Source organism: Mus musculus, chromosome 3 (genome assembly GCF_000001635.26).
Source record: "Mus musculus strain C57BL/6J chromosome 3, GRCm38.p6 C57BL/6J".
Lineage (NCBI taxonomy): Eukaryota > Metazoa > Chordata > Mammalia > Rodentia > Muridae > Mus > Mus musculus.
The window spans coordinates 84081206-84348386 of NC_000069.6; the positions used below are offsets into that span (position 1 = coordinate 84081206).

Consider the following 267181-nt stretch of genomic DNA (forward strand, 5'->3'; position numbering starts at 1 on the left):
TAGAAATAAACTTCTCGTAGATGGTTTTTCTGTGGAGATGCTCAGGGCCCTGAAGCCTTGCCCTTTTTCTTCTCTATAAACCTCAGCTCTGCCTTGCCTGTCTCTCGCTTCTTTTAGAAGATGAATTCTTCATGAATAGGAACTTTTTTTGGTCAAGGAATTCATTCTCAGAACTCCCACAAATGTGCCAAGAGATATGTTTAGAAATGTTCTTTCAATATAGTCTGAAATAAGATGAAAACCAAATGTCCACCAATCTTGGCTCAACAAACTTACATTACATCTTCATGAGACACAGTAGAGAGCAAGTGAGTGAATTAAACTGTGGCCTCATCTGTAACGGTATCTACATTTTAAGTGGAAGACAATGATACACATGGAGTGACCTAATTTTGTTTTTGTTATTTCAGATTTATAGTTGAATACCGCAGGGACAAAATGTTCCCAATATTGCATAAACTGTTCAGGAACACATGAAATGATAAAATGTCCAAATATCTTTTAGGAAGCAAATATAACATGGGTACTAAATTTATAAAAAATATTTTATAATATTGTAAATATACTCTGCATCATATGAAGAAAACAACTCTCTGCAATCAAGAGAATTATGTGAGAGAGAATATGGATGGTTATACAGTAAGAAACACAGCAACACCATTTTACCTCAGTAGACTTAGGAAGATCATAACATTTTCCAGATAGAGAGGAAGAAAACCCTTTGACAAACTCAACAGGCATTCTGTCTAAAAATACTCAAAACATAAATAAACAAAATGTTCTTCTACAGTTATAAGCATGAAGAAACCAACTCGGTACTGACCAGGAAGCTTCCTCCTTGATGGCTAGCCTTCATAGTACTAGAAGGTGCGATGCAGGCTGCTTAGAGGAAAAAAAGCCATTATCAGTCTTACCCAGCTGTGAACCCTGTGAGTTGACTAAGCTGGCAGGCTATGCCCAAAGGTGCAATAATGGTACAGATGTTATGGGAGTAACCCACTACTTTGTTTGGATTTAATGCCCATTCCACAGGCAGAAATCCCTGGCACTATAAAACTGGCCAAGAACCCATGCTTGCAAGCATCACATTCTGCGCAAGCCGGCACCTGAACTCATACTTCTATAGGCAGCAAGGTCTCACCTTGGAGCTGGGCATAGTGGTGCATGCCTTAAATCCCAGTACTTGGGTGGTGAAGGGAGGTAGATCTCTGTATATTCAAGGCCAGCTTGGTTGAAATAGTGAGTTCCAGGACAGTCAAAGCTACACAGTGAGACTGTCTGAAACCAAAACCAAAACTAAAACAAAATAAAACAAAACAAGAAAAAAACTCAAATGAAGAAAAAGGAGGGAGGAAAAGAGGGAGAGAAAGAGAGAAACAGAGAGAAAGAGGCAGAGAATACCTCAGCAACACCAAGCAGATGCTGGCACTGTGCCTCTTTCCGAGACTCTAGTACCATGAACTAAGTAAACCTTCTTTCTTTCTTTTTTTTTCTTATGAGGACAGGAGTCCATTTTTTTAAAAAGATTTATTTATTTATTTTATTATATGTAAGTACACTGTAGCTGTCTTCAGACACCCCAAAAGAGAGTCAGATCTCATGATGAATGGTTGTGAGCCACCATGTGGTTGCCGGGATTTGAACTTGGGACCTCTGGAAGAGCAGGCAGTACTCTTATCCACTGAGCCATCTCTCCAGCCCCCAGGAGTTTTGTTTTGTTTTGTTTTGTTTTGCTAAACCTTCTTTCTAAATTGCCCAGAGGGCTGAGGTCGGATACACAGATAACAGACTAGGGCAGCAAGCACAAGCTTACACCCAGACACCTGAGCGGGAGCTTATAAGTGCCAGCATTTGAACTCTCCCCAGTGTATCCTTCCCACCACAAAATTTAATAAAATTAGATTAATATGCAAAACCAATCACCTTTAAATATGTTAAATAATGCCAGATAAAAGATAAAATGCAAGAGGAAATTCCTTGTAGATGGAAACAAAAAAATAAACACCCCCAATACACTTAAGAACCATAAAACACAAGGGAAAATGATAAAATGACTGTTACTGAAAGAACACTGAAGAATACCTGATTACAAAAACATCCTTTTTTCTTAGATGAGTTGCTCTGAGTTAATCTGCAAATGTAATGCAAAATGTCAAGAAGCTTTCTGGACTTGAAACTAATGTTCAATTTCAAGCCAGTCTGTGATCAGGAGAGGGGGCGGCATGGTGGTGCTCCTACAGGGGATAAACTTTCTACCTTAGAATCTTAGAGTCACTTCCATCCTCCTCCCTGATTTGTTGCCACTAGTATTATTAAACCTTCCAGTTTCCAAAAGGAGCTGAAAAGTCTCAATTTTAATGAGACACCATGCAGCCAGAGTATTATCAATGACTGATTTAAGCTTAAAATGGTGGCTGACGATGTGGATCCGTGTTAGAGTACTTGCTCTGCATGTATGAGGACCTAAGTTCAGATCCACAGCATGCATTTGCAACCTCGGCACTGTGAGGCAGAGACAGGAGGATAGGGCTGGGGCAGGGCGGGGGCGTCACTGGCCAGCCAACAGCTGAGCAGTAAGCTCCAAGTTCAGTGAAGAAACCCTGTCTTTAAAAAACAGGGCATACAGTGGGGAGAGGAAACTTGTAGAGTCTACCTCCAGGAGAAAGACAGGCCATCAAGTGGAGGGATGGGGTTGCCATCCCACAGTCAAAAACTCTGACCGAGAACTGTTCCTGTCTAAAAGAACTGTAGGGATGGAAATGGAGAAGAGCCTGAGGGAAAGGAGGTCCAGTGACAGGCCCAAAGTGCGATCCAGCTCAAGGTAGGCTCCAAGGCCTGACACTATTACTGATGCTATGGTGTGCTTACAGACAGGAGCCTAGCATGGCTGCCCTCCAAGACATCCAACAAGCAGCTGACTGAGACAGTACTCCCAACCAATGGAAGAGCCAGGGACCCCTGTGGTTGAATTAGGGAAAAACTGGAAGAAGCTGAGGAGGAGGGCAACCCCATAGGAAGATCAGTGGTCTCACCTCACCTGGATCCCTGAAACCTCTCAGACAGTGAGCCACCAACCAGGCAGCATACACCAGCTGATAGGAGGCCCCCAACACATATACAGCAGAGGACTGCCGGGTCTGGACTCAGTCGGAGAAGATGCACCTAACCCTCAAGAGACTGGAGGCTCCAGGGAGTGGGAAAGTCTGGTGGGATTGGGGTGGGGGGTGGGGGCATCCTCCTGGAGGGGGTGAGGAGGAGGTATGGGATGAGGAACAGTCAGAGGACAGATAGGGAGATAGGAAAAGAGAAAGATACTTGATATTAACTTCTCTTCTGTATACACACACACACACACACACACACACACACACACACACAATGGTTGGATAAATTAAACCCATTTTTGTAGATCACATCTAGTCCACATGCTGCCAAGGTTTGGCTTTTTTGGAAATAAGCAAACTTTTTCTGTGCAGGGTCAAAGAGCAAATATTTTTGGCTTTCTAATCTACTCATAATCTCCATTTCACATTCTTATTTATAACTCAAGAATACAAAAGACAGTAAAATAAGGTATATGTGTTAACTTTGAATTTACCTTTCACAGAGATAGTTTACCAATTTACAGTCACCCTGAAATTCAACCTCCAGTATCCCAGAAGGGTCCAGCACCCGACCTGACCTCTTGTCACATCTTCCTCATTTTCTTAGAAGCCAGTCTTGGGTAAGCATATTATGCACAATCCACTAAGAGGGTCAGCTCCTCCTGGCATAGAAACGTCTAGGAAGCTACCCTCTGAATTGAGCACCTGCATCAATGGGACAAGGTTCTACCATTTGTTATATTTCGACAGTGCCAGCTCAGTTAGACACCGGGCTCAGCCGCGGCTCCCACCACTGTGCTAAGCAGCACCTGTGCCTCTGCTGGGCCTGCCAGCTGTATTAATTTCCTAGTTTCCTAAAGATATATATGATACAGTTAAAGGTAGCAGCATCCACCTCAGGCAGACCAAGAACTTCTATGCCAGCAGTGATGTAACAAACATCCGAGGGAAACTCATATACACTTCATTTTAGCAAGAGTCCTTGGCCCTGCCCAACCTCAGAAAGTCATTTCAGTGATGTGATCTGACCTGGGACAATAAACAGACTTGTCAGGATAATGTATAATTATTTTCCTTTTAGAATCTCTTAAAATTGGAGCTGATATCATTTGAGAGATAGACAAGATAACATATGAAGAAAGCTGGGTAGGTGACTATCAGCTCCCCAGTACCTTAGAGCGTCAGGACTTGTTTGGAGATCCCAAGATTCCCAAGCGCTGCACGATTTACTACTCAGTCGAGCTAGGTCCTAGCTCGCATGTAATGTGATCCCAGGCCAACTCAAGCTGTACCTCGTCCTCTTCAGCTTGACAAGCCTAAAAGTATCAAATTACCTCGTGTGCTCCTGAACCAGTGGCCTAGTCTCCAGTTCTACACAACAGCGAACCCTAAAGTACTCTTCACAGCTACACAGACTAGTCAGGTGCTCTCACGGAGTTCTGGCTTTTAAACAGCCACCATGAAGATCAGGTATACAATCTATAATGGACTTTACTGAATTTATGAAAGGGTGATAAAACTAAAAATTGGTTATTTCCTAGTTATTTTCCTACATTTTGTTACTACTACTGCTCTTTAGATTATTTGTACGATTGCATATGAACGGTGGAAACATTGCCATCACATGAGCCAGGAATGAGGCACATGCCTTTAATCTCAACATTTATGAGGTTGAAGCAAGAGGACCAAGAGTTTAAGGTCACCCTCAGCTACATGAATTGGGGCCAGCTGGGCTATGGAAGAACCTGTCTCAAAGATATATCCTCCAAAATGGCTGGTGGGAAGGCTTCGCAGGTATAAGCACTTGGTAAATATGCCTGAGTTCAATCCCCAGAATTCACATTTAAAAAACAAAACAAACAGGACAAACAAAAGCCAAAACCAAACCACAAAAGCCGGCCACAGTGGTGTGTGGCTCCAACCTTGGGGCAAGATGGGAAACAGACATAGTGGAGGCACCTGGAGGCTCTTGGGTAGCAGGAAATACAAGGAGGGAAAGAAACAACAAGAGAAACGGACCCAACAAGGCAAATAGGTGAGAAGCGATCCTCTGAGCTGCCCCTGATCTTTCAATGCATACCTGTGGCCTACCCTGCCTGCCCCTATGAATAAAGGGTTTTTAAAACCTCTGGAAATGACAAGAACACTACCCGAGAGCATGCCACTCCTAGGTAGGACCTTCTTCCTGTCTACACTATCATCATGGTATGAGCCTCGCCAGGTGTGTTTCTAACACATGAACTCTGTATCAGCGGCCCACCCTCCTTCCAGAGTCTCTATTAACCATTTACCAGCGCGTCAGTGGCTGAGGGTGTGCCATAATCTCATTAGTTCATGAATGCTCCCCACCTCGCTAACTCCCCACCATCCTCCTGAGGATCCAAATCATGAGTTACCTGCTTTCAGAACAGCACCAATTGACTCTGAGGAAAATAGAAACACGAATGAGAATAGCAACACTTTAAACAGGGCAGCAATAAATTAGTAAGTTAGTTCTGAATTTCCATGTTTAGTACTGTATTTTTTTTTTCTTTTTCCTTTTCTTCTGCAGCCTAGGCTGGTCTCAAACTCACAGCAATCCTTCTGCCTCAGTATCCCAAGTGCCATGAGGGACCATGCTAAACTCTGTGCTTCTATTTCATACATCAAATTCTTCACCCAGTGAGAAGATCTGTTGCCCTGGCAACATAAACTGACCCCAAGAACAAACAAAGGTGGACCCATTTGCACTGCCCACAACCAGGAAGGGATTAAGTAGGCCCAGAGCAACTCCTGAAAATACAAAGGCCCGATTCACTAGCAAATGGCCTGGATGCCATTTGGGTCATTTCAGACATATGGAGCACTGCTCAAGTAACTTAAAGAGGACCAAAGTTGAACAGTGTGAAGATATTAAGGCATGTGTAGTATTAAGCCCCGCCATGCTGGCTTTTGTCTTTAATGTGTAGTGTCTGCAAATACTTCAAATGACTAAGCTGCACTTTTCCTTTTCTTTTCTATTTAAATAGGTTGGCAGAGGGTTGGGGGAGAATCACACTGTTTTATGTGCTCTAAGGAACACAGACATTTCATCTTCTGAAAAGGCACAAATGAAGACAGTGGGCCATAGGCTTGTTCTTTCCAGTATTAGAACCGAGCACTAGAACAAAGCAGTCTCCATGTCTGAGGAATTATAGTATAATTCTAAATTGGAGGTACAATAATTTGCTACACTTTTTCATTTGCAATTTGCAAAGATGTAGCAGCAGACTGAATGTCAATTATAAACGGTTCCACCAAGTACTGAGATAAAGTAAAACAACCTTTTGGGTTTAAAGGTTCTCTCTCTCTGTCTGTCTATCTCTGTGTCTCTGTCCTGTGTCTCTCTCTCGTGTGTGTGTGTGTGTGTGTGTGTGTGTGTGTGTGTGTGTGTGTGTGTGTCTGTCTGTCTGTCTGTCCTTGTGACAGGGCATTCAAATGTATCCAGTATTTAGTATCTGAATGAGACTGGAAACTCTATCATGTTGTCTTTGCTCTTGAAGAATCCCATGTACTCCTGACCTGACAGGATGGGGGGCTCTGTTTGCTCCACTCTGCTTTAATGAGTACTGTGGGATACACTTACCAAAAAGAGGAGAAGGACATCCTTATTGTATACTTTATTTAAAGCTTCAAAACGGTAAACAATTAGCAGATAGATGATAACTGGGTAACATTAGTTAGCTGTTTAAACCTTGACATATTCACAAGCTCCCAGATCCTTGTTTAGCACCAACATTTTAGTCTATGTAGTCAAAGTCTTCTGGAATTCCAAAGTTTTTATCAATTTTACTTTCTTCAAACCCAAATTTTCTTTTGGCCCAGGATTTTATTGCAAATATGTTATCTAAAAAAGAAAAATTGAAAAAAAAATTGAGAATTAAACACACAATCATACAACATCGTACTCTAATTATCCATGCTGACTCTCAGATATATTAAAATAAGAAGTGTTTTGCTCCTTAAGAGTGCTGAGGAAGAAGACTACAGACAGGGCAGCTTCCTGAGGCCGGGCTCGTTCCCTCAGCAATTTCAGCTGCTCTTGCTCTCAAAGGGAGAACTTTCTCTCCAGACCTCTGTCCTTCCAGTCGGAGTAATGGCTTCCAGACAAGCAGCCAGCCTGAGGGACCAGGCGAGAGGGGTGTAAAGGGTACTCCTCTTAAAATACCATAGAAAAAGTTGTGTCCTCAGCATCCTTACAGGCAATTTGTATTGTACTACTAAAAAGAGGGTTGCACCTAGTTAAAGGAATTTACCCCAACGGGGAAACCCCAAATTGTATAAAAAAATTTTGAGACAAGCATCTTCACCCCAGTGCAGTAACAAAAGGGGGGGGGGTCAATGCCTATGCCTCAAGCATCAGTGCTCGGCAGCAAGGGATGCAGGGCATTACCGATGTGCAAAGGCAGCTGCCCCACAGAGCAAGAATGACAGTCTTCCCCCAACCCCTCAATTCTATAGATTTCTCATATATTTCGTAATGTTTAGTTAAAATGCTTTCCACAAACATAAGAACAATGGCGCAGGTCTTCCAAGTCTGTCAGAGCATAGTGCATTAGTAGTAAAAATAAATAAAAGATTAAAGCAAGACCTTCCTAAGCGCTGTGGCCATGTCTTGTCATCCCTCCTTCTAGCCACCAACCACCTAGCATACAATGTTCTAGAGGCAGAATCTTTGAAAAAAGATGGTTGAATTAAAATGAAATCAATAAGGTAGACCCTAGCAAAATCTGATTGGTGTCTATAGTTAAGACACAAAGAGAGAGAGAGAGAGAGAGAGAGAGAGAGAGAGAGAGAGAGAGAGAGAGAGAGAGATCATAGGTTGGCAAAGGAAAGAAGATGGGAAGACTTAGGAGGAGGCAGCCATGTGCAAGGCAGAGTGGTCTCAAAGGACACAGGACCTCAGCCTTCAGATTGGTGAGAGTAGTCATTTCTGTTGTTAATCTGTAGTATCTAATCTGCAACCCTGAAAGTCAATACATGGAATTGAAGCTTTCTCTAATAAACTATTTCCATGGACTTGTTTCTGTGTATTAAATAAATATAAATTTGGAATTCAATTTTCTTTCTAGAGTAAATATTACTACCTCAAGTGGAACAAACAGTGCTGTATCCTAACTGGATAGAAAGGCACTGAACTGTATAGTCTTTGAGTCTGGTTAATAGTATGTATACACACACACACACACACACGTATATATGTGCATATATATATATTTCCTTAAAGAATCAATAGTGCTAACAAAATACCACTGTTTTTATAAGAATGCATTATAGAAAGCTAACAAGATTTTTGCAGTGAACTCCATCCACTTCATGCACTAAGATGCCTTTTGATTCCTAGCACAGAACAAAGAATCTACCACCTGAGTTTATTATGATGTAATTTGTTAAATAAGATGTAAAGTGTAGCAAAACTTTAGCAAGATAACAGCTCATCTATATTTAAAAGCTTGGGCAATCACTCATTCTATAAACTAAAATATTAAATTCTTAGACAATATTTTTTTAAAAAACATTACATATTTTGATTTCTGGTTGTGTTTTATGAGATTTCTGTGTGTGCAAATGTGTCTCTATGACTATGTGTTTGAAATTTTTCTTTGGCTTTTTCTTCTGTTTGTTTTGTCTTCTTCTGGTTTGTTTTTATTTTATCATTATTTTCTTAGATGTCTCTATGTGTCCTAATGAGAGAGAAAAAGAAAGGGTGTGGATTTTGGTGGGTGGGGAAGTAGGAAAGATTCTGGAAGGAGTTGGGAGGGAACCATAATCAGAATATATTGTATTCTTAAAAACCTATCGGTGGTCCACACCTTTAGTCTCAGCACTGGGAGGACAGAGGAAGGCGGATCTCTAAGTTCAAGGCTAGCCTGGTCTACAGAGTACAGACAGGACTACACAGAGAAACTAAAAAAACAAAATAAAACAATGTGTATTCATTATATTGTGGTGGTTTAAATAGGTATGGTCCCCACAGACTCGTGTGTTTGAATGCTTGGCCCATAGGGAATAGCACTTTTAGAAGGGGAAGCGTTGTTGGTGTGGGTGTGGCCTTACTGGAAGAAGTGTGTCACCGTGGGGGTAGGCTTTGAGGCCTCTTATATACTCAGGCTATGCCCAGTGTGGCACACAGTCTCCTTCTGTTGCCTGCAGATCGAGATGTAGAATTCTCAGCTCCTCCAGCACTATGTGTGCCCATGCTTCCCGCTGTGATGATAGTGGTCTAAACCTCTGAAACTGTAAGCCAGCCCCAAAGAAATGTTTTCCTTTATAAGAGTTGCCTTGGTCATGATATCTCTTCCCAGCAATGACACCCAAACTAAGATGGAAGTATGTGTGTGTGAATGTGCTTGCATGAGTTTATTTATACCACGTGCATGCAGGAGCCTTTGGGGGCCAGGGCAGTGTGTTGGATACTTTAGAACTGGTGGTGAACGCGGGTTTACGAATTTCCATGTGGGTGCTGGGAACTGAAATTGGGTCCTCAGCAGGAGAAATGAGTGCTCTTAACAACTGAGCCATCTTCTCTAGTCTGGAGGTTCTAGATATATTTCAAGGACACTGCTGTAAAAAGAAACCAGGCTTTAACTGATACCTAATATAATTTTTGCTATAAATACCACTTCGAAATCAGGGAGGTTTTTCTTTAGTATAATTCACTTTATCTTTTATCTTCATCTTTTCCTAACACATGTTTATGTGAAATGAGTAAGCTGCTACCTTCAATGGGAATGAAACAGTCACTAGCTCAAGCTAGCATGGGAAAGTCCATACAGTGTGAGATGACACTGACTTCTGCCCTTCCTTCCTCTGCCTCCAGAGGGCTGAGCTTGGAGGTACTCTTTACCCTGCGGTCTTATTTGGAACTGAGATCTATGCTGAGCAGCCTGCCAACTAGGCCACGTCCAGAGCATGGGAAAGACAGTTCTCAACAACTAATTCTGTTAGCACAGGATCACCCCTTCCAGTCCTCAGGAGACAGAGGAAGGCAGATCTCTGAGTTCAAAGCCAGTCTGGTCTACAAAGTTAAATCCAGGACAGCCAGATCTGCAAACAGAGAAGCCCTATCTCAAAATCAATAAAACCCAAAAACAATTTTTCTACCATCTTTCAAACTCTCAGGATGGTGTTGTTTTGTTGTTTTTGTTTTGTTTTATTTGCAGCTAACCATAAAGGAAAGAAGTTCTTCCCACAGTTTTTCTAATGATAATTTTGGAAGTTTATGATGAGTTGGAAAACTTACGGTTGCTTACTTAACAACTGGAACTTACACTGCATTGGGGAACGAGAGAGAGGGAAGCTCATTCTGAAATCCCATCTGAAGAGAGGAGCCGACAGGCTCTTACTCAGTCCCCCAAAGTGAGAGGCAGGCACTATTCACAGAGACCAGACAGGGCACAAGTTCAGAAAAGCTCAAAGGGTCAGGGAGCAAACGAGGCGTTGCGAGCGGCTACCCTCTGCCACACACACGCGCTGTCCTTCCCACCACTTGTGTGCTGCTCCTCACAAACTACTGGAGGAAAGTCATACACTTTCATTTACGTTATGTGTGGTAGGGGCAAAGTGAGCATGTGTGTGTGTGAGATGGTGCATGAGTGGAGGTCAGACTCAGCTCTCACCTTCTGTCATATGGGTCTAACTTAGATCCTGACCCATCTCAGCCCCCCCTCCCCCACCATCGTTTGTTTAATCCATGAGGCCCCTTGCTTCATTAGCACACTCAAAATTTAACATTTATCAGATTTATATACCATATTTGTTATCACTATTATTTTTCTTAGCTATTTGGGAAAGGTCTTATGTAGCCAGACTATCCTTGAACTCACTACATAGCCAAGACTGGTTTCCTTGCTCCAATTACTGAGTGCTGGGATTACAGACATGTGTCACCATACCTAATGACATATTTCTCACTTACACTTCACCTGATACAATGCTCTTTTTCTCTTCTCTTTTCTTCACTAAAGCACTATTTTGTTTAGGAAACAACTCATAATAAAATAAATATAAATAAAATAAACATGATAGGTGATAGACAGACAGACAGACTGATAATTAGAAGGCCAAAGGGTTATTAATATTTCCTACTTATTTTATTATAAAATGGATTATGGGAAATGAGGTCTAAGCATTCTGTGAAACACAGCCTGAACCAGCAGCAGGAAACTGGCACACATGCTTGCTCTCCGAGGCTAACCTGAGACTCAACAGCCTGTAAGTTCTTCCGTCTCTGCTCCAGCCCTAGACATACCCTGCCGTGGGAGCACAGTGATAGGACTAATACATGGGCAGCGTTAGATTGTCCCCAGGTGGAAACACTCAGTCACCATCATTTTATTATCAAATATTGGGAAACATCAGGGGTACTTTCTGGCAGGTTTAATCTTGTTAATCATACTTGTGTATAAACCATAACTATCATTATTTTCTCCTAAATAATGTCTTCTTTAGGATACACAGAATGCATTGTTGGGAGAAAAGACTTGACACAGGATGGAATCTCACTATCTAGTCCAGGCTGACCTTAAATTCAGGGTCTTCCTGCCTCAGCCTCCCAACCACTAAGCTGTGGGCAGGTGCCACCACACCTGGTGCCACAGTGCCCTATTAACTCCTACTTCTTAAATGTACACCAGAAAAAGCAAGCAGGCTTCCAGTGAAGACTCAGAAAGCTAGTCTAGTTCCTGTTGCCCAACACACTGTGGCTGTGCACTCCTTGGACCTTGACTGTTTCTTCACACTGAGGTGCAATGATCACACCTGCCTTGAGGATTACCACAGAGATAAGATGAGCGTACACCACAGACACTCATAACAGTAAAGCAGCAAAGAGCCCTTACAACACATTAGCACTTCTTACTTGCAGGCGACAAACCTTCAGGATTCCATGATACTCCCAAATGGATTCTAAATTCAAACCCATGAAGCTGTAGGCTGCAGATATAATCAACGGGAGGGTGTTTGCCTGCCACGTATGAAGTCTCACATTCAGTCCCCAGCACCAAAGAAAAGCAAAGCCACATGGAACTTCAGTTTCACCTCATTAGAGATGAAAGGGCAGTGATCAGGAGCTTAGCTTAGGCAAAGCCACACAGAAGTTGGACCTGGAGCTGCTGCTGGCCTCACAGAACAGAAATATACTTTTATAAAGGTGAATCATAATTCGTGTGAAGACACTGGCTTGTATGCCACGGCGGAGCCTTTGCTGTAGTCACTGTCCCACTTACCAGTCCATCGATTGGCGGCTTCTTTAGCTACTTTATTTGCTTCACCTGAAATAAAAAAGGATAAAATAATATGCATTTATTTATACAAATAAGACTATCTCCAACCCTCTACAGATATGAACCAATGTATTATAAATTTCACATGCATTAGAAATTACCATGAAAAAGATCAAATGGTACTCTAACACTGTCTTAAAAACCTCCTCAAATGCTCAAGAAAAGTTTGGGTTATTCAGCTACACTCAGTAAAGAACAGGAAGACAATGTGAACAGCCTCCCTGTTCTGAATCTCACCCCCACTGTACTGACTTCTTTAAAGCCCAGGCTTATTCGATACACTTTATTTGTCTGTTTGCTTGTTTACTGGGGGTAGCACAGCAGAGGTGTGGAAAGGTCGCCTTGGAGAGGCTGTGAGACCTGGTGGCAAACATTTTCATCCTCTAAGTCACCCTGCCAGCCTCTAAAGTACAGGTTTAAATGAGATGCTTCTGAGACAACGTACCTCATCAAATGACAAAAACAACTTAGTGGTAAGAGTTTTATGTATATATTCCTACACTATGATAAATCTAACTTTAAACATTTTTAGAGACAAGCGAGGCATGGTGTTTCACATAGAAAACAGAAACAAGGGGATCTCTTAAAGGTCACAACCAGACTGGTCTACATAGTGAGTCCTAAGAGACTTTGTCTACACAACAAATCAAAATAAACATTTTAGAGGCAAGAAAATAATCCCATAGGAGAAAACGTTTCATTTACTTTATACAGTAAATATCTAACCTTAGCTAGGCACATGGTTGTTACTTCATGCTGGAGGCTGAGACAGGAGGATCTCAGGTCTGAGACCAGCATGGACTACATGTAAGAATTTGTCCCAAAACAAAACCAAAAAATTTAGAGCAATGACTACGTGATTTGCTACTAAATGTATTTGTGCAAATATCTTCCAAGTCACCTTAGATAGAACCTAACAATGACATGACCAACTAGGCATAAATACTACTCACAATGATGACTTTTTTGTTTATTGCTTGGTTGGTTGGTTGCTTTTTTGAGACAGGATTTCTCAGTGTAACAGCCCTTGATATTCTGGGATTCACTTTCAAACAAAGATTTGCCTGCCTCTGCCTCCTGAGTACTGGGATTACAGGTATGCACCACCATGTCCCGCTGACATTTACTTTTTTAAAAAATTTATTTATTTTTATTTTATGTGTTGGTGTTTTGCCTACATGTATATCTGCGTAATGGTGACAGAGCTCCTGCAACTGGAGTTACAGACAGTTGTGAGCTGCTATGTGAGTGCTGGGAATTGAACCTAGGTCTCCTGGAAGAACTTAACTCTGAGTCATCTCTCTAGTTCTGATGTTTTTTTTTTTTTATTGAAAATAACATAAGAGTTATATATGACAGATTTCACCCTATCAAATCAGTGGATTGTATAATCATTACCACTATCTTAATTATAGAACATCTTACCAACAATAGGGCACTAGGTATACAAAGCAGACAACATCCCCCCTTTTCTGGCCCCCATCAACCACCCATTTGCTTTCCATCTTATGGCTTTACTCTGTGGAGATACTTAGTGTGAAGGAAACATGTATTCTCTTGAATTTGGCTTCTCTCCGTACACCTGTGTTTTCAGGGGTCATCAATACCCATCATTTTTTTATAGTAAAATGCATTTCACAATTCGCTTACCTATTTGCTGACAGACATTGGGCCATTTCCACTAATCCTAACGATACTGCATTGAACATACTTTTAATTCTCTTGGGTGTAAGAAATAGAATTGCTGACTTGCATAGTCTGTATTATTTTGAGGAAGGGATAATCTGAGATGGAGTCTTTCTTTGTTTCTTTGATACAGGGTCTTACCTTAAGTTCCTGGCTCATCTGGAACCTCACTATATAGGTCAGGCTGGCCTTAAACCTGACAATCTTCCTGCCTCTGCTCCCAAGTGATAGGATTCTAAGTGTGTGCCATCATACCAGACCTTTACTTTTTAAAGTAACTGTACCACTTTGTAATCCTACCAGCTACACAAGAGTTCCAATTTCTCCACATCCTTGCCAACACTTGTGATCTTAAAAACAAACCAAAACCAAAACCAAAACTGTAGCCATCTGGGGCTGGAAAGATGGCACAGTGGTTAAGAGCATTGGCTGCTCTCTCAGAAGACCTGGGTTCGTGGAAGCTCATAACCAATTATAACCGTAGTCTCAGGGAATCTGATACCCTCTTCTGGCCTTCTGGGTACTTCACTTACATGGGGCATAGGCATATACACAGGCAGAGCACCCAAACACATAAAATTAAAAATGGGTGGGGGTGGGGGGGAATTCCATCCTAAGGAATGTGAACAGACATCTCACTGTGGTTCTGATCTGCTACTGACAAATGCTGTGTTTTATTGGCCATTTGTTTATTTCCATGGAAGAACATTTGTTTAATCTGTTGACCACTTAAGCTGGCATTTTGATAATTTTACTATGGAATTATGAGTTCTTTATATATTTTGGATATTACCTATTTGTCAAATAGAACATTCTTCTCATTATTTATCTTTCTAAAATCTTGCTATTTGGAAAAGTTTTCAGTTTTGATAAAACTCAAGTATGCTTTCTTTTGTTACTGTCATACTGGCTAATCCAAGGAGGTAAAAATACATGCCTAAGCTTCCTTTTGAGAGATTTGTAGCTTGAGCCCTTACATTTAAGTCTTTGGAGCATTCAGGTTTTTGCTATGGTAAGCAGTAAGGTCAGGGTTAATTTATTGCACTTGTAGATCTAACTGTGCCCATCAGCATTAAAAGATTTCTTTTTCAGTTGAGTGATCTGAGAATCCATAATCCTGATTTTAATCAACCATGTTGACTTCTGGACTTGCAGTTCCACTACACTAATCGATGTCTCTCATGACTCAACACCACACCACCTCAACTGCTGGACACTGTATTAAATTTAGAATTAAGAAAATTAGTCTTCAATATTTAAATAATATATTCTTTTTTATTTGGGTCGCTTCTACTTTTATATGAACCTAAGCATTACTCTATCAACTTCTGAGAAAGAAGCAGGTAGAACTCTGATGGGTTCTTCACTGATCATGGAGAAGGACATCTGAGTATGCTCGCCTTAACAATATTAAGCCTTTCACTCCACAAACCTGGCATGTCTTTCTATTGTCTGGCATCTTTCTTTTGTTTCAACAGTGTTCATGGTTTTTAGACACATCTTACCCTTCTGATAGCTTTAGTCATAGGTTATCTGCTCTGTTTTGACACAATGCAAAACCACAGATTTTCCTTTCATAACTTCAGCTTCTATTTGTCCGTTGTTAGCATACAAAGATACAAATGAACTTGAGCATGGTAATGAAATCCCAGCATCTGAATTGGCTGAGGCAGGAGGATCAAAAATTCAAGGTCAGCCTGGACACAGCAAAACCCAAACAATCAAACAAAGAAAACACATATGGTGGGGCTGGAGAGATGGCTCAGTGGTTAAGAGCACTGACTGTTCTTCCGAAGGTCCTGAGTTCAAATCCCAGCAACCACATGGTGGCTCACAACCATCCGAAATAAGGTCTGATGCCCTCTTCTGGTGTGTCTGAAGACAGCTACAGTGTACTTACATATAATAATAAATAAATCTTTAAAAATCCCCACACATATGGTTTTTAAAGTATTGACATTTTGGTAATGTAAACCTCTGGCACTATTAGTCATAATAGTTTTAGGGATGTTTACTTCTGTGTATATAAATACTATTGAAAATTTATTGTGGGGGCATTTGTTTCCACATATATAAATATGCTGAAGATTGTCTATATAGCTACAAAAATATATAATCTAAAAGCAACTGCCTTTAGTTCTTCCTCTTCAAACTGAGTATTCTGAGGTTTTTTTTGTTTGTTTGTTTTTTCTTGACTGGCTGCCCTAGCTAGAACATCTAGTCCAGGCGGAACTCGTGATGAGGGAGGATTCTATCAGGAGCACGGCCTCTGCATAGACTGAGGAACTTCATGTTCAGCCCCAGTTTACTGAATACTGTTAATTACATATGACTATTAAATTAAAAAGAATGTCTTTTAGCTGGGTGTGGTGGTAGCCACCTTTAATCCAACACCCAAGGAGCAGAGACAGGGGTCAGGGGGAATAACTTTCAATTAATAGGCTAGCCTGGTCTACATAATGAATTCTAGACCAGCCAAAGTGATACAGTGAGGCCTTGCCTCACACAAAAACAAAAACAAAAACAAAACAAAAGCAGAACAATTATTTTTCATTTATTTAGACAAAGATGTGGTTGTCCTCCTCCCACTAAGTTTTATTTTATAGTATCTTGCATTTTTGTAGGTTAGCTATGTTGTTTCTCAGGCACAACAAACCCTGCGTGCTCAAGACAAGTGACACTTTGCCAGGTGAGTAATCCTTCTCCTGGGCTGCTGCACTGAGCCGACGAGTATTTGGTTGAGATTTTCACTATGAACTTAGTTTTCCTTTCTTGTTACCTCTTTGTCTTGCTGTGACAGCAGAACGATGCTGGCACCGAGTGTTAGCAGACACAGTTCTCTACTCTCAGCTTCAAAGAGTCACTTAAACATTCCATCACTGAACACTGTCTGGATCCGTAGTTCAGTGGTAAATCTGCATCCTTATGTTCTAGTTCATCTGATTTTAGCAAAGGGATACCCAGGATTTAACCCAGAGCCGGACCACCTGCATGAGGAGCATGTGAGTCTATCTGTCCCTTTACTTCTTTAGGCTTTTGCCCCATGGATTTTATAATTCATGTTTTATCTGCATATATTAATTGCTTTTCTGTTGCTATGATAAACACCACGACCAAAGGCACCCTATGATGAAAAAATATATATCTGGCTTAAAGAGTTCCATTATGGTCAGGAATCATGGCAGCAAGCAGCAGGCATCAGGGAGGCATGGAGGTAGCAACAGAGAGCTTCAAATACAAACAGGAGGCAAAGATCAAAGGGAATGGGTAAAAAGCTTCAAACTCTCAAAGCCTGCCTCCTGGGCAAACTCCCTCAGCTAGGCTGCAGCTCCTAACTCTCCCCAAACAGTGGCATCAGCTGGGAACCAGCATGCAGGGGAGGGTACTTTCTCAAACCATCCTATGTACACACATGACCTGTATGTTCTATGTTCTGATCCGTCATCATCATCATAACTGCACTTGCCACACTGGCAGTAACTCACCTCACAGGCTATTTTCTTTGCTCTTAGTGTAGTTGCTATGACCCCTTTCAATTACTGTTTGTAAGTCTTCCTCCAGCCTTTTACTTTCAACATATTTTTGTCTTTAAATAGGAGTCTTTTCTAGGTGGCATATAATTAGTTGACTTATTTCCTTCCCTCTTGGCCTCCCCAGCCTTTTCACTGGGAAACAAGCCATATTCACTTAGTATAATTAGATACTATTTACATGACATTCTGTCATTCCCCATGTATGATGGTTTAAATGAGAAATATCCCTCATATTCTCTCAGATTTGAACATCCCCCTCACCCCCCACCCCCTGGTTGGTGGCACTGTTTGGGGAGATCACAGAACCTTTAGAAGACAGAGCCTTGCTGGAGGAAGCACACCACTAGGGTGGGCTCTGGAGTTTAGATACCGATGGCTTCTGTCTGATGCTTTGTTTTGTGTGTGTAGTTCAAATGTGCTTGGCCAGCTCTTTGCTCCATGCCTCACCACTGTGGACTCCAGAACCACAAGCCAAAGGAAACCCTCTCATCCACAGGTTATGTTTGGTCGGTGTTTATCATAGCAACAGAAAGAAACGGGCGCACTTGGTCAGATAGATGTCCCTTTTATCCTTCAATTTTTCCATAACTAATGTTTGTATTAAGTGGAATTATTTAAAGTTTTTCTATCTCTCTCCCTTTCTCCCTCAAATTTCTGCACTCTAAAATAATGTAAAACACACACACACACAAAACTGAAAAAAAAAAAAAAACAAAACAAAACTCAGGGTAGCTGAGTGGTGGCACACACCTTAAATCCCAGCACTCCAGAGCAGAGGCAGAGGCAGGCAAATTTGAGTTCAAGACCAGCTCGGTCTACAGAGTGAGTTCCAGACAGCCAGGGCTACACAGGAAAACCCTGTCTTAGAAAAGAAAGAAAGAAAAAGAAAAGAACACCCATGGAAGGAGTTACAGAGACAAAATTTGGAAGTGTGACGAAAGGATGGACCATCTAGTGATTGCCATATCCAGAGATCCATCCCATGATCAGCTTCCAAACGCTGACACCACTGCATACACTAGCAAGATTTTGCTGAAAGGACCCAGATATAGCTGTCTCTTGTGAGACTATGCCAGGGCCTAGCAAACACAGAAGTGGATGCTCACAGTCAGCTATTGAATGGACCACAGGGCCCCCAATGGAGGAACTAGAGAAAGCACCCAAGGAACTAAAGGGAACTGCAACCCTATAGGTGGAACAACAATATGAACTAACCAGTACCCCGGAGCTCTTGTCTCTAGTTGCATATGTATCAAAAGATGGCCTAGTCAGCCATCACTGCAAAGAGAGGCCCATTGGACTTGCAAACTTTATATGCCCCAGTACAGGGGAACGCCAGGGCCAAAAAGGGGGAGTGGGTGGGTAGGGGAGTGGGGGTGGGTGGGTATGGGGGACTTTTGGTATAGCACTGGAAATGTAAATGAGCTAAATACCTAATAAAAAATGGGGAAAAAAAGAAAAGAAAAGAAAAGAAACTCCCAGATTTTGCTTGCCAGAAAATACTCTACAAAAGAAATTTAACGCTGGCTTCCCCTGCTGGTTTTTGTACCATGGGCTTTGGGGGTGGTGTTGTCATCTTTTGGTATTTTTGGTACTATCCTAAGGATTCTCAGATTTATCTGTTGGTGACTATCCTCAGGATTGGCACTAATGTCTGACTCTTTAGCATTCTAGTTCAGATAAGTCTCAACGTTATTTCCATCCCCATCTTTCCTGCTGGATGACACCACTTTCATCAGGTATGCAGTTGTGGCAGTGGACTGTACTTTATACACCACGTGGTATATCAACAGGACTGCTTTACACAGATGCCTCCTAAATCAGATTAAAAGGTAAATATATGCGGTATATGTAAATTGTCTACTTAACCTCACTAGTGATTTTCTTCTGCATATTGAGCAACTTCGGTGCCAATGTTACTTTCCCTCCATCTGAAGAGCTCCCTTCAGAGTTCTGAGGGGTTCCTCTGCTACAAGCTAGTAGTCGTTCACTAAGATATCTTACTTTGCCCATTATCTCTGGAGGGCCTGTTTCTGGAAATACAATCCCTGACTGACAGCTTTCCTTCAGTATTCAGAATGCATCCTCCCCGAGGCCCCTCCCTGCCCCAAATGCTTTTGGCCTCGGGATTTCTGAGTAGAAATAAGTGGCTAATCTCAGTGACGATCCCTGATTAGGACGACTTGGTTCTTTCTTGCTACTTTCAAAATGGCCCTTAATTACAACAATTTGATGGTGATGCCACAGGTGTCAGATCTGAAAAGGTTTCCTCATTATTGGTTCTTCCTCCTCCTAAGGTCAGACCATCGCTATGGTGCCATCTTTCACTCTGCTGACTCTTTCCGCGTCAGCTCAATCCGTACTGTGTGCAGTCTGACCTCAGTTCGGCTGCTGCAGTTCTAAACTCCAGAGTTTATTCTCAGTCCTTCTAGTACGGTTTCTATTTCTTTACTAATACTATGTGCTCTGTGAGTTGCTTAGGCCTTCCTTTATCTTTATAGGCAGCTCTCCTTTGGTGAATATGCTTAGAGCAGCTCGATGAACTTGTCTGCTGAGCTTAACACTGCTTGCTCGGAGCAGCCTCTATATTGTAGCTTGTGAAGTACATTCTCTTCTTTCTTTGCAAGTCCTATAATAACACAGAACTGATCATTTACATATAGACAGTGGCAGCCAGGCAGCAGTGGCGCACGCCCATATACCATGGCAGCCAGGTGGAGGCAGCACACACCCAGCGCACAGGAAACAAAGCAGGTTTAAGCTGCCCAGGCTGGCTTCAAACTTCTGACCTTTATGCCTCATCTTCCCAGACAGCTGGGCCTGTAGGTGTGTGCCACCACAGCTGGCTGACTTTCAAGTACTTTTGTGAAAATTTAGTTTCTACATCTAGTTTTACTTAATCTTGTTCAAATAATGACTATGGTAGCTAAAATAGTATTCTTTTTTAAAAATAAAACTGTTTCTCTGACTTTTCGCTTTCCTGGTTACTCACAACTAAACTTGTGAATAGCATCAATTATCCCACCGGAAGGATGAACTGCAAATATTTCCTGCAGACATTATTTAAAAAGAACTTACGATTAGCCACGTCTCTATGGACTATTATCAGGAAATCTTGCCCCACAAGAATGGAGGACATTGGGTAAGCCTGATTGTTGTAATGTGGGTGTACGAGCCGTGCTGTCAAGAGCTAAATCCTATTACAATCAATTTCTAAACCACATAATCCTAAATTAATCCAATTATTTCTGACTAACTTGATAGCTGAAATCCTATGAAAATCTTCATTATAATAAAGGACATTAACATTTGGGGTTAGAAGTTAGAGCCTAGTAAAGTTATTTAAATTTAATGATGATATTTCTGACATCTGCTACTAACAATTTTAAGTTTTTTGGATCTGTGGAAATCGTAGTTTTCACTGAAAAACTTCATGAATAATTTACTACATATGGTATAGGAGGCTGGGCAATAGCCGGTGCACAATCTGCTTCATTAAAATTTAAAACAATTGTTTATTTTTATACATATTTCCCTGGTCTAGCAGGCAGTACACACCTTTCTGAGTCCAGTTACACATATGTGAAGCTACGATGTCCTCAGCTCATGGTCGCCAGTTTAATATCTAACTTTACTCTCCCGTCTTCAAATACACTAATCTGATCCTTGGCAAAAAGCAATCAGCTATTAATCCAATCAGTGTAATTGTCATGTCAGCGATAGTTTTCCTGTCAGGAAATGTGACCATTGTGATGTTCTGCCCCGCTGGTTCTGCCTCTGGTTCATTTCTCTGTTCTGACTGACACTGTATTCTGTTCAGTTTGCATCACGCTTTCCTAGGCTGCACAACTGGAGATATTAGTCTGCATTCCAAGCAAGCCTGTTTTGCTAGGTGATTTTGGATCTTTGTAAGTACTCCTGAGCTTGTTTTGGGCATGCTAAGATACCTGGCAATAGTTAGCTGTTTTCAATCTTGAGTCTCATGGTGCATAAGTGATGTTTAGAAGGGATGTTGGCCAGGGTCACCTGCCCAAGGAACCACCTGGTGCAGTACCATGAGAATCTCGAAGTGGCAAATCTGAAATCCTCACTAAGGAGAGCGAACACTTACAGCTCCTAAACAGAGAGAGGCGTGGGACACGAAGAAAGGAAGCGCTGCTTCCGACAAGCAGCGACAACCACCGCACGCAGCTGGACAGTGCTGCTCTTTTAGATGTTTTATTTTGGTTTGTTTTTTGGTTTTTCAAGGCAGGGTTTATTTGTGTAGCCCTGGTTATCCTGGCACTATCTCTGTAGACCAGGCTGGCATCAAATTCAGAGATCTGCCTGCCTCTGCCTCCTAAGAGACAAAGATCTTCATAGAGATGGGAGTAGAACTCTTTGAGACAGCCATTCTTAACAAATTCTGTGTTTGGAGAGACATCTCTTCTCACAGGTTCTTTTTCATCGTTCAGAAGAACAAAGTGCTTAGCTAAAATCAGGCTCTATAAAATTAGCTATTTCAATTGAAAGTTGTAAAATCAGAGGATCTTCAGTGAACATAGATGCTCACAGCAGCAGGAAACCAAAGAGAAGGTGGCAACCAGGAAGCTAGGTTCACTAATCTTCCACTCTCAAAAGGTCACCTGCTCAAGATGCAGCTGTGTGGTGTGCCTAAGGTGCTGAAGAGCTTCCCAGATCTGTTTCTTCCCCCAGCTCAACACCCTCAGGTGACTTGCTTTCAAGATCAGCATGGCTGTATCTTCCAGAAGTTCCTGAATTCACCTGCCCTGACTCAGCCTAATCCCTCTGTGATCAATTCAAATTCTCATGTTTTTCCAGGAAGCAAATCTGGTCCTCAGACCCTCTGACTGGTCTGCTCCTTTCTCCCTGCGGTGTCAAGTGGCCCTTGCCACTGTTTCTTTAGGGCAGTGCTTGCTTGCTTGCTTAGCTGGCCAGTTTCCTTTTGTTTACGCTCTACACTTCTTGGCCACAGTCAAGGAAGATCTTTTGTTCTATGGTCTCCACAGTATGGTCACAGGTGTTTCCTTAGGCAGGTGGCCCTGACTATGCTGTAATTCCAGCATTCTGGAGCCTGAGGCAAGGGAATTGCTAGCTTGCTAGCTTGAAGCCAACTTGGGCTACATAGAAAGAACTTGTTCTCAAAAGACAGCATCTCTCTCTCTCTCTCTCTCTCTCTCTCTCTCTCTCTCTCTCTCTCTCTCTCTCTCTCTCTCTCTCTCTCTCCAGCTAGGCCACTTTAATTATAATTCAACTCTGCTCTGGCTACTTCTAATGTACCAAGTACTTGCAGTTTTCTCAAAGTCTTAGTCATATACTATGTCCGAGTTTTAAAAAGATACACTTGGTAAAGTTTGCCCTAAACAAAAGTAAGTTAAATAGAAAAATATGGGAAAAGTTATATATTTTTTCCTAAACAGTTTAATGTTATATTTTTATTATGTTTTTTAAAATTCTATAAGTATTATAATTTTATATTGTATAAATACATAAATAATGCCAAGCTTTGAGGGTTTTATTTTAAAACTGAAATAAGGCAGGTAAGATAGCTCAGTGGTCAAAGGTGCTTGCTACCAAGCTTGATGACCTGAGTCAGACTCCTGAGACCCAGATGGTGAGAAGAGAGAACCAACTGTTGTAAGTTGTCCTCCGCGCTCCACAGTTAGAAAGAAAGTCACTGGTATATCCATCCATAAGGCAACCTTACAACTTGGCAAGCTCTTGTATTTATATACCCTTTTCTTAGAAGGTAACAGTGGATTTCCTCAGTAGACTGGAGGTGCCTAAGAGCACCCTGCTCCTGCTCTGACCTCTCAGTTTCCTGACTGTCTCTCGCCTCTACTGTCCTTACCCCACTCACCTTCCTTACTCCTAAAATGATTTCAGTGGCCAAGCTGTGACCACTCAGGGCTGGACCGAGTCTCTTTAGTAGACATCATGCGGAAGGCAGTGTCTTTCTGTTAGATAGCTGCTCACGCAGCACTGAAGTGGCTTAGGAGGAAGACGGTCTTCTCATAAACAAGGAAAGGATGGTTCCGGGAAAGTAGAGATGCAAAGTCTCCAGTTACCAAATTAAAGATGCTCAAGTTATGATGCAAACTTACGTATCTCTTCCACAACCTGTGGGTCACATTCTCGATATTTTTCCACTTCTGCCTTAAGTTGTTGCCTTTGGTCTCGAAATGAAGAAAGTTCTTTTGCAAGCATGGCTCGTTCTTCCTGGATTTAAAGGATTTCATGTACAGTTAGGCCAAATCTTATGTGTAATGAAGTAATAAATTTCAAAAATACATGTTTTGACATGCTATATTTATCTACTCAGTTCTCAGTGTCCATGGGTTCTGCATCTGAAGATCCAATTATCCACTATCAAAACTACTTAAAAAACACAACAAAACAAGGCAACCCCCACCACCTGTACTAAACATGTACAGAAGTTTCTCTCAATGCACTCACCCTCTGAATGATACAACATAACAAATGTTTACAGAGCATTTCTGTTGTAGTAGGAATTATAAGTAATCTAGATATTACTTAAAAGATTATTATAAAAACTATAAGCAGCTATTATGCCATCTTGTAGACATGTATTACATTTATATCTAAATATGCATTTTGCATAAATGTATTATACAAAGACATATAATTGGCATTTTAATTTATTTATTATTTGTGTGATATCAGAGAACTTGCAAGAGCCAGGTCTCCTTCCATCCCGAGGGTCCTAGGGATTGAATTTAGGCTGTCAGGCTTGGAAAGCCTTTACCTGGGGAGCCTCACTTGCCCATTTTTTTTTTTTAAAATAACGAACTTGAACATCCAGATTTTAGTATCTCACAAGGTCTAGGAGCCACTCCCGCTGTGGAAACTGAGGTGTGCTTGTCCTCACACATGTGAACAGTATAATAAGCCTAGTTCTCATCCTTTGCTGAAATCTCAAGTGCTTTTCATAGATACTGAATAATTAAATAAAATAAATATGTTGAGTGTAATAATTGTAAGCAGACAGGAACAGATGGTTAACATGGATGAACTCAAAGGTGATGATGCTACCATACATCAGGGGAAAACTCGCACTACTTTTTGGGTAGTTTCATGGCTTGTGCTAACTCATGTAAGTCACAGTTTCTGTCAACATCAGTCATTAAGCAATTATCCTTTAAAGAGTGTTTGAAAAAAAGTTCTAGAGCTCTTTTCAATTTTAAATGATTAACCTTTATAAATATTTAAAGGGATCAGAAATGGCCTCCTGCCATTTTTCTTTCAAGGGGAACAGCATAAGGCTTTTAAATAGCATGAGCCAACAGACAGGTACCCTGTGACATTTCAGGCAGAGGCTTCACCAACTCAGAGATGCCATGGTGCTACAACTGTGTGACTAACGTTTGTGAAATCTGAAAAATAATTTCACACAAAGCTGGCAAAGATTCTCAGATAAATTTAAGGCAAAAGTCAAAGTTCAAATGGCCTGCCTGGAACTGGCCCAAGGCTCCCTGCCTGCCACCCTGCACTTTCTCCTTGTTCTCTAGCTTTGGCTTTGCTGCTGCTGTTGCTGTCTAGACGGTAAGATGCTCTAGAACAGCCCAGCCCATAGAGCCCTGCATGGTGGGGACATCCTAGCTCTACACTCTCCACTACAGGGTCATTAGACACATGTGTGCCATGATGGTAGCTATGACTGAGAAACTGAACTATGCATGACTTAAATATAAATGGGTAAATATAATTAGTAAATGCCACATTGACACAGCTCAGAGAAATAAATTTAAGGCTAAGTAGGATGTAACGGAATGGTCTTTCCTTGCTATCTAAGCCCAGATGATCCATTCTTTGACAGAAGAAAGAGGAAAAGGGAAGGCTAGTGAAGAGAAGAGAAGCAGAGGGAGAACACCCATGTGAGTGCAATGACAGCTCTGCAGGCACTGGATGTGAAGACAGCCTAGACGGCACCAGTGCAGGAACCTCCGCCAAGGTATTCAATGCCTTCGTGCTTCTAGTTCCTCAAATACAGAACTAGTGATAGGAATGGCAGTCACCTCTTAAACTGTTGGCAAACAAACTGCACTTGGAAAGTACCTGACAATGTACCCGGTGTAGCTACTTCTTCAGCAGCATTGCTGTGACTGATCTCTAACAGACAGGGTGAGTACTGTTATAGAAATTATTTAAACCCAGCCCCGCCTTTGCTTATTGAGTTCCCAGATTAAAAAAAAAAAAAACATAAACAGCCTTTATATTTTTAATAAGGCTTAAGCAGCACAAAAGCTGAGCAACTACCAAGCCTCCATGTTATCAGAATCTACTTTCCTACTCATAACCCTGAATTATTACTTACTATTGCTATATTTGATCTGAGCTGCTCTTACCTCCAATTGGCTAGCCTACAGAACCATGTTTTTTTTTTTTATGGCTCATCTAACTCAGGTGGCTTCTCTATCTCCCTCCTGCACCTTCATGGTCAGATTAGACTAATTCTAATTTAGTTACATACAATAAAATGTTTTCAAGGTTATTCACATAGTAAATAGCTAAAAATAATCAATGTTTAACAATTCAGTTATGCTACATATGGATAGATGGTCTTTAAATGTGTCACAGATCCACAGAATATAGCATTTAAAACCATTTCATTATTAAAAGATCTTTTGATTACAAAACAGATCTGCTTCTGACAGTACCCCATTCCACTTCAAAGAAGATGTTAAGCACAAATACTTCCATGAAGTGTTGCTTCATTTGTGACAGCTAGTCACTGGCCAAAAAAAAAAAAAAAAAAAAAAAAAAGCCCTAATTTCATCTACAGATAGAATGCTGTCCAAAAAGGACAAACAGGTGCAGGATAGTCGACTGCTAAGCTCTGCTAAGGCAGGGTAAGCTAGTCATTCATAATTCCTGCTTCAGATGTTCTGGGCCAGAAAGCTGAAGATAGATGTTCGAACACTGTAAGGAACATTGGGGACTGTCCAGGAAGTCATCTGTCTCTGCCAACTGTTTAAATTTTGGAAGCTATGCTCCTGCATACTGCATACCTGCAATATATATTTGAATATATATTCCTTTTTAAATCTCTGACGGGGTTGAAGACTAGTTATAGTCTCATAATTGAATTTATGTTGTTTAGCATTAAAGAAGTTCTAGATTTAAAAGGATGGCTTTCAGATGGTAATATAAGTTAAAAATCAAACATGATTGAGGTACAGAATTATAAACCCTTTAACTTAGGATAGACGATAAAACACTTCATCTAAATTGCCAAATATGATGAACCAGATGTTACAAGTATATATCCTACCTAATAATTTGCATACTTGTCATAGTCGCTGAGAGAACTGAGTCCTTTATTGGACTAAAAGTGGGAATGTTGAGGTTTTGTCTTTTATTGTCTATTGTAATGCTAAGTGCAGCCCCCAAGACCTGCCAACAGCCAATAGCTGGGCAGAAGAGACATAGGTGAGGTTTCAGTTTCCAGGGCTTGAGGTCAGATGAGGAAGAGGAAGAAGAGGAACAAGGTGAAGGTACAGGAGAGAGAAGGAGAAGCTGCCATGGGTTAGATGAGTCATAAAGAGGTAGCCCTGTGGGCTAGCCAAATGGAGTTAAGAGCAGTCAGATGAAATATAGTAAGCAATAATTTGGGGTTCAATAGGAAAGTAGATTCTGATAATATGGAGACTAGGTATCCGCCCAACTTTTGGCTGTTGGCATCTTTATTCACCAATCAGAAATAACGTGGGACAGGGTCACAGGGGCTACATGCAGACTTCAGACTCTTGGGGGCCCACACTTAGTATTACAATAGACAATAAAAGACAAAACCTCAATAGAGTACTTCCTGTCTTAAGACATTCTTAGGAGCCTTTTTGAATTACTATACTCTTCTGCTGGCTGAAAGCTCTGCTGTGGCTTGACAGAAGGCCTCCCTACTCCCAGTTCTACCGTCTACATGGATTGACTCATACTCGGTAGCCTGGCTGACAATTTGCAGACATGCCAATGCCACTACTCATTGTAGGTGCTTCTCTCAGCTACTGCCAGTGTTAAGGAAAAAAAGAAATGGAACAAAGAAGCAGCAACTACTACTATCAACTGCAGAAATAGCAGGTCTGGGTGATGCCAAGAGTTGACCTTCCCTTAAACAGTATACAGAAAATTACTGTCCTCCAATTTCTATCTCTGACTGCTGAAAACTAACATGAAAGAATAAATCTGAAGTAAATGTGGAAGCACATACTCCCTATAAACTGTGACACAGTCCTTTCTGTAGTGCAGAACATTTCCAGATTGCTCCCTTTCACAATCAAGCAACAGGAACAGAGGCTAAGGTGCAGTGTTTAGTAGTCTGTGCTGATATTTAATGTTAAAATATAGAGAATTTATTCAATATTTGTCTTTCTTCTCTTCCCTCCCTTTGTTTCTTTCAGTTACCGTTGTTTTGAACTAGAGTCTCCTTATGCCAGACTTGAACTTCCTATGAGGCTGAGAATGACCTTGAACTTTGGACCTCCTGAGTATTGGGCTTACAGGCAAGCACTACCCCTGGTTTATGCAGTACTGGGGCTTAGCCCATGGTTTTGTACACGCTAAGCAAAAGTTCTACCAACTTAGCTATATTCCCTGTCATTTGTATGTTTGTTTTGAGTCACGTTTCACACCATATTCCAGGCTGGCCTGGAACTCATTATGTCGTCCAGACTCAGCCTTCTAAGTGCTAGGATTATGGGCATGAACCACCACACTTGACTTAAAACATTTTTATAACTCCATTGTTAAAATAAAGAGGAAGCTAGAAAGTACCTGATTCTAAAATACAAAATCTCTGGTAGCACATTAAAGCACATATTGCACTTTTAATAGTGAAACAGGTTGGGCTAGGGACATGTGTAGCCCAGTGGTAGAGTACAAGTACAAAGTTCTAGGTTCCTCTCTGCCCCCATATCCATCTGATCAAGCAGATCTCCTACAGCCTCCACTACCCATACCCCTACCCCCATCCCATCCATATCCCTTTGTCTCAGCCTTCTGCAGGCACTTCCTGGGAACCTGCCTGCCATGTCTGCCAGGAAAGCAGGTAGGCCTTCACTGTCTTTCCTCTCTTCTAAACCCAATAGCCCAGTCTCATGCTCACCTCTGTATGAGACCACCCGCTGTAGCCTCCTCTTCCTCCCTGCCCCCAATTCTAGCAGAACCCACAGATCTTCTCCCTCCCTCACTACTCCCTCCCCACATCCTTTCATTCAAGCCTCCAATCCAGCATGTATTCTCTGGGAACCCAATAAACTGCCAATTCCAGCCTCTCCTCCTTCCCTGCACCTGTTCGGGGCAGGGTGGCTAAGCATATACCAAAGGCACACTCTGCATTCTTCCCTCTGTGAACCCCTATCTGTACCTCCCCACTTCTAGCCCAGCTCCATCTCATGTATCAGCTTCCACTAAGAATACATTCTAACTGGAGCCCCCAGTGGCCATACCTGTCAGGATCTCAGAAGTACTCTCCACCAGGCAACTCACAGCCACCATATTGTTCTCCTAAGAACCAGAGAGGGCAACAGAAACCAAGGAGCAAAACACCCACTCAACAAAGACAAGACCAAACATCAGCACCTAAAATTACAATCTTCCCAATCCCAGATGACAAGCCACCTCTATAAAAATACAACCATGAACAGCCAGGACAACATGTCTCCACTAGAGCCCAGCAACCCTACCACAATAAGCCCTGAAAATGCAGTGTAGCTGAAGCATAAGACAAGGACTTTACAATAGACTTTAAGACTATGTTAGAGGGCCTTAAAGAGGAAATAATCCATTAAAGACATCCATGAAATGAAGAAAACTGTTCAAGAACTATAGATGGAAATAGAATCGGTAAAGAAAACCTAAACTGAGGGAAAGCTAAAAATGAAAAATATAAAAACTCAAACAAGAAACTCAGAGGCAAGTCTCACCAACAGAATACAAGAGATGGAAGAAAAAATCTCAGTCGTTGGAAGACAAAAATGGAAGGAATGGGTAACTTAGTCAAAGAAAATGTTACATCTAAAAATATCAGGCACAAAGTATCCAGGAAATCAGGGTCACTATAAAAGGGACAATTCTATGAATGATAGAATAGAGGAAAAGGAAGAAACCCAAACCAAAGGCACAGCAAATATCTTCAACAAAATCAGAGAGGAAAAGTTCCCCAACCTAAAGAAGGTAATATCTATCAAAGTATAAGAAGCATACAGAACTCCAGACTCTGGACTAGAAAAGAAACTCCCCACATCACATAATATTAAAACATCAAACATACAGAACAAAGAAAGCTTATTAAAAGCGGCAAGGGAATAAATAACATTTAAAGAGAGACCTACTATAATAACACCTCACTTCTCAATAGAGACTCTAAAAACTGGAAGGGCCTGTAGAGACTCTAGAAGACTCTACTATACCATCCCAAAGTATATACCCAGCAAAACTTTTTATCACAATAGACGGAGAAAAATATTTTATAATAAAATCAAATTTAAGCTCTATTTATCTATAAACTCAGCCCTAGAGAAGACACTAGAGCAATGATTCTCAGCCTTCCTAATGCTGCTATCCTTATGCTATGGTGAATTCCCACCATAACATTATTTTCATTCCTACTTTATAACTGTAATTTTGCTATTGTTATGAATTGTTATGTAACAATATGTTTTCTGATGGTCTTAGGAACCCCCGTGAAAGGGTCATTGACTCCTAAAGGTTGAGAACCACTGCACTAGAGAGAAAATTTCAACCTGAAAAAGCTAATAACACCCAAGACAACACAGAAAATAAATAATATCAGACCAGAGATCAAAAACAAAAACAAAAAGCAAAACAAAAAAAAAAAAAAAACCCACCTCAACCACAGTAAACAGGAATCAACAAACACACATTGTTCATCAATAGCTCTCATCATTAATGGTCTCGATTTCCCAATAAAACAGCACAGTTTAAGACAGTGGATTCATTCATAACAGGCTTCATCCTTTAGCTGCATCCAAGAAACACATTACCGTGAACAATAGAATTCACCTCAGGGAAAAATGATGCAAAAAGATATTCCAAGCAGATGGACCTCAGAAGCAAGCTGGCAGAGCCACTTTACTATGGGACCTAAACTAGTCAGAGAGTTAGGGAAAGACACTGCATACTCCAAGGAAAAATCCACAGAAAGGATACTGCAATCTTAACATCTATACAGCGAATACAAGGGTACTCAAGTTCATAAAAGAAACTCTATTACAGCTTAAATCACATATTGACCCTCACACAGTGATAAGATACACGGTCCTTTAGATTTTAGTTAATACCAGATACAGTCAAGTTCACAATCAAAAACAACCATCACAAGTCCACCCCTTGTCAGGTTAACACACACAATCATATATCCTTAAGTCATGCTTAATTTCTAAATAAAAACAATAACCAGGTCATGATTACATCTCACATGATAAAACTCTCCCACATATAATATATACATACAATGTAAGTATATTATATATTTAATCAGGTCATAATTTTGCCTAACATTATATAACCATACCTCATACAACTGCAAGCTTATTATAAATTTAGAATAGGTGGCAATGTCCCTTAAAGGACATTTTTTCAGTATCTCAGACTTAAACGTGATAACCAATGATATTCTCTTAATTGATGTTAGATTATATGATAAAGAAATGGAGGAAAGAAAACACAAATATCTGTACGAACACAGTCTTAACAAAATATGAGGGAAATATTCATGTCAATTATAGTCCCAGTTTCTGCAACTGGTCACACGGCCTTAGCTGGTATTTTTAACTACCTTTCTCTACGGCCCATTCAAGATTTCCTCCACCCCAGCAGGTACTTCAGCAGGTCTTGGTCTCTCCTTGGAAGAGTGACCCAGATCTTTACCCCTGAGCAGTATGGACCCTTTGTCATCCTGCTTGGATTAGGTTGTTATAGTTTCCTACGACTCTAGTCACCCGATACGGTAACACCAAGAGACACTCAAAAGGATCTCCTACACTCAAGACCTAATCTTTCTTACCTCCATTGTGAGAAGCAATCCAATTTTCCCTGGTAAACTTGATCAGTTACCCCTCCTAATACTGTTATTCCTTTCTTAGCCTGTAAATAATACTGCTATTCCTTTCAGAAGCCCAAAGTGTCCAGGAGGAAGTCTGAGCTTCCAGTTCAGTGGAATGTTTGTTGTGCTCCTTTCAAAAGCACTGCCCACTCTGGAACCAAAACTTCTGGGCCAGCAGAACTTAAGGTCATGGGAACAGGAAGTGAAAATTTTCCTAGTGGGTCACTAGGGATGATAGTAAGTGGAACTACTGCCTTTTCCATCCCTTGATTCCTGGATCCATGGATCCTGGCTATGGGAGAAGTGTGTTCTGGAAAACTCCGGCCCTCCAGGGTGCTGTCACCTAATTGGCACTGTTTATGACATCAAAAGACCATCCCATCTTCCTATCAGGGCAGCTGCTTCAGGATGTTGGGAAACTTGGAAAGACCAGTACATTGCATGATTGTGAGACCACTGTCACACCTCTCTGGCTGTGAAGGGAGTTCTTTGGTCAGAAGCAGTACTGTATAGAATACCATGATGGTGGATAGGGCATTCTGTAAGTTCACAGATGGTGATTTTGGCAGAAGCACTATATGAGGGAGAGGCAAATTCATAGATAAATTATCTACTCTCTGAAGGACAAAGTGTTGTCCATTCCACAGAGAAAGGATCTGTGGCTCAGTGTTGGTCTCTGCTGTTGGTAGATCTGGCAGTCACACCACATCTGGTACAGCAGCGACAACTGAAGTCATGACTTGAGTTTCAGAAGTCAACAGTCATTCTTCATGGTACATCTATCTTTCCCACTGGCCAGAAAGGAGGGATAAGGGAAGTGATGGGAGTCATCACCCCCAAACCTTTCAAGTCCTTGATGGTGGCACTAACTTCTGCAGTTCCTCCTGAGATGCAATATTGTCTTTTGCTCACTAGTTCCCTTGGCAACGGCAACTCTGAAGGTTTCCCACCTGGTCCTTTCAACCATGACAGCCCTCACTCCACAGGTCAGGGAACCTATATGGGAATTCTGGTAACTTCTAAGCATATCAGCCTGATTCACTTTTTTTCCTCCCATCATTAAAATCCATTCCCACTCATACTCCCCAAATGATTGCTTGAATAAACTAGCAAAATCATTAGGCTGTTTAGCAGTGTGGCACACATCCTCGTGGACTATATATGCTTTCTATCTCCCTTCTAGAAAGCTGCTTAGTCTTTACTCGGTTGTAGGTCTAGAGGCAACTATCGGTGGCTCTGGGGAATATCAGTGTTATCTTACCTAGCATCTCCTTAAAGGGAAAACCACTGCTGGATTATTGGACAATGAAGAATTAATTTCCTCAATCAATGGTGGAAAAAGGCAGTATTTCAAGGGATGTGAGTGGAAGTGCGTTTTCTGCTGAGAGTGGAGAGACTATTTCCTCAAGTAAGATAAACCCTGGAGAATCTGAGGGTTCAAAGTTCTTAACCTCAGTAGGGACCTCCCATATAGCTCCACCCCAAGTTAGAGGATCCCATTCTTTACCAGTTACTGTCCTCACTTTAACATCCTTAGAGGCTTCAGTTTGACTTTCTGAAACTAAAGCTCTGTAGCTTCTGGAGAGAAACGACTCTTCCAGGGCCCACTTAGAAACCTTTAGATTGTTACTTAGAAACCTTTAGATTGTTACTTAGAAACCTTTAGATTGTTACTTAGAAACCTTTAGATTGTTACTTAGAAACCTTTAGATTGTTACTTAGAAACCTTTAGATTGTTACTTAGAAACCTTTAGATTGTTACTTAGAAACCTTTAGATTGTTACTTAGAAACCTTTAGATTGTTACTTAGAAACCTTTAGATTGTTACTTAGAAACCTTTAGATTGTTACTTAGAAACCTTTAGATTGTTACTTAGAAACCTTTAGATTGTTACTTAGAAACCTTTAGATTGTTACTTAGAAACCTTTAGATTGTTACTTAGAAACCTTTAGATTGTTACTTAGAAACCTTTAGATTGTTACTTAGAAACCTTTAGATTGTTACTTAGAAACCTTTAGATTGTTACTTAGAAACCTTTAGATTGTTACTTAGAAACCTTTAGATTGTTACTTAGAAACCTTTAGATTGTTACTTAGAAACCTTTAGATTGTTACTTAGAAACCTTTAGATTGTTACTTAGAAACCTTTAGATTGTTACTTAGAAACCTTTAGATTGTTTCTCTGCACCTGGGGCTGGTCAGTCTTATCACCGAGTGCACTGCTGTCCTTCACTGTGTTCTGAGATGCTACAAGTTTCTTAGTTATATCACAGAGCACAGGTTTTTTTTCCCTTTGTCAAATTATCCAGAGATGCCCTGAGCAACAAACCAGCATTATAATTTTCCTTATTTTTCCTTCAAACTGTCAAACATTTTATATATGGAGTCACCAAATCTGTTGTCTCTCACAGCTGGTAAATAATCAAATACATTTATCTATAAAATAGTTCATACCATGGGGTTTTAATACTGTTTAAGTGTCTAGGAGAGGCTTCAATAACTGTAGGTGTTGGTAATTTGAAAACCTATTCTGGATGCTTTTAATTTCATTCTTATACTTCTGTTGCTCTGGAATCACTTGTGGTACCAAATATGTATTAGTCAGGATTCTCTAGAGAAACAACTGACAGGATGAATAAACACACACACACACACACACACACACACACACACACACACACACACATACATATTGAAAGAGAGAGGAAGCAATGGAGGAAAGGAGGCATGGAGAGAGATATAGACACAGAGGCAGGGGATTTGTAAAAGTGCCTTACAAACTATGATCTACCTAGCTGAACAGTGGCTTTCTATCAACAGAAAGTTCAAGAACCCAGTAGCTGTTCAGTCCATGAGGCTGGTTATCTCAGCTGGTCTTCAGTATACACTGGAATCCTGAAGAAGGAGGGTTTAATGCCAGGGAAGGAATGAACTTGCCAATTAGAAGGAGGGCAAGCAGGAAAAAAAGAGCAAGCTTCCTTCTTCCATGTCTTTTATATAGGCTGCTACCAGAAGGTGTGGCTCTGATTAAAAGTGGATCTTCCCACCTCAAAAGATCTGCATTATAAGTGGGTCTTCCCACTTCAAATGATTTAATTAAAGGAAAAAAAAAAGTCCCTCACAAGTGTACCCAATCACTTGGTTTTAGTTAATTCCAGATGTAGTCAAGTTGATGACCAAAAACAGCCATCACAAGAATATTATGTTGATCATTTTCCATTTATGTGCCAAAAGATTTTACAACACTTAAAAAATGTACATAAGTATTTAATAGGGCTTTCTATGTACCAGATGTCCCTTTGAGCTTTGCAAATATTAACTAGCTAAATCCACACAATAACCCAATGAAACGTATTTTATTATTCCCCATGTAACAACTGAGAAAATTAACAACAGAATTTAGGAGATTTCCAACCTCAGGCAGCCTGACTCCAATATTTACATTTCTATTCTGTCTAATAGACACACATGCACACATTTATATTATTATGTAACTTATAGAACACAAACATACCGTCTCTTGCCGGCCAACTCTTGCTTTCTCAATGCTCTTCTGTAAGTCTGCATGCTTCTGGCTTCCCTCTGACAGCTAGAGAATCAAACATTAAGTAAGTTGCTGAGAAGCTGCCTAGAAGATCCCTTTAGAAGACAAAATGAAACAGACTGTTGGCTTAGCTTGTGTTAGAAAAAAATATTAAAGGCTACACTGAAAAATTTTTCTAATTTAAAAAAATTATGAATCATTAGAGTAGAATTAAAGAAAGGTGTCGTAGTTAGGGTTCCCACTGCTATGATGAAACGCCATGACCAAGAGGAATTTGTGGCCAGAAGGTTTTATTTGACTTATGCTTCCACCTCCATATCCATCACTGGAGGAAGTCAGGACAAGAACTCAGACAGAGCAGAATTCTGGGGCAGGAACTGATGCAGAGGCCATGAAAGGGTTCCTCATGGCATGTTCTGCCTGCTTTCTTATAAAGTCCATTACTAACAGCCGAGGGTGCCACCATCCAAATGGGCTGGGCCCTCCCTACTTACTAATTAATTAGTAATTAATCCCCATCAATTAAAAAATGCTCTACAGAAGTGGTTCTCAACCTTCCTAATGTTTTGACCCTTTAGTACACTTCCTCATCTTGTGGTGACCCCCAATCATAAAATTATTTTCATTACTACTTCATAACTCTAATTTGCTACTGTTTTGAATTTTAGTTTAAACATCTGTGTTTCCAATGGTCTTAGGTGACCCCTGTCAAAGGGTCGTCTGAGATCCACAGGTTGAGAACTGCTTCAGATCTTATGGTGGCATTTTCTCATTTGGGGGTTCCCTCCTCTCAGATGACTAGCCTGTGTCAAGCTAACATAAAATTAGCCTGCACAAAAACTAAGTGTTTTCTTATTTCATCCAAAAAAAAAATACCTTTAATTTTTAAAAAAAAATTTGTTGTTTCTGAGACAAGGTCTCACTATGTAGACCTCACTACATAGTGGGACTCAAGAGAAGACCCTGTTTCTGTTTCCCGGGTGTTGGGACTAAAGACCACACTACACCCAACCCTGAGCAATATGTCTTCAACACTTTTATATACTCTTTAGCTCTTTCCATCTCTATCCACAAATAACCTCTACCTCAAATTACTTCAGTTAGAAATTGGGTTTGAAAATTCAGAAATATCTCCTTTAAAAATCTCTATTTAAATTTCATTTCATTTTGACTAATAGGGTCACTCCAAACTACCATAGGTTGTTCATGGAGACCTGTACGGTGCACTTCAATAGGTCTGTATCTCACTTGTTCCCAAGAAGGGATCTGAGAGGAGCTGCACTCCACACATTAATCTCTCAGAGGACAAAGACTCTGTTTCCTGCTGCCAATTCTAGACATATTTAATTGGTTAATTAATTAATGTAATCATCTTATTCGGCTTAAAAGGCAGATAAATTCCATGCGGAAGCCAATCCAGACAGTGAGTATGGAAAATCCACAAGCACATCCCTAGAAAGGACTGACAAACCTCAGAGCACTCCTGACCCCTCAAAGCTGTGACTCTCACCTGAGTCTCTGAGTAATAAACAATCGCAGCAAAGCCGCAACATCCAGCGTCTACCACATCTTTTACTATAAGCTAAGAAATTCCAGACTCTGGAGAGAAGCCTCTGTCACTCTGGAATCACAGACATCTGGGAAGTAACTGAGGGCTGCATTCATTTAATTTATTAGCTGAAAAGAAACTGACTTCTCACAATATAAATCTAGCTATATAGAGGGAGATGAGTATTTAAATACCAGTCTTGCTTAAAATTCAGAAACATCATCTTTAGGAAGCGGGTAGCTCTACTGTCGGGATGCCTCTACTTTTGAAAGTGCGAGCAGGAAGCACCATCAACCTCCTTTCACTGCTTCTCCAGGCTCCGACTCTGACAGCACACGTCTACAGGCCACACAGACATCGGCAGCCGAACAGTTGTGCCTCTTCTAGAGACACTATCTTAAGTTAGAACAAAACACATGTGGCAGCTTTCTAAGCCAAAACAAGCATCAAGGCTTGAAATTTAGCAACAAGATCCAGTTCTTCAATGAAGAGCCCAATTGATTTTTTTTTTAAACCTCCAAGTTTAAAAAGTTAATATTCTACATCCTGTAGGATCTACCTGAAATAATCTTTAAGTGTATACATCACTTCAATTCAAGAACAGGGGAATTCTCCAATTAAAATAATACACGTACATATTTAAAAACATGGAAGTTATTTATAAAATAAATCAGACACCTTAGCCTTAAAGATAATAATTATGTAAAACAAACACGCTAACATACATTTTATATTTTTTTGAATGAAACACTCAGGTACAAGTCTACTGATAATCATGAAGTAGCATGAAGTAAACATGAAGCAGGACATTCATGAGTTGTCATGTTAAGTAGTTTGGTAACACAGGGCACAATCTCCATGACAGGCCGAAGGCTGCGGGTCCTTGTTAGTTTGCATACACTGACCCCAAGCCCACGGGAGCCGCAGCTCTTGGCAGGCTGCCTCGGCCATCAGGCTTGGGACTCTGTTTTGGTTTTAGGTTTGGTCTTGTTTTGATCTGTAAGAAGTCATATGCCATACTTCCTAATGGGCCCTGTGGAACTAAATCAGACCAGGGCTCTGAGGGGAATGAACTGTGCTGGTCGCCACTGAAGATGGGTCAGTGAGCCAGTAGTTCTTCAGCAGGCTGCTGTCCCACTTCCTGAGCTTCCGACGAGAACAGTGGTGGGGTTCTACCCACAGCTCGCTGAGCACTCGGCAAACACTGCCACTGAGCCACAGTCCCAAGAATTTGCACTTATAAATGTCCTAGGTGATGATGATCCGGCTGATTATGGGTCCACAGTTGTGCGAAGTACTGATCTAAATAAAATTTCCTTTTCTCTGAGTAGCAAAACCAACTGAAATACATAAGATATTAATAATACAAAAATATAATATAGCTTCTAAGAAAAAGAAAATTACTGCTATACATTGTAGTTTGAACTAAAAATATCTCCATATCTCTCTGTATTTAGAAATTGAAAGTTCACACTTACAAAAAAACCTTAAAAAGATATTATCTTATATTTTCAAAAGGTGCTCATCACAAGATTCCTTTAAAGACCAAATTATCCTGGTATATTTTTACAAAATAAAACCAGAATCAACTACATATTATACTACATCTATCCCCATATGTCACTAAGGCTAATGATAATCATCTTTACAGCCTAGTATACCAGAACAAATAGCATCAACTAGAATAGTAAACTGCCCGGGCCTAGAAAAAAAGAGGTTTCATCTTTCGATTCAAGGCTCTAACGCAATACTCTTCTATGAGCACACTGCAGGCTGCCCTGTCCCTAGACATGAAAATACACACAGAAAATACAACAGTCCCACTGCATCCCTTCCTAATAAGCGCACAGTATGGTTTTACATTCACACAGACCAACAAAGGTAACATTTCAAAACGTAAACCAGATGGACCTCTGCACAATGCTTCATAATCCACTATGTTCAGATAAATTTCAAATGTGTGTAAATATAAATATATACAAACTTAGAGATGCACCTGCCTCTGACTGCTGGGTTTAAGGGCATGCACCACCAAGTCTAATGTGTCTATGTTATTTTAAAAACAGCTTTGTTTTTCAGAGTAGTTTTAGGTTCACAGTGAGTTTTCTCACACATTCTAAGCCTACATATCCACAGCCTCCTCACTACCAAAATCTTACGTGAAACGGTGCATTTCTCACAATTTATGAGCCTACACTGACATGACTATCACTGAAGTCCAGGGCACATTAGGATCCAACACTGCTGTTGTGCACTCTGGGGGTTTTAGGAAACACACCCACCATTCCAGTCTCACATAGAATAGTTTCACTGGTCAAAATTCTCCTTGCTCTATTTAGTCATTCCTCCTTCTTCCCCCTAGCCTGGCTTCTTTTACTTAGCAATATGCACTGAAATCCCTCTGAATTCCAAACTGTCCTATGGTTTATGACAACTAATTTCTTTTCATCAGTGAATAATATTCTTTTTTCTTAATTTTTTTATTATTTAAGTGCATGTTATACATCAAACATATTAATCATATTGAGTATTTTGAGAATCAAATAATACATAAAAATTTGTTCAACCTTTATATTCATATCCTTTCACACCCTAAAAATATCATTAGTGAATATTTAATATTATCCATAACTGAGGCTCCTATATCTAATGTTGAATACTAAGTTGTTTCAAAACATACAAAATATTCTTTGGGAATTAAACATAGTAAAAGAACATAAAATATTAAAAATGAATCATTAAGAAATATATTCAAGCCGGGCAGTGGTGGTACACATCTTTAATCCCAGCACTTGGGAGGCAGAGACAGGTGGATTTCTGAGTTCGAGGCCAGCCTGGTCTACAGAGTGAGTTCCAGGACAGCCAGGGCTACATAGAGAAACCCTGTCTCAAAAAAATAAAAAAATTTTAAAAAAATTAAAAAAAAGAAATATATTCAAAAGCCCTTATATGATACCACCTGACATAGTAAGAGTATTTAAAATGCATTATATATCTGTGTACATTGTCTAACAATAAATTTACTTTAAAAAGATTACCAGTGTTTCTAAGAGAGAAATTATTTTATCAGTAAGTATATTTTAAAAATTTCAAAATAGCAAAAACTCTTTGAAGTTAAACATTAAGAAAATTTCAAAATAGCAAAAACTCTTTGAAGTTAAACATTAAGAAAATTTCAAGCACAGTGAGAAAAAATTACCAATAATATTTCCATGATGTTTGCAGAACATGATTTTAATATTTTCAGCTATAAATATCTAACAAATAGATTACTTATTTTAAGATATATATCATTGTTATGTGTCCCTTTTCTTTTCTGATTTCGTTAATTTGGATACTGCCTCTGTGCCTTCTTGTTAGTCTGGCTAAGGGTTTATCTATCTTACTGATTTTCTCAAAGAACCAGCTCCTGGTTTGGTTGATTCTTTGTATAGTTCTTTTTGTTTCCACTTGGTTGATTTCAGCTCTGAGTATGATTATTTTCTGCCTTCTACTCCTCTAGGGTGAATTTGCTTCTTTTTGTTCTAGAGCTTTCAGGTGTGCTGTCAAGTTGTTAGTGTAAGCTCTCTTCAGTTTCTTTTTGGAGGCACTTAGAGCGATGAGTTTTCCTCTTACCACTGCTTTGTGTCCTATAAGTTTGGGTATGATGTGTCTTCATTTTCATTAAATTCTAAAAAGCCTTTAATTTCTTTCTTTACTTCTTCCTTGACCAAGTTATTATTGAGCAGAGGGATTTTCAGCTTCCATGTGTATGTGTGCTTTCCGTTGTTTTTGTTGGTATTTAAGACCAGCCTTAGCCCATGGTGATCTGACAGGGTGCATGGGATTATTTCAATCTTCTTGTATCTGTTGAGGCCTGTTTTATGACCAATTATATGGTCAATTTTGGAGAACGTACCATGAGGTTCTGAGAAGAAGGTATATTCTTTTGCTTTAGGAGGAAATGTTCTATAAACATCTGTTAGATCCATTTGTTCAAAACTTCTGTTAGTTTCACGGTGTCTCTGTTTAGTTTCTGTTTCTGTTAGGCCCTGGTGTGACCAAGCTCCTGGGATCCTAGGAACCTGTGATCCTGTGGTCCTGGGTGTGTTAGAGCCCCTGGGAGTGGAGCTTCTTCTGGGTGTTCTGGGACTGACTGTGTGAGTTAGCGCCCAAGTTCTGCTCAGGGCATCTCTGATCCTATGACCCTGGGTATGTTAGAGAGTCTGGGAGTGGCTTATTTTACTTAGAATGTCTCAAGGATCATCTATGCTGTAGCACTTACCACCTTCCACCTGGAGACAGGGCCTCTTTGTTTACTTCTGCATCTGCTGGGCAGATGTCCAGGAGCTTCCAGGGACAGCCTCTGCCTATCAGTGCTGTGGGTATTTGGGGATCACAGTTATGTGCTATCTCATCCAGTTTTTCATGTGTTCTGGAGATTTGAACTCAGGTCCTTATGAATAGATGGCAAGTGCCTTATACCCTGAGCCACCCAACCCCTTGGACTGATTTCAGTTATTGATATTTAATAAATCTTCACATTTTTATGAATCAAGTTTTTTCCTTGTAGTGCTGAGAATTGAACCTAGACCCTTAAGTATGCTAAATATGCAATCTAAAGCTAGCTATACCCTCAACCCATACGTGTTTTTCATTGTTAAATACTTATGTATTATGTATTGCTCATGCTGTCTGTGAGTGGTCATGCACATCGCAGGTGTGTACAGAGATCTGCTGATAATTCTGTGGAGACAGTGTTCACATCCAACCCTCACATGCGTTCCATTTAGGCTTCTCCACACAGCCTTACTCTCTTGTCTATTCCTAGCAACACCAATGTTCAACTACAGCAACATTGTATTTGTTCAGTTTTCTGACAGGCACAAATCTTACTTACTAAGAAAGAAAAGCTTAGTGATGATACTGCAAGCAGCGACAGGCCACTGTCAATTGCTGGTATCTCCACTCAACTATATTTTTAGTCCTTTATTGGTTTCCTTATTACATGAACTAAAAATTATTGATAAAAATCAAGCGGCTATTGGTCATCATCAATTAGCTAGACAGACACAAACTGACGTTTTTACAATGGGCATCCTCAAAGTGTATGCTGCCCCATTGTCCTAGGAAGTGTGTTGTACTTTTCTTCATTTGTTTGTTAAGATTTAAATTTGGTTTGGGTGCTACTAGATGACAGGCAATGATGCCAGTGAGACTACCACTGAAGTATCTTGAAGTGTTAAAGGTTAGTCAACATGTAAATGTATAGCCTTGAAAATATGAAAATCAGCAAATTTCAAAGTTGAGACTGTTTTATATCTAGTCTAAAATTAAGTTGGTTAGAAAAAAATTATAATGTAGGCAAGTCATGGTTATAAATCAATATAAATACTAGGGAACTGATAGACTCTGTATCTGAATGTGATCAAGTGAAATCATTAAGTCTGAACCATGCATGCCCTGAGTCAAAAGCTCACTTTAAACACAAATGCAGCTGACAGGGTTAATTTTTATGAAATGGCTATAAAATACAGAGCAGCTGGAGTTGCTACTAGAATGTAAATACTAAAATTTATAAAATACTGATGGCCTTTTGGGGCAAATATTGCAAACAAACTGAAATGAGGGTTTTTAATGGCATGCATGGTTTTTGACACTCTGCCACCACCTGGTGGCAGGGCATTAAGGTCTGGCTATTGTGGACTGGGTCTTTTCCAGACTGGTTGATTTATATTTGTCTAGAATGATGCTCACAAGCCTGTATCTCCTGGGAAACACAGAATAGTGTTTGGAGCAGGGACTATGGAATTCGATAACTAGTACAGGGTCACCCTTTTCAACCACACCATGAAGCTCCGACGGCAAAGAAGAGTAATTTCTAGGGAAGTCTGGAAGCCTAGCCTGAAGAGCAAAGCACACAAGAGCAAAGCAAATGGTAAACTTTTTTTTCTAAATCTCTGACAACTTAAAACTAGCATCAAATGCATGCATTTCAACAGCTTTAACCATTGACTGTTTTTCAATTATTTCAAATTGTTTATCAATAAAATACATGCATATTTCCTTCTCCCATCTCTAATATTCCAGTCACCCTATCTCTGCAAACAGTATTTAACTCTTTGGTATCTGACACAACAAGAGATAGAAATAATATTCAACTTAAAAGCACATCTTCATTTGAGGTGGAGGGACAGAGGCTTGCTGCATTGTCCAGGGTGGCCTCTAAATACCCTCCTACCTCAGCCTTCCGAGCAGCTAGGATGCCCGGCTTAAAAGGCTTTAAATACATATGGATGTTATTTGGCAGAATCTCTTAGTTGCTCCTACAAAGCCTTTCACTATTAACAGAGCTCCAATTTCTGTTCAGTCTAGAGTGGTAATGTGCTCTGAAAGAACAGGATGCTCCCAGAACAATCTTTCAGTATAAGCCTGTCAACTCAGACTCTGCCAATGAGACCGAAACAGACGCCTGCCTGGGCAAAGGGGCATGCTGACATTTTCCTCTTATATAAAAGATTCGGGGGGGGGGGGGTGGAGTGGGGATGAACAGGGAGGAAGAGGAAGAGAGGGAGAGACAGAGACAAAGAGAGGGGTGGGGTGGGAGGGGATGGGAAGTCTATTTTCTGGGCACTGTTGAGAGAGGACTTAGGAGTCTCAGTAAGTACTTAGAACCAAACAGGGAAAGTCAAATGTCAAAGGCAGTCTAGATAAAGTGTAGTGCAATTAGCCACCCTTGAGAAGGCTACCTCTAGATTCTTACCTCTGATAATGAATCCCTATTATGGAAGCCAATTTGAATTCCTTTTCTCCCATTTGTTTACTCATACATAAGAATGTCAGCAATAGAGCAAGAGAGGAGAGGGAGACATCTCAGACATTAAGATGCTGTACTGCTCTTCCTCAAGACCCAAGCTGCCTATAACTCCAGCTCCAGGAGACCTGACCCAATCACACCCATATACAAAGAATTAAAAGTAAAAATGCTATATGCTTTAAGAATGTTAATAGTATTTGGTTTTAAGTGAGTTATATACAAATTTATTTTGGAAAAATGCCAATGTGACTATTTTTAAAATATCAGGGCAATGTGAACTTCTGTAGCTTGGAAAATTCTTGCTTGCCAATGTCTCTCAGAGACAGATCTGAAGTAAGCTAACTGGGTAGAAAAAAATAGATGCATAACCTGTAAGACAGACACTACAAATATACTAACCAAGTTGTCTGTTTCTAAGTGCCTGGTGAGAGGGTTCTTAAGGCTAAGGAATGTCAGCTGGGCTCTTCAGAGACTCCATGCAGGTGTATTTAACCAGGAAAAAAGAACCTGTTGACACCAGCAGAGGTCTACACAAGCTGCAATGCAATTTGCAAGCTGAGATTATCTCAGGCAACCAGAATGAATTCAAACTTGAGAGGGCACTCTGTGGCAGTGCATACAGTCTTAATTTGCTGAAGTGACACCATAAACTTGGACAGAATTTACTAAAGTGTGTTTCATGGAACACTAATAGCTCAAGGAAACTGGATAAGGAAGACTTGCATATTTAAAGGCTCCAAGAATTCAAACTAGCTACTTGTGTGAACCCAGGGTTCCAAATTCTTTTGATTACAGAACCTCCTTTTCAGTAACACATTGCATCTGTTACTCAGAATCCTGTCAAGTATAATTCAGGCAAAATGGTAGAAAAATGAAATGATGAAGTTAAAAATACACACTTAATTGTTCCCACATAACATTCATTCCCAAAGCTAAGTTTTTTTTTTTTTTTTTTTTTAAAGTCAATATTACACCAGTGTTCCAATAATCCTGACTGTTTGGTGGAAATCATTTTCACTGCCATATGTTATCAGGCAGAAGGAAAGGGACTGTAGGGCAGGGCAAGACTCTTAGGCCAAGTGCTCAGCACTTAGGACTGAGCCCAGGCTCTGCTGAAGTCAGGCAGGGGCGCAGTGATTAATGTGTTTGTTCAGCACTTCGCAGATCTCTCTGCAGCTCAGTCACTGTGGTACATGCTACCAACAAAAGATGAGCAAGCTATAGTCCCTCCCCTGAAAGACTGCTTGCTGTGGTGGTTCTAACTCCACAAAGGCTTCTTCGTGCTACAGAGGAAGTGTGAATACAGTCTCTGTGGTGGTGACTGCTGTTGACTGTTGACCACAGGAAGAACGACTGTAAACCCTTTCCCCCTCAAGTTACTTATTTCAGGTGTTTTGTTAGATGGACATAAGTAACATCCTCAGTCACTCTTCATGACTGTGTGGACCACGCCACGTCACAGTGATGACATCAGTCATAATGCTTGCCACAGCAAACATTCACCAAACATTCATCAAACGAATTAACGGAGGTAGTGCCTGTCTTTATTTTTTTTTTTTTAAATTCTAGTTATCTACATAGTCCCAAAGTAGACTTACTCTTTGAAGACTCGATTTTAGCTGTAAAAATCTCTACATGCCTGTTTCTAAATACTGGCAGCGGCAGAGACTCCAAACTGAGAACATCTCTCACTGTCTCCAAAAGTAACAACGAAATCCAGCTTCATGTTCTTTACTTGTCAGAATGCAATGCTTCCTATACACCAACTCCTAGAAAGGCTGGCCTGGCCTAGCCTCCAAACAAGATTCCGAATAAGGAACTATAAAAGTTCTGGGGGAGCGACTTCCTAGGTCTTACCTGTCTCAGAAGCCATTGAATACTGCTATACAGCTGCTGCCATGCTAATTAAATTCTTATCTTTAAGAAGTCACATGTTTTAATTGCAAATTTAAAATATTGCTTTGACTTATAAAATGTAAATAAAGTGCATACAACATTTCCTACCCTTAATTTCTAAGAGTGCGACTCAGTACTGCCAGGCGCAGTCAGGTTGTTGTGACCTGTAATCTCCAGAACTGCTCATCTGTTCAACAAGACCTCCCTCCCCACCCCAGACCTCAGCAACGCCAGTTCCACTTTCTGTTTTGAGACTGGCTACACTTCATGTCCAATACAAGGGGAATTACCATAGAACATCCCCTGAAAGATAAATATACACACTGTACACATGGCATAGGAGCAAAATCCTGCCACACTCCTCACTTGGGCATAGACCCTCTCAGACTAAGTGGGGGATGGAGACAAGGTGAGAACCTCCTGAAGGTCTTGCTGCCCAAGCAGAGCCTCCTCCATGTGATGTGTCAGAGCCGCCATCCTTTATAAGGCTGAATGAAACCAGGATGATTGCTTTAAGAATTAACTTCAAGGCCATTCTAGACATTTAACAATTATTTTATTTTTAATTATATTAGGGGGAGGCTATTTGCTCTTGAGCCCAGGTGCCCTTGGAGGTCAGAGGTGTTGGATCCCCCTGGAGCTAAAGTTACAGGTGGTGCTAAGGTATGGGTGCTAAAACATAACTCAGGTGTTTGTAAGAACAGAATGAGTTCCTAACTGCTGAGCCATCCCTCTCCAGCCCCCTAACAATTTCTTTACAACTTTTAGGATACAGAGAAATGTCACTTCACTTGGGAGTTTCTTCAGATTACACACAGAGTCACCACAACAAGGACTTGTGACAGGGATCTAGTTATTTCTAACTGTCACATGAGCTAAAATAGCTGCTTCTGGTATCAAATTCCGAAACATGAATTTCAAAAGGAATGAGACAGCATGTGCCTTGCTATTTGCAGCATCTCTAGAGGAAGCTCTTCCTGCCTCCGGAGCACTTTAATTTATGAGACTACAAGTGCATCACAGCTACTTAGAGGGGCCAGTTTCAAACCATTTCTTCAGTCCAACCTAGATCTTTATTTTAGCTTTGTAGAAAAAAAAATACTATACTGTGAGTTACTTTCAGCAAAATCAGTAATATCTTAAGCACATTAATCAAAGGGAGGGAAAATAACAACACTGTCTTCTAACATTTATAATCTAATTGTTTTAACCATGTTAGAAAAAAATATAAATTTATTCTGGCAGGAAATTTTGCATTTCCTCTGCTTGGTGTACATAACAAAACCAGCCACTAAGACATCCCATAATAGTATGGCCTCAATGTGACTTCCAGCTTTATGCTTCCATGACCACAAAACAAACAAGTCTTTGCACATTCTTCCTAAGCTAGATGTCAGCTATGCACTGAATGTAATTGTTTGTTTTCTCTTAACAGCATGGGCCACACTGTCAAAACACATAGATGCAAATCTTCCTTTATCATCTCCTAATAGTGTCTCCATGAGCAAGTTTTCTGATATGTAAAACACAGTTAATACCAACACTGATGCCTCATACAGGTATAAGAACCGTAGGATACAGCACTCACTAAACCTTCCTAAGCAGACACCAACAGTGCCTCTTCAGACATCTCAACTTCCATTTAAACCAGTGGTTCTAAATCTGTGGGTCGTGGCCCCGCTAAGAGTTTTATATAAGACATTCTGTATATCAGATATTTACATTATAATTTGTAACAGTAGCAAAATTACAGTTATGAAGTAGCAACAAAATAACTTATGGTTGGGGTTTACTACAGGGGGAAACGTCCTGCAGGATCACAACATTAGGAAGATTAAGAAACACTGCTCTAAGCCTATCCCACCTTTCAGTTCAAAACAACATTTCTAAGAACTCCTTGTTAACTATACATATTTCTATCCTTGTCTTTGGGTGTGAGATTTCTCAGTTCGGTGAAGGCACTTGCCACCAAGCCTGATCACCTTCCACATGGTGAAAGGAGAGACTTCACCCCTGTGGGTTGTTTTCTGATTTTTACCCATGTGCTATGGCACATACATACAGCCCTATACATACAAATGAATGAGCAAACAAATAAATAAATGCCATTTAAAACATTTTAAGAGCCTTGTCTTTGTCCTAAACTGTATAACAGAATACACAGCAAAGCTTAGCATTTGCCACTACCATATTAAAAATTATACAGGTACATTTTTTTTTAGTTTCTTGTTAATTATTTCCAAGTAAGTTAGATAACTGTGCCTTATCAAGGAAACTTCGAATTCTCTAGGCACAAGATCGCCTATTCTTTCTACTCAGAGAATTTACCAGCACATGGCAAGTCTCTAGGAGGTTAACACATGACATGGACAGCTCACAGTTGGCTTGCCATCTTAGAAAATGGTGAACTTAAAACAAATTACAACTGTGAGTCCTTCAGACTGTCTTCAATGATGACCAACATATACAATCAAAGCATGAAGGAGAAAAAAATATATTTCCTGATTTAATTTTCAAATTTCCTATAAGAATGTCTATCCTCAAGAGACAAGCACATTCCAGCACATAATTGGAGTCAGTGGCAGAACAGGAAGGACATTAAAAGGAAGGAAATGAAGAGCTGCCCCACCCCCACCCCAGGCCAATCTGGAAATAATTAACAAGAAAACTCAAAGGAAGTCAACATTATACTTTGGCAATCTGCAGAGGAGCGGATCCTTCAGTGCAGCCGTGAGTGTGGCCAATCAGCAGTGACTCGTCTTCATGTGAGTCACACAGCAAAGCAGCATCCTTCAGGCCCTGGCCACCATTGTCACTCACTTTGCTCTCCTGTATAAAAATCACCCGGCTCACAGTGGTTTCCTACGAAGCATGAACACTGGCTTCTCCTTTTTGAATGGCCTTCCATAAAATGCACGCCCTCAGTTACTTGCTCTGATTGAGCAAATAAGTTTCCCGTCTACACTCCCGGGTGAGCCATAATTTACCTCAATGTGTGGCCCCATATGCAGAAACCCTAAGGTAGCAGGAACCTTACACTTCACCCGCACCACAGCCCATAAAAGCAGACTGGCCTCTCTCACAAATGGGGAAAGCAAGCCTCTGGAAAGTTGAAGAAAAGCTTGCAAGTTTTTCCATCTGCTTGAGAAAAACAAAACCAAAGCCCTGTTGTGGGTTAGAACAGAGCTCAGAACAGGAGGCAGAGGACCCAGGCCTACCTGTTGGCATGCCCCGGCTTCTGACTTACAGAGGTGGGTATGTCAGGTTAAGCTGCTACCTCGGCTTCTAAGAGAAGATGACAGAGGGGTGGACCCTAAACTACATGGGATGCCAAATCTCAGACCAGTAGGACAGGAGTATATTGACAGCAGCTACTATATGATGGCTTGGCAAATCTGGCTTATGTTAACCTCTTACACTGTGGTCCAAGAAAACCAGAGCAATGGGAACAGAAACAGCCTGGTCTTTAATCACTCGGTATAAACATCAACTGCTATCAACTTTGAAATAGTTAGACTCACAGTACTACCAAGACATGCTTGCTTGCTTCTATAAGGATTACCCAAGTACCCAGTATAGTTAGTTACTATGAACTATGGTAAGTCTAGAATTAAAGCATGAGAAACCATATTTGGCCTTTTTCATTTAAGGTTAAACATCTCTGCCTTATTCCATTGGACAAGAAATGTATAATAAGCATCCGAGTACCCAATGTAAGACAGAACTGACCATCTAGAAGGCTCAAACATTCAGTAAGTTATTTGTTGAATAAAGAAAACACAATCTTTATTCTCAAGCAACAAAAATCAACTATGACAGCAAATTCAATCACACTGATCCTAACACTAAATATAAATGGTCTAACACTAAAAGACAGAAATTGTCAGCTTATATAAAAATGCAAAACCCAATTATATATCCTTAGAAGCAGCACACTGCAAACAGAAAACAAAAATAAATATGGAATGTACTAAGCAAAATTTAACCAAAAGAAAGACTGTTTGTTGTTGTTGTTGTTGTTGTTGTTGTTGTTGTTGTTGTTGTAATTGCCCTTTGTACCCAGGGGCTCCACAAACACTGATTCAATCACCTAAGAATAAAAAAGCTCTCAGGGGGAAAATGCATCTGTACTAGACTTTCACATTTTTGTCATTGTTCTATAAGCATAACTGTTTACATAGAATTGACATTTATTAGGTAACAGTCTAGGCATGACTGCAGGAAATAAACTGCACTCTGGAAAGACCCACAGTGAGAACGGAGGGAAACCTTGGTCTACAGAGCCAAAGTGTCTTAACTGAAGGGCTGTGCTGGGAAGCCCGTGCTCCCCCAGGACGACACTCAGCTGAGAATGCAGCCTCCATCCAACAAGACCGAGAGCCAGAGGGACTCACTGAAACCACGCTGAGTTTTCAGACACACAGAAATGGAGGGTGGTATCAGGGTTTGTTTCTTGAAGTTACAGTGTCTGAATACACTGTTTTTTCACCCAGTAAAAAATAACTAACAGAAGACCTAACCCAGATTTATAAAAAGACTGCAAGGCAACATACTTATTCAGAATATGACCACAAGTAGTGAAATAATCAACAATAACAGAGCTGCATAAAGGCTTAACTGCCAAGGAGACCAGAGGTAAAGAGGTCAAGTGGCTTCCAAGTCCCAAGACCTTTCACTTAGGCTCTGCCCCTATTTGAACAAGTCTTCAGCCTCACGCTTCTTCATATGTGTATACTTATCTTTAAAGTATAGATTACACATGATCACAGAAGCACCTCCCACTGTCTGTTTCTTTCTCTCATCTGGTCACTTAGAAGTATGGTACCAGCTGTCTTCCTGTTGCTAGCTGCCTCACCCTATGTCCATCCAAGTACTCACCACAGTTGCTCTCCCTTCCACAAATATACAAGCCTCCCTTTGACACAGGCTACATTAGTAAACACATGTCATGTTTACTACAGGACACCAGTGGTGCACGTCAAAACCACTTACTATATTTGTGGTGAGCTCTTAATACAAGGGTAAAGAACAAATGTCAGCGGGTCTGAGAAAGTGTCAGAAGTGTGAGAATCTGGCTAAGAACAGATGAAGGAAAACTGAATTCACAAAAGTGATAAAAGCAAAAATCAAGACAGAAAAATGCAATACGGTTTAAAGAAATAGCCACGTGCCATAGTTTACAACCTTGCCATGTTAAAGGTTTGACTCAAAGTGGGAATACAGGGAGGTGGTAGAACCATCAGTAGGTGGGACCTAATGGAAGGAAATGAGGTCACTATAGGTGTGTTCTCCAAAGGCATTGTGGGCACAGGCCTTTTTAATTCCTATTTGCTCCCTGTCTTATGATGCACTTTGGCCATGAGACATGTGGGGTCATATACTATGGCCTGTTTTATAGTTGGCTTATTTCCCTAGCATATCTTCAGGGACCATCACATTGTACTGTGTATCAGAATTTATTCCTTTCTACAATGAAAAAGACTCAATTTTCATTTTCCCTCGGCAGATATTTGGGTAGCTACCATCTTTACAAAATAAAAATAAGAATTCTGCCCTGACCATGGATTCCAAAATCTCTTCAGTATTATATTTTCAAGTCGTTGGATACAAGGGGTTTATACATCAACACTGAAGAAACCAATGAAAAGTCAGCAAAAGATTAAAATAAAACTCTATCTTCTCCCATACAGATGGCACTCACGTATAAATTGGAGCCCCACACCACAGCATCGGAGAGCTGCAAACAGAAACAATGAAATACCACCACAGGCTGGTTATGTTGTTAAGACAAACACATATCATCTACTGACCATGGCGCTGTGCAATGACAGGAAAACTCAGTCTCCACAGATGAAAATGTACAACAGTGCATCTACACTGGACGGCACACAAAACACACTAACCACATAATCCAGAAATGAGGGCCCTCGGTACCCAAATAAGTTGAAAGCATACACTAGACAAAAGCATGGACACAAAGGTCTAATAGCAGATCTTTTTTATAACCTGGAAGCATCCAAGATGTCCAAAAGCTCAATGCATGTATTGAGATATATTGAATGTGATAAAATGTATTCACTGATAAGAAAAATGAGCTATCAAACCTCTGAAGACACAGTGGAACCTCAAATGCATCTTGTTAAGCACAAGAAGCCAATCTGAAGGCTGCAGCACGGATGGTTTCATTTGCCACGTGCAAGTCTGGAAAAGTAAAACTCTAAAGACATAAAAGGCCAGCTGCCTCCTGAGGCAGGACTGCCGTGTGAGGGGCCTGGGTTACAGAGAGGTCCTGTCTTAAACAGAGCAAGAGCAGTGGGCTAGAGCTGAAGGACCAGAAGGAAGAACAAGCAAAGTAAGGAGGTGTCTCACACAGTGACACTGCTGGGGAAGACACTGTACTTATAGACACAGGAAATCATGCATTTCCCAAAATCTGTAGGTTGGTAGCACACACTTATAATCCTAACACTTGGGAGGTGAAGGCAGAATAATCATGGGTCAAAAATCTCCTCAAATGCAAAGCAAGATTATGGCTGGCCTAAGCCACAAGACATTGTCTCAAAAAAATAAAAAATACACCAGAAAGCAAAAGAACAACAATAACAAAAATCTCACAGTAAAGCAAAACACAAGAACCTCATTCAATCCCCAGATCATGTAAAATGCCAAACACAGTGATGTATGCTTGTAAACCTGGCACTGTGAAGGTGGGGACAGGAGGATGCCTGGGACTTCCGTGGCCAGCCAGTCTAGCTAATTGTTAAGTTCTAGTCAATAAAAACCCTGTCTCAGTAGGAGGTAACAGCATTCTGGAAGACACCAAAGGTTGTTCTCCAGCTCACCCCCTTTTCTCTCTCTCTCTCTACACACACACACACACACACACACACACACACACACACACATAAGTGCATGCACATACCCCCTACACTCTCCTTTTCCATCATTTCCTATAAACCAAATCTAAAGCTGTCCCTCCCAGAGTCTACTGATTTTTTTAAAAAAAGAACTAAAATACTAGAAAATATAACATAGGAAAATAAAAGGTGAAGCCCTCTAAGGTCATTTTATGGTTTTGTGTTGTTATGCTTAGTGTTTGGGAGGGAAACCCAGGGCTTGTGCAAGCTATGGAAGCAGCCTGCCACTGAGCTACACCCTTAGCTACACCCTTTTATGAGAAAGAGATGCTAATTTCCTTTAGGCGTTGAGCCCAAATAAGAATGTATGATTGAAGTTTAAGGGAAGCCACTGACTGAGAAAAGCATTAAGGGAAACACTTCTGTCCTACAAAGCACATCTCTTCATAAGGCGGTGACTTACCTGAGAGTTCAGAGCCTCCAACTTGCGCTTCCTGGCATGAAGAGCCTTGCTCGGAAAAGCCCAATAGTAATTGGACGTCCCGATCCTCTCGCAGTCAACCATACCGTCATCCACTAGGCTCTGAAGGACTTCCTTCACTGACATGGCGGCTGGGGAGAAAACGTTCACAGACGCTAAGTTAAGCAGCATCCTATGTACAATTCAAAAGCAAATAACTAGAGAAACATTGCAGAGAACATTACAAGTAAGAGCTAGGCATCTAGGTGTGACACAAAAGTGAGGTGTCCTGGGCTCATGAGGCAAACATTGCAGGTCCTCTTCCACACAGACCTTAGGAGCTTATGTGGGAGTGAAATGTGGACAGAGGCCATGAAACTGGAAAAAGGCATGAGAGAAGAAAGGTTCACAAAGGTGGCAGCTGAACACTGGTGGTGGAACAACCCTGGGACTTATTACAGGGTACCCGTGAGACGGGGGCACCAAGGGGGACTAACCAAAACAGAGTAGATATCACAGCACCATGAGAAAACCTAGACTTTGTGTGGTGATTTAAAAACCAATAAACTTGTCCTATACACAGTGATGGTAAATATATTTTAGCTACCTGCACTGTATTTATTTTTGTAGTGGTAGAGTTTAAAGCCAGGTTTGAACATGTAGCTAAGTGCTCTATCACTAAGCCCCACTCCTAGCCTTTTCAACCCACTCTGAAGACACACTAGAACAAACAGTATGGCCCCCCACAACCAAATTACAAATGGAAAGATAAAAGAAAGGATTCAAGGAGACCAGTATTATCAACCTGAGTGGAAAATATTGCAGTGTACCTAAAACTACATGCATGCCTTTCCTTCTTGAAGAAATTTCACTTGTATGATCTCAGCCACAAAACACAAAGATGGACATACCTGTTTGTCAAAGCATTTTTTTAGTATCTAAAGAAATTGGAAAGTAGCCCAATAACTGGATTTCTAAAACCACAATGCAATGTTATGCCAATTTTAATGCCATGGATAAATAAATGCTGCCCTGTGTAGCATATGAGGAGGGGACGACAGTATGTAGTAATGTGACAGGAGTTTGCATGGCAAGCAGATCAAATGTGAGTTTTACTTTCTTCTTTTTCTTTATTTCCCAGAAATAGACATGTATTACCTTCAGCTAAGAAAACTAAAAGTTGTGAAAGATTAAGCAATACAGAAACAAAATAGTTCCAATATTTAGGACTAAGATTTAAAATCAGAATCTACTAATTATGCTTACTTCCTATGTACCAAAAGCTATAACCCTATTTTAATATCTATTTAAAATTTTCCTAAAGCAGATCTCTAGCTATAAAACTTATTTAAAATTTAAAGATCTAATATGTAAAATTGACACCAAATGTGTCAATGTGCAAAACTTTCACCCCTACTCATACAGTCTACACTGAAAGTCAAAGGACTCTGAAATGAGAGGAGCCAGTGGGGAGGCTCCGGGGCACAGGGGAGGAGCCAGCAGGGAGGCTCCCGGGCACAGGGGAGGAGCCAGTGGGGAGGCTCCGGGGCACAGGGGAGGAGCCAGAGGAGCCAGCAGGGAGGCTCCGGGGCACAGGGGAGGAGCCTCTCCGTGGCACAGTGCTCCCCTAGCGTGGACAGGACCTGGACACAACGCCCAGGACTGAAAAGAAAAAGAATAGCCAGTGAGCACAACTTGGTCAAACCTTTCCCGAAGGCAACTTAAGAATACACAGTCAAACTCTTGAGAGCTACGCAGCCTTTATTTTCAATTTTTCTCCTGCAGACAGAGAGCCTAATGAAGTAATGAGAGGTGGACAAACACTTGCGGACAAAGGTTTGGCTTGCTTGGATTCCCACAGACAGGCCCTTACGCAGCAGTTAAGGCACCACCAGAGAGCACTGGCTTCAGGGTAAGGCCCTGTGCCCAGTCCCCATTCCCAAAGTTCTGGCAACCAGGACAAGACAGGCCCGGCAGTGACTGGTGAGGAAGCTGTGTTTGTTTTACAGGCAGCCTGCGTTGTCATTCCGGGTGGCCTTTCCTCAGGAGACATGTACAAAGACCTCTCTCTTCCTGTTCTTATAATTAGAGTTCCACTCTTAACACCTCACATAATCGTGTATTTCTCCATTTGACTGTGACACTCTCTCACCATGGAGATCAAACTAACTCAACTCATGATTTCTCAAGTACTGAGACTGCAAAACTCCCTCGTGAAGGTCCGATTTCCAGAGGGTTGGAGATTCAACATATGAATTATGAAAGAGTACAGTTCAGTCCAGAGCACAGAGCATGTTAATTACATAATATTTTTAGCAGCAGTATTTGTACACAATCTAGATTAGCGGTTCTCAATCTTCTAACTTTCAGGCCCTTTAATACAGTTCCTCATGTGTGCTGACTCCCAACCATAAAATAATTTTCACTGCTACTTTCTAACTGTAATTTAGCTACTGTTATGAATAGTAATGCGTTTTCCAGTGATCTTCTGTGACCCCTGCGAAAGGTTCGTTCAACCCCCAAAGGGAACATGACCCACAGGATAAGAAGCACTGATCTATTTAGTCAACCATAGATGACCAACTAAGCAAGTTTGATAAGTAGTCATAGGATAGAATTCACTTCCAAAGCAAGTTATCTACACATGCAGACGAGGTGTTATATAAAACAGATGCATGGCAAAGCGCAGCTCAGTGGTAGAGTACTAGGCTGAGGGTGAGGCCCTGGGTAAGCCCCAGCACTCACTGCCCCACCACACACACATAATCACACACACAAAACTGCATAAGCTGTATGATCCCCTCGCAGAATGTCAGATCTTTACAGATACACACTGACAAATAAAACTTCAAAACGTTTACAGTCGTGATCTTAGAACAGAAGAATTACAACATTTTTTTCTCCTTAGCTCAGTGATGAGAGCTGCTATTCTACCTGTCTCTCCTGAAAACCTCTGAAACTGAGCAAAACTAACTTCTCCTTTGAAGCTGTTCCATCAGGCATTCTGTCATAGCAATGCAAAGTCTGACCAGCAGGTAAGTGTAATTAAAAAATAAGGATCTCCAGATGAAATCACCTTGGGTGCAGAATCAGCCCTATGGTTAATGACTGTCACAGAGAAAGGGAACAGACAACAAAGACAGGAAGAAGGACACTGGCAGATGGCACCAAGAGTAGGAATCAGGCACACACTGCTGGCAGCCTGCGGATCCTAGGACAGAAGGAAAGCATTCTTCCTCAGGATCCCAGGGAGCCAGCGCTGTAGCTGGTCTTTGCTACTTTGTGGGTTCTTCTTTTTCCCGCCCTTTATCCACCCAGTTTCACCTCCTAACACTAGATGGGAGAGAAACACAGATGGGGGGGGGGCGGTAATAGGGGGGAAGGAGGGAGAAAGGGAGAGAGAGAGGGAGAGGGAGAGGGAGAGAGAAAGAAAGAGATATCTAAATCTAACTTTTTCTTAGTTCTTGGAGCACAACTACTAACAAACTCCAACCAAACCCCCCTGAACAACCAGCAACCACCCACCCAATTTATTGGGGCACTGGCATTTATATACCCTCTAAAAATTCCCAGAATTCCATACGAAAACAGAAACTAACTGCAACTGGCAAAACCACGCCTCTGCTGGAGCACGAAGCAAATCATAGTCAGCTGCTGGGACCCCACACCTGGGGTTAAAATGAAAACATATTCTTATAATAGTTCTGTATTTTTTAAAGAAACAAAAATTCCAGAACTATTACTACACAACCATGCCTACACCGTCATGTCAATCTTTTGCCTCTAGAGCTCAGAGGCACAGAAAATCAGCCATTTTCTTTAAGCTATCAAATTTATAATAAATAGTAATACAGCCTCAGGAAACTCATGCACTATGTAAAGATACCAAATCATATTTGACAAACACTATAATCTATATTTCCGTTGAAATAAACAATAACAGTATATATGCAGTATATATATATATATATATATATATATGCAGAGTGTCCAAACACAGAGACTGCTTCGATTCCTAAGGAGTATCACATGGGGCTTTTACAAATATATTTATTTCTAGATGTCGGTATTGTCCATAAAAGGAAAGAAGAGTGCAGAAAAGCCTGAGTCCTGGGCCCCCGAGTCCCCACCTCTGTCGGTCTCCTAGTACTTACTTATGCCTTTCTCTTTGGGAGCAAGCTTCTCCAGGTCTTTCAGCTGGAATACATCTTTCTGGTGGAAAGAGTTTAAGAAGATAAGAAATACGTAATTACTTTTTACTACTTATTTACATTTACTACAGCTGTGTTCAGAAAACATAACATCAAAAAGCTATGTCTACAAATGAACAATGTACTAGAAATGAGCATTTCAGAACTAGAAGAAACCATCTCATTCAATGCCATCCATGGAACTTAAGGGAGACTTACTCTACATGAGCACAGTTGCCTGTTCACGACTGGAACAACCTCACACCTTCTCATCGAAGCAGGAAAACTAGCTGGGGGGGGGGGGGCAGCTACGCCATCAGATAATGTGCTGCTCTGACACTCTGAGGTTTAGAAAGCCAAAAAACAGGAGGCTGGAGAGATGACTCTGGAGTCAAAAGCACTCGCTGCTCTTACAAAGGCCCCTAATTTGGTTTCCAATATCCTCATGGTGGTTCAGGGCATCTGGTGACCCCTTCTGGCATCTGTGGGAACCAGGCATGCACATGATTCACATACAGACATGCAGGCTAACCCTTATGCACATAAAAAATTTAAATAATAAATCTAAAAAAAAAAACCCAACAACCCAAAACCAAATAAACAAGCAAACACCCCCGCCCCCCGCAAAAAAAAAAAAAAAGACTCAGTGATGGGAGGATTTTGCCTAGGCCCCAAATTTTGAAGCCAGTCTAAGCAATATAATAAGGCCATATATCAAAAAGGAAGGCGGGGGGGGGGGGGGGGAGGGGATGAGGGCGGGAACAAGAGTCAAAGAAAAAAGAAAGAGGGAAAAGTGCTGGACTTAGTATGGATCATGCTTCAGACGCAGCTGTGGTAACTAACTGTGGTAACAGCTGTCCAAGCTGGTTTTCATTTAAGGTTTTATGAAGCAGTTAACTCTATGTGATAGAAAAGCTGTCTAGCTCATGCAATCACTGATCCACTTATTGACCCATACACTGATGCATTTAATATACATAGAGCGAAATACACTCATGGAGTATTTAATCTAGTGGCCAGGGGACCCTCTTGCTGACCACTGCGGGGTGGAAAAGCATTTGGTCAGGGAAAGTGAAATGGCTGGAAAGACTAACACACTTAATAATTAGAAAGAAGCCCTAAGACTAGGATGGGATAGGGACCCACTGCTTTCTAAATAAACTGGAAAGGCAAGTTCAAGAGAACAGAAACTAAACCTTAATAAAGGCCAATACCACTGCTCACCCAAACAGACATGTTAAGAAACTGAGAGGACAGATAACTACCTAAAAGAAAACATTTGCAAAATGTTTATTGACAAAGCAGCCAGGAATCTAGACATACACAAAGTGTCTCCAAAACAAAAGGAAAAGAAAGTGGATGGCGTTGAGGACTGCAACTGTGGACTCCTCATGAACTGTCGTTACTACAACTGTTCTTGAAAACATTCCCAAAACATTGTTGGTGAACCATTCATGATTAGAAGCAGCAGGGTACAGTGCTTAGCCAGCATCCGTGATTAGACAGTATGGTGCACAGTGCTTAGCCAGCATCCGTGATTAGAGGCAGCATGGTACATGTACTTGATTAGAAGCGGTAAGGTACGTGGTGCCTAGCCAGCATCTGTGATTAGAGGCAGCATGGTTCAAGGTGCTTGACTAGTTACGTTTTCTAATTAATTCAGAAGGTATTACACTTTCATCAGAGTGACCAAGAAAACAGACTATAAACATAACCCTAGCATTAACGTGTATAATCATACTGCAATATTTGTTTAGAGTCTATATTTTGTACTTAACACCACATAATGAGCATTTAGTCATGACACTGTCATAGAGAAGGGCCACATCTAATATCAAATTTTATAACTGATAGTATAGTAACCATATTTGAGTTTGTTGGAATTTTACGTGTCAAGAATGGAACTAGAATCCAAATTCCATAAACTGAATTCCAGAATTCTACTTTACCTTGGACCATAATATTGATTTGTTATGAATCCTGAGGGGCTGATGTCTAATAATTACCAACATTTGGCATCAGTGGATCCCAGATATACTATGTCTCATTCAGGAGAAAACAGATACAATGTTTTTCATTACATTTCCAAAATTCACTGTACACTTCCATCCCCCAAATTGACGGGTTCAATAAGCAGCAACATATTACATCATAATGTGAAGATAAAATAGGAAGACATGAAGAGAATGGAACTAACAAAACTGATAACTCTGCAGAAAAACTCAGTACTGAACATCTTTAAGTGGCTAGTCTTCAGTGTTAGTCTTTAGTGTCAAAATGCCATTGAAGGGTGAAGGTGAACGTTTTTAACCCAGAACTGGCCAACTTTGTTATTTGAGAATATTAATCCTGAAAGGATAAAATCATTTCACTGACTGATTTCCTTGGGTTTCTACTGCCTGGGAGAAATTAAATCTGTTTTTGCTCTCAGGCAACAGGAAAAAAATTTCAACTCAGCCAAAGAAAAAAACTAAAACACAAACTTCATCTTCAGAACAGCAGTTTTGTACTGGCTCTACAACCACAAAGGTGAGACCCAGGCTTTCTAAAGTCCTGGGAACATCTTACCTCTTTACTGAGAATCTGCATTATCAAATGAAAAGGAATTTTGACAATGTAATATTTTATTTTACCATTTCCTCCCATCTGCATAAGATGAAAATAGCCAGAGGACCAAAGGTCCTCCTGAGCCACAAGGACAGTTTGGGGAGATGGGGGACACGGGGGGGGGGGGCACAAGGCCTGTTTGCACTTGTTTTTTCATGAAAGAAAGGCCCATGCATGGGAACATATAAAGAAAGTAGGCTCTAGAGCCTGGGTCTGAACTCTGACTCTGTCACTTAGTGAAGCTGAAACTTTATTTCCTCTTAGTGCCTGGCAGACATCTGGAATAAATTAAGGAGTCCTGGGTATCATCATAAACGTTGCGCGCTGTAGACAGACACAAAGAAGCAAGGTCTTTGCGTTCCCTATAAAGCCAGGTGACCCTCCTTGTTTAAAGCCGGCTAATATCCACTCTTGCTCTCTGAGCTCCTAGGTCGGCTGTTCAGACACTCTGTCTCCAGAGTGCTCAGCTGTAAAGCAAAGTGGATGACCTTACAGGACTGTGCACTGGTGAATTCAGAAAACCTGCACTACACGCCTGGGCTGGGTCTGCACTCAGGCAGCACTCGGTGAACTATTCAACTACTTCAGATAGAAAGAGGTCCCCATCAAATACAGGACTCAGAAAGACAGTTCTGGTACCAGTCTACAGGACAGTCCAGATAAAATACTATGAATAAGAGATACAGCCCTTTCCTAGTCCTCAGCTCAGAAGAGCCAAAAAACGTTTGCACAATGTTATGTAGCCTCAGAGAACCAAGTCAGTGTGGGTCTCTAACAAAACAGACCATTGACATTGACTTACACAACAGAAAAATACACAACATACTCTGAAGATATATTTAATGTGAAAGTCACACAAAATACTAACATTAGGAGAAATAACTTACTGTCTCAAAAAATATCTCCATCATCCGGGTTCTCTTTTCCTCCCCACTCAGTCCTCTTTTCTTTGACTAAAGCATAAAACAACAAAAACAAAAAGCAGCAGTTTAAAACAAAACAAAACAAAACAGCATTTCACAACAATTTGGCATTGAACATTACCTTAAAATGTATTTGGCCGGGCGTGGTGGTGCACGCCTTTAATCCCAGCACTCAGGAGGCAGAGGCAGGCAGATTTCTGAGTTCGAGGCCAGGCTGGTCGACAAAGTGAGTTCCAGGACAGCCGGGGCTATACACAGAAACCCTGTCTGGAAAAAAAAAATGTATTTGATTTTATCTAATATCAACAGGCTTGTCACTCTCAAACCTGACCCTTAAGACTCACCTTAATGACTATATACCAACTCTTGAAGTAGGGACTGCCAATTTTCTATACAGCGATTGAGAAAACATTTTGTGGAAATGTATTTTTATTTTATTTTTTGGTTTTTCAAGACAGGGTTTCTCTATGTAGCCCTGGAACTCCTCTGTAGACCAGGCTGGCCTTGAACTTAAAGAGCCACCTGCCTCAGTCAGTGTGCACCACCACGCCCTTTGTAGAAACTTAGTATCTATAAAATGAACCAATGGCAAGTCACTGTATTAACTTTCAGAAGGCTTGCCTTTTGAAAGATCACAGATAGTCACTTGTTATTAGACGCGTTCTCACGACCGGCCAGGAAGAACACCACAGACCAGAATCTTCTGCGGCAAAAGCTTTATTTCTTACATCTTCAGGAGCCAGGGTGCAGGAAGCAAGAGAGCAAGAAGCAAGAGAGCAAGAAGCAAGAGAGCAAGAAGCAAGAGAGCAAGAAGCAAGAGAGCAAGAAGCAAGAGAGGGAGAAAACGAAACCCCGTCCCTCTTAAGGAGCATTCTCCTTCGCCTCGGACGTGTCACTCCCTGATTGGCTGCAGCCCATCGGCCGAGTTGACGTCACGGGGAAAGCAGAGTACAAGTAGTCATAAGATACCCTTGGCACATGCGCAGATTATTTGTTTACCACTTAGAACACAGGATGTCAGCGCCATCTTGTAACGGCGAATGTGGGGGCGGCTCCCAACATCTCCCCCTATCCTTTTAATAAGAGCAAATAGGCCACCCATATTAATGAGAGTGGAGATAGAGGTCAAATCCCCAGTGTGTAGGTAAAGGAGCCATGTACAGGATTAGCTCTTAGGCTTACAGGCTTTTACCCAGAGCAACCCTGACCTGCTCCCGTGTCGTTTTGCCTGGGGGAAGGGAACTAGGACACTGAACCTTCTTGAAAGATGACATGTCTCCCTAGAATAGGCTCATATATGCCGCAGAGCCTTTCCATTGCAGTGCTTAGCCTTGCAACTCTCTCGGGCTGCTGAAGCACACTCACTCTATCCCGTGCAATGAGTCTAGCCTCATGGGATATAAGAGCTGAGTGGCCAGCGACCTATTGCCTAAGCATAGATAACCATATATCAGGGGGAGCTCCATGTTCTAGTCCTGCAAGCGCCTGGGCAATAACCACCTTGTCTCTCCTAGTTTAGGCCTTAAGCTTACAGACCAATCAAAGAAGCAACACTAATCCACAGCAAAGTGTATCTCCAAATAATATTAATCCCACCCATTTTTTAAAGAAAGAAAATGCTGAGGAGATCCAATTGGGTAATCCTTTGGTCAGGGACAGGTCCAAGCGCGTGGAGTTGACCTGAAGTCTCAATTCCCGAAGGATCTGTTCAAATTCAGCCATCCAATTCTGTAACATATACTGAAAAAGACTTTTTGACAAATTAGCTGCCCTAGTAAATTTAACATACTGAATGGAAATAACACACAATCCCGGAAACTTTTGTTTACATCCCTGCTGAGTTATTTGTCATAATACATCTAGTTGTATCTGGACAAGATCTATGAGTTGATTAACCAGCATGAGACCTCTCTGTATCTTGACATTAGCTGAGGCCTGTTCATCTATGACTGTAGTCACTGAGGCTGACAAAGTGTTAATAGTGTCAGTCGTCTGGACCTGTCCAGACAGAGCCAAGGCTGTCTGAATTAAGGCCAAACCCAGTTCCTAGTTAGTGGTAAAAAAGCAGGAGAATACTTGAGCATTATACATCACCGTCATTGGGAGTGGAAATGTCGACATTATCCCCCAACGCTGCTCTCTCTTTATTATTGACGCCCTGGACATCACCAAGACGAGGGACATTAGTATTCCCTTGGTCAGTCTGGATTTTTCGGGTGAGTCTTTCTGGTACCCAAAATGGGTTGTCTTCATTCTGTGGGAAAACACAGATAGCTCCCCTGGATCTTATCAAGATAGGATCCGGGCCATACCATTTATTATCAAGGACATTTTTCCATTTAACCATCTCATTGGGCCTATCTGGCTCTGAACAATGACGTTCAGCCGCAGTATGGCCATGAACATCAATATTTAAAAAATTGAGTGTAAAGAGTGCCAAAGACACAGACACTCTTGGTGCTCGGGGTACAGTCTCCTCAAAAGTTCCCCTCTTCTGTTTTATAAGATAGGCTTTGAGGGTGCGATGCGCACGCTCAACAATACCCTGTCCTTGAGGGTTGTACGGAAGTCCAGTCAGGTGGGTTACGTCCATCTGACGGCAGAACTGTTGGAATTTTTGAGACGTATAAGCTGGTCCATTATCAGTCTTAAGGAGTCTGGGTTTCCCCCAAGCACTCCATGCCTCAAGACAATGTTGAATCACATGTGAGGCTTTTTCTCCGGTTAACGGAGAGGCAAACATGATGCCAGAACATGTGTCAATGGACACATGGAGATATTGAAGTTTTCCAAAGGAAGAAACATGTGTAACATCCATTTGCCAGACCTGTAGAGGTCGAATACCGCGTGGGTTAATTCCCACATGAGGAACTGGCAAGAACTCACAGCAGCTTTGACATTGAGTAACAATGTCACGGGCTTCTTTTCTTGTCAAGGAGAAACGACTGCGTAATGTTTCAGCCGTCACATGAAAATTGTTATGAAAATTTCTTGCAGCCTCTACCGGGGATGATAGGGCAGCAGCCACCACTTTAGTGGCCTTATCTGCCAAATCATTTCCCAGAGCCATGGGGCCAGGTAGGCCTGAATGGGCTCTAACATGAGTAATATAAACAGGAGATCTTCTAGATAACAAAACTAATTGTATCTGCTGAAAAATATTGGCAACTCTACTGGAAGGCTTAATCACTCCAGCCACTTCTAAAAGATTTACTGCATTTACCACATAACAGGAATCTGACACAATATTAAGGGGTTCTAAAAAGGTTTTTAAAACTTCTAAGACCACTAAACATTCTACCACTTGAGGTGAATTTTCATTATATTGTTTGGATACCACTTTACCATTAGCCACATAGGCACCTATGCCAGTTTTTGATCCATCAGTATATACCACAATCCCATTTTTAAGTGGGTTTCTTACTGTTATTTGTGGAAACACAACAGATTGATTTTGGGCAAACTGTAAGATTGGATGTTTTGGATAATGGTTATCTATTTTTCCTGAAAAGGAGGTAACTAAAACTGCCCAATCATTAGATGTGGCTGCCAAGGTTTGAACCTGTGCAGCGGTATAAGGTACAATTAAAAGATATGGACTTTGCCCAAAGTGGGTGATTGCTGCTTTTAGGCCTTTAAGGGCAAGCTGTGCAATTGCATCAGGATACCAATCTATTATTTTAGCTGGGGATACGTTTGGATGGATCCACAACAATGGCCCATTCTGCCACAAAACTGCAGTTGGCAATTGTGCTGTCTTAAAGACACACAAACTGAAAGGCTGCGAATCCTCAATACGTTGTAATTGTGCATTCTGTAAGGCCTTTTCCACTTTTTGTAAGGCCTGGTTAGCAGCTAGAGTAAGAGTCCTAGGGGAGGAGATATGAGGATCTCCTTCTAAAATACTAAACAAAGGCCTTAACTCAGCGGAAGGAATCTTTAAAAAAGGTCTAAGCCAATTAATATCTCCCAACAGCTTCTGAAAATCATTTAAGGTATGGAGGTGATCTCTTCTTATCTCTACCTTTTGGGGCACAATCTTATCTGGGGACACCACAGAGCCCAAGAATTGTCCTGTATCAGAAATTTGGACCTTTTCTGTGGCTATCTGTAAACCCCACTGACTTAAAGTTTTAAGTAGAAAAGGATATGCCTTTTGTAGCATGGTAAGGTCTTTATGGCACAGGAGGATGTCATCCATGTAAAGGAGCAAAATTAAAGAGGGGAATTGTTCCCTCACTGGCAAAAGAGCTTCTTGTACATAAAGTTGACACATAGTAGGACTATTGGACATTCCCTGTGGTAAGACCTTCCATTGATACCTCTTATCAGGTTCCATGTGATTAATAGAGGGGATGGTAAAGGCAAATCTGGGCCTATCCCTTGGACACAAAGGTATAGAAAAGAAACAATCTTTAATATCTATAATAATTAAATTCCAGCCACGTGGTAAGGCGGAAAGTACAGGGAGACCCCTCTGTACTGGGCCAAATAAGTTCATTTGCTCATTAATGGCTCTGAGGTCATGGAGCAGTCTCCACTTTCCTGACTTTTTCTTAATTACAAAAATTGGAGTATTCCAAGGTGAGGTAGAGGGTTCAATATGGCCTAGTTTTAATTGTTCCTCTACCAGTTGAATCACAGCTTCTAGTTTTTCAGAGGATAGGTGCCATTGAGGAACCCACACTGGGTCCCCTGTTTTCCATGGTATGGGTCGTGCTGCCCCAATGGCCGCTAAGGAAAACCCAGACCCTGTCTGTCTTGGTTTCCATTAGGTGAGATGGGCTCTATCCTTCCCTGTTCTTGATGTCCTAACCCTTTTCCTTCTTTATAACCCATCTTTGCCATGATATTTTTTGCTTTAGCTGAATACCCTCCTGATGGGGCGTTTTCATTGGACAAAATAAGGCCCAAATGCTGCATAATATCCCTTCCCCAGAGGTTAACCGGGAGTGGGAGCACATAAGGTATGAATTTCCCTTGCTGCCCTTCAGAGGATTCCCACGTCAAGGCAACGGAGCTTATAGTGGGACATGATTGATAACCTAGGCCCTGTAATGAATGAGATGACTCTGTGGTGGGCCATGCTTTGGGCCACCAATGTGTAGAAATTATACTTTTATCTGCTCCGGTATCAAGGATGCCTTCAAACTCTTTTCCATTAATCTTAAGGCGGAGCTTAGGTCTATCATTTAAAGATACAACCAAATAGGCAGAATCATTTCCTGAGGAGCCCATTTTCTTTATCTCAGGTCCTGCAGATTTCTCCCTGGTATTATCAGGGAGGAGCAGCAGCTGAGCTATCCTATCTCCTTTACTAATAGAAAAAACGCCTTTAGGGCTTGAGCACAGGACCTGTATTTCAGGGGAATGTTGACAATCCATAACTCCAGGGTGGACTACTAAGCCCTGTAAGGTGAGTGAACCTCGGCCGAGAATAAGGCCCATGGTTCCCGGGGGCAAGGATGGTATAGGCTCCACCGGCACCGGCTGAATACTCATTTGAGGCATTAATAGGAAGTCGGAGGCGGCACGCAGGTCCACCCTTGTGGGTCTTCCTGGGTCGCCTCTCTGACTGCTTCCTGGGTCCTGACAAACCGGTTCCCATATCTTTGAGGGCCCTGGGACCGAGGGCCCGATGACCCGTTTTTTGGCACATCAGTTGATTGACTATCAGGTGGGGGAAGGACTCTGCCCTTTATATCCCTCACAGAGCGACACTGGTCAGCTCTATGATAACCCTTGCCACACTTAGAGCAAAGAGTGAGAGTCCCTCCCTGTTTATCTGGAGCTCTGCAATTTTTCTTAAAATGCCCAGGCTTTCCGCAATTAAAACATGTCCTCTGATCATTTCTGCCCATGGAGCGGTTCTGAGATTGAAGGATGGCAGCCGCTAAACCTGCATTGCTGAGAGGTCCCCCAAGCTCTCGACAGACCCTGAGCCAGTCTTGTAAGCCTTTGTTCTTTCTTGGGGCTATGGCCGCTCGGCACTCCTTTGTGGCTTGCTCATAGATTAGCTGTTCTATCAGAGGCGCAGCTTGCTCTGACTCTCCAAAAATACGCTCTGCTGCCTCTGTCATTCTGGCCACAAAATCTGAGAAGGATTCCTGAGGTCCCTGGATTATCTTTGTTAACTGACCAGTGGTTTCACCTGCTCGAGAGAGCGCCTTCCAGGCCCTAATAGCCGTGGAAGAAATCTGGGCATAAGCTCCCCAATGGTAGTTTGTCTGATCAGCAGAATAAGCTCCCTGACCCGTTAACAAGTCAAAAGTCCAATCTCTCTGCTCTGGAGTCAAAGCAGCTGCGTTTGCTCGGGCCTGCGCTTGTGCAGCTTCGTGCCAAAGCGCTCTCCATTCCATATATTTGCCCATACTAGGGAGAGCGGCTTTTACAACCGTTTGCCAGTCGGCAGGAGTTAGTGCCATGCCAGCGAGCCTGTCTAACTGCACCAAGGTAAAATTAGCATTGGTTCCGTATTTACGAACCGACTCGGCAATTTCCTTAATTTGTAAGTATTCTACCGGAGCGTGGACACGCCCACCCTCGGCTCCTTCAAAGACCGGAAATGCCTGTTGTATTTTCCTTTGTTCCTCTCTGGGAATGAATGAGTCTGCGCACTGCCTCTCTGCGCACTGCCTCTCTGCGCATCTCTCTGCGCATTGCTGACGCACTACGCAGGGCGGGGACTCCGCATAGGGCGGACCTTGAAGCCGACTGCCCTGAGGCCAATCAGCAAACTGGCCTTCGCCAGCCGCTTTTGGCTTTTTTCTTGACCAATTAGCTGGCTGGTAATGGGCTGCTTCTTCCTCCCAGTCTGTTTCCTCAGAGGAGGATTCTTCACCTGCTTCAGAGCTACTAAGAGCTGGCTCCCCGAGCCCATCCAGCGATGAGCACAGGCTCCTTTTCCTAGAGACCTCCGCTAATTGATCTTTCTTCTTTTCCCTTTTTCCTCTTTTTCTTCTAATCTCTCTCCAGGTATTCCTACCTAACCTTAACTTTTCCTCGGGTTCAAGACCCTTGGAAAGGCCTGTATACTTATTTTGTGTACCATATTTCCTCTTTGTTCCTACTCTCTCTCCCCGCTTTACTTCTGATAGCTTGTCCTGAATTTCCTCTAGAATTTTCAGCCCTATCTTAATCACTTGATAACATGTGAAAAGGAACAAAAGGGCTCCTAACACCAGAAAAAATTCAAGGCCAAACATATTCCACTTTACTTCTGATAGACTGTCTTGAATTTCGTTAGAAAGTTCAAGATCGGACTTACCTCGTAAAGCTGTACTCACTGGTACTCTCGTTCCCCAGCTGAAAAGTTCTGAATTCATACAGTTGAATCCTTCTTAACAGTCTGCTTTACGGGAACCTTTATTACCGCGACCCGCAGTTCTGGTTCTGGAATGAGGGATCTTCCTTGCGCCAGTCCCGAGTTTTTTCTCGTCCCGGAATTCGGCACCAATTGTTATTAGACGCGTTCTCACGACCGGCCAGGAAGAACACCACAGACCAGAATCTTCTGCGGCAAAAGCTTTATTTCTTACATCTTCAGGAGCCAGGGTGCAGGAAGCAAGAGAGCAAGAAGCAAGAGAGCAAGAAGCAAGAGAGCAAGAAGCAAGAGAGCAAGAAGCAAGAGAGCAAGAAGCAAGAGAGGGAGAAAACGAAACCCCGTCCCTCTTAAGGAGCATTCTCCTTCGCCTCGGACGTGTCACTCCCTGATTGGCTGCAGCCCATCGGCCGAGTTGACGTCACGGGGAAAGCAGAGTACAAGTAGTCATAAGATACCCTTGGCACATGCGCAGATTATTTGTTTACCACTTAGAACACAGGATGTCAGCGCCATCTTGTAACGGCGAATGTGGGGGCGGCTCCCAACAGTCACTAGTAACTAATTAATAGCTACTCTACGAGCACAAATTGTTGCATAAATACCCAGGGCAGAGTTAATTAATCCCACCTGGGAAGAGGGAACGTCTGAATCTAGAAGGCTAGAGATGAAAAGGACTTGGCCAGGCCGGGAAGTAGGGAGGGGTGCCCTGTGCAGACCCCGCGCACAAGCACAGCGTTGTGGACATCCAAGGCAAGCATAGAGATGGTTACTGGATGGATTGTGCAGAGGGAGCAAATGGCAAAAACTTCTGGGAAGCACATGGATCTTACCACGACAGCGAAGAAGTGCTGAGAAGTTTCTAAAGCTGAGGAGTGACAAGATTAGAGTCAAATTCAAGTGTATGAATGGTAGCAGCAGGGGCTGGCAAAATGGCCCAGAGGTTAGACCACTGGCTGGGCTTCCAGAGGACAGAGTTTGTTTCCCAGCACCTGCATGGTGGCTCGGTCTGTGATTTCAGTCCCAGGACATCTATCCCCCTCTTCTGGACATCCTGGGCACCAGGCATACACATGGTGTACAACAATACATTCAGGCAAAACATCCAGATACATAAAATTTTTAAAATATTTTAATTAAAAAGAAACAAATAATGTGTAGGCTCAAGAAAGAAAAAAACAGGGAGAGTGGGGGGCGGGAGGTACGGGGGACTTTTGGGATAGCACTGGAGATGTGAATGAAGAAAGTACCTAATTAAAAAAATAATAAAATTTAAAAAAAAAAAGAAAAAAAGAAAAAAACCTATCCAGATAGAAAATGGAAGTCTGTAATAACTGTGAATCATTATCAAATTTGAAAATAAGATAAGCAATATGTAACTAAAGTACAGAATAATTCTTACTATAATATTACATATATTACATATATATAATATATATAACATATCAACTTACATTCAAATTAAAAAGAGGAGCCAAGTTTTTTAAGGCAAAGATTCCAATGAAAATAAAGACAACATAAGAAACACACTAGTCTGGGATTTAGGGTTCCACACTAATGTTTGTTAGTCGTTTATTGGGGGCTGCTATGGAAGATATGACAAGGGTCGAGGAAAACCTTCTAAAGTTGGTTTTCTCCTTCTGCTCTGTGGGTTCCAAGGCTTGAACTCAGACAGCCAGGCTTAGCAGTAAGCATTGTTACCTAAAGAGCCATCTCACCAGCCCCAATATTTAAGTGTTCTGAATCCTTTTCTCAAAAACTGCACAGGATCATGTTGTGTGACACTGCGTCCTTGGGAAGCAGGAAAAAGTGTCTATTTCCAGCAGATAGATAACTGATGACGGGCCAAAGCACATATACTATCAAAGTTCAATTTGGTGAATTCATGAGTTTTGTTGGGTTACTTACTGGAATACGGGGAAGGACTTACAGGAGCAGAAATGACAAAGACAGCTGCATCACCAAAGCCTACCCTAGCATACATGGCCGCTCAAAAGGCTGCAAATCTGGAGCACAACGTACACCTTGCAGCACCTCAGCAGTGTCCTTTCCCAGCTCAGTCAGTGTGAGCCTCTCTCTCCCAGGCTGCTCGGCTGGCCTTTGGTTCTTCAGGCTGCTCCACTGGTCTTGCTCTTTCAGGCTCATCACAGAGTGACTCTCAGCAGTCTCTACTGCTTATATACTCTATGGGAGGGCCGTGCCTCGCTCAGTTTCAGGGACTTCCTAAAGCTCTTTTGGGTAGTTTACTTCCTGTCTCAATTCAATGAGCTTTCTCTCAGTATTGAGTGTTCCATGGCTCATTAGACCAGCGTTTGTCAAATGGCCCTTTCATCACAGGGGTTACCTAAGACCATCAGAAAGCATATCTTTACATGACTCGTAACAATAGCAAAATTACATTTATGAAGTAGCTATGAAAATCACTTGGTTAGGGGTCGCCACAATATGAGGAACTATATTAAAGGGTCACAGCATTGACTGGCAAGGCTGAGAGCCACTGCCTCAGACCATCTCCCACACTCTTCTGTTTCAAGTCCCTTTCCATATCCTATATCTTAAAGAGTTTTTCCAAGATGCAAAGTTTTAATCGTGGAGGAAACTGCTACTCAACAAATCACAAAAAAATAAACTGTTTATTAAGATGTAAGATAAAAGAAGATAAAGACTGATTCTGTCCAACCAAAAACTCGGTAAGAAAGCATCAGTCTCCAAAATGGCCCTTTCTTCTGGCAACACTAGAAGCTAACTCATCCCACAGCACCAAGATGGTTCTTGATGAGCGCGTGCATAAGGAGGCAGCCTCCACGCTCACATCTCCCACCCTCCCCTATCTGTCCCCCTGGGACACAGCCACTACTCAGCCCTTCCTCTCCTCAAATCTCTTCTTTGATCTCATCTTCTTTAGTTTTAATTAACACTTGCGATGAGCCCACAGATCTTTATATCTGGCCCTAAATATGCTCCTGAACTCCCATCTCATGTAGCTACCTGCCTGCTGGACAGACTTCAAACTCAACAGATCCAAACTGAATTCTTTCTCTCCTACACACACTCCAAACCTGCTATTCGACATCTCAGGTCTCAGATACGCTCTTTACTTATGCCAAAGACCTGGCAGCCATCCTAGGTGCCTTCATCTTTTTCCCAATTACCAAGTTCTGTCAACACTGGTTCCTAACTATTCTCTAATATGTCCTGCCTGGCCAACTCCATTACCTCTGCCTGGATTCAAGCCCTCATTGGCTATCACCTGCGACTGTCCTCAGCTGCCTAAACACACTTTTGTCTCATCCTCTAACAGAAGTGGACTGTGCAGCTCCTTAAAACCTCTGATGGTTCCAATCCTCATATCAAGCATCCTAATAGGATGTAGAAGGCCCTCTATCACCTGACCCCAACCTACTATTTAAAGTAGATCCCACCCCCAAATTTACCATAACAAGGTGAAAAACTATGTAATTTGGGTGATGGTGGTGATGATGATGATAAAATTATTCCTCTACCTAAAAAAATTTCTCCTCTGCACACTCAATACTCTGAAAGTTCCCCTGAAGCATAATTTGTGCATTCTCTCCACCAGCTTCCCTCTGCTGAGCTCACAGGCTGAGTGTGTGTTCCCAAGACACATTTGCATTGTATCATTTACTGCACTCTCTCAGCAGACTGAGAAAATTCAGAATATCCACTTTCCTTTGCCTTCTTAGGACTTAGCAAGCTGGTTAGATAGAGTTGACATAGAAGCCAGCCCTCAACTTCAGGACCACAACCAGTAAAACTGCCAACTCTAAGCTGCTCAAGCTTCAAAGCCCACAACACTCCTAATTATACAACCCAGGGTGAGTTAAGTAGCAGGAAAGCCCACGGCCATCATCTTGCTTGCAGAGAGAAAGCAAAATGCTCTCTCCAAGAGGGTACCCAGGCTCCAGGAAGCTCCGAAGAACTGCGGTCTAAACCTCAGGTTCAGAGCTAGAATCCACGAGGGTTCTATAAGCCTTCCCACACTGCTCTCTTACAGTAGCTGAGCCAATCATGAAGATCACACCCAGCAAGACTCCTCAGCTAAGCCTCCCTCACCAGTGAGAGCAAGCTACCATATATATACTCACCTAAGAATTTCAGAAAGGCTACTGCCTCGGGCACCCTGTGTAAACTACACTGCAGTGCTAGTGACGGACCTGGGTGTGTACATTTAAAAAGTATCCTCCACTGTTTAACTTGCTTTTCTCACTAGATTACCAAGGACATCAGGGGTTCTGTGAAAGAAATGGAAATCTCTTTAGGGTACAGTGCCTTTGCCCTAAATGGTTCCAGGGACTTGGGCCTGACAGGAGCAGTGAGGGAATGAAGGAAAAGCAGAGCAGAAAGCTGGGATTGGGTGGTCTGGGCTCTTGGATGGAAAACCTGCAGCACTGCAGCTCAGTACGTGCATTGTAAAGTTGAACAGAGAGGCAGGGTACTTCTTACAGTGGGGCCTTACATACAGATAAACATGGAGGCAGGGTTATTACATACATCTGAACACAGAGGCAGGTTTAACTAATCTTGGTAACCAAGGAGCAGTCTCTCTAGGGGAGTGAGTGGTCTTCAGGCCATAAACGTGCGCAAGGGAGCAAAGCTAGTGAACATTTTCCACACAGACTGTCAAAACTCGCACTCCTCTTCTGGGGGAAACATAGCCACCTCTCTAAGCCTGGAGCTGGGGGGGGGGGGGTGTCTCTGATGAGGCCATGCATGTCAACAACACAGGTTCACTGGGGTCTTCACTCATTCAAGGCTTGCTCAGCTCCCTACATTAGGACTTAATCATGTGGCTAAATCAGGAGAAAACAGAGCCCACATCTGGGGTGACAAATCCTAATATTTTGGTATTATAAACAGTTTCTGGAAAGTTCTTTACAATCCCCCAGAGGCAAGCAACAAGGAGACTCTAATGTCCCGGGGAGCTCAGTTTCGGAACGCTCTTACTACCACAATATAAACATCATATAAACGCAGCTGAATTGGAGCATGACTTCCAGCATGATTTATCCCTGTGCCTTTTAGGAGTTCTTACTAATCACAGTTGGAAACATCCAAGGTCAGATTTAAAACAACTAATGTAAAATGGACATCATACTGACATTAGAGACTTCAGCAAGAAAGAAAAAGAACGCCAGGCGGTGGTGGCACACGCCTTTAATCCCAGCACTAGGGAGGCAGAGGCAGGCGGATCTGAGTTCAAAGCCAGCCTGGTCTACAGAGTGAGTTCCAGGACAGCCAGAGCTATACAGAGAAACCCTGTCTCGAAAAAACCAAAAAAAAAAAAAAAAAAAAAAAAAGAAAAGAAAAAGAAAAGAAAAAGAAAAGAAAGTCCTCAAAACTGGGGAGGGGTATTTCCTTGTGGTAAAACACAGATGCCTTCAGATTATGAAGGAGACGCAAAGCCATCTGGGGATTACAGGCCTACGTTTGTAATTGTTTACCTGCCAAAGCAAGCCAAATCGAAATAGTAATTCACATTCGGAAAGAGGTCAAAAGTTTAACTTTGACCAGACTAACAGTGAACTTTTTCCTGCTCATATATAAAACTAATAGCAATACCTGCGTGAAGAGTTAAGAGCCATTAAATCCCTTTGGCAGTAGGCAACTGCCCTATAAAGAGGGTTAAATAAGAGGGTGAGGCCGGCACATCAATAATTCCTAGTTCCTTTTAGTCGGGTACTTAAATTCTACAAAGAGAAACATGATAACACCAAACACTGGTAACACTGTTGTTTTGAATCTGGTCCTGGGCTCCTTGGGCCATTGCATGCCCAGGTGGCCCGTCTGTTAGTTTAACCACAAAGAAGCCGTTATCAGTTATAATTACAGCTGGGCAATTTTTTTTTTTTCAAATAAATGCCCAACGACCTGATCCTTGTCCACCCTGTGTGACGACCAAAATTAACTAAATTAAGATATTAAAATCTGGGGTCACTCTAGCGACTCGTTGATACTCTGTCGCCAAAAGTGGAAAGAATGACACAAAACTTTGAAGGTAGTTGAAAAAAAAAAACGATCCAAAGGGCAGAGAGTCATTAAGTCCGAATAGACAACGGCGATTGGTAGTAAACCAGGATTGGCCCGCAGAGAGCAGGGTGGGGTGGGGGGTGGGGGAGGCTGGGGTGGGGGGTGGGGCGTCCTACCCTGCCCTTAAAGGCGGGGGTGCGGGGTGGGGTGGGGGTGTCACTGCCATGATCTAAAGGCGGAGTGATCTGGGCGGCTCCTGTTAGCATACTAAGTACAGTGGTGGGGTGCAGCTGAAAAAGGGGAGCGCCGTGCCAAGCAAGTAAAAGGCCCCGGGTTCTAATTCCAGGAGAACCGAAGGGCACTGAACACTTCAGTGGCCAACTCCGCAGCGCGTGCGCCCTGGGGTTCTCGGTCGGGAGCCGCGGATCGGTCCAACTTGCGGGGCTTCTGGATTCGGTTCTAGAACGCTCCGGTTCGGAACCAGGGCGGCGCAGGCCGCCATCAGGGCTCGGGCGCAGCAGTGGGCGCGGGGCCAACCTCACAAGGCCTGGCCAGGCACAACCCCTGCTGCCGCGGCCCCGAAGCCCAGAGGTGCGCGCGTCGGAGCCTCGCTCTTACCATGCTGCGCGAGGCGGCCTCCCTGTTTGAGTCTGGCGCCAACAACCGCGTGGGGTGGGAAGGACCGGAGGAAGTGCAGGGGAGATGCAACGACCCCTGGCGGCCCTGGTAGGACTGCGGGACCCGAGGGAGGAGCCGAGCCTGGGCGGGGCTTGAGAAGATGGGCAGGGCGGTGAGGGGCGCGGCCTGAAATAATGGGCAGGTCCAGTAGGGGAGGAGCCTGAGATGGGCAGGGCCGGACTGAGACCAGATGGACCAGTCTGGGTTGGGCAGCCTGTAGGCAGAAAGGAAAAGTTGGGGCCTGGCGTGGGAGCTGGAGCAGGGAAGGCTTCTGTTCCCTTCCCGTGCCTCTGGGGTTGCAGAGTTGCTTACTACTTAAGTGTTCAATGTAGCTTTTAGTTTTCTTTTTAAAAGGCAACTTTTGAGTCTTCGCTTTTAAGTGTGTTCTTTTAGCTTAAAAAAAAAAATATGGGGCTTTGGCTGCAAGAAACGAGTACATTTAGAAAAGAAATTCTTTTTCTATTTTATTTTATTTTTGTCTTATTTAATTTTATTATTTGGCTTTTTTGGGACAAGGTTTCTCCGTGTAGCCTTGGCTGCCCTGGAGCTCTCTCTGTAAACCAAGCTGGCCTCGAACTCAGTGATTTGCTTGCTGCTGCTCCCTAAATGCTGGGATTAAAGGCGAGCACCAACCTCTAGCCTTAAAAAGTCCTCTGATACAGAGCGGTGAGAGTGTACAGAGTAGTGCAGGTGTTCTGCATTACAAATGAAACGTAAATATTCTAGTGCTGCTGACTGTCAGACCTTAATAAAGAGTATGTGGGAGCTTTCTAAATTATTTCTTGCAACTACTAGTGAATCTGTCTCTCAAAGTTTCACTAAAACCTTTATTTTATAAGATAGGATAAACGTGATTAGCAAAAATCATCCAAAGCATTTACAAAGGAGAGCAATAGTCGGGGATGGGGGTGAGTATGTATCCAAACCTGCTTGCCATGCTCATACCCTGACAACAGGCATATAGCAGAGATGTTCCTGTCAATTATGTGACACAGAGTTTTCATCACATCCACTTTATTAACGCTTTTCTAGAGTTCTTAATTTGCTCTTTATCACAGTTACTTTTTTAAGTTTTTTTTTCAATCCTAGGTTTTCAGGACAGGGCTTCCTGACAGCAAGTCTCTCTCTCTCTCTCTCTCTCTCTCTCTCTCTCTCTCTCTCTCTCTCTCTCTCTCTCCCTTCCCCCTCCTCCTCTTCCTATGTTATTATTATTATTACAATAAAAATAAGTTTATCCAATCAAGTAACAACTATACAAATGCAAGCAATTTTAGTCATTTTCTTTTTGGTCAACCTATATTAGACCTGAAATCTTTACTGAAAGTTCCCAGGTGATGGTGAAGTGTGGTTGGTTGCTCATCTATGCACATAATTTATGTGTTTTAAAGACTGAGGTCAAAGCACAGAGTCAGTCAAATACTTGAGCAAAAAGTCAACCAATTAGAGCTTCTGTTGTACGGTGAACAGACCAGCTGAGAAGTAAAATGAGCTGTGTCAGTCCCTAGAGGCGTGTGGGCTTATGGAAAGAAACAATCTGAGTGCTGTGTGCTCAGCAGGGTGGGTTAGCCGGGGAACCTTGTCTCTAGAAGGCAAGCAGTTTGCTTTATAATCATCTCGCAAATACCTTTTAAATCCATGCTTTAAAGGAACTGGAATCATTCCTAGCTACTTAAAATACAAACTCTTATGAATGAGCCACAAACATCTTTCCCCAACCTTTCAGACTGTGAGCTCTGAGTCTTGTATGCCGTGGGAGGGAATAGCTGAACAGTTAACTACTTTAAAAGCAAGAGTTTCATCTGCAGAAGATGAGAGGTATCATCTTGTCAAAGATGGGGAACCTTCAGAGCTAACTAGCAGGCTACAATCTGGCAGTCTGTCATATTTCAGCCAAACAGGCCCCAGCCAGTTCTCAGACGGAGTGATGTTTCCTTTCTCTTCTCAGTGGTGTTCTTGTCCCCTATGTGGGTGGGTCTGATTTTGTTCCCGATCATTCTGACAGCTAGCATGCCCACACACTTACTCTTGTTTACCTGGTGTCCCCAATCCCCAGGATGTCACCTGTCAATGATGGCTTCCAACCACTCAGCAGCTGGTGGTGCTGGAAGAATGTTGCCATGCTAGTGGAACAGTGGCTGGGGGGACTGGGACCCCAGTGACTCCAGAGTCTACTAGGCTTCTCCCACTCTAGCTTCTAGCACCCCTAGTAGTCTAGAATCTCCTGGAAGCAAGATCCAGGGTCTCTTTGACTCTACTTCCCCAGGGCTGCGGTCACAAACACACCACCATGTCCAACACTTCATATACATTTTCGGGATGGAATTCAGGTCTTCACACCAACAAAGCAAGCCCTTTACTGAGCTGTAAGTGGTGGAGTGAATAGGTATGGCTCCCATCAACCCTGTGACTGAATGCTTGGCCCATAGGGAGTTGCACTATTTTGTGGATGTGGTCTTGTTGGAGGAAGTGTGTCACTATGGAGGTGGGCTTTGAAGTCTCATACATGTTCAAGCTACATCTAGTGTGACACATAGTCTTTTCCTGCTGCCTCCAGCTCAAGATGTAGAACTCTCAGCTTCTTCTCCAGCACTATGTCTGCCATGATGAGAGTGTACTATAAACCTCTGAAACTGTAAGCCAGACCCAGTTAAATATTTTCCTTCACAAGAATTGCCACTGAGCAGTGGTGGTACATGACTTTAATCCCAGTACTTGGGAGGTAGAGGCAGGTGGATTTCTGAGTTCGAGGCCAGCCTGGTCTATAGAGTGAGTTCCAGGACAGCCAGAGCTACACAGAGAAACCCTGTCTTGAAAAAAAACCCAAAAACTAAAAACAATACAAGAATTGCTGTGGTGGTGTTGTTACAATAGCAACCCTATTTAAGACACTGTTTCTCCAGGCCCCTTTCTACGAAAAAGGGGCCCAGTGTTTTCAATTCACACCAGACCCCATAGATCACGTAGCTGACGTTGTATTCATTTATCTCAAGCCCATAGAATAGGGAGTCGATGTTATTGTTGTTGGTTTAAGTGCTGGAATGAACTTAGGGCTTTTGCTATCCTCTAGCAAGTAGAATAATATCTGGGCATTCTTCTGGTCATGGTACATAATTGATTTCTCCAACAACAAAAATAACCAATTAAAGCTGAATCAGAAGTATAAAGGCAGGTAGGTTTATTGAGAGGCAGCTCTTGGGTAAGTTCACTGATCTCACAGGTGGAGATCAGGGAAGTCATGAGCCCAGCCTAAAGCCAGGGGATTTTTATGGATTTTTGAGTGTGGGGTGATGACATATGAGCTAGGGGCTGGGATTGTGGCCAGATAAGGTAAAGAAGTAGCCAGACCTTCAGAGATGGAGAGATGACATGTTGCCGGGAATTTTCTCTTTGTGGGAAGGATTGGGGAAAGAAGAGCAAATGAGGTTTCTCAGCTTGTCCAGGGGATGAGCAGGGGTTCAACCAAGCAGTATACTTGCAAGTGTTTAAGTGTAACAGCACTCATAACACTGCTTAGTACAAGTTTATTTCATCCATTGGACCGTAAGCTCCTGGGTGATACAGGTTTCATTGTTCATCATCGAAGCCCTTCCACTTAGCAGAAATTCTAGCCTGCTGTGCATGCTTACACTACAGGATGCGTGTGTGGTAGAGTGGTCCAAAACTCAATGTCTCTCTGCCTGCCCTGCCTGTCTCCTCACTTCTGCAAGGACAAACTGAATCCTGCTCCTCTGGATAGAGATGCCGCTGGCTTCACGAGAGATGTAATCCGAGTGAACATCTGAGGTATCAGATGATGGGAGCCGCTCCTCTCTAAATCTTATAGACTCTAGAGAGCCCATGATGGCAATGGTTCATACCTGGAGAAGAGGAAAAGTGAAAGGTGGGAAGCAGGAGGCCCAGTGCAAGCTCGGGGCCAGCCTGAGCTACATAAGAAACAACAATAATTTTAAAAAAGTGAAAAACAAAGATGGGAATTGATAAAAATAAATATTATTACAGTCAGTAGCCAGAAATGTCAATTTGGGTCTTTATTCTCATTTCTGTTGTTTTATCTCTCTGTGTAAGGCTAACTCTAACCCTCTCTTTCAGAGTTCCAGTCTGTTCTGAAGTAGAAAACATGACATGAGCATGACAGCTCAGATATGGCACAGGGAGACACTGTTTGAGAGGTGTTTTCTTGAATTTGAGGACTGTGGTAACAAGTTTCTTTAAGAAGAATAGACACACACACTTACCATCAAGCTACCAGACACTGAACTCCCAGAGGACCGTTTGACCTATTCTCTAGATGGTTCTGTGGCTTGAAGTACATATCTGGCCATTTGATATAATACAGAATAATACAGAATTCTTTACCATGATGAACTCTGTGTCACTATATTCTTGATCCAAGAAGTACTAGTTGTAGTGAGGTCCCTCTTGGGTCCCTGCCCCTAGTAGTGTCTGCCATGGCCAGCAGAAGGCCATCTGATCTTGAAATCCATTGAGGATTACAAGTAAGCACACTGCCCATTGTGTCAAGGTTTCCCCAACTCCTGTTTCAGACACATCTAACAACTAGCAAGTGGTGAGCAGCACAACCCACAGAAATGGCACTCAGGTTCTCTTCTCCACTCCAAACAGTTGCGTCAAGGCATTGCAATCTTCCATATGTTCTAGCGCGATAGTTCCCACTCCCCTTCACACAGGGGGCAATCTGTTGAATAAACACTCAGTCTGCAGGTGGAGAGAACAAGCTTTATTATAATGATCTGAGACTTTTGTGCATGGTAACGATATACACTCGAGTCTTGTTTCTCCTGTGTTTCAAGACAGAATTAATTTAAAGTTTTATAGACTAAAGCATCCAAAATACTGTGGTACGGATGTAGCTACGAACATACAAACACACTGATGCACGGCGTCCGTTCTTCTATTTAAACAGGCAGTCAGCATTTCAATTCATAAAAGAACATATGAGGAGGCTATATCATTATCAATGGCAGAAAACACAAGACCAGTGGTCTGTACACAAAATGTATGAGACAGATGTGTCAAGGTGGAATGTACAAAATCTTCAAAGAAACGAAAAGGGAACAAACAACCCCCATTCTCGTAGGCAGCCTCCGATGGCTGCAGTCAGGAATGGTGAGAAAGAACGTTAGCAGAGGGTACTGTGTTGATAGCACAACGTCCCACGTTATAAAGCAAAAGCATGAGGTTAAGGCTGTGTTGCTTTCAAAAGTTAATGGAAGTGCTGTACATTCATTGGAACAACATAGCTGATTATTAATCTCTTCTAGAATACTAATGAATCGCATCCATACATTCTCCACAAACAGACCACACAATCAACTACCACACAGTTCATTAGAAAGTGTTTTTGAAGATTAGCGTCATGATTTGTAGCTTACTGTCATTTGAAACAAAACCAAAAAAAAAAGTATTTATTTATACCAAACAAATATTTAATGGGCACTTAGTTTCCTTTATGGCAATACTAGATTCCTAGTTATCAAAAATATTAAAATAATTGTAAAATTTTAAACACCCTGCAACATTTACATAAAGTAACAGTATTAGGACTTTTGATTTTAAGGGAAATTAGAAAGGTTTGCATCAGGCAGCTTCAATGCTATCCTACTTGGAAAAAGGTCTTGTTTTAAAAGCATTCACCAAAAACAGAAATTCCTCTTCCCTGTTCAGAAGCTGGTGAACAGAGAGGGTGATCTACAGTTCAAATGCATAGAGAGACTTTTCCCATTTGATGTGACCTACAGATGGCCTGATGTTGATCTGATCTCTCCAATTTCCTCCGTAGGTATTACCAAAGCATTTATGCTAACCCTTTAGAGCGAGGCTCCATATACCTGGTTACGTCCCGCTATTCCAGTTCATTCCCCGTGAGGACATACATACCCTGTACATGTAGTGGGAGCAGATGTGCAACAGCTGCATGGACCAGGGGTGCTTATTGCCTCAAATTTTGTCAAGTTTAGGAAACTCGGGGGCTTATTTGGTTACAGAGACTAAAGTTTCATCAAAATCTTACACATCATTTAAACACCAGCAAACAGTCATAACAACTTTCTAATTGTGTGTTTCTGGATAGTCAAAGTGACTCCCTACCACCCTGTGTCCAGCAAGGGAGGTTTATGGCGGGAGAAGACACACTATCGTTAACCTATAAAACCTAACTGCTTGTCCTTAGTGCCCAAGGGAAAGCTGAACGCTTACTTTCTCAGTGCTACGTATCATGAATGTGTGACGGGTTCTATACACTCAACGAAGATCAATTGGACAGTAACAGTAGCCTAGAACAAAAAAAGCCACTTATTGTAATAATCCTTCTCAGTTTACCAGAAACCATTCTGACCAAATGAGACAAAATTCCATTTAGACCTTGTCTATTTATATCTTAGTAGCAGCACTCCACCCCCAACCCCCAATTCGCTTACCACAAAGAAATACAGTGAACACACACAGGTACCCAGGTGTAGAATGTAGTGTTTCTTGCAGTGCCCACAGCAGGTGCTTTAGTAGCCAATGGTGGAACAGGTCTAAATTAAATTACCCTTTCATTCCAGTTCATACCAATATTTGTGTGTTAAGAAAAAAAAATTTGTGTTATTTCTTATTGAGCTATCAAGCCTGACATGATATTTTATATGTGCAGCTGATTCATTTACGAATTAATTTCTCAGTTCACAAATATCTCAACATTGTACAAAATGAGAACTCATTTGGTAAATTCATTTTCAAAATAAGAGTTGCAACGTGGAGGTGTGGCTCAGTTGCAGAGCCCTGATTCCATCTCCAGCACCACAAAACAAAGAACCAACCAACCAACCAAAAACAGCCCATGGCAGCCTCTTTAAAAAATGTTTTCTGGCCGGGCAGTGGTGGCACACGCCATTAATCCCAGCACTTGGGAGTCAGAGGCAGGTGGATTTCTGCATTCGAGGCCAACCTGGTCTACAGAGTGAGTTCCAAGACAGCCAGGGCTACATTGAGAAACCCCGTCTTGGAAAACAAAAAACAAAAACAAAATTTCTACTTTTACATTTTTAATTTCTACAATTAATTTACTCATTTTTTTTTAAAAAAAGCTTTCTTTTAAGTAGCCCAGAAACAGAAACAGTCCTGCAGGCAGACTATTAAAGCACAACGATGTCTCCTTTCCAGAGTATAAGCTGTACAAGGGCAGAGATGCCTTTCTCTTCTAAGCATCCCTCTGGTCCCAGTGCCTAGATGCATTCCTGGCCCCTGGTCGGAAGCCTGGAGGGAGAAACACTGACATTCATACTGAGGGTTGGGCTGCAGGCTCTGCCCGACTGTAGGGCTCTTGCTGAATATCTCTGAGGCCGTGAGTACCATCCCCAGCACCAAGAAAAAAAAATTACAACCAAAATATCAAAGACTTATTTCATGATATTCAGAAGCAGTCTTACCTTATCGTTCTAAAATTGGTATTAAATTTTATGTCTAGTAAAGACAGGCTTGTGTATTTTAAAACCCCACAGAACTAAAATAATAATAAGCTAAATACCAATGTAAATCTTCTGAAAATAAAGTTTTTCCACCCAGATGTTGATTTGGGCATAATGAATTAAATAGACCACTGGAAGTAGCCAGATTTCCCTTCTAAATTTTTTTAAAAAATTTATGTCAAGAACATTTGAATTTTAAGATAATAAGCCATAAACATCATCATTTGTATCTAAGGGAAGATGTCTTTTACAGTAGATATCTAAGGTGCTTTCGGTGAATGACATCACAGCGTCATCATCAAACATGCAAAGCACAACATTCCTATTTGGTAGAACTGAGTAGAAAATCAGTGGAAAGAGAACACATCTTAGTTTACAGTATCCATGACAGGTAATGTTTCTCAAATGCATTTATACCTAAATGAAAGGTAACTCAAACTCAATGTTATAAAGACTTCTTTCTTTCTTTCTCTCTTTCTCTTTCTTTCTTTCTTTCTTTCTTTCTTTCTTTCTTTCTTTCTTTCTTTCTTTCTTCCTCCCCTTCTTCCTTTTTTTCTTCCTTTCTTTCTTTTTTTTCTTGAACACAAAGAAGGTAATTTGACTGGAAGCCAGACATCACCATCATGCCAGGAAATGGCAGCACAGAAAGCTGCTGTGGGGCTCACTCTCCAGGGACGGCTTCAGACTGCAACAGGCAGGGAATGTACTGAAGGATGGCTGGACAATGCTTCTGTCTTTCAGAGTGCTGCCTATTCCCGCACACCAAGGACTCAGCTATATATTTATATATATATATATATGTATAATACATTCTATCTTACCCTAACCATGTATACTTGCCCCCTTAATGCCTCTACTACTCATTAGACAATGATAAATAACCACAACATGCCCTTACCTGTAATGCTCAACAGAACTTTGGTAACACTTGCTCTCTAAGGGGAAATCATGAATCAATCACATGCCTTTGGTTGACACCATCCATCCTCCAAAGGGCTGCTTATGGCTCTCTGTCCTAGGACACTGGCGTCTGACTACATGTGCTGACGTTTTGCAGGAGGTAAAGCTTTCGCTTTCGTGATGTGGAAGAGGAAAGACACATGAACGCATGGCACATGAATGTGACTTCTCTTGATTCCATTCCAGTGTGTTGATCTGAAGCTAGTAACCAAAGAGTCCCCTTGCTTTTGCTACGTGCCTTCCAAAGCATCGGGAATTTCAGGTTTTCCTGAAAATATATTTCATTTTCTGATGCAAGGTGAGCAGAAATGAGAAGGTGAAGAGAACACATGGAAACGATCTTTGATCAAACCCAGGAAATTTGGGGAATTTGCATTGATTCTGATGGGCTCAACTCAGGGCCTGAGTTGAACTGAAAGGATCTTGCAAGACAGCCTTGGATTTTTCTAAGGTAATTTATATGTGGTTGTTGATAAGCAAAAACATGTCACCAGAATAATAACACCTACTGTAAAAGTGAGGTTAGAAGGTCCCTTGGGTCTTGTGATCGAAGTTAAATAAAATAGGCAACTACAAGTTTTGTTCTTGGAAGCTCTATGCAAAGGCTATCATTCATTCACCAGTCAACAGATACGCTAATTCTTTTTAACGTCTGATTTGCAAAATTAGTTTAACTACAGAAATCCCTGTCCTATGAGCCATAGTTCATGGGTGTAAAACTTCGCAGTTTGTATAGATTCAGTAGAAGAAGATTCTTTTTAAATCCTAAAAGTGAATTACGGAAATTGGATAGACAGTTTTTAAAGAAATGGTTACATTCAGAAATAACCTTGGGAAGTTCACCGAAGATTCTTCCTAGTATGAAAAGTCCTATCGTAGTCTGGTCCCACCTTGAGAACTCCATTCCAGTTTCTAGTGCAAGACCTCAGTACAGAGCTGTCCACTGTTACTGTAAGTACCGGTAGACCTTGAAACAGTGGTTTCCGGAGTCTGCAACCACAACATGGCCATCTGAAGTGAGAGCCAGGCCCTGGGGGCCATAGAGCGGGTCAGCAGATGTGTTGATATAGGACAAAAATGATCCACTCCCATCAAAAACCTGCATAGACATAAGACCAGAGCATCAGGGAAGTTACATATGCAGAAGGACATGCATTTAAAATAAGGAACGCATGTCAGGATCCTTCTGAGCTTGCTCAGGCTGCTGCTGTGCACACAGAGTATTGATGGTTAACCTTGGTTGTTGATCTAGTTGGTTCTAGAAACAATGATGAGATGGGTTCTAGAAACATCCATAAGTATGTCTCCTAAAAACATGACCTGGAGGGGAAAGAGGTGACTCTCCCTCGGTGTGGGCAGAACCTCCTTGTTGTGGCCCAGGCCTAAGGAGATCTGGGAGAGAAGTTGCTGCTTTTGGCCTACTGCTTTCTGTCCCGGCTGGTGGGTGCATCTGCCTTGTTGGTGCATCTGCCACCACTGCTATCCTCATTTGCTGACACTGGAACCCAGCTTCTGTAACCTTCCAGGACAGGCTGAAGACCTGAGGTTCTCTCGAAATCCTCTAGGGCAGTGATTCTCAACCCCTTTGGCAAACCCCTATCTTCAAAAGTATATTACAAGCAGTTACAATAGCAAAGCTACAGTTGTGAAATGGCAACAATAATAATTTTATAGCTGGGGTCACTGCAACATGAGGAACCGTCTTAAAGGGTCCCAGCATTAGGAAGGTTGAGAACTACTGCTCAGGGCCTAGAGTCTAGCCCTTAAACTGCCATGTGGGGACTGCTGAGGCAGAGGCATGGTGGGCTGAGAAGCTCCCAGTGTCTCGGCCTTTTCAGCATACAGAGGACGATGGTTGGACTCACCAGCCTGAGTCATGGAAGCCAATCTAATAGCTGTTTTGTGACATGCATTCAGTCTGTTCTGTCCCAGTGAGGACCCTAGCACAGCACCCTTGTCTCCATTTCCACCTGTTTTGTTTCCTCTCCTGCTCTCTCCATGACTAGATCACTGACGTAGAACTTGTTGGCTGCCGTGTCTTATCTTACTATGGCTGTGCCAAGACAAAACAGATTTCATTTTTCCTTGTCGAAGTCTATAGTTCAATGTGCCCATCTGGATAGGCAACTGCTTCTTTTATGGTCCATGTGATTCTGCTGTGATGAAATTCAGAGACACAAACCCTGACTCATAACACTTTCTCCTTTACAAGTTCCCAGGCTGGGTTCCTTCTAACCATTTTGTTTAGCCCACGTGGGGTTTGAGAAATAATGTAAGTAGGTGGATGCCATGAGGCCACACAATATAAACAGCATCCACGGGCCTTTGGAGCTCGCCTGCCTCCTGCCTTCTAAAGTACCCTCCTACCGACTACAGTGAGACTATGGGTAGAGATCTTTTGAGACAGGGTCTCACATAGTCAGGCTAGCCCCAAACTTGTTATGTAGTCAACCCTAAATGGCTGTTGATCTTTCTGTCTCTACTTCCCAAGTGCTGGGATCACATGTCTGTGCAACCATGCCCAGCTTACACGGTACTGGGGATTGAACTCAGAACCTTATACATACTAGAGGAGCAGTATACCAACTGAGCTACTACACGTATCTTCATCCCAGAACGTCTCTATGAATACAGAAGTCAGAGTAATTAAGATATATAGTATATACTTATATTATATATAATTGTATAGCATATAATATAGATGATAGATCTTATATACATGGGAAATATATACATAAGAGAAATATATATGTGGAAAGTAAAATCATTACACTGATAGTCTCAATTATTTTCTTGATTATACAGGGAGTTCATAGTCAACTTGGGCTATATAGACTATGTCTTAAAGAAATGAAAAAATACACAAAATTAAATATGTGTAGTATAACCATCTATAAGGCTTGAAGTCAGTCAAGCTGGACTTGAACTTTCTACATAGATGAAGACAACCTGAATTACTTATCTTTCTTTTTCTACTTCCCCATGTACTGGGGGTATGGGCAAGTGTCACCATATCAGGTTTTGGATGTTTGCTAACTGGCACATGAAATGAAAAGATGTCATGGTCACAATGAACATAAACAACAGTGTGGAGTGTCTGGGACAACTGTAATGAGACACGAGTGTGCGTGTCTCTCTCTCTCTGTGTGTGTGTGTGTGTGTGTGTGTGTGTGTGTGTGTGTGTGGTTTTTCTTAGTGACAATCATAATTTGCCCGTACTCACAATTAAGAAAACTTGATTCTTCACTTTGAGATGAGTAAAACACCCACGTAGTACCTTTTTGTTCAACGGCTACGTTGAATCCCAGCCATGGGCCCTTTAGGGGTCTGAAGAGAACAATATTCAAACCAAAAAAGGTACCTTTCCTGTTTGGGTGTTTGGTCCTTCATGTGAGGTTATCTACGGTTTAATGACTTAACCAGAAGGAGAAGCATCCTGGGTTCTAGGATGGGCACCTTCAATCCCCCCTGCTGACACGCTCCTGAGAAGAGCTGGTGTACCTGGATCCTGCTGTTCCCCCAGTCAGCCACAATGATGTTCCCATTTGAGTCCACGGCCACACCTGTTGGTGCATTAAACTGCCCATTTCCTTCTCCATTGGAGCCAAACTTCAACATGAATTCTCCTTCCTGATTAAATACCTGTATGAAATATTGAAAAACTTTTATTTAAAAATAGCTGACCCAGCTACATTGCTTTTTTCTTAAATAGCTGTCAAAGCAAGTTATTTATAATGAGACCTGTGACTTGAGAAAAGACTGAGGAAAGTCGTCTATATACTAGCCTCCTGTAGCTTGTGGTTCCCAAAGCCTATGCAATCTCATTTATTATTTATTAAATTACTCTTCTTTTTCTGCCATTTACAACTGGTTACTACATACTTGGGGTTTTTTTTTTATAAATTACAAAATACAATATGCTATAAGATATTCTGAATAAAACTTAAACTATTTATTTTAAAACACTAAATATTATCTTCAAATAAGTAGCTTTATTTACTAAATAAATAAAAATTCAAAAATGGGCACTATGTCTCTAGCAGATGGGTTGTCATTCAGTTTGGATTAGGTTTTTGTTAGACCAAATATTCAGGGTTTATTACCATTTTTACTATATCAACATAACAAGAACAAGAAGACTCATACTTAGGATTATAGGCATTATGTGTGTCAACAAGGGCGTGAACAAACCATGTTCATGGGTGAAGAATAGCAGGGGCTGTTTTATTTCCCTCAGAGGGTGCTATAGCTAAATAGTGAGTTTATAACCCCAAAGGCTTTCACTACTAGAACCAACTGAGGCTGTTCCAAGTGAGGGATGAACAGAGCTCTTAAGGAGATGGTCTCTCATGCCTGGCATGACTGATCGATCAGTTACTGTGGTTTACTAAATATTTGTATAATTGTGATACACGATACAAATATAGGTTACAGGTTTTGGAATGAAAATTTTAATGACAATGTTAAATTCATTCAATGTATCTAATGAGGCTATAGGGAACAATTGTATCTTGATGCTTCAGATGATACTTAATAGCTCTGAAATGTTCTTGGGATGTTATTTTACATATCCATTATGACGCTGCTTAAATGTATGGAAGTACTAACTAACAAATCAAGAAGTGTTGCAGTCAGGGCAGCCTTTAGAGTAAAGGTTGCTCATGTGTGGACCTCAGAGAGGTCACAGCTTTGAGCACCGATCTGATTTGAGGATGGCCTCAGGTCCTTTGAGTCCTTTCTGGCACCTTAGAAAGAAGCACAGGCAGTTCTCACTAATACATTAGGTTATGAATGCCTTGATGCAGGCTGGGAAGGCAGCGGGCACACTTTGCCTAGCCTGTATGAAACCTTGAGTTTCATCGTCAGCAATAAGAAAAAAGAGGGAAGGGAAAGGAAAAGGGAAGAGAGGGGAAGGAATGAGGGAGAGAGAAGGGGAAGGAAAAAGAGGAAGAATTTGAAAGGCTTCCTGAATTCTAGTCACATAGCCACTTATACGCAACAATGTAACTTCAGAGACCAGCGAGCATGTGTGGGGCTGGTAAGGACGCTGTTACCCTGAGCTCCTTCTGTAGTAATTCCTGCACATGATCCTTTTGGTGGTCCTTGCTTACTTGTTCACCCAGTGTAATTTACTCGGCTTAAGTACATCTCCTTCACATTGGAATTAAAACACAGACTTTGCTTTATTTTTGTTGTTCATGGGAGAGGGTCTTGATGTAGCCTAGGCTGCTTCCAGTTCCTGATCCTCCTGCCCCCTGCCAGCACCTCTGCTTTTTGCCTTGCAAGTGCTGGGAATCACAGGCATGCCCCCCAGTACCCCCTCGCTTAGTCAACTTGTGGTGAAAGCAAAAGGAAAGCCGTTCCTCTGCCCAGCTGCAGCTTTACTCAGTTTCCTGCAACTGCGGCAGGAAAGGAGTGGAAAGTTCCAGAAGTCACAGTTTCAGATCACAGCTACAGCAGGATGCCACCGTTATACTTGTTCTGATGTATAATTAGTCATCACTGTTCATTGCTGCTGTGGTTTGGATCTGAAATGTCTTCATAGGTTCATGTGCTGAAGGTTCAGTCCCAAATGCTGGGATATTCAGAGGTGAGCTTTCTAGGAAGCGAGTGGATCCTAAGGCTCTGACCTCATCAATGGATCTAATGCACTGATGGGGTCATCACTGAATGGACCAGTAGGAGGCAGCAGAAGCTGAAGGCGATCTAGCCTATCTAGAGGTGGTAGGTCACAGACGGGAGGACTCAGAGGGTATAACTTAGCCCTAGCTGTGCCTCACTTTCTTTTAGTCTCTGCAAGTCATTAGGACTGAAGCTCTGAGACCATGAACCAAAATAAACGTTTGCTCCTTGACGTTGTTATTCTCTGGTATCGGATCACAGCAGCAGAAAGCTGACACAATGGTTCCCTTTATCATATTTATGAATTAAACTGTATCATAAGTGTGCATACACAGGAAAGTAAAACCCAGAGTATCTGTAGAATCCCAGACTAATAAATGCCCCCCCCAAAACACTGCTAAAACAATAAAACCATTTTTTAAAAAACCTATAGTAGACTACTTACTAACTCTGACTTATAGATATCATATTTATTAAGCAAGAAATCACTTGAATTTAGAGTTACTGCTAACTGCTGTGTCATGGGGAAAAAAAAACTCATGCATACCATACAACAGCTGTCACAGAGGAAAAAAACAAAGCAAATGCTATCATTTCTTTAAGATGAAAAGTGAGCTTAAAGAGTTGAAATAATCTCTAGATTCTGAAACCATCACTTCTAGAACTTTGATAATCACAAACATTTTATATTTTCTGCATCTCACCTAATGCTATTGACTTAAACAGTTCTCAGATGAAGACAATCTAAGAGCTGAAATCGTTTTTATAGCTTTGCTTTTTATACTTGTATGGAGTTGTTTAATAATGTTGGTGCAACAGATCGAGCCTGGCCCCTGGTACATGCTAAGCCCATACTGTATTATTGTGGTGGTGTGAAGATGTTTGGCCCGTGGGAAGTGGCACCATTAGGAAGTGTAGCCTTGTTAGAGGAAGTGTGTCGCTGTGGGGGTGGATTCGAGGCTCCTAAGTACAGGAAGGACAGTCTTCTTCAGGCTGCCTTTGGATCAGCTCATAGAACTCTCAGCTCCTCCTGCACCATGCCTGCCTGGATGCTGCCATGCTCCTACCTTGATTATAATGGACTCAACCTCTGAACCTGTAAGCCAGCCCCAATTAAATGTTCTCTTTTATAAGAGTTGCCTTGGTTATGATGTCTGTTCACAGCAGTAAAATCCTAACTAAGACTATCATTGAGTTGCAGCCCCCAGCCCTCAGGAAATCCTCCTCCTTCTAGAAACATACACACTTCTGTCACTTCTGTCTCTATGTCCAAGCAACTGTTTTACAAATCTTTAAATCATTCTCATCATCTCAGTTTCCAATTAAGAAACTGATGTCCATCATATTTTATCTCCAAGTATGTAAGTCCATATTAAAACCTTCATGTTTGCCAGGCGTGGTGGCGCACACCTTTAATCCCAGCACTTGGGAGGCAGAGGCAGGTGAATTTCTGTGTTCGAGGCCAGCCTGGTCTACAGAGTGAGTTCCAGGACAGCCAGGGCTACACAGAGAAACCCTGTCTCGAAAAACCAAAAAAAAAAAGTTCATGTTTAAGCTGAAGCCAGATCCCCATAGGTTTACTCCATTCCGTTCCGAGTGTCTGTACAGTGCTGTACATTATTTACAACTAGACAATTTCTCCGTACAAGGAGTGCAGAGTTAACAACAGTCCGAGTACTAACAGTACCTTGACAGAGTGATTATGGAAATCTGTAATGATGATCTCATTATTGCTATTCACAGCTGCAAAGTGGGGACCTGCAATAAAATGGAGGAGAAACACGTGAGGGCTCCGACAGCAAACACGATGACAAGCACAGCAGTTGCTGCAGCACAAGACAAGGCTAACACACCGACCTAATTAAGGAAGGACAGAGAACCCGAGCCCCAGTCCATGAACCATCACTTGGCCAGACTTCTAGCTCCTGATAAACTGGATCCAGCACGTTTCTCAGCTGTCTGCTCTGACCTCGCCCCACCAAGCCTTAGAAGTGGCAGTCCTAAGAAAATAGGATGAGCAGGAAGCGCCAGCAACTCTTCTCGCTCTGCCCCTCCGTAAGCCATACCCACCACCCCTGACCGCAGCACGCTTTTGCTACGTATGGAAGTAAAGCAGTGCTCTAATAATCAAAAGAAAACTATTGGCATTCTCTGCTCTGGGAAAGAGCTTCTAAAATATAACTTTTCTTCTGGGAAAAAAACCTGCATTTTATAATATTGAGTGACTATTCAGAATCTGGGCCAGACAAAGAAGGAGAGAATGAACACAAAGAAAAATGATGCCAGCTAAACTTGAAATAGTGCCAAGCATCCTTTGGAAAGAAAAATCAATGGACTGTGCTCAGCCTTTTCTTGCAGATGTGCACAACCAACAAAAGCTTGTGATTGCAAAGTTGCAAGATGCAAAGTTAAAAAAAAAAAAAGAAAGAAAGAAAGAAAGAGAGAAAGAAGACTGTCTTTGCTGCTCTTAGCAAATACTTACACTCCTGCCCTCTTACAGTAACCTACAAAGGTAAAACAGCCCCCATCCAGAGGCTTGTGAAAGAAAACTGCAGCCATGGAAAAACTGCAGCTCACTGATCTTCAAACACTTGTGGGTTGTTTGTTTGTTTGTTTGTTTTTGGTAAATATTTTATTTTAAGATGTATTATTTCACTGAATACAAATATTTAAAAATCCATTGTCTGCAGTGTGAGCAGCCATCGGTAGAAACCATTTAAAGGCCGCACTTTCAACTGAACCTTCTCAGGACAACTGAGAAGTGTCTTCATTGCTTGCTTCATTGCCGCTTCTGCTCTGGCTCCACCCCCAGCACGCCTACTGCTCTGGCTCCACCCCTGGCACGCCCCCTGCTCTGGCCCCACCCCTCGTACGCCCCCTAAAGATGGCACGCACACTGGGGGACTGGGCACCTTCAACATGCTCAGACATCATGCAAATGTGAGCAGAAGAAGCACAAAGAAGGGAGTTCACATATTACCATCGAGTGTACCTGCAAACTGCCTGTCCCCGTTTCCTCGGCTACCAAACCTGGTGACTATTTTCCCGTTGGGCTGGAAGATAAACACACAGCACGCCTTGTTGTCCACCACAATAATGTGCCCATTGCGGTCCACAGAAACTCCTTTGGGCCCCATCAGTTTTCCTGATCCAATTTTTGTCTGTTAGAAGCAAGTACAGAAATATACATCAAAGTTCAAAGCATTCCAGAAACCAACCTGAAGCTAGTTAGTTGTCTTAGGAAAACATTGGCTGAAATGTTATCTCTGTCCCAGAAAAATGGCTCTACCATATTCAGCATCTGCTACAGACATTTATATAAAAGCTTTATTTTTAAGGCATTTGCCACCAAATTTGGACCACAGTGCCCTTCTAAACAGACACTTGATGAAAGAGTACAAGGTCTAGAGAGAGATCTTGCTCCTGCCTGTCACTTGCTTTGAGCACACCGGAAACTACATTTCATACTCAGCACTAAAATCCTGGGCAAACTGGAGTTCCGGGAAGAAACGCTAGACACCAGACTCTGTAGCCTAGGAAGTGGAGCGTCAGTGGTGGCAAAAGGAATGTTTACCTTTTATTTTATACTTTTCACGTATTTTTAAAGCCTATTTGTATGAGCTTTTAAATTAAAAACTAATCCCCACTAATTACGTTTCATACATTCTGCTATGAAGCCCTCTCCTACCATATTAGCACTGGCAGATAGAAATCTGTGAGCTACAGATATACATTTTAATTTTTTAGAGTTATTTATATTACTTTATGTGCATGAGTATTTTGCCTATGTGTATGTCTGGGTATCATGTGTGTGCTTGGTGAACTTAGAGGTCGGAAGAAGACATCGAATCCCCTGGAACTGGAATTACAGATGGTTGTGAGCTACAAACGTGGGTGCTGGCTTCTCTACAAAATCAACAAAAGCTTCATCCACTGGACAATCTCTCCAACCTCCCACATATGTACTCTTCATTTCCTAATGCAGATGGAGTTTCTCCAAGTAGAACTTCTTGTGTGACTCTTTATTCTTTTAAGTCTACAAATGACGGAGATTCAGGTGTGATTGCCTTCAAGCAGAGAGACACAATTACATAGAAAGGGAAACATCTTGTCTTAGGCCAGGGAATCTCTTGTGCAAGTTTGATTCTGATGCTGCAATGAAGCCCACGGATCAAAGAGGCTCTAACATAATGGCATGTAAGGAAATCGCTAACCTCTTTCAAGTCTAAAAGGAAGGTATCACGAGAGATCAAAAGGAGAGCTGGCGCTCCGCTCATTAACCGCCTAATACACTACTACTTAACGTTACAAACATCAGTAGTTACTCAGAATGACTCAACCATATGATACCAAGTGGATAATTATCTAGAATGAAAACAGAAGCCAAAGGATTATCTTAGTTCTACTACAGGATGCCCGGATGCCGGCTAGGGCAGATCTACAAGCACAACTTAAAGCTGAAAAACAATGTTGCTTTCTCCCTCCACTATTGTGTCCACTTCAGAAGCACTGAATTCTACAAAGTGAAATAAGAAGCCACACATTTGGCCTCACCGTGTTACCCCCACTATCTTAGACTAGTAAGAAACATATTTCAGATATGTTGGAGACAGTTAAACAAGAGCATTTAACTCAACAAACAGCTTTCATGCTGAAGAGGGAAACGTTGAGACATTTTAGAATAGTAGCCATAAAGGTCGCCATGTTTGTGTTTCATATGTATATGGTTTTTTTTTTTAATTTTAATGTTTTTCTGATTACAAAAGGTTCCCAGCTGGTCTGGAAGATATAAGCCATGAGGGAAGATGAAAGGGAAGACATAAAAGGAGGCAGGGGAGGATGACTACTCGACTACACACCAGATGTCTATAAAAAACGGTAGTAAAGATGCTACACATCTGAGATGGTCAGGAGCAAGTATAAAGACCATGTTGGATCTCCTATAAACTTCCATTGCTGCTCTAGCATCTCTCTTTCCAAGCTGATAGTGCTCCTGCGAACATGGTGAACGTGCCTAAGACCCGCCAGACATTCTGCAAGAAATGTGGGAAGCACCAATCCCACAAGGTGACACAGTATAAGAAGGGCAAGGACTCTTTGTATGCCCAGGGAAAGCGGCGCTATGACAGGAAACAGAGTGGCTATGGTGGGCAGACTAAGCCTATTTTCCGCAAAAAGGCTAAAACTACAAAGAAAATTGTGCTGAGACTAGAGAGCGTAGAGCCCAACTGCAGATCTAAGAGGATGCTGGCTAGGAAGAGATGCGAGCATTTTGAATTGGGAGGCGACAAGAAGAGAAAGGGCCAAGTGATCCAGTTCTAAGCCGATTTTGTTATGAAGACAATAAAATCTTGACCATTCAACCCCTTTGATTACAATTGTTCTTTTGGGAGGGAATAAATTAAAAGCTTTCAGAAATTATATATATATATAAAAAAAGACCATGTTGGGGTAAAAGAGAAGTCAGCTGCACTGTTGCGTTCACTGTCTCATTAAAAGAGCAAAGCAGCAATCTTCTGATACTCAATTGTAGCCTGCACACCTGGGTGAACTTTTTACAGTACTCGAGTGCTCTCATATGCTCTTTTTACCTTAATGGGGTCTAACCAACATCTATCCTAACGAGGTTCTTGCTGCAACAGGCAATATCCTTCTCCATCCTCTGGGGGGCAGGAGTGCTCCAAGGTCTTTGCACTCCACAGTGTCTACAGCACTTGTGACCAACAGAGCCCAACTTTAGGATTTCAGTTCTTCCAAGTATTTATTATGTGTATGGAACTATCAAGTCATGAGTGTAAAATATGTCATTCAGGGAGCCATTCTCTCTCTCAGCTAGCAAACTCTTGCTCAATATGCAAAAGCTGCTTGCTGTTGTATTTGCTCCCAAAGGTACAGATGGCTAATTTTTTTTTTTTTTTTTTTTTTTTGGCCAAAGTCTAAGACAAGCATAAGCAGGTTGTCTCCAAACTAGAGTTCTTCTAGAGGACAGCAAACAGTTTTTCTCCGTGTTCCTACCAGAGTTGTCACGGTTGGGTGTTGGAAGATACAGAACATGAGAGCTTCCTGTACCTGTGGCCGTTATATGGAGCTGTCAGGTTCTAGCGGAACAAAAAGATGCACTATCACACTGTTAAAGGAGACAGCCCTTTATTTTCTTAGATTGAAAAGGTACTGCCTCACATAAAGCAAGGGCTCTAATCTGAGAGTAAAAAAAAAAAAAAATGTAAAACCCATCTCATCTCATAAATGCCATCTTGTAAATACCATGAGGTAACCATGACAACCTAAAGCCTTCCAGTGCCTTCGATCAATGAGAAAGGTTCCAGAATGAATTAGGAAAACACACCCCAAACCCTCAGAGAAGGAAGTAATGTGGTGGCAACTAAACACCTTCATTCAGCCATGAAGCCCAAGTCTCAGCTGCTCACACAAACTTTATGTTATGCAAATGATCACAAGAGGCATGGAGAAAAACATTTCTTAGATGAGGCCCATGTAAAAATTCAGAAATAAATTTCATTTAATTTGTACTCAAATCCTGTGAGATAGATGTTTTTAAACACCGAATTTTAAATACTCAGAGAAATGATGGGATTTTCCCAAAGACCAAAAGTTAGTAAAGCCCAGAAGTAGGATTCCAGGAGTCGATCTGAGTTAACATTCATGTTGTCGAATAAATCAGAAGCCTTCGGTAGGCTGGGCGAAGAACAGCATGATCATAGTGCATGTGGTCTTCCAAAAGACCTTTGACCCAGTCAGTGCCTCATAGGCCTGTGAGTAACGGTGACTCTTTGGTAAGACCTGACAGGAGAATCCCCTGGGCTCCTCTCGTCCCTGATAACTTGGGAAGAAGCAGAAGCTGTCACGGTTGGATCTTGAATCTACACAAAGTCCCGGATGCCAAAGGCCTAGTCCTCACTGCCACTGGGAGGCCGTAGGGTCCCGCGGAAGAAAGGGAGGTCACAGGGGCACAGCCCTAAAGGAGGCTGTGGGACTCTCTTCACTTCCTGCTTGCTCTGCTTTCCTAAGCCATGGGCTCAGTGGTTCCCTCTACCCTGTGCTTCCCTTTGCCACAGAACCAAAGCACAAGGGCCAAGTGGCTGTGGACTGAAGCCTTCAACGTTGTCTCCTGACAGAATCCCGGAGTATAGGTGAACTGGCTTTGTCCCTATCTAACCGGCCTCCATTTTCTTTTCCTTCTTAGTTCTATGTGACATTCATTAATGTTGCCTTTCCAAGTTATAGCAAATAATTTACAACCAATTTAAAAGCTCTTGTGCCTCAGGCCTTTCCCTCAGTATGCCTGTGTATGCTTTAAATGTAGGAAATGTGCACTATAATGCTGTTTCTCCCAGGCTTTCCACCCCATCACAGGCTGAGCAAGTAACAAAACCTTGTGACAGTCTGCAAATTAACTTGGGAATAACAAATTGCCTCTTTATAACCCTTTGCAAGAGTTTTTTTTTTTTTTTTTTTTTTTTTTTTTTTTTTTTTTACTCAAATTAAGGCAATCAATATCGTTTCCTGATAAGCGAGATTTTTGAAGCAAACAAGCTTTATGAAATAAATGACACTTATATATGCATGTATGTGCATGCATGTATGTGTATATGTATATACATGTATGTGTGCATATGCATAGGTATGTTTACACATGTATATGTACCTATATGTGTCCATATGTGTATGAGAGAGAGAACAAGTTTATAAAATTATCACAGTTTAATAAAACTGAAATTGATGACCCTATATGAAGAATTATAAAATAATGGCTTAGATTTAAACCAAGAAAAATATAATTTAATGTCATATTTCTTGCTTTTTCTACTACTTGGTGGCCAAATTGTAGTCACTCTTACCTTAAACTTCCCATCATTGGAGAAAATGCTAACCCACTTGTTGTCATAATCTGCAATGATGATGTCCCCACTGGGGTGCACCGCTACCCCCGTGGGCCGCTGGAGCTGTCCGGGTGATCGTCCTCGGATGCCGAAACGACTTTTGAACTGTCCATCATTGGAAAAGATCTGTACAACAAATGTACATCCATTAGAACCTGAACTAACACAGAAATCACGGGGGGAGGAGAGGCATTTGTGAAATGCACTACAGATCAGAATCTGGCAATGCTGCTTAAGAAGTCTCCCCCAACACACACACAACCACACACACACACACACACACGACAGGAGTCTACATACTTATCTTGTTCCTTCCCCATACTATTTATCTTGAGTCTAAAGTAAAGAAACACACCCTATCTCCAGTCAATACAGTCAAAGGGACACATGTAGGGCTATACCTGCACACACTGGTTGTTACTATCTGCAATTAATATCTTTCCACTTGTAGATGCAGCCACACCCTGCAGGTTTGTAAATTCTCCTTTGTTTCTTCCTTTGGTACCTAAGAGTAAATGAGAAAAGCATAGAAATTAGGTTATAGAGAATAAGATTAGCAAAAGCATTATCCAAGCTTCTGTAAGTAGCATGAAAAAACACTGTCTTTTCTCTTTTCCATGGTAGGGATGGACGCATAGCTGTGTATATGCGCAGTAGGTGTTTACTGAGATACAGCAGTGCAGCCTCTGCATTGAGATGTATATGGGGGGGTTAGGGATATAGTGGCTTCCCTTATGACTTAATCCATGAACTACTGGCCTTCTCTTTCAGGCCAATAAAGTCTTTGCAAAAATCATTCTTAGGCAAATGTTATTTTTTTTCCCTAATCAATCTGTAGCTGCATATTAACACAGTTAAAATATATTCAGCTTTCACAAAGAAATAATTAAAATATTCCAACTTTTGAGCTACAAGAGAGGGGTGTGTTTAAAAGTTTTGGCAAAATCTCACTCTTACTCTGTAGCTCTCAAAGGAAGTCTGGGCATCCGACTTTCAGAGCACACAAGGCACCCTGATGTCATGAACCAAAGACATGGTTCTCCCATGCTGGATCCATGTCTGCATGCTTTTCTAAGGCTCTGGACTTCTATATTTCTGATATCTCACGTGTGTGTGTGTGTGTGTGTGTGTGTGTGTGTATGTGTGCGCTGTGTGTGTGTGTGTGTATGTGTGCGCTGTGTGTGTGTGTGTGTGTGTGTGTGTGTGTGTATGTGTGCGCGCGTGCGCGCTCGTGTGTTAACAGAGTCTTACTATGTGTGGTCTGACTGGCCTTGAGCTCTTGCCTGAGTCTCCCTAGCGCTGTACTTAAGGTCAAACTTAACACTGCACTCTGCACTCTGATTACAAGGAAAAGGGAGAGAGAGGGGGAACAGAGAAGTAAAAGCGTGGCACCTGCATGGTAACAGCTACATCTTTATTTTTAAACAATTGGATAACTTATTTCAATAGGACTCTGAGTATTAATGGACGGAAACAGGCAAACTGTCTAAGCATGACCTAGAAAGAAGCTTAAAATGTATTTCCTAAAGAGAAAAATAAATTATAATTTAATTTATGCTAAAAGAGCAACGTAATAGTTTTTAGCAGTCTCCAGATGTCAGCTGAAGGGAACAAATCAACAACAGAACTGCTGCGCTGGGCGGGTCCATTTTGGATTCGCTGCTCTCCACCAGATCATTGACCATCATTGTTCCAAAGTCAGGGCCCTCTCAGGTTTACTTGTTCTTCTGTGTCGAATGTCTCCAAGCACGAGAGAGAAAAACCTCAGATCCCCAAAGAGACAGTCCTGCATCTTGAAGGAAACTCCTGTCTCATTAAATGTATCACTTGGTCCACAGGATCATGGCAAGAGGCATGAATGCAAAATGAGTGTGTGGAAGCAAGGCATTGTGGTACCCAAATGGAGCCCAGGGAAGCTGCTTGAGCCCAAGGGTTCAAAGCTAGCCTGGACAACAATTGTGAGAGCCAGGCTCACAACAAATAAAAAGACAAGTAAAATAAATAAAAAGATAAAGAAGATGAGTTGATATCTGGTCATAGAGATGAGAAAGGTGCGGCTGGCCCTTTAAAGAGGCATACACTAGTGTGGTTTGTTTGGGGTCTCTACTGCTGATGTCTGAATAACTGGACACAGGAAGAGCAAAACTGAGGACCAGGAAAAGAAAGGATTCTACATTGTTCATTTTACAAACATCTTTTTTACAGGTGGTAAGGCCAGAGCTTCTAAGAAAATAAAAAAACCAAAACCCCTGGCTTTTCAAAAATACACCTGTAATCCAATCACACCAGAGAGGGGGGTGAAGAAGGGGAATGGCTTGGGACAAATAGTCCCTGTCTGAAAATAAATAAATAAAACTTAAAAATGATAAACAAAAGTATGACATTATCAGAAGGAGGTAGCAGGACCAACTTGAAAGCAAGAGTCTTAGGGCCCATGGCTGAGATGTCTCAGCAGAACATCAGGTCAATCCCACCAGCCTGGCAACTGTGATTCAACCCCTGCGAGCACATAAAGGTGAAAGAGAGAATGCATGCACGCATGCACACACGCATGTACGCACTCACATGCGTGTTTTCCTACACACACACAATAGCATGTGTCACCACACACACTAATAATAAATACATTTTTTTTAAAAGAGCAAGAACCTTATAAAAACTGGGGTTGGAACAGAAACCAAAGAAATGACCTTAAAGAAACCCCAGTGATGTAGATCTTGTTGTGTTTCAGACCCCAGGACAAAAGCTAAGGTGCATATTTAGCGTACCAATGTGGACCTGGCCTCCAGGTTCCCCCAGCATCCCTCAGTCTCTGTTACAGTGCATACCCCGCCCTCTACCCTGAATTTTCCAGCCAAGAGGCTGGGCTGCCCCACCCCCAGAAGCTCCTCCCTATATAATCCAGACATTTAGGTCTCTCTTCTCTCTTCTGTCTCTCATAGAGTGCTCTCTCTCTTTCTCTTCCCCTTCCCCTGTGTCTCCCTCCTCATGGCAATTTTCCTGGCCTCCTTCTTGGGACCAGTGAATGTGCCTGTGAGTGGGCTTCCCAATAAACCTGCCTTTAGATACTTTAATCAGGTTTGGATTGGCTCATTTCACTGGCAAAGAAATAACTTATCAGATCCTTGCATCTGTGAAACTGGCACTGTCCCGATAGTCATAGGGTGGCTGCTGACAAACAGCAGAGGAAAGGCAGCTGGGAGACACCTGAGGAGAGCAAAGGAACACTGATCTGCTGTCCTTGAGGGACAGGCAGGGACAGACATTGCCTGTGGTTCTTCTTCATTTAACCTTTGGCTAAGGACAAAGGCCATTGTGTCTCTAGAAAACTCAGTGTGAAACAGGATATAGAAAAAGAAATGGTATTAGCAAAAAGATTCCATTTGCTTTCTAGAATATACAGCTGGTGCTGGAAGAAAGAAAATAGAGGCGCCCAAAACACCAACATGTTTTTGTACCATACAGAAATAAGGCCACGAGTCTGAGCATCAGCAGAAATGGCAAAGAACCGCACTGGGGCAGGAAGACATTCAGTCAAACTCTACGTTAATCCGATCAGAATCCAGGGCAGGAAGTTCTTTGCTTTTGCAATGAATGAGGGCGTTCTTGGAAGCTGCCAACATTGGGTCACCAGAGCAGTGGGACAAAGCTCACTGCTGAAAGAGGTTCTGCTGTGCATCTGGCCATCGAGGTGCCATCAGCCTCTATCTGTTGGCCCATTTGTAAATAAGACCTCAGGATGGGAGGGACATCAGTCAGCCACACTGCCCGGTTTTAAAACAGGCTAGATAAAACAGGCATAGCTCAGCAAGGCCACTCAGCAGGTAAAAAAACAAAAAAACAAAAAACCTTTACCATTCAAGTACTTGCAAGCTTGAGTTCCTGTCCCAAATCCCCCATAGAGGAAAGAGAACTGTCTCCCAAAGTTGTCCCTGACATTCACATGAACGCCTGCACTCACACAGACACAAATAACACACACGCGCGCACACACACACACACACACACACACCACAGACACACACCACCAAAGACAACAAACTGCCAATTAGTAGTGAAATCTCCTTCGCCACCTACCTCCTCCTCCTCTCCCAACCCTCTCTCTCTTTTCAAGAGCTAAAGACCACACCTCCCCTTGTGCATGCCTGCACTGGACCAGGCCCTCATTCCTAGGAGCACCTTTTGTCTTGTCAGAGATTCCCACTGTTTCTTTCTCCTGAACCCTGTTTGCATCCGTTTATCTTGAAAGACAATTGATGCTAATGACTTTTTCCTGGCAATTGAAATAGATGCTGCTTAACACCGCAAGACAATGTGGATAGAGACAATGTGGATAGACCGTTCAAGTGTTTGTAAGGCAGCTTATCATGAAAATGAAGTAGGGATCCTAGAAGTTGGAAGTTATTTGGGCCCAAGCTTTACCTTCCCAGCTCCTTAGGAAATCTATTTGGTCTACAGACAAGTCTCTCCTGTCTCTACAGTATTCTAAGTGAGTGGTGAGGCTGGAGATGTGTCTTGGCCTTAGAGCACTTTCCTAGCTTGTCCAAGACCTCGGGTTCAATCCTTAGCTACACAGCTTGTATACACACACGTGCAAGCATATATATGTACACAGAATATTGAAAAGTTGTAATGAAGATAAAGTCTTACATAACACTTATGTAAAACAATACATATATTAACAGTACTTATCAAATCACTTCCTATTTTCATCTAAAAGATCCATTTCACAATTACTTGTGTTGGCTACTAACTGATTGACAGAATTTAAGGGAGCTATAAGTATTAGTAATAATTTCTAATGGTAATTAAACTATTAGAATGGTAGTGGAGGTGCACTCATTTAATCCCAGCACTCAGAAGACCCAGGCAGGCAAATCTCTGAGTTGGAGGCCAGCCTGGTCTACAGAGGGAGTTCCAGGATAGCCAGGGTTACAGAGTAGTAACTCTTGTCTTGAAAAGAAAAAAAAGAAAAAAAAAAGAAAAGAAAAGAAAAACAGAAAAAGACAGAAAGGAAGAGAGAGAGAGAGAGAGAGAGAGAGAAGGGAGGGGAGAGGGGAGGGGAGAGAGGAGGGGAGGGAGAGAGGAGGGGAGGGGAGGAAGGGAAAAGGGAAGGGAAGGGAAAGAAGAAAGGAAAGGAAAGAAAAGGAAAGGAAAGGAAAGGAAAGGAAAGGAAAGGAAAGGAAAGGAAAGGAAAGGAAAGGAAAGGAAAGGAAAGGAAAGATAATTACACCATTTTTTTCTCAGATGGTAAACTAGCCTATGAATCACAAGAGGAATTTTCAAACCCACAGCTTCTGAACCCTACTCCCCATGACAACTTCCAAATGTCCAGGAGGTGAACCCCAAAGCTGAATCCAGAAGACCAACAATGTGTATCTCCTCTGACTGCCCTCCCCAACTTAGTATACAAGGAGCTTTGAGTGAAAGAATCTACCCAGATATGACTGAGGCGAGCACATCTCTAGTGCAGGATGATGATCCAGGCAGGTGCTTAATGAGCACTCGGTAAGCGAGTGCACGGGTGAGTCAGTAAGGACTGGCGGAAAATTCTAACTCGCGTTGCATGTTGCATCGTGAGAAAGTGAAATGTTCAGCAATATGCGCAGCACTTATAAATTCTCTCTCACGAGCCATCAGGATGAATATCATGTCCATTGTGCAGTTGAGGAGACTGAAGCTGATCACATTAGAGACAGGAGAAAGAACAAAGCACTAGTCATATTAGAGACAGGAGAAAGAACAAAATTGCATTTTTTCAATATATACACACCTTTTTTCTTTTCTTTTCTTTTTTTCCAGTTCCAGTGTTATACTCCTTAATCACATCACTCAAGAGGCAGACACATGTGTCGCATCTTTGAGTTCCAGGCCAAACTGGTCTACAGTAAGTTTAAGGACTGTCAGGGCAGGCTGGAGAGATTACTCAGTGGTTAAGAGCACTGACTGCTCTTCCAGAGGTCCTAAGTTCAGTTCCCAGCAACCACATGGTGGCTCACAACCATCTGTAATGGGATCCAATGCCTTCATCTGGTGTGTCTTAAAATAGCTACAGTGTACTCATATACATAAAATAAATATTTTTTTTTTAAAAAAAAGGACCTTCAGGACTACACAATGAGGCCCCTGTCTAAAAATAATAGTCATCATCTTTGTCATCATTATTGTCATCATCATCATCTTTATAGCCTTCAATCACCCTAAGTAGAGTCGCCCTTCCAACTGACAAGCAGTCTCAGTGTGGTCATTCACCATACATACTCACAGGGCTCCCAAGTTCCCTGTTCCCACTGCCCTCGTGGACCAAATAGGCCGATGATCCACAAGAGCGGGGAGACCCACACAAGAGTGCAAGTGCCACGGAGGCCAAAAGAGGTCCCTGAAGCCGGAATTACAAGCAGTTCTGAGCCATGAGTACTGGGAACATAACTCCAGTCCTCTGCAACAGCTGCCATCTCTCCAGCTCCATTATGTTTTAGACTTTAACTTGGCAGCTTTCTTTGGGCTCACTTGGATCACACTGCCTCTTAAAATCCTTAAAGTCCACTCCTGTCAATCACACTAACTTTAACTGTTTAACTGTATCCCTACCTACACCATAAGCTCCCTGCATGAGTAACGTTTGTAACATCTGTAACATCTGCCCTGTTCCCTTGCCACACTTTATGGCACAGAGCTCAAGTTGGGAGGTAGAATGTCACCCAAAGGCCCTTGTATTGAAGGCTTGGTCCTCAGCCTACAGCACTTCTGGGGGTGTTTGTACCTTTAAGATGTTGGGTGTTGTACTGGCTGGTTTTGTGTGTCAACTTGACACACGCTGGAGTTACCACAGAGAAAGGAGCCTCCCTTGAGGAAATGCCTCCATGAGATTCAGCTGTAAGACATTTTCTCAATTAGTGATCAAAGGTGGGAGGACCCATTGTGGGTTTTGTCATCCCTGGGCTGGTAGTCCTGGGTTCTATGATAAAGCAGGCTGGGCAATCCAGGGGAAGCAAGCCAGTAAGCAGCACCCCTCCATGGCCTCTGCATCATGTTCCTGCCCTGTGTGAGTTCCTGTCCTGACCTCCTTTGGTGATGAACAGCAATGTGGAAGTGTAAGCTGAATAAATCCTTTCCTCCCCAACTTGCTTCTTGGTCATGATACTTTGTGCAGGAATACAAACCTTCACCTCACTAAGAAAGGTATCGTGGAAGGAAGTTAATTCATTAGTGGCACATCTTGACAAAGATATGGGGACTTCAGCCCTACTCTTCCTGACTTTGCTCCCTAAGTCACCATGAAGTGAGACAGTCACTTCATGTCCTCCACAACACAGGGTGCTGCCATACCGCAGGCCCCAAAGCAATGGAACCAACCAGCCGTTTACTAGAGTCTCCAAAACAGTGAGCCAAAATAAATCTTTTCTCTGTTTTAGTTAATATCTCAAAGGTTTGTTTAAAAAAAATAGGAAGAGAAACCTGATTAGCACACACAGTCAGTGCCTAGTGCTTAATACCACAGCGACTATAAACTGTATCTACTTCCACTTGAAGTGCAGGGAGAGTTCCCAAGGATAGGATTCTCAAGGACTTATTCAACATGACCTCCCTCATCTCAGAATTTAAGGAAAAAGGTAATTTACAGAGGTGAGGCAGTTTGTTTCTATGAACTTTGGAGCACATGCAACATGAAGTCTATTGTATTGTATTGTATTGTATTGTATTGTATTGTATTGTATTGTATTGTATTGTATTGTATTGTATTGTATTGTATTGTATTATATTGTATTGATTCTATTCTAGTCTATCCTATCCTATCCTATCCTATCCTATCCTATCCTATCCTATCCTATCCTATACACATTTTCTCTTCTACGTGCTGGTGAATTAATCCCAGTGTCTGAAGAGTATTCTGGGTTAGACTGCCTCTCCAGCCCCACACAACCATTTAAAATGACATTTTCTAGAGTACAGATGAGTACTTCATCCAATTTCCTACTAACTCATTTAGGTATGGGGAATAGATTACGTATTTTGAAACAATTCAACTGTGATCCTTTCCCTCCCTCCCACGTCTTCTATTTCCCCTTTGTTCAGTGATGCTCTCCATTGATGACTAAACCAGCTCACAACTCCTAGTCAGCAAACCCAGAAAGGAATTTCTGCATGGCCAGGAACTGTCACCAGCAAGAGCTCTGAGTTGCTTCTCTCAACCCATTCAGAATGATTGTCCAATGCAATCTTTGAGAGACACTGTAATTCACTTGCAGTGGGCATTCAATTAAATTGTCAGGCATGGGAGATACCACACCATCAACTTTGGAAAACCACAGAAGTTAAGGGGTGATTAAAAGTTGTAGCGTTCAGTTCTTTAAGTCTATATTCCTTCCGTGGTAAGGATAATTGCACGTTGCCATGATGGTATGTCATTAGGAGTAGGGCTGGGGGGTTTGGGAGAGGGAGCTCTGATCTGTGGTATTTACTTACTTCCAAAGTTTAAATAATTCTTACTGATTTCAAGTTAATATCATGGTGCCATTGAATAAGCTAGCAGTAGCTGTCTCCAGCACACCTAACATTATATATAGCAACAGGTATATTATCAGCAGAATAATCAGAACTGTATTATATCCACTACAGATCTTCAGTAAGATGACACACAGCACAGTGGCTATCTCAGAAAATGTCTACACCCTTCCCCTGATTCCAATCGTCATCTAGAATTCCTTTAATTTGTGTGTGTTTGGTTGGTTCTTTTATGGGGGGTAGGTGCAGGGTTCAGGACATTTTCTCACCATGTAGCCCTGGCTGTCCTGAAACTCACTATGTAGACCAGGCTGGCTTTGAACTCCGAGATCTCTGCCTGCCTTTGCCTCCAGAGTTCTGGAATTAAAGGCGTGTGCCGCCACACCCAGCTTTAACTTTTAGCATGCACCTTTAAATGTTATCATTTTAATTGTTTGCACGTTTAAATTTTAACATTTCCTTAAGGTTCATGATTAAAGTTATGTTCCAGGGATTAAACACAGGCCATCAGAAAGGGGGAATACATGCCTTTACCCACTGAGCCACCTCACTGGCCCAAAAGAGGATACTTAAATTCTGTAGCTCATGACTTGATGCTGCACCATCTGAGTATGGCTGGGGATGACAAATGGTACCATGGCATTGACATCACTCTTGACCTGAAGGAATTTACAGTCTTACTGGGTGGTGAGACCTCAGCATAAATAACAATAGTAATCGCTGTGGATTCAGGCTTCGGGGTGGTCAAGTGTGAGGATGCAGAGGGTGTTTGAGCAGCAGTGGGCTCCCACCCGATGTGTCCAATCACATCACTTTTTATTCTTCAGACCTTTACTCAGTCAGCACGACATGTGCATGACATGAGGCCATCCAGTCATCTCTCTTCACCTGTCCTTTGCTTTCAGATCTCTCTGCCTGCTAATTGCATCTGTTGACTTGAGGAAGTCCTATTAAGTTCTGGCTTAACGTCCTTATTATTGTGGCTTTTCATCACTCTCCCTCAGTAGTTGACCAAGTTGCTCATCTATCTGCCATACAAGCCTATAAGCTCTTCTAGGAAGGAGATCATACCTCTGTCATCTCTATAATATATCCATTATCTAGCACATGCCTGTTGGGGTCAGGTGCTCAAAAAACATTTTTTGAGCTTCGTTATTGTATCATGAATGCTGACTTTTACTAGAGTCTGGATTAGGACATGAAGTTAAAGAATTAAGACAACAACAACAAAAGTCTTAGGGATATTTTAAGCCAATAGTTTAAAAGATCTGAATAATGAACACCATGAAACATTTATGAAATGAACTTAAGGAGCCATTAATAAGTGGAAAATAGTCTGTGTTCACGGATTGGAAGAGTACATAGTAGAAAGATGTCCATACTACTTAAAGTAATCTACAAATTCAATGCAATGCTCACCAAAATCCCAATGACATTTTTTTTCAAAGAAGTAGAAAAAGCAATGCTAAAATTCATGTCTAACCACAGAAACCTCCAAAAAAGCTAAAGCAATTCTGAGGGAAAAGAGCAAAGCTAGAGACATTATATTCTCTGATTTCAACATCTGCTTCAAAGCTATTCCTGACAAAAACAGCATAAAAAGGACACACATTAGTGGAATACAAGACCCGGAGATCATGATGGCACCTGTAATTCCAGCATTTGGCAGTCCAAGGCAGGGAATATAGAATTTAAGGGGAGTCTGGGCTACAAAGTGTGCATAGTGAGATTGTCTCAGAAACAGACAAAAACTCAACAGACCACAAAGAGAATAAGAATACCCAGAAATAAAGCCACACGTTTATGGTTAATTGATCTGTGACAAAGAGGAGGGAGACAATGGGGACAGGAGAGTCTCTACAATAAATGGTGTTGGGAAATCCAGATGTTGACATGAAGATTACTAGAGGCTGACCTCATATCAAAGACAAAGGGCAATCCACACTGGATTAAAGCCTGGAAGCCTAGGACCTGAAGCTGCAAACCCTGCAGGAGGAAGCACGGGAGAGGAACTCATTACACTGGTGTGAGCAATGGCTTTTAGGTCTGAGCCTAACAGCACCCTTGACAAAGCCAAACAGAAGGGAAGAAAATCCACGCCAGCCATGCAGCTACTAAAGCATTGATATCCAAGATGCATAAGGAGCTAAAATAATTTCATAAACTTTTTTTTGTTGTTTTTTTATTAGTCTCTTCACTCGTGTGATAGTTTTGTTTATTAAACAGAAATTTCTTAGCTTAATGTTTTTGCTTTTGTTGCCAAGTTGTGGTACTCATAAAAAGAAATTAAGAAGAATCATTGCTTTTGTAACCTTGAGCCTGAGCTCCTTCTGCCTCAGATCTCAAATGCTGGAATTATATTGGTACAGCAGTGCGGCTGGGCTCAGGCTCCAACCAATCAATGGTGAGAAGACAACCTGGGGCCAATGAGGTGCACAGCAGGTAAAGACTGATTTAGTGGTCTGTTTGGTGGTCAGAGCTCTTAGAGAGGAAGGAGAGAGCCAACCCTGAAGTTGTCCTCCGACCCCCACATACATGCTGAGGCACTTGTACCCCAATAATAGTAATAATAATAATAAATTTAAATGTGATTTAAACATGGGCAAATGATCTAAATAGACATTTCTTAAAAGACATACAGGTGGCCAATAATAATAAAAGAGGTCAACATTACTAACAACCAGGAGAATGCCAATTCAAACCAACCAACCATCAAAAAGACAAGATAAATGTTGACAGGGATGTGAATAAAGGGAGCCTCATCATTGCTGAGGTGAAGGTACACTTGTAGCCATTATGTAAACAGTAGGAAGGCTCCTCACATAATTAAAAATGGTACTAACATATAGTTCATGACTACTACTAGGATTCCCCCCAAAATGAAATTGATTCTCGGGACCCTATCATTGTGACAACATGGAAGAATCTAAAGGACAACTTTGCATTTTATGGACATGGAAGCTGAGGCTGAAGGAAGCAGAACGCTAGGCCCAAGGCTCAAATGGAAGACCTGGAGCAGCAGGATCCGTCCTGCGTCTGTCTGAACTTGTCCCCTGGAACCATTCTACACAGGTGACCAGCAGGATCCAGTCCTGCGTCTGTCCTAGCTTGTCCCCTGGAATCATTCTACACAGGTGACCAAGAAAGTCATGCTCCGAATGGACAAGTTAACGTGTCATTCCACAGTCTTTACCGGGATTCAGCCTTGAGAACTAACAGGGCAACTCGGCTCACAATGTTCCAAGGAGCCAAGGAGCCGGAGTTGCCCCAGGCAGTCTGAGGAGAATAGATGGTGAGAAAAGATGGCCAGCATGGTCTCCTACTCCTTCCCTCCCCGAGCGCACATGCAGTTCTGCAGATTCCTAGTTTCTGAAGTTCTGTGGTAGAAAAGTCTATTTCCTTTCTAGGTGTGTCAGTTAACAAACTGTGCAGTAGCACTCTCAGGCCCAGTGATGTAGACACAGGAGGGAGTAGGGGAGGCAGGCTGCGGGTAAAGACAGAACGAGGAGAACGAGGCAGGCTGCAGGTCCTTTCTGAAACAAAATGCAAGCTTTGCTTTTCCTTAAGAATGTCTGAATGCCCTTTTTTTTTTTTTTTTTTTTTTTTTTTTTTTTTTTTTTTTTGGTTTACTTTTAGGTCGCTTCCTCTTGGGAAGCCAAGCAGTGAAAACAAACATAGGTAAAAAGCGCCAGGTAATAAATCAGAGGGAGGGGCAACCACATTCCGGTCTCTGAGCCCAGGCTACACCTCTGGGCTTCATCCCCAGCCCCGCCCAAACCCATTTCCTTCTCCACCCAGAGGTCTTAGGCACTGTTTTCCAGCTCTGCACAGCTGGCTGACCACACAGCTTGCCCTGTGGACTGACCCCCACAGATCTCCCACTCCTTGCAGGAGTGGAGGCAGAGAGGTATCTGAATTCCGTTTGTGGGACTGCCACCGCCCAAGCCCCACAGATTTCACAGAAATACAAGAATTTGCCAGACGCAAGGCTCTTTGCATTTGGGTTAGACAGGAGTCCTCCAAAGACACACCCACCAAAGTGAGAATCTTTTTTAAAAAATTGTCGTTGTACTGTTGGTTTTTCTCCCGCCCCTGCCCCCCCCCCTTCTTGTTTCAGCTTCTCACTGGCTGCATTTATCAGGAAAAGGGGGGAGGGGAGGAGGAAAGAAAGGAGGAAACGGAAGAAGAAACATTTGGGAAGAGCCTACAGAAACTAGCCCAACAAAATAACCAGAAGCTCCCCACCTGCTCGTAAATGCAGGATTCCGATTGGCAGGAGCGCTTGCCAGGTAGCCCCTTAGCCACCGAGTCAGGGGACAGCGCCCACTCCTTACCGACTCGGAAGATCAGGTCGTCCTCGATGGGGTTCTCTTTTCGCTTGCCGGTGCTGTACATGCTGGCAGGTCTCTTCACAGCCTTCTGCTTGACGTGCCCGCTCCCCGGGGACTTGACTCGTCGCTTCACGCCCTCGGTGGTGGGGGACACGTCGGCAGAGCGGATGACCTTGAGCTTAAACGGGCTGCCTCGGATATGCTGGTCGTAGAGCCTGAGGGACAGGGTGAAGTCCCCCTCCTTCTGCACAGTATACAAGAACTCGTAGGTGCCGTTCTTGTTGTCCAGGATCTCTCCGTCGGCCACGCTGCCGTCCGGGGTGCTGAGCTCAGCGGTGAGGTATGCGTTGCCTGTCTTGCACAGCTCTCCGTCTTTGTCCTTGGTGGTTATAGTAACGGACATGGGCTGCCCGATGATGGTCTGCCGCAGCCCCTCCCCCGTGGCCACCGTCTCAGAGGCGACCGCGTTAGTGGTGAGGATGGTCCCCAGGTTGTGGATAGACTTCTTCAGTCCCTCCGTTTCCACGATAAAATCCAGCTGGTCGTTCTCGCGCGGGTGCAGTGGGAAGTCCTGGTCCGCCAGTTCGTTCAGCTTCTCGCTCATCTGCTTCTTCACCAGCAGCACCTCCGTCTCCGTGCCATGGTTGAGGGCCTGAGCCGTGAAGTTGCTGCAGCTCTTAATGCTTTCCTGGCCTTGGAGCAGGGTATCCAGCTGCGACTGCAGCACCTGCCGGGGACACAGAGGCAACGAGCGCTTCCTACAGGACACCGTGCAGCCTGCAGGACACTTGGCTAGGAGCTGGGGCAGAGCCCTCCTCCCAAAAGAACCAACCTCTACGCCCGCCCACTCAGGTGGCTCGGAACCATCTGCATTCCATTTAACCCAGTGAACCCATGCAGAACGCTAAGTTGCATTTCCAGTATCATCTGGAGATTTCCCTTCCGCCTCACCCTGCCTCTCACCCACACGTGCATTTCTTAGGTCATCTGTTTACCTGGGGCTAAGAGAAGAAAGGACGCTACCAACAGCAAACAAATTGTCTGCTTGATGCGAATTAGTCATTACCCAGTGGCCTTTCCCTAGCGTTTAGAGCTGCCAGTCACGACCTCAGGGAACAAAACCCAACCATTTGAGAAGTCTCTACACCTGAATACCCGAAGCTCTCCACCCTGGCTTGGTGAACAGACTTGCAGAGCCAAACAAAGGCGGCAGTCAGGTTCGCTTTGAAGTTGAGGAACAGGTTGGTGTGGGTGAGAGAGAGAGCAGTGAAGAGGCTCCTCCACCCTATAATTAAGGAAGGAAAACATTCCAGGCGACCTTAAGCCCTGAAAGCATTTCTATATGCAACCTCTCCTTAGGGAGAACTATAAGTTGCGACAGAAAGTTCACGGAATCCGAGTTTGGTTGAATATCTACTAAATGTAAAGGGCACTGTTGGTCCCCAGGAAGTACAGTGGTGTAGGTCCATTCCTGCTACCGCCACTGTTAGAACGCAGTAAGCAGGCGCTGGGAGTGCAGTCACCCCCACTCCCCCCCCCCCCAAGAAGCCTGCAGGACTGCAGAGCCTTACTTTGTGTTTGAGACCATAGTTGACCTCCAACTCCATGAGCAGCACGCTCTTGCGAACATTTAAAGTCTTCTGCAGCTCATCAAAGGTGGAGTGGATGTCATCCACAATGCTGGCCTTTTGGTTGGTTAACTGATGGATGATTTCTGAGATGAACTGAAGAGCAGAATCTATTTCTGGGAGTCTGAGAGACAGGAGAGTTGTTAGTGGTCATTATTTAACTTCTACCTAGGAATACTCCAAAGCCTGCCTATACCTTCAGTCTCTAAATGCAAGCGCTTTTTACTATGCTGCTTGCATCACCTTTAAAAGGAAACATGAAGGAACAAGTGAGTCCTTCAGGGTCACCTCTATTTAAATCTCCCTTCAACCATCTGGGTTAACTATTGATGGTGCAAAGGTCTTGGCGGAACGGTTATGGCCAGATAGTCCTTGTAGCAGAGGATGCCCTGTGCATATAGGATGCTTAACAGAGTTCCCTCCTCTACTCCACATCTATAGCATATTCCTACACTGTTGCTAAGACACCTAAAATGGGTTTAGGTATCACCAAATGTGTGTGTGTGTGTACAGAATTGCCCATGGTAGAGAACCGCTATATTCTAAGTGTCTAGCTATATCTTTTTTTTTTTCTTCCAACAACATAAACTTTGAAGAATTCAGAGTACCTGGAGAACTCTTGTAAGTTTTCAAGTTCCTTCAGGTAACATTGAACAACTATGCTTTTCTCCCTAGGACTGTTGACAGTAGGACTATTGGCTATTTTGTTTTACAGCAGGTTGTTAACCTCCTTTTTAGTTTCTCTCATATAGGACATGACTACTATATTCATTTGTGTCCATACCAAAAGGGGAAAAAACAAAAACCAACCCTCAAGACAAACAGAGGAGGAAATTTGAGCAACCGCTGCTCAGCACCATTGTGCAGGGCTCAGGCTGAGAGTAGCTGTCCCAGCTACCACCACAGGCAGAGAAGTATGTCAGCAGCTCTGATTTCAGGCAGGAATTTCTGGGATCACATGATCAAGAAGAACATAGGATTTAGTTATGCATACAGGCTAGCATGACCGTAGCTACCATCTCAGAGACGCTGGATGTCAGGCCAGGCCTCCCATGGGATGGGGAGTCTGGAGGGGCACGGTACCTTTTGTTGACTGCGTCCAGCTGGACCTGGAGCGAGGCCTTGTGCTGCTCCACCACATCCTTCAGCGGGACTGTGGGGTGCTCCGCGTGCTCCCCCTCCGTGCACTCCCGACACATGGCGGTCTCACAGGACTGGCAGTAAAATTCCATCACCTGTGGGTAACACAGAGAGCTTACCCTGCAGGAAGCACATATGCATTCTCCCATCACACCCGGTCACTAAAGCTGCTGTGGTTACAGTGCCCAAATGTTGATATGGCAGGCCTCAAACAGGTGCATGCGACACCAAAAGCCACTGCTATGGCTCTCAAGCACTTTGGTCTCTGAACCTCTCTAAGCTCTTTTAAAAAGTGCTGAGAACTTCAAAAGGGCTCTCTGAGCCAGGCATGGTGGGGGAAGTCGTTAGTCCCAGGAGGCAAAGGAAGATGGAGTTTAGTAAGTGCCTGGCCGACCCGGTCTACATAGCAAGTTTCAAGGCAGTCACAGCTACACAGTGAGACCCTGTCTCAAAAAAAAGTACTTTTGCATATGTGGATGCTTTCTATAGATATTTGTCATATTAAAAATGAAACAAAACATTATTAATGTAATGTAATGAAAAAGTAATTGTGAAGCCACTTAAATACGAGTGGTGAGTAATGTGATTTGTTACTTAAGATGAAAATGTTGGAACTTGGCATTGCTCTCCATCTCAATGCATCTCTGCAGTGTTCCACTGGACAGAAGGCAGCTGGATTCTCCTCGCTGCTTCTGCATTCATCCTGTCATGATAGAATGTATCAGACAGACCCTGGAATGCTCCACTGCATACACTTGGGAGAGTGGAAACAAACGCTGCCTTTCTATTGTTGTGCTAAGACTGCAGTATTCACCTTGTGGATCTCCACCCCACCCCCGCCCCAGGTCTGTGGACAAGGGGGTGGGGGTGGGGGTGGGGCTCTCCTGAACTTCATTTAAAACTGCCACTGCTTGAACAAAGATGCACTCCGCTGTTCTCATCCTGGCTCCATCTCACATTTACCTGAATGGCCATAGGCAAATGACCTAACTCTACTGAGTCTCAACTTCCACCTCTGTCAAGCAGAGAAGGATGGTAGTATCCATGACAGTAACAGGCTCCACTGGGCTGCTGTGCAGACTGAATTAATACACACAAGAACTTGAGGATGCTCGGTACCAGCTCAGAATAGTTCCCAGTTAGTAGCTGCTGTGGTGATGACAATGACATCATCTGGTTGTCCTTAATGTGAAATTAAGCCACTTATCCTACTAAGGATGGACACTTAGTAACAATGTAACACAAAGCCTGTTTTGAATTCTCATAAGACTTTTGAGGGAGAGCTTTATGTGGCGTTTTCAGTCATGCACATACCAAAAAGGGCGTGCATCCTGACCCAGCTTGACCAATGATGGGTTTTTCACAGTGCCACTGAAACCAACAAGGTCCTGACAAGTACTCAACACTTCGGGGTCTGGGGTTGTGGAATCACAGGATGTCCTTACTTATGGTTCTAGAGTTTCGTGTCATGACAACCCAAAGGACTCCTTCCTTATTCCTCTCACTGTTTGCGATAGTATTTTCTGGAGCTGGTTGTATTTTGGAAACAATCTTTCTGAGTGACCCAGGTTCAGATAAAAGTCCTTCAAAACATTTCCACAATAATCTCAGACTTCATGCACCATTGTACTTTGATGCAGAACCATAGTAAATTACAGGAATGTGTATTTCATTTTAATTTTTTGTCATATAAAATGACCTTTGAGGACCGACTACACCTGGGCCATAAATTGGAAATGCCACCCTTGTTTTTTGGAGATCGGGATCAATTCATTTTTAAAAGCTTTGTCACATAGGAAGATCTGTTAGGCTTGGACCATAAATTGGAAATTTCCTTTCTTTCTCTCCCACCCCCCTTTTTTAGGAGCAGGGATGGGGCTCGAACCCAGGGCTTTGTGTATGGTAGGCAGATGTTGAACCACTGAGTATCATTGTAGCCCAAAGTTTTCTCCGTCCATCTCCTGTTCAAAATATCTCCTCGAGCTCTACTAAATTGTATGTTAATAGCAAACTCAAAAGGAAATTTGAACCTTCCAAGGGAAGACTGAATGTTTGCTTTTTATTTAAAATACATGTGATTCAGTCCAGTTCACCACGCAGAAACTACTAGATAAGGTGTGAGCTAAGGGGTCCTCTCAGTCGATCTTCCTTTCTCTGGTTGGAGCTGCACTTCAGATTGTTTATAGTTCTTTAACATATTCTTTGCTTCCACCAGTCAGGAAACAGGAGGACCTAAAACTAATGCAATGTTCTGCTAAATTTTCTACCGTAAAGTTTCTAGAAATTACTTTTGGAAATGCAAATATTAGGTGACAATATATGAGCCGTGTATCACAAATGTTTTATTTATTTAAAAAAATCAGTAATTTAAAAGGACTCTTGCCTTTCAAAGAGCTGGTGAAAGGAATTATTTTTAAAAAATTCCAATAAATTCTGTAAACTTTTTTTTTAAAAAAATGTCTTCCCCAGAATCCATGGAGAACGATTTTGGAAGGGCTGAAGATCCTCCCAGTGGTCCTTGGGGCACTACCCTGTGAGGGCTGAGGCTCTTTTCACTTCTTGCCTTCAGCAGGTGGTTCATGGTACCAGAACTTTTCATTTATGGATCATACATAACAAATATTTCACCTTCATAATAAATACTCAGGAAATCCCACCAGTGCAGGAAATCACCGTGTGGAGGAGTCAGGAATGGAATGTGAAGGCTTCCTCCCTCAGGTTCTGCAGGGTGTGGGGACTAATGCGAGTATCTGGGCTGGAGAGTGTGACACACTAACAGTGCTCAGCCAACCCACTGGCACATTTCCACTGTCAACCGAGGCTGCCTCCGTGTAGAATGGGTTAGGCAAGGCAACGCTTAGTTAGAAGTTTGAGTCTGTGCTGTCGTCAGAGATCTCAAACACGGTGCCATCTTACTGGTACTTGCTGGCCTGAGTTCGATTGCCCTTGGCAGTCTGAGGCGTGAGCTGATGTGGGGAGAAAGTTTTATGAAGAGAAAAGCCTGAAGTAAGACATGGACACTGACAATCTGAAATCTCATCAAGAGCAGAGCCCATCACTCTTGGGTTGCCAGCCCTCTTAACCTGTTCATTTCGCTTTATGTGTGTGAGCATTTTGCCAGGGCCTTGCAGAAGAGGATGCCACATCCTCTGGAACTAGATTTGCAGATGATTCAAAGCTGTCATTTGCATGCCTGAACCCGGATCCTTGGCAAAAGCAACCAGTGCTCCAACCATTGAGCCATCTGTCTCTCCAGCCCCTCTTCTTAATTTATGTTTTCAACAGTTGGTGGCAGGAAAATGGATTTACTGAATAAGAAGATCTCTGTCGTATCACTAGCTGATGACTAAGCTAACCTAATGGAACATAGTTTCAGTGGTCACACGTGACAAAAATTACAGCCTTTACAAAATTGGCCCAGAAAAGTCACTAAGTAAAAAGAAAAAGCCAGAGAGAGAGAGAAAGAGAGAATGAATAATGGAGAGAAACTATGAGTTGCAACAAAATTACCTTTCTCTCATTTACTTTTCTTTTTAAACATAGAATTTCACTATGTAGCACAGGCTCTCCTCAAACCATCTCCCTGAGATAGCCTCTCACATAGTTGTAATTGAAGGTATATGCCATCATGTCCAACCTTCAGCACAATATTTTAAATGCCTTGATTTCCAGTGGGGAAAAAAGTTATATATATAAAAAAAATAGAAGCTGGGGCTGGAGATGTTCAGTGTTATAAGAGCTGCCTGTCCTTCCAGAGGACACAGGTTCAATTCTCAGTATTCACATGGCATAGCACAACCGTCTACGTGGTGGTTTGAATAGGAATGACCCCATAGACTCATGTATTTGAATGCTTGTCCATATGGAGTAGTACATTAGGAGTTGTGGCCTTGCTAGAGTAGGTGTGGCGTTTTACAGGAAGTGTGTCACTGTGGGGGCAAGTTTTGAAGTCATATATGTTCAAGCTCTGCCCAGTGTGGGACACAGTTTCCTTCAGGTGCCTGCAGATGTAGGTATAGAACTCTCAGCTTTTTCTCCAGCACCATGTCTGCCTACAGGCTGCCATGCTTCCCACCATGATAATTATGAATTGTACCTCTGAAACTGTAAGCCAGCCCTAATTAAATGTTTTTGTTTATAAGAGTCACTGTGGTCATGGTGTCTCTTCACAGCAATGAAACCCTAACTAAGACAAACTTCAGTCTCGGGGTATCCAAAAACCTCTTCCAATATCCGTGGGCTCTGTATACAAATGATATACTGACATATACTCATACACAACCCCATAGGCAAAATACCCACACACACCAAAGAAAAATAATAAAATCCCAGTTTTTTAAAAGAGAAGATGGTCTACTCCAAAATAAATTAATAATAACTGTTTCTTAGTGAATACAGATTAGACTTACTAGAGCTTAAGTTAACTCCTACATATGGTCCCAGAACTAAAAGAAACTGTATACATACTTTCAAAACTAAACAAGTAGAGCAATCAAGAGATGATCCCTCATCAAATAGACAGTATTAAAGACACAGAAATTTTAAGGAAGAACCAAAGGGAAGAACTCCAGCATTGGGAAGGATGACAACCAAACTGTAAAATCCACCAGAGGAGCCTCACAGACAAAAGAACAAAGACAAAGGAACACAGCCTAGCGCCAAATATGTAATAGAAAGAGGTAATGTCTGAGGGCCAGCACGACAGCTTAGTGCACAAGACGGCCCGTGCCCTGAGTTTCTTCCCTAGGCCTTACACAGTAAAAGCAGAGAGCCAACTCTGCAGCGTTGTCCTCTGACCTCCACTCCCAAGCTCTGATGCACACACACACACACACACACACACACACACACACACACACACACACAATATTAAGTATTTTTTAAAAATGTTTGAAGAAATTAGAGCTGAAAACTCAAATTTTGTTGAAAAAGACGAATCAACATAGCCGAAAAACTGCATAAACCCTAAGTAGCCAACTCAAACAGAACTGAGCCAAGGTACCTTATAACCAATGTATTACACAAACAAGAGAACCCTGAAAGCAGCAAGAAATGGACACAAAATGAGCAGGAAATGGTTAGTAAGATTCCTCTCCCAGAACATTCCAAGGCCTCCTAGCATGATGTCATCAGCCTATAGTCCCAGTACTTGGGAGGTGAAGGTGGGGAATTGTAAGTTCAAGGACAATCTTGGCTAACTAGGAAGACTCGTCCTCAAACTAACCAAAGTCTCAGGGCTGGAGAGCTGGCTCACTGTTAAGAGCATGTATTGCTCTTAAAGGGTACCTGAGTTCAGTTCCTAGCGCCCACGTCAGGCTGTGCACAACTGACTGAAACTCTAGCTCAAAAGAATCGGCGGTCTCTGTTCTCACAAGGTACTTCACATATCCACACCCAGACACACAAACACACACAGACACACAATCATGCACATATAACTAAAATGATAAAGATAAATCTTTAAAAAACAAAAATAACAACAAAAAGGTTTGGAGACATAGCTCAGTGACAGAGTACGTATCCAAAATGCACAAGGCAATGGATCTGACCCCCACACCAATAGATAAATAAAAGTCCAAAGGAACAAGTTGAATGTTGAACATAAAGGAGTAGAAAAAGAGATTTAAATTATAAGCAAAAAGGATCTGGGTAGCTAATTTAGCATCAGACATAACAGACTGAGGCAAATGTTGCTGTCACAGAGAAAAGTATGTAACTGACAGGACATAATATAAGCTGAAGGGAGAAAAAAGAAAAGAAAAACTTTGTTTAGATTGGCCAAGAAAAGGGGAAAGCCTGGAATTACTAAATTCAGGAGGGAAGTGGGTAGATTCCTACTGACATCTTGGAAATATAGGGAACTACAGTGACATTATGGATGTTGTATGGCAGCAGGCTAAGCAGCATCAATGGCATGGACAAATTCCTAGAAACACCCAAACTACCAGAACAGATGCAAAGACGAAATGCGATTCTGAATAGACACATAGTCAGAAAACCGCCAGCAAGGGCAGTCTCTGACCAGAAGCTTCAATGGTAGGAGTGAGCGAGCTTTTAGATAAGGCATTATCCCAATCTTTAGGCTCTGTTGTGAGTGTGAGGCTCTGTGTTAACAGTACGTTAACACATACTGTCTATATAGAAAGTAGTAACAGGCAAGGTAACATAGTAAGATTCTGTCTCCAGACAATCAATCAATCAGTAAATAAATAAATAAATAAATAAATAAATAAATAAATAAATAAATAAATAAATAAATGAAAAATGAATAAAAAAGTAAGTAAATAAAATATGTGTGTGTACTTGTGTGTGTGGGTGCGCTCGCGCGCCATTTCCTAATTCTCTAGGCTACAGGGCATTGCGAGACAATGGCAGGCTGACCTCCCTTGTAAATTCGGGATTGCACAATAAACTAATGAAACTGACCCAGCCACATATCAGAAGAATCCCAGGATTGCGGGGAGAGTCACACATGAAAATCACAACCAGGACACGTCATATCACCAGGGCGAGATGGCTGTTTATAGGTATGAGGCTCCTTTTGTGGGGTGTTGAATTATGCCAGTGAATTAGGAAATGAGACACACACACACACACACACACACACACATTTTCTTTCTTTCTCTCCCTTTCCTTTCTTTCTTTCCTTCTCTCTTTCTTTCTTTCTTCCTTTCTTTCTTTCTTTCTTTTTTCTCTTTCTTTCTTTCTTTCTCTCTCTCTCTTTTCTTTCTTTCTTTCTTTCTTTCTCTCTCTCCTTCCTTTCTTTCTTCCTTCCTTTCTTTCTTTCTTTCTTTCTCTCTCTCTCTCCTTCCTTTCTTTCTTTCTTTCTTTCTTTCTTTCTTTCTTTCTTTCTTTCTCTCTCTCTTCTTCCTTCCTTCCTTCCTTTCTTTCTTTTTTTCTTTCTTTCTTTCTTTCTTTCTTTCTTTCTTTCTTTCTCTCTCTCCTTCCTTCCTTTCTTTCTTTCTTTCTTTCTTTCTTTCTTTCTTTCTGTACTTGCATAATTTTATTAATATAAATCCCACTAACTGTACACTTTCAGGTATTGGAAATACTGAGATGGGTGTTATATAATTTTTATCTAAAAAATAAAGAAAAAAAAAGAAAAAGAAAAATGAACCCCTATGCAGCTTTGAGTTGACAGCAGGAAGTGTTCATTTTCTGTGGTTCAAATAACCCAAGTGCATCCTGGAAGAAAGAACTCGGGAATCATTTTGAAGTGCTGAAAGCACTTGGTTCTTAAATGCTCGTTCTCGGCGTTAGCAGATGAGGCTTGTTGAGTTCAGCACTAATTGTGGGGTGGCTGTGTGCCCCTCAGCTGAGCTCATCCATTTCTGGAGAGATGATGCCACTGTCCCCAGGGGTGGGAGGGCAGCCAGGGGCCAGGGTGAGCTTATTGCTGTTGACAGGTGGTCACCGTCTGTGTCCATCAGCAGAGGAGCTGGCAGGACCACATGCATTCCTAGGGGGAAAAGGATGCTCCAGGCCTGGGGCCAATCTGGAGGCCTTTGTGGAGATCCTGATGGTTGATGGGGGAGGGGAGGATCCTGAACATCCCCTTCCTGTCAACATCCTTGTTAGTCAGGAGCCTCGCTGAGCACTGACAGGGTTCCATGGTCATTTGTGTACCTAGGATCACAAGGCATAAGCTCAAGTGTTGGCTTTAAGAGCAAAGAGCTTCTTAGATCACTGGCAGCCATTCTGTTTTCTTTAGAACTTGGCAGTGCTGTCCCTGCAATTTAATGAGCAGAGCATAGAGCATTTCAGCACCGGATGGACGGGCTTTCATCCACGGGTGCTAGTCAGCATGGCAGGGCCCTACATCGCTGTTAATCACCCGAGTTTATTAACCTTCGTATGCTTGACTTGTTTTTAAAGATTTACCCATGGCAATTAACTGCATGCAATTTATCTGGGATACTGCGTTTGGCTTGCATATGCAATGAGCATCCCCATTTCAAACCAACACAGCCATGAGCTCCTACAGTCTATGATCAGACAACGGAGTGCTGTAAGATGTATGCTACTGATTCCCCAGGACCTTTCACTGGCTTATACATCATTTTATGATCCCGAAGAATCAGTGATTCTACGTGCTCAGTACATACTTTAAACTGCTATGCTCATCTCAAGGAGGGTCGGAGCCTTTAGATAGACTTAATTTCTGATGGGGCTGGGGGAGATGTGTTTGGTAGAAAGGAGGGCATGGGGCTGTTTTAACAAGAAGGATCTAACAGTTCTGGGAGTGCCGGAATTAGCAGGGCATCTGGCATCCGAGGGTCTCTGGTGCTAACATGAGCTCAGGTAAGCATCTTTAGGAGAGTCTTTCTTTTCTTTTGAGTCAGGGTCTCACTATGTAGACCAGATTGGCTTCAGACTTAGGCTCACAGAGACCCTCCCACGTGCTGTGACTGAAGACACGTGAGACCAACCTAGGAATTCTTTTCTAATTTGTCCTCCAGACCGTAGCCAGAGATCCCACCTTCCTTGGTTCTTCCTCAGAGAGGCAGTGCCATTTTACAGAAACTCGGTTTGTTCACTTTTTATTATGTTTCTGAGGTTGTGGAGAGGGAACCCGAGGCCTTGCTGATGTTCTACCACAAGTCACATCCTAAGTCCTGTAGTTTTAGCTTTATTCATTTCTTTTTCCGTGCTGGAGTTTGAGTCCAAGGCCGTATGAGTGTGAGACATGCTCTACCCTTCACCCATTTATTGTGAGATGGGAATCTTGCTTCATAGTCTAAGTTGGCTTTGAACTTGTGGACTTGTGATCGTCCTACCTGAACCTCCAGAGTGCTATAATTAGAGGCAGTGCTACCACTCCTGGTGCATAGTCATTTTAGAGTTAACCACCCCAGTGGAGAGCACCACTGCATCCTTGGCCCTAAAGTTCGACCTGTAGTCACCTGACATCACTTCAGTCTGGTGTCAATCAACTCCTTGAGTCTTGTTCTTCCACCTCATTCTTGCTGGCCTGGATCAGAGCCACCTGGTGGGTTACTCCAGCAGGCTCCCAGGGCTGCCGTATATCTAAGTCTCCTCTGTTTCAAATCCACCCTCTCACATCTCCAGCTAGTTTGAGATGAGCTCAGTGCAAATCTCACATAGGTGTGCCAGTGCTTAACGCTCCTCAACAGAGCCTCAGACCAAGGTCGGGCTCAGGTATCCAATAACTGCATCTGGCATCCTTCCTCCAGATCCTGACCTTTTAACCTCTCTGGCCATCATGATTTCTTGGTTCCTGAGGGCCCTGGGCTGACGACACAGTGAGGCACAGCAGGCTTTTGGATGCTTCCATTCTCTCTGAGACTCTGTCCCTTCTAAGCAACATGCCATTCATTACTATAGTGTGTACACCATAGACAGTATACATTGTAGTCACATGGAGCAAAACCAGAACTATAAGCACAAATATATGCATATACATATACACCATATACATACATACATTCACATATACTAACTTTCATGTCATTTATTTCAAAATTATCTATTTGAAGCTGTGAGTGAGGCTCAGTGGTAAGGCATGTTCTCAACCCTAGGCTGAAAATTCTTAGCATCAATCAGTCAGTCGATCAATCAATCAATCAGTTTTAATAGCTATAATAGCTACCTAGCAATCTGTTATAGGGCCTATAATAACCTCAGTAAGTGTCTAATATTGTAGACTTCTATTTCTAATTTTTACTATAATATAGAAATGACAACACACACAGTAAACCATCATCTTATCTAGTAATTTCCTTAGAAATAATTCTCTTTGTGGAATTGCTGAATTAAGAGATGAAAGTCGTCTGTCTAAAACACTTGTTATGTTTCGGCCCAACTGACATCACTTTTCTGAAAGCAATTTACTCTTTTCCCCATAAAACCTAAGATGAGACCTAAAGGACAGAGGGTGACTCTGAGTTGTTTTCTCAGGTCATACGCCTGTGTGGCAAGCACCTTTACCTGATGAAAAATCTTGCCAGCCCCTGGTTATTGCCTTCTAAAATAACTAAACAAAGGTAAGTATTTGTGAAGCCTAACCTCTGTGATGTGATTTTTAGCCATTTATACCCTTCCTGTGGGTTTTCTACCTTCTTTTCTCAGCATCTTTTGAGATAATCATAGTTTGCTTGTCAGTGCTCTTTATATATAATGAACCCTTTGAGGCACTTTAATTAAGAATTTTATAGTTAGTATTATAAGTTAAATTATAAATAGATTTCATTTTTCCCTTCTTTCCTAGATTTTGGTAGCAGGAACATATTTCTCTTTCTTTCTTTCTCTCTTTCTCTCTTTCTTTCTTTCTTTCTTTCTTTCTTTCTTTCTTTCTTTTTTTCTTCCTTCCTTCCTTCCTTCCTTCCTTCCTTCCTTCCTCCCTCCCTCCCTCCCTCCCTCCCTCCCTCCCTCCCTCCCTCCCTCCCTCCCTCTCTCTCTCTCTCTCTCTCTCTCTCTCCCTTCCTTCCTTCCTTCCTTCCTTCCTTCCTTCCTTCCTTCCTTCCTTCCTCCCTCCCTCCCTCCCTCCCTCCCTCCCTCTCTCTCTCTCTCTTTCTTTCTTTCTTTCTCTTTCTTTCGTTTCTCTCTCTCTCTCTCCCTCCCTCCCTCCCTCCCTCCCTCCCTCCCTCCCTCCCTTCTTTCTTTCATTTGTTTTTGTTGTCTTCTTGGTTGTTTTGGTTGGTTGGTTGGTTGGTTGGTTGGTTGGTTTTTTGAGACAGTGTTTCTCTGTGTAGCCCTGGCTTTATTGATCAGGCTGGCTGAGTACTGGGATTAAAGTCACATGCGGCAACCGCCTGGTCATCTGTACCGTTTTTCCATCTCTCACTATTCGGAGTGTACTGAGAACCACAGACATGATTTTCTTTCACATTTCACAGTCTATTTTGCTGTTCTTTCCTTAGATTGTTGAGCTTTGTATGTGTTTGTTTGTTTGTCTGTCTGTTTGTTTTTGAGATAGGATATCATGATGTAGTCAGACTGGGTTTGAACTCACACCGTCTCTGAGGAGGTTTGCACTCTTGCCTAAGCCTGTGCTATATACTCTGCTTCTAACTTCCTGAGTTGTACTCTTTTCAAATAAAGGAAACAACTTTATTTAACCTCTAAAAAGTCTCCTTTAAAAAAACAATGGGGTTATTTACCCTATACATTCTACAGTAAAATATTCATTTCTGGGTTTTATACAGTCCTGTTTGCCCTTTCTTTATGTACTAAATGGTTGTGAATTCCAAATGACACTTTTTGGGCTTTTTTCTGTGAACAATTGACAATTTAATTTTAGTACACTGTGCAGGAGGGAAATACACTGACCTATTTAAAAAATAATTTATTTATTTTTATTTTACATATATTGTTTTTTCTGCTTGCATTGATGTCTATGTGAGGTTGTCCAGTTCCTTAGAACTGAAGTTACAGATAGTTGTGAGCCACCATGAGACTGCTGGGAATTGTATCTGGGGCCTATGGAAGAGCAGTCAGTGCTCACAACTGCTGAGCCGTCTCTCCAGCACGCCCCCGCCCCTTGTGACCTAATTATATAGTCAATTTCAGTGGGCTCAAGTTCTCCCAATCTTAGCTTAGCTTCACATACTGTCTTCTTAAAGCACGTGGGTTTTTATGTGTGGGATGCAGATTCTCTCAAGAACATACTCTTTCTTCTGCTCTGGTTCCACTGGTCCTGTCTAGCCCAGCCTCTTCTCCACTTCAGTTGAACATCTCAGTAAATGCAAACCTGCCCGGCCAGCCTCAGTCTCACTGCTCCATCCACCATTCAGACAGTGAGCTATCCACCTCTGCCTTTGAAGGTTTAATGTTCCACGTTGCTCTTGGGATTGAGGTCAAACACTTTCTTGATGATATCACAGTGTGTCACAATCTCTCCCAATCTACTTTCTGGTTCCTCCCTACAAGTCTCCTGCCCACCCGTGTTCTTGCCCCACCTTCAGACTTCATGTTCCAGGTGCCCCAGGTACCTACTGTCCCTGAACACCACCACACCCTCACAATGATTATCATGTTACTTTCCAACTGTCAATTTACTTATTATTTATTTATTTACATTGTATACAACCACCTGTCCAATATTAGGCTGGTACCTACGGCGGGACTCCTGTTTGTTTCTAAGACTTCCTTCCCTGTCAATCAGGGTCTGCAGGGAGCCCTATGATTGAGCTAAATTGTAAGGGAACTCGTATCTGATAAAAAATGCTGTCCTAGACGTAGTACTTAGGATGGGAGCCCAGGCAGAGAGCCTCAGTATTTACTCTGAGCCAGTAAGAAAAGGGATAAGAAAACCAACATTCAACCTGCTTTGGGGTGAACCCTTTAAGCTTGTTTTGTGAAATCTACACTACAGTGTCCCTTGAATTATCATCTGTATGTTACACCTTGTTCTTACTAGCTCAGGATACGTCCAATTAAATAGTTACAGATGTGCAAGTGATGATGTCATCTTGTGTTTGAAGCTGTGAAGCTCAGGATGCTATTTCTTCTAGCCTTAGCTTCGTTGATGTGTCAGTCAAACTGGTGCTTAGCCTGTCCCAGCCTGAGATTCTCCATCGAGGGTAACTCACACCTGCTTTGTAGACTGTTGAGAAGCCAAGTGTGGGTGTCTAGCAAATCTGTTCTACAATCTGCTGAAGACGCAGTACTCGGTGCTAAAGACTGCCTACTTGTATTCATTCTAGAGGGAAATCTAGAAGACCAAACAGCCCACAGATGACATGTCATGGAACAGGATGGCAAGTGACACGAGGGAGGTAAACACTATGAAGAAGTGACCTGGCTGGACATAATGGCAGGTGATCTTATTTTTAGTATGCAGAAGGAGGAAACAGGCTTACCTCCTCAAGTTCAAGGCCAACTTGGTCTAGCCTGAGAGGTCTAGACTAGTAAGGGTTACTATATAGTGAGACCCAGTCACAAAAAAAGAGGTGGCTTGTCTTACTCAGAGAGCATAGCTAGAGAAAGCTGCTCTGGGAAGGAAATGGAAATGAAAGAGAAGGATAAACACAGAAGAGAAAGTATAGAAGAAATGGCTCAGCCAGCCTGAAGGCAGGAAGCCCGCTGAGGACTTTAAGGAGGCCAAGCAGGCTGCAAGGGGGCAGGCACAGTGTAGCACGAGGCACAGTCAATGGCTAATAAAGGATGCTCGGCTCCAGCAACCACTTGTTTTTGTTGGTGGTTTATAATAGGTGGGACTTCTATTACAAGTAGTTTCAAATACTTTTTAATTGGCTAATATAAGGGGGAAAATGAATAAAGTCATCATTTAGAACTAATATAATGTCATGGTTTGATATATAGCTCAGTGAGAGGGCATGAGCATTCATGAGGCCCTGGGCTTGATTTCTAACACCAGATCATCATCATCATCATCGTCGTCGTCATCATCATCAACATCCAATTCAGGGAGCAGTGGCAGAAACTGAATGCAGAGACTTTCATATGCAAGGTGTGGTGGTTTGAATGAGAATGGCTCCTGATAGAGTCACATATTTGAATGCTTGGTCCCCAGTTAATGGAACTATTTGGGAACAATTAAGAAGTTTGTCCTTGTTGGAGGAGGTATGTCACTGGAGGCAGGGTTTGAGATTTCAAAAGACTCCTACCATTCCCAGTCTCTCTCTGCCTTGTGGTTGTGGTCATGTCTCAAGATATAAGTTCTTGGCTCCTGCTCCAGCGCCGTGCCTGCCTGCCTGCCTGCTCACGTGCTCCCTGACAGCTCCAGCGCCATGCTTGCCTGCCTGCCTGCCTGCCTGCCTGCCTGCCTGCCTGCCTGCTCACGTGCTCTCTGACATGATGCTCACAGACTCACCCTCCAAAACCTAAACCCCAAATGAAACACTTTCGTTTTCAAGTTGCCTTGGTCACGATGCTTTATCACAGCAAGGGAAAATCAGCTAAGGCACTAGGCATGCATTCTACCACTAAGCTACACTAAGAAATGTGTGTATATATTGAGAGAGAGTCTCTCTGTACTGCCAAGGTGGTCTCAAACTCATCATCCTTCTCCCTCAGCTTCCTGGGTGCTAGGATTATAGGTTCGAGCCCCTCCTGGACCAAGAAATAACCATAATAGCTAATCTTTCCTGAGAGCTTACTGTGCACTTTATATCATTTAAACATTTCAATTCCCAATTTCTAATAATCCTGTTGGGTAAATTCTGTTATGACTTCGTTTACACAGGAAAGGAAGTGAGCATTCAATAAGCTCACTAGAGCTGAGGAGGGAATCAGTTAAAGGCAGGGTTTGAAGCAGCTGATTCACAGCCAGTGCTTCCAGCCAGGCCATTATCCTGTCCCTTCCAGGCACAGAGCTAGCGTGAGTCATGGATTGGATGAGTGCTACAGATCCATTTGCATTTATAACAGTTATTGAGCTTGCTAGAAGCAGGAGGTGTTTTTGCAACTTGCAATCTGAAGTCTTTATCAGGGATTCACAGAGCTTCAGGTCTACAGTCCTACAGAATAGAATCTAAAACATGAGAAAAACTTTTCTCCAGTAATACAAATAATAATAACAATAATAGTAATTTCATTTATTACATTATGAAACTTTAATTAGCATTTTAGCAATCACTCTAAACCTGTAGCTCTTATCAGCTATTAAATCTTTATCCATGACTTTTTGACTCACGTTATGTCAGAGTATGCTTGCAAGCAGCAACTGACTCTCTTTTCTGAGGATAGCAACAGTATATTCTAAGTAGAGGTGATAAAGATGGATTTTACAATTTAAATAATACTGGTTAGAGGCAGTGAGCAGGCAAAATAGTCTAATGGCTGCTTTTTCTTTTTAAATTAGTCATTTCTCAGAAGCAGTTTTGCTTTAATGAAGAATCTCTGAGGTATCCAAAGCCCTCCCAGGGCCTCAGCTGCCATCTTCCCCAGGCAGCCTGCTGTCGGCTTCACTTACATTTCCATCATGGTTTGGGCACGAAAGAGGCTTTCCTGCAGCCACAGCGGTGACCGTCTCCAGGATGGAAGAGTCCTCGCCGTTGCTGCCTGGCGTCCGCTGCAGCACATCCATGAGGTTCGTGATAAAGAAGTTGTTCTGAAGTGCGGCCACCCCTTTCTCGGGCAGGATGGATGTCTGGCGACACACCGGGCAGGAGAGGGTTAAACTGTGGGCTGGGATGTAGTTCTGCAGGCACCTGTGGCAGGGCACACATGGGGACAGTCAGCAGAGCACCACCCCTTCCTGAGGTGTTCTCATCAGTGATGTGCTGACAACGGGCCACTTTGCAGAAACCCACTTTGTGGTGTCCTGGACCAGGGAGCTGATGCCTCAGAGACCAGGAGCTAATCTGTCCTCACATGGGCTCTATCTGCTGGTCAGACAATGACTGCGCTTAAGGAAAGGAAAATGCCATAGACTTGTACAGTGTCTAGAGCGCTGACACCCACAGTGTGGTTGGCTCAAGGACAAGCAGCCTTGACCTTCCAAGGAACCTCGTAGACCGACCAGATCAGATGTCCATGTGACTCACACCTATGTAAAGGTTGAAAACCCTTGTTCTGTAAGCATTGAGCTCAGAAGCGTGTGGGCTTTAGCAATTGGGGGCGGGGAGGGATGTCAAATCTGTTGTTAATGTTGAAATTCATTTGACACACAAAAAACCATAATCAATTTTTTTTTTTAAAAAAGCATCGAAATGGAACTATTTGGTTGAAGCAAGCGCAGAATCCCCATGCTTAGTCATACCATCTCTTGCTTCTCTAGAGGCACCGTTTAACAGTTACTCAAAGAAAGAAATGTACTAACAATAATGATCACCATATGCACTGCAAACTACCTTTGACATACTCCCAAGAACCAATGGAGGAGGCACCATTATGATCCCTTTGGACAATGAAGAATCGCAGGCACAGAGAGGGGCTAAATACCTTGCCTAGCATTCTTTACTAGGCCAGGGTTAGTGTGGGAATCCAAACCCGGGCAGTTTGACATCATAATCTAACCTCAAATAGTTAGAGCTGGAGCTGCAACTCAGTGGTTAAGTGCTGACCCATCATACATGGCTTTCATCCAAGCACTGCAGAAACAGACCCTAAATTACACCGTATACTGTTTTCCGATTGCTCAGCCAGAGTCTGAGAAGCACCAATGTAGCCTCTTACTTTTGCAGATGGAGAAATCAGCACCGAGGAGGGCTGGCTGCTTAGTGTCTCAGGGGTAACTAGGGCTGAATCCCTACCAGAAAGGAAGCAGATATGCTAAAATCAGAAATGGCATGTAAGCCCTAGAGGCATTCTGCTAGACAACCGGCATTCATCCAGTTTCAGCCTGCCTCTACTCCCTCTTTTGGTGGATCATCTTCCTTTGTCTTTATGGCATCCGGTCCTCCTGGCTGCTCTATCTTTTCTGAGTTAATAAAGCTTGGTGTTCCTCATGGCTCCAAATTAAGAGCTCTTCTTCCTCTAGGATCTTATAGCATTACAAGCATAGCAGATAATACATATCCTCCTACAGATACTCCCTCTGAGGCCTATGTCTCCTACCTCTTGACACTTCTTAGATGTCTCAAGGGTCAGAAAACCCATCAGGCAGCAAACTGAAGCAATGTTCTTCCTCAAACTGTGTTCTATCCCAATGAATAGCATCTCCAGCCATTCATCTCAGCAAAACAGAGAGTAGGAGTCATTCGTCCGATAGTAGCTGCCCTCCTGTCCTTCATGTCTTTCTTTCACCGAGCCTGGGTGACTCTCAACAGTGAGCTAGTCTGTTCCTGGAGGCTTTCTCGGTCTTATAATTGTTTGAAATGAAGTAAGTCTCTGGTAAAACCTGATTGGGTTCCTAGATGTCTGTTAGAAGCACAGGTAGGGCATTGTCTCCCTTGGGTAGCAGCAGAGTCCTGGGAAAGAGCCTGTGCACGTGGCCGAAGGTGGGTGAGGCAGCACAGAAAGAGCCTTACCTCTCGCAGAAAGTGTGCAGACAGGGCAGGACCTTGGGGTTCTTGTACCGTTCCAGGCATATACTGCAGATCAGAAACTGCTTGTCAATCTGGCGCACCACGGGACTTGGGATGCTGGCGCCCTCACTGGCCATCCTAGACCACTGACATGGGGGGCCGGCTGTCCTCGACCCTGCACGCTGCTGTGGTCGGAGAGAAAAGCCAAAAGAAAACCAAAATGATCATCCTGTGTGTGTAAACCAATCCCCGGCGCTTCCCTTTTAAATACAGGTAGAGGTCAATATGTACAGTGACCTCAGAATAATCAGCTCTCAGTGGCAGGGTTAGCGAGCTTGTCTGTGCTCTAAATAACAATAAAATAGTGGTGTCTTCCCCTCGTAGACAACCAAGCAGGAGAAGGTGAGTTTTACCAAGATGTTTGCTGGGTTTAAAAGTGAGTGGTGCCCAAGAGGAAAAATAGTTACACATGGATCCAGTGACTGAACTCAGGCCCTCAGGATAGGCTCCAAGCCCCTTTACCCACTGAACCACCCATCTCTTTGGTCCTGATGCCAGTATTCTTAATTATACATGTTCTGAAATTTCAAAGAAAAGAGGTACAAACCCAAGGGTGGTGATCAGACTTGGGCATTTTAACAACGGAAAGCACAAAGGAGCTGACTCTCCCTTTGTCTAAAATGGACGTAAATTCTCCTTTTGTAGAGGACATTTGCAGCTCCACACTCTGAAGTGGGGGGGAAGGCTCTCAGTCACTGACTGCAGGGAGATGGGTCTTCCTAGCAAACTGTGCATGAGAAAGCACCTAGATGCAGGCTTCCCACAGCACTGCCCCAGAGCCCAACCCCTTTGCCTTTGTCAGTTCTTCACGATGATGATGATCGGGGGCTATAAAAATCTATTACCTAGTAGCAGCGTGGAGATAAAGCAATAAAGTCCCTGCAATCTTAAAGGAATATCCCCTCACTTCTGTACATTTGAGGGGAAAAAGAAATCAATGCAGAAGAAGCTTCAAATTGTGAAGTGTATGAGGAAGACCAGCTGAGAAAGCAGAGCCCACTGGGCAAAAAGTTACAACCAACACAGCTCCGGCCAACCCCCTCAAAGCTTCTGGCTCCTATCTCAAACAGTTAGTGTGGCTTGAACTGAAATTCATTTATCAATTTCCTAAGTACTTGGTAAGGAGCCTATGGCCTTCTTTTCTCCAGGGAAATACTCTTTCAAAAAAGGAAGGAAGAGGGGAAGGAGGGAAGGAGGGAGAGAGAGGAGGAAGGAAGGAAGGATGAAAGCCTAGTTAATCTTCAACGTAACAGGGGTGATTATTTTATTCTCATTAAACACATGCGCACATGCACAGAGTACACACCCTACAGGGTCAGTAGTATATGTACCTCTGAAACTTAAAGTCCCTTCACCTCATAAGCTGCCCCATCCCTCTGACCTGGTGTTTCGATAAGGCTGTGCTCTGGAAGCACAGTTTACATTTGGCACTAGAACTTGGTCTGTGGCCTGTGCCCGAAGCAGGAAAATACAGCATGCTTACAACATCAACAGGCCTGTGCTTTCTGTGGGAATCACTCTTTTTCCAACATGAATAAGAGCTCTTACACCTCGCCGAATAATCAATGTTTTTAGATGTACTTCAGCTCTTTATTTGAACTTATTTTTTAATTCTGTGTATGCGAGTGTCTTTCTGCACACATGTATGTGCACTGCAAGCATGTCTGGTGTCAGAAGAAGCTAGAAGTGGGTGTCACATCCCTAGGACTGGAGTCACAGATCATTGTGAACAATGACGTGCTGGGGACCAAATCCCAGTCCTCCAGAAGAAAGCCAGTGGTCATAACTGCTGACCCACTCTCCTGTCCCAAGCATTCAACTCTTATTAAGAAAACTCTAGCTCTTATAATCAATCCAAGAAGTCAGTCCTAAAAACACGCACATACAGGCAACGCTAATGGGCCGAGCAGGTTGTAATTATATATTTATTCATTTTAAATGTATTATCTGCATATGTGATGATAATTTTATATACTTATTAAAATGTGCAAATAAAATAAGTACCACACACCCAAATTAATGAGCTCTAAAGTCTACATATCTCAATAAACTTCTACTTATTTAGAACAGGCACTCTGGAGATATGGCGCTTTATATGGGTTTTACGCTGTCACTATTGAGTACATTTTTATGTACCTATAATCATAATAATTGGAGAAAAAGAGATCACACATCTGAGAGGAGGGTCATGGGAAAGGCAGAAAAGAGTAGAAGGAGTGGAAGAAATGGTATAATTACATTTTAATTTAAAATAAAATTTAAAACCTAAAGCCCTGTCAGGATCCATTTTAGCAGAGTCGCACACACAGGGAGCTTTCTAAGGGTTATGACTAATAGATGGCACCTTGTGAAGTACCTGTTAGGATGCTTCGGTCAGGACTCCCTGGATGGTGAGGCAGTGTAGGAAGGAATAGCTAATCGGCCATCACTGTTGGCTAGATTTTCCATGGAGTGTTCCCCAAAGACTAGAGAAAGCTGTTCATGGATCAAATGAAGGGCAGGTCATCTCTCAGGAGCCCGACCGCATCCTATGACATCAGACTAGTGAAGGAAAGCACTGTCTGTCTTAGAGAAAAGGAAACCAAAGCTGAGGATTTAAATGACCTGCCCAAGGTCATCCAGGAAAATTGACGAAGCAGCAAGCTCAGAATTCAGGCTCTCTCTCTCTCTGCCTCCTCTGATAGGTCCATGATAGCTACTCTTAAACAAGGGCAAGACTTGTGAGTGCCTCCTAAACATGGCATCATGCTCTCTTCTGTGGTGATAAAATGTGCACGGCTGTGAGAAAAAAATCACTAAGTGTATTATTATTATTATCATTATTACAGTGATGGCTGGAGATGTGGCTTAGTGATGGAGCACATACTCAGTAATTCCCCTACTTCCCTACGTTCTCTTAAACTTTTCGTTAAAATTAACTAAATAAGGACTGGAGAGAGGGCTCAACAGTTATGAACCCTTGCTGGTCTTACAGAGGACCTGGGTTCAGATCCCAGAACCCACAGGATGGGCCATAACTGTGACTTCGCTTCCAGGTGATCTGACACCCTCTCTAGCATCCAGGGCATCCATATGGAACATTCATACATATAAAAAAATAAATCAATCAGTCAGATGTGATGGCCTATGCCTTTAGTCGCAGCACTCGGGAGATAGAGGCAGGGAGATCTCTGAGTTTGAGGCCAGCCTGGTCTGCAGAGTGAGTTCTGGGACAGCCGGGGCTACACAGAGAAACCCTGTCTCAGAAAACCAAAAGTAAAAATTTTAAAAAACAAATGAACCAACAAACTAACAAAATAACATTTGGAAAAGCCAGCTAAATTTCATTTTGAGTAGCTTTAAAAGTTTAAAGCTGCATTTATTTATCCATTTGTGTTGAGGGGTATAGGACGGGTTCTATGCCACAGCCAACATATGGAAGGTCAGAGGCTAAGGGCTCTCCCACTAAGTGGGTCCCACGGTTTGAACTGAGTTCTACAGTTTGGCAGCAACACATCTCGCCTGTCCTTGGCTACGTTTGATGCTTCTCATGAGACCTTTATGTGCTCAGCAACGTTGGATAACAACAGCAAAAAGAAAGGACAAAGAGGAAAAGAACCCATTGGGTTTAAGGTACTTTTTTTTAAAGCCTAGTGTTTATCAAATGGTATGTATTAACCAAATGAAATTTCTTAAGCCAACACTTTTAAGCTCTAAAGCTTAAAAAAAAACCCATTTGATTCTAATTCTGTGGTAATTGTGGTGATAACTACTCTTTGTTAGTATTGTTCATTTACACGGTAAATTAATTATGCCTACTCATTAACCCTAATTTAAAATCATGACAATGTTGCAGATCTGTCACAAGTGACCTGTTGAAGGCATCTTGCTTTTTAGAACTCCCACAATCAACACAAAAGATCTCCTATCCCCAAAGACACCCCAGCTTTGCCAGGATAAGGACGCTTCTGGGAATTCTGCTGGATGTGAACCACCACCGGAAAGCACTTCATTGCTCCGAAAGGGACAATGTGCTCAGAAGAACTGAGGCACAACAGGAGCCCGTGGCTCAGTGGACCACTTCTAGGCAGTATCTTTTTTTTTTTTTTCTGGAGACAAGGTTTTTCTGTGTAGCCCTGGCTGTCCTATCCTGGAACTCACTCCAGGCTGGACTCAGAGATCCACCCACCTCTACCTTTCAAGTGTTGGACTTAAAGGCTAGGCAGCAGTTTTCAAAGGCCTTGAGCACTCTAACAACGAATACCTGGTTACTTTCCCCTGGGGCTCCCTCCCTATGTGGGCTCCAAACTGTCATCGACCTTCCTACCCATAGATGACGTGGCAGAAATCAGTGCAAGAGAGTGAAGATCAGAAACAGAATTGCTCTCTGCTGGCAACCAGCAGAACTATGTGGGAGAAACCAGCCGTGGAGCCCAACAGAGCTGATGGCACACCCACTGGCGAAAGGCCAACGGAGGTAAGGCAGAAGACTCTTTCTGCTTGAAATCGGGTCTTGTTATGCAACCAGATTCTCAAAGTCCTCCTATCCCAACCTTCCAAGTGCTGGGGTGGCAGGCCAATGGTCACCATGTCTGGTCAAAAGTCATTTTTATAGGACACAGTCCACATTAGACAGATAATGACACTCACCAGCTAGAAGAACTTTTAAATGAGATCAAGCTGAAGTTCACTGTAGCGCCAGAGGTTGGCTCATCCCTGCCCTGGCTCCCACCTCTCCCCCTGACCCCATCCAACTGCTTTGTTAGGGTCCCCTCTCAACCTGATCACACAGTATAAACCCCCACACTGTCCCCACTTTCCCAGCACATGCTATCTCTTGTCTTTGCTGTCTTTAGCTCCAAAAGCACATGTTTTCTCTGACGGACCCCATGATTGCACAGTACCCCCACCACTCATTTGTTGAAGCCCCGTCCCTTAATGTACTTGGAGACTGGGATCATTTGTGGGGGAGCATCAGGTCGTGAGGATGGAGCCCTAATGACTAGATCTGAGCAGGAGAGCAGTTGTATTTTTCCATCCCTATTATCCTGCACAGATTTCTGCTGTTCATGGGGTAGGCAGGGTCTCAACACTTCAGAGACCCAGTTGGGAAAGGAAGCCAGTAAAGAATCCAAGTGCGGATCGCTTTTCTAATCAAGAAGAGCAGGAAGGAACTGCTCACCCGAGCACACTGGTCAAAGGCTGCCCGCTCTGTGCGTATTCCTCAGCTGATTCCGGCTGATGGCATGCTTCCCACTGTGCTTGCTGGCACGAGTGAAGCATGCTGCTCTCTCCCCCGGCCCTCTCTCTCCACATGAGGATACAATAAGAGGTGAGGCCATCTGTCTGCATAGCCAGAGGGCAGCCCTCACCAGAACCCCCCTGTCTTGGTACCCTGATTTAGGACTTCCAACCTCCAGAACTGGAAGAAACCGTTGTTGAAAGCCACCTCGTCTATGATAGTTTTTGTGACAGTAAAGAACTGAATAGAACCTCTCGGATACAATATGCAATTTATTCAATATAGCTCACATTATCTTCCCACCCCTGTATGGCCACCTCATCCTGCCGTATAAGATTTGTGGTGACAGGGATATGTGTGTCCACACAACTGCAATCATCCCAGAAGCTACAACTGTATGTGCCTGGTACTTCATTGTCACCAATTTCTGAATAAACAGAGTATACTGCGAGGAGGGGGAGGGACTAAAGCTTGACAGTGGGGAAGAGACACTGTGACAAAGCATGCTTGTTGTGAATGCTGTTACCATCAGCATTGCCTGCTTCCGGGTGTGACAGTCTAAACCTCAGCAGCACATGTTATCATCCGGAGGGTAGTTATTAGCAACATATTTTAACATGTTCACAAATTCCGAGGAAGAACCGGAAAGCTGCCGAGGACACACATGCATGGCAGTAAACAGCCTAAGAGTTGGCACAGACGGCCCTCATTACGGGCGGCTTTGCTAGCCAAACATTGCATGTTGTGGGAAAAGCAACTCGGCAAACAGGAAACACAGTCCTTGCACAGAAAAACCCTGTCCCAGCCTTTCTTCCCTCGCACCAACTCTCATGTTTTTCCCTGGCTCGCTTGCTCCAGTCTCTTCCAGTGCAATGGGAATCACCACCGAACGTGGGGGAAACCTGATAGGAGCTGAAACGAGGAGGAGAGAAGGCTGCATCTGCAATCCTGAGATTCAGACCACAGTTCTCACCCCAAATTATACCACTCAGAGGAGAAGGGTAGCCAGCTTTGTTGCTGACACCAGCATGAGGAAGAGTGGGGAGGGAGAAGAGAAGGGAAAAGCCAGAAAGGGAAGGAGCAAGCAAGGACTGGCCAGGCCGGTCCTGGGAAGATGGCTGCAAAGTAAAATCGAGGCATATGCTTTGTAAGACATGGTATACACTATCACAGAGGTACAAGGTTCCATTTCTTTTGTTTCTAGACAGGGTCTCACTATGTAGCCCAGGTTAGCCTCAAACTCATTACCTTCCAGCCTCAGCCTCCTGAGAGCAGATGCTACAGGTGTGCATTGTCATGCCGGGCTTCACTTCTGTCCCCACAGACCAGCTTTGTGGCACTCGTGGGTCAGTATTAGTCTTGGGCCTCTCTGGTGAGTTTATTTAATAATATACTTACATTAAAAAAAAATTCTTTAGCTAATGATGAGGAGGACAGGCCAAAAGAAAACAAACAAACAATACCCCCCAGCTTTTCTAACAGATCTAAACTTTCCAATACACTTATAGAAAGGAAGTAGTGGTCTAATCAATCATAATATGCCACCAGGACAGGTGACACTTAGGCAGGAGCTCAAGGCATGGGTGAAGCACAATGTAAAGAATAAGTGTTTTGGGAGGCGGGGTAGAGGTGCTTTCGTCAGTAAAGTATTTGCCACATAAGCGTAAAGACCCAAGTTCCAATCCCTCGAAAAAGCCACGTGTCAAGTATGGCTGCAGTTTGTAATCCCAGCTCTGGTGGGCAGAGACAAGCAGTGCCCTGACTCACTGACAGGCCAGTGTAGCCAAGTTGGTGACCCTGTCTCCAAAAAATAAGGGGGAAAGGAATCATATAAGACATTGACCTTTGGCCTCTCCACACACAAGTACACGTCTGCGTGCATGGCTGTACCTCCCCCAGCCAGTGTTTTGGGTTGTTATGAGCCCATCGCCATCCTTCTGTGCTTGCATTTGCACTGTTACTGGTGATTCAGCTAGAAGAAAGAGGGCAGTCTTCAGCGGGATGAAAACAGGGTGACCCACTTTCAGTTAAATCAAGTCTGAACTCCAGGGAGTCACTTTGTAAATTAGAATCCAAGATCTTTTCTTTCGGGGTGTGTGTGTGTGTGTGTGTGTGTGTGTGTGTGTGTCTGTCTGTCTGTCTGTCTGTCTGTCTCTCTCTCTCTCTCTCTCTCTCTCTGTGTGTGTGTGTGTGTGTGTGTGTGTGTGTGTGTGTGTGTGTGTGTGTGTGTTTGAAGGACTGAGAACCTCTCCTTTAATTTCAGTCAGTCTCCAGGCGAAAGTGTGCCCGAGCTGCCCAGAGCTCTGCTTCTCCTGCCAGGGATGGCTGTGTGACAGCTCCCTTGATGTGTTGGCTTCTCCACATGAAGCTGATTTCTAAGTGGGACTCAAGTCCTCACTCTCTTAAGCCTTGCTCTGGACTTTCAAGGTTCCAAAGGGCTGAGTCTGTGCGAGGAGTAAGGAGCGTTAAGTGGCTAAGCTAATCCGACATTTACCTTTGCCATGCCCTGGGACAATCAAGATGAGTGGGGTCTCTTCTCCCTAATCCATCACTGTGCCATGGCTCCCCCAGACTCCCTCTGGGGACTACACAAAAGCAGCTGAGAATTCTGCAACCACTGAAAAGCAGGGAGCAGCCATGTTGCTAAGGGGTAAGGATCTCTTCTGGGAGCTGAGAGAGGCTGACAAAAAGGGAGAGAGTATTTTAGCTCAGAACTCCCAAAGACACAAACCTGTGTGACAGACACCCTCTTGCTCTTGCCTCTGGTGCACAGGAAGCGTGTTCCTTCTGTTGTTAGTTAGCATACATGCTTCCTTCAGGAATAAGTTTGCAGAAAAAGAATAAAGAGCGCTTCACCGAGCAATGAAGGCAGAACCCGGTGGAGAGGTGGCTAGAAAGACTGGCATACAAAAAACAGCTACACGTGGCTCCTTCAAGTGAGGCGATTTGAATACTTGGCTCCCCAACCCCACCCCACCCCACTCTGTTCTAATCTAAGGCTCCAAGTTTTAGGCAGAAACCCGATCTCCTGAATTCAGACAACCTGTAGAACAGAAATACTCAGAAAACCCTAATAGCCGATGTTGGTGAAGCTCTGGGCTCTGACCTGCAGCCCTCCTGTAGTAAGGGACAGATGGCAACAGAGGATTTTTTTTTCTTTTTAAAGCCAAGACAGATGTGCTCAAGTTAACACCCTGATACAGTTTAGAAGTAATACATTCAAAAATTTGCAGGAATAAAATATGATCCAGTTGGAGGTGTTCCAAACAGCACTGGTCTGGCAAACACATGGGTCTTCAACTGCAGCATTTTTCTAAACCTAAAATATTTCTTTCTCTTTTATATGTTTTAGAACAGGAGAACATTTGGCTAGAGAATTAGTCTCCACCAGAGAAATAATTAGAGGTGCGAGGGTTCTTAAAATGTAAGTTTTGGTAATTTTAAGAAATGTCTTCATACTTAGGGTGTGTATGTAAAGCAGGCAGATAAGTGTGTTGAATTAGGAGAAATCAATGCCCAAGGCTATCCCAATGGTGAGCAAAAGGCTATCCCAATGATGGGCAGTTTCATTTTAGAGACAATGAATACGGGCTTTTACTTTGTTTCATAACTCATAGCGTCCATTACTCTTTTGTTGTCCTAATCATTTAAAAACTATCTTAGGATCGTGACATTCACAGGAGTAGAAACCTGTCCAGACCTGGCTGTCTTTTTAAAAACTATGTGGGTTAAATATCATCAGTCTCCAAACAGCCTTTCTCAGAAGTCAAGAGAATTTTTTACATTGCCTTGCAATCTTTGCAATGCAAATTGCTTGTCTTTTTAGGAGAACTCTTTAGAGGGCCAGGAAGCCCTGCTAAGGATGTCTGAGGGCTAGTCACCAGAGGAGTTTCCCCTGCCACACCACACAGGAAACTTCTCATTGTGTCCTGGTGGGCTGGCCCTCCAGTGGCCGGCATTATTTAACACTACACTGGGTCAGAACAGGGCCAATAAAGCACCTGCCTAAAAATAAGGGAAGTACTCTGAAAAATCAATTCATACTACGCAAAGAAAAATGCAACTTAGGGAGGGATCAAATGGCCCTCTTTATCACACTGTTTTAAAATCCCCAGCAATTTACTCAAGGAGAATAAAACTGCTGTAACATGAGATGAAGAACAGATAGTTTTGTAAATGCCTCATTTGAAGTCTAGATCTTGGAAGCTATGACACAGAACCTATCTTTTTTTTTTTCAGATGAAAATATTGTCTTTTGGCTCCAGAGTTCATTTATTCACCATTTGATTTTTAGTTGGAAATAAATGGCCTTCCTACTGGCTTTCCTATTGCCGTACAATGAGGATTAATGTCAGGGTGGGGCATTCTTGCAGGAGGAGGAGGGAGTGGAAAAAAAAAAAACTGACACAAAAATTACCCGTGATTCAAGGAAGCAGAACTAAGGGCCAACCCAAGGATTTCTCTCTGACTATGTAGTTCTTTCATTGAGCTCCACCCAGATTTGACTGTACGTCCAAGGCAAGAAAAATTGCCAGAAAGAAATATTTGATGCTTGTACGTTTGCAGCTCTCAATGGCATCTAGAATCCAGGGGGTCGTGTCATGCATTATGAATGAATGGGTTTCCAATGGTAACTGGGAGGCAGAGAGCGTTTCAACCCAAGGCAGAGAGCCGGGTGGGGGAAGGGTAGAATCGCACACCCTCCACCTAGGAGTAGCCAGGAAGGAACCCTGAAAATTTAATACTTTATCTCACTAAAAAGATACAGGAAAAGTAATTCTTGAAATAAGTCAAGACAACATTACAATAACGACTGAAATGGATTAAAAAAACAACAACAACCTAATCTGTTCACAACAGCTTTCTCCCCACGTTTGTTAATTTGATGCTTTTGTTTAGGCAAAGAGTGGGTCTTCCCCTATTTTGTAGTCAAAGAACATGCAGCATCACCAAGAAAGGAAAGCGAGAGACGCAGGAGCAGTTATCCACCAGATAGAAAAGCAAGCACCCAGGACCTACCCATTTCTCCCGATCAACAGACTAGTCAGCGAGGTAAAGAAAGACACCCCCTCGAGGCTGTCGCTGCAGCTCCGCGGCCATCCAAAAGAACAATGCACATTTCTGCTACCTTCTCAAGTTTGGAAGCACCATGCAAAGAGACTGGTTAAAATTCCCTACCATGCAATGCAGCCATCATCAGAAGCCCAGCATATCTTCTGCTCTAAGTAGTGATGCGCCAGCTCATGAACAGGACAGAGGAAGAGAAAAATGGAGGAAATGAGAGAAGGCTCAGGAAAGTCGGCAGGAATGTTTCTGGGTCATTAACAAGTAGGAGACCCCCTTCCGAATTCAGACCAATCAATCTTTATCTCACAGGACATCTTTTTCTCAGTGTCTGTTGAAAGGACTGCAGCAAGCCACACTGCAGCAAGGGATTGTGGGATAGGGATGCAGCAGCGAGCTGCAAAGAGATTCGCGGGTGGCTGGCTTTCCCCTCTGAGTCAGCAGTCAGCTGTTCGCATGCTCCGGTGCAAGGCTGCCGCCAGGCTCCATCCCTAAATCCCCGACTGCAGGATTAACCCCAGGAGGCATAAGGAGCAAGCATCGCTGGCGGTGCAGACAAAACTGGTACCCACCCAAGGGTGTTGCAAATCAGAAAGCAGCTTTGCTGGTCAAATAAGCCAGTGCAGAAGCAGGAAGAACAGATTCGAGAATCGATGAAAAGTTCACATTTAGAGGCGTGTTTTGGGTGGGTGTGACACCATGGATTCTCAACAGTTAATTAAACTCAAATCTGTGTCTTTGGGTGTAGCAAATAGCTTGAAACAATGCAGATTGCTTGAAATGTAAAATCAGATCCACCACAGGGCTTCTTCTACCCTCCCCACCCAATGTATCTCCCAAGTAAAGGTCTGTGTAACACAGTTCCACAATGCAAAGGACATTTCTCTGATCTTTATTGTTCTAATCATTTGGGAGGAAAAAAGTTGATGGTACGTACTCTGATTAGGGGAAACCAGATTCTGTTCTGTTTCTGGTTTCAGTTAAGGATCGAGAAACCTGACAAACTTTGCATTTGCCCATAACTTGATTTCCTCCCAAGTCATCGATTGGACCCACTTAAAATATTTAGAGCACAAAATGGCCAACAAGTGCCTCTCTAACAGTGCTTAGGTCTTTATATTGTAACCAATATTTCAGGATCAAAGGCATACATGGTAGAATGGAACTCACAGCTTTCACAGTGGAGGCAGGCAATACTATTCAGTACTTAAGTTTACCACCTTCATTAGTTTAAGAGTGACCACTAACAATTCTTTATTCAAATATATGAAATTGCATAATTGATGATACTCATTCTTTCCCCACAGTGAAGCACTGAATTGAGGCCTTAAAGGAGCCCTGACTCCAGAGATCAGGGAAGGTTATCTTGGTGGGATGTCGAGCTGAGAGTTCAGTGATGTCAACTGGTCTTGAAAATGTAGGGACATGTGACTCGGGTGTGACATTTTAGGACCACTAAGCTCTCAGAGATAACACTCTCAAGATTGACACTGTAGACTTTTCTGGAATTGGTAGGTTTGATTGACTGTTTGTTTGTTTGTTTGTTTGTTTTAAAGACAGGGTCTCACACTATAGACTAGGCTACCCTCAAACTCAGAGAGACTCACCTGCCTCTGCCTTCGGAGTGCTGGAACTAAAGGCATGCCATGCTACATATATTCCGCTGATTTCTTTTCTTTCTTTCCTTTCTTTCTTTCTTTTTTTTTTTTTTTTTGGTTTTTTTTTTTTTGTTTGTTTGTTTGTTTGTTTTGTTTTTTTTTGTTTTGTTTTTCGAGACAGGGCTTCTGTATAGCCCTGGCTGTCCTGGAACTCACTTTGTAGACCAGGCTGGCCTCGAACTCAGAAATCCGCCTGCCTCTGCCTCCCAAGTGCTGGGATTAAAGGTGTGTGCCACCACCACCTGACTCTCTTTTCTTTTTTTATTGGTTTATTGAACTATAATCCATATACTACACAATTATCTCAAAGTGTTCTTCAGTCAGGCAAGGTGACTCTCATCTGGAATCCTACCACCCAAAGGGCTGAGGCAGGAGCATTGTCATGAATTCAAAGCCAACCTTGGTTTTCATACTGAGTTCCAGATTAACTTAGACTACAGAGGGAAAACTTTCTCAAAATAGCCCAAGTGCTACTACTCCTGACAATAATAAAACACCGTATTCACAGATATGGACAACAATCACCACACTCAATGGTGTAAGGTTTTCACTCCCACAAAACCAAATGAAACCCTGCAGGTTTTGGCTGTCACCACCTCTCTTTCCATCCGCTATAATCCTAAACAGTGTCTAATCTACTTTCTGGCTATGTAGTCTTCTACTTGTAGGGAGCCCTCACATACAAATAGATTTCTCTGTTCTAGTCTCAGGACAATGAAAAAATTGTCATACACAATAGCATATATCAGTATTACATACCTTTATTAACAATATCTAATTGTATAGATATAGAACATTGCAATTACCTATGCTTCTATTTATTTATTTATTTATTTATTTATTTATTTATTTATTTTGTGACAGGGTTTCTCTGTGTGGCCCTGGCTGTCCTGGAACTCACTCTGTAGACCAGGCTGGCTCCAAACTCAGAGATCTGCCTGCCTCTGCTGGGATCAAAGGTGTGTGCCACCACCACTGACTGGCTGTAATTATCCATTCTTACAGTTGGTGGACACCAGGTCTATTTCTGACTTGGGGTGACTATGGATAACAATAAATAATAAATTTATGTACAGAGTTTTATGTGGGCATATGGTATATTCTGCCTCAAAAGTTTACACTGCGTTATTATTAGGACCAATACTTAAAACCATAACCAGGTCCCCCCTACACCAGTTTACAACATCTTCTGAAGACAGGTCATTACAAAGGTGTCTGATTTGATACAGTGGGAAACGATGGTAAGAAATGAGGCAGCAGGTAGGGAGTGGTCCTTAGTCATATTGCTGGGCTTATAGTTAAAGAAGGCTCACACATTCAGTCCTTCATTTCAATGAACACTCACTCACTGTCTAGTGTTCCAGGCATTGAGCAGATACTGAGGACTCAGAGAAGAGTTTAACAGGCTCTGAGCACTTATGTCACAATCAAATACAGAAGAAGATGGACTTTAGCATGCAGGCATAAGTTAGAGAGTAAAAGAGTAGGTGCCTGACAGAAGAGGAATGGGGTGCTCTTGGGCACCCACAGGAGGGATGTGAATTCATCCATGCACTGAACATGCAAAGGCTGGGGGGTCAGCTGGATTACAGCATTGGGAGCCTGGATCAGAACTGCGGGAGCCTGGAGTGAGAGCGGGACTATGGGAGTTATTCCATTGTAATGTGTCTCCAAAATACTCATGTGTTAAAGGCTTGGTTCCCAATGTCCCAGGGTTTTGAAAAAGTGATTGAATTGTGTCTTGACTTTATCAAGGGTTTAACCCATTGACAGCTTCATCATTTGATGGCATTATTCAGGGGTGATGGAATTAGGAGGTGGGCCTACTTAGAGAGAGTATATTGCAGGCATGACTTAGATAATCTTGTCCTGACCTGTGTTCCCACTTTCTGGCCAACCTGCTCCATTCTCCCCTTCCCCATGTTGCTGATTGGGTTGGTCTGGTGCTGCTATGTATTCAAATGCTAATTACTGGACCCCAAGATCTGATTGCCCCCAATGAGGAGATCCTCATGGACACGAAATGATGCTATGTAACCTTGTTCCTCAAGTTAACTGATCAATAAAAGCTTGTGATTGGGTTGTAGATAGAGGTAGGTGGATTTTCAATTACCTGCCTCGGGGTGACAAGTAGAGACAGAAGAGGAGAGAGGAGATGGAGAAAAGAGGATGGCTTCATGAGGAAGAAGGACCCTGAGCACATGGCCAGGAGAGACGGTAAGTACAGCAAGTAGCAAGGGACATACGCTGAGATGTAAGTTAGAATAGCTCCAAAATCTGCCCAATTTGGCTTACAGCTTGTAAATGAAATACCTGGATTGTTTGTCTTCTATACGGGCTAGCTAGAGTATTTCATTCTTTTTACATGTTGCTTTGTCTCGCTCACAGTGTTGGGGCCAAGCAACCATGGTTTGAAACTTCCAAAACAAACCTTCCCACATTGGAAGTTTCTCTGAGGTATTTATTTGCCAGTGAGAACAGACTGACCAATACAAGGCTCGTAGTTTATTTCCAACCTTTTACTTGGACAGGAACACATATTCTGTGGATATAGCATTACATAGGCTAGCCCTATTCCAAATATTCTTGTCATCATGGCTTTACTATTGTCTGGGTAAGATGGGTGTTGGGAGCTCAGCTGGAACCTAATGAGTATATTTAAGGTTGCCATAGGAAAATGCACCTTTGTTTTTAGGGCGTGTCTGAGCATTGAGCATAGTTATTTGGAAGCTGGGGATTGGATTGTTGGAGGATGTTTTAGCTGGCCACAGCATCTTCTTCTTGACACTCCCAGGCAACAGGTACAGGGTGGTGGTAGTGGCTGTTGGTATGTTTCTTCTTTCCTATGCTCAGATGTGGGGACCTGGAGCAGAGTGGGTATTATTATTGTTTAGTAGAGACTGAAGTTTAGAAAGTCAAGTGCCTAGCTGAAGGAGTAGCTGCTGTATAGTCGAGGTAAACTGTGCCATGGTGCCCCTAGTGGATAAACGAGAGCAGAGAGAGTAAACAGGCAACTCCAGAGTAGAACAAAGCCAGCTGATCAGAGAGGTATGTGTGTCAGTGACATAATAGATACAACCAACAAAAAATGGGCAACCAGAAACCAGAAAGCTTAGCAACTGCCTGGGGTAATCATTACTCCATTTTTCTTGCCTTTGTCTTTCAAAGAACTCTTGTGGAGAATTATTGCCCAACTCTCATGAAGGACAAAGGTAAGGAACAATTGATTCAAACCAAGAGTTGATATCAGAACTGACCTGGTGTCTTAATATTTCTATTGCCGTAAAGAGACACCATGACCAAGGCAACTCTTATAAGGACAACATTTAACTGCGGCTGGTCTACAGGTTCAGAGGTTCGGTCCATTATCATCAAGTCGGGAGCATGGCAGTGGCCAGGCAGGCATGGTGTTGGAAGAGCTGAGAGTTCTGCATCTTCATCCATAGGAAGCCAAGAACAGCCTGAATCTCTTCCCCACTTGGGTGCATCTTGAGCTTAGGAGCCTCAAAGCCCACTCCCACAGAGACACACATCCTCTATCAAGGCTAAAACTTCTCCAGTAAGGCCATACCTCCTAACAGTGCCACTTCCCATGGGCACAGCGTGTTCAAACCACCACACCTGGTGTTGGTATTCCCACTAACTATGTGTCCAGTTCACAAATGACTATGTGCCATCTGGTATGTTAGGCACAGAAAAGTAAACAATAGAAGACCTTCTAGAAATCACCCCTCCGGGCAGGGTGACTTTAGTGCTCATAGTCACGTGGGTCAGATGCAAAGATAAGGACAGCTCTTTCCAGCCAGCAATAATGGCAATAATGGGGACCCAGACAGAGCACCCCAACTGAAGACATGTTTTGGTGGAGTCTGCCCAGCACAGAGTGCAACAGAACATTGCTTTTCTTCCCCCAAACCTTGCATTTCTGTCAGGAGTGACCTTTGAGTTCATGATACCTTTCCCACGGTGACTCATGTTGAGCAGACAACAAAAACTTGAGTCCAACATCCTACACAGAAAGGCGTTTCTGTTGGTCTGAACGATGGAACTGAGGCTGCTTTCTTTCATGGGTGCTTCTGAGCTGTCCGCTCTCATCACCCAGCATTAGCCTGGTAGCCAGCTCCTCTATAATTTGTGGATTTCATCATCTTATTTTCATAACTGAAAAGTGTGTCTTCCTACCTGAGTCTTTAGGGATCTTTCTATTTTCCTAAATTGGGGGCTTGTGGTTTGACTGTCTTAGCTATGCATCATCTCAGGATCCTGGAGTGTAATTTGTGGAAGCTAGGACACAGGTTCATTTAGATCACGTGAGTTTGCCCTTATACTATTTTTACTTACAACAGTCAGTCCCTGAGACTGCAGTGTCAAAGCCCCACAGAGAAAATAAACAAGAGAAATATACTCATTCATAGTGCCAGAGGCCAGACATCTGAAACCAAGGTGCTGACAAGGTCAGGTTCCCAGGGAAGCCATCAGAGGAGCGTCCTTCCAGTTCTGGTACCCATTCATGTCCTCCTGCTTATAGAGGCAACACTCCAGTCATGCTACACGTTCTTACATAACTACCGTATGTCTCTGTCTCCACATGGCATTTTCTCCATGCCTCTTTGTTCAGCGGAGAAACCAGTCACATCGCATTAGGAACTGCTCTGAGTACGGCCTCATCGTAAATGGTTTATGCATGCGAAGATTCCATTTCCAAATGAGGTATCAAGGGTTAGGGCCTCAATGCATTTTGAGGGGAGGGGACACAATTCGATCTGTAATATCTGCATTGGGTAAAGGGATAACATGGAGCAAAAGTTGACGAAGGCTAGTCTGAGTGTCACCTGAGTCTGTCTCCCCCCCCCCACACACACACATCCTTCCCTTACAATTCTAGAGTTTAAGTTCAACGGGAAGCGCTGTGTTTGCCTTGTTTGTGTTGAGCAGTGGTGGACATGTGAGTTTGTAACACAACTAAGAAGACAGGTGACTGGGCTGGAGAGATGGCTCAGCAGTTAAGAACACTGGCTACTCTTTCAGAGGTCCTGAGTTCCTTTCCCAAAAAACCCTAAAAAACTTTAGGGCTGGTGAGATGGCCCACTGGTTAAAAGCACTAGCTGTTCTTCCAGTGATGCTGAGTTCAATTCCCAGCACTTATCACAATCTGTAAAGGGGTCTGATGGTATGCAGGTGTACATGGAGACAGAAGAAAAAAAGAAGAAAAGAGACAGATGATTGGTGGGAAATGGGCTCTGAGTTTCTGTGCACCTTGGCTCTCTTTGCATACGGCAGAGTAAGCAAACATACAATTGATATCAAAGTGCTCTTTGGTTTTGTCATTGTTGGCTGTGTATAATTCTAAGCTGAATGTCTCCTTCCCACACTTGGAATGGGATCTCCTGGTATTAAGTGATAACTCTGGATCCCTGGCTATATCCTGGCTGGGCCACAGCTCCACGGGTAAAGGGCTTCCCTAGCAAGCATGAGGCCTGACTTTGGTCCCTCAAAAAACATGTTTAAAAAAACCCAAAAACACCAGTCATGACAGCTTGTATTTGTTATTCCACTGCTGAAGAAGTCAAGAGGGCCTGAGTTTTGCTGCCAGCCAGCCTAGCCTCCTTGGCTGGGTTTCAGGCCAACAAGAAGATTCTGTCTCAAAAAAACCAAGGTGGTGGCATCTGAAGGACAGCTGAGGTTGTCCTCTAGCTCGCACAGGCACGGGCACATGTGCGTTTGGAAACAAGTACGGAAGGTTTATCCTTGGCAACATTAACGTTAACATCAGAGGCTATCAAACTTCTCATTTTAAACGTCAAATTCGACGTAGTACAAGTCCCTGAAGCAGTGCAGGGTTGAAGCCTGAAGCCCTTTTTTTTTCTTTTTCCTTTCCTTTCCTTTCTTTTTTCTTTCCTTTCTTTTCTTTTTTCCTCTCCTTTCCTTTCCTTTTTCCCTCCCCTCCCCTCCCCTCCCCTCCCCTCCCCTCCCCTCCCCTCCCCTCCCCTCCTCTCCTTTCCTTTCCTTTCCTTCTCATTAGACATTTTCTTTATTTACATTTCAAATGTTATCCCCTTTCCTGGTTTCCCCTCCGAAAACCCCCTATCAAGCAAGGGCTCTAATGCTGGCCTGGTGGTCCTACCTAGCAACCACGTGGGGGCAACTGACCTCACCCAGAGGTGCAGCCAAGCCCAGAGTGCCCGCTGGAGGGGGTAGGTGGGTGACTGGGTGCATGGCTACTCGTGCCTGGCTGTGCGCCCTTCTTTCTCTTAAGGAAATTCTTTTCATGCGGTCCACACAATAAAGTACATTTACACCAGAGTGGAGATCTGGTCCGTGGAGATCAGAAAGAAGCTGGCACGCATTCCTCCGTACTAAGCAACCAATCCCTAAAAAAAACAAAACAAAACCCCAAAACACAAACAAAACAAAAAAACAAGAAAAAGCCCAAATCAAATCAAAACCAAACCAAACCAAACCAAACCAAACCAAACCAAAAACGCCATCAGAACAATCTCAGCTTGCAGCCGCCCCAGGAACTTCCTGGTTCTGCATAGCCACGCCTCCCGTTACTATGGTAATGGGTCCCTCCCCCCTCCCCTCCGAAAGCCAACCTTGCTTCAGCTAAAACGTGTAGGCAAGCGTTCTCCTCCTTGATACTGATGGCTTTGCTTATAGAATTTCTTCCTTTCCCTCCCTCGGTAGGTCTCGTTGGCTAACCTTATTCCTCACGGTATTAAAACCTTTTTGTTGTTGTTGTTTTGTTTGTTTGTATTTTTGTTTTTGTTCTGTAGTTTTGTTTCGTTTTGGTAGTTTCATTAAAAAAAGCTTTTCAGAAAAAAAAAAAATTTAGATGTGCATTGGCCGGGAATCGAACCCGGGCCTCCCGCGTGGCAGGCGAGAATTCTACCACTGAACCACCAATGCCACTTAGTTGCTGGTGCCTTTTTATAAAACTACTGGAAGTGGCAGTGATGGGCGTTCCCGGTTCTGATGACAGCATTCTAAATTATAAGTGACTGGATTGACATCCCACAACGCATGTGCTTTGTCAGCTGACGCCCTTTCCCAGTCTTCTAGGACTCAAGCTCGGCTGCCTCCTGCCCATCCGGGTTCCAGAGTCTCAGCGGATGCTCCCGATCTTAAGGTGCTTTTCTGCAGGAAACAGGCTTGAGTTTACTGAGCACCCAATAACTCAGAGCTTTAAGCCGAAGAGGGTGATAAAATAGGCACCTTGTCTAAGGGGAATTAATTGAGAACTGGGTCTTAGTCCTCACTACTTGCCTCTTCCAGTGTGTCGTTAGAGGACAGTATCTTTCTAAGCAGTCGATGGGGTTTCAGACCCATGGAGTCTTACTGTAAATGTTTGCATGTGACTCTGATTAAGGTATGGATCAGATTCTCTCTACAGCAGGTCCCCTAATTTGGGGGATGAGTTCCTAGGTTCCTATGGATGTCTGGAACTGGACTGTAGTAAACCCTAGATGTGTTACATATTCCCGTAAATCCATGCATACCTGTGATAACTTTTACTTTGGTGATACATTTTACTTAGAAATTAGGAGCGGTAGAAGTTGACAACTGATTAAAATAGAAAACAAAAACAATAGACTGTAATCAGGATATGTGCATGTGTTGTTCTTAAAATCACTTTCTACCCTTTTACTTAACAGGAAGCGCTTCACAGTTAGTTTCTCTCGTGTGTCTAAAATAACAGCGGTGCAACTTCTGCACTTCAGGACTTTATTAAGTTAAATGAAGTGTACTTGGACACAGGCACTGAGGCACCTACTTACCAAGAGGCTGACAACTAACAGGTGGGTACCCTCAACAACAGGAATACACTAAACAAAGGGACCATTCTGAGCAGGTCAGAGCAGACAGCATGACAGTTCATCATGCCTGTCAGAACGGCACGCAGCCGTACTCCTCTGAGCCTCCATTTTCCAATTAATATAATAAGAGGATGGCGACTAATCTTGGTTGACAACTTGAAATGCCTGGGAAGAGGGACCGACACTTGGGAAATGGTCCCCATCAGATTGGCCCACGAGCATGTCTGCTGGGCGTGGTTCATGACTGCTAGTTGATGCAAGAGAGCCCAGTTGACTGTGGGCAATGCCATCCCCAGGCTGATGGGTCTAGGCTGTCTAAGAAAGACAGCTGAGCAAGCTAGAGGGAGCAAAGCAAGATGCACATAAATAAGCGCATAAGCACATAAGCTAGTGTTATTATCGAAGCCCTTAGTAGATTTATGAGTTTATTCAGGAACCTGTACTTCTGGAGCTGGGTTTATATAAGACTCAATAAACTTTTGATTATTGGAGGTAAGACTAGATTAAAGCTGGGTATGTAGCAAGCACCTCTAATCCCGGCACTCAGGAGGCTGTGGCAGAGGGATCGAGAGTACCAGTGAGCAGAGTGAGCTCTACACCGGCCTGGCCTGGGATGTGTAGGGAGATCTTGTCAAACGACAGGGTAAACAACGACAACCCTAAGAATTACATGTAACTTCTTGTTCTCATTTTAATTTCACTGAAAGCAACATATGAGAGTGGACAGGCTCATACAGAAGAGGCCTCGCTGCATACTTGACAGGACCAGGCTGGCCTCAGCCTCCACGGCTCCTTCCCACATGCTCAGCTATCTCCTCCTGACCTTGGAGGCTCCTCACATAGATTCTCAGTGCCAGACCAGCCTCAAGAAGGGAGAGAGTTTCTGTTCCCACCGCTGTTTCCTTTTTCTTTTTTAGAGAAAGCCTGGCACCAGCATCTCTCTCTCTTCCAGCCAGCAGACTTCCTGGAAAGACTGGAGGAGACCAGTTTCCCTTTGGTCTTCTTCCAGAGTCAAAGCTATGCCTTTTGATGTCCACCATAGTTTTTGCACAGGGAGCCCTCAGGACTTGTTTCCATGCCCTCTTCTGAGAGGACACACTGCAGCAAAGGCTGACTTACCTAGTGCCCTCTAAGATTAGAGTGTGTCTGGGCCTCGGGCCAAGAGGTCACAGTACCACGGGAGGGGAGGGCACGGGAGCTGGCAAACAAACAGCTGGGGCACAGCAGAAGGAGAGAATGTAAGGGTTTGCTTGGACCTATCAGGAGGTGTCCTGCTGGGTCTGTGAGTCTCAGGGTCATGCCACTGGGACCTCATGGCCAATACAGAGGTACCTCAATCTTTCCTTGATGTCTTTCTCCCTCTGTTCTCTGTTCTTTGTTCTCCTGTTTTGTTTGTTTTGTGTGTGACCTCCTGCCCTCTTCCCCACTCTTTACCAACTTCATCCAACAAATCTTATTCAGTGTCTGTAATGTGGAGGGCACCGTGCTGGGACACGCGATGGTCACTACCGCTAAGGGATTCAAGTATTTTAATGAGAGATCAGCACAAACATCCTCATTAAACAAGGAAAGTAATAAAAATAAATCTAATCTCAAATACTTTTTATGGGCATTCTCTACCTCTGACCTGTAGGGATAAATGGATACGGCTCTAGCTGACAGGATGGTTTCTCTGGTGGGGAAGAATTTGGGTTACAGAATCAGATGGATACAGATATGCACCTCAGCTCTGACATTGACAAGCTGTGGGGGGGGGAGGGGGGGTCAAATTGTTTAATCTCTCTGGCCTTTGTCTCTAAAATGGTAGGCTCAGGTAGAGAGAGTACTTTCTAGCAGAGACAGAGGGCAAACATACAGAGAGACACTGAGAGATTGCGAGCCGTGAGAACCAGGTGAAATGTTGCCTAAATGATGTCAGCCCAGTGCCTGGTATACAAGACTCAAAAATACCACATATCATTGCTGCTTTACCTATGCAAGCCTAGGAGTCGGGCACGCATTGTCTCTAAAGAGCCAGATAGTAAACGCTCCAGCCTCTGGACCAACACAGCATCAGAGCAGCTACCCACCTAACTCTCTACAGAAGCCATAGGCATGGGCAAGCAAGTGATCCCACTTGTGTGCCAACAAAACTGGGGTTTTTTTAGACATGGAAAGCTGAAATTTTATCTAACTTTCACATTGCAGAATGCTTTTTGTTTTGGCTTTTTCCAAATCATTTTGACTATCAACATAAAAGCCAACCCCATTGCACAGACTGTGGAAAGAGGTCAGGAGCCAAGCATTGGCCTGCTGGCTAGTTTGCCCACCGTGAGTAAGCTGGGTGAAATGGAGGACACTCCACTTTTCATGGATTTCACTTCACAGGGATATCTAACTGGGGGCCTTTCATCCCTCCCTGCATCAGTGTCTAGATGCAAGCTGACTGACTAACACAGTTATAACTCAACCCAAAGACTGCATAAACCTCACACGTGAAAGTAATGCCTCCACTTGACTTGTGCATGAGCCAAGATAACAATACTTCCCATTCGCTAGTCAGCAAGATAAGCCGTGGAGAAGATAATCCGGGCTTTGCAGGTGCAGGCGTGCTGCTCCTGACAGGTGCAGGGCTTTGCCTGTGTGGTGGGCACTTTGCTTCTTGGTGCGGTGAGCTGAGACACACTGGACTGAGGGTCACAGGCTAACTAGGTTTTATAAGCATGGCCAGAAGGCACAGAAAGCTTAGTGACGAGACCTGGGGAGTGCAAAGGAGAGAGAAAGAACCTACTAGAAAGAGCCAGTCCCGAACAACATGGAAGTCAGATCATAAATGAGTCTGCTGTGAAACATTCGGGTATCCCATGCAATGCACATTCCCTCTCTTTCTCTCTCTCTTTTTTTCCAGACAGGGTTTCTCTGTATAGCTTTGGCTGTCCTGGAACTCACTCTGTAGACCAGGCTGGCCTCGAACTCAGAAATCTGCCTGCCTCTGCCTCCCAAGTGCTGGGATTAAAAGCGTGCACCACCACTGCCTGGCTACACATTCCCTCTTCTCCTGACTTCCCATGCTCCTCTTAAATGACTGTAGATAGAAATAGAACACTTTGCCTTTCCTTTCTTCTGAAATCTGAGAAGACTTTCAGTTTCAAGTTTATATCAACATCCTTGCAGGCCACAAATTTCTTCTCCAATAACATAAAGTAACTGTGAAATCCAGAGGTATTGCAATTTATTAATAATAAATTTAAATAATAATAATCATTAAAGTTGCTTCTCATGAGCCAGAGGAAATGTAAGGCCTTTTTCATAAAGCCATCCAAGAATCCAGTTTGCTCTTGCACATAGAGTCAGCTATTATCCTTAGAGAAAGGATGACTTGCTTATACAGCCAAACAGACCCCTCTAACAACCTTCAGTGCTGGATGCCGTGCCAATACCTACTGACTCGTTGGAGCCTTTGCTCCAGGAAAACCACAATTATCTTAGTCACTATTCTATTGCTGTGAAGAGACACCATGACCAAGGAAACTCATTTGAAATAAAGCATTTAAATGAGAGCTGGCTTCCAGTTTCAGAGGGTGAGTCCATTATCATGACAGGGAGCATGGTAGCAGGTAGCACACATAGCCCTAGAGCAGTAGCTGAAAGTTCTACATCCTGACCCCCAGGTGGAGGAATAGAGAGACACTGGAACCGCTGTGGGCTTTTGAAACCTCCGAGCCCATCCTCACTAACTCAATTTCTCCAACAAGGCCACACCTCCTAATCCTTCTAATCCTTTCAAAGAGTTCCACTCCTTGGTGACTAAGCATTCAAATATATGAGCCTATGGGGGCCACTCGTATTCAGCCCACTACAACAAGCATAGTCATTTCCATCTGGACACTTTGAGTCACAGGGAACCAGCTGCCAACTTGCTTTTGTGTTTTATCTGGTATATGATGAAGGGAGAAAGTGAGATGTAATCTTGGGCATCATTAGAAAGGAAAAAGGAATGGAACTAGGTCACAGTGTACCTGAGAGCACACCCAATGCCTCTTCTTCTATACCCACTGAGAACTGTGTGGGCATGGACTGTCACACAGTGATGTGGGAGTGAGGAGGAAGAGGAAGGGAGGAAAAAATCAACAGAAAATGTTGTACATACTACTTTGTATTAATATTCTATTTATTTTTACTTTATGTAAATGGGTGCTCTGCCTACATGTTCATTTGGTAGACACATGCATGCAGTGCCCACGGAGGCCAGATGGAGCTCACATCCTTCAGAACTGCAACTATAGACAGTTGTTAGCTGCCATGAGGACCTGGGGACCAAAATCCTATCCTCTGAAAGAGCAGCGAGTACTCTGAATGCCTAAATAATCTCTCAGGTCAATCAATCAATCAATCAATCAATCAATTTATTTATTTTAAAAAGCACAAGCCTGAGGTCACAGGACCTGACAGTGTCTTTCCTCTTTGGCTTCCTATAAAGAGTGGCATTCATACCTTCTAAAGGGAGGAGGAACTTCCCTGTGACATGAAGATCTTAAAGCTGCAGACCAAAAAGCCTGGATCAACGTCATAGACTCCATCTGCTTCAGTGTGGATGTATTCTTTGAAGGTCTGGGGGATAAAGCCTTGGTCCACAGTCTGCAATACTACAGAGATCTGGGGAGCCTTTAAGAGGCATGTGCTATTGGGAAGTCTTCTGGTCACAGGGGTGTGCTCTCCAAGGGAACTGTGGCACCCCAAACCTATCCTGTTCCTCTCTTTCATGTCCCAGAACAAGATAAGCAAGTCCGTGCTACCGTGCACTCCCGGGCCCACTGGGCTTATGCTGATAGGGCACTCAGGGGTTCCACCCCAATTCCCAGCTCTTGCCAAGAACTGGAACAAAGTAAAACTCAAAAGTCAAGCTTCATAGACTCAGAGTGGAAGGGATCTGAGAGATGGCTTCACCCGGTCATCTGAATGCCACAGATACCTTCTCCAAACAACATGGCTGCAGCTCAGCAACATTACAAGACTCTGGTTCTATCCCGGCACAGAGATGGGGCAGCAAAAACCAGCTGCTCCATCACAAGTTTTACTCACCGCTATCTCCCCCGCCCCCATGTTTCTTCAGAACAGCGGGATAGCTGGGCATAATGGCATTTTGAGAACCAGTATACAGACAAAGAAACAGGTCTGAGGGGACACTGTGACTCTCTCATGCTATACAACTAAGTAGGAAAGCCCTCCAAGAGACTGGCAAGACTTGTAAGCATAAGCCCAGTGGACCCGGGAGCACAGGGTAGCACGGACTTGCTTATCTTGTTCTGGGACATGAGAGAGAGGAACAGGATTGGTTTAGGGTGCCACAGTTCCCTCGGAGAGCACACCCCTGTGACCAGAAGACTTCCTTGGAGACCTTTGTGGTCCTGCTTGGCTTTCATAATAACTAGCTTCATAGAGAACGTTCCATAACAGAGATGATTAGCAATATGAGAAACAAGAGGTGCTGCTAAGTGAGACTGAAAAACTACGTTGAAGAGTAGAAAAAGGCTCTCACTGCACAGCCGGCCTCTAGAGGAATTACTGGCTCAGGGTTTGTGAATATATACTCCCCAGTCAAACAGCGGGAGTTCCCAAGATAGCAGAGAAACCGGAACCCTGCACAAAGGACTGTAGTCCACAAAGGTCAACCACTCGGCCAGCCATTTGGGCAAAGGGCAGGGAAGAAATAAACCATGACATCCTGTTAGAAGGGGATTCACAGAAAAGGCAAACTCCTGGGAATAGTAAAGAAGCAAAAAGACACAGACACTGTAGTGAAGAAGCCAAGTCCTCAAAATGGCCTTGGCGGCAAAAAGCCAGCACTGACCCAAACACAGAAGAGAGAGAGTGTGTGTGATGTGTTTGTGTGTGGTTTGTGTGTGTGGTGTGTGCATGTGTGTGGGGTATAGTGTATGTGCATGTGTGGTATGTGTATGTGTGTATGGTATGTAGGTGTCTGTGTGAGTGGGGTGTGTGTATGTGTGTGTATGTATAGTGTGTATGTGTGGGGGGGGCATAACTCAAGTGCTGAAGCCTTTCTTTGAATGCAGGGTAAACAGATTGAAGTGATAAGAACACAGAAATGGCGGTTGGCATGGTTTTGTCGGGCATCTGGCTCTCCCTTTCTCATTCTGATCAGGCTGCAGCATTTGGGCAGGGGTGGGATGGTAGGGTGCCAGTGCTCAGATTCAGGCCTTGGTATGCGCTTTACCCTAAGTTACAACTCAGTCATCCATTCTACTTGTTCGCTTTTAAACTTTCTCTTTAAAAAATTATTTGGCTGGGTGGTGGTGGCACATGCCTTTAATCCCAGCACTTGGGAGGCAGAGGCAGACAGAATTCTGAATCCAAGGCCAGCCTGGTCTACAAATTGAGTTCCAGGACAGCCAGGGCTACACAGAGAAAGCCTGTCTTCAAAAAAACAAAAAAAAAATTGTATGTGTTCATGTTCATATGTGTCAGTGTATATGTGTAGTGGCTAAAGGCTAATGTCTTGTCACCCTCTGTCATGTGTTTTGATTTATTTTATGTGCATGAGTATCCTGCCTGAATGACAGTTACAGATGGTTGTGAGCCATCATGTGGGTGCTAGAAACCAAATCTACAAGAGCACAAAGTGCTCTTAACTGCTGAGCCATCTCTCCAGTCCTTTTGAGACAAGGTTTCACTACGGAGCTCTGGCAGACCTGGGACTTAGTGTGTAGTTACAGAGGTTCATGTGCCTCTGCCTCAAGTGCTGGGATCAAAGGCGTGTGTCTCCATGCCTGGCCTCCACCTTCGTTTTTGAAACAGGGTCCGCTGAACCTAGAGATCAGTGTGTTGTCTAGAAGAGTTGGCCAGTGACCTCTGGGAATCCTCCCATCTCTGCTTTCACAGCATTAGAATACAGCACAGCACAGCATGCCACAGCATACACTGTCTTTTTACCTGGGTGCTGGAAATCAGAACTTAGGTCACTGTACTGGTTGGCAAGTGCTTGACTAAGTTATTTCCTAAGCCCCACTTTTGTTTTTTTGTTAAAATGCTATTAATATATGCTTATTTGCATGCAGAAACAGGAGAACCAAGCCTTCATTTCAATTTTTTCACAAAACTTACTCATTAAGTGGAGAGTCTAGTTCAACTTGCTATTTCGTGGCCAGCATTTTGCCAGCAACAGCCTAGAGTCTTAAGCCAGCCGTCATGCAGCCTCCAGATTCTAAGTTTCCCTTTCACACACTCTCACAACTGTGTCTGGCTTTTTAGGAACAAACAGACCCACAACCTTGACACCAACCTCTGAGATTTTAGGTCTACAACAGGATGCTACCATTCTTCGGTTCACAGCAAAATTAAAGGGTCTGTAAGAGGCTGAACAGCTCCTGTTGTAAACTCCCCATCTTTTGCATGATGCCTCCTTTCTGAGGCCACACTGACCATCCAATCCTAAGTGTCATCTATGTATGCCACACCATCCCAGTTGAACCCTTAATGACAGTTGTCATAGTTTGTAGTGACTAATTTGCACGGGTAGAGCAAGCCCCTTGTCAACCTCTAACTCCATGGGATCACCCTCCATGGCTGGCACAGCATTCATGCAACTCAGCACATATTGTCGTGCCAAACACTGCATCCTGAAGAATGGCTGAGTATCCTGCTTGTCTGGACATGACCTGGGGTAACGTCACCATCACTGCCCAGAAGAATATAGTCCCAGTGACCAGATTCTTAGATGAGACACTTCAGAAACAGTGGAATGGTCCAGTGTCTGCCTGCTAAAGATCCCTCTGAGTTGTCTTTGTAGATGGGTTCTGTTGGGAAAGTGGCATTTGCAAGCTAAAAGGACAGCCGCAATTCCTTAAGAGTGTGACACAGTGGGGACAGTCTCCACACTGCTCATCTGTGTGACAGCTGATGTTCATTGTCAACTTGACTGGATTCAGGATCACCGTGGAAACACATTTTGGATGGGTCTATTAGAGTGTTTCCAGAAGAGTTTAAACTGAAGAGCGAAGACGTACTGTGAATGTGGGTAGTGTGATCCCATAAGTTGGGTCCCGGTCTGAGTAAAACAGACAAAAAGAGTTGAGCCCCAGCCTTCATCTCTCTGCTTCCGGCCTGCAGATGCAATGTGACCAGTCAGCTCCTGCTGCTGGGCTATCCCCACCATGAAGGAATCTTAAACCATGAGCCAAAAGTAAACCCTTCGTTCCTTAAGATGCTATGGTCAAATACTTTTGTCATAGCAACAAGAAGAATAGTTAATCCACACAGGCACTAAAGTGTACTTTATAATACAGCTACACGTCTGTGACTACTGGATACAAATAAACACCACAAGTAATGAGGACTAAGCATCATTTGGACATTTTCCAGTCCCCCTCCCCTTTTCTTCACTGCTGGAGAGAGAACACAGGGATCGTGTTAGGCCAGGCTTTCTCTCAGCCACATCCTGAGTCCTGCACTTCACTCCTGCTTTTCCGTGTTCTGAACTTTGAGCTCCAGTAAGCCACCAAATCCTGGAAGAATTCATGGTGACTGACTGATGACCGGGAAGAGAAAGGACACCATGCCATCCCAGAGACCTCTCACAGCACTTAGCTTACCAAAGGGGTCTACAGGCTGCGGTATAGCTCAGTGGTAGAATGCTTGCCAGCCTAATATGAGGGAGGTGCTAAGTGAGTTCCATCCCTAGTGCCATAAAAACAAGCAAGAGGAAACCACTTGAAATTTATTTTTGAAGAAAGAAATGACTACTGTTTATGCAAAGATGTAGTTTTTACCCTCCTGCAAAACTCTTATCTATAAAACTGTACCAAGTTAAAGCCAAAATCAATATCGAAAGCAAAATATTACCAAATTAGATGTATCTTTGTTATTTGTACTGCCTGCCCACATTTAAGTATTTCCAGCATTACCAAAGGAAAATATTTTCAAAAATAGCCCAACTGTTTTTTTGCAAACAGTTCAGTTGCAGTGACCTTTTGTATATAACCCAAACACGATACCATAGGCAAGATTTTCTGCTTTTATTTAGGAACCCAAAGTGCTGGAGAGATGGCTCAGCAGTTAAGAGCACTGACTGCTCATCCAAAGGTCCTGAGTTCAATTCCCAGCAACCACATGGTGGTTCACAACCATCTGTAATGGGCATCTGATGCCCTCTTCTGGTGTGTCTAAAGACACTGACAGTGTACTTATATAAATAAAATAAATAAATAAATCTTTAAAAAAAAAGATGTATTTAGGGACCTAGACATAGTCATGTTATGTTGCTCTAAATTAAAAAAAATATTACTTTATTTTTTCTTTTTATTGAATTTTTTCTCACATATGTATCCTAATTATAGTTTCCCCTCCCTCTACTCTTCCCAGTTCCTCCCCACATCCCCTCCCCTCCATCCAGATCCATCCCCCTTTGTGTCTCTCGTTAGAAACCAAACAGGCTTCTAAGGGATAATAATAAAATACGACAAAGTAAAACACAAGAAGATAAAACAAAACCCATCATATTGGAGTTGGACAAGACAGACAAACAGAAGGAAAAGAGCCCAAGAGAAGCACAAGAAATAAGTACCCACTTGTTGACACACTCAGGAATCTCATAAAGCCACCAATATATACACAGAGGACCTGGTGCAGCTCGCTGGGGGCCCTGTGCTTGCTGCTTCAGTTTCTATGTTCATATGAGCTCTGCTCAGAAAACACTGCCTTATGATTGCGTGTGTCTGTGTGTACGCCACAGCACACATGTGAGGTCAGAGGACAAGTTGCTTCTCTCCTTTCATCTGTCGACCCTGAGGCTTGAACTCAGATCATCAGACTTGGCAGCACGTGCCTCAACTTGCCAAGCCATCTCATTGGCCCTACAATTTTGCTTCTAATGACGATGGGGATCAATGAAAGAGAAGTGACCTAATAAAAGTCGTGCTATGTGTTAAAGAGAAAAAAGGAAGGAGAAGCTAAGACAGAAGGAGAGAGGATGAGAAGGAATTGTGACGCGGGTCTCTTGTTTCTGGCCGTTACTTGCTTTTGCATTCATCCATTCATGGACTTATTCCAGTTCTTGGAACAGTGCACGGTGCTCACCTGGCACAGGACATGTGAAAGTGAAGTGAAAGCAGCATTTTAGCTGGGCAGTGGTGGCACACACCTTATCCCAGCTTTTGGGAGGCAGAGGCAAGCAGATCTCTCCATTTGAGGCCAGCCTGCTCTATAGAGCGAGTTTTAGCTACACAGAGAAGCCCTGTCTTTTTTTTAAAGAAGGTTTTATCATTTCTTTTTTTTAAATTATTTTTATGCTTTTTATTTATTAATTATTTTATTTATTTATATCCCAAATGTTTTCCTTTTATTAGATATTTTCTTTGTTTTTATTTACTACGTATTTTTCTCAATGACATTTCCAATGCTATCCCAAAAGTCCCCCATACCCTCCCCCCCACTTCCCTACCCACCCATTCTCATTTTTTTGGCCCTGGCGTTCCCCTGTACTGGGGCATATAAAGTTTGTGTGTCCGATGGGCCTCTCTTTCCAGTGATGGACGGGTTTTATCATTTCTTTCTGTGAATATATATGCGTGTGTGCCTGCATGAGTGTGTGCACCACGTGCATGCAGGTTTCTGCAGAGGTGAGAAGTCAGTGTCAGATCCCCTGCGACTGAAGCCACAGGTGGTTGTGAGCCACCGTCATAGGTGCTGAGAACCAAGTCACAGTCTTGGGCAGGAGCACTAAGCACTCTTAACCACAGAGCCATCTCTCCAGCCCTGAAACTTTACAGGGCTGTTTCCCCTTTGTGTGAAATACTACTCTCTTTTCCTGTTCGTCGTCTGTCAAAAGTTCCACTAGGTGTCATCACCATTCCAAAAACTATCCTGACACAGGGAAGCCCCATGGGTTTCCTTCCAGTTACCAGTAATGCTGGTACATCCTGTTATAGCTGCTACCACCTCTCTCTCTCTCTCTCTCTCTCTCTCTCTCTCATGTGCACTCTTGCTCTCACCTTCTCTTTGCACCGGATATAATTATGTAACCCAGGCTGACCTGAAATTCCATATGTAGACCAGGCTGGCCTTGAACTCACAGAGATCTACTTGTTTTTTCCTTCAGGTGCTGGATTTAAAGGCAATCACCACCACACCATTATGCACCACATGTCGATGGAGACAGTTCTGAGATGAGTCCTCAGTGATTTCATGGTTGTAACACCACAGAATATACCTGCAGATACCCTAGTGGTATAGATGACTATCCATCTTGGCTTCATTGGCTGTAAATATGTACATGGTATTGCTTACTGTCCCCAGGGCCACAATAAATAAAAGTTCATGAGACCAAACCAGGCATGACAGAAAATGATGCAATGAAGGGTGACAGAAAGTACAAGTCCTGAGGTCACTGCTCACACGCCGTGGTGTGCAGTGTTGTAGTAATCATGCGTCTTTGTAAGTAGGGGCAGTGGAGGCTGGGGAGATGGCTCAGTCAGCAAATAGCTTGTGTGTCAGCATGAGAACAAGAATGATACAGGTTCAAGGTGAAATCCTGCCTTGGGAGATAAGGTGGAGAGCTACCAAGGAGGATGCTGATGTTCACCTCTGGCCTCTGCATGTATATGTACCCACATACATGTACACACATACACACATGTGCACAAGATAAATGAGTAGCAGAGTTGTTTTAAAATAATAAGAGTATGTACAGTAAAACCACAAACCGCTCATCCTTGTCAAGTACCCCGTACTGTGTGTAGCTGTGTGGTGTAAGGTCATGAGAGAGGCAGGGCAGCGGGTTGGTTTACACAGCATCTCAGCACTCATATGAAAAGTGCCTTGCACACCATAATGACATCAGCATCACCAGGCTCAGCGCCATCACAGTCCTATGAGACGCTGCTGCATAGCACATGACTGTGTACATATGAATAAAATTGAGGCTGAAGAACCTTTATTAGAAATAAGAGAATATTCTCCAACTGGGAGTGACATGCCAGCTGTATTTTGAATGAATGGTACTTAGGGGGCTTAGTTATCTTAATGCTAAAGGGGTATACTACTTGAAGTCAGTGTTTTACCAAGCAACGTGGTATATACATGGTTGAAATTCAATGTTTTAGCACAGTTTACACATACCAAAACATGTGAAAGGCCAAGAGGCTATCAACTTGATTTTAACATTAAGATCGCCTCAGTGATATTAGCAGCATAGCCTATGTGACAGTTTCTCCATTTAGATTCATGGCTTGTGATGTGGAGGCTCTAGCAACAGGTCCACTCTATCTGTTTTTAGTATCTTGTACTGTTGGGACTTTACCCATTGGTCCACCCTGTCTGTAGTCAGTGGCTTATGATGGAGGGACTCTCCTCCTGTGTCCTTTGTAGATGGTGGATTGGAACATCACTTCTCATATGGTTCCTTTTTGCAAATGCTCTCCATCTGTGTTGTAGGCATGATACGTTTTAAATTGTGTGAAAAATTCTTTAAAAATTATTCCATTGACCACATACACACTCTCCTGTTGTTCTGATTTGTGATGAACCACAAAAGATACTAGCAGGTGACCTACTGGCCACGACCGGGTACTCTGAATGTCCTTGCTGTCTCCAGTAAGGACATATGTGATCTTTCACAACTCCTCACCCTTTTCCTCATTGGACTCTGCTTGAGACCATTGGGAAATGCGCTCTGTAGGCCATTTGCCTTCCAAGTTTGAAAAGGGAACAGACATTGAAACATGTGAGTGACTGGGAACTGGCAAACCTTCTGCCAACCTGTGACAACTGGGGGGCTTGCCAACTTGCTTCTGGGTGTTATTTGGCATATACACTGACACAAATGTTATGTCTATCAGCTTCTCTAGGTAAGTGGTTCTCAGCCTATGGATTGTGACCCCTTTGGGGGTAGAAAAACCCTTTCAACAGGGGTCGACTTAGACCATTAGAAAACAGGGATATTTACATTAGGATTCAAAACAGTAGCAAAATCAGTTACAAGAAAATAATTTTATCATGGGGAGGGGGTCACTGCAACATTGGAATTGTTTTAAAGCATCGCAGCATTAGGAAAGTTGAGAACTACTACTCGAGGCTCATCTTTTCTTAAGGGTTCGATGGAGAGGGGACAGAACAAATAAATAAGACCCAACTCCTGGGGTCCATGTTTCTTTAGGGAAAGTGGTTCCATTTCATGTGAGCTTTGTTCCTCCTGGACCCAGCACTGGCTGACATCATTCTTGTCACTATTACAGGTCGTCCAACATGTCCTCTGGATGGAGAGAAGCTTTTGAGTCACTTGGGGAAGTAGCTCTTTGCAGAGGAGATAATGCTAGGTTCCAAGGCTGAGTGCCAATAGACTGTCAGGACACTGGCAAGGCATGACAGTGCATGTGTACAGCAGTCCATCCGTGTGCCTCTATATCGACATTTTAACATTTCAGATACTTTGACTCTTAGTTTTGTTTTATTAGTGTGCATACCCCAAAGTAACTAAGCATCAGACTTAAGGAACACTTGTTAGGAAAGAAACAGGTCAATCAGTTAGTCAAAATGGTTTGCTGAAGGTCTTAACAACATGTGGTTATAGCCTGGCACCACTGAAGAGTCAGAGCAGGAGCCTTTAAGAGTCAAAGAGAAAGTTAAACTCGGTTCTCTCACATGCTGGCATCTGAAGTTAAGCCAGCAGAAACAAGAGGTTCAGGCTGGGCTAACTCTCCCTTCGCCCCCTCCAGCACTTACAAGAGGAGACACAGAACCATGTCCAAGCAGTTTGCAAGGATGGTTAAGACACACTCCTTGGACTCGAAAGCCAGTGAAAACAAAACCCATGAGGACATTGCTGGATGAAGGGCCTCTTCTGCAAGAGAGAAGTGTGCAAAGAAGATTGAAGGTAACTAACTGCTCTGTTGGCTGCACAAGATGAGAGAGGGGTCTGGCATTGTCATGTGACATCTGAGAGGCCTTCAAAGGGTTGTGAGACAAGCAGAAACCACTGGGTGAAAAGACAACAGCTAGAGGTAGTGGGTCTTTCCAAACAGTAGGACCCAGCATCACTGGCACCGGAGAACGAAGGAAGGGGGCCACTGTCAGAGCGAACAGCCTACTTTTCTGTCATAGTAGGTACACAACAAGGACCTAAAGTAGAACAAAGGCCTCGGACACTAAATGTCCAGCAGGCAACGGGATGAATTTACTGAAGGTGGCAGGTATGGACACCAAACAGGAAGCCATTACACCAGTCAGCTCTTTTATGCATTCATTACTTTGGTTTGAATGTCTCCACCAATGCTCATGTTGAAATTTAATTCCCACTGTGAGGTAAAGGGATGGGTCCAGGCAGGCTCTGTAAGAGGAGATTAATCCATCCTGGATTAATGGATTAGGAGGAAATGGGTTATCTCAGGAGTGGCTTTGTTATAAAGTGAGAGCTTTCTGGCTTCTTTTTTGTCTTACTGTGTGACACCTTGCACTGTCCTGGCATCAATGTGCTCAACAGCCTGGGTCCCTTGACCTTGGACTTCCTAGCTTCCCTACCTATACAAAATACACCTCTTTAAAAAGAAATTCTCCATGTTGTAGCATTTTCTTACATCAACAGAAAACAGACTAAGATACTCATCTTCAAGTAGGCATTTTTGTGCATCCTGTGTCAGGTACCTGCACACTCGAGGGCGATGGAAGAGCTTTTGCTACTATGGTGAGCTACACACCAAGCTCTAAGGGGATAGAGTCCAGAGGGAAAGAAGAGTCTTAATTCTTATAGGCAAGAGCTCTGATGGAGGTGAACACAAGGTACCCTTGGAGGGTCCAAGACAAGAGACACTTAGATTGCATCTTGAGGGACAAGCAGAGATTGGTCAAAGAACAAAGACGAGGAAGTGTACACTGGTCAGAAGGAAAAGCTGGTGCTGAGATCTTTAGCAACCTAACAGCCACGGCAGCTCTGGTCCAAGATGAGAGAAATTGTGCTTTTCCAAAAATTAAAAATAGCTACCTTTATACATCAAACAATAACCATGGCAGTCTAGTGAGTGTGTGGTTTGTTCCAGGCACTGAGCGATTACGTATTTGTTTGCTTGCAGTACTGGAAAATGAACTCAATGCCTTGTGCATGCAGGACACGAGCTATGTCCTGATTATACCCTCTAGCCCAGACTCTGTTCTATTAATTAATTTGTTTGTTCGTTTGTTTGAGACAGAGTCTTGTGTAGCTTATGTAGTCAGGGATGAGCCTGAACGTCTGCTCTTCCTGCTCCCCCCCCCCCCAAGTCCTGGGATAACAGGTGTGTATTCCCTCATCTGGTTTTTTGGTGCTGGGGATGGAAGCCAGGGTATTGTGCAAGCTAGCCAAGTCTTCTCTTAACTGAGCCACATCCTTGGTCAAGATAGTGTTTGTTACACACAGTAATTTATCTAATTATCACAAAGGGCATTGCCATTCCCACTCTACAAATTTTCCCCCTTCAGAGTCCCAGAGTCAGGAAGTTTGGGTGAGGGGTGATGGAGGAGTCTGTGTGCTTTGGGGTAAGACACGTAGTGACAGCTAGAGAGAGAAGGCGACAGTGACTTGAGTTTAAGTTTGGACATTACCTGTCGTGGATATTCCCATTGACACTCGAGCTGAAATTCAGTCTCTCTTGTGAGGTATTAAGAGCGGGAACCAGATGGGACCCTTCCGTGGTGACCAGGCCACCAGGACAGGGTCATTGGCCCATGTGTTAATGCACTGCCTTGAGGGTGGGACTACTGCAGAAGCCAGTTTGATTTTGTTTCTTTTCTGTGCTCCAGGCACCAAGTCATACCCTCTGCCACCTCAGGATGCTTCGGAGTGCCTCCGCCTGCCAAGAGATCCCCTCCAAATGAGGCCTCTTGACCTCAGACTTTCCAGCTTCTGGAACCGCTGACTGAGTGAACGTGTATTATGTATAAATGATCCATTTCCTGGTATTTGGTTGTAGCAACAGAAAACTGACTACGGCAGACATATTGAGCTCCGATTGTTTGTGAGCAACATGGAAATGTCAGCAGCTGTTGAGTTCTCCTTTCTAACCTCAGGAGAAAGGACTGGGTAGAAAACAAGGATTAGAGACGATAAAGAAACCTAGGCAGAGGACACCATTTCAGAAAGCACTGTCAACCAGGCAAAGGCCACAATGCCTTCCGTGTTTAACCCTTTCAACGGCCAAATAAAGTTGATAACCACCATAATTTTGATAGGATAGACTATGTATGTCATTCGGTCTCCTTGCACTTCTATTCCTGGGTTTCCACCCTTTCTGTGACTATAAACCAGTATTTTATGTTGGGTAAGATATAGACATTCATTTCACTAAAACTAAGATTGTATGAGGGGCCCTACGCCCCCTGCTATCTCATTTTTAATCTTTGATTTTTATTTATGTATTCATGACAAGGTCTTGCTATGTATCACAGGCTGGCTTGGCTCTTACGGTCCTCCTGCCTCAGCCTCCAGAGAGCTGGAATTATAAGCATGTGCTGCCACGCCTGGCACAGACTTCGCTTCTAAAATAGACTGGCTGCAATGCACGAACTTACTTTACCACCCACTCAGGAGAGCCACAGCTTGAGAACTGCTGTCTAACGCCCTTCTGCCTCCCACCCCTGCGTCTGGACTCCCATGGCAGCTTTGCAAAGATGAGGGGAGGTGTGACCGACATCAGAGATGCTAATGTAAAGAGAAAAGTTGGCTTCTGTTTGGTTTTCAGTCTTCCGTACAGCCTGATGAGCCCTGGGCTGCCTCTGCCAAGTTGTACCTGGAGGACATGTCTATAGAAGCCAGTTCTTAAGCACTGAGTCATGTGTGGCTGTCATGAGTCTTTGTGGGGATTAAAGCCATATTTGCTGCCAAGTTTCCCCCCATCTAATGCAGGAAGGGAGGCAGATGCACAAAACTTTGGAGAACTTTTGAAGTTATTTGCTCTAAAATTGCCACACTGTTACACGGCAGAAGTTTTGGGCATATGGCCCAAAGCAAACCAGCCCCGTGCTTACATTCTCTTTAACGTAGTTTCTGAAGACAGCAACTGCAGGAGAAGTATTAGCTCTGGGGCAGAAACGATGGCATGTCATGGTAACGTCTTATTCAGGAGGAAATGGTTCTGCTGGTCAGACCATGGGAATCGACTCCCAAATAAGTCATAGACCCTGAACGTAAGCACTCCTCCGTTTTCTTCTGTTCTACAGAACGATGTGGCATGCTCCTTTTCACCAAACGACTCCTTCCGAGTGGCCCGCCTACACCCTATCATCCCCACACTCGCTGATGGTCAATGTTGGCCTGGGTGGATGGTCAGGCTCCTCCTAGTCCATTGGTAAAGCTAACTGCTGCTTATGAGCAAACTAAGGTGAGAAGACACCCCGAAGGCTGTCCAAATTCCTTGATAGGTTGGGGGCAACTGTGGAAGACAAAATTATAAACAAAGCACACGTTCTTGTGCATTGTCAGTTCTTCCTGAGTGGATAGAGTTTCGCTCCCTCTGTGGCCCATGGACCTCCATCTCCCTAAGTTTCAGTCTTTGAGTACAGACTCATACTAACAGCTCCACATGGGACTACCAGGCCTTCAATCTCAGACTGAGGATGCCCCATTGGTCTCTCTTATTCTGAGACTTCCAGCTCCTTGGACCCTGTTGGTTTCCTAAGTTCTCTGGCCCACACACAGTCATTTGGGGTTAATGATACCAGCTTCTGACACCATAAGTCCGACCACTGAATCCCCTGAATTAGGAAAACTCACTTCTTTAGAGTAAAACCCTCGGGTCCCTTTTCTTATCCCGCTATTCTGTGATCACCCTCTTTTTTTCTTTTCCCTGGTACTTACTACCCTCACTGTTGCTACAAATCAAAGTCTTCCCAAGCGCTCAGACCATTCTCTGCCTTCCCAAATCATCCTATTGGAAAAACCTCCACTGGAGAACTCCCCCATTCTCCCTGACTTCTATAAACGTTTCTTGGGCCGGCTCTTGGCAATCACCCAAGTCTGGAAAGCGACTGAAATAGCGATCCCCAGGCTTAGCTCCTATATTCCCACTGTCAGAGAGCCCACCTACTCCGGGGATTAAAGAGCTGCTGCTATGCGTCTAAATCCCAAATCCAAGTCCATCTGATGAGAGGACAGCTGGTTCTGTAGCCATCTCTAAAGATCTAACACTTGTGGCACTGGGTCTCACTCTCCTGCCTCTGGCCGCCACAGACCCTGGTGGGGGTGACCTCTCCCTAAATCCCCCTCAGCCAGACACTGTACAAACAGGGACATTGGCTTCCCAGTCCTCAAGATCAGAGGAAGCAGTAGAAGTGGGGGTGTTCCCAGTTATCAGATGCCACACCCCAAATACACCATTACTGCTAATGCGTAAGACTTGTGGATTCTTCCCTTTGATTTTACATATTTCTTCTCCCCCCCCCCCTTCCCCAACCAGCCAGCAGCTCTCTCTCCCTCTGGTGCACTCACCAGTCTGTGTTCAGTCTCCCTTTGCTAGAACTTTCTGCTTTCAGCACCTCACTCTTCTGCTCAACACTGTAAAAGTCCCTGCTGTGACCCATGTCCCCACCTGCTGTGCTGATATCTATCTCCTCACGAGGTATGAAGCAAGATAAAGGTGTTCCCTGACTCACATTGGGGTTACATTCTCATAAACCCTCCTGAAGTTGGAAATGTCATAAATAGATAATGCATTAATACCTCTTCTCAATCAACCTTTTAGCTTAGCCTGTGCCTACAGCTGGGCAGCATCCTCCAAAGCCAAATTTATGCAAGAATGTTGAATAACTAACTTAGTGTGTTTGAGACCTGCGTCCAAAACTCCAGGCACCGCCCAGCACCACCTAGAATGTTAGCTCTTTCCTATGGTGTCATAAGCTGATGGGGTGGACTGGGGGCTGTGGCTGGATGACATGGCCATGTCATTCAAGATGGTCAGACTTCATATTGCTACCTCAGGAAACATTCAAAGTGAAGAACTCAGGGCCAGAGAGATGGTTGAGAGTTAAGAGATGAGAGTTAAGATTACTGGCTACTCTTCCAGGGGATTCGGTTTCAATCCCCTAGTGCTGGCAGGACGGCTAACAACCATTTATAACTCCCTTCCAGGGGCTCTGACTCCATCTCCTAGCATCCTCCAGCACTCCACACACATGTAGTACACAGATGTGCATGCAGGCAAACACGCATACACACAAAGTGAAAACAAAATTTCAAAACTCTGAACTGAAAGGACAGGGTCTGTTGGATAGGTATCATTTTCTTAAAACAGTAAAACTGCACACTGTAAAGCAAGCCATCACAGGTCAGGAAGTCTGTAGGTTAGACCAGGTTTGCATGAGGACATCAGGGTGGGCTCTAATCTCACTAGTGTTCTTATAAAAAGGGGGAAGATGGCAGAGAAGATGATATGACGATAGAGAGAATGCCATCTAGAAGCCAAGGGCTACCTAAGACTCTATTCAGCTAGATAAGAGGCATAGAACAGTCCCTGTCACAGCTCTCAAAGTCAGCACTATGTGTGTGTTGCCTGTGGCTGACCATCACGACCACATGAAGAGCCAATTTGCTCTGATTCTCTTCATTGCTGTGACTCTTCACACAGACCCTGATGGGCCACCCTCACACATGCCTATTTACTGATCCCTCCTGCGGCGCCCCAACAGCCTGTTGAGCCCTCTTATTTTCTTCACTGCCATTACTGGAAAGCACACTTCAGGATGCCTTCTTAGACCTGTATTCACTCTAGGTTATCTTTCTGTGCTGGCAAGTCTATGTGAATTTGACACAAGCTAGAGTTATCTGAAAGGAGCCTCAATTGAGAAACCAACCATATGGACAGGTGGTTCTGGGGTCTATAAGAAAGCAGGCTGAGCAAGCTGTGAGGAGCAAGCCAGCAAGCAACACTCCTCTCTCCTGTGTGGTTTCTGCAGTAGCTCCTGCCTGTAGGATCCTGCCCCTTTTGAGTTCCTGTCATGACTTCCCTCCAGTGATGAACAGCAATGTGGAAGTGTAAGCCAAAGGACCTCTTTCCTCCTCATCTTGCTTTTTGGTCATGGTGTTTTGTCCCAGCAATAGAAACCCTAACAGAGACACTTACATTTAGAGTCTTCCAGAATTCACTCATTACTGTCACTAAAGGCAGAAGTCAGGACCTCCTGCATACTGAGCAAGTGCTCTACCATAAGCTACCGTCCTGGCTCCTAGTGTCTCTTCATCACGTATCATTCAATCAGGAACTATGGAGCATCATGTCTAGAGAGAAGGATGTCCTAGGTGGGAGTACTCCTTTTGGCGCTTAAATTCCTGGAGCGTTCCTTAGGGATAACAATGTATCTATTTGTGTTTTATTCTTTGCTTGAGGTGAGCAAGCATTCTTCCACTGAACCCCACCCTCAGCCCTGAAGGGAATTGTTAAAGGTAAAGCCTTCCTCAACTCTGAGAGTAAATCATTGCTACGATCTCCGTGCCAAGGGAGCCCAGCTAGTTAACCGCACACTGAAGGAATTATGGGCTTGAGCTGTGGGAGCAGGTTCTTCTAGATTCACGCCACTGGAGCCAATAAATTTCATGACTAATAGACAGTGGTGGGAAGAAGAGTAAAGAAAATGGCCAAGCACATCCCGGTGGGTCAACAGGGCGACCATCATAAATAAGAAAGAGACAGTAGACTGTCAGTTTAATCTTCCTGGTAGTTCCAGTATTCCAGGCTCCAGGGAGAAACCACCTACAGTCTCCAATAAACAGCTCTGATACGTACATTCACACACACACACACACACACACACACACACACACACACACACAGAGAGAGAGAGAGAGAGAGAGAGAGAGAGAGAAATTAACGTTAAAGTATCACCCTAAGCCAAGAGTTTAATGTTTGCTTGTTTGTGGGAGTTTTTTTTTCTTTCTGAACTTAATTCTACTGATTTACAACTGAAAGCTAACCAGAGTGCTAACTAGTCAAGGAAAACCGAATGGAAATCCAACTACAAGTCTCAATACAATTTGTCCCATGAGCACTGAAGATCAAGGAAGAGCTGTTGGCCTCACTGCCTGTTTCAAATAAGACTCACTGCCGCGGGACAGAGTCCATATGCTTGGTGTTTACAGCCTCAAACCGCCAAACTTTCTTTATGAATGCCTCCATATGACTTGACTTTAATTTTTAAAAAATTGTTATTTATTCTATGTATATGAGTATGTTGTTGCCGTCTTCAGACACACCAGAAAAGGGCATCGGGTCCCATTACAGATGCTTGTGAGCCACCATGTGATTGTTGGAAATTGAACTCAGGATCTCCGGAAGAGCAGCCAGTGCTCTTAACCACTGGGGATCTCTCCAACCCCATGACTTTACTGTTAAGTAAACTGTTTCTGTTTTAAAATGAATAAATGAATGCTTTAGTAGAGAGGGGATATTATGAGGCGGTGCTTACTTAGCTCAGGATAGCCTCGAACTCACTATGCAGGTGGGGCTAGCCTTGACCTCCAATTTCCCCTGCCTCTGCCTCTCAGCTGAACTTCTTTTTCCCGTGTCACCTTTGATATTTGTTCTGAAAAATTGTGCCAAAGACTGTGAATGAACCAAGAAGTGACAATTCTAAAATTGTGGCTATAAACTCTAAGTACTACAGTAGTCACTGTGTGTAAAGTCACAGGCTGAGCCCTGGGTGGTCTTAAGGGCTTCAAGCAGAAGGTCTGGGGGTCTTTTGTTCCTTCCTGACCAGCCATCAGCAGGTACCAGCACGATGTCTGTATAATGTTCATCGAGGACTTGATACCACTCTGGAGAATGCATTGACCTAAGAGACTTGAGAAAGAGCAAACGGCTTAGGAGACATCTAGGAAAAGCACTTAACCTAGTTCTGTCTTGACGGGGTTTAGCATTCAACATCCTGTTGGAAATAAGCCTCAAGCATGCCAAGAATATTTTGTTCCACATTATAAATGCAAACCAGGCCCTATGCAGATGGAATCCTCAATTTTATAACCCCATAAATCTGTCTTCCTCCATAACAGAAACTGTTCTAACTATTGAAAGCAAATCCCCCGCCCCCCAAAATGCCTATTCCAGTTGTTTAAAGGTTCTTTAGGTAGTAATGTGATGTGTGGATGTAACTTGGTGGTAGAGTTTAGACTAGCATGGCAAGGCTTTGGGGTTCAATGTCAGGAGAGAGAGAGAGAGAGAGAGAGAGAGAGAGAGAGAGAGAGAGAGAGAGAGAGAGAAGAGAGGAAAAGCCAGAAGTGATGGCATACACTTTTAATCCCAGCACTCAGGACAGGCACATGGATCTCTAAAGAGTTCAAAGCCTACCTGATCTACGTAGAGAGGTTTAAGCCAGCCAGGGCTACAGAGTGAGAACCCCCCCCATCAAAGGAAGAAAGGAGAGGGTGGGAGAGAGGGAGGGAGGAGGCAATATGAATTTGTATGAATTTGACCCATAACAGATGTTTATTAAAATTTTATAATCTTTGTTTAAACGAAACACTTATGTAACTTACAAACAAAATATTTATAAAGGAAATACCTGAGAAACTCAGTATTTTATTGTTTAATGAAATTGTATTTATAAGTGAGACTGGGTTAGGGTTGTAGCTGAACGTGTTTTCTTTTGGTGAATGGGATGAACCCAGAGCCTGGTACATGTTGAGCTTGTGCTGGGTCACTGGGCCACCCCTGTGGCCCCTACTAAGTGTTTCTACATTTTTCTGGTGGCTGGTTTGGCAGCTCACAGTGGGTTTGAGCCTTCAGGCATAGATTACTTTGTACTTCAGGCTTCTGGATGGAGAATTGGTGGGGGCAAAGGGCGGTAGTTGGAGGAACCTCCAAGGGTAATTGCTACTTTATAGCAGAGAATAAGGAAAAACAGAAAGGGATTGCACTGGCCTCTATCCATCCCTCCCTTGGGCAAATGGCTCCCTGTCACTTCACTGTACCCGGAGTGGGTGCCAGCCACATGAGTGGAGTGAAAGAGACCATTTATCAGCTCAGCTCATTTGTGCTGCAGAGTGTGTGCTATGCAGATGGTGAACGTATTGTTCTCATGAAAGGGAGACAGCTTTGCAAAGGAGAATTTTAATGGCAAAGATCTGGAGACTGTACTCTGCACACTTGATTTCATTACGTTTGGTTTTGATCACTGTGTTCATTACTGGCACAGTGAGATGATAAAGACCTCCAGCTTTTGCCATTTGTTCTGCACAGCGAGTCCCAGTGTTGACATCCCTATTACCCTCAACGGAGCTGCACAAACCCAGTGTGAGCTTGTAGCCCAGTCTTTCTCACTGGTGATTACTTTGTCCTGTACTTAAAACTGTTCTGCTACTCAGCACTGCTTGTCTCAGCCATTACAAGCCTCCATAAGGCACAGTGGCTGGGGATCTCTGGTCTAGAGAGCCAGGAGGTACTAACTATATGACTAAGATGTGAGCAAGGAGTGGGAGGTGAAGGGCATCAGATGGAACCGCTGCGATTCACATAGGTGTTCATGGGTAGCAAGTGGCTAATCCTGAAGCTTTCAGCCCTGTGAGTCACCTTTAGTTCACTCTCTTTGGAAGACTGTTTCTTGGCCATGTACAATATTGGTTCAAGGAGGACCCAAAGTATGTATTTACATTGCACACAACGTTTGATTTTACAGCTTTGTTCTTTGACTAGCACGGTTATTATTGTTGCCTTCCCGAAGCAGAATCCAATGCACTGGGGGAAAGGAAGGACCCTGGATATGTACTGCACACCAAAGATGAATTAGTAACTTAGCTCTAGAAGGAAATAGTTCACATGGTAACATCAAAGAGATCCCTACATGTTTAGTAAGCCTTTGCTGCAGCCAAGGTAAGCTGTACTGGCTAATCTCAAACTGTAAGACAGAGAGGGATCAGGTCTGACCCCAAGCTTTTCTCCTTTTGAGTGTCCTGAAAGTTCTTGCTGCCCCCTCACCTCCCCCAGGCTCCAGGATCGTCAGTTTAATTCTCTGCAGAATCATAACAGAGGCAAACTGTCTGGCTGAAAAGATAGACTTTCTTTTGTCCTCAGTGACCAAAGACACACGGGGAAGCTAACAAGATGCAAATCCTGTTCAAAGTGCCTAAAACCTTTTTCATCCCTAAGCAAAGGCCCGGAAAACTTATTCAATTTGTTGGCTTCGTAACATGGCTTCAGACCATTGTAGAGTGCGCAACACTAATTTAAATAAATTGCGTGTAGTCAAAGGGAATGAGACGGCTTTGTCTTTGTTTAGTCTGAGAGGCTGTTTTCGTGATTACAGGGGGTCTGATATCATCTTCTCAATTACTGCAAAGCTCAAGAGTGTCTATCATTTACCCTCCAGCACAACTCCCATTATGGGTCATTTTGCAACTAACCATCCCACTCATAGCCACTGCAAAACTGGCTATCTGTGGAAGTAAACCCCTGGGAACAAGGCCATGCCTATTAAGTCTTTGAGAGTAAGTAAGCACAAATACCAGGACTCTGGTTTTGTTTAAAGACCCAAGAAGATACTTTCTACCACCAAAGGACACGTATCTCAGTCCCAGGGACCTCTAGATTCTTCTAGGCTGTGTTTGCATCTGAACCTCTAAAAGGGTCTCCAAGTTGCCAAAAGATATCTTTTGCTGTTTTGCTTTTTTGAGACAGTCTCTCCATGTAGCTCTAGGCTGGCCTCAAAAGTCTAGTACTTCTGCCTCAACCACCTAAGAGCGGACTGGATGAGATAACAGGGTGTTGTGGTAGCAATCCTCCCACAAACCTCTAGTTTAGAGGGATGTTTATTAAGATATAAGATACTCTCAAGAAAAGCCAAGCATTTCATTCTGCAATAAAGTCCTAAAATGCAGGAAGGTGACAACTCGTGCCTCTGGAAGTCCCTGAAACTGATCAAATACACTAGGCCCTTCTCTCCCCAAGCATATATAAGCAGTCAGGATTTCTGAGAGACACTCAGACCAGCCAAGCCACCTGAAAAAGACAGTAACCAGCTGACCAGCCCAGAAGACTCTCTGCAAGCTGAGCTGTTCTGAAGAGACTCAGATGGGAGCCACCTAGAAGAAAGAGACCAACCTAACTGCCTGCAAGAAGTAAGAACTAGCCAAGCCACCTGGAAGAAGCAGAAATGGACCTAGGTACCTAGAAGAGGCTCAGACCACCTGTACCAAGAGAGACTCTCAAGCTGATGAGCTGCCTGTAAGCTGTGTAGACTGCTTCAGCTTTCCAGCTTTGGTGAGCTGCTCCCCATGCTGGGGGTGGGGGTCGGGTGGGGGTCGGGTGGGCTTTAGGGATGCATCCATATTTGAGTCATCTCCATTCCTGTAAGTAACCCCAATAAAGTTCATTAGTTCATCAAATTGGACTTTGGTCTTGTCTTTACTTTGATCTGTAGTTGATTCCCTATCTGGGATGAACAGACATTTTTTTCACGTCTCCACAGGAACAGTGTCATACAACACAGAGGGGTAGCGCCAGTCCCAGCTGGAGGGAAGGCTTTGGAGGAAACTGGTGGGAGAAGGAGGCTCCTTAGTAGCTACTCAACAGATATCACCGATGCTTGAAAAAGCCTTCTAGGCTTAGATTCTCCTTTATACATTGTTGCATAAAGGGAGCCTTTATACACTGTGGCACCTGTACTGTTGCACTTCCAGATCACAGAGCAGGACTTTGAAATCAGATATTTTCTCCATAAATCTCTTTGGCCTACCGACTAGAACAGTGCCTTCCCTTCCTTCTACCAGACAGGGCAGAACAATCTAAATGAAAACTTGTAGGTATTTGTAGAGTTCATTATTAGCCAGTGTGAGGCCCTAGCCACAAGCAAAATAAAACTTTTAACTTTCCCACCACTTTTTGGTCTTACCTCAGATTGCTCAACAGAAGCCTAAATCTGAAACTTGCCATATTTTTAGACCGAAAAATCACCATTGCTGAAAAACAACACAGAGAACTCTACAATGTTGGTCCAGGTCCAAAGGGGAGAGACCAAAAGTGAAGTGATTTTTTTTTTTTACTTCTCTTGATAGTTTAGTTTAAATTAGTGGGTGAATCTAAAGGGAGGTACCAGCATCTCTAAGAGAAGCAGACACTCTGAAAACCCAAAGACATTTAGATACCGAGGACAGGAATTTTAAAAGCTAGTCACCTCCCAGAGCTCCAGCCATCTCTAGCATCCTTAGCAAACTGCTTCTGGAAGCAGAAGTTGGGCTGCCTCGGGTGGATTCATTTGTTTCAGTTAAGCAGAAGGAAGCCTGCACCAGCAGCTTCATTTGCACGTTTCTAACCCACCACAGGCTGATGACAATGCAGGCAGATACACTGATTTTGTTTGATCCAAGGACTCAGGATAGGCAATTTTTTGTTTGTATGTTTTGTGGTGTGGTGCTAGGGATGAAACCCAGGGGCTTGTGTGTACCAGGAGGCAACCCACACCCTCCATATCCACAGACCCAAGGCTATTAGACTCTCCCAGGGCCATTCTGCATAAGGAAATTTCATGTAGACCTACAGTGTGTTAGGCTAAATGGAAACAGTGAAAATTCTAGAGAAGGGATATTTCTGTTCTGTCATTAAGTTGAGAGTCAACGGCAGGATGTAAAAATATATAATATAATATAATAATAATATAATATATCACAGGAAGTAACCATTGTGAAGAAATTTTAGTATGTGCCAACATAAGCACTGGTTCTGAGGTTTAACATCTACCAAACCCTACAAGAGACATAAAATCCAAGTGGGAAGTAAGCATTGGCTTGGTGTCGCCATATTGATCCCCCTTAGTTTTCTATTTACCTCACAGTCTGCAGTTGTCAGTTCTTTTGAGTCTAAGATCAAACACTCTCCATATGATCAGACTTAAGTGTCTCTTTTTCCAGGGAACTTAATGCTTTGAACTCACTGATAACTTGTGGGGTTTTCTTTTTAAAGACTTGCTAGCTAGGGACTGGAGAGATGGCTTAGTACTTAAGAAAACTGGCTATTCTTTCAGAGAACCCAGGTTCAATTCCCAGGACCCACATGGCAGCTCACAACTGTCTGTTCCATGATATCCAACACCCTCACACAACATACAAGCAGGCCAAACACCAATGCACATAAAATGCATATAAGTAAATGCATATTTTATTTAAAAAAAAAAAGACTTGCTAACTCACCATTCAGTTTTCAAGTCTAATATATAAGAGTATAAGAAATAGGGCAATTCCTTGGCATCTGAAGGGGTTGGTTCAAGGGCATCCTCACCCCCGTAGACATTAAACTCTGCATATAACTAAGTGCTTGTACAAAACTACCTTCTCTTGCTCATAACCTACGCCAATCCCCTGCCCATTTTAAGTCATCTCAGATTGTAACACCTATGCAGTTTTGAATCGCAGTTCTGCTGGCTGTTTAGGGAGTAAGGACAGACCAAAAGGGGGCTGCTTGTTCAGTAGGGACACGATACCATGATGGGCCTCACTGAATAAGGAATGTCAGTAACAAGGTAGGCCCTGCCGCTGATTGGATCTTAGCTGTGGGAGCCTTCCCAATGCTTTTTTGGAAACTGTAATATTACCTCGTTGGGTCCTCTCCACTGAATGAGCCACATCCTCACAGTGATGAATTTGGACAGCGGTAAATTATTGTAGCTTGGACTCTAAACAAACCACTCTTGAACTGCATGGTAACTATTAGTTCTTCCTGAAGAGTCAATAGACTAAAGAAAAGGCCAGAGCATTCCATGTTAATGGCCATACTTTCAAACCCATTTATTTATATTTAGTGTCCTATGAGAAGTTCTCTCTACCTGTATTTCAGTATAAAATAGAAACTACAATCTCACCAAATAATAATCCACACAAGCCACCAGTAACGGGATGATATAAGAATAATTAAAGGTATGGATGCCATGTTTGTTTTTTTTGACACAGTACAATTTATATACATGGAGAGTTTTCTAGGAAAATAAAGGTAAGGTTTGAGTAAACGTTCTCAGAAGATACTGACAGGGCACATTTTCACTGAAACAAACATTGATAATGACAGTTGATGGCCCCATGTATGCCGCAATCCAAAATGAGGTCATGGTAACTGAGTGAAATAGAATTCTGCAAATGAGGGAGGGAAGAAAGGGGAGACCGTATTTACCCAAGGGAGAAGGGAGGCAGGGCCTGCTTCTCTTTAATTGATCTTTAATCATTATATGAGCCTATGTTTGAACAGGACGGGAATGTAGTGCATATCATAAAAAGTCTATAAAATGCTTTCTGTCTTGGTTCAAGGCCGTGGTGGGCCAAGTGCTCTGAATCACTCCTGCTCTTCTGTTGCTTGGAGTTGAAGCGCCCATGCTGGCTCTGTTAAGGGTGAAATGGAGTGGAAATCTGAAACTGGAGGTCATATAAAATCCAGCACAGTAACTCCCGCCCCCAGGAAGGAATCTGGAAGTACTTGTTATGCTGTACTGAGCTTATAACTATATTTCAAGAATACAGATGTGAAGGTTAAGCTCCATCTTAGAAGGAAAAACAAACCAACCAACCCTGAGCGGGCGCGGGGGGGGGGGCGGGCATAGATATGCAAACTGTCACAAGAACAACCTCTCATGTATATCCTAGCGTGTAGCCTAATCTTTAGACTCTCAGAACTTCAAATGCTGTTAAATGTACTATCTAAAAAGCATTTGAGAGGTGGGGCCGTAACTTATCAGTTCAGCCGAGCATTAATTCCCCAGAACCTCAAAATAAATAAATACGTGTCCCGTTCCCCCTCCCCCCCACACACACACTAGAATTAAAAAGTATTTGAATCTAACGCTATCTGTGCCCTAATTCGATTAAGGAGTTGCAGAAAATAAGTCAGTTGCTCCCTGGAATCGATTAGATTACAAATGGGGAAATGTCTGGGGTTCGCGGAATGCTTTGCATCTGACAAGCATTTTTGGGACAAGCTTCCTCCCCACCCCCAATCCTTTACATCTTGACAGCAGCATGCAGATTTTTCAGCATCAATCAAAAAGCCCAGAAAGGCAACATCTCCACCTTTTAATAAACCAGACGTGCAGCGTGAGCTTGGCCAGAGGGTAAGCGTGAAAACTAATAGACAGGAATCTAGCTGAGTAGTTCCTTCAAAGAGAAAGAACATTTTTTTGTTTGTTTATTTTTGGAAGAAAAAGAAATGGGGTTGGGGGTGGGGGTGGGAAGAGGACACCTTTCCAAGCTTTAAGATTATAGAGTCGCTTTCTACTCCAGGGTCAAATGACTTTGCAAGCGTTCCTTGCAGGTCAGGGTCTGCAGAGGGTCCGTGAGATTCCGGGAACAGTGCTGGCGGGCTGACAGCTCCGAAAAACCGCCCGCGCCCCTCACGCCCCCACCCCCAGGGACACTTACCGCGACCCTCGCGGCTGCTGCTCGCACCCGGATCTCTGGCGGCCGCGGACCCCGGTATCCCGGCTCCCGCCGCACGCGGCCTCACGGTCACACGGCTCGCTCGCGGGACACGATCTGAGCGGCGGGCTCGGCAGAGAGGACGGACGCGAGGAGCGGAGCTGGCCTCGCGGGCCGCGCCGGGGCCTTCCCTCCGTGTCGTCTGTACCAAACAGCTCCTCTCTGGGTCACTTCCATTCTGTGCTCAGTCCCAGAGCGGCGAGACATCTGCTTTCCATAAGCCTCGCGCAGAGGCAAATCCTGGATTAGATGCCAGAGCCCACGGTACAGCTGATCCGCGCACAAAGAGCCGCGGACAAACACGCAAGTTGGTGCCCGGTTCCAGAACGATTCGGATGACTCAGGCGGCCGCAGCCGGGATGCGCCAATCCGCGGCTGGCTGGGTTTTCAGGTCTACTGCGGAAAACTCTCTCTCTCTCACACACACACACCCGCCCGCCCACCCCACGAAAGCACGCTCTGTCCCTGCAGGGGAAGTGACTTCAGCTGTACCGGGCTGAGCGAGCTCGACGCAGCCTGCCTCCACCGCCGGGCGTTCGGTATTGAAAGCACACACTGCTGACCGTGACAAGGGGAAAAGCTTTGCTTTAATTCCAATTCACGAGTCAGTTATGATACAGTCAGCGCTGAAAAGGATGAGGAAGTGCTGTCTTTGCAAATTGATTTTTCATTCTCCCAAACAGCTGGGCAAAATTGCTGTTTCTCCGCCCCCCCCCCCCCCCCCCCCGTCCCTTCCTCACTTTGGAGTGCCTTTGACAGCGTGAAGTCGCTACTTCCTCTCAAGTGCTCTACTGTGTTGGGCTGGTTATGCTAGGGAGACTTACCAGTTCCCAACCCTGAAAAATTACAGTCAAAGAAACATAGGGTGGGGTTGGGGAGAGCACAGATGGGGCTTTTCAATCAGTCTAGAATCCAAAGACAGCTCCCCACCTCCAACCCCCACCTGCCGCCACCTCCCGGACAAGCCTTTTAAATTTTGGGCTTCTGCAGGCTCTAGAACAAAGAGGCTGGGCACTAGCTGATCCTGAATGTGGCTTTAGGGGCAGAGCAGGAGCAATGAAGACAGATAGATGCTCTATGGTGGATGGCAAAGAAGTTAGGTCACCGTGCTTGTCGTCCTAGGTAAACTGGGACCTTGGCATCTGACTAGAAACTAAAGGGACCCTCTGAGAGATTTGGAGCTGGCAAGTGATGTAATAAGATTTCCACCGCAGAAAGATAATTTCACAAGGCTACTCCAACCTAGAAAGGGGGTGGAGGTGAGTTTGAAATGAAGGGGAAAGACTCCAAAGACAGCAAGAGAGAGACTAAAATAAAATGCCCATTACAGGGGTGGGGCAAAGGTATCCTACAGAGGTCATAGCCTCCTGTCTGCCTCCTGTGGCAGGACAAGTAGAAGAAAATGAGAGAGGACCCAGAGAAGCCAGGAGTTGGGTTCAGAACGAGGTCACAGAATACAAATCAGCCACACAGATTTCTAAAGTATTTGGGACCTTCTGGCTAAGCAAGACAGGTTGGGCAGGTGTGTGGTTAGACAGCGAAGGTAAATACAGAGTAGAGAAAAACGGTTTGTATTGGTGTGTTGCATCTGTCAAAACAAAGTACCTGGAAGTGAGGAGATTAAATAACAGAAATAAATTGCCTCACAGCCTGGGAGCCTGCAGCCAGTGTGATGGGAGGAGCTTACTCCAGGAAGGACCCCTGGTTCCTTGGCTAGCGGCATTGTAAGCACTTATTTTCCCTGGCTCGCCGTGACCAGATGTCCGCCTCTTTTTGTAAAACGCTAGCCATATTAGGTTAGGGGCCCACCATACTCCAGAATTACTGCACTTCACTAATTACATCTGTCCTCAGGTGTCAGTCAGTTTTCTATCACGATATCAAGATGCTTAAAATAATCATTTTAAAATGAGGAAAGGTTTCTCTTGGTTCTGTTTCAGAGACATGATGATGGGAACATGACAAAGGAAACTGATTCACCGATGGGTGGTCAGGGAACTAGGAGAGTGACATGTACAGACTGTGCTTCCAAAATTCCCTTCAAGGGCAGGGGCCTACAACCGAACTCTGTCCTACCAGGCCCAGCTTCTGAAGTCACACACTCCTGCACTTGACAGTAGTATTGCAGACTGGGGTGAGGCTAGGGGAACAAGCCTTCAACATTCGGACATTTTGAGAAGTCTAAGATCTAACGGCATTTTACTTCTATCTTGTAATGGGAAATCACCTTCTTCCCATAAAAATGTCCCATTCTGAGGTATGGGGGCAGGGCTTAAGGCTTCAACGTAGGAATTTGGGGAAAACAATCGAACTCATAAGATTCACCCACTGTGAGCAGAGTCACATCAGAGGACAGAGAGGAGAAAAGCCACTGTGGGCAAGCAGGCAGCGCCTTGGGTGCAAACGGTGAGAAAGAGGATCAGAAAATACAAGAGGGTTTTATTAAATTTCAGACACACACACACCAACTCGTCTGATCATGTCTTCTATTTAACGCTGCCTGGGAACTTTTATTATTTTTTCCCCTAAAGTGTTTCTATTCTATATGAATCTATCACATACCACGTAACACATGGGCAGAGGCTCAAAGTGCCAGCGGCTGCCATGAACACACACACAGCACAGGTTTGACAGCCTCCCCGTTTAATTCTACTTACTTAGTCCTGATGCCAAGTCTGAAGGACAACAGCTGCCCCTCTTCTTCTAGACTCCTCCCTCCCCATGCTACCCTTCTGTCTTAGTGCCAACGCCCCTTGGGCCCTTGCTGTGAGATAGATGCCACTGTAACCTTTGGATCATCTTCAATGCGATCCACAAAGCTTTGACACAGGTTAGAAAACAACAAACACATAGGAGGTAGAATGTAGTTCTGGTCTCTGTTTCTTTAAGGCTTTCCATGTTATCTCACGGAGCTGACGATAGAAGCCAGGGCCTTGTACACACTAGGCAGGTGCCCTACCATGAGGTGTAGCCCCAACTCTCCTCACACAGCTTTTCATTTGGAATTAGGGTGGGGAGGGGGGGCAGGAGTTGCTATATTGTCCAGTCTTGTCTCCAACCCACCCTGGCTCAAGCAATCCTCCTGCACCTCCCGCGTAGCTGGGTGGGACTCAGACATGTGCTACTGAGTTCCAGCTCTTCAATCTTACACCTTACTCCAAAACAATACATGTGGAATTCTTTATCCCAAAAGCCACCATCGGAGGGTTAGCTGGCCTCCTGGGGGACTCTCTAGTATTCAATTCATGTCCAGAAGGGTGAAATTCTTTTGGGAATCATTGAGGAAGCTTGTGAAGTGGGAAGGGATGTTCTGAGACCCCTGGCAGGGACTGGTATTACAAGGCCATGGCAAGGTCAAGGTGAAACTTTCCTGCTGGTGCTCGTTGGTAGATCAGCCTGCTGACACCACTGCTCAGGAACTGGGGCCTGCTTCCTCACAGGCGGCTTTCATTTCACCTGCTTACATCTGCCCAGTATCTAAAATGTCAGATTAACAGAAAGACTAGTGCATAAAACAGCTGGAAAGAGCCCCTACCTTTTCTTTTGCCTCAGAGGTAGCCAGTGTTTGCTGTGCACACAGGCTGTGTTCAACATCTTGGCACAGAAGGAGACAGCACTGTTTCCTGTATCATGAGTCACATGACTAATGGGGGCGGGAGTCAAAGTACACAGTTAACTATGAGTCTTTCCATAAAAGAGGCACTGCAATTGTTCTAAGGACTCACGGGAAATGTGTGTGTGTGTGTGCATGAGTGCATGTGTGTATGTATGTGTGTACACATGTGTATGCATCAGAGTGTCTGTCTGTATGAATTATGAGTGTGCATGCATGTGTATATGCATGTGTGTATACATGAGTATATGTATACATGTGGTATGTATGCATAAGTGTATGTTATACGTGTGTGTATATGCATGAGTGTGTATGTATCTGTATGTGCTGGAATTAAACTGGGAGCCCTGAGTTTTTGGAGCAAGTGCTCTATTAGTGAACTCTACTCCCAGCCTGTCCATTCTCTGGAGAGTGAGAAAGCCTTGATGGAGAGAGGGAGGGAGAGTTCTAGTACTCAAAGAAGTCATCTTTTGGAAGATTGGAGGAAAAGCCAGGTGATGTATTAGTGACATCATGTATGGCTCAAATCCTCAAAGACCACTGACTTTTTTAGCAGTGGCCTTTGACCCTGACTTCCTCCTATGCTACATGATTAAACTCTGCCTCCTTCATCTGCCTCCTTCGGTTTCAGCTCACACACCTTTTGTGATGTTAGTTCCTCCTGAGCCTGCTGCGGCCTTTCTTTTCTTTCCCCAAGTCTACATCCTAACCTTAATCCAAACACTGATTGTAGAGAAAGCCAGAAGAACAAAATCCAAGCTCCCTTTTAGTTAACAGAACACACAATAGATACCAGTCTGGGCCTGGATACTGCAATCACCACGTGAGGGGACGGGACAGGTGATCCACAGGCAGCATCAGAGTGTAGAGCTCCACTTACCAGAAAGTGGGGGAAGAGCCAACCCCCGAGCAAAAGCACCCAATGTGGCCACGTGTAAGAAAAGGGCTGCAGTAGTTTTAATCCCCAGTTGCCTCCCCAACTCTTCTTGCCAGACCCCTCCTCCTGCTACTCACTGTGGATTTTTTTTTAAACATTAAAAGGGAGAGAACAGGAGAGATAAATTTACTTCCACATAAGGGAAAGATGTACAATGACAACTTTCAAAAGAAAGGACCAGTGAGTGCCTCCTGTATTTCCTTACTCCTAACACACTAGGTGGGGCTGAGGACACAGCTGGACGTGGTCGCTACAGAGATGGATTTACAAGTAGCTTGTAGACTATTGGAGACTGAGATGCCCTTCTGACCCACTAACCTCCATTTTTAGAGGATGAGGGTTGCTGGGTCACCAGCCCTTCTGCTTACCCTGTGCTACTGACTTCAGGTCCTCTAACTATCACTTGCTCTTCCTTCCTCAAGGACCCTGCCCTCAAAAAACACACCCAGAAATTTGGGGTGGCGCTAGATCTGTGTACAGCTCTGAGTCCATAGTTGGTGTGGCCAACTATAAGTAGAAAAGGAGGCTCCCACCAGGGACCAGTATTCTCAGAACGCCCATGTGGAAGGCAGGGATGCCTGCCCCTGCCCCACTCTCAGCTTTCTCCCAGCCTCAGTGACAGCTCAGACAATGGCAACCTTGGTTTATTGCAAGTGCTGAGTGTGGGAAGACAGCTGCTTTTTAATGTCTTGTCACTATCTGTCCTCATCACATAGCCGACAGGGCTTCTGAGACTTCTGGGGTCACTGCTGCCTTATAGGGGTCTTTCCATTTTCTGTTGGTAATGTACCAGGAGTAATTAATATTTATGTTATGTCCCCAGTGTGCCCAGAACACAGAAAGGATCCAGAGATACAACAGCTAGCTAAGCCGAGGGTGGATTGAAAGAACTTTCATTCCTAAGAAAATGCCAATGGCTGCTATTTCTTGTTCAAAAGACAGACACCAGAAAGGAGCTGTGTGCAGGGCCAAGCCTGTGCTCTAAGACTCAGCAAGATCCATAAAGCTCACAGCCCTTGCTCTGTTCCCTTGGCTCCAGAGGAAGAACCCGAGGGTCAGAGATACATAAGAAGGACTGGGCAGGACTGGGCACTCGGGAAATTCAGTTTCCAGCTGTCTGCAAAGCACCTGGTGACCACCGCGGGAGAAGACAGTGAGGACTTCACTGGACTTCAGGAGCAGGCAGAGCCACACATACATTTTACATGAAGCCCCTGTTCAGGAATCACCACGACCAGTTTTAAACCTCCCTTGATTTCAGTAACCTGTGGTTAACTGTGATCTAAAGACTTAAAATGGAAAGTTCTAGAAGCTGCCTGTAGGTGGAAATATCTATCATACTGCTTGCTCCTGTAAGTGCTCCTTGGAATTCACTGTTGTACATTGCTCAATGTGCCTCATTAAGAAAGAAAAATTATGGTTGAAATGGTATGCAGGAAAGTCACTGTATGCTCCCTCCACCTACAGGATCAGTGCTGCCTGCTGCCTGCAGCATTAACTCTGTACTCCACATGCACATTGATGCTCTCCCTTACTTACAGCATCAATGTTGTCCCCACCTGCAGCATCAATGCTGTCCTCCACCTGCAGCATCAATGCTGTCCTCCACCTGCAGCATCAATGCTGTCCCCACCTGCTGTATCAATGCTGTCCTCCACCTGCAGCATCAATGCTGTCCTCCACCTGCAGCATCAATGCTGTCCTCCGCCTGCAGCATCAATGCTGTCCTCCACCTGCAGCATCAATGCTGTCCTCCGCCTGCAACATCAGCTGTCCTCCACCTGCAGCATCAGCTGTCCTCCACCTATAGCATCAATGCTGTCCTCCATCTGCAGCATTTAGCTCTGTACCCACATGTTCATTAATGCTCTCCTTTATCTACAGCATCAATGCTGTCTGCCACCTACAGCATCAGTGTGTGTGTGTGACTGAGATGTGGGGGGGAAACTAGGCAAGTTAAACTAGTTTGGGAAGCACAAAAGGGGCCTTTATGACACAAGGTTCTGAGCTAATTAACAGCTTCAAAGTTTATTTTAGTTGTAGGTTTGGGGAGTGGGTGAATGTGACTTAATGGAACAGGGTGACCTAGCATGCAGGACATCCTGTGTGACACCCCAGCACAATACAACTAAACAAAACAGAAAACTCTATTTCACTCTTCTGGGAAGAGGAGAGAGTTAAGAGAGACTTCCCGTAAGAATCTGTCCTTGGAGATTCCTTGGCAGGGTATTGTTATATCAAGGGTCACACACTGGCAACTGCCCCCGTGGGAGTAACAAGATTACAGACAGGCTTTGTGGGGCCATGGACTCCAAGGTCTTCCACATACCTGCAGAGAATAACTATCATTCTTGGAGATGACTTCTGTGCTGTTATCAAGAGGCGTGTGTGTGTGTGTGTGTGTGTGTGTGTGTGTGTGAGTGTGTGTGATGTCAGGTATGGCTTCTCCATTCCCTGTGGTTTCTAGAGTCAAGAGTACAAGGACCAGCTGTGGGGTGTGTTGTTCCTTCATCTCAGCTTGTCAAGCACAGTGCTGGGAATTGCAGTGGAGAGTGGGGGAAACCCTTGTGGCAGTTAGATCCACTTAGATCCAGTTAGATCCTTGAAAGGCTGGGAGGGCAGAGGTAAGAAAGATGTGCTCCCAGAGTGTGACTTGAGGTGAAAGGCTGTCTAGGGGCTCCTCAGGGAAGGTGTCTGGTTTGCTTTCTGTCTTTTTTGTTAAGTCACTTTAATGTCCCTGGATGACAAAACAGGGTGTTTACTGAGTGTGGGTGAAGGTGTATGTATACTAGTTTGAAGGTTAAACTCCAACCGGGACTATGAATAGTTCCAAATTGTGACTCCTCCCATTGCTCCGCTAAGAAGGTCCCAGGAGCACAAAGGTCATCAGGCCGTGTGTTCTTTTGATAAAAGGGACTGTCCACCATTTTTCTTGATCCCACTTTATTAGACCCTTGGCTTTAGGGTCTAATTTTCTTAGGGTTTTCTACAGAAAGGGCCTGGTGAAGAAATGACTGCTCTTGTGGATCTTAGGAGGAGGTTGAGGCTGGGTTTTCTAAAGGACTGCTTTTCTGTGGTATGGGTGTGGCCTTCACTTTTCATCCTCTGTCCTCCAGTGGCTCCTAACTTCTACCCTGACCCTGTAGGATCAGCTTCTACACTCAGAAATGATTTCAACCTGTTCTTTGTGGGAAATTTCCAAAACAAATTGTAGAAAGGTTCATCACAATGGAAGAAGGTCCAGGAAGGACCCCAGGACATGCATTCTGAAGGCATTTATCTGTTTCCTATCTTTCCCATCCACAAATAGCCCCAGGAGAGGCACGCCGTGATGATGAGGAACATGAGGGATCCGGAGGGAGTAAGGAACTTCCCAGGACACCTCACCATCAGTAAAAACTGGACACCTGAGATTAAGTCCAACTCTGTCTGAGGTATAGACTAGATCCACCAGGTCTACACATGGACCTAGAATTAGAACGACTGGAAAGACATTGCCTCATGGACAGACCAGATGACAATGGCTCAAGGGACACATTTCATGCGGAGTTACCCACCTGCCAGCCAGCATGGTGTATGGACTAGATCACGACCTTGTACAGTTGACTGACTCGTTCCTCTTTCAAGAATTTTCAAGTAAGCCTGGGATGCACTCTGTTGTAGTTAAGGCCAGTTCTGCCTCCCAGCCCCACGCTCCCAGAAATAAGACTCAGACTCAAAATATATTTACAAATACCCGGGCCATACAGCTAGGCTCTACTCTGACTAGATCATAATGAAAGATACCCATTACTTTTAACCTACATTTTTGCCAGGAGTGTGGTTACCTGTGCTCAGTACCAACCATCCACATGCCCTTCTCACCTCTTTTTTGGCTCCTACTCCCGCCCCCTTCTCTCCCAGAATTCTTTCTCCTCCTGATGCCCGACCTCTATTTCTTAACTAAGTCACAGGCCATCGGCTTTGTAATTGACAGGTGAGGCATCTATAAATACACAAGATGATCTCTCAATAGCACTCAGTGAACTTAGCCTGTGGTTAGGACTATCACTGAATGCTGGTAGCTGGGCAAGAAGTTTATCACAGGGTTTCTGTGTGCTGAGCAGTACACAACAGACTTTTTACTTGTGGACACACTTAAACCTCACAGTGGTCCAGTCAGAAACTTTAGAAAAGTAGAAGATTTGCCCAATATTACACAAATAAAATAGAAGAGTTGACCAGGATGAGTCTACACCAAAGCTCTTGCTCTTAGCCTCATACCCTGGAGCTTCTGCCTCATCCTTCTGGGGTCACCCCAACAATTTGGCAGGGCTGCGCCCCAAGGACATACCCTTAGCTGTCCCTTCTTAGGACTAACCAAATTCTGTAGACTTGGGAACTGGTGCCCAGAGACATTGTGCAACTTACACAAATATATGTAAGAGATGAAAATGAAGTGTAAATCCTTAGAAAGGTGTGATACGAGGTTTAGAATAAGACACACACACACACACACACACACACACACACACACATACACATAGTCTTCTCTCTGTTTCTTGGCAAACAGTTCTTGAAGCCATTGGGATGTACAAAATGAAAAGGTACCTCTATGTCCTCGTGGGATATACAAAGGCTGAGGGCATCCCAGAGCCTTGGGAAGGGGTCTGATTGTCAGGAGAGCTACTCTCCTGCTGCAGCACCAATGCCAACCTCCAGGAGGCAGAACATTTCTGGAGATCGATTCAGTCTCCAGTGGCAGTAATCTAACCAATCCAGCCTAGGCAATGAAGTCCACACACAACAAAACAAAGCCACCAATAACAACAAAAGTCACAGCACATCTGCTGAACAGGTGGAAGTGTCGGGAGGACCCCTTCCCTACCCCATCTCTATCCCATGCATCTTTTTATGTGACAGAGTGCTTATATTCCCCATTGTATCCTTTATGATATGGCAGCGGACATAAAAAGCATTCCCCCGGGTTCTGCAAGCCTTCTTTAACAACTCACTGAACTTGAGGGTAAAAGCCATAGAAGTTCCAAGTATAGCGCCAAGTTAGACAGTTGCATGGCTTGTCACCAAACCTTCTTAGGTTGCTGGGACTCCTGATTTACAGCTGATGGTCCGTAGCAAAAGAGACAACCAGGGCTGCAGTTAGCCCCTGAGGTGAGGCAATTTGGGGAACTTTGCTTTCAGAAATCGGAAAATACCTAGTTAGGTAGGAGTGTGGGAATGCAGTGCCCCCAACACACAGAATTTGCAGGGTGGGGCTAGAAGGCAGGTGACACACACTCCTCCCTTTTGCACTGGTCCCACCCTGGGCAATCTGGGGCTCATTTTCTTTCCTTTACTAGCCTACTCCAAGGAGCAACTTAGTATCCCCATACCACACCACACCACACCACCCCCACCACCCCGGGTTCTCAGACCACTCCCTCAAAAGCCTGGCCTTGCTTGCAAACTCCTTTTAAATGTTGTGCTGCTTTTGGTCCAAATTGACTTGAGAACTTGCTTTTGCATTCTCATCTAACTTCACAGAAGGATGACACTTTCAGAGGTGCTGTATCCAGGTAACTACCAATCCCGAGGACTGGGAGGAGCCAGAGACTTGCAAGACACAGCAACAATGGCCCATGACTGTCAGCCTCAATTTCTACAGGTCATCAGACTGCTAGCCACACCAAACACACAGTAAGATCATGCACCACCAGGCTCCTCAGAGGCACAAATACTGATCAAAGCTGCCACGGATGGATGGACAGATGGACGGATGGACCGTCCTTTCGCTCAGCAGGGGGTGGGGCAGTTTCTAAAGCGGTTTCTAGGGCAGCCTACCTAGGGTTCCCTAAAGCCATCACCTTCATGAAGTGTCAGGACAGGTGTCTGTGCCAGGACAGGTGTCTGTGCCAGGACAGGTGTCTGTGCTAGGACAGGTGTCTACTGCCAAATGGGCTAAGGTGAGGAGCCCAGCCAGCCAGCCCCAGAAACCAGAACCAGGAACCATAAAGTAGAGATTACAGACGTCTGTCCAAACTCCAGCAGACTCCCCCACTTCACAGTATCCTCTGAACTATCATAGGGGGTGGGGGTGGGGCAACCAGGGGCCCCTTCCAACCCCACCCCCCAGGCTTTTCACTCCAGTAATCAAGGACAAACTCTATTTTCCCACCCGCCCTGAGCTGTTCCTTACTGCACATACCTTTGAGCAGTTTTATGGGGCAGTTAAACTTTACAGCCGCTTGCTGCCTCACAACCATTCCCACATTTCTGAATGGATCTGTTTATGACAAGTCCACTACCCCTTCCCTTTGAAAATACTAAAATATAGTAGATCTCCCAAAAGGGGGTCGACCAGGGTACACAGGATACAGAAACCCCACTGCGGCCGATGTAAGCTGTGAACAGCGGCATTGGATAAGTGAATGGCTGAGCCCGGCAGCCGGAATGTGGGACCGTGGTCTGGGGCGGGGGATGGGAAAGTCTTCGGCTCAGCCCCATGCTGCTCTCTTTCTCCTTCCTCACCTGGGTGGACCAGTCTCCTACAAGGTTCCCTGGCAGGTCTGAGATACTTGTCTCTCTCCCTGTCTTTGCAGACAAGAACTGAAACCCCACGGAAAAAATGCTAGCAACCAGATCACACATAGCTTGCTCCCCTCCGGGCCCAAGATTAACCAGCCAGCCCAGAGAAAGACTCATCACACACATAGACGTTCTTACCTGGGTTCCATAACGGCCACTCCTGGGCATCAGAGACCGGCCCAGCCTCCTCAGCACAAGGAGCTCAGCTCCCTTTAGCCCTCAGACAAATGAGCCCATTATAGTCCTCAGGCTGTGAGTTAAAGGGTGGCCCTTACAAAAAATATAAACAGCTTGTCAGCACAGGCCAAGGGGAGGGAGGGGCTGTGGTATCAAGGGACAATGGGAGCCAATGATCAGCCTCTTTGAGCTCTGTTTGCTTAAGATATTGTGTTTCACCCTGAAGCAGGGGAGACAGGGAGTGGGTAGTACTGGGCAGGAAGGGCAATGCCTTTTTTTTTAATTGAGGTTCTCTTTGCTTCTGACCTTTGCTTGAACAACTGTCTTCACAGGCCTAGCCTAACAAATGCCCTCAAGTATGGAACCCACCCACCTGCTGTCTGCCTTCTGCCTTTCCTATTCTCAATGCCCAAAATGACAGCTCCTGTGTCCACTTCATGATACACTGGTGTCCTGGGTCTCAGTGTCCAAGTACCCAGAAGAAAGCTTGAGCTATGAGTGCTACCTAAGCACGCAGTCCACATCCACACAGATTAGGCTCCACATCAGGGAAGGCCTGGCTGCTACAGCTGAGGTGGGGGATGGGGCTGAACAAAATCTCCCTACCTCAGCCCCTTATCAGCTCAGGGGGAGGCTGGACCCGGTAGAGAGCATCTTGGAAGTCTAAAAGTCTCCAGAGGGACACGATCAAGCTCTGGATGACACAGAGTCACGAAGCCTTACAGTGCAATGCGGAAGGCTCTCCTGTGTGTCCTCTCTTCCCACAGAGGCTGAAGCTCCTACGATGGGAGCAGTAGCTCAGGGCTGGCAGCTCATTGTGCTGAGTCTCTAATCTCACAGTCTCCTGAGGTCAGAGGCTAGAGGGTGCTAGAAACGTCAAGGAAGGAGATAGAGCTCACATGGGGGTCATGTAGGAGCCAAGTACTTCTCAGAGGGAATGCCAACAGACACTTGCAGGAGAGAGAGAGACAGAGAGAGACAGAGAGAGAGAGAGACAGAGAGAGAGAAGGGCATTGTGGAGGTGACATCTCTTGTCCCATCAAGGAACAAGCCCCATCAGAATGAACAGTTCTCAGATACAGCTCCCTTCCTCTTTCACGGCACAGTGCACATCCACCACCCTGGCCATTCCCTGTGTTCATCTCCTGCGGCCTCCAGCACATGTGTGCCTGCCATTTCTCTGCTTAACCCAAAGACAGGGGCCGCAGAGGTAGCCCAGGCTCCTTTCATTGAAACGAAGGTTAGCTGGCACCTTCGAGTAGTGCTTGGCTCCCATCCGGGTACAGTCCTCTGCTCTTCAGCCGTTACTCGTGCCCTTTGGTGATGAAGGAAGCCCCGGCTCTAGGCCAAGGCATCCGAAGTTCTGGTGAATCACTGATAAAGCCAGCAGTTTCTGAGCAGGCCTCTGGGCAGGTATCCCATCAGGCCACTGGGCTCGGTTTCTCACTGCTGCAACAAAGTCTTGGACACTAAGGACTTAAGGAAGTGTTTATTTTGCCTCATAGTTTCAGAAGAGTCATGGGCCATGAAGGGCAGACCATCGAAGTGACAGGAACACATGGCTGCCCAGTTCATGGTATATGGGAAGCCCAAAGAGAGGAAGGGACCAGGGACTGGATATAATCTTCAAAATTTGACCCTGCCTAGGCCTATTCTCCCAAGATAGTACCAATAGTTGGGGTCAAACACAGGAGCCTGTGACAGGTGCCTCGTACTAAAACCATGATATCCATGCAGCTCTGTGTCCTGGTCAGATTTCAGTGCCAACTTACATAACCAAGAATCACGTAGGGAAGGGCAAGCTTCAGTGGTCCAGGTCAGACTAGCCAGCTGGCACATCTGTGGGGAATACTCCTGATTGCTAATCGATGGGGGAAGGTTTAACCCATTGTGGGCTGTGCCTCCCCTGGGTCCTGGGTTGTGAAAGAAGGCTAGCTGAGCTTGATTCAAAGGAACTGTCAGTAAGCAACCCTCCTCCGTGACCTCTGCTCCAGGTTCCTGCCCCGAGTTCCTGCTCTGACTTCCCTCAGTGACGGGTCGACCTGGAGAGTATGCTATGAAACAAACCCTTTCCTCTCACAAGTTGATTCTGCTCATGGGGTTTCTCACAGCCAGGTAGAATGGTGGGTGTCAAACATCATCAGGCCTCCTGAGGGAGGGAGGTCAAAGGTTACCTGCACTGTAACCTTTGGCATCTCATTGTTTCCCAGGGAAGGCCTCCACAGAGGCAAGAAGAGCTTGTGGGCAGGAACTCTGGAGCTGAAACAGCCAAAGTCGAACCCTTTAGCAGGCTCTGCTCTTCCGCTCCAGCACTGGGGGTGTGGGGTGCGGGTAGATGCTAAGGAAAATGGATACCACATATTTTCTCTCATTTGTGGACTCTAGATATGATTTTCTCTGTGTATGTGTCTCTCTGTCTCTAGTTGTCTTTCCCGCTTTCCCTGTGGAAGGTGTGTGTGTGTGTGTGTGCGTGTGTGCGAGCGTGTATGAGTTATATGAATGTGTTAGTGTGAATATATGTTTGTGTGAGTTGTGTGAGTATGAGGGTATGTGTGTGTGCACGCGCATACACACACACACACAACTCACACACACACACACACACACACACACACACACACACACACACACACACACGTGATAAAAGTAGAAGGGAGCCATGAGAGGAGGGAGAGAGCTTAAGGGAGTTGAGTAGGGAAGGGAGAAATTAAAGTGTGACGAGAGTGGGATCGGGGACTACTCAGGGCAAGCAAGCAGAAAGGAACTTGTCATGAGCTTGGATTTTTTCAATTACTTTTAACTGTGTGTATGTGGGGAGACTGGGTTTGCATAGGTGAGTGTGACCTCAGAGGTCAAAGGCCATGGGTCCCACCGGCACTGGAGTTCCCAGTGATTGTGAGCCATGTGACATGGATGCTGGGGACTGAAGCTAGGTCCTCTGAGAAAACAGAAAATGCTCTTAACTGCCGAATCACGTCTCCAGCCTTCAGACTGGGCCTTTGATTTTTACCGGATTGCACGTTATATACGTATGCCCAGTACTTTACAGAAGGATTTAAACTAAATTTCATTTTGACAAAACAAAACAAAACTGTGTTGCTTGAGATTGGACCTAGGCTCCCCCCCCTGCCCCCCGGACAAATATTCTGCCCCCCATAATTATTCACAAACTCTACCTGCCCCTGTGTACCACGCACATTATTTCAGTAATATGCCAGTTAGAACCAGTCAGCCTATTTCCTGGGCCACACACATGCTCCTTTGCTAATGGAGGAAATGAATTGCACACTCCCATCTCCTTGCTTCCAGGTCTTCACTCCAGTTTTTATTCACTTATTTTTTACTCAAACCCCAAAGCCACAGTATCAGCTTCAGTGTCAGATACTACTGGGTCGTTGACAGAATATCTGAGCAAACAAGCTAAGGAAGGAAGCCTTCCTGGGCTCGCTGCTTGGGGGGCTCTCAATCCCTTACACAGAGCGGGTTCCGCAGAATCTGCTCAATCTCCTATAGTGAGTGTGTCTCAGAGCTGTCTACATCACTGCACTACTTCTATGTCAACTGGACACAAGCTAAACTCTTCTGAGAGACGGGAGCCTCAACTGAGGCAATGCCTCCATAAGATCAGGCTGCAGTCAAGCCTGTTGGTCATTTTCTTAGTGATTGATGTGCGTGGGGCCCAACCCATTGTGGGTGGTGTTATCCCTAAGCTGGTGGTTCTGGGTGGTATAAGAAAGAAGGCTGAGCAAGCCACGAGGGAGCAAGCCAATAGGCAGCACTCCTCCATGGCCTCTGCATCAGCTACTGCCTCCAGGTTCCTGCCCTGCTTGAGTTCCTGCCCTCCCTGCTTTTGATGATGAACTGTTCCGTGGAAATGAGAGGGAAACAAACTCTTTCCTCCCCAACTTGCTTTTGGTCATGGTGTTTTGTTACAGCAATAGTCACCCTAACCAAGACAATCGCCACAGAACAGGAAACAGAAAACTAGGCCAGAGCCAGGGGCCACATAGAACCTTCAAAGGCCGGTGACCAACTTCTGCCAGCCAAGCACCATCTCGCAAATGACCCAGGGCCCCTAGCCCAAAGCACTAGCAAGTTGGGGAGCAGACATTCATCATGAACCTCAAGCATGAATCGTGAGAATTCAACACGAACCTTCAGGAAAATTTCAGAATCAGATAGTAATCTTTTATAGAAGCTTACCTGGTATCACAAGAAGCAAGTAATATTCTAGTTAGAGAAAACGGCCGGCACAAGGACAATCACCCGTGATGGAATAATTGCAGATGAAATGAGCTTGAGGGAGCAGCAGGCAGTGAGATTGGAGGGAAGGCCCAGCTTAGGAAAAGACTTTTCCTGGTTATAAAACTTAGAGTTTCAGAAATAAAAGTGTGCCTTTTCTGTGGGTGAAGGGGTCCTTAGCGTGAATAGTGTGAATAGGACAGAGGAGTGCACAAGGAAGATTATAGATTCTGAACACAAAGGAGGGATGCCAATCACCCTACGCCATGGATGCCTTCGAGCACCAGGTTAACCCCATTGTGGAAACTGGGCCGATGGGCTGATGAGTGTCGTGGGTGACTGTGATATTGCAGAAAGGGATCAGGGTGAAGTGCAGGCACAGAGCTCATTTATCTCACCCTCTTCAAACCATCCTGGGGCTGCTAGCCATTCTCCCCCCTTGCATAGAATTCTGGGCAGAGCTCCAATATCTTAAGTCTATTTTAGGTTTCTAAAAGTCTCCTGAACATTTTAAACTCTAAAGAACAGAATCTCATTTTGGTATTTCAAATGCCTTCTATGATTAAAAAAAAAAAGAAGTTGACAAATGTGATTTTTAATAAAATTAAATGTTTGCCTATTAAAGACATTGGCAAGAAAAATAAAATGAAAAGGCAAGTCACAGATTGAGAAAACTATTAGGGATGTTCAGAATCATTTTGTTCAATAAGATAAATTTGAAGAAAGGGGCTGCTGGGTGTGGTGGTACACACCTTTAATACCAGCAATCAGAAGACAGAGACAGGTGGATGTCTGTGAGTCTGAGGCCACCCTGGTCTATATAGTGTGAGTCCCAGGATAGCCAGAGCTACTCAAGGACACCCTATCTCAGAGCGGGAGTGGAGGGCAATATTTGAACAAGTGTTGCATGAAAGAAAATATACACATATCCAAAAAGATACATGATAAAATGCTTATTAATCATTACCATAAAAATCAAAAGTCATTACACTCACAGAATGGCTAAACCTCAAAAGCCTAATGGTGCCAAGAACTGGCAAAGATGTGGGCAGCTGGAATTCTTCCATGTGGCCAGGGTACGTAGCATGGCAGCCCACCTAAGGAATGACACTTGGAGAGTGTTTTATAAAGGTAAGCATCCCGAAACCTAGCAGTGTCACTTCTATCCAACTAATTAAGATAAATGAAAACATGTCTTGATTGTTCTTAGATATGTTAATAATAACCCAATCTGGAAGCAAGAGACTAATGCAAAAAAAAATCATATATCCACACTCAGGAATAAAGCTAAGCTACTGATATATACACTGGAAACACAGCCGGAGACACAGCTCGAAACACAGCTCCCAGGCAAGCTGAACAAAGGAGATGGCCACAAGACTGGCTGCAATGATAGAAGAGAACCTAAGCAGATGATAACTGGCTGGTCGCACAGGTCAGTGGTACGGTGCTTGACCAACATTCACAAAACCTTGGGACCCATCCTTAACCCAGTAACAGACAGACAACAAAGCCAGACACAGCAGAACACACCTGTAGCCCCAGGTACCTGGAGAGGCTAAGACAGAAGGCTCACTGGAGCCTGGACGTTCAAGGCTAGCCTGGTCAACACAAATCGAGTCTGTCAAAAGCAAAGCAGTCAACAGTGGCAGAAGACACTGGCCAGTGATTCTGAGTGCAGAGGCAGGAGTGATGGATGAACGTGATGAAAATGGGTGTGGTGTATATTTTTCAACACTTAGGAACTGTGGACTGAAAACGACTGTACTTGATTCCCTGTAAGTTCTAGAGCCACCTAGATGTAGAACATTCCATCCAAGCTAATAACAGCTTCATCCTCTCACCCAACTGGGCTGTCTTCCTTCAGCTCTTGTATGCCTGCAGCCTGAGGAGGGAGAGGGAAAGGCTGACCCTTTCTCTTTTATATCCTCCTTCTCCTTCCAATCCTGGAGTCGGCCTATGGGAGAGAGATATTTATTATGCCCTTGGGTACCAATAAAATAGGATGTTTGTTGGTTCAGAACTTGGCATATAGTCTCCTGACCATCTGTGGAGCATTGCAAATGGCCCTGCTTTCAACCTCCTGCAGAGATACCTGTGGTGTACTCTCCATGTCTCTGGCTGACATGGACCCTTGGTGTCTGGACCTCCGGGAGTCTGCCTCATATAGAACTAGTCTTTGTCAGATCCAGTCACCCTTCTTTCAGCCCTCTTGAGTTAGACCGTTGCCATGGCACCTATTAGATCCACAGGGGAGTTTTGCTTCGCCTCTGATAAACTCCGCCTTCTTGATCTACAGCTGGAATATGATGGATGTGATGACATGATGGAGGTGATGACTCCTGGACCAGCCTTCTCCTCTCCCTCCCTTCCTTCCTCTCTTGGCAGCCATTTGCTCTGGTGACCCCCAGAATGAGTATCAAGGTCTCCCAGTGGTCTTCTTGATTTCTCCCTTGTCACTGGGTGGGGAGAATGCATCCCTTCTATCAGAGTTAGGACAGACACACATAGGCACCATTTCCAAGAAGTCTTCAAGGTAAGTAATATGTTTAGAGTCATAAAAGTGTTACACTCCTCAACTAAGTCCTTTAAGGTGGACTTCTCTTTGCCCGCAGGATGAGCGGAGATGGCACCTGTTTTCCCTCCACCTTAGAGCCCTCGGTTTACAGGGAAAATGATTCTGCAATATACTAGTCTCTCTGTGTGCACATTGGCATGTGCACGTGTGGGCATGCAGGTACACATGTGTGCACATGCGTGTGTATGAAGGTCAGAGGTCAATGTTAGGTGTCCTCCTCAGTTGTGCCCCACTTTATTTTGAGGCAGAGTCTGTCCCTGAACCAGGAGCTTATTGGCTTGGCTAGCCTGGCTGGCTAGGGAACCCCACAGATCCTTCTGTCAGCCCCTCCCCAGTGTGAGGTTACAGACGCTCACCACCACTCCTGGCTTATGATGTGGGTTTGGTGGTATTGGACTCGAGCCTTCATGTATGTGGAGAACACTTAACTAGGACATCTTTTCGGGCTTACTTTTTGGGGACAGGATCTCACTATAAAGTGCTTACTGGCCTCAAACTCACCATTCTCCTACCTTAGCCCCCACCCCCAAGTGTTCCGTTCGATTTTTCTTATACTGTGTCCAAACACCAGAGATAATCAGCTTACAAAGAGGCTGACTTTTGCTCACGGTTTTGAAGGCTTTGGTTCACGGTCAGTTGGGTCTTTTTTGGGCCAGTGGGGAGGCAGCATATTATGGTGGTGAGTGAGAGATGGGTGAAGATGCTTATCTCAAAGATGGGAGAAGAATACAAAGAGAAGGAAAGGCCTGGGGTCCCAGACGCTGCCTCAGACTAAGGCTGGACTTCTCACCCACAGCACTGATGATATTTGGGGGTAAACCATTCCATTAAGAGGCCCACAACAGTAACCTAAGACCACTTGTGAGCCCTACCTTCCAGTGCCACTGTGGAGTCTAAGCTTTAACAGCTGGGCTTTTGCAGGGACATTTGAGACTCAGCCTCCAGAGACCAAGGGGTCTGTGATTCGTCGCTGTTAGGCACAGATGAACACATTTCTGACACGTCATGGAAACGTCATTCAACACTCTGATTTCCAAGCCATCACGTGCATTTATAATGTAACACAGTGGCTGTGACACAGTGACAGATCTTCAGAGTTCTCTTTATACAAGAGGTGTCCCTACCCCCTCTCAACATATGTTCTATGACCACGATTTGAGATTTTAACATTGGAATCTCCTTTTAGGTACTTGAGCACTGTCTAGTGTTTTGTGGTGAGGGCGTTATACTGGACATTACTATCTCCTGGAGAGTATAGATGATGGCATCATTCTGTCCTGACAAGGCTGATGGAGTGTGCTTTCTTTACCCTGACTTTCCTGTGCTGAGAAAGCTTGCTTTCTCCCCATCCTCTCCCGTCTGGCCATTCACTACCATATGGAAGAGCAGTCCTTTGGTTATGGAGACAGAGGAAGTGTGGCTTGAGGGCATGAAATAATGGCTCAGCTCAGGTTTGGAAACTCTGTATTTCTTTCAGGCCTTGGCAGCCCAGACAATACTTGGCAATAGGTGCTCAGGCATGCTGGCTGGCGTCTGAAGTCCTGGGTAACTTTAGGAGATTGTGTCCCTGGAGCTCCAGTAAGTATTCTCCCTGAGTGAGTCCCATGCAGGGGCGAGGTACTTCCAGCGCTGTCAGAGGGTGAAGCAGTTCAGCTCCTCAGGTTTGTCCAGCATTTAAGAACTGTGCCCTGAGAACCCTCCTGCTTTCTTTTGAACACTCTCTAGACATTCACACCCTTGCTCTGCTTCCACTGGTGATTCAGTCACATAATGTTAAGGCCAAATGTAATCTAAGAGGCCATTACATCACAGGTAGATAGCCTGAGACCCAGGGTCATGGAAAAACCCAGTTCTCACACTCTACCATGCTGCAGATATTCCTGCAGACTGACCTGGGTTTCCCACCCTTGGCACTATTGATATGTTGGGCAAATAATCCCTTGTTTAAGGCTGTTGTGGGCACTGTAGAAGGCTAAGCAGTATCTCTGGCTTCTTCTCTTTCAATTGTTGTAGTTATTTGTGGTGAGGGCGTTATACTGGACATTACTATCTCCTGGAGAGTATAGATGATGGCATCATTCTGTCCTGACAAGGCTGATGGAGATGACGGAACACTTGGGGGTTGGGGGCTAAGGTAGGAGAATGGTGAGTTTGAGGCCAGTAAGCACTTTATAGTGAGATCCTGTCCCCAAAAAGTAAGCCCGAAAAGATGTCCTAGTTAAGTGTTCTCCACTTGGTCCATCTTTCTTGATAGCCCCAAATATCTCCAGATGTTGCCAGATGTGTATGGATGACAAATTACTGCTCGTTCAGCATCACTAGTCTGGCAGTTCCCTGGAGCTCTGTCCATGGAAAGGTTAAGTTTAATGACCACAACCTGTGCACATTCACGTCTTCTAGTCAGTGCCTAACCAGACCCAGTGTTTGTCATCACACTCGTCCTGAATGGGATCTGGTTGTGATTAACTGGCTCCTAGGAACCATGAAATCACCTTCTGGTTCTGCAGTTCTCCTTGTGGAGTCTCCTATGTGCCTGTGTATGCATGCGTGTGTAAGTGTGTGTGTGTGTGTGTGTGTGTGTGTGTGTGTGTGTGTGGTTGTTGTTGTTGTTGTTGTTTCTCCAAGCCCTTATGAATCTTTTGAGACAAACTCAAAGCCCTATGAATACCATGACTGACAAACTCATCCCAGGATGGTCCCTCCCAGTAAGTAACACTGCTAGGGATGAGTAGAATGTCGCTGCCTACTGTTGGCTCATCAACCCTTCAATATAGCTTTCCCTTGGCTCTTTTTCTGCAGCGTTGAGTATGAGACTCAGGGTCTTTTATGAGTGGGGCAGTTGCTCTGCCACTGCGCTCTGTCCCCAGCCTTGGCCTGGCTCCATTCAAACTGGAAGGCATAGCTGTGTAGACCACAGCTGTGACCATCACTGCAGACAGAAAGGGCAGATGCTGATGCTGGAAAACACCCCCCCCCCCACACACACACATCCAGGCTGTGCTCTCTGAGGTAGAACCCACCAGTTTGTATGGAGGAGGCTACGCACAACACAGTCAAGGCAAGGAAGTTTTAAAGGCTCTAAGGTCAAGGTTATTTTGTTTTATTTAAGTAAGCTTAGAAGTGAGAGAACGGAGCCAAAAGCCAGCGAACAAGCACATGTGAGACCTCCGAGTCAGTGTCTGCAGGTCTCCATTCTCCACATCCTCCTTGCTAAGGACTGAACGTTGCTGTTTCTGTCAGCTCATGCGTGCTGCAACCTAAGCCCCGGGGAGGCTGCATTTAGAGAAGTCATTGAGTTATATGAGGTCTGAGGGTGAGACTCCAATCCAATGGGATTAGTGTCCTTCTAAGAAGGGACATCAGAGAGCTTGACACTTTTCCTGGGTCTCTGCTATCCCCATCCCTGCCCCCATCCTTCTGTCCCTTCTTCCCTCTTCTTTGCTCAGGAGCAGGAAACACCAGAGGAAAGGCTCCATGAGCACACAGTGGGAAAGGAAAGCCGAGTGTGGCCACAGCAAGCCAGAAAGGACATCCTCTCCAGACAGCCCACAGGAACCCTGACCCCAGACTTCAGCTGCCAGAACTCGGAGTAAGTAAATGTGTGTCGTTAGGTCACCTGGCCTGTGGTGCCACAGAACACCTGCTTCTGGTGGGCATTCACCAGCCTTAGCATTTCATAGAAAGAGCTTGTTTTCAGTATTTAGGGTACAAATGTAGAATACCCATTTAATGACCTTCTGTAGGCCTCCTCAAGTCTATTAGATGTCTCAGAAGAGTTTAATTCTTGGGCTTTATTACAAAGAAAAGCTTATCACTTACATTCTGCCCAGGAACACCGGCTTCCACTGTCACTTGTTTCCACAGTGTCCAGGGGCCGCCAGTCAGCACATTTATTTTGTTTATTTATTGAGGTGCCGAAGATTAAAGCCGGAGTTTCATACATTTCTGGCAAGCGCCAGGCCACAGTGCTGAACTCCCAGCCCTGGTGTAGTTCTCTCCTTCACGCCAGCTGACTCACTCATCCCCATAACAACCATAAGAGATGTATACCTCTTATAGATGAAGAGGCCAGCATCATGTGGCGCTACAGAGGGCAGGTGCCCTTGAACTGGTGCAGTGGCCTCCAGGGTCTCCCACCTCCGTGACATCGCACAACTCTCCTGACTCCTTGTGGACAGTTGAACAGTTAGGAAGTCTTTATCCACCATGTCCAAGTGCTATAATCTCAAAACTTCTCTAGCATCCCCAGAACCCATAATAACTGGCTATGGCTTCAGGGGGTGCCCATCTCCAGCACAGCGCTCCCCCACTTTCTACGTAGCTTCTGCTGCTGAGTCAAAGACCTCCTTCCTTACTTTCTCCTGCCACTCACTTATCAGCCATCCATTGGCTTCAGCTTTCTTACCTGTAAAATGGGCTGCTCAGAACACTGTATATTAAAGAAGACTTTAATATACGAAGTCACTTAAAGATACTTCAGTCATCATGGACTGCACCACAGTGCTTTAATCAGTTCAAGACCCAGGACCAGGGAGATGGCTCAGTGGTTAAGCCCTTGCTCATGAGGGAGTCAGGGGCGGGGCTCCCGAGGGGCAGTGCTATATAATATCTCTGGGTGAGACTACAATTTCAAAGGTTTGCCTACCAGTCCTGACAGCGAAGTTATAGCGTCAGGGAGCTGTGGCTGTGCTCCTGGCTGTGTGCCAATTATCTGCCTAGCCCCAGGCTGCCTCGAGCCTCCGGGTCCTGACAGGAATAACAACAGCCCTCATCCCAGGAAAGGTTAAAAAAAAAAATGAACGAGGCAGCACGTGACCTGTGCTACAACACCGCACAAGAGAAAACCCTGTTACTCAAAGCCAAATTACTAAAACATGAGGCCCAAATGGGTGGGGTTAATGAGACTCTTAAGGTCTTGGGGGCCAATCGCTCCTGTGTTTCACAGACTCGAGATTGCCTGGTGATCCTTCAGCTCTCTAAAGACAGCAGATCCATCTTACTCCTGGAGGGGTTCGATGGGAACTGAAGGTAGCTGTCACCCCTCACCCACCTGCAGGCGACCGGAGCTCTCACTGGTTAGAGAGAACACCAGGCTGGAGTCCTCTCCCCATCAGCCATATGGAACCAGCAAAAGAGAAACCTCACAAGTAGGTAGTTCTGAAAGCAGGTCCTTGACCCAGCATGGCTGGATGGCTGCCTTCAGGTCCCTATTTTGAGTGCTTGCAGGCAGCTTCAAGTCACAATCCAGATACTGCTGCCACATCTTACCACAGATCAGTATTCCTTTAAAAACTCATGGGAGTGGGGGTGGAGGGATTGCTCAGTGGTTAGAGCACCTGTTGCTCTTTTAGAGGACCGGCGTTCAGTTCCCAGTATCGATATGGCAGTTCACAAATACCTGTAACTCCAGTTCTGGGGGATTCAATGCCCTCTGAGGGCACCAAATACATGTGCTGAACTTACATACATGAAGGCAAAAACATTCATTCGCATAAAATAAACCTGAAAAACAAAACAACAACAAACCCCCACTTCCCAGATGTCAAACCCTTCCTCAATGAGACTGCAGTCTCTGTCCAAACTCAGCACATAAAACAAACAAACAAGCAAAACGTTGCCACTGTGCTAAAAGAACAGCTTAAGCTTAAAAAGCTTAAGCTCCATTTTCTGTAAAAATCAAAATGAGAGAGACCAGCAAGTGTAGACCAAGGCACAGCGATTCCCGAGGTGAGCTCTTTTGTCAGAGGCAAATGGATGACGGAGAAGAAAGAGTTGGAGAAGCAAGTCTGAGAAACTAAGAACTCTTCACAGAGCCTCTGATATGTCTTTGTATCTGGAGCTGCCAAGAGAGGGGCATATACACCACAAGGCACTCATATTTCTTTGGCCAAGAATCGTACCCCCACCCCACCCCACCCCACCCCACCCCTCTCTTCTACTCCAGATAACCTTTCAATAAATCGAAGCCAGGAAATCAGCACCTCTCTCCAGGAACTAGAGAAACGGCCATTAGCATATCTACCTTTCTACAGAACAGGTCTTTGTGCCCGCTATCAACTACACGAAGACAGTTTTTCCTCTTCCAGTAAGTAGTAGCCTGGAAGCCACCGGAAGGCTCTGGAGCCTTTTTTCTTACTCAAGATTCACCTCGGGGTTTAAAAATAGCTTTGTCCTCTTGGGTAAATGCCAAGCGAAGGGTTAATCTTTAACAAGTAAAGTGGCTGGTCTATGGAGTTTGGCCTGGTCTGAAACGGCAGGGCTGTGGGTGCCCATCACCCACGGCAGTAACAGAGAGGTATGAATGAGCGTGGGTCAGGGTGACCCAACCCAGCAGAGCTTTAAGGTCACAGCCTCACAGAGGCTGCCAGGGAAAGCTGTCTTCTTGGGGGGCTTGACTGGGTACACTGATTTTATCAGCTATTGCCCTTCTTCCAGAACCCTTTCCCTTCTTTGCAGTACTGGGGCTTGAAGCCTGGGTCTTTGTCACACTCAGTTCTGTGAAACTGCTGCAATCTAAAGATGCCCATCGGAACTCTCCGGAACAGAGACATTGTTCCTGCTTCTCTCGCTCTGCCTCTAGCTCTCGGGCTATTTTGGCCAGTGAGATGTAAGGGAAAAGACAAAGTTTCAACTCTGAGAAAATGGGTCTTCCAACATCAGGAGCCATTTTGCACCCCCTGACCCTTTCCTGCAGGCCTCCCTTCCCTGTTGGCTTGTACTAAACAACGCATTAGACTAAAGTTGAAACCAGCGGCTGAAGATGTCTAGTCGGCAAGTGAGACGGAGCAGAGTCCCCGTCCACCTCTGGATTCCTCTAAGTCAGAAAGGGAAACAAATTTCACTCCTGGTTGAGCAGCCATTAGGAACTTTCTATCCCAACTGCATTGAGTCTTGACTGATGTAACTGAGAGCATAAATAAATTTTAAATTAGAGCAAAATGACAGCAAAAAACCAATAATCATCACCACCAACAAAAACCAGAGAATTTTATGCATCTAGAATGTCTTTTGTCAGGTGTAGGAGCTTTAACATCTTGTCACCAGTCTCTCTCTCTCTCTCTCTCTCTCTCTCTCTCTCTCTCTCTCTCTCTCTCTCTCTTCCCCTCCCTCCCTCCCTCCCTCCCTCCCTCCCTCCCTCCTCCCTCCCTCCCTCCCTCCTCCCTCCCTCCCTCCCTCCTTCCCTCCTCTCCCCTTCCCTCCCCGCTCCATTTTACAGGGAACTGTAATCTCTTTAGTGTGCATTTCCTAAGAATCAGGACAAGAGTCCCCACACCGCCATTGTTGAGCCCTGGAATTTTAGGCACAGTCTGTCACCTAAGCTACAGTTCACAGTCCAATTGTCCCAATTATGTCTTTGCCAATCCAGAAAGCAAGGTCATACAGATATTTGTCCTGTCTCAAGTATCATTTTTTGGGATAGGTGAAGCTATGTTTGGGGGAGGGGCTATGTTTAGTTGGAACACAGGGCCACCTGTGTGCTAGGCAAGTGCTCTATCAATGAGTGTCACTCTCAATTTCAATGAGAAAGAAAGAAACCAGACTTTGAAAGACATACCTCATTTGCACATGTAGCCTCTGTCCCTCCTACCCCCAAACTCTTAATTAGAAGGCCTTTTCACTGGCAGATCTTTCTCTCTAGTTATGAGGTGACGTTTTGATTCATTCATGTTTGCATCGGACACGATCAACACTGGTATTTAGCAGGCGTATCACCTTAAGCTGCTTCTCTTTGTGGTTTGGATGTCTTCCTCGCCTCTCTATGATTTGGATGTATTCCGCTCTTCTTTTCCAGGCCCACCTTTCTCCTGCTGTTGAGACAGCCCTGGACCCTGACCATGGCAGCTTATTTGCCTCACTTCCTTCTGCCTGCCACGCAACACCCTTCTTCTGTGACTCCCCAAATCTGCTTCCAAGAATCTACCCCATTCCAGACACTGGGAGGCCCCTGTCGCTGCAGTGTTGTTGGAGACTGTCACTCATGAAGCCCTCTGGGAGACACTCCTGAAGCCCCTCACTGCCACTTCCAAGGGGAGGGGGTGGGGCATGCAGAAGCCATTGACAGAGGCTGGGAGCTTGCACCATGCAAGCTTCTTAAACACAAATAGCTATTAAACGGCTCTCTGAGCTTTGTTCTGATACTGTGGCAATCAATACCTTGCTATGCATTTGATCAAGGTGATTTAGGACCCAAGATCTATTTGCCCTTGAGCGCTCCTCTTATCTGTGGTTACACAGGAGCCTCCCCACTGATGGCACCTGCAGCCTTGCTGACCTTAATCCCTAGGCAGTGATACCTCTCTGAGCTTTGCTCCATAGGCGAGGACAATTTCTTGCATCCTGTACTACAAAGACATGGACTTTTGTAAAAGAATGGAATTGGCAGGCACAGGTGAGTTTGTTGCTAAGATAACTGCCATCTGTTGTAAGCAGTTCTGGAGGAATCCTGGGTTTGGCAGGCTGGTGACAGCCCTAGAGTCGAAGCCACCTGCCTGGTCTGCAGCTAACGAGGCCCAGCTCCTTTACACACTTGGGGTGGGCCATGCCTAGCCCCCATCTGTCTGAGACCTGGAGTCAGAGAGGCTGGGGAGTCACGGGAGGTTTGGTGCAGGTGGAGTGGTTTAGGTGCCTGGGACTGCGGGAACTCTCAGAATCAAAGCCAGCCTCCAGTGCAGATTGCTCAGGCAGAGGCTAAGGGATAGGAATGGTGGAGTGCCGAGCCATGAACTTCTCCTTCCGTTGCTCCCGAGGCCACTTTATGGTGTCCTCTGCATTTTTCCCCAACAGATCTGAACTGAGAATTAGAAACCTCAGTGCTTCGCCTTTCCTATCCTTCCAGCACCTAGTACCCAGTACCCAGCACACAGCACCTTTAAAGTTTAGTCATCTGCAGCACAGTGCAGAAAGGGAAATGAAGGGCTGGACTGGGACGGAGCTTTTAAGCGTTGATTGCATTGAGGTCACAGCATGATAGTAATCGCTGTGCTCTGTGCGCAGGTTAAAATCCACCCTCCTCCCATTCCTGGGTCACAGGATGTCACACCCACAAGCCCTCTGACCCATGCCTCCGTCAGGCTTGGTTCTCTGGCTCTAAGTCACCAGCATGCCCCATCTCTACCCTGTGCCCTCCCTTTCCCTCTCCTTGGCTCCCTTTTCTCCTGATCTTCATTACACAGATTTAGAATGGTATCTTCTTACTTCTTTCTCATTATTCCATCCAAAGAGCACCGTCCTTCCAGTCACCCACTAGTAGTTTGAGGCCAGTCATCACGACCTTGCAGTCCTGACTCTGGGATTCACTCATGTCTCCCAGAACAGGCTGGATTCCATACACATCTGTGCGAAGCATGAATGGAGCCCTGGGTTCGATCTCCAGCACCATAAGAAAACTATGCCTGATGCAAGAAGAGAAGGGGGTCAGATGTTTTAGGCCATGGTTACTTAGTCCTAAAAGGTTTAGCCTAGGGTAAGTCAACACCATATGGCTAGAAACACACAATAGACCAAAGTTACCCTCCTCATGGGGGCCTGGTTATCCCAACAGGGCTATGGGCTCAAGACCAAGCTCCCATGGGGGCCTTAGGGGGATGCATTTTCAAACTATAGCATGGGTACTCACTTTATAGGCTAGTTATGAATGGTTCATACAAAAGAACAAAAGAGGCCTCACCTAGTCCTGCCTAGCTGCTGATGAAGAGTCAGTAACTATGGCTGGCATCACTACTGTGTGGATAGCTCACCAGCAGCCCTTTGCATCATTGGAGGAAGATAGCCCAGACTGGGGGTATAACTCAGCAGCAAACGTGTGCTCAGCATGAGCAATGCTGCATGTTTGGTCTCCAGATCCCCAAAAGGCAAAGGTACTGAGGAGGTAGCTCAGTTGGCCATGTGCTTTCTGTGCAAGCATGAGAACCTGAGGGCAGATTCCCCGCACTCACACACAGGCACACACACCTATGATCCCTGAGCTGGAAGGAGGCCAGGAGAGCTCTAGAGGTTTCTGGCTAGCTGAGTCATCTTCAGGTTCAATGAGAGGCCCTGTCTCAAGAAATAGTGTGGAGGGCAACTGAGAAAGACACCCATTGATGACCTGTGGTCTTCACACCGGAGGGAGAGAGAGAGAGGGAGAGGAAGAGGGAGAGGGAGAGGGAGAGGGAGAGGGAGAGGGAGAGGGAGAGGGAGAGGGAGAGGGAGAGGGAGAGGGAGAGGGAGAGGGAGAGGGAGAGGGAGAGGGAGAGGGAGAGGGAGAGGGAGAGGGAGAGGGAGAGGGAGAGATTTTAAAAGGAGAAAGAAGGAAAACCAATGCCCTCATTTCATCGCTTTGAACAGAAACAAGGGACAGCTGTCCCCGAGACCTGGGCTCCGTTCTGCCATGTGGGGTGATGTGTGCAGCCACATTTGGATCCTAAATTGGGGTCTTAGGCACTCCCTGATCCCAGCCAAATTTCCTGGGAGTAATGAGATCTCTACAGTAAACTTCTGGCAGTTAACTCTGTAGGTAGACGTACTCAGTAACCAAAAGGCAGTTGCTTGGTTCTCACCAGCCTGGGTCTAGGGAAGCTCTGAGGACGGTGGCATGAGAACACCAGCAGTGAAGGTAGAATGTCCTCTGCCCCGTGTTCCCTCTGCACCCCGCCCCACAGCCTGGGAGCCATGCTGCCTGTTCATCAACCTGGAGCTCACCTGGAGGGGCCCGTTTATCTACCTCATTTAGTGCTTGTCTTAGAGTTTCTACTGCTGTCATGAAAGACCATGGCCAAAAGTAACTTGGGGAGGAAAACTTTATTTGGTTTATGCTTTCACATTACAGTTTATCATCAAAAAATAAGTCAGGAGAGGAACTCACGCAGGCCAGGAACCTGGAGGCAGAGGTTGGTGTAGAGGTCATGAAGGAGTGTTGATTACTGACTTGGGTCCCATGGCTTGCTCAGCCTGCTTCCTTATAGAATCCCAGACCACTGGCCCAGGATGGCCCCACTTAAAATGGGCTGAACCCTTGCCATCAACCACTAATTAAGAAAATGCCTTACAAGATTGCTTACAATCTGATATTATGGAGGGTTTTTTTTTCTTCTTGTTTTATTTTGTTTTCTTTTTCAAGACAGACTTTCTCTGTGTAGCCCTGGCTGTTCTGAAACTCACTCGGTAGACCAGAGATCTGCCTGCCTCTGCCTCCAGAGTGCTGGGATTAAAGGCCTGAGCTGATATGCCCAGCTCTGGGGGGCATTGTCTTAATGGAGGTTCCCTCCTCTCAGGTGACTTTAGCTTGTGTCAAGTTGACATAAAACTATCCAGCAGAGTTCTCAAAGAATGCCAGATAATCTTATTAATTTTTAAATGTATTTTTTAATTCCCCATGAAAACTTGGATATTTTCAATTGTTTATTCCACTGGGAATGGGTTACTGTCTCACTGGGTTAAGTCTAGTCCTCTTTTGTCTTCCTTCCCCTTTTCCTCCATCTCCTCCTCTTCTTCAACTCTCTCCCTCCTCCCTTGCTCCTCCCCCATCTCCTCCTCCCCTTTCTAGTTTTGCTTCTTTAAAAACCCAACATTGTCATCCCCAACAATCAAGCCATTCATTTTGTTACTCAGGGGCTGGAAATGTGCCACCCTCTCGCCAGCTGTAGGCACTGTTGGTCCCTCCATGGGCAGCCCCGAGGCACACTTGTGATCTGCAGATGTAGATGAAGTCAGGGTGCCCTTGATTGTGTGGATGGCCATTCTGGAGGGACACGGATTTAGTTCACAGCAATAGTGAGAAACGTGAGTAGTTCTGTCTAGGCATGGATGGATGTCAGGTATAGACATTCAAACATCACTGAAAAGTCCAATAAAGAGCCCATGTAGGCTCTCTGGGAACTGAAGAGGTACTTCACACCATTGGCATTCCAGACAGAGTAACAATGGAGCATATAAGGGGATTCCTTCAGCATTAAAATCTTTACAGTAGCTGAAGAGATGGCTCAATGGTTAAGACTGTTTGCTGTTCTTCCAGAGGACCTGAGCATGGTTCCCAGCACCCAAATCACGTAGCTCACAGCTGCCTGGAACTTCAGTTCCAGTAATCTGATTTCCTCTCTGGTCTCCTTGGCAACTATACTCAAATGTGCATACCTACACGTGTGCAGGCAAGCACATCTGTGCATATGGGTGCACACACATACACACACAGGTGCAAGTGCATAAATTTAAAACAATCTTCACAACAGCGCTCGGGAGGCAGAAGCAGGAAGATTTCTGAGTTCGAGGCCAGCCTGGTCTACAAAGTGAGTTCCAGGACAGCCAGGGCTATACAGAGAAACCCTGTCTGGAAAAACCACAAAACAAACAAAGAAACAAAAAACTTCACAAATCTTATGGTCTAGAAATCACACAAAACATCACATAAATCCAGATACATTCACATATGCATTATGCACATAGGAATATAACTATGTTCTTTGTAAAACTTAAATCACACAAAGAAAAATCACAGGTTGAAAATCACCAGGAAGTGGAGCAAGGGGACAATTAGAGTAGCCGCACGCACATGATCACAACAAAATTCCACCCCCAATAGACAAATGCAATTAAATCAAAATTGACTTGCCAGTCCAACTGTGGTAAGCAGAGCCTAAGGTGCAGTTTTCATCAGAGAACCCGACAGTCCATCCTGTGATTTCCCAGGGCTCATTGCATAAACAAACAGGATATACGCTAGGCATGTAGTGTGCAAGTATTCATCTTCTGAAGAGGTGGGTCAGTGGGACAGATTTCTCTCACATTTGCCTTGTAAAGAGGCTGCGCTGCCTCCGCTGCTGCAGGGCTGGGACCAGTGAAGTTCTCCTAAAGTATTTTTAATTTGTTCTAGATTAGAACCAAGGGGGGAAAAAAGCTATGCTTTAAAAAAGTGTGTGCATGTGTGTATATGTATGAATGTATGTATGTATGTATGTATGTGTATGCTGTGCATACGTGTGTGCATGCACTCATACCTGTGCATGTATTTGGAGGCCAGAAAAGGCTGTCAAATGCCCTCTTCCCTCACTGTCCCTTACTGCTCTGAGGCAGGGTCTCTTCCTGAATCTGGTTTTTCAGCTAGGCTGGAAGCCAGCAAGCCCACGCAGTCTTTTGATTTTCCTTCCTTAGCCCTGGGGTCACAGGCAGGCACAGAACACCCGGCTTGTTATGTGGGTGCTGGGATGCAAACTCCAGTTCTCATGGCTGTACAGCAAGTGCTTTTAACTGCTGAGCCATCCTGCCACCTCTCCAGTCCTTCGCACAGTTAAGTCAGCCAGTATGTATTATGTGTGCATTCAAGGAGCACTGTTTTGCATCTTTCAGTGCATTTGACAGTGAAAAATAGAAGAACTAGTGCTGAGTTATTTCAAATCTATAGTGTAATCTCAATGACTACTAAGATGAACATGTTGGCATATACCTGTCTCAGCACTGGAGTGGTGAGAAAGAAGCGTCCGGAGCTCAAGGTCGGCCTAGACTGTAAAATAAGACCCTGTCGCAAGCAAGGAAGCAAGCAAGCAAGCAAGCAAGCAAGCAAGCAAGCAAGCAGACAAACATCCGGATTACCTAATGTGTATATTATTAAAACTAATGTATATCCATCCATGCATTCTTAATTCAAAAGAAACAAATGTTCTTTGAAAAAAATTTAAGTATCACCTATCACCTCATCACATAGAAATGACGGCAAATGACCAGCTGTTTCATTGACAAATACATTGTGCAAACTGTCTCAGTTAAAATAAAATAATATACACAATTAATGAATTGTCTTATCTTCTTATGAATAGCATATCAGACGATTTTTCTTACAGAAGTATTTGGTACTATGTTTCCATCCTCTCTCTCTCTCTCTCTCTCTCTCTCTCTCTCTCTGTGTGTGTGTGTGTGTGTGTGTGTGGTCAAATGACTTCTTCTTTTATATAATTCACTTTACTAGTTCCCTAATGTACATAACTCAATATCATAAACAAATGCTAGCAAAAATCCTTGCACAGAGCTGTGGTGCAGCTCATTGGAAGAATGCTTGCCTAGGACTGATGAAGTCCAGGGTCTACTCCCAACACACACACACACACACACACACACACACACACAGGCATGCATGCCAATCATGCACTTCTGGCACCTACACACTCACAATTTCTCCTTTAAAGATGTTTACTTAGATACAGATAACCATATTTCCTCATTCTAAAAATCACCACAGACAAATCAAGAAGTAACTGAGTAGCAAGACAGATGGCAAAGGAGGCTTGTCTATAATCTCCACATGGTTGCAACAGCAACAGGGTTTTGCATTGTCTGTGCTTCTGAGCTAGAAAATCTGCAGAATATTACCCTGCCATAGAAGCTCACATCTGCAAACCCTACACCCAGGGAACAGAGGCAGGAGGACTGATGCAAGTTCAAGACCAATCAGGGTGGCATAGTGGGACCTTGTCTCAAGAAACCAAACACCAGAGACAGCAAAACATTAATTTCAGTGGTCTCTGGGAGACTGGCCCTTTGGGGGGGTGGAGCCCACAGATGACTCTTTCTTGCTGTCTGGAGCATTGTTGGGGTAGATTGGCCAGCATCTGTCCTCTCTCCATTACATTGACCTCATCATTTGTATCTGCAGATCTCCCTCCTGGTTTCCATGGGATGCAGGCTCAGGTGTTCGCCCATAGTCTTCTACTCGCCCCAGAGGCAAGACCCAGCTCACTCTAAGTACCGAAGCTGAACTGAGAGCACATCCCCTGGGAAAGACCCCACTGCAAAGTCAGCCCTGGGAACAAGCAAGACTTTCAGCAGTGTTTCTTTGCTATTTGGGTAGATGCATTTAGATGCCTTTGTGACAGAGCACTTCCATTCAGGTCTCTTTTCCATGTCACAGTTTGTCATTGCACCATGCTAAAGTCCCAGCATATTCCTCAATGAGTGGTTTGTTGAGAGCCCTTTTCTTTCTGATTGCCAAGTCTGAAAACAAAGAGTGTCTTCAGCAGACCACATTTCTACAGCAGGGTCACGTGTGCGAGTATTCCTTTGTGCTTTCATCGGCCTGGTTGTATTCGATAAAAGACCATATTCTTAAAACATAGAATTGACCATGAGGAACAAAAAGGGAGAGAATCCAGTTCTGCTCTTCATCTTCCTAGGCACTGCGGGTCCTTGAGTCCCCAGCACAGGGCTTTAAAGGGAACTGACCAAGATCTTAAGGGTAGTAATGAACAGAACCAAGATCTGGACCCAAACCCTCTGCTGCAGCGTCTATGTTCCCGATACCATTATACAGGTCACCTTACCACACACACCCATCAGGCCCTGGAGGGAAGTAGTGTGTGTGATGGGAAAATGAAGCTGGGAGGTTTGCTCAGTGGTTTAAAACACTTGCCATAGAATTGCCAAGACTGCAGTTCAGATCCGCAGACCAGATGTAAATGTCGGGCGGTGGAGTGGCCCAACTATAACTCCAGCCTCAAAAGGTGCAGACGGGGATCTCCAGAGCAAGCTAGCCAGACAGACAGACAGACAGACTAGCCAGACAGACTAGCCAGACAGCTGGGCTCTGGATTGGACTGAGAGACCCTGATTCAACAAATAAGGTGGAATGGAGGGAGGAGCCATGAAGGATGACTTATTATATCAGCTTCTAGCTTCATGTGTGTTCACCTGTATGTGTAGGCACACACGTGTGCCCATATAAATGCAGTCATATGTGTGTGTTTACGTGCACGCGTGTGCATGTGTGCGCATGCGCGTGCACACACACACACACACACACACACACACACACAAATATATACACACACAGATGCAGACATACATATTCGTATGTGCCTACACAATTGCAGACATCCATACACACATGTGTACAAACAGAAAAAAAAGAAAAGAAGTGAAAATTGAACAGTTTTCACTTTAGAGAAGAAATTTAATCTGTGGACTCCTAGTATAATTTTGATCTGGAAACCAGAGGTTAAAATTAAGATCCCACTGTATGCCCCTGGATCTGTTCCCCATCAGACTCTTAAAATGACTGAAACTAAGCTGGGATTGGTGTATACCTTCAATCCCAGAGGCAGGAGGATCTCTGAGTTTGTGAGGCCAGCCTGGATTATAAAGTGAGTCTCCCAACAGCCAGGACTACACAGATAAACTATGTCTCAAAAAGCAAACAAATAAACAAGACAAGTCAGTTTTATCTATCCAAACTAGAAGGCTCCTTGTGAGGAGTCCCTTCCCTGTCCTGAAGTAAGGAGAACAGAACCAGGGCCTCCAACATGCTGGGCAAGCCTCCACCACTGAGTCACACACCAGCACGGAGGGGCATGCTGGGCAAGCCTCAACCACTGAGTCACACACCAGCATGGAGGGGCATGCTGGGCAAGCCTCCACCACTGAGTCAAACACCAGCATGGAGGGGCATGGTGAGCAAGCCTCCACCACTGAGTCACACACCAGAACTGAAGAAACCAAATTGTCCCTTTAATGCAAAATCCTTCCCACACAGCCTTTTGGGGTCACTCAAAGAAAACCTGGCTGACTGCCAGGTCACCCTACAAAGTCTGCCAATGTAGATCTTCAGGCATCCAGGAAAAAGAAAAAGGCCAAAACAAAACAAAACAAAACACAGAGAAAACTCAGAGACACAGAAACAATACCGGGAACAAAAAGAAAGTCTCTGAAGCAACTCTGTCGTCGTCGTCGCGGTATAAAGCTATCGCATCCACAAAACAGAGGCCCAGTATTCTCAAAAATCAGGAAGAGCATCTTGGAATTAAAACTTGAAAAAAAAAGCACTTGTGGCTTAGCACAGAAGAACCTCACGGGCAGAGAACACGCGTGGATTTCCAGCGGGCAGGAGCTCCAGTAGAGAAGACAGGGGAAAGCTGGGTATTTCCCAACAGACTTTCAGAAAAGTGTGAGCTTGCATATTGAAAGGGCCAAGTGGTCAAAATGGTTAATGAATAAACACTGAGATTGTGGCAAATCCCCATGAAATACCAGAATGCAGAGGCAGCTTACTCCTCTTATGTCAATCAAGACCAACTCAAGGAGATGGTCAGGAGAGGGAAAGAGCTGGGAGAAAAATTTCAGAAAAATATCTGAACGGGCCACAGAAAAGGTGTTTCAAAGGCAGTGCAGTGACTGAGAACGACTCATTTCCCAAGATGCACTGGACGGTGCTGGGAAATTGTGAGCAGAGGGGTCCAGATGGGCACATCACCTAACAAAGCTGTAGTGAAACTGTATCTTTTGTTCCAAATACCTAAAAATAGTGGCACACGGGAACACAGGCAGGAATAATAGAGTGCTGAGAACACACGCAGGAATAATAGAGCTGGAAACGTGCTTCTGAGGGTTCATGTTCTGAATTTTCACAAAGTTCACCTCTCGCCGCAGTAACTAGCGGGTGTGACCCTTTGTGGGGGACACAGGGTACTCTTCTATTAGCTGCACCATTAGCTTTCCAGAGAGGTCAAAGGTTAATAGGGTGTGAACTATAGACCGTCCAGTGCACACATGAGCCAACCTGGGAGTCAATCACATAGATTTAAGGACATGCTTTCAAATTAATCTCCCGCCTCTGCTGGAATTCTATTTTGGAGATAGGAAACACTTTGACTGTGTATTTGTTATATGCGTGTACAGATACACATACATGTGCAGGTATGCATGTGGCTGTGTGTGTGTGTGTGTGTGTGTGTGTGTGTGTAGGTCAGAGCACAGAACAACCTTATTTGTCATCTTCAGGAGCATCATCCACCTTGATTTAGAGACTAAGTCTCTCATCGGTTTGGAGTTTGTCACACAGGCTTAGCTGGCTGTCATGTGAGTCTCAGATCCCCACCCCCTCCTCCTGGGATTATCAGCAAGCATCACCATCCTTGGCTTTTTCATTGAATTCTGGGGATTCAGTTTAGGTTATCAAGTTTGCACTTTACTGTGGAGCCATTTTCCAGGCCCAAATATTTGTTACATTTCAAAAAGTATGGCTGTGGTGTGCGTCAGTGGTAGGCTGCTTCTTGGAATGTACAAGGCTCTTGGCTCCCTTATGACAATGAGCCTGTGGGTCGAGACCCCTTTAGGGGTCAAATGACCCTTTCAGAGAGGTCACTTAATACCACTGGAAAACACACAGATTTCCATTACAGTTCATAACAATAGCCAAATTATAGTTGTAAAATAGCAATGAAAATAATTTTATGCTTGGGGAAGTCACCACAACATGAGGAACTGTAATAAAGGGTTGCAGTATTAGAAACGTTGAGAACAACTGCCTTATGACACCACAAGATGATAGATAGATAGATAGATAGATAGATAGATAGATAGATAGATAGATAGATAGATAAGCAAGCAAGCATACATGAGAAAATTCTGGGTCTATAGTACAGACTCAAAACTTAAACTTAGATTATTGTCTCCCCAGATTATATTTGAATAATAGGGATGGAATTCTTCAAAATGCATGCCAGCACACTCGCAGAAAGAACAAAAAGGAGGGATGAAGACAGACGTGAAGTTTCTTTAAGTGTGGAGAATGGAAGGTAGGTTGCACCATGCTAGCAGGTAGACAGTTATGACAGGAACCCTGACCTCTTTTAAAAATTAAATGAGTCACTTTATAAGTGTTGCACAAAAACCCACAACCGAGCACATTAGTGGTGTCCCACGTGAGGCTGTGATTTGTGTAAATACTGTGTGTAGTGCTTATGTCAAGCTAAACATACTCAATTCCTCAAATATTTATCACTTGTTTACACAGTTGAAAGCACACCTTTTATAGTATTTTTTCATTTTAATGAACTTTTGGAAGTTTTAAAATTTGGATTCTAGAGATAAAAGAGTGGAAGTGAGCCCAGGCAGACATCCAGGGGTTCCTTAGGAACTTGTCAAATCCAGAGAGCTTTGGATGTAAGAGACCCCCCCCCCCCATCCCAAGTCCTACTGAGCACAGGTGGCCCTTGGGACACCTCCATTGTGATAAAAAGTTCCAAGTCCTCATTCTCTGTAGAGATATCTGACAGAGTCTCATTTTGTCTTTATTCTGATGACAATACACGTCATGGCTTAGTCATCTCTGCCCTGTGAGCCGAGCTGGATCCTTTACAGTGATTGTCTTAGTCCTTATAACAGCCTGCGGTGATCAGGATGGCACTGTGTGGGTGTCTTGAGCAAATTGATCTCCACCCCTGTGACCCCCCCCCCACCTACCTCAGAGACTCAACCTATGAAATTCCCTATTTTCTATCAGCAGTAAGTGGTCAAATGCCAGCTTCTTTGGTCCCTTGATCCTGCACAGCTGCGTGTGGTCTCTGCTTCCCTCTGCAGTTATTAGCAACCCCTTGGAGCCCAAGAGCCACCACTCCATAGCCTGACTGCGTGGGCAGATACTAGGCCCTGCTTCCCAGCCTTGGCATGGACTGGCTGCTAACACCTGCCCCAGCACCTGATTAGCTGTCTAGCAGAAATCTAGTACAATCTGTTTCATTCTATTTCTGGCTGCTGTACATGAATATTTCTTCTAAACACCATGATAAGAGCTAATTTTTAAAAATTGTAAAATGTTCCTTAAAAAAAAACAAAACAAACAGCCCTTGTGGGAGTAAGAGTCATTACTTAATAGATTAAGTTTGTTTTGTATGTTGACTATTATATCTAAGTATATATTTGCCAGCTAATTTGATTTTTAGCTTGTCACTATACAATACTAAAAATAATCCACTTTAAAATAAAATGAGAAGGGTAGCGAAAGAGATGGCTCCGTGATTTAGAGCACTGGCTGCTCTTCCAGAGGATCCAGATTCAATTCCCAGCAGCCACATGGCAGCTCACAGCTGTGGGTCCAGATCCAGGGGATCTGGCACCCTCACACAGATATACATGCAGGCAAAACACAAATGCACATAAACATAAATAAATCATTGCAATAAAATAAAAATAAGTGGGACAGAGCATAATGGCACGCATCTTCAAGCCCAGCACTTGGGAGGCTTAGGCAATGGACCGCTATGAGTTACAGACCAGCCAGGTCTCTATAGTGAACTTCAGGATAGCAAGGGCTACACAGTGAAACCCTGTCAAAAAATGTGTGTGTGTGTGTGTGTGTGTGTGTGTGTGTGTGTGTGTGTGTGCTGGAATGTAGCTCAGTGGGAAATAATTTCCCTAATACACTAGGCCCTGAGTTTTATCTCCAGAGCAGCAAATAAATAAATAAACAATGTAATTACTAATGATGATAATTCATAAAATAATATTCTGATGGGGTTACTATTTTAAAAACCAATTATAGTTCATAATATTGGCCTCACCCATATTACTCATGGATGCACAGTTGCATGCCATGTGTCAAGTTTCCCTTTAATGGTTTTTCTGCTACTACCATGAATAAATTCAGGAGAATAGATTAGCCTTTCCTTCTCCTCCTCCCCCTCCACCTCCTCCTCTTCCTCCTCCACCTTCTCTTCTTCTTCCTACTCCTCTTTTTCCTCTCTCTCTCTCTCTCTCTCTTCCCATGTAAACCTTTTGTACAGTATCAAATTTATTAAAACAGTAAGAGCCAACAGGAATGTTCTAGATTAGAAAGGCCATCAGATAAACTGCCTTTAGGAAATTTACATGGTGATAATATAAATAGATTCTCAACAGGAAATTTGTCAAGCCAGAGGACAGGAGTAGCTGTCCTGAGACCTGTGGTGGGACAGTTAGTTGTGCTGAGCAGGTAGCCTGGGCTATAGCAGGAAGAAAGGCACGTGTGAGCAAGGGCTGACCCCGCCATGCCCTCTGCAGGATAGTCTCATGTTTGATAGAGACAGAGAGAGAGAGGAACTCTGAGTAGAGCCTGAGGCTGCTTGGTGGTTAGAAGTGGGCACTGGCAACAAGTGTCAGCACCGCATCACACATCCTCTCATCCTTAGGAACTGGTCCAAGTTGGCAGCAGAGGCTGCCAGGGTGGAATGTGATAACCTACAATTCCAGGAAAAGACTCAAGCATTTGTGTTTTTTTGTTTTTTGTTTTTTTGATGCAGTCACCAAGAGAGGATGGGCATGCCAGGCAAGGGCATCCTGGCCATGAGTGAGACATTGGCAGTTCAGTGTCAGGGCTGCTGCAGACTCTGTCCTTCCAAGTCAGAGACTTCTGAGTTTCAGGAAAAAAAAAATCCAACCAAACACTTGGATCCACTTTCTTCCCCTCTCTATGGGCGGTTTCTAGTTTTTAACTTCAGGACTCCCTCCTGTTTCAACAGTAGTGGAATCAATGGGTGGAGAGCCTTGATTTTTTTTTTTTTTTTTTTTTTTTTACTTTGTTGAGTTCACAGGATGACAGAGACTCAGACTTTTCAGGAGTTTCCTCCACCAATAAAAGAAACATGGCCCTGTCTCTTCGTTACAGCTGCGCTTGTAACAGAGTCCATGGAATATGCAACTGACTGCTGATTTCGCTGATATACAAAGCTGCCTTCTGGGTGTTAACCCTGGACTGTGCACTCATGCCCTCTGCACGAAATCTTTGTCATTTTGCTCAGACAGGTCTCAGTGTCACCCTAGATGGCTCTCAGGCTATCATCACTGGGGAGGGAGGGAGGTATCACCCTTTGTCGACACCACAGTGGGAACAGGAGCTAGGGAGAAACAGGTGTTCTGCTTTCCATCAACAAAACCATGCCTCCATTTCCTATTGTTAGTATCTGCCCTCCAACATCCAAATAAGACTCAACAGCCCCAAGATCTATCCTTCTCTTTAGTACACGGTTGTGTTGCTTTGATTGAAAGTGAACCCCATAGACTCATATATTTGAATGCTTAGTTGCCAGGGAGTGAAACTGTTTGGGAAGGATTAGGAGGTGTGGCTTGTTAAAGGCATGTCAATGGATATGGGCTTTGAGGTTTCAAAAGCCCACAGCAGGCCCAATCCTTCCTTTCTCTCTTCCCCTCTCCATCTTCCTTTCTCTCTCCCTTTCCCCCTCTCCCTCTCCCCTTACCTCCCCACCCCAACCCTGCTGCAGGTCAGGTTGTAAATAAAACTCTCTGCTGTTTTTCTATCAACATATCTGCCTGCTACCATGCTCCTCTCCCCATGACAATCATGGACTAACCCTGTATGCCAGTCCCCAGTTAAATACTTTCTTTTCTAAGAGTTTCCTTGGTCATGACTTCTGTTCACAGCAATAGAACAGTGATTAAGACAAAGATTCCGAGAAACTCAATATTTGTGTGCAGAAGGAGTAAAATGAGTCCTCCGCCATATCTTACAAGTTACAAAATCAACTTAAAGTAATTTAAAGGGGAAGGAAGTGCCACTTAGTGGTAAACACTCACCTATCATATACAGGATTTGATCCCCAACACTAAACAACAACAACAACAAAAACCGCTAGTCTGTTTAGACTTAATGGTAAGGCACACAACTAAGAAGTTACCAGAACAAAGCAGGGATGCACTTCAAGTGATTGGCCTGGGCAGGCATTTTTTTTTTTTTTTTTGGATAAGACCTCAAAAATACTCATGGAATCGAAGGTAAAAACAGACCAAATGAGTTTATATCAAACTAAAAACCTCTGCATCATTGTAGACATTCATGGTGTGGTGACCCCAACTGCAGAAGAGAAGAGAATATACAGATTCTTCATCTGAACTGAGTTAACGTCCAGAATATATAATGAAACTAACACCTCAATATCAAGAAACAGAGAATCTGATTTTAAAATAGAGCAAAATATTTTTGAACAGATAAGTCATTTCTAAGAAGTGGAGTCACATTTCAGGAGACCAAGTGTATAAAAGCCAGCACAAAGATGATGCCAAAAAGCGAGATTCAGACAGGGCAGTGTCCAGAATTGTACAAGATACAATTCACACTGGATTTATGAACAGAGATGAACCATAGCACCAGCAAGAGAAGAGGGTCCTGGGACCCTGAGGTGGGAGGAAAGAGACTATTACACTAAGCTAGACAAAGTGGCTGAATATAGCTGGCTTCCTTTAAAAACTATCAGCATGATAACACTGGTTAAAAAAAAACTTCTAGGAATTGTATAAAATACTTAGTTGACTATTTTCATGACTTTGCTTTTTCTTACAGGCTTTAGAATGTGTGGTCGAATCGCTTGGCAGACAAAACGGTAGTTATAACCAAGATGGCTGGTCAGATAAAGCTGGGCTACTGCGACACAGAAATGGCCAAGGAATAATAAAAAGGTGCTTAATAGCATTGATCATTAGAGAATTCAAATCAAAACCACAAGAAGATATCAACTAACCTTGGCTCAAATGTCTGTGACAAAGAGCCAAGAAGCCACACTCTGATGGGCTGAGGAGAGACTGGAATCTCTGCACATGGTTGCTGGGAATGTAAATGACTGTAGCTATGTTGGAAAACAGTACAGCATTCCTCAAAAATCTGAAAACAAGACGTGTATGATCTAAAAGTTCAACCCTGGGTAGATAGCCAACGGAAAGAAAATCAAGTAAAAAGACACCAGTACCCCATGTTTTGTACAAAATGGAATCAACCTAATTGTGCACTGACAGATGAATGGATGAAGAAAATTGTTACCTGGATAATGGGATATGCTTTGGGTATAACAAGAATAAAATCCTGTCATTCATAACAGGTTGGACCTGGAAGACCCTCAGGAAATAGGCTGAGCACAAAAAGAAAACTCTGCATGACCTCACTCACGCAGAACCTGAGACCTGACGTCCCAGAAGGAGAAAGCAGACTTTGGTCCTCAAAGACTGCGAGAGAAGAGGGGAAAGAAAACAGGGTAAGATTTGTCACTGGCAAAAAATATGTAGATGGGAGAAATAAATCCTGGTGCTCCCACAGGATGACTACAGTTAACAAGATGTATTGCATTTTAAAATGACTAGAAGAGAGGATTTCAAATGGTCCTGTCACAAAAAAATTACTAAAGCTTGAAATTATAATATGCTAATTAGCACAGCTTGATAGTTACAGAAGATAAATATGTATAAAACATTACATTATACCCCATAAATATGTATGGTTAATATATGTCAAATCAAACGGAACAGAAACAATACAGAGCCAAGTCAAAATACAAGAGCCTCGGCCCAAGGACAAGGGAGGGAGAACGCAAACAAGAGTCTTCTAGCTATCTTGAATTATTTCGCCACCCAACAAAGATGTTTCAACCTGTAAAGAGCGGGCAGCATTGTATGCTTCTTGACTAATAGAGACACAATACTTTCAATTGCTTCTGTGGCTTAGAGAAGGAAAACGTAAGATACACGTGAACTGAGACTAGATCTTATGTCGCTGACAGTACTGTTTACATACACCAGACAACCCTTGTTTCTTACCCCTTCCCATGTGCCCATTTTCCAGCCCAGGAGACGGACAGTGTCTTTCTCTTCATTTCCCAGTGCCCATGGACCATTTCCACCTCCACAGGAGGCTGCCAGGGAACTCTGTGGGGTTGAATTCAGGGAGGAGACAGAGGTGGTCAGTTTGTGAAGATCAACCTCTTTTGATTCACAGCCAGAAAAGCCTCTAGGAAACTAGAGATTGTTTCTTCATTTCAGTAATCCAGAGCTCTCAGGTCAGAAAACTATGGGCCTCCACAGAGAAAGAGGCCGGCATTTGCCAGAGCAGGCTTTATTTCTCCTTTCATAGAAATAAAGAAAGGAAGGGGAAGAGGAGGGAACGAAGCAAGCAAGCATAAACTTCAAGGATGGAAGATAGAGGTCCTGGGACAAGTGGTAGCCCACCCAACACCACCCCATGTGCCCCATGCACTGTCCTGTTCTGGGGAGACAAGGTCTGGTGAGGCTGCCCAATCTGGACTGTAAGACAGACCTGGCAGGGGCATATTGTTTGGCAAGCACGATGCACTTTTAGTTATTTTAATTAGTTGCCAATCTGTAAAGATCTAGTGGTTTCACGTTAACAAAAGCTAGACTCCTGGTTCCCTCCAGCAGAGCTGGCTAGCCTGAATGTAAGCTTCTACTGCCCTCCCCAGTTAACCCTATTAGACCATGGTTTCACTCAGCACTTGCGCCCCCTGCCTGCCCCTGCAGCGACAGACCTGGGCATCTAAGGCATGGGCAGGTGTCTGTCCATCTATTTTCTTACCCAGAGAGCTCTCACCAGGCCAGATGAGTTAAAATCTGAGCCTGGGAAATGACCTGGCCTCTGTAGAAGAGGCTGAAAGGTCCAAGGTCTGGAGCCAGGGCTGGAAGGGGCTAAGGTGAAAGTGGTTAACAACTTATTTTCTTCTAGATGCTCTGTGGCAGTGAATGGCACCATTTTATAGTCCCTTTGTTGGAGCCAATCAGGGTCTGATTTACCTATCTCCCTAGCTCTACCCCCATTTGGCAGTAACTAACTTACTTCTCTTTCCCTAGAACAGCTTTGATGTCTTGGCTCTTCACTGTTTGGACTGACCCATTCTCAACGCCCTACACTTTACCCACATTTTCCATTCCAGATCAGGGAACACTGGGAATAGCACCCTTTTTTTTTTTTTTATCTCACCATTAAATTTAATAGAAAGGCTTGATTTGGCTTCTACGTCATTCTTCATACCTCAGAGCCACATTGGTTGCTTTTCACGGCACATTCACTTAGTCACAATCTGATTTTAATTAACAAAGAACTGAGAAACCACACCATGGGGTGAAGATCGAGATTTAGTGAAAATTCAAGCACCAAATACCAAGCCTCACTTTGGGACCAGGACCATAATCCCATATGTAAAATTAAAGGATCTATATAGTCCATAATATGTATCCATAATGGATTTAGTTTCCTACCTATAGACTAATTTATAATCAGTTGAGTTTCTAAGCTACGTTTGGATGAGGCTTTTCTGAGTGTTAAAGTGCCCGCCACCCCTTTCTGCTTGCTTTCTCCTCCTGTCTGGCTTGCTCTTATTAAATCAACCCTCAAAGGTCAGGCTGACAAAAGCCACTCAGCCAGGAAATAGAATCGGAAGAACAGCCCAAACCTTGGCGTGTCTCTTACGCAGGTCTGGAGATCACTTTGCTGTGACCTGGCTGTGCCTGAGAAGACACAGACCTGAAAGTTCCAGCACTTGTTCATAGCTGGCTTCGCCAACTGGCACTAGTCTTGATCTGTAGAACCTTTTAGAGAAGGCCATGTCTTCTATGTCCCACACCCCGGGACGCTGCATACTGGACACGAGAAATCACAGGCGAACAAAAGCAAGCCTTGCACAGAGACCTCAGGAGACTGGGACAGACAAAACCACAGGCTTCTGGGCCAATGGGGACACCCCAGTATCTGAACAAGGCATTTGGGGGGGAGGGGCACTGGTCTGTGTTGAGCATTTCTTGGAACCCTTTAGGGAAAGCCAAATTCCTCAAGAGATACCTAGACCTCAGAGAAGACTTGCATTTTTTTGCCAGATGTGTAAAGTTCAAAATCTCCAAAATTAAATAAAATACTAAATTGTACAATAAGGTTTCCACTAGCAAGCAATGGCAACATCAAACAAAACCCACGGCACCTTTTCACAAGATTCGTAATTTGAGGAGAAGGAGGGAATTGGGGTCTTTTCTTTTGTCTCTAGTCTCCAAATATATGCTTGCCCTGGAAGAACAAGCACCGTGTGCAGGAAAGGAAGAAATCAGCGTGAAGCCTGGCAGAGAGGCTTGAAGTCTCAGAACTCTGAAATCCCCCTGGGATCCAGACCCAGGGGCAGTGAGCCTGTTGCCCAGCGAGGTGGCTTCAGGGAGGACCGCGACAATCCCTATGCAGTGCACAAAGATCCCCACGGACAGGAGGGCATAAGCTATTTCTCATTGCTGTGAGACAACCCTAAAGGCTCATCGCCTTTCCCAAGTGGCTGGACAGGACTGTGCACCTCGGCTTCCTAGGCCCAGGGTTCTTTTGTGTTGGGTTCGAACACAGGAGCAGTCCTCCTGCGATGCGCTTAAGTCCCTCCCGCAGCTGCCAGGGCTGAAGCTTGCTCGCGCCACCTCCAGGCTAGGCTTGGTGACTTGGGTCCCCTTACCTCACTCCCGCAGCCTGATCCCTCACCCATCGCTCTCTAAAGCTTCCAGTAGAGAAGCCGGAAACATTCCAAGCCTGTCGCCTGCCCTGGGCGAGGTGGCAGATACTCACGTTTCAAGTGTTTGCCAAAGTGCCCGAACTCTGGTCACCAACCAGAACCACGAGGAAGATCTAAGTGGCTGTTTTGCAGGCAGCGAGAAAGATCAAGCAGATGGCCAGCAGGCAGCCCCGTATTTTACTCGAGCTCCCCCAAAATGCTTCTCGGTGCCGCCAACGCAGCTGCCAGGTTTAATAACTGTGTCAGACAGCCCGCCCCTCCCCTCACGGGGGCGCCGCAGATGACAGGCGGGAGACCCAGTCGGCGCCTTGTGCTACAGTCTCCCAGCCTTGGCCACAGTAAAGATTGCACGGGGGACACATGACACCATGGTTCAAATGCCAAAGAATCGTCAAAAAACCTCGCTTCTTTCCTATTCACTTGGAACATATATCTGATGGGTTCCCGGCAGCATTTCTTTCGGAAAACAAGACTAATGAACCAAACCAACGACAAGTACTGTGCAGAAGAGCTAACCTGCATCTCAAATAGAAAGGACCTTATGCGTCCTCCTCCAGCCCAGTTCCGACTTGACTCCTGGGCCTTGGTGGGATGTCCTGAGCACCGCGCGATGCGCAACAAACCTATGCTACTGTGCCTCAGGTTTTAGTGGCGCACGTCAACTCCCTGGTCTGTTCCTAGGACTCTGTTCCACAGGACCTTACTGTATGAGGACGCTCCGCTGCGGTTCATCCACTGGGACCATTTCCCAATCGCAAGTGGCTCCTGGAGACAAGCTGGATACACACACCACGCTGGGAGGAATCCTCGGTTTTCAAAGTGCACCACGAAAGCGGAATATTCCACCGAAAGTTACGATCCGCAAGTACAAGGCCTGCCTGAGCACTCCTCAGCCCAGCGGCCACGCCTCTCAGTTCCCCAAGGGTCCTCACCCTAGCTAGCCCCGCCCTAAGGGCGCTTTTCTGGGCATGCACCTGCTTCCACGCTGCAGAGTGGTTGCCTTGGAAACCCTGGAGAGCTGGTGCTCTCTGCAGACACGCTGTTGCCCTGACAACTGTGACCCAGCTCTTGGGCGTGCCAGGAAGAATGCAAATGGATGCTACATTAAATGCGGATTCAGGGCTATAGGAGGGACTGGTTGGTAGGGTTGGGATGCGAAAACAGCTGTATTAGGGTATGCAAGCTGAGCCTCAAGATGGGGTCGGTGTGTATCGCCGACTAGAAACATTGTGTTCTTCACCAAGCCCAGTTACATTTGGCTGTAAGACAAATTCCGGAGTTGTTCTAGCGTCCCTCTTTCACTCTGCTTAAGATGTTTAAATGGGATTTCCCAGCAGGAACTGGTTCCAGGTAGGAATAAGAAAAAGCCCTTCAGTATGTTGAAAACAGTGAAGGCCTACTGGGGATAATAGTTAACCATGGGTGACGTCATATGCAGACCTCCGAGACTCTGGTTGTGACGAGCACGTGGCTAACACAATTTCACTCACTGTTTGAGAAAGGTAGGGCCGGGAAAAGCAAACTGTACTTATTAAAAACCCAAATGTGCACGTGTCGTCTTGAGAGCTGAGTTAGGGGCTTAAACCCATCAAGCCACAGATAGGTGCTTCTGTTAAGGAACTAGGACATCATGGAGAGGGCTCAGCTGAAAACCAAGGTTCTGGGCAAGGGCTACGGAGACTGAAGGCTAGGGTGGCCTGTCGGGAAGTGGGAGCGTTTGCAATGTTGCCCTTCAAGTAAGAGAATGGATTAAAGGACTGATGGGAAACAAAACCTTCCCAGTCTACACATTAGACATCTATACAAGTGTGAAATTTAGGTGACAGCTGACTCTTTTGTAAGTGTCCAGTCTCTGCAACAGTGAAGCAGAACCCAGTGGGATATTTTCAAAGTACTGACAGCAAATAGCCATTGTGTTAGTTAGGGGTCTCTAAAGAACAGACCCAACAACCCATAAACTGAGGGTCTGTGACATGACCACATCACCCCTTAAAGGTCCTGTCTCTTACCACGAATTTTAAGTGTTTTGGCAAATATGATGGTTTAAATGAGAATGACCCCCATAAGCTCATATATTTGAACACTTGGTCCCCAGTTGGTGGAATTGCTTGGGAAGGATTAGGCTTGTGGCCTTATTGGAGAAGGTGTGTCCCAGTAGGGATGGGCTTTGAGGTTTCAAATGCCCATGTCACTCCCAGTTAGTTCTCTCTGCTTGGTGTTTGAAGATAAGACAAACGCTCTCCGCTACAGCTCTAGAGCCATGCCTTCTCCCCTGCTTTTATGCTTCCTGCATGGACTCCAACCCTCTGAAACTGTAAGTCCCCAATAAATTCTTTCTTCTACAAGTTGCTTTGGTCATCATGTCTTAACACAGCAATAGAAAAGTATTCAGACAGTAGGGATCTTCAGCCCGTAGCATACCTTAACAAAACGGACAGAGAGGAATTTTCTTCTCTATATTTTATCCATCAATTTAAGTTGTTATGTTCATGTAGCAGGAATTTCTCTACACACACAATCCACAAAATGAATCTGCCTGTCTTGATTCCTCCCTGTCCTCCACATTCCAAACTCAACATAGAATCCAGACATGGTGTCCAGGCATTCTACCAGTGAGTTTCAGTTGTAGCTCCAACTAAGACTTTCCCAACAGTGTCTACATTTGTCTAAGTGTGAGTCCCTCCCCTCCCTGTGTCCCTCCCTCCCTCTGTCTCCACCCCTCATACTCACCCACTCTCTAATCTCCCTAAATCTCTATGCTATTGGATGGAAGCTAGGGTCCAGCGCATGCTAGACGCATGTCCCCACTGTGCTGTACCTCCCGGCCCCGCCTGCATGTTTAAGGGTGTGGCATGGCCCGCTGTTCTAAAGACCTCAAGCCACATCCACAGGGATACACCATGCATGCCTGGGGTTACTGCGGTATCCCAGGGCTGGGCACATATTCACCCCGATAAATATTTGTTAAATAAACAAGCCCGGCCCCAAAGCAATCCTGAACCCTAAAACAACCTGACCACACATCTCCTCTCCAGTTCAGCTGTGACCACCTTCAATTCCATTATGAGAATCTTTCTAAGTGAGAATTGAAAGTTGGACAGTTAGGACCCATTTGTGCTCCACTACAGGAGCTGCTATTATTATCTGGGCTTGTTGCCCAGCCTGGACTCGGGGGACCACCATGCGAGAGAACACAGAGGATCTGGGAGCTGTGTCTATGAGCTGCTTTGCTGGCTCATCTCCTTCCGTTTCCAGTCTTCTCTGGCCCTGCGGACTCAGGGTGCTGTTTTATTTCCAGGTAGTCCTTTTAAAGCACAATGATCAATTAGCCATTTTAGGAGCATCTGAGTATCAGGGCCAAAGCCCTTTGGGATCAGGCTGAATGCAGAAGGGCAGGCTGTGGACTCTCGGAGAGGGATGAGGTCAAAGGGTATTGGACATTTCTCTCCCCCCAAAATTAAGTAGGCTCACCATTTATTTGAACTTGGCCTTCAGTGATTTATTTACGCACACCACACCTACTTCCCTTCCAGGTCAGGACTAAGTGCGCAGACCCTTCCTGTCTATTATGCCCTCTCAGCAAAACAGAAAAAGGAAAGCACAAGATGGGCAGGCACTTATTTCTCTGCCTATCACGTACATCACATACATATGTAGCCACAAGCCATATATTTGCTACTTAAAAACAACAGTTTCGCAAGGCTGGGGCTCAAATCCACATGCACCGTAGGCAAATGCTTTATCACAGAGCTATATTCCCAGCCCATTTGTGGACCACTTGAACGTGTGACATAGTATGCATTGCTATTTCTGATCCCATGTCTATACCCCGCCCCCCTAGCAATGAGACCTGAAGTTTCCAGAGGTAATATGACTTGGGTGACACTAAACTTCTTCCAATTCCCTAGAGGAGGTCTCCACAGTTATAAACCAACTGTCACTCCCACTGTGTCCTTTAGACACTGGCACTCATGCCAGGAGAAAGATGTATGCTGGGTCTTGTGGGGTGGGTGCGCGGGGTAGAATAAGCCTACTTATCTCACAGCAGCCGGTTCTAGCGGAGATCAAGGCTTTCACCCTAAGTGATGTCTGTGGAGATGCAGACACTAGATCTGCACAGCATTTGTCCTGCATGGAGATCCCGTCCCGGAGGCAAGCAGAAGTGGAGGCTGTGTGTGGAACCCAAGAATAACACCACTTCCGGGAAGAGAGATGATGACCGGAAACCAGGGTTAGCCCTTAGTCTCACCCCCAGGTCCCATGTCTGCAGCTAGCTTCATTTCCTAAAGCTCCCACTAAGTCCTGAGATGCACTATCATTAGCCAAGGGTCAACTGTCCGAGGTAATGAGCCTGTGGGGACATTTACATTGGAGCCCTACCTTCCAGTGGCTCGAGGGTAAGTCCTCAGCCTGGGAAGTGCCACATTTCCTTGCCCTTTTGATCAGGTGTGGTTTTGATACAAATCCTGCATCATTCATGAGTACAGATAGGGAAGGGTCAACCTTCCTTTTTATGTGATATTCTCTATAATGCCCTTTTCCTCTTCATGTCCATATGAATTTGTCTGTCTGAACAGATTGGTTCCTAGCGGGGTTTCTCCTGTCCTATGGAAGGTGCTGTCTTAGGGTTTTACTGCTGTGAACAGACACCATAACCAAGGCAAGACTTATAAAAAACAGCATTTAATTGGGGCTGGCTTACAGGTTCAGAAGTTCAGTCCATTATCATCAAGGTGGGATCACGGTATCATCTCAGCAGGCATGGTGCAGGCAGAGCTGAGAGTTCTACATCTTCATCTGAAGGCTGCTAATGGAAGACTGTTTCCAGGCAACAAGGGTGAGGGGCTTAAGCCCACACCCACAGTGACACACCTACTCCAACAAGGCCACACCTCCAAATGATGCCACTCCCTGGTCCAAGAATATACAAACCATCACATTCCACTCCCTGGGCCCCAATAGGCTTGTTCAAACACATGAGTTGATGGGGGTCATATCTAAACATAACATAATAAAAAAGTACATTTAGTCTAACTTCCAAAATCCCCATAGTCTATAGAAATCTCAACAAAGTTAAAAGTCCAAAGTTCAAAGTCTCTTTTGAGATGCATCCAATCACTTAATTGTAATCTCCAAGACAAGACAGAAAACCAGCTGGGCAAATTCCAAAAATCTCCATGTCTGATGTCAAAGTGGTTTTCAGATCTCCACTTCTTTTTCATCTCTGCTTTTTCCTGGGCTGGTTCTGCTCCCTGTTAGCAGCTTTCTTCAGGACATATCTCATGGCTTTGGCATCTTTAATATCTTTAGGTCTCCAAGGCAAGTTCAACATTACAGCTTCTTCTTTCAATGTCTGGGATCTACACATGATCTTCTGGGCTCCTCCAAGGGACTGGCTTCACTTCTCCAGCTTTGCCCTCTGTAGCAGTCTAAGCTCAGGTTGATCGACTTCACTGCTGCTGCTGCTGTCCTTGGTGATCTTCCCATGGTACTGGCATCTCCAATACACTGGGGTCTTCCACTGCAACTAGGCTTCACCAATAGCCTCTCATAAGCTCTTTTCATGGTACCAAGCTTCAATTCCTTTGCATGACCCCTTCAGTCCTGGGCCATCAATTGCAACTGAGGCTGCCTCTTCACCAATGGCCTTCCATGGCCCCTCACAGTAACAAGCCTCAGCTGTTCTTCATGATCCCTTCATGCCTTCAAAACCAGTATCACCTTACATATGACTCTTACACATTACCAAGTCCAGCTACAGCACAAGGTACAACCTTGGCTATCTCTGGAATGCAGCTTCTCCGTGCTCTCAGAAAATACTTCTCAGAAGATTTCACCTCAGTGATGCTGGTCTCTTCTTAATTACCACTAATTTCTTAGCTCCAGCTAACAATCATCAATTGTCCCAGTCATCCCTTTTATTCTGGATTCTGAAGCCAGAGCCATGTGGCTAAAGCTGCCAAACTCTGCTGCTTGCTGGGACTGGAACATGGCCCCCTTGTTTTATATTACATTATCACTTTCTGGTTTCCAACTTCTTCACTGGTTCAAGGGTTGCTAGATGTCCAGGCAAGAGACTTGGATTTCATTAACTCTTTGTTGAGCCAGAGAGAAAAGAAAAGAAAGAAAGGAAGAAAGTCAGACACACACACACACACACACACACACACACACACACACACACACACTGGCAGGACCCGACTGTTTCATCAATTTCACAAGTGCACATGCACACCTATATACACATATACCTAGTTATGTATGCATGTTCATACATATAGACATACATTCATAAAGACATACAGTCATATTGTACATACACATAGACAGATGGACAGACCTATATGCATTTGGAGGATGGAGCACAACCCCAACAGTAACACTTTATTTTTTCTCTCAGCCATTTTATACTTTCTTAGACAAAGGTTCTTTGTAAAATTACCTCATAGATAAAGTGTTACACAAAAGGGGAGTTACAGTCGGATGTTGATAGTAAGTTCAAAGCGGTGTTTCATTCTATAAGCTCATTATAAGTTCAAAGCAACAACAGTGTCACATGGCCTTGCTTTATCAGAGTGCACACCCGTGACTTCATCCTTGGACCTGACCTAGAATGAATGCTTTTCCTTGATCATAAATCTGTCTGAAGCCTATTTTTCTTCCTGGTGTAATTGTGAAAGCTCATTGCATTCCTTATTATGCACTTTTTACTTACTATTCTATGAGGAGGGGCATACTCTGTTCTTCCTCATTCTGACTTTATTATATCTTTCTGCCAAAACAAATAAGCCATCTCCTTACACTTTCTTCCTAAAATTATTTGAATCAAGTCAGGAATTCTATAAAGTCATTAACTCATCTAAACAGCATGAATTTATGAAAGTTCATCTTTGTGTTGATCTGCAGGAAATTTGCCCAATCAGATAGGCTGATGCCCAGGAATCGTTGGGCTATGTAATAGTGTCAGGAAAGACATATCAGCAGCAAGAAGCAACCCTGGGACGAAGTCTCTGGGGCTGTGCCTCTCCAGAGTGTCTGCATCACAGCCATGCAAAATGGTGGGCCACCTCAAGGAAACTTACTTGCCATATCTTTCCTAGATGGCTTCTGCCAGTTAGTCATTTCCAGTGTTCAAGGGAATGCAGACAGACAGACAGACAGGCAGACAGATGGACAAGAAGGTTAAGTCAAATGTGAGTTCTGAGTTGAGCTGCAGTTCTCAGTGTGAATTCACGGGGCATCTATCTATCTTGTCTATGAGGAGGAATATAGAAGCAAATCATAATATTCTCCACAAAAGACAACAAGATCCTTGGACCACTGGCTAAATCCCAGCGTAAGATGAGGCTGGACCATTCTATTACACCAAATATGTGTGAGCTACCAAAGACTACCAAAGTTACATCCAAAGGATCCAGAAACCATCTCCAGAGGCTCCACTAACCAAACAAGGAACAGAGCATTAAAATACAGAGTGCCTGTCAGCAACTGCAGCCCCTCAGAGTGTCACAGTCCCATGGGTCATCTTCTGAGGGTGACCTGGAGGTATCTGCCAACTATTGCCTGTAACTAGTCTTGCCAAATTTTGTGTGCAATGAAAATGGTTATGAATTCCACTTTAGAACTTCATGTGGGACCTGCTGGGAATGGCCACAGTACCTGTGCCCCAGGAAGAGCAAATGGTGGGGTGGGACTCACCAGTCTGCTTTATCATGGTACACGGAGCTGCAGTGGGAGGTCTCACGCCCAGGCTCCCTGGGATGGCTGACCATCTTTCCCACAGGTGGGCTTTCTAAAGTGGCATTGTCTGGGTTACAGGATTTCTCACAAGCAGCCCCAGGCACCACCTCTAAGGACACAAAGCAGAATCTATATCTCTACGGGACACAGGTGTAGGTTTCATCCACCATCACCTTCACGTGCTCTACTGTTTAGAGCAGCCGTGTGCAGGCAGATTCAGTGACTGGCAAAAGCCCAACACAACAGGGAGTGTCTGTACTCCCAACCCCCACAGGAATGAATCCATTTTCTTGAAAACTACATAGTAAGAGCAAGAATCTTCTGACTCATACCACTGCGAAGTCATATCCTATGTGAGAGGTGACATTTTGTATAATTATTCTACTGATGATGGAAAATAAAGGACGAGAGCCCACAGGATCCCAGGAAGACAAGCAACTTTACCATTTTTTGCATATCAACTGGAAATTCTTTTAAAGATTTGTTTATTTTATGTATATGAGTACACTGTAGCTGTCTTCAGACACACCAGAAGAGGGCATCAGATCCCATTACAGATGGTTTGAGCCACCATGTGGTTGCTGGGAATTGAGCTCGGGACCTCTGGAAGAGCAGTCAGTGTTCTTAACCCCTGAGCCATCACACCAGCCCTCAAGTGAAATTTTAACGGAGTGAGTTTTTTAAATGTTAAAGTCAGTACTTTTTTCCCTCTATTGCTGGGAATTGACCCCAGGGCCTCGCACATGCTAGATGAATGAACCATTACCAAGATATATCCTCAAACACCAAATGGCGAAATTCAGATATCACCGTTCTGAAGACCTCCCGGGAATAAATAATGAATCTAGCCTTCCAGCATCAACAGTTGATGGCTTCAGAGACAATTAGCTTGATGTGCTACGAGTGGAAGGATATGGCGCCATCTAGTGTCCTGTATAGGGATCAAGCATGCATCTGTTCCAACCCCTGAGGTGCAGGAAATGATGAAATACGGAGGAAGACCAAGACACTAAGAAACTGACCAGTGACCCCTGTGGGTCACTGAGTTGTTCTCTGGGTTCTTTAAGGAATTTCTAAGACCTTCTTGGGCAACTTGGAGAGACCCTGTCTCAGAATAAAAAGTGACAGAGGGATCGGAGATATACCGGGGTGGTACAGTACTTTCCTAACATGTGTGTGGCCCTGGGTCCAAATCACAGTTTTAAAACAAAACAAAACAAAACAAAACAAAACAAAACAAAACAAAACACAGAAAGGGCAGGGCTGGAAAGGAACCAACTGGAAAGATACAGTGTGAAGTTACACGAAATGGAGTGGTACAAGCTGAACTATAGATAAGGCTTGCACATGCGGGCGACAAAATGATCGAGAAACAAGGAAGTGGCCTGCAGTCTGCGTCAGGAGAGACCCCTGCCAGAGGAAAGTGGCAGCTTGAAGACGACCCTGGCAGGAGAGGGGTCTCTAGCTCTTTACTAGTGATGTTGCTCGGCGCACTTGCTGTGTGATTACTCGCAGCATCCTACATTGGGGGATTTCTAGGTTGTCTCTTACAGTGAACCAGACTCTGCGACCTCATTTGCTTCCCGCCACTCTTATCCACTTCTAGAGTCCAGCCAAGAACTTAGCATGGTGACTGTTGGGTCTGGTGACCTGCGAGCTGAAAAGGTCACCAATAAACCTGAGGAGAGCAGACACCTACCAGGTCCTTACTAAGTGTCCAACACTTAACATGGAGCCTCGCTCCTGAGGCGTTCCCTCTGGGAAGACTGTGAGAGACACACTTCATCTTTGACCAGGAGCTGTTAGGGCTGTGAAGGAGATTGCCTGGGGTGTTTTGTAACATGTGTGAATACCTAAAACAGCAGTATGGCTTGGCATTTACAGCAAGTGCTTACCCTATAGAGATTCAAAAGAGCCAGCTGTCTTTATGGAAAGGTCTCCCTCTTCCCCTCCTTTTCACCCTCCCCTCCCTTTCCCCTCCCCCTCCCCTCCCCCCCCCCCCCATTTGTTGAGACAGTATTTCTCTCTATAGTCCTAGCTGTCTTGGAATCCACTCTGTAGACCAGTCTGGCCTCAAACTCAGAGATCAGCCTGTCTCTGCCTCCTGAGTGCTACAAATAAAGCATGCCAGATAAGGGCTTTACATCCAACACACACACACACACACACACACACACACACACACACACACACACACACACACACGGGGTTGGGGGGTGGACTATAATATAAAGCTATAACTTCTTAGGAAACACTATTAAGTAATAGACTCCCTGACCCAAAGTTCCAAATCAAGTCATTTTTCTTAACATAAAAGTTTGTTCTCTGCGTTCAGAGAACATCAAACTTCCTTCTGTGTTCTCTGCCAAGAATATTTAAATATAAGGCCCTTTAGGAAATCTGACATGTACTGAATCTGAGATTAGTGCATTGTCCACAAGAGGGCACTAGTTCTCCAGGATGCTCAAAAAAATCATCTGGCCACAGTGTAGCAGCCAAGAACAAAAGCAGCTAACTCAGCGGTCCAAACTGAGCAGAGAGAAGTATAGTCACAAAACTCAAAAGAAACTTAACATTCAAGCGCTGCCTCCCCTATCTTCATGATCCGGCTGCAGCCTGCCACAGACGTGCTCAGTCAACCCCAGCGTGTGCATGCCTGCATGCAAGTGAGCTGAATATAAAATGAAGTCAGATACTTGAAAGCATATGGTTACTTGTTTCAAAGATACTGTATGCCTGGCATGGGGATTCCACCCTGATGTCTGAAGACTCAGCACTCCAATCTGCATGAATTTCTTCCCAGAATGGCAGGCAGAGGGCCAGCTTGAGCCTGACACAAATCCTGTTTGATGGAGATTCCACCCTAGCTTGTCCCGGCACGGGGCCCGGCTTCCTTTTTTAAAGTTTATTTTTGTTTACCAATGAAGACACACCTCATCCACTCAAGTAGCCCCACCCAAGTTTAATCAGATGGCTTTCACGGTCCATCTTTTAAGAAACAGCAAACACCCAGTAATGCAAAGACAGCAAGATCTCCCAAGAGGAGCACTCTCATGCCAGGAAACTCAAGCCTCTTGTTTACTTACTGGGTTTGAAGATTCTGCTATCAACAGTGTCTTAGTTCTGTGTTTCTTTCTTGCAGCAAGCAGTAGTACTCCAGTCTCCCCAGAGGCAGCTTAGGTGGGGCTAAGTGCCACCCCCCCCCCCAGCCCCCACACACTCCTTGTACCAAAGCAGAAGACAGCAGCTTTGGTCAGCAGAGATAATGCATTATAGCACATGATAAAGACCCAGAAACAGACAAATAATCAGGTCACCCAGTTTGCCAAAGCTTTGCTGCTGGGCTGCTGGGTTTCTTAGGGCTGCTCTCACTGTATTACACATTTAATTCGGCATGCCTGTCCAGAGGATATTTTTAGATGCAATTACCTAAAGAGCTTTCGAGTTCTGGAGTATTATCTGCATGGGTATCTCTTGGCCTAAGGAACCTAAAGTATTAAATGAAGTGAGTCTCCTTTAAAGACACCAGGGCATTGGGAAAAGGCTACCTGCATATGGGTACGTGCTTTGGGCATCCTTTCTGATGAAGAGGTATCTCAGGCAAGCGTGGTTCTGCCTCCCCTCTCCCAGCAGAGTCACCCCTTCCCAGGATTAGGAGGGAGACCCATGGAAGGGTGCCTACTGTACATCACTGTACACACGGGCTACCTGGCCGAGCAGGGCTGTCTTGGTTCCCTGTCTTTTAGACCATGAGTCTAGGCTGAGACACACAGACCCCAATACATCCCCCACACAGCAGAGTCATGCTGTTCCCCTGAGCACAGCTTTCAAGCACTTCAGTTACTTCTTGTTACAATATAGCTCCTGAATTTTCATCCTGGGCCCTTTATAGACCGGCAGGTTGTGGGATCTGAGGTGCTGAGATTGCGTAGGAAACTGTGATAGAAGGCCCATCTTGCTTCCTGAGATCTTTAACTTCCTTTGGCATCGCAGAGGGATAAGAAACACCGAGTGGGGTCTGGGGAACATGGCAGAGGGTTTGCAAATAAACTCAACAGCACAAACGAACGGGTCCAGAAGAACCACTCAGAACCTTCAATGACATTTAGGTTACAGAGATGGATGCCACTGGTCACATAGCTTAAGCCTTTGATTTTTGTAAATAAGAAAAGTGAGTCTCTCAGTCACGTGGGGCAAGCCTCAGGCCCAACCCCAAGACTCCAGACTCGGTTGGAGTCCTTTCCAGAATAGGGACGAATTCGGTCACTCCCTTCCCGTTCCTCCCTTGGGAACGATGCAGAAAGGGAGAAGGACCCGTATGATCTCTACCTCCAGCGGAGTCCTATCACTCTCCGTGGACTTGGTGAGCAGCGCCTGTGGTGCAGGGAAGCTCAGGAGACTTGGTTTGTATAGGGCAAGTGGGCCCTGCCTCAGATAGAAGAACTGGTCAGGTTGAGTGAGCTCGGACCCCAGGAATCTCAGAGAGTTGAGATGGGCAGGACTTGAGCCGCTCCCTATACATTTCTGAACCTGCTCTGGAACATGTAACCATGACACCCCATTGAGAGGACCGTGGGCAGTCAGTCACATAAGAAATTACCTCGAGTCCTTCCCAATGCAAACAGAGCGTCACTATCTCCTCAAACTGAGCCAATAAGAAAAACTTGCCCCTAAATCCCACCCCACTCCTCAAGTTTGTATACTCCCGATCCACATAGGATAAAACACACAAGTTATTTCTCCAAGGATCAGCTGAGAGTTGTTGAGGTTTGGTCTTCCTGTCTGTTGTAGTGCTAAGTGTGGCCTCTCAAGACTTGGAGTCTGCACGTAGACCTGTGGCCCTGTCCCCAAGTTATTTCTGATTGGTAGATAAAAATGCCAATAGCCAGAAGAGAGATAGGTGAGGTTTAGAATTCCAAGGCTCAGAGGTTGGAGGGGAACCATGAGAAAGAAGGTTGAGGAGGAAGAGAAGCCTCCATGGGTCAGGTGAGCCATAACAGTGTGGCCCTGAGGGCTGGCCAACTGGATTTAGAGCAGCCCAGATGAAGCACAGTAAATAATATATAGGAAAGTAGATTCTAATGGCATAGAGGGTAGGCATCTGCCCAGCTCTTGTGCCGTGTAAGGCTTATTGTAAATATAAAGGCTGTGTGCATCTTTTATTGTCATTTTATTTAAATTGTCAAAGGCTGGGTAGAAACCACAGGTCAGATTTAAATATGAAGTTGCTTCATTCTCACTGTGGGTCATAATAGAAAGGACCCTTGTTGAAATGTGGGAGCAACCGTGGGCATGCCACTGAAGACTGTGGCAAGTACAGGAGAGTGTGTATAAGGCCTAGGACATATCAGTCACTCACCCCCTGTTGTCCCTACCATGATCTACAGCTGGCAGCCTAGCACATACTCATTAAGCCTCTACTGTATTCAAAGTATCACACCAGAACCAAGAACACAAAGATGAAAACGCTCCAGCCAGGAACCAGGATCAGGAATCCTGGGTGAAATCAGACATATTGTGACAAGGAGCTTGCTAGAGCCTGGAAAAATGGCTCAGCAGTTAAGCACTCGTTGCTCTTACAGAGGATACAGGTTCAGTTTCCTGCACGCACATGATAGTTCAAAACCACCAGTAGCTCTAGTTGCAGGGGATCTGATGCCCTCTTCCAGTTTCCTCAGGCACATGCCTAAGATTAGGGAAGAAACCAAAAACACCCCCAAATCTCTTGATAATTAGAGGGACGCCAACAATTAGTCCCAAATTTTTGGAGTCTAAAATGTAAATCCATTCCATTAAATTTCTGCGTGTGCTCTGGGCATGTCTAGCCAGTGACCATGGAGCCCCCAAGGATGTTTATTCATTGTGTTCAAGCTAGTGCTACTGACTCTGGCAACAAAGAGTTGGATCTGACAGGGGTTACCATGCGATTGCTTGGATCGGAGGCTCAGGGGAGTCAGGGTGGGCATTGGGGTCCCTACCTGAAGAACAATTATTCCAAAACCTGCCAGGAGAACCTGGGTCCTGGTGATGCCCCAGAGATTATGAACCCAGCTTTCTCTAACAAGCTCTCAAGTCCTGGCCCCAGATCAGCAAATAAGAAGAGAAAAAAGGAGTTACTTTTCTCCACAGTGGTTGTGTGCTCCTTAACTTTTATGGTTCTTATTGATTTGGAGGCAAAGCTCTGACTGGACCTTGTTATGTAAATCAGCCTGGTCTTACCAAGATATGTCTGCTTCTGCCTCCAGAGTGCTGAAATTAAAGGCGTGCTCAGGACTATGTCCCTTTGTGAAGACACACTAGGACTCAGGTGCATTAGCCCTACTGGCTAAACAAAAAGGCCTATTCATTAGGACCCTACAGCGCAGTAGTCAACAGGATGTGTGGACAGAGAGCTGTACTGTGGGGTAGACCAGCAAGCCTAAAATGTGTAGGGTGGGCTAGACGCTCTGACAAGATTCCTATCACCCAAGGGTATCCCCACCCTCAACCTTGGGTATCCATCAATCTCTTCTACTAAGGCCTTCTGTCTCACTGGATGAGGTCCATCCATTCATGGAGTAATCTGCTTCACTCACGGTCTCCCGGCTTCATGTTAATTAGGGGGTGGGAAGGCAGCTCAGTGACAGAGTACATGCTTAGCATGGATGGGGCCCTGGATTCAGTCCCCAGCACAGAGAGAAAAGAGACGAAAAGAAAAGTGAATCATAGCTAAAAGTTCCCTTCAGGGCAATAACTAGTCTGGCATTTGACCAAGCAACTGGGCACCATGTGTACACGACTTAGCCAAGGTGACACATAAAACTAACTGCCACACCCTGTGACTCTAACACCCATCAATGTCTGTGAAGGCCATGTGACGGGAGGGTGTTGATTTTAAGACTTAGCAAAACTGGACCTCCTAATCTCTGATTCACTTTCCATCTCTTCTAGAAGGTTCTCCCTGCCCGCCTGCTTTGAGTTATATGTAGCTGCTTTATGGACTCAGCACACACTGCCTGTCCAGTTAATGTTGACGCTCTCCATCTATCTTCCATCCTTGCAACCAGAACCTCCTCTTTATTGCACCTACTGCACACAATAGGTACTCAAAAGTTACTTCTTTCAACGGTGAAGTTCATAGTTTGGAATTTTCTCTGAGCCTCCACATCATTGAACAGAGAAATTCAAACTGCCTGGAATTCAAACTGCTGGAAGGCCTTGGAGCCAAAATGCCAAGACAGACTGGCATCCAAGATGGTAGATGACTAGGCTGTCTGTAGTCAACTCTGTCCTCATTAAAACACAAATGGTTTCCCAGTGATGAATTCCACTTGGCTGAGTACCCTGCTGATAAACGCACATGTTTTCTCACCCACCACCAGATAGCAACCCTGAGTCACTTCCTCAAGAATGGGAGTTCACAGGAAGGATCTAGGGTGGAAGGCTCCTGGCTGATGCCCTGGGCTTGTTGATCCCCATTCCTTCATTCTAGAAGCATTTGTTGGGTGCTGACTCTGTGCTGGGTGTGCTCCAAGCACTCAAGGAATGCACAGCCTGCGGGCTCCAGGTTTCACTGGTATCTTCATGGAGGGATGCCAGCTTTCACTTCATAGTTTGCTATAAAGAAGACTCCCGGGTCAAAACCACCATGCCTCTCCACAACCCAGCCTTTAAACCTGCAGGGTTAAAGCTTCTAGTGTTGTGAGGCTCTAGGCTACTTCAAAGTTGGGATCATTCCTTTTCTAGGAGAATATGATGTGTCAGAGTGGCCCAGATGAAGCAACAAATTAGAAAAGAGTAAACACAGTGGAAAAACCCTCCCCACTTTCCCTGGTCAACAACCCCTGGGTGAACTCAGAAAGCCAAAGGAAATGGAAAATGAAGTCTTCTGTAAGTTTGATAAAATTAGCCTAATGTAAAAATTTAGACCATAAACTAAAATATCTACAGAATGATTGAAAAAAAAATACTGTAGACGGCCAATGTAAAACTAATCAATGTTTTCTATGTCTAGAAGCTATCAATCTATCAAGACATTTGTGAGCTCGCCCCTTTTTGATGTGGCCAAAGGGTATTGGCAGTCAGTGTTCTTGGTGTTAGATGTGTTCCGTATAGAGGCATGAGGACACATACCAGAAGGATCCTGTCTTGGGGTTAGAGAAAAGGCTCGGCAGTTGAGAGCACGGGCTGCTCTTCCAGAGGTCCTGAGTTCAATTCCCAGCAACCACGAGGTGCTTTACAACCATCTCCAAGGGCATCTGATGCCCTCTTCTGGCATGCGATGTATGTGCAGCAGAGCATTCATCCATTAAATAATAAATAAGTAAATATTAAAAAAAGAAAAAAGAAATCCCTTTCTCTAGGTGGCTGTGTTCACGCCTACCTGAGGCTCTGGAGAACACAGGTTACAAGGCAAGTCCAGTAAGCATGCTAAAAGGGAGAAACTAGAGGATAAATAGAGGTTGGTTGAAGAACCTAAGTTATGTTTGGATCTGAAACATCTCCCAGTGTTCATGATTTGTATACTTGCCCCCCACCAAGCTGGCAGCACTGTGTAGGGAGGCTGTGGAACTGGGCCTACCTCACAGAGGTGCTCACTAAGGGCAGGACTTGTAGGATTATAACTGTTCCTAGCTCTGCCCTGTCTTACGTTTCTATTGCTGTCATGAAACACCATGACCATAACCTTTCCTTGGGGAGGAAAGGGTTTATGTCATCTTATAGCTTGTGGCCCATCATCCAGGGAAGTCAGGGTTGGAGCTCAGGGCAGAAGCCTGGAAGCAGAAGCTGAAGCACAGGCCACGGAGGAGCACTGCTCACTGGCTTGCTCTGCCTGACTTGCTCTGCTTAGACTGCTTTCTTATAGCCCCCAAGACCAGCAGCCCAGGGGTGGTGCCACCTGGTATGAACTCAGCTCTCCCACACCAATCAACATCCAAGAAAATGTTCTACAGGGTTGCCCACAGGCCAATCTGGTAGGGATATTTTCCCAATTGAGGTCCTTGCTTCCAAAATCACTCTATTTTGTGTTAGCTGACATAAAACTAGCAGGCACGGGCCCATGCTCTGCGCTTCCTCCCTGCTATGACATGAAGAAGCTCTACCACACACTCCCACTGCTATGGCCGGAGTCCCTCTGCCATGCCTGTCCTGTGAAGGACTGCACTTAGAGGTCCATGGGATGGTTTGAATGAAAATAGCTCCCAAAAGCTCATTGAGAGTGGCACATGGGATGTGGGCCTTGTTGGAGTGGTTGTGCCGCTGTCATGGTGTCTCTTCCCAGCAATAAAACCCTCACTAAGACACACAGACAAACCTTTCTTTCCCTACACTGTATCTATCAGGACTATACTTGTTGCCACATTCAGATAACTAGCACACAGAACTGGTGAGTTTGCTGAAATCTGACTCTCTGTTTCTTAGCTTTGGAACTGGTTTGTGGGAGGAATGTGGAAGAGTTTGCAGATGCATGTTAGAGACGCCTGAGAATGTCATTACTGTCTTTCTTTACATATCACTTATTATTGCTTTTTATGTGCATTGGTGTTTTGCCTGTGTGTATGTCTGTGTGAGGGTGTCAGGTCCCCTAGAGCTGGAGTTACAGACAGTTGCGAACCACCATGTGGGTGATGGGAATTGAACACTGGTCCTTTGGAAGAACAGTCTGTTCTCTTAACCACTGAGCTATCTCTACAGACCCCATCATTAATGTTTAAGGGAACATTCTGGTGGGAGTTCAGAATACCATAATTCCAGTAGATATGTAAACAGTAAGGATTGGGCTAATGAGTCTTCGGATGGGAAAAGAGACTCTATTAAAACTGAGAATAGAAGCCATGCTGCATTATGGCAAATGGCTTGTGGATATTCTGCACATGTCCTGAATCTTGGATGGAGGTTTACAGCTCACAAGCAATGAAGCTGGGGCGCAAACTTTGAGGGCAACTTAGTCTTCAGGTTGTAGCATGGTTACAACTGGCTACTTTTCACCAGGTTTACAGCTAACCTTCAGCTTGTAGCATGGTCACCAATGGCTACTTTTAGCCAGGTTTACACTGAGAACTGGAAGTGAACAATCAGAGCAGAACATGAGAGGTTTACAGTTTTGTCAGGAAACAGGAGCAAGCAGAGTTAAAGGTGCTGACTGAACACATGCAGACAAAGTGACTGGAAATGTTAAAGTGACATGAAACAGACACCGTGTAGTTTGCACTGGGACAGTGGGAAAGGACCTTGAGGGAATTCAGGAAGTGGTGAGATCTCATCTACCCAAGGCTCCGGGACACCACACTGGAAAGGAGAGCTGGTGAGGTGTCCTGCTGGAAACAGGCTTCACAGAAAATGTGTTGTTTGTTTAGCTGGTTGCTTGGTTTGCTTTGCTTTCTTCCCCAGGCACAAAGAGGCTGTTGCAGCCGTGGTCCAAGGAGCCTGACTATTGCTTGAGATGGCAGCAGAATGTGGCATTGCCCACATGGTGTTGTTTTATCAGGCATACAGAATGCAAAAGTTATGGGATTATGGAGGCTGCCACCGAGAGATTTGAGACAAGCCTATGGAGCAAGAAACTCTGCAGCAGGAATGGATCCCTCACTGAAAGCAAAGAACATGGAATTAACAGTTCCCAGAAATGGGAAGATGTATGGACTTCTAAGAATGAAAACATGAACCAGATATGGTGGCACATGCATGTGCTCACCGACTTAGGCTACATAATAAGACCTCTTCCACTTACATACACAAAAGTAAATGAAATTATCTATACACATAAGTATGCATATGTTTTTGATGAAATTGTGTTCTAGTCCATTAGTAACCGATGAATTAAAATCATTACAAACGCAGTTCTTGCAGAGGACCTGGGTTCATCTCCGAGCATCCATACCAAGTGGCTCGCAACCATTGACAACTTCAGCTCCTTCCCCAATTGGGCCTGGGATGGCAGGGGGAGGATTAGGAGTGGCCAGCCTCTGAAGTAGCCAGGGCATTTAAAAATTAACTGGTGTGTGTGTGTGTGTGTGTGTGTGTGTGTGTGTGTGTGTGTGTGTGTGTATGTATTTGTGTGTATGTGTGTGTGTGTGCGCGCGCGTATGTGTGTGTTGTGAGAGAGAGAGTTTTCCATTCGCAGATCCGAGAGATAGCTCCTGGTGGCATGCGCATGCGGCCAGCTGGGAACACAAAGCAATACAGCCAAAACCTCACCACAACAATTATTATCTAAATAACATCAGCTGAAACGGAAAGGGTCAATCAGTTGGCAAGTATCTGAGGTCATTATAGTAATGTTTACTATATTAATTTGAATATTATACAGCAGATAAAATGAACTGAAGGATTACATGTATTTACATAGATATATTTGGAAATACTGTGAAAAAGATACCAAAGGCATGATGGAGAATGTATGCAGGGCGGAGGGGGCTCAGAAGTATGCCTACCAAGTAGTAATGGGAGAATCAAACCATCTCATAATTACAGAAAATTGGAACTGAAAAAATCCTTTAACTTTTTATCTATTTATGAGTATTCATAATATTCATTTATTTTTGAAGACAGAAAAATCTTAATGTTAACTGCCTCCGCCCTCTTCCCTCCCCTTTCCTCCTTCCCTCCTCTCTCCCTTCTCTTCCTTCCCTTTTCCTCCCTTCCTCCCTCCCTTCCTCCCTTCCCCCTTCCTTCCTTGTTCCTTCCATCAGTTTACCATTCATTTAGCTACCAGTTAAGGCTGAGAATATCGTAACTATTATCTGACATGGATTTTGCACATAGCAGTCATCAACCACTGGAGGAATGGGTGGGAACCCCGCCCACCTCGGTGCCTGTTCCTGCTCACTGCCTCCATCCCCACCCCCCACCCCCCACCCCCGCCACCACTTGCCCGGCAGCTGTGTGGACTAAGACCTGCACCTTGGAATCTCATTCCTGCCTGTCTTCCCTGGCTACCATGGGCCTGGCTCTTAAGCTCAATGTCATCTGGGAACTTGATGGAAATGCTCTTTCCTTGCCTCTGCTGCCAGCAATGCTGATTCAGTTTGTGGGGGTGGAGACAGGCATGGGAGCTAGTGGCCGGGGTTGTTTTAACATGCCCCCGTGAAGCTGCCCATGCAAGTGGCTGCAGAGGACAACCAGAACACAGCTTCATTGTCTCCCACCTTTGCTAAATACCTGTCTAGGTTTCTACTGCTCTGAGAAGCAGGGGAAAGAAAAGAGGTCCAGCTTACAGCGGGTGAACATGAGCCTGCAGAAACCAGGGCAGGGTTCACAACCTGCCCATGGAAAGAAATACCAGACTAATTGCCAAACTGAAAGCAGACTGCCTATGCAGGTAGAAATGGTGGCAGCAGTTTCCACTCTCGGGGACAAGGGTAGCCATGGTAATGCAATGCTCCCTGAAGAGGAGGAGCCAGGCCCTTCCCCCACCCATGGTAGACAGCGGGAGAAAACAGGCAGAATCTAGCTGAGAAACTTCCTGACCACTTTTTTTTTCCCCACAATAGTATAGAGATGTCTAATCACTTACTGATGTTTGCCGTGCTCTCTCTGCCTGTTTAAAGGGGTCAAAATACTGATCTAAAATTCATTATCAGAACATTGAAACAAACAAACAAACAAACAACAACAACAACCAGCACAAATGTTCCTATGTCGTTGACACACAGAACGCAGAGCTTACTAGCAGAACAGATAAAAAGACGACTCACAACCAGGCTCTGACCCAACATAATTAAGCCTTAGTCTACACGTTGTTTCTCCATGTACAGACCATGTTCCATGTCTGTTCACGTGCCATATCTGTGGTGCTTTGATTGTGAAATAGTCTCCATTGGCTCGAGTGTTGGAACACTTTGTTCCTGGCTGGTATCCCTGTTCAGGAAGGTTGAGGCCTTCAGGAGGGTAGGGCCTTGCTGGAGGAAGTGGGCCTCTGTGGGCGTGGCCTCGCCGTTGTAATCTCGCCTCACTTCCTATTGGCTCTCCGATTCCTGACTGTGGATGCGTTGCGTTACTTGTTTTTGCAGACATGCCTTCTCTGTCTTGATGCGCTGTATCGTTCCCTAAATGTTTTTTTTTTTTTTCAGATACTTTGTCCCAGCAGTGAGTGAAGTGATCAGACACTGTGCACAGCTGTAGGAAGAGAATCCATAATGTGGTCTGTGTGTCCATTTCTCTTTGTTAAAAGATATGTGACCTACGAACCCTTTCGGTTTGATCATGGGGGATGTCTGTTACTTTTGAGGCTCCCAGAGTCTTAGGGAAGGAAAGTAAGGAGGCCCACATACCCTTTTCTACTTCCTGGGAAGCCAGAGCACAGGAACCATTTCAGGATTTGCTAATTTAGATCTAGAATGTTCCCCAAACCCATGTGCTTATCGATGGCTTGGTCCTCAGCCTCTGGCAAATGGGAGGATGTACTTTTAGAAGGTAGAGCCTTCTGGAAGTTTTGTCACTGAGGCATGGGCTGGGGGCTGGAGGGGGGGATACTGGGACATGGCCCCTTCCTCTTTTTCTTTTGATTCCTAGTGGCCAGAGGTGAGTGGCTAACCCTGCCACACACTTCCACCATGATGAGCTGCTTCAACACAGGACCAAAGGCAACAGAGTAGAGTGAAGAAGGACTGAAACCTCCGGAGCCAGCAAAGTGAGCGGCCACACTGCTTGCACATGCGTAGAATGAAAAGAGATGCGCCTCTCCATACTTGCATGTAAGTCAGTTCAAGATGGACCAAAGATTGGAGTATAAGACCTTAACTCAAAGAACCCATGCAAGACCTGAACTCTGACCTGCTACCTCTGACCTAAGGAGAATAATTTTACATGCAGCTATAGGCGAGGACTTTCTGGAAAGTCCTCCTAACAGCACAGGAAACAACAGGCAAAAGCAATTACATTAAAGAGCTGGACAGCAAAGGAAACCATTAGCAGGCAAAGAGACCATCTATACAACGGGGAAAGTCTTTGCCAGTTATTTATCCAAAAGGAGCTACCACCTGGATTCTATAAAAAGCTTCAACAATTAAACAATCCCACAACAACCCAAAACCATGAATTCATTAAATGGACCAACGAATGGAATAGACAGTCCTCAAAAGGAGAAATACAGATGATGGGCTGGGGACAGGTCAGTGACTGAGACTTCCAGTCTAGCACGAGAGCCTGGGTTTGCATCCCTAGAGCCCATGTGGAATGTTCTGTGAGTCTGCCTGTGAACCTGGAGTCTTAGCTCAGAGCAGGAGGACTGAGGCACAGGCAGAATTATTGGGCCTTGCTGGTCCCAGAAAGCTATCCAGTCAGTGAGAGATTGTCTTAACTGGCCAATTATAAAGATGGCCTCCACCCAGGCAGGTATGCATGTGCATACTCAGCTGCACACATGTGTCTTATGCATGAATACCACACACACATACACATGCAGACAAATAAGTTTTTTAAAGGGCATTTACAAATGACCAATGACTATGTTAAAACTGTTGAGCTTCCTCAGTCATCAGGGAGAATACAAATTGAACTGCTTTGAAATTCCACCTCGCCCTTGTCAGAAAGGCAATCAGCCAGAAAAGAAGTGGTAATAAATTCTAGCCAAGATGTACAGAAAGAGACGTTTATACAGTGGACTTCATACATGACTGTAAGCTGGTGCAACCATTTTGGAGATCAGAACTGAGGTTCCTCAAAAGAATGAAAATACAACTGCCGCAAGATCTAACTATATACCCAAGCGATTCTAACTCAACATACCACGGAGATATTTGAACATCCGTGCTTACTGTGGCTTTATTCACAATAGCCAAGGTATGGGTCTAGCCTAAATATTTATCCAGGGATGAAGAGGTAATGAAGATGTCAGGAGTATTCACAGTACTAGTTTATTCTGCAGGAGTTAGAGATGGCTCTGTTGTTAAGAGCACTGGCTGCTCTTCCAGAGGACCTGGGTTCAACTCTCAGAACCCACTCATGGTTCACAAAAGTCTCTAATTCCAGTTTCAGGGAATCTGATGCCCTCCTCTGGCTCCTTTGGGCACTGTATATATCTGGTGCACAGACATATGCATGGGAAACCCTCACAAATGCTCTCTTCGTTCTCTCACAGTCTATGTCGGAGATGACCAAAAGCTGTGACCAAAAGCAACTTGGGGAGAAAACAGTTTACTTGGCTAAGATGTCCATCATTTAGGGACATCAAGGCAGGGTCTCAAGCAGGGCAGGAACCTGGAGGGAGGAGCTGACACAGAGGCCAAGGAGGGGTGCTGCTTACTGACTTGCTCATCAGAGCTTGGTCAGCCTGCTTTCTTAAAGCATCCAGGACCACCCACAGTGAGCTGGGCCTTCCCACATCACTAATTAAGAAATTGACTATAGGCTTGTCTACAGCCTACTCTTATGGAGGCAATTTCTCAGTTGGGGTAAAACTACCCAGAGAACATGTAAAATATAAAGGAAAAAAATTAAAACATCCTCTCTCCCACCATAGTGTAACAGTTACACTGTGTTAAGTGAAATAAGCCATATTCAAAGAAAAATATCACATTTTCTCTTCTATACAGAATCTTGATTCAACTTTATATATGTAAGTGGCTATACGTATATACACATACATGTACATATGTACATACAGAACATGCAAATAGGATGAAGACTGTGAGAGGTGAGGAGTCTGAAGCGTGAAGGATAAGAGACTGAGACAGGGTTGGAGATTACGAGGGCATAGTGCTGGAGCTCTGGCTCGAGGTGAGGGAGGGGGCCAACCCCACCCTCTGCTGGACTGTGATGCACTGCTCTCATGTGTACACCTGCACACACACACATGCACACACACACATGCACGTGCACACACAATATACATAACAAAAGTAAATAAATCTTAATAAAAAAGAATGCATGCTACCAAATATGTGGCATGAGAGCAAAGAGGAGACAATCCAAGGGAGAAAACAGGTCTTGCAAGAGGGGAGAGGGAAAGGGGAGCAATACAGATCACACACAGCCCCGTGTGTTGTGAGGATACCACGATGAACCTATCACTTTGTGTAACTTTAAAGAAATGTTTTTATTTGAAAATACACATACGATCTATCTTCCTCATGAGCTGACTACATTGGATGGACGCTTTGTCATGGCAGCACATGGATGAAGAACAGTTTTAAACCTGACTCAGCACAGAGCCGGCAACAGGGCAGGCAGTGGCCCTGCTAAGAGTCTGGCTTGGATGGAATTCTTGGCAGTGGGTGCTGGGCGGGGTCTGGGCTGAGTTCTGGCCTCAGTGAGTCCCATGAACTTCCTGGTGCCTATTCCATTCAGTGTCTGTGTCCAAATCCCCCAGGTGAGAACCCCAGGTGACTCCCGCTGCCTCAGAATAGGAAAAGGTTCACGAGAGGGCAAACTCCATAGCTAGGAGAAACTTGAAGTAACTTTGGAACTGATAAAATCAGGAACTTCAAAGACCTTTGGAGTGGTCTGGAGACTCTGATAGACAGTGGCCCTTCTTACCCCAGAGTCAGCATCTCTAGGTCCAGCCGACTGTGGGTTAAAGGTATTTGAGATGCACACACACTCACGATGATCAGCCCTTGAACAGCACAACAGAGCCATATTTGCTTACCATTATGTTGAGCATTGTAAGTGACTCAGCGCTAGCATTAAAGTACATGAGAGTATTGCATAGGTTTTATGCAAATATATACAGTTATATACATGACTGAACATTTGTGGGTTTGGGTATCAGAGTAGTTGCAGGAATTCAGGCTCCATAGACACTGAAGGGCACCTGCATTCCTTAGAAGGAACATAGACCTCTGACTCGGCACTTCCTGTTGTAGGAGTTCATCTCTGGAAACCTTCCCTAGGAGGATGCTACATGGTGGCCTTGGGTAAAGCTACATGATCGCCTATGACAAATAGAAATGGTGATAGGCGCACCATTCTGAAGCCTGAGAGAGGGAGTTTTGGCGTTGAGGGGTGGGGATGAAGGCTAACATTAAGGAAATGTTGAGTTTGAGATGTTTCTGGAGCACCCAGTGAGGGTCCCAAACCCTTATGTGGATGGATGGTTTGCAAGTTGGGAGGGCAGAGACACCCAGCTGCTGAAGGAGTGAATTAGCAAGTCCTCTGCAAGTGCACGGCCTTTAAAGCCAGGGATAAAAACCCCAGGAGAAGTTAAATGACCAGGAAGAATGTGGGTTAGTGTGGGGATCTGGGGAGGTGACCCAGTGACCAAGGCTGGTGACAAGTGTTTGCTGGGATAGGAGGGAAACCATGACATTTATCAAACTGTGGAGCAGTGAGAAAGCAAGCTGGAGGCAAGGGAGTGGGCAGCTGTGCTTTGCCTTGCAGATGCCTACCTTGAATGAAATCGGGTTTGAGAACACGGAGGTCAGGGATAACCTTGACGAAGGAACTTCAGAGAAATGGAGAAGCCATTGACCAGACATGGAACCCGGGAGCAAAGGAAGAGACGGGGAAGCGTGTGCAGGAGCTCCGTGGCGGCATGCTCCAGGCTAGCCCACACTCTGAAGAGGACTGCAGGGCTAGGTGGCAGCATGCTCCAGGCTAGCCCACGCTCTGAAGAGGACTGCAGGACTGGGACAAACAGAGACAGACTCTCTTTTAAATGGAAGACTCTGCACATTGATATGAATAGCCCTGATATTCAGATAACCACTGATATTGATAACAGTCACCCTGTAGAGAAGATATTCATGGTGGAATAAAAAAGAGACATAAATGGAAGAAGGAAACTCTTCCTGGCAAACACCTCATGCTTACCCCTCAGCAGGCATCCTCATGGGCACACACCCAGAGCATCAATGGTCCTGCCGTAGCTGCCGCTTACCTGGGCTGTCATTCTGAGACATGAATTTTCAGGGAACAAAATGCTCATGGTATTGACAAGACAGGTAGAGATGTGATAGTCTCTCTAGGTGTGTGGACAGGGTGAGAATTAAATTGACTCTTGATGGCATCTTTTTTCTCAACTGTGTATGGAGCAGGACACTGGTTATCTTTGTGGGAGTTGGGAAGGAAAAGTCTGAAAGCTCTGACCAGAAAAGAGATTCATAATGGAGATGCCTGAACAACTAGGTCACGTCCATTGGAGATTTGTGGTCATGAACTTGAAGTGAAGTCACTCACCCAACCATCTGCCTTTTCCCTGCCGTGGTCAATTAGCTCAAGGACAGCCAGGGACACATGCCCCAAGATCACTGCTCCACCAAAGGCCCATTCAGCAATGGGCCAAGAGACCAGGGCTGGAAACTCCAAGGCTGTAAGTCAAAATCATTTCTACACCTCTTGAAGTTCCTTACCTCAGGCATTTTGTCAGTGAGCAGAAACTATTAAAATGCCTTTGAGTCAGAGTCTTAAATTATGATAAAATTAGAAATGTGCTTTAAAAATTTGACTCTTAAGTGTGGGTGGCTGTGGGGCTGGAGAGATGGCTCAGCGGTTAAGAGCACTGACTGCTCTTCCAAAGGTCCTGAGTTCAAATCCCAGCAACCATATGGTGGCTCACAACCATCTGTAATGTGATCTGATGCCCTCTTCTGAAGACAGCTACAGTGTACTTAGGTATAATAATAAATAAATCTTAAAAAAAAAGTGTGGGTGGCTGTGTGTATATTTGTGTGAATGAGGTACATGCATGTGTATGTATACATGTATAAACCAGACGTCCATGTTGGATGGCTCTCTTCTGGCTCTATCCACCTTTTTTTCTGAGATTGTGTTTCTCACTAGCCTGGAACCCACTGACTAGGTTAGTCCAGCTCCAACAAGTTGCAGGGTTCTACCTGTCTTTATGTCCTTAGCGCCTTCAAAAACAACAACCAAACAAAAACATATGTTGCAGGGGGTCGAACTCATGCTTCATGCTTGCACAGCAAGCAGTTTACCCACAGAGCCATTCCCTGGTCCCCAACGCAGTGGTTTGTTGTTTTGGTTTTGACAGGCTCTCACTTTGTATGTATGTGAAGTTGGCTGACCTTCAAAGCTTATGACTTTGGGAACCAAGAACAAAGGGAGTGAGGGAGTCCACCAGGTATTAGCCCCAGAGGTGGATCTGGTAGTGAGAGTGAGGGAGGGGGAGAGGGATTCACCAATGGCAGGGACATCAGCCCATCAGAGCTCTCGGGATTGGGCCCTAGAGTTCAGGAGAGCTGGGAGGGAGGGGCTATCAGGTGAGGATGCTTGAGACGGGGATGATGATTATGACAGCATCTCTGATGGTGCGAGGAGGCTGGAGCTGCTGAGCAAGAAAGCAGGACAGGCACAGTGTGGGCCAAACAACAGTTAAACACGATGTGGCTCTACCAATAGCTCCTGTCTAGACCTTGCAACTGCGACTATGACCTTTACCTGGAGAAGAAGTATTTGCAGATACCATTAAATGAAAGATCTGGAAATACCATCAGTCGGATGGTCCAGGTGGATGGTCCAGGTGGATGGTCCAGGTGGATGGTCCAGGTGGATGGTCCAGGTGGATGGTCCAGGTGGATGGTCCAGGTGGATGGTCCCGTGGCCTTTAGTTTGGATTCTGAATGTTCCTAAAAGTCTGTGTGTGGTAGCTCTGGCTGTCCTGAAACTCACTCTGTAGACCAGGCTGGCCCAGAACTCAGAAATCTGCCTGCCTCTACCTCCCAAGTGCTGGGATTAAAGGCGTGCGCCACCACCACCCGGCTAAGTCTGTGTGTTAAAGGCTTCATCTCTGACCTATGGCACTACCTGAAGGTGGTCAAAGCTTAGGAGGGTATGGTGGAAGGGAGTTAGGTCACTGAGTTGTGCCCTTGGGGGGGATGTGGGTGTCCCAGTATTCCTCATGGTGACAGACAGCTAGTTTACAGCTTCTAAATTAAAACAGTTCAGAATCTGCCCCCAATCCCTGCACACACCACACACCCCATACCTCCAGTCTTTGGAGATACAGTATCATCACATATCCTCAGTTGGCCTTGAAGTCTTTGTCCTTCTGAGTCAGCTCCTTGCATGCCCACATTGCAACATCATATTGTATGTTAAAGCTCTTAGGACAGAATGGTGAGAGGACAAGGCCCATAAGAGAAGGCCCCTGAAGAGACAGGTGTTCCTCAACCACAGGTGAGATAGTGTGGCTGAGACAAAGCAGGATTCTTCCCAAGTCCCCAGCAGGACTGCACATGTCTTGACTTAAGCCTTCCAGCCTATACAACTGTGAGCGAGCTAATATTTAAGTACTCAGTTGGAAGGAATTTTTTATAGCAGCCCCTAAGGAGCTAACTGGCTTCTTCACCTTCACATGGGTGTGAAAATATTGAGGAGAGAAGTGTTAGCCAGATCAGCAAGATCAGGAGTGGCTTGTTTTTAATACAGGGGCTGACTGAAGGGACTCTGGCCAGCCATTCCCTCTGCCTTGCTAAAACCCATTAGATGATATTCCTGTAGCTGGCCACCAAGGTCTATTCCCTCATTTGGCCACTTCTACCCCCTGAGGCTGACTACCTAGGTCCGGCTATTGAAATCCCCATCAGATATAAACATTTCATCTCAACCCGGGCTGGGTGGGGCTGCTCCCTTCAACCTGTATAGACTACCATTTGCCCACGAGCCAACCCTGTCTGCTTTGCTCTCTCCAGGGGCAGTCCTTTGTTTCCGACAAATATCCCTTCGCCCTCTCCCTTGTTCCTGTCCCCTTCTCCCTCCTCCTCTGTCTCCTGTCTTTGTTTCTTATTCCCTGACCTCTGTCCCTCTGGGGCAAATAAATCGCAGTTGTGCTGAGAACCCTGTCTTGGGGTGTCGTGAGCCCACTTGCAGGTCCCTACAATAAGCTTTTGGTAAAAGAGGAAGGCTTGAATGGCCGGGCTAGAGCCAGACCTTCAGTAAGGGGAGGGGAGGTGGAGGGGGGAGAGAGGGAGAGAGGGAGAGGGGAGAGAGGGGGAGAGGAAGAGGGAGAGGGAAAGAGGGAGAGGGAGAGGAGGAGGGAGAGAGGGACAGGGAGAGAGGGACAGGGACAGGGAGAGAAGAAAGTCCGAGGTAGGCTGAGTGTGAGACTGGGTTCCATCCCTGGAAACCAAAAATAAGAAAATGAAACAATAAAGTGAGAGAAAATAGAATTTTGAAACAGCAGTTGGGTTGGGTATGACCAGGTAAGCACTGTCCTGAGGTCAGTCTGTCCCTGCTAACACAGGAAGGGAAGGGACCTAGAAAGAAGACCCTGAGGCGTGGCGTTCACTGGAGGACGAGAGGCCTGGGACACTGGAGCCATACTGATGTCTAAGCATGGGGACAATTGCCTGAAAATTCAGGTGGAACGGAGGGACTGAGGGGCTCAGCACAAGGCTGCCCTGTTGCTGGCCTCAGGGGACCCCTCCCACTGACAGCTGATCAAGCTGTCACCTGGCACACCTGCTCCCAGTGCCTGGAGGACTGGGCCAGCGCAGCTGCCTTTACGGCTGCTGACAGAGTACCTCAGGGCAGAGTTGAAGTGCTGGCGCTTGTTTGTCTAGAATAATGTCCAGATTGGATCTCAGGATTTATATTCGTGTATTTTCTACACTATGGGGTCTGCTATATAAATTATGAAACCGCCGTGGGATGGAATGCTGCCCAGACATTACGCCTTATATGGTTGAAGAATGTGGGTGAATCTCCACAAGAGACAGTGTTGGGCTCACTCAGACGTCTATGACAAGGCACCACGGGCTGAAAGGCCTCTGGACAACTGAAACTTAGTTCTCACAATTTGGAGAACCAAAGAAGTCCAAGGTAAAAGTATATCTGGTCTCTGGTGAGAGCTGCTTCCTGGTTTGGACAGTCATACTTCCTCCTGTGTCCTGCTGTGGCATAAGCGAAACACCCCTTGTCTTTGATAGGGTCACCAATCCCTTTGTACGTGGGGGCGGGGAGGGGGTGGGGAGGTACCACTCTACCCACTCAGCTCCCAAGGGTTACTTCAATAGCGCCACCTTGCGGTTGGGTTTCAGTATGGGTTTAGGGTTCCAGGAGCATTTAGGCAACAGCGAGTGAGTCTGGAAGCAGCGGGGCCCAGCTCCAGCTCCCCAGCTCCTGCTGGCCTTGAACGCAGATGCTCCTCAGGCCGCACACTGGCCAGACCAGTCTGCCTGCCACTGCTCCACTGCACGCTGCCACGGTGCCCCAGCTTCTCCCGAGCCTCATATGGCTGGCTGTCTCTCTCACATCCTCCCTAGTGAGGATTTTGGTGACAGGGAGGGGCAGACAAGGTGATGAATTGGACCCTTTTGACGTGTCCTTGGGAATTTGCATTTAGGTTAAATTTAGGGTACAGATGTTATTCTCCAAATTCACTTTCAAGACACTTACACAGGATTTCCATGTCCCCTCTGTCCCCTCTTAGAGAAACCAATGAGTTTGTTGAATGGGTCAGTACCCAGCCCAAGTATATATAAGTCTCCAGAAAATTCTTGCGGGATTCATAGGACACAGTTGTAACTGATTTTTATCCCATGTCTACAGTTCAGCATCTCCCTTACGGCAAGGCCAAGGTTACGGACTCGCAGAAACCCCTCCACAAACATCCCTGCTCTCCCTGCTCTATGGCCCAGGGATCCTCCACAGTCGCTGCTGAGCTCTGCACCATGAAGGAGGTAACCGGTCTCCAGGGCTTCATGAAATGTACGTGCGGGCACAGTGCGCTCATCATTCATGCGTGTCGCCCAAAAGGTGGTGGCCCGCAACTGAAGCCTTTCCGAGACAAGTCCGGCGTGACTGGTTTTCTGTAACCTAGGCTCCTCCCAACGATCATAACTCCATGCTCAGTTGCCACAAGTCATCCACTTTCCCATCCGTTCTAGATCTCGCTAGAAATTTACATCGCACTCAGCGCCCTCTAGTTTATTAAGCGAATTTCCCCCCTCTTTTGAAAATTAAAACAAAGTGCCCCGCCCCAATAAAAAGCTGATCCAGGAAAAGCGTCTAGTATATACAGGAGTCCTTAAAATCAGTAAACATGGCAACAACCCAATAGGAAAAGAAAAAAAACTTGACAAAGACATAATTAATGGATTCAGAAAAGAGGATCCCTGAAAACCCCCTAGTGAGATGTCTCATTTGGAAGCAGTGACATGCAAATTTAAATCACGGTGGTGGTGGTGGGGGGGGGGGGGGTTCTCACTGTGTAGATTAGGAGACACTTGGATTCTAAGCCCTGTGAGGCTGTGGGGGAGAGCAACTTTCACATCCTGCTATACAGGCAGAGCTGCGATCTGGTTGACCCACAGGTTAAAGCTGTAAAGCTGCACTAGGCTGGAAATGGCAAATCCACCCTCAGTGAGCCGTGGGTGTGAGTGCATACCCCTGTGTAAAGACAGGGCAAACGACACAAACGCTCTCCAGCAAAGAAGGTGAACAAGTCGCAATCCGCTCGTACTGTTTTGCAATGAAAATAAATGGCCAGGAGAGAGGTTTCTAAATCCTGGTGTTACACTGTTGGCTAATATCCATCTCATCAGAACTGCAGTTGTTTTAGAATTTAGGACTAAATCTACATTTATTTGTTTATTTGTTTGTTCATTTATTTATTTATCTATTTTCGGTTTTTGTTTTTTACATCTCCTGTAGTAGTTAGTCCAGGCTGGCCTCCAACACACACACACACACACACACACACACACACACACACACCCTCTGTAGAGCAGGGGGGCTCAGGAAGCCAAGTCCATCTCTCCTGGAAAGGCTGGGGTCTTTAGGATCTTCAAGGAGGTCCTCCTCCTCTAGATTAGGGTTGGTCCTTTAGAACAAAAGCAGGGGAGATGAACCATCCACAGCTTTTGTAAACAAGTCCACAGGCAGGGGGCTGGAGAGGAGAGCCCACCAGTCCTTTGTTTTAAGCCTTCAGGCTTTTTTGTCTCAGGTCAGGAGCATGAGGAAGAAGCCAGCCATCTTGGAAGTTCACCACCTTTATTTCCTAGTCATGGCCCTTCTTCTTATCTGTCTACCTATCAGGAAACATAACTTCTAGTCCCTCAGGGAGACAGTGAACTTCCTATCCTCCTGCCTCTGCCTCCCGAGTTCTGGGATTACAAGCATGCACTGTGAAAAAGCCCAGTTTGTGCAATGCTGGAAGACTGACCCAAGGGCTCTGTGAGTCTAGGAAAGCGCTCTACCAGCTGAGCCGCATCTCCAGCCCTGGTCATTTCCCTTAGGCTGTGAGATGGTAATACACGTGTAAGCACTCCATATATTCCTTGAACTGGAACTTTGCAGATCTGTGGGCCTTCTTGATTAGATATTATGCTCCAATAATACGGCCAGGGTGTGAGAAGCTCAGCAGTCCAATGCTTGCCAAGCTTGCTTGCACAAGGCCCCGGGCTCCACCCCTTGCGCTAAGGAACTGGAAAGATGACTGGAAGGCAGGGGCTGAGTACCTAGCGCACAGTGCCAGCTTGTCCTCCGGAAGCGGAGGCCAGGGCCGATCGTTTGTGCTCTCGAGTTAGGAAGCATTCTGAGCAATAAAAAGAGACTCCCTCATCTCAAAAAAAGCAAGAACAAAACATTCCACAGCTACAAAAAAAATAAAATAAAATAAAATAAAATAAAATAAATGCACATGATCCTTGTGCGTCAGCAGAGAGCACTTTCTCAGTCTCGGAGACACAAGGTTAAGAAGACAGCAGCAGATGTTTCTGAGGGTCACATAGCATCGTGCCGTTTACATAAAGTTTTAGAGGTCACCATCTGTATGACATGGTACTTATGGATCCTGTGGATGTGAATATATATGTCTGTGCGGGTAAGGAGGAAATGCAGAGGGAAGCAGATCATACTTGGGGGCCTCTGCTTAGTAAGGCAGGTAGGCAGTATGCCACTAAACCATTGTCTATGGTCTCTATGCAGTAACATATATAAACACACACAAACATATACATACATTGTTTGTTTGGTTTTGGTTTTTTTGTTTTGTTTTGTTTTGTTTTGTTTTTTTTTTTTGAGACAAAGTTTCATTGTCTAGCCCTGGTTGTCCAGGCTGGCCTTGAACTCACAGAGATCTGCCTGCCTCTGCCTCTCCGGTATTGAAACTAAAGGCATGAGCCATCACTGTCCGGCTTGTACTAACATATTTTAGTATAATTTTGTTTGTTTGTTTGTTTGTTTAAAAAAATCAGGACATGTTACATCTCTTTGCATCCTTCTGGTTCCTCTTTCTCCAGGACTCTCACCGGTAACCTTCAAAGCAGAGAGTCCTGTTTTTCTCAGACTTGGTGCTAAGGAGCATACATAACATCTGGGGTCCCATTTCCTGAACATAAACTCCAGCTTTGCCATTGGCTGTGTGACCTGGGCAAGTGACTCAATCTCTCTGTGTTTCAGTTCACCCGTATGTAAGGTGAGGGTTCTATAGCAAGACTGAGCTAAGGAAGTGGCTGCTGAGGTCCATGACGTGTTGCTGCCAGAACCAGTCCGTGTGACGACCTTCCAGAGCATACATCCAGACTGTTGGGAAAGGTGGGTGAATGCTGAGTCCCCCGCTAGCTTTACTCTCTGCTCTGCTCACCTACAGGAGGCCCAGGAAGCCGGGGATATAGGCAGGGCTCCTCCTTCCTCTTCCGCCTCTGTCTCTTCCCACAGCCCCACCCACTTCAGCTGCCCCGGGTTTTGTTTTTCTCCAGCGGGGGGGGGGGGGGGGGGGGGGAAATGGGTGCGGCCTGGCTCCTTTGCCTTTTGCCTCTGCCGAGATGTGCTGCGCTTTCTTTCCATTTTTGAGACAGTTGCCTGAATTAGAGTTACATTGCCATCCGGGTCCTTCGCTTTGCTTGGGAATTTTAAAAATCTGGTCTTATCCAGGCTTCATCCTCACAGGACTAAGTGACAGCCTTGGGGGTGACACAAGTCTGGTAGCCCTAGCACCTGCAACATAGGGCCACCACAGGGAGAGAGCCTCAAATCTATGTACTTTGGGCCTCCTGTCATAGACACAGAGGCCCTGAAATGACCTGGGCTCTGCTTACTAATCAGACAAAGATCTTCCGGAAGTGGACCCCATCACCTGAGAGACCCAAAGATGACCTATGGACTCAAAGGACCCCGCTCTGGTTATTTGGGCAGGAGGAACGATCCGATGATTAGGCAGGTGATCCCATGCCTTCTGTTACAATGTCCTTCTATTCTGGGTCCCTCCTTCCCGCATTAAATCACAGTCTTTGCAAGGGTATCTGTCCGTGGAGGCTCTGTGGAGAAGTCACTTTATGAAGTTAAATTATTCATCAGAAATCCCTTGAGAAGACTGGTCCTTGCGGCTAGGACAGGCTGACTTTCACCTGAGCCGTGGCTCCCACCTCCTAAGGACAGGTCCTGCAAATCCTTCTTGAGGTCTGGGGAGCCATGCGTGCCGGAGGAGCAGAGCTGGAGAGCCGCTGGCTGGTGCCCCCATTAACATGGCTGTTCTGCCTCCTGAGGTGTGTGGATCCTTGTGCTTTTCCATTCGTGTGTGTGTGTGTGTGTGTGTGTGTGTGTGTGTGTAACGCTTATCTGTTTTGTTTGCTGTCATTTTTAATAAAAAATTAATTTCACAGGTTTAAGTACAGGCTTGCTGCTACAATGTCCTTCTATTCTGGGTCCCTCCTTCCCATGTTAAGTCACAGTAAGGGTGTCTGTCCATGGAGGCTCCGTGGAAAAAAAAGTCAAAACTAGCCAGGTGTGCTAGCTAGATTCACATCAGTTTGACACAGCTGGGGTCATCTGAGGGAACCTCAATTGAGAAACCAGGACCAGGCTGTAGGCAAGCCTGTGGAGCAGTTTCTTTTTAAGGAGTAGTGGGGGAGGGTCCAGCCCACCGTGGGTGGTGCCATCCCTAGGCAGGTGGTCCTGGGTTCTATAAGTAATCAGGCTGAGCAAGCCATGGGGAGGAAGCCAGCAAGCAGTAATCGGCCATTGCTTCTGATCAGCTCCTGCCTGCCTCCAGGCTCCTGCCCTCTTTGAGCTCCTGCCCTGGCTTTGCCCAGTGGGCTGTGCTGTGGTAGTGTAAGACGAATCATCACTTTCTCCCAGGCTGCTTTTAGGGATGGTGTTTTATCATAGGGGGTGGAAATCCTAACTGAGACACCAGGCACAGTGGTAGTGCAGCAGGAGACCTGGCACTGCAACGCCTCAGGTAGGAAGGTCAGCTGAGCACAGGAATGCAAGGTTAGTCTATCTCAAAGATGACTGACCGCACTTCTTAAAAAGTTGCCTTTTTTTGTTGTTTGTTTGGTTTGATGTTTTTGTTTTTGTTTTGCTTTGTTTTGTTTTGTTTGCCAGGCAGTGATGGTACACGCCTTTAATGCCAGCCCTCAGATTCCACCTCTGGAGTTCAAGGCCATCCTGGTTTACCAAGCAAGTTCCAGGACATCAGGGCCACTTTTTTTTTGAGTAGGGACCAATGAGATGATTTAGTACGTAAAGGTGTTTGCAGGGCCAGCTTGGGGACCTGAGTTTGACCCCTGGGACCCATATAAAGGTAAAGAAGAGCACTGAGTCCACAAAGTTGTGGATCTCCTCATGATTCCTATTTTCTATACCACATGTGAGTGCGCACAATACACACACAATACAATAATACACACACAATACAACAATAATAATAATAATAACAACAACAACAACAATAATAATAATAATAATAATTAATGCCTAGTGCATTTTCCTATAGCCCCAGCATCCCAGCCAAGTCAGGAAGATCGCAAGTTCAAGACCACCCTTTGGTTACATAGTGAATTCCAGGTTAACCTGAGCCACACAATGAGACACTCAAACATCAACAAAACAAGAACTTACCGAACAAAAGCACCAGAACGCAGCTTGTGCAGCTCTGGAGGGGATGGTGGTGGGTGTGAGAGAAAGAGCTAGGAGTAAAGTTACACTCCTCTAGGTCACAACAGGGAAGGGCCAGGGCCCGCTAGACCACAGTGCAGAGCGCTGGTGTGCTCTCCTGACCCAACTTAAGAGGAGCCAGAACTGTATCAGAACTGTAGAGCAGCCCCATCAGCTGCTATTGCGTTGGTGGGAAGAACCCCCACCCCACCTGAATGATTTTCTGTATTTTAGAGTCACAGAACCTGACATCTCCAGCCTGCTGTTTCTCATGCAAATGTTGACACACCTTGCAGATTTCCAAGGGAGGCCAGTGCTGTCATTTGTTCTGTTTATGGCCACGGTTGGGGCTTATTTCTATACTTATATATACACATGTATATACATAAATACACATAAATAAATATATAGTAATAAATAGTAAATAAAATAACATAAATATAAATAAAATAATAAATATATAAAATAAAATGTTTGTATGTTTATCTATTTATGGTATATTGTGTATTTATTATTGTGTTTTTATCTATTTATGGTGTATTGTGTATTTATTATTGTGTTTTAAAGGTCACACTGACCAGAAAATAAGGCCATATTTTCTAATACTCCTTGTAACTAGCTGAGACCAGGTAACCCAGGATTCTGCCTAAGAGATGCAGTGGAAAGGCAACCTCAAAGTGTGGGGCATGCTCTCCGCAAACCCTCTCATCTCCTGGTGCTGAGACCCAGATGTAAGGGGTGGAGCACAGGTAACAGGCTTGAAAGCAATGACGTGAATGCCGCGTTTTCCATCCACGATCAGACGTCTCTGATCATGGTCACTAGGTCACTGGTCTTTTTTTGTTTCCTTTTGGAAACAGGATTGTGCTCTGTAGCTCAGGCTGGCCTCCAATTGATCCTCTGCCTCAGCCTCCCCAGGGCTAACATTAAAGGTATGTATCATTTTTTTTCCAGCACAGTCTTGTATCCCCAGCTGAATGGGGTGCTAGCTAGGAGTCAGGGAACAGGCCTGAAGGGAGTCCATCTAACATGTCATTAGCATATTGAGTCAAACAATTGTGGCAACAAAGTGGGTGGAGCATGATGGTCCCTGGTCCTTCGCCAGAGTCCCTGTATATGTATCAAGCCGTGCACACCCACAAGGAGGGCTTGGTTTTGAATCCCATTTTATTTCCTTCCTCGGTTTTCTTAGTCCTGATGCAGTCAAAGAGATTTCCAAGCGTCTTTAGAATTTTTCACCTCGAAGTAATCTGTTGTGACTTGTATTCTGAGAAATTAGATGCAAATGAGGTTTGACTTGCAAATCTTCTCTGGACACAGAGGGTATCACACTGAGAACCCCACTTCTTCTCCGTGGCTCCTTTCCTATATACGTTCTTCAAGCTCCAAAGGCATTCTTTTAAAAACCCGGAAATGCTCACTTCAAAAGCACTAATTTTGAATTACTTTCATTACTGTCATCCGGCTATTAAAATCAAAATGGTAGCCTGCTCGCAGTTACGCGAGAAAGGCAGGCTGTCTGATGTTCAGTCTTCTCATTTCTCCTTCAATGCAAGGACATTTACACTGCATTTAAGCTATTTTGTTGTCTGATTTTAAAAAACAGACACTGTCAGAATCCTCAGCTATAGGCTTTCATCTTACCATTGGTGACTGCAAAGCAGGCTTTGCAGGTTGAGAGGCCTGCCAGTCTTTACCTAGCTTCTCTGTTTGTAGGTGGGGGAGCCCTCCAGAATCCAGTCTGTCGGTACCCCATAAGCCACCCACCTGAGACTTATCATTTGGGGAGAATTTCCAGAAGGAAATGACCGGCAGCCACTGCCCTCGTGGGGACCTGTTCTTTCTGCCAATGGAGGAGGGTCCATTGCTCTTGCATCTTAAGCAGAGCTAAGCAACTTGACTGGCGGCCAGGCCAGGCGGGAGGAAACCAGGTGAGCTGGCTGAGTAGGTTTGTGGGGCATGTTTTACTTCTGCCTGTTCCACATCAGCTCCCAGGAGGAATGTGACAATAAAGTCATCTGATCAAAGGTGTAAGATGGAGAACCAACGGAGCCGGAGGAGTCCCCTTTGCCCTCGTAAGGCAATGACCAGCACAGGAGCTCAAGCTGAAAAGCAGCAGGAGCCAGAGGCACAGATGCATGCTCTCAGTGGTAACATCTGTGGAGCCTGAGGCAGGAGGATTGTAAGTTCAAGGCCAGTCTGGTCAACTCAGAAAGAGCTTGTCTCAAATGAAATTCTTTTTTTGTTTGTTTTCTAGAGCATTATCCTAGCATGCATGAGGCCCTAAACTCAACCCCCAGTATAAGAAATAAATAGAAAAGGCACCTGGGTGTATGGAATATCCTACTACATCTTGCAGACTCCGTCTTAGACTCTGGGAGCACACCGTCCCAGGGTGCTGCCGTCACAGTTTGTCCCAGTATGTACTCAGTGGCGTTCAGTGGATTATACTGAATTAGCATAGTGCAAATAGAAAAATCAAGTGACTTGAGCCAGATGTGACCTTCCTGCATGCCACCTTCCCTGGGCCTGTCTTTAGAGACTGTGGCATCCCTCGTCCTTATTGGCACCAGGTTAGGCCTTTGCCATCGATCTTTGCAGTTCGCTGCAAGAAGTCTCTGCTTCCTTTCTCAGCCACCGGCCAGTCAAAGCCAGGACAATAACTAGTCTAAGCCAGGTTGCTCTCAAAACTGCTGTTTGCTGGAGGTGGAGAGAAGGCCCAGTGGCTAAGAGCACTTGTTGCTTTTGTAGAGGATCCCGGTTTGATTTTTCAGCACCCATGTGGTGGCTCACAAGCACCCATGATTTCCGTCCAGGGAATCTGACACCATCTTTGCAACTCCGCAAGCACCAGGCACGCACCTGGCACGTATACTTGCAGGCAAAACTCTCATCCACATAAAACATAATTATCTTTAAAAAAAATGGTGTTTTTTAAAGTTACTTCTTCATGGAAAGGCTTGACACTGGCCTGTACTCTTCAGGATTACGCTGAAGAGCTGACATGAGCCCACGGGGCCTACTTGGTGTAACACTGCTGCTTCTTCCAGTCTCCTACGCATATACTCCCTATCCCCAGTGATCAGCACCCCCCCCCCATCCTCCTATGCCTCCAAGCTTTTCCCAAGATGCCCCTTGGTTGACTGGGTCTCACATCCCTCCTCTACTCCATCCCATACTTCCGTGTCTTCCCACTGTGTTTCTGAGTCCGTTACTATAGAAGTGTCCCTAACTTTCCCGGACCCTGTTTCGGACTCTCTCTGTGCCCCAGACAGGCCTCTGCCAGAAAGCCGGTGTCACTGTGGGGGTGTGAACTGCTTGGTGCAGAAAGTACCAGGATGGTGTAGACTATGGGATCTCTTAGGGAAGCCTATGTGCTATCTGCCGGCGCTCGGCATGGTGCCTGGTACAAACGGTGTCCCCAACAAATACTAAGGGATTGAATGAGGAGATCCAGGGCCTGGGAGAAAGGAGTGGAGAAAATTGCCTGTGCTGCCGTGCAGGCCGTGGAGCTGGCTCTTGTCCTCTCTGAGAACCTGTGTTTCACCTTCACTGCCTTCTCCCCTTCCTTGGTGTGCTCCATATTCCAGCACAGAACCACTTCTGCTGAAGGATGCAGCACTGTTGGGGAGAGAGGCATGATCTCAAAGGTATGCTTGTTCATCTCTCTCTTGACCCATTTCTGCCTAAGTGTCTAAAGCTCTAGTTGTATTGGATACTGTGTGATATACACTCTACGAACAGGAAAACAATAAGAAAAAACGAAGTGTGTGCCTGGGGGAACCACGGTTTTAAAATAGTGCCAAATTGCGTATGGTAGTGCATGCCTATGACCCTACCTGGGAGGGCCCCGGCACTCTAGAGGTAGAGGCCAAGAGATCAGGAGTTTAAGGCTAACCTCAGCTACCTAACAATTAAGACCACATTGGGTTACATCAGACCCCATCACAAAAACCGAAAACAAACAGAAAAGAAAGCAGTACCTATAATATAAAAGTACCACCTGAGGTTATAATGAGCATCTTCAGACTGAGTGCAGATGATATTTAAGTCCACCGACTTCCCAACTCCCTCTGCATACCCACAGAGAGGTCAGATTGGCCAGCTGGCTTGTCCCCCTTTCTACCTCCGATCCATCCCTGCCCGGCTCTGTGCCATAAGACCAGGGCATCTATGGCTTGACTTAGGCACTTATTGGCTTGGGCCGCCACACAGAATGTCTACTAGTGAACTGCAGGGGTGGAGAAGTTTGTGTTTGCTTCCAGATTCCAGGTCAACAGAACTTCTAGCCAGAGCACAAAGGACTGGAACTAGGCAAGTTTCCTTAGGGAGTGTGGTCTTTGTAGCTCTGAGAGAGTTGTCTTTATAAATGCCACCATTCCAAAAACAGAGGAAGCCGGAGAGGAGTCTAGACTGTGGGGGTGACACTGGGTCTCTTGGGACACATGTAGATGATGCCAGGTGACACTTTCTTACGGCCCCACTACCAGCCTCTTTATCCACACCCACTCAACCGATTTAGTCCCTGGCAATGAACTTAACCAACGATGGCCCCCCAAACACTGTCTCCCTGATGTAACCTTCTTCATGCCATCTGGGGTGCTTTATTCTTTTATTCTGATGCCTAAACAACTAGTTTGGACCATGCCATCTCTCAGAAAAATCGTCACTACAAATCAACAGCTGCAGGATAAAGAATGTTCTAACTGTTTGCCTCACACGGGGGTCAAACACAGTGCTAAGCACTTCCACATGCGCTGCCTAATTTAATCTTCCTTAAAACCCTGAGGTAGCAAGCACAATGCTCTTCGTCGGATAGATAACAAACTGATTACTGAGAAGTTTCGAAATTTGCCCAAGGTTACACTCATTCTTGACTGCCAAGGCGGAGATTTAGACTTGAAGACGCCAGGATGCTTGCCCTTAACCACCAGACACGACTACTGTGAGAACTCAGTCAAACCTGTCATCCCCTTTAACCCTGAATTTCCTTCAGTGAAAATCAGAGGGCAAGATGAAATCTTTTGAAAAAGTCCCAGTTGTCCCTGACGCTGCACAAGTTCTCCTGAAGAGCCGGGTTTACCCCGGCTTACCAGTAGATGGCGCACAGCCAGCAATACAATCAGCTTGCAGCCGCTCCAGGGGGAAGCGTGATTTCCTCTGAGCTTTGCCTGACCGGCGTGGGAATGGAATGGAAATGTGTTCCCAGTGGTAAATGGTGCAAACCCACACAACTTCCACGTGGTAGAGCCGAGAGCTTAGCGAGTGAGATTGACTCGTAAGGGCACGACACTGCCGTAGCTGCTGTTCAATTGACAGGAGACCCTGGGGGTCCTCTCAGTGACTCCTGCCATCTCTCCCCTTCTGAGGAGATAGGACATGCACTCAAAAGAATTAAGTAGCTGCTTGCCACACCAGCACGAGTTTTCTTAACCAATGAAAGAGACAGTTATTGTCACCAACTCAAACCCACTTTATAAGACTCCGGGGAAGCCTCAGACAGCCAGCCCCATGCCCATGTTTGGAAATAAACTGGGCGTGGCTTCCTCCCAACACCCCCACCCCCACCCCACCCCCCGCCGATAGATTTGTGGTTGTGTTCGCTGGCTTCCTACAGAGGCTTTGAGTCTCTAGCTGGACATTTCAAGGAGAACCAGAGACTATAGACAGCTTCACAACACACATGCCAGGAAATGCTGGGCCCCCGAGAAGCCACAGACTTGTCCTCAGTATATGGTTAGAGTAAGAGACATGCTGGTCACACTAACTATGCCTGGCACATCGCCATGTCCTGAGACAAACCCTGAAAGATGGAAATGGGACTTCAATAGAGACCTGCGAAGGGAAGGGAAAATGGTGAGAACAAGGCTTCTTCCACCTTAACGTTCAGCATGTGCGCTCTTGTGCACACAGGTCGGGTCATAAAACTGGTAGTAACATCCGCACATTGTCGTCTTCCAAGGAGAGTGGGTAAAGCTGAAGGAGGCAGGCGGATCTGTTTCATGAGAGTACAGAATCTCAAACTGCAAGGTTACTGTTACCTCTGCCCCTACTGCAGTATAAACCTGTATTCATCTGGAAGTATCTGGAAGGAGATGCTGGCTCCCCAACGTTCCTTCAGTAGCCACAGCTCCCCCACTCTGCTTCACCCACAAGCAGAGTAAGAAATGGGCCCACAGTCTGGGCTAACTTCTATTTAAGCAAAGCAGTAAAATTGTTTGCCAGCAAGAAGTACATCTTCCCAGTCATCACGCTCTTTGTAACAGTTTTCTAAGTTTTTACACTGGAAGAGAAACAAGGCCTATCAGCTATTGAAAAGTAATTTTTAAAAAGTAAAACGATTAATCTGGGTGCTGTGTGGCACATGCCTACAATTGCTGTACTTGGGAGGCTGAGCCAGGAGGACTGCTGGGGGTTCAAATGGAGCACAGGCTACACAGCAAAATCCTGTCTTAAGAGAAAAAGAAAAGAAGAAAGAAAATAAAAATATCTCTTTGAAAGCCACTGAGGTTGGTGTAAGATTGAGGAGTTCTCAGTCCCTCTTCAGCAAGTTTGCCCAGACTCTGAGGAGCTGGAAGGCTCTGAATCCAGCATCAACATGCCAGTGGGGGGCAATTAGCCCTGAGTCAGGGCTGCATGTCGGGAGCTGATAGGACTTTAATGGATACGTCCCACTGTGGGAAGAAATCTGCTTTTCCACTACCTCCTGGTCAATGACCATGGCTTGCCTGTGTTTATGAGCCTGGAGTCTTGTCAGACTGATCAAGTAAAAAGATACGTGTGGCTCCTTGGATCCGACCATCTCCCCTGGAACTGACTGCTCTTCCCAATGCCACAATGTCAGCTGCACGAGAACAAAGCTCGAAGACATTGCTTGAGGAGAACCAAGACACCATCTGGTGGTCGTCTCCTATAAATCTTCCCCTCACGGGCAAATAAATGCCTTGCACAAAGGAAACTGGCTTTGTGATTTGTAGGCTGCAGGGAACCAGGCTGTGTGACCAGGGAACCAAAACTAGACACGTCTCAGAATAGCCAGCTTTCTGGAGTGATTTAAAGTACTTAAACTTTAAAGTTTATTGGCTGATTTAAAGTACTTGTTTATTTCGTTTTGGGGGTGCTGCTATTTGAATCCAGGGCCTTGGGTATGCTAAGTACAGGCTCTACCATGGATCCACCCCTACCCCAAATTTTATATCAGCATCTGAAACAGGAAGCCCAGAGGCAGCTTCCATCTGAGGAAACTCTCAGCATGAAACAAAGAATCTTTGGATGGCCCAGTGTCCCCCTCTGGTTGTGAGGGTTCTTAGAAGGCAAATGTACCCAAGAAATCCTAGTCTGTAGACATTTTTCCTCCCGTCAGTGTGTTGCGGTAAATCAGAGCAGATGTTCACCTCCTGTCTATCAGGTTCCTCTCCTCTTGGAAAACCCTCTCCACTCACTGAAGGCCATTTTTATGAGAGTAGTGCATCACAGACTTAGCCTTCTCCACATCCAGCCTCTCGCCTTGGGCTCCCTGACCACAGACTGCCCTTTGTCCTCTTTGGCAGATGGCAGTGACTAAAGCGACCTCAAGTTGACATTTCTTGATCAGCGGCCACAGAGCAAGGCTGTCCTTGGGGCAGAATTTCCAAGCAAGTGAAGTCCTTCTCTGGGAGTCCCTTTGTCCCTCACTCCAGCTGCATGGCCTGCCCCCCTGCCCACTCCTTTCTAGCCCCACACTGTCCCTGTGTCCTCACAAGGTGTGAAGTGCATATCCCGACTCTAGGAGTCCTGCTTGCTAGGAGGAAACACCATCGAGTGGCTGTTCTGTAAAACCTACCTGAGCCAAGGACTAGAATGTCTGTGATGAGCCAAGGACTAGAACGTCTGTGAGTGATTCATGAAGGGAATGGGAAGCTCAGAAAAGTGACTGTGGGCAGGTGATGCTTGCTTCAGCCTTTCCACCCACAGAGAGCCTCTAGTTACACACTGGCAAGACTGCCCTACAAGAAGGGCCACTCAGACCTGATCTCTGTACCCTATAAACCCACACCCCATTTCTCCCCAGTGTTGGGGCCCCCTGTGCCCATGAGCTGAGTCTCTTTTCTTCTTTCTCCTCCTGTAGTTAGCAGGCGTAAGTTTAGACTTGTCCGTTCTGAACTAAATAGCCGGGCGCTTCTCAGCAACGGATACTTCACGTTAATTAACAGGAAGGAGATGAACCAGGAACCAGTTCAAAACTTGTTCACTCGTGGCTGGGGGAGGGCAGGAAGCTAAGGATGTGAAGCAGGGTGCAGTGGAGCAGGGAGAAGCGAGGCGCGGGCTGACTTGGTTCCCTTTGTCTGAGACTAGGAAGGGGAGAAGAG

The 267181-nt window shown here is 44.5% G+C and overlaps 2 protein-coding genes, 1 long non-coding RNA gene, 1 other non-coding gene and 1 pseudogene across 28 annotated transcripts; 2 read left to right on the forward strand and 3 right to left on the reverse strand.

Annotated features, from left to right (window-relative positions):
- Window positions 1-6727: 6727 nt before the first annotated feature.
- Window positions 6728-74593, reverse strand: Mnd1 (meiotic nuclear divisions 1). 2 transcript variants are annotated; one of them, NM_029797.3, is made up of 8 exons: window positions 74457-74581; window positions 60494-60559; window positions 56964-57021; window positions 52813-52961; window positions 35222-35296; window positions 23730-23844; window positions 12350-12394; window positions 6729-6969 (listed from the first exon to the last, which is right to left on the reverse strand). In NM_029797.3, the coding sequence occupies exons 1-8, from the start codon at window positions 74457-74459 to the stop codon at window positions 6863-6865; spliced, it is 618 nt and encodes a 205-aa protein (NP_084073.2). In that variant the 5' UTR covers window positions 74460-74581; the 3' UTR covers window positions 6729-6862. The 2 variants fall into 2 exon arrangements, with proteins under 2 accessions (XP_006502325.1, NP_084073.2); XM_006502262.4 differs by lacking the exon at window positions 35222-35296 and having other exon boundaries at window positions 6728-6969; window positions 74457-74593.
- A 4640-nt stretch (window positions 74594-79233) lies between these two features.
- Window positions 79234-227147, reverse strand: Trim2 (tripartite motif-containing 2). 21 transcript variants are annotated; one of them, XM_017319813.2, is made up of 13 exons: window positions 224036-227147; window positions 220600-220707; window positions 128968-129149; window positions 126969-127206; window positions 112016-112167; window positions 110876-111056; window positions 109308-110031; window positions 96870-96973; window positions 96427-96594; window positions 91560-91728; window positions 90255-90325; window positions 86447-86587; window positions 79234-84044 (listed from the first exon to the last, which is right to left on the reverse strand). In XM_017319813.2, exons 2-13 carry the CDS (start codon window positions 220615-220617, stop codon window positions 83892-83894), a joined length of 2301 nt encoding a protein of 766 aa, XP_017175302.1. In that variant the 5' UTR covers window positions 220618-220707; window positions 224036-227147; the 3' UTR covers window positions 79234-83891. The 21 variants fall into 21 exon arrangements, with proteins under 21 accessions (XP_017175302.1, XP_011238599.1, XP_030108777.1 ...); XM_011240297.3 differs by lacking the exon at window positions 224036-227147 and adding an exon at window positions 223385-223546 and having other exon boundaries at window positions 91548-91728; XM_030252917.1 differs by lacking the exon at window positions 224036-227147 and adding an exon at window positions 223385-223545.
- Gm6525 (predicted pseudogene 6525) lies at window positions 93433-93988 on the forward strand (annotated as a pseudogene). Its single transcript, NR_036654.1, has one exon. The product of NR_036654.1 is annotated as a predicted pseudogene 6525 (transcript).
- Gm40078 lies at window positions 147560-177019 on the forward strand. 3 transcript variants are annotated; one of them, XR_003954506.1, is made up of 4 exons: window positions 147560-147650; window positions 148623-148766; window positions 162491-162648; window positions 164547-165044. It is a non-coding gene; the product is annotated as a predicted gene, 40078 (long non-coding RNA). The 3 variants fall into 3 exon arrangements; XR_003954505.1 differs by lacking the exon at window positions 147560-147650 and adding an exon at window positions 147745-148096; XR_867391.3 differs by lacking the exon at window positions 147560-147650 and adding an exon at window positions 147745-148096 and having other exon boundaries at window positions 159877-177019.
- n-TGgcc9 lies at window positions 147806-147876 on the reverse strand. Its single transcript has one exon. It is a non-coding gene; the product is annotated as a tRNA-Gly (tRNA).
- Window positions 227148-267181: the final 40034 nt, after the last annotated feature.

Excerpts from the sequence above, each read along its gene's own strand:
- Mnd1 (NM_029797.3), bottom strand. Across the intron at positions 23,845-35,221 it reads GAGTTGGCCGGCAAGAGACG|GAAGAACGAGCCATGCTTGC; the intron begins GTATGTTTGTGT and ends CTTTAAATCCAG. Across the intron at positions 12,395-23,729 it reads ACAGGTTGTGGAAGAGATAC|GTGAAGCAAATAAAGTAGCT; the intron begins GTAAGTTTGCAT and ends TTTTTATTTCAG.
- Trim2 (XM_011240296.2), bottom strand. The coding sequence starts at position 189,458 with ATGCCCAGGAGTGGCCGTTATGGAACCCAG. Across the intron at positions 129,150-189,428 it reads GTGGCCGTTATGGAACCCAG|CAGCGTGCAGGGTCGAGGAC; the intron begins GTAAGAACGTCT and ends CTCCGACCACAG. Across the intron at positions 91,729-96,426 it reads CCAATGATGGGAAGTTTAAG|ACAAAAATTGGATCAGGAAA; the intron begins GTAAGAGTGACT and ends TGCTTCTAACAG.